The following is a 282,362-nucleotide window of genomic DNA, read 5'->3' as shown; positions in this document are numbered from 1 at the left end:
TGTTTTCATGAGAAAGATACTTTAAGGAGGGCAGTGATAAAATCTCCTTTCCCTTTCAGCTGTCTTTCAGATATTTGGTTCAGGAGAAAAGCGACTGCCCAGCCCCACAACAAAGTAAACATGTTGTGGGGACCTACATTATGAAAGTATAAGCGATAATTTATTTAGCACATGTAAGATATATGCCAATGTTACTCTTCTGGAATAGTGTTTCCCTAAAGGGTGTGTGTGTGTATGTATATATACATTTTCGCTAGTCTAACTCCATTTTAATTTTATTCTGTAACAGACACCAATCATTCCTACATATCTGGACATATATAATAATCAGTAACTTATACTTTCTTATGTTTAATTTGTAAATGCCAGAAAAAAAAAACAAACAAACTGAGCCCACTTGAACCCATCAAAGTTTCTCTAAAAATGATATATCCTTCCACATAACAATTGCCTCTACTTACCTCCCCAGCTTCAACTCTTGCCTTCACGCTTTGTTCCAGCCACAGCAAATTTCCTTTTGCTTCTCTAAAACACTGTGCTTCTACTGTCTCAGGGATATTGCATCTTTTTTTTTTTTAAAGATTTTATTTATTTATTTATTTATTTATTTATTTATTTATTTATTAGAGAGAGAGGAAGCATGAGCATGGGGAGCAGGAGAGGAGCAGAGAGAGATGGACAAGCACACTGTGCTGAACATGGAGCCCCACTCACGGTGAGATCATGACCTAAGCCAAAATCAAGAATCAGATGCTTAACCCACTGAGCCACCCACTCATCCCTGAGATATCGCATCTTCTGTTTCACCTTTTCTTAAGACTGCCTCACTTTTGATAGCCTACGTTCCATTCAATCTTGTTATCAGCTTGAAACATAATTTGCTGTGTGAGGCATTTTTCATCCCCTAGATAAAATTATGTTCCCCTGCTATGCAGTTTCATAGCACCTTGTACTTCATCATAATAATGGCAAATGCTTATACAACGGAAGGTGGTAGGCACTGTTCTCACATACACAACACAAACATATATACTTGTGTGTATATGTGTATACACACATATGTGCATGTATGTGTGTATGTATCACTACTATATTGATACTCTTGTACAGTCCTCATACTGAACCCATGAAGATGACAGATTTTTACATGTGAGGCATCTGGGGCTCAGGGAAGTTGAGTAACTTGGCAAGAGTCACATGACTTTAATTTTTTATATTTTCTGGTATACTATTAGTTCTGGAGATCACATGTGTCTTATTCAATGTTAAATTCTAATGTCCAGTGCACTCTTTGGAAACTGTATTCCATTCTTCACTCGATCAGTAGAACCTGCTTTGTGCTACTCACTATGGTAAGCACTGGTCATATAGTGAAGGTCAAAATGGATATGGATCCTATTTTCTTGGAGCTTAAGCATGAGGGCAAGATCTCTAAACTTAGCGTCCAAGGATCCATGGATAGAATTCAGATAATAACCTCTAACAGAAGTGTAAAATGATTTTCATTTGTTTGTAGGTTATGAACATAGTAACATTAGCAATATTTGTAATTTTTGGTTGCTAGTAAAGTCACAAATTTTCAAATCCTTTTATATATGCTATATATACCCCACAATATTTTTTACATTCATCATTACTTTGAAATTACAGTTGTTATTAAGTCTACCACTATACTGTGTTACTTAATGTGTGAATAAGGAAGTATGTATAGTATTATGTAACTTTTAATGTATCTAAAAAACTTTCAATACAACTGTTTTTTGTTATAATGTTAATTATTTTATTTTGTATATTTAAACAGTCTGCAGATAAGCCTTGCCACCTGTCAAAGGCCTTAAGGAGTTAGGGCTTTAAGCTTCACCACAAGTCAAAGGGGTCCGTGCTATAACCTCTGACCAAGAGGACAGGAGAACATAGCACACTGGTTAATATCACTGGATCCCAAGTCTGACAACCTGGGTTCAAAAGTCAGATTCATGACTTAAACACTAATGTGTTATAGTTACTTATCCTCACTTTACTTTTCTGTAAAATCAGAGTACTTATTGCTCTTATGCATCCCCGCTATGAGGATTAAATAAGAGAATGACAGTAAAATACGTGGTACAATGCCCACTACCTTTTGAACTTTTAATGGCTGTTAGATATTATTAGTGAGAGGGACAGATATGAAATTATTACAAGTAAAATCGTGAAAGAGATACAAAGGATTTATAAAGACTTTCAGAACAGGAAGTAGAATTCTTATATATTACCAATGGAAATATAAAATGGTAATAACCACTTTCAAAAACAGTCGGGCAGTTCCTTAAGAAGGCAAATATAGACATACTTTGAGAGCCATCCTTTCCATTCTGACAGAAATGAAAGCATGTGTCCATGAAAAAGTTGTATACGGATATTCACAGCAGCTGCATTTGTAATGGCCCCAGCTTTAAACAACTCACATATTCAACATGTGAATGGATGAAGAAACTGTGGTATCACTATCCAATATAATACTACTTTGCCATGGAAAAGACTGGACTACTGACAGGTAGCAAGGTGTGAAAGAATTATGCTAATTAAAAGAAGCCAAACAAAAATAGTATGCACTGTAGGACTTCACTGATATGACTAGAAAATGCAATGAATCTGTACTGCCAGTGAGCAGGTGAGTAGTTGCTTAGTGAAGGTAGGGGTGAGGGACAAGTAGGAGAGGTTACAAAGCATCATGAGGACACTCTGAGATCAAGGATATGTCCACTATTTTGATGGTGGTGATGGTTTCGTGGGGCTCAGAGATGTCAAAAACATGTCATGTTGTACATTTTAAATAGGTACAGTTTATTATACAACACTTATACTTCAAAAACTGTTTAAAACCCTCATTCTTATTAGACCTTAGGTCATTCATATTAACTTAATTCAAAAGCAGGAAATAATACACTATCATCACTTTCTTAAAAGTTGACCTATCAACTCCATAATAAAATACGTATGTTCTAAATAATTCTATCAACTGCAAATAATAATCTGGAGCATCTCAGGAAAATAATAAAATAATAATAATAATAATAATAATAATAATAATAATAATAATAATTTATAGCTCTCCATGCCACCACTGAACAACTTGGAAACTGACTTTTCCAGTAACAAAGAATTCTGTCCTATTAAACATACACAACTTTAACATACACAGTTTGTTACTGTGAGCAGATAAACTAGTTAAAATAAATAAACTATTAGGCTGGATACAAGAGAGTAAGCTACATAAAATCTAAGTAAGGTATGAATCAATATTACCTTGTTGCCATATAATTCTATCATACAGATAACCTTGCAATAAGCTTCCTTTGTTAAGCAATGATTAAATACTACACAACTATACTTTATAAGTTACCTTCATTTCATAACAAAAGACATCATGTCAAACTCTTAAGTATTTTGAGGGGAAGATGACTGAGAAAAATCCAATGGTATCCATGCGACAGTAAGACTGAGAACAATAAAACACGTTCCCTCATTAAATTTTCTCATATGCTGTGCTAAAAGTGTTGAGGTGGTAAAAAATGTAGCCAGATCACTGAACTTTTGAAATTTATTACCTCAGTGAAGTTATAGTTGGATCAATGAAAAGCAGAAAATCTTCTTTTCATAATTTGAATCTCTGTCCCCAATCTACATTAAGCAATAGATATTAAGATGTTCAACACACACACACACACACACACACACACACACACACAGGCATGCAAGATCATGTCAATGGTCTCAAATCTCTCCAGCGGTTTCTCATCATCCTCAGAACAAAAGCCCGTACCCCAGCCTGAAAGACATGAGTAATATGCCCCTCGTGCTTCTCCCTCCTGTCTTCTCCCATGCCACTCCCTACACCTCTCCTTCATTTTCTCTATTCACATCGACTGGCCTTGTTTCTCTTCCAACATTGCAACTTATACCCGCCTTTGGATATTCTCCTTAGCTGATCCTTTCAAAAAGGAACATTCTTCTTACACAGGTATTCCAAGGCTCACTCCTCTTCAGCTGGGCCTTTGCTCAATGTCATCTCAGCATAAATCCTTTTCTAAACTTCTCCAAAATAACATTCCTTGACCTTAATTCTTCTCTTTTAATTTTCCTTGCTTCACTTTTATTTACAGCACTTAAATCACCATTTGGCATCAAATTACTGATTTCAAGAATTCATTCAAACATTTATTAAGCACCTACTTTCTTCTAGACACTTTTCTGGGTGCTGGGAATACTATCATCCCCACAGAGTTCCTAGTTTTGTGGGAAACATAGATGCTGGACAAATAACCCAATGGGTGACTCAAAAAAAGTATGGTGAGAGCTACAGGTAAAAACATAACATTTTTGGAAGCATATGATTGAAGAACAAATTTTATCAATGAAAGTTCTCTTTGTATATGAAACTAAAAGATTCGTGGTAATTACATAGGTCAAGGGATATGGGTGGAAAGTACTACATGCAGAGAGGATGGCAGGAAATCTTTCAAAAACTGTAAAAAGTCCACAATGACAAGAGTATGGTGAATGAGAAAGAGATTGAAGATGATGAACAAGACGGAGGTCTAAAGATAGGCAGGCTTTAGATTATGAGGGATTCCTTGTCAGCCATGTTAAAGATCCTGGAATTTATTCTAAGTGCATTGGAACACCACTGAAAGGGAGTAAGTCAATTAGCCACATGATCAAATTGTATGTCAAATACATAAACCTAAATGTCCTGGGCAGAATGGATTAAAATGAGGTGAGTGATAATTCTAGAGGTATGGCTTGTTAAGAAGCAATTTCAGGGATACCTGGGTGGCTCAGTAGTTGAGCATCTGTCTTTGGCTCAGGGCGTGATCCCAGTCCCGGGATTGAGTCCCACATCAGGCTCCCTGTGAGGAGCCTGCTTCTCCCTCACCTTTGTCTCTGCCTCTCTCTCTCATCATCCTCACATGTCTCACATGTCTCAGACATCCTCACATCATCATCTCTCATCATCATGTGTCTCTCATGAATAAAATAAAATAAAATCTTAAAAAAGAAGCAATTTCAGTGTATCAGGCAATATAATTTAACTAAAGAGCTAGCAAAAAAAGATAGAAGCGGTGAGAGTCCAGAGACATTTAAAAGGAGAAAGTGATGGAACACAGTGATTGACTGGAAACTGAGAAGCATTCAGGGACATTTACTCTCACGTTTTCAACTTGAGCAACTGAGTGAATGGTGGCAGTATTTTCTGGAAAAGCCAGGTTGGTGATGGCTTGAGTATTGTTTCTGTTGAGTTTGAGACTCTTGAGAGACCGACATTCAAACAAAGACATAAAGGAGGACACAGCTAGATATTAGTGTCTGAATTTCAAATACATAAACATTTTAGATTTGCCAGCATGTGATGGTAAATAAAGCCAGACATTTGAAAAAAAAAAAACAAACAAACTTAGAGATGGAATAAGCCATGAAAAAAGACAAAAGCCAAGGATGGTTCCCTGAAGAACTTAATTAATGACTGTATGAAAAAGAAAAGCTATCAGGATATTGAAAAGGAATGTTCAGAGATAAGTGGGAAAAAAAAACACAATGAATAGAGTGTGGCATTTGGAAAATTAAGAGGGTAGACTGTTGAAAGTAAGAAGCAATTGTAAACTTTGTCCAATGTGATAGAGAGGGGCACCTGGGTGGTTCAGTTGATAAGCATCTCAGGTTGTAATCTCAGTATTGTAAGATCAATCCCCATGTCTGGCTCCCTGCTCAGCTTGGAGTCTGCTTGAGACTCTCTCCATTTCCTTCCCCTTTTGCCCCAACCCCTACTCATTCTCTCTCTCTTTAAAATAAATAAAATTTTGGGAAGGGCAGCTCCGGTGGCTCAGTGGTTTAGCGTCGCCTTTGGCCCAGGGAGTGATCCTGGGACCCAGGATCGAGTTCCACATCAGGCTCCCTGCGTGTTTCTCTCTCTGCCTAGTCTCTGCGCCTCTCTCTCTCTCTCTCCCTCCCTCTCTCTCTCTCTCTCTCTCTCGAATAAACAAATAAAATAAAATAAAAAATCTTGGGGCACTGAGTGGCTCAGTGGTTGAGCATCTGCCTTTGGCTCAGGTTGTGATCCTGGGGTCCTGGGATTGAGTCCCACATCAGGCTTCCCACAGGGAGCCTGCCTCTCCTCTGCCTTTCTCCCTGTGTCTCTCATGAATAAATAAAGTCTTACAAAAATAAAATAAAATCTTTTAAAAATACATGATTGAAAAAAAAATAAAAATAAAAATACATGATTGATAGATGAAGTAAGATGACAACTAAAAGGTTCTGGGTTTACTTCCATATTCTGGCTCTTGTAAACAATGCAGTGAATACAGAACTGCATACATCTTTTTGAATTATTGTTTTCATTTTCTTTGGGTAAATAGCCAGTAGTGGAATTACTGAATTGCGTGGTATTTCTATGTTTTTGAGAAGCTTCCATGCCATTTTGCACAGTAATTTTACCAATTTACTTTCTCACCAATAGTACATAAGGGTTTTCTTTTCTCCACATTCTCTCCAACATTTGTTGTTTCTTGTCCTTTTGATACCAGCCATTCTGGCTGGTGTGAGGTGATATCTCAGTGTGGTTTTGATTTGTATGTCCCTGATGATCAGTGATGTTGAGCATCTTTTCATAGGTCTGTTGGCCATCTGTATGCCTTCTTTGGAAAAATGTCTATTCAAGTCCTCTGCTCATGTTTTAGTTGAATTATTATTTTTTTTGGTGTTGAGTTGTAAGTTTTTTCTCTCTATAAATAAATGTACATAGACACATACACACACAGTGGAATATTCGCCATAAAAAAGGATGAGATCTTGACATGTGTGACAACACAGATGGACCTAAAGGGTATTGTGTAACATGAAGTAAGTCAGACAGAGAAAGACAAATACCATATGATTTCATTTATATGTGGAGTCTAAAAAACCAAACAAACACACAGAGAAGCAGACTCAGAAATAGAGAACGAACCAAAGGTTGTCAGCAGGAAGGGAGGGGGAGACAGGCAAAATAGATGAAGGGGATTAAGAGATTCAAACTCCTACTTATAAAATAGATAAATCATGGAGATGAAAAGTACAGTAGAGCGAGTATGGTTAATAATATTGTACTAACGTTGTGTGGTGACTACACTCACTGTCATGAGCACTGAGTAATGTACAGAACTGTCAAATCACTAGTGTACTGAAACTAACATTATATGACAACTATACTTCAATAAATTTTTTAAAAAAGAAGTTCTGAGCTTAACAACATCAAGAGCATGGTGAGCAGAATGTGAACCACTTCAGGGGAGTAAAGGTAGAAGGCAAGTTACAATCGGTTGAAGAGTAAGTGAACCAACATAGACAGTAAGATAGCTAAAGGAGATTCTGCAGGCAAGATTTTTTTTTCTGTTTTAGGGTTTAATTTTTCCTGACAGCATACAAAGCCTATCATGCTAAATATACCTAATATTATAGACAATTTTCAAAACTTTAAGCAGCCAAATGTCTAAGAATGCTGTGTGGTAAAGAAGAACAGATATAATATTTCCCTACTGGATGATTACACTTACTCCCTCCCAGAAACCTTTACTTCCACACTCCCTGGAGCTGGTATATCCCAGCCTCTCTATCAGTATGTTGTGCCAGTTACTGAAAGAGAGAAATTAAAATATCCAGTATGATAGTGGATTCTTCCAGTACTCAATTTTGCTTTACCTATTTTGAAGATCCGATATTAGGTGTTTCCAAATTTTAAATTCCTGCATATTGCTATTAATTTGACCCATTTTACCATTACGAAGTGTCCTTTACCTCTCAAAATATTTCTTGCCTAAAAGTCCCCGCTGTTTGATATTAATATAGCCATATCAATATTCTTTCGGTTCGGTTTGCATGAATCCTGCAATCTATGCCATCATAATTAAGGCGATTTTCTTCTAAACACAGGTCTATGTTTTCCTTCAATATGACAATTTTTGTCTTTTAATCGAAGCATTTAACATGTAGTCTTACCATCCTGTTATCTGCTCTTATTTTTTCCTTTATTTCTTCACTGTGCCTTTTTTTGTTATTGTTAGTTATTGTACTTCTGCACGTGGCAGATTCCACACAATGCACTGTCACTTTAAACAGGCAGTTGTGGGGATCCCTGGGTGGTGCAGTGGTTTGGCGCCTGCCTTTGGCCCAGGGCACGATCCTGGAGACGCGGGATCGAATCCCACGTCGGGCTTCCAGTGCATGGAGCCTGCTTCTCTCTCTGCCTGTGTCTCTGCACCACCCCCCTCTCTGTGACTATCATGAATAAATAAATAAAATCTTTAAAAAAAATAAACAGGCAGTTGTGTTTTTATTTATCCATTTTTAAAACCATTATTAGAGAAGTTTATTTATTCTTGCCCACCTGCTTTTTTTTTCTATACAAGGTAAGTTTTCTTCAGCCAGTAGAATGTCCCTTAGAATTTACACTGATACAGAAGGTACTGGTGATTAATGATTTCAGCTTTTGAATGACTGAGACCATCTTTATTTTGTCTTCATTTTTTTAAACACCTTTCTATTTTGAATGATTGTTGACTGATATGAAGTTGTAAGAAATCATACAAAAAGATCCAATCTACTCTTGTTTTTAGATCTTTTTATTTATTTGAGAGAAAGATGTGGGGGGAGGTGGAGAAGAAGAAAGATAATCCCAAGGAGAATCCCTGCTGAGGGTGGAGCCTGATGTTGGGCTCCATCTCAGGACTCTGAGATCATGAACTGAGCCAAAATCAAGAATCAGATGCTTAACTGACTGAGCCACCCAGACTCCCTGATCTTCTGTACTCTTCACCTAGTTTTCCTTAATGGAACCATCTTGCATACCTATAGCGCAATATCACAAACAAGAAATTGACAGTGAGATAATCTTACTCAAATTTCACCAGTTTTATGAGCACTTCTCTCTCTCTCCCCTCTGTGTATATTTTTTTCAAGGAAATGCTATCACTTGTGTGTTTCCTGTGAGTACCACAACAGTGAAAATACAAAGCCATTCCATCAGAAGAATTCTTCAAGTTACCCTTTTACTGCTATAGCCAGCACTCTGCTAAAGTTGTGACTTCTAAAGAAATTAGAAAAAGAGAACATAAACCCAAAGGAAGAAAAAGAAAGAAAACAATAAAGGATAGAAACAAATGATAGTGAAAACCTAAGCAACAGAGAGAGACAAATAACAAGATAATTCTTCAAAAAAATTTAAATTTATAAACTTTTAGCAGCAGTGAAAATAAAAAGAGAAGACACAAATCATCAGTAACAGGAATGGAACAGGAAAGATCACTATAGATCCCAAAGCCATTAGAAGGATACTAAGATAATTCTACAAATGATTTTATGCTCATAAATGCCACAACTTAAGTGAAACAATTCCTTAAAAACTAGAAGCTGCCAAAATCAACCAGAATGAAAGAGACAACATGAATGGTCCTGAGGACATTCAAGAAATTGAATGCATAATTTAAAAGCTACGGGAAAAGTAATCTTGAGGCCCAGATCATCTCACTGGAGAGATCTACCAAACATTTAAAGAATCAGCACTAAATTTACACTCTTTAAGAAAACAGAAGACGAGGGGCACCCTGAGCCCCACCTGACTGGGTGGCTCAGCAGGTTAAGCATCTGCCTTCATCTGCCTTTAGCTCAGGTCATAATCCCAGGGTCCTAGATGGAGCCACACACTGGGCTCCCTGCTTAGCAGAGAGGCTGCTTCTCCTTCTCCCTCTGTGTGTTCTCTTGTTATCTCTCTCAAATAAATAAATATGTACATACATACATACATAATCTTAAAAATAAAGAAAACAGAAGGGGAGAATTACTTGCAAACTCATTTTCAGAGGCCAATATTATCTTAATACCCCAAACTAGAAAGAAAACCAGAAAAAAACAAGAAAGCTACAGATTCATATCTCTCATGATATAGATGCAAATTACTTAACAAAATTTAGCAAATAGAATTCAGCAATATATAAAAAATTACAGTGCTCGCTTCAGCAGCACATATACTAAAAAAAATTATATACCATTACATTGAAATGATTATGAATTTACAAGAAGTTACAAAGATAATTCAGAGAGGTTCCCTGTACCCATTACTCAATTACTTCTTAAATACACTTTCAAAGCCAGGAAATGAATATTGGTACAATGTGTATGTGTAGTTCTTTCCTTTTATCACACGTGAGCATTTGTCTAACACCACTGCAATCCAGATACAAAATCTCCATTATCACAGGTATCTGTGTAGCTACACCCACACTCTCTCCACAAAAATCTCCAACCAGTGGCAATTATTAAATTGTTTTCCATCTCTGTAACTCTAATTTCTACAAAGTATATTAATTGAATCATAGTGTGTAATTATATGAGGCTGGGTTGCCTGCACCCCCACACTCAGTGTAATGTGCTAGATTCATCTAATTTATGTTCATCATTACTTTATTATTCTTTATTGTTGCGTAGTATTTCATGGTATGCATATACTCATTTTGTTTATATGTTCAGTATTGTAGCACATTTTGATTCCTTCCAGTTTTTGACTATTACAAATAAAGCCACTATGGACAATCATGCTTTTTTTGTATAGATGTATCATTTCATTTCTCTGGGATCAATGCCCAAGAATGCAACTGCTAGCATATACTGCATTTGCATACATTTCTTTTTTTTTTTTTTTAAGAAACTGCCAAAGAATTTTCCAAAGTGGCTGTACTACTTTACATTCCTATCACCAATGTGTGATAGATCCAGTTCTCTGCATCTTCTCTCAGTATGTGGCACTACCATTAAAAAAAAAAAAAAAACTGTTTTACTTAGTTCCTCTATTAAGTACGTAGTGATATCTCATCAAGGTCTCAATATCCACTTCTGTGATGGTTAGTGATGTTGAACATATTTTCATGTACTTGTTTACCACCCATATTATCCTCTTTGATGAACTGTTGCTTCATGTCTTTTGCCCATTTTTAAATTGGACTGTTTTTCTTAAGTTTTAAGAATTCTTTACATATTCTAATAGTTTTTTTAAGTATATGGTTTACACATATTTTCTCCATGTTCGGAGTTTGCATTTTCATTTTCTGTATCTTTCGCAAATAAATTTGTTTTATATTATGAAGTCAAATTCATCAATTTTTAAGATTTTTATGAATTACATTTTTCATGGCATGACTAAACACTCTTCATAAGCTCTGGATCCAAAGACTTTCCCCTATGTTTTATTCCAAAAATCTTCTAGTTTTACATTTTAGACTTAAGTATATGATTCATTTTGAAATTATTTTTTAATCAAGTATGAGATTTAATTCAAGTTTTTTTTTTCCTGGTCTATGGGTATCCAGCTGCTCTAGCACCATTTGTGGAGAAGATCATCCTATTCCAATGAATTGCTTTCACAATTTTGTCAAAAATCAGTTGGCTGTACCTGTATTAACTTTTTTATTCTCTATTCCCATCCTTTCACAAATACCAATCATAACAACACTGTATAATAAATCTTCAATCAGGCATAGTAATTCCTCCCACTATAATCTTATTTGTCGAGATGGTTTTAGGAGTGAGTGTATTTCATCTAAATTGTCAAATGTATGACTTCTGAGTTTTTCACAGTATTACCTCATTTTCCTACTGATTTCAGGATCTTTAGTGGTCTTCTCAATATCGGTAATTTGTATTTTTATTCTTTGTCAGTCTTGCTAGAGGTTTCTGTTTTATTATTTATTCACCCTTGAATCATATTTTGCTTCACTGAGTTCTTTTCCTGTTTCTACTTGCATTGTTCTTGGTTCTTCTATTTCATTTCTCCTGCTTGCTTTGAGTTTATGATGCTATTCTCTCTTCTCATCTCTTGATGTAGGAGTTTAGATTATTGAGACTTTTCCTCCTTTCAAATGTATCCATTTCAAGCTATAATTTTCCCCTACAGCACAGCTTTACCTGAACTACAAAATTTCTCATTTTTTATTATTACTTTCACTCAGTTCAATGCATTTTTAAAGTTTTCTCTTCAGACTCCTTTTCAGATCGCATGATTTATTTCATAGTCTCTTGTTAAGTTTCCAAGTGTTTGGAGATTTTCCTGTTCTCTTCTGATAGTGGTATCTAGTTTGACTAGAGAGCACATTGTGTATGATTTCAATTTCTTTAAATGGTTGAGGTTTCTTTTATGCCCAGAATAGTGTCTATCTTATTGTGTATTCTGCAGATGTTGAGTGTTCTATAAATATTGAATGGATCCTGCTGGTTAATGGTGTTAAGCTCTGTATCTCTGAAGATCTTCTGTCCAGTTAATCAGTTATTGAGAGAGGGGTTTGAAGTTTCCAACTATAACTGTAGTTGTGTCTATTACTCCTACCAGTTCTATCCATTTTTTATTTCACTTACTTTGCAGTTCTGCTGCTTGGAGCAAACACATTTATGATTGATAAATTTTCCTGGTACACTGACCTTTTTGACATTAGGTAAAATATGTCTCTGTTTTTTAATTTTCTTTGTACTGAAGTCTCCTCTATTTGGTGTTAGTTTAGTCAGTCCAGTTTTAATATATACAATTATATCTTTTTCTAGCTTTTACATTAACCTATCTATATTAGTATAGTTTAAGCAGGTTCATCTAGATAGCACATTGGTGGATCATCTTCTCTTTATCTGCTCTGCCAATATCTGTAATGATTTTGTTTTAATTCATGAGAGAGAGAGAGAGAGAGAGCAGAGAGAGATAGGCAGAGGGAGAAGCAGGCTCCATGCAGGGAGCCCGATGTGGGACTCAATCCCAGGTCTCCAGGATCAGGCCCTGGACTGAAGTTGGTGCTAAACCGCTGAGCCACCTGGGCTGCACTATCTGTAATGATTTTATTAAGAGTGTTTACACTTAGGGTAATTATTAATATGTAATAGCTTAAGTTTGCCAATTTATTACTCTTGTTTGTTTTCTCTGGTTCTGTTCCTCTGTTTCATTTCCTGTCTTCCTTTGGGTTACTTGAGTAGTTTTTAGTGTTTTGTTTATTAGTGTTTTTTAGTGTATTTCTCTGTACAATGTAATTAGTGGTTGCTCTAGGTAACACAATATACACTTATAACTTCAAAATCTATCGGTTTTGCTTCCTTACTATTTCAAATGAAGTATAGATATTTTGCTTCCATTTAGGTCCTTTTACCATTCGCACTTTGGAAATATAATTATCTTAGCTGTTTCTTTTACACCTATTAAGCACCACATCAGGTGGTGGTATAACTCTTGCTTCAACAATAAAATATGATTTAAGAAACTGAGAAGGCTAGTCTATTATTTTTATTATTACCTATTTCTACACTCTTCTTTCCATGCTGACATTCCAAGCCTTTTTCTGTTATTTCTTTTCTGTTTAGACAACTTCCTTTAGTCCACTCTTTAAGGGTAGGATTACTAACAACCAATTATCTTAGTTTTCCTTCACTGGAGAATATTTTTATGTCCCCTTAATTCCTAAAAGGTTTTTTTCCTCACCATAGCAATATAGTACACAGTCTAATCTGTTTGAATCCTTATGCTTTGGGTCCTATTAATAATTGTTCATTCCCTTCATATATTTAGTGCTACAACAGTGTTAGCTGTATGAATTCATGTTCTTTCACTTTACTCATATAACCACTGCCTTAATTGAGGCTCTGATAATGTTTCTTCTGTATAAATTCTTTCTACTTGGTTTGCCAAATTAGGTACTAGAATATCCATTCCTCAATTTCAGTATAAAAATTTATATTTATGCATTAATCAAATAAGTATCTGTTGAACACTTACAATATACTTTGGCACTTAGAAGATTTGTTCTGAAGTTAAAAAACACTCCTGCTTTTCATAACATTACAGAGTAGTCAAGAAGAACATAAAGAAACACACAAAACAGCTTATTCATAATGGACAGCAAAATATACTTAGGTTCCAAAATCACAGGTATTCCCTTTCCTCTCTTTAAAGGCCCCTTTACATAAAAAATCTATTTTGAATTTCCTTCTGTGTGTTCTAAAGACAATACTACTATGAGAATACTATTTACTTGAGGAGGCTGTTTTATCTAATTCAAAGTTCCATCTCATCATGATTTTATAAACTTTTTCTAAATTCAAAGAGAGAAGATACATGTTCTTTTAAGTCCCAAGGTTCACTGAAAAACCTAAAATATGATGTATAAATGCCACAACTAGTCAATAAAAGTGACAAACCAAAAGGTCCACAATCCTGGCTCCCAGGATTTTGTTTCTTCTTCTTCTTCCTCTTTTTTTTTTTTTTAATTAAAGAGAGTGTATGAGTGGGGTGGGAGGAGGGATGGATGGTCTGAGAAAGAGAGAGGGAAAGAATCTTAAGCAGACTTCCTGCTAAGAATGGAGCCTGACACGGGGTTCAATCTCATGACCCTGAGATCATGACCTGAGCTGAAATCAAGAGTGAAACGCGTAACTAAGTCACCCAGATGCCCGTTTTATTCCTTCCATCCAATTATTTTATCATCCTATTTTTCTGCCAATATCCCTCTTTCCTCTAATCATTGGAAGAAGTAAAACTTACAAAACAACTATTACTCTAGGTTTATGGAGAATATTGTCTTATTCCACAGAATTTGGTGATTGCCCTTATGATTATCCTTAAATTATATCCAGAGCTAATTTTTCTCCATCACTTTCCCCCTTTCTAAAAATTTTATTTATTAAATTACATTTAAGTAATTTCTTTTTTTAAAGATTTTATTTATTTATTCATGAGAGATATACAGAGAGAGAGAGGAAGAGACACAGGCAGAGGGAGAAGCAGGCTCCATGCAGGGAGCCTGACGTGGGACTGGATCCCGGGTCTCCAGGATCACGCCCTGGACTGAAGGCTGCGCTAAACTGCTGAGCCACCGGGGCTGCCCATACATTTAAGTAATTTCTACACCCAACATGAGGCTCAAACTCACAAGCCCAAGATCAAGAGTCACATGTTCTACTGACTAAGCCACCCAGGTGCCCCTCTATCCTTCTTATTAATTGGGAGAGAAGGCAATACTTTCTTCCCACCTGCAATTCCAGCATCTGCCATCCTACCAATGGCTTGCCATTTGATATATCAGGTTCTATCCCAATTGACTGAAGCACCAATAGTAACATCCTCCTTGTTTTACAATGGTAAGTCTATTGTCAACTTCTATTCTGCATGAAATGGTATGTCAGGGAGGCAAGACTTTTTCCTCCCATGTATTCACTCTGTCTTCCACCTCTTTATTTCTTTTAAAGGACATAATATAGTTTCCCCTTCCTGGCTCTACCACTAATCACCTTCAGGCTAGTATCAATCTTTCTGGTTCCTAAAGCCGGTCCAGTGTCAAATGGTCTTCTGACAGTTCCAGGCTGACAACTTTTAGCCTAATTCCAAACTAAACTGGAATTATTCTTTCACTTAGTTCTGGTCTCTGTGCCCTCAAATCTAATAAGTAACCTAACCAATTGTTTCCACCAATAATGGGGAAATATTCTTGAGCCACAGATAACATCACTCTCAAGTAATATACTGCCAAGGTATTTGTAGGTATTCTTCTGGAAATGAAATCTCACTTTTTTTTTTTTTTGGTCAAACCTAAGAAATGATTCCAATGATAGAAATTTAAATTCTGTAAAAATAAGTAGTAACGCCATTAGAGGCTAGGTACTTGTTACAAACAGGTCTTTTAAGTATCTCTCAAATCACACAATGCAAGTAGCACCAACTCTGCCAATATCTTGGAATGTCCTGCCTAAAAAAGGCAGTTTCTTTTAATGATCCCTTTTTAAGCTTAAAATATCTTTAATAATCATCCAAAATTTCCTGGTAAATATTCAATTGCTTTATGTCTCAAGGTTTGGCTTATTCATTAAATCTGGATAAAAACACCTACTTAAAGGTATCTGTTCTTTGAAAGCTTAACAAAAAGTTTACTAACAATCACACTTTCCTAATACACAACAACAGATTAATCTACTTTAGGTTCAAAATAAGTGCTCTTTTATTTCTTGAATTAAGCCTGTATGTTCAAATGTCATCTGTGAATGAACAATAGCTGGGAATCAAAATCATGTGTGTCACTTAGATGAAAACAATTCACTTCTTTCTATTCTTTCAATATTTCGAAGAAGCTCAAAATACTTAGCTGAAAGACATGTATATATTTTGGCCAAAGAGGACTTTCAGTTTCTTATTTTTCTTCCCCGAGATTTTCTTAGAATTGTAAAGAGCCCTTTTGCAATAGAAAATGGCAATTCTGGTCAAAGAAATATTCATAATCTCAAAGAAAGGAACAAATTTACCACTAGCCATGAGCCCTGTGCACCTAACCGTTATCATACCTTTCATTTAATAGATATAATTTATAAATGACAAAAATTGCCCTCATCTTCAGATCACTGATAAAAATTATAGTCATTATAAACATAGCATATAATTTTGACCAAGAGGGAATTCCTCTTGTGGATGTTTGTAGTGGTTGTAGCAACTCTAAATGCTATTATTTCTATTTTGGGTGCTAAATGAAATTTGCAGATACCCGAAATCCTTTCTGCAAACCACAACCATTTGTTTATTTTAACAGGGTTTACAATTATTCACTGGGTCATTTACCTAAAGACAATTTACTTTCCAGGGCCATTCTTCCTTCTTTTAGTCCCTTTCCTGCTTCCTTTGAGCTGAGTTTCTAATGATTAATGAAAGGTTAAAGAAGAAATATTCACAGGAAAATAAGTTAATGTAGCAACTTTTACATTTGGTTCCAAATGTTCATAGAGCCTGTAGAAAAAGCAGCATCTCACAAATGAAAAACATTTTTAATCCCTCATCACAAACTATGGATTTTTCTCCTTCTTTTTAAATAATCACAAAGATAACACATTTTGGAGATTAAGCTAAGACAGAGTAGTCAAACCTGAAACCAAACATATAGAAAAATGTATGAACCATGTCCTTCAGTTAAAATCAAAACTAATTCAAAAGATCACCTTTCATTTTACCTTCTAAATAAGCTGAGCATTTGAATCCACAGGATTTCTCATCAATGTGATACTGTGGACATTATTCCTTATCAAAGTGAAAGGGTTACTTCTACAAAGCAGCCCATTTGTTTTTCAAAACTGTGATGTATGTGACAAATTAGACATTCTTCATCTTAAAAATCAGAGTCTAGATACTCAGCTTCAATGGCTTTGTTGTAGGAACCACAAATACGTACTTATTGTATACACATCCAACTGTCCCACACAGCAACAGCCCCATAAGTCCATGCATGGCTCAGCTACCCATTAGTGAAGACGGATCCACCTAGTCATTGGGTAACAGATGCTTTATACCAAGAATTCGCTCTTTAAACAGAGAATCAAAGGATGTTGCCAAAAAAGAGGATGAAGCTTTTAGATCATTTTGCTACATAAAGCTAGAATCAGAGGATATTAGAAAAAGAAGGAAATGACCTTCAGATCATCTCTTCCAACTCTTTCTATTTACGGATGAGAAAACTAAGGCTTAAAAAGAAAAGGACAGCCCACAAAAGAGAAGTTAGTAACTGCACTGAGACAAAAACTCTGAAAGTCAGACCAATGCTCTTTCCCCTTTAGGAGTTTCTAAAGGCCATGATCCTTTAAGGACTAGGGGTGTTAACTACTCTACTGGTTCCACGTTTCTGTACTCTTACTTCACTGCATACCTTTTTTAAAAGTCCCTGTATCAATAAACTCTGCTCAAATTGTCCTATTTGGAGTGTAGCATCTGTTTTCTATTATGATCCTACGAATATATTTGCTCTTTGTCACAAACTTTGTGAGCTTCAATCTTTTATCTGTAAAAGAGAGCTGATATCAATATAAACCTCATAGAGATGAAAGATGAATGAGATACAGTGTGCAAATGACTTAACAGAGCGCTTGACACATAGTGAACACTCAGTGTTAATTATCACTGTTGTGTGTACTGTCTTATTCCTCTCCATAAGTAAAGGCGTAAAAGGAATTCTGATATCTAGCATGTATGTGAGATAAAATATTGTGGGAATATTAATAGCTATTTGAAAAAATTATCCTATTATATATTTCCCAATTTTAATCAGTAAATAGATATAGAGGATCTAATTTTAATTTATCCCCATGTACTACAAACATTTCCCCAAAATGAAAGCTATTAATAATCCAAAAATATCATATTACCATTTTCCATCTTGCACTATAAGTAACGTCCTGACTTAAGATCCATATCTCACTATCAATAAATATTTTTATAAAGAAAACAGTTTCTTGGGTAACACAGTACCTATCATAGGATTCTAAAGCTAACCATTATCATCATGACCACTTAATTGATAAATATATCACATAATTGTTACATACAAGGGGAATTAAAATGTTTCATTAGAATGCAAAATGAACATTTTTTTTTGCCTTTTACACTGTCTAGAGACCTAACATTGACTATGTAAGAATCTACTAAATATTCTCTTTTCAGGAAATTCAGCTATCCACTTAAAGGCACTTTTTTCTTTCAATCAAAGGTTAACATAAATTTTGCAGACTTGATATACATTTTGTTCAATCTGAAACTTTTAATGGTGATTGAGAACATGTAAATTTACTCCCTATTAGGTGAAATCAGAAAGGAATCTAGGTCCAAAAGACCACTATGGTTCCCCTAGGGTGAACCTGGGCTAAAATGAGCTTGAACTAACTTCGAGTTAGGGGAGAGTGGCATGAAAATAATACGATTGAATTGATTTAGCTTATATCAGTGTCTCTGGCAGACTCTGCTTACAGGATACCCAGGGAATGAAATAATATGGGAGTCTGTTGGTCATACGCTGGATTCTTGGCAGACAGTCAAACCAGTGTTCATACCCTTTCTTATTTTCTTAAGCATTAGTTTTGTTTTTTTCCCCCTCTACGCCCAATTAGGAGATAATTGTTGAGAATTTTTTAAAAAATTTGCACATATTTCAATCCTTGCCAAGGCCCCACTTATAGCTATAAAAATTTATCAAGTTAATTTTAATTCCTTAATTTTATGGAAAAAGAGCAAATAATTTTGAGCAAATATTCTCATTAAGAACCAAGGGGGAAAATCTATTCTGAAAATTCAAATAAATGTCAAAGCTGCTAATATTGAGACCCCAAGGAAAATTAATTTTAAAGAAGGGACATGAGTAATATTTTAGAAAAAAAGGTCACGTCAAAGCTAGACAAATTCAGAGTTAAACAACATAAGCCACAAGGTGAAAGGTAATGCTCAGAATTTCCATTAACAATGCTGCTAACCTCAAGTTGTAAAAACTACCTTTTATCCCTGCTGGATAGGATTTTATCATCCAAAGTTTTAAATATTTTTTTGGGGGAATGTTGGGTGAGAAAAATGAGACAGATATAGCATTTACCATATGGCTCTAGGTAGCAAGATATTTTGGAACATGTCAGACAAATATGAGCTCAGCTGGGCTCTTACAGGAATAATACTATGGATTAAGTACTTACGGTTTCCAAGCTCAGTTTCCTTATCTATATCATATAACACAAACCTACTTCAAGGGATGCTGTGAGTTTTCATTTATTTGTTATTTATGCATTCATTTAAAATATTTCTTGTTTCTTAGGCAGAAAAGATCTGCTCTAGGTACTACAGATTCAGCAGTAGAAAACCATGTTCTCAAACTTTCAGAGCTCATAATCTGAAGAAGATAGACACACCAACACACAGTAAAATAATGTGTGATGAGTATTAGTAGAAGACAAATATAAAAGCTGTGATCACATGTAAAAGACAGAAGCCTCACTGGAGAAATTAAATATATTAAGGGATAAATATAATAAGACTTTGCAAGAAACCAGTCATTATAGTATGTCAAAGAAGTGGATAGAAGTTGTCTAGTAAACACATCAAAACACTTAAGCATAAGCAAAGGTATGTATGTTTGGGGATTTTTATTTTTTAAGAGAGAATGAGTGGGGAGTAAGGGCAGGGAAGAGGGAGGGACAGAAAGAATCTTAAGCAGGGTCCATGCTCAGCATGGAGCACAATGCAGGGCTTCACCTCACAACCTTGAAATCATGAGTAGAAGTCAAGAGTCAGGCTCTTAACCAACTAAGCCATCCTGGTGCCCCTGTTTATAAATCTTTAGAATGAGTAAGCAGGTCTTGGGGTAAGATGAGATTGGAAATGAAATTGGGGAAATATCTTTAATGGTATAAATGCCCCACTAATGACTCTGGACTTCAATATAGATGTCCTGGTTTAAGGTATGCCAAAGAGACTAGAAATCACAGGAAGAGAACATGGTATCTCTTCCTAAAGCATTCATTTAACTAGAAGGTATATAAAAATCAGCAACAGAATATAACATGATATTCACCTGACTTACAAAGGGAAAAATGATGCAGATAAATATTTGACTGCTGATACCAACTTCAGTGTCCAAATTCATTCATCTTTATAATTAGGGGGTTTAAAGGATAGTTATTTGCTCATTTATGGGCAGAGAATCATCAAGAATTTTAGTCAAGCAATGCCATGCTCATGGTACCTATCAAGACTGCAAATGACGAACATAAACAGGTTAATTTCCTGGCAATTTTTCTTAGGAAATACTTGGGTTAGAAAAATACTGAAAAAAAAGTCACGACAAAGCTAGACAAATTCAGAGTTGTTTATTTTCTAACTAAGAAATTACTTGCTTTAGTCTCATTCCACAATTATGTAAAGTTATCTCAGGAAAGTGACACACAAAAGAGAAATCTGTATTTTAGTAGTAATACTTGGCAAAATTTTTGGCACTCAAATGTCTGCCAGGGAATAATGCGCATGGTTAACAGTTACTGGTTACATTCCCGGAGAGGAAATCTGCACGCTTGGCTCTGAGTGAGAAGATATTCTGTTACCTAATAAGAGATGTTTAAGTTAACTCCAAGGCAGAGATAGATAGACAGGAAAACAGTGTAAATTCACTACAATTTGTAACTACAAGTTTTTCAGAAAGGTTCAGTTCTTTAAATCTGCCAGAACTGAAGGTATCATTTGACCAAAAAGAACGGGGGATTCTTAGTGTAGTAAATCTAATACATGCAGTTCCAATTTTCCCTTATTTTAATTCCAGTAGAGTTAATGGACAGTGTGATATTTGTTTCAGGTGTCCAATATAGTGATTCAACACTTCCACACATTACCCGGTGCTCATCACAAGTGCCCTCCTTTTGAACGGTGTGATTTCTTCAAGCATCTAGGAGATGACAGGAAGGTGTAAGTTCTACCTGTGATAACCAACCTCTCCAGATACCTAGGTAATGCCAAGAAATCCAGGAGTCCATCTTTCAGCCTGCTCTACTAGATTTCAAAATGCCATATAAGTAAGTATCCAAAGGCTACATGCAACTTGCCTTCAGTAGACACTGAGCTGGAAAGAACTTGCATAGTACTCCCTCAAGGGTTTTCGTGTATATTCACTTATGGATTTGTTTTAATTACCGTACTGCTGACTAATGTTTCATTCTTTTGTTATGAAATTAACAAAGTGGTACTGAATTTAAAGAATTTAAAGAAAATAGGCTTTTTCCAATAAAAATCAACATGTGTCAAAAGAAGATCAATAAATATAATGAATATATTCAAATAAATAATCTCCATTTTGACTTTGAGAGAATTATTTTATTGGCATTTCATGGTAATTACTTTAAATGAAATAAACTTACATTTGCAGTTATAAATAAGTGATCTATATTTGCAGCAAAACAAATTTTGCTGTGAACTCTAACAGCATATATGCACATCCATGGGATAGGATACACTTTGTAGATAGCCAACTTTGTTTCGTTCCCTCCCGCCCCCAGTTTGGTTTCTTTGGTCCATACAAGTGTTTCCTTCACTCAGTAAAGTAGTGTCATTCATCAAATCAAATTTGGCCTCTGACCTACAAAAGCCTTTTGAAATCCTTGGCAGAGAAAATCTTGAGAACCAAGTTGTTTTATTTTCAAGAGTCATGTTTATTGAATACAAAAGGCTAATCGTGGACAGAAGCTGGGCAGAAAACATGTACACTAAATGACATATTTAAAACAGATAAAAGAAGATTCAAACTAGCATATCTTCTCAGATTAGATGAAAGTTGTGGGTTCCTGAGAGTCTGGTGTCATTTCATCCCAGAGTAACGAAAGCCCCAGACAGGTTAGGAGGGATCTGGTAACAAAGCATTGTGATTCACGTTCTCGGTGAAGTCCAAAAACAAAGTAGGTTTCACAGCAAATTTTTCATTCCTACATGGCATGGTATTTGTGGAACATAAGGATGGTATGGCACATATAAAGGAAGGTGTCTGACAGCAAAGAGCCTCTATGGCCACAGAGAATATCCCTCATCTCTCAATTTCCTCTGCCATCAAAAAGGGGTGTGGAAATCTCTTAGAGGGGAAGATATCCCTTTCTCCATCAACATAGGTGGCGATACAGTAAGGTTCCAACCGTTCCCTATCTGTCTCACTACTGATCATCCACCTCCTAACCCAAGACCAACTATGGGGAGAAGGGACAAAGTAAAAACCACCAAAATGGCCAAATCAAAACCTGAAAAGTGCAAGGGGGAACAAAACAAACAAACAAAAAGTAAAAAATGAGTTGTCATGCTTCACCCTGAGGTGACTACATTCAATTATCTGTCAAATGGAAGGAAAGTACCTAGAAATAGAGATTGTTATACTGTAGAAATGCTTTTTAGCATAACTGAGCTTGTCGCTAGGGCCAATTTTGCAACATACAGAGAGAGACTTAAAGATACAAAATGGTTGTTCCAATCTTCCCTTTGCTCTTGCAATTGCCTAAGCTATGCCTCTTTATAACAATTCTCTGACTTCTTTCTTGACCCTATCAAAACTCCCATTCACCTCTTCTCAGAAGCATCTACTGTGAAGTGACTATAATAATATGATGAAAGTGATTCACACCAATTTCTGATAAGGCCGAATGTGAAGTAAAAGATAAAGAGAATGATGCATTTTAGAGCAATGGGTCTACATATTTTGAATGTCTAAGTGGAAATATATGTAGTCAGTGTTGTGTTTACAGTGTCTTTCATTTGCCATGCCCACCCAAACATTCTAAGCATGTAAGGAAGAATCATGCTACATTCAGCTTTGCAAATGGCTCTCTTCTCGTACAAAACAAAGATTAATTGTTTGGTATATCTGAAATTACAATCATGTATGTTGATTATGTATAACATTATACCAGAACCCATGGAAACATGGTTATTTCCCAAGATTAAAAAAAATACAACTATTATCCTAAAATACCTACAGTTGGGCAATTTGAATCTATAAATACCTGGAGATGTAATCTTACCTGTAAATAAAGAATAGTAAGAATAATAGTACCTGCTTAGATTTTTTTGAAAATTAAATGAGATACACTTAAAAAATCAGCTAAAAAACTTTGTCTACTGTAGACTTGGCTTTTTCATGCTCAGAAATAAATCTATTTGCATTTTAATAGAACTGGATATATAAATAGGACAAAGTAGTAGAATTAATGGCTGCACAGTCCCAATACATGGTAAGAAACTAGCTATGGCTGTGAAAAATATAATTTTGATGACATAAACTACCATGTGAGAAGAGGCAGAGTGTTAAAATACAGTTAAGAAAAGCAATTTCAGAAAATGTTAAGTATATTCAAAGGATCTGAAGAATAAGAAAAATAGCTTAAAAAGCTTTTGGACTTTAAAGATGTGTAATTATATTGATTTTTCTTTCACAGGGAAAAAATACCATCATAGTACTGGACTTATTACAGATTAGAGATCAGTCCTTGTCTTGATTGTGTGAAGCATTGTAGAATTAACCTCTTTTCTACCCATCAGAGGCCCAGAGTTATAAGGGTCGTGGGTCATCACTACCTCCTTCCAAAATTTTTAGAAAGGTCAAAGATGGGATGAAGTAATTATTAGTAAAAGCCGTGAAAGTGTGGGTATTTTAAGAAGAAACACAGCTCTGAGTTCATGAGTTGCTCTCTCATCTTCTCTCAGAATTTCAGATATTGGAGATACTTTAAAGTTGTCAAATATTGTGGAGTGGTGGAAAGAAAAATGGATATGGAGCAGCACTAGGGTGGCACAGTTAGGCATCTGACTCTTGGTTTTGGCTCAGGCTTTGGTCTCAGGGTCTTGAGATCAAGCCCTGCCTTGGATTATGTGCTTGAGATCCTCTCTCTCTCTCTCCTTGCTCCTCCCACTTGTGCACGTACAGTCTTGCTCTTTCAAATAAGTAAATAAATCTTAAAAATACCCACAAAAACATGGATGTGGAAGTATAAATTCTGGCTGCAGCATTTTGCACCTATATGATCTGGGTGAGTTATTTTTTCCACTCATATTGTCAATTTCCTAAACTGTAAAATGGGAAAAACTAATATTTGGTATGTTTGTTGTAAAAATAACAGCCTTCAATATAGTACCATGTACAAAATGAATGATCTTTTGTTGTTGTTGTTGTTAATGAATGTGTTGAAAGATTAAATTATATACTAACTAAAATTTACTTGATGCTTGCCACATAATAGTACTCAGTAAATATGAAGGAAATAAAGAATTAATGAACAAATGAATACAATAACAACAAACAAAACCTTAGAGGAAGATTTTTAATGATACATCATGGAGAATTCTCTCTGGCCAATTCTGTTCTCACCTTAATTGCTTATAAAGGACAGAACCTGTGCCCAGAATACACATTTTCATCACTTCTTTAGAACATTCTATGTGGCTTTTAAGCTGAAGTTTAATAAGCACATCTTAGAGTCTTTGGATCAGCACAGTTTTTATAATCCTTTCAACTGATGCTCTACAGTATTTCACAGAATTTTATTTACTCTATGTATTCCATAAATATGGGAATGTCTACTATTAAAATTAAGGAAAATTGCCAGCAAAAGTTGCTACTTTACTGAAAGCTTACAAGGTTTGCTAAACCTACAAGTTTATTCAAGGTTTACAAGTGCTCTATATAAATAACTCTTGTCTCATATGCAAGACAAAGATGATAGATATTTTTTATTATAAATGTAAGGGGTATGCATACACAGGTGACACCGAATTCCTAAAATCAATTTTAAGGCAAGTCTTAGTGCCTTATTATGTATGCAAAATTGACTACTGTAAAATGTACATAATAGTGAAGAATGCTGTTATCTGTGGAGAATATTTTTATATAGCCATCATATGTAGAAGAAAACATACTAAACAAAATAAGCACTGAATTCATTACAAAAAAAAATCCAAGTTTCCTTAATTAAAAATTTCCTAAAGTGTGTCTCTTCCTTTAAAAGTACCTTAATTATTAAATCAGGGACCACTTCCACATTACATCTGTGGTCACTGCTATGCCTTGTGGCAGCTGCCTAAGTCACATAGAGGTAACAGCTGTCGCAGAAAGCTAAGGACTTAGGAAGCCCATAACACCAGAGATTCTACCTTTTAGATCGAATGCCAAGTCAGACCAGTGCAAAGAACATAAACACTGGTGGGTCAGACAGAACTGTCTGTGTGAGCTTGAATGTGAGTATGTGTGTGTGTATGTGTGTGTGAATGCATGTGTGAACGTATACATTTTGCTAGTCAGAAAGCATCTGACTGACCATTATTATCACAATTAACTTAGCTATCCACTTTTGGATATATAATTAAATTGAACACTGTTTCCAGTGTCTCAAATTAATCATATAAAGTCATAGAGTACTAGTCCTACAGGCAACATTGGAACAGTCTAAGGAGGCTATTACAGGTCTCATCTCTTGGTCACGGAATGACCTGGTTTTTCAATTTAGAGAATAATCTCATTATGTTGGGAAACTAAAATGACATGGTTATTAAAGCACACATACAGATGACAAGAATCTAGTTAGCAAGTTGACATATTGCATCACAAACTATTCATAAATTCAGTTTTCCATTATTTTAAAGAACAACTTGATCAAAGTTGAAAATTTCATCATCTTAACTCTTATATTCATAGCATTTAGATTACTAAGTAACTTTGTTGGTCATCCCCAATATCAGCTATATCCTCTCTTCTTGCATTCATTCATCCAGTTTTCAAAGAAGCAGAGCAATTATTCTGTTATTTTATAAAATTAATGGGAATAATTCAAGATTAAGTAGCTTATAAAAACTTCTTGACACACTTTTCTTTTTCCCTGAAGCCTGTCAAAATAAGAACAATATTTTCTTCATGTTGATATTTAAAAATTTCAATTCCTCAACGACTATTTGATAATTCACACCTCATAGGGCTATGATGTATAAAGTGATATAGTAGCTGGCATGCAATAAATAGCAAAAACTTTATTCTTGTTCATTGTGGTTATTACTTAAAATCTCTTATTTTACATATAAAAATAGAATAATCATTTATTCATGGTAATGACATTAAATAAACAAAGTCAAAACCAGGAGCAAGATATTCTGGCTCCCAATCCAGTGCTCCTTTCAAATCCCTGTAACTTCTAAGATACCCTAAGGAGTAAGAATATCTAACCCTAAAATACAAATCAAAACCACAATGAGATATCTCTTCACATTAGTCAGAATAGCTAAAATTAATGAGTCAGGAAACAACAGATGTTGGTGAGGGTGTGGAGAAAGGGGAACACTCTTACACAGTTGGTGGGAATACAAGTGGTGCAGCCACTCTGGAAAACAGTATGGAGCTTCCTCAAAAGTTAAAAATAGAACAATCTTATGACCCAGTAATTGCACTTCTATGTATCTACCCAAAGGATATAAACATAGTGATCCAAAGGGGCACCTACACCCCAATGTTTATAGCAGCAACGTCCACAATAGCCAAACTATGGAAATAGCCCAGATGTCTGTCAATGGATGAATAAAGATGTGATAATATATATTATATATGTATATATAATATATAATATATATTTATAATCAAAGAATGAAATCTTACCCTTGAAACAACATGGGACGAGCGTATTATGCTAAGCGAGGTAAGTCAGAGAAAGACAATTATAGGATTTCACTCATGTGTGGTATTTAAGAAACAAAACAGGATCATAGGGGAAGGGAGAGAAAAATAAAATAAGATGAAATAAGAGAGGGAGGTAGACCATAAGAGACTCTTAACTGTAGGAAACATACAGAGAGTCACTGGAGGGGATGTGGCAGGGTGGATGGGATAAGTGGATGATGGGCATTAAGGAGGGCACATGATGTAATGAGCACTGGGTGTCATATGCAACTGATGCATCACTGAACTCTACCTCTGAAACTAATAATACATTATATGTTAATTAGTTGAATTTAAATAAAATTTAAAAATATAGATTACAATGTATAAAGAAAAGAATATCCAATCCTAAATAAATAAAAAGTTATTGACGTTATGTCATTAAAGAACTAATTTATTTCACACAATCTGAATACATTAAATTTAAGACTTATAATTTTATAATAAATTATCCATTAGGTGGTAACATCTATGAGTAATAATACATATGGTTTGTCATTAACAAACACCAGAATTTCAAAGTGACCTCCCTAAATGAACATAGAGAAAGTAGACAATCTGGTGGTTCAAGCAGGGGAGTATATACCTATCAGTGGCCTTCATTTTCCTCCCAAAGCAACGATGTCCTCCTTTCCTCAATTGATTTAAGTCAGATATCCATCCCCACCTGTGATCACAGTGTCCAGTTTGCCTGGTTATCTAATAATTAACTGAATGAAGGAAAAACATGGAAAAATATGGAAGGAAGGAGAAACAGCCATGTCAAAATAATTATGAGTCAGTGGTGCTACACAGATCATAACTCGATCAGCCCAACTACTAAAATAAAAACACCTTCCCTTCCCTATTATCTCTGTCAGAAAGGGTTCTGCTATATCCAGAAAACTTTTAATAATCAATCATCTAAGATCTAGATCTGTGCATTATATATAGAGTAAGACAAAAATTTGTGAAAATACAAAGGCAATCTGAGTAGTATTTTGAGGGTATGTCCCCAAGTAGGTTTGGTAGCTCCCAAAGTATTTTCCCACTTCATCCTCCATCTCTAATCCCCACAGCACCCAGATTACCCAGGAAGCAGACAGCAAACTAGTCCTACCTGCATGAGACATCAGCTATATTATGGCTACACAGCCTCTTGTGAGATGACCCAGGAACTTCAGAGCCATAAGTTTCAAACAACTGAATAAGACTTGGAATCTCCATATATTTCGGGTCAAGAAGGAATCCCACATGGAAACATGAAAGAGGTAATCATGACTGCCAGGCCTGCCATGTCAACCAAACTGGCCTCAGCAATCACTGGGGTGGGGCGGCATATGTCACATCTAGTTTGTCTCCATAAATGTACCCTTTTCTTTCAAATAAGAGTATACCAAAGTCAGGCACTGGGATCATGAGGAAAGAAGGAAAATAAGAACCTATAAGTCATCTCTCCCTAAGTTATAGTCATGTGCACTGAAATAATGTCACAAATAGAGGCAACAGTATTATAAAGTCATGTAGCAACACAGCCCTATGGCACAAATTTATTTTAAGCAGAGATCTGTTGACAAGTCCTCAGATATGGATACCATGTACGATACTGCCCTACATTAAGTATAACAGAGTTCTTTAACTGAGACGAGACCAATCGAGAATAAGCATGCCCAAACATAAGGATTCTTCACAGAGATAAGCTCGTATTTTAGCTTCTATAGTTGGATCATTCATGACAGATCTTAAAATGGCTCCTGTCCAAAGACGCATGCATTTTGAGCCAATAATAATTGCTCATCTACCTCAGAAAAAAATACAAGCTTTTATTCTAGCCCCAAATTTATGAGAAGTTATTATTTTTCAAACATATTTATAACATTAGGTTAGGCCTCTGAATTTGAGGGTTTCTCTCACCATGTACAGAGTAACAAGGCTATAATGAGCTCTAGTTATCATCTGGGGAATCCTAGTATTTTTGTCCTGGGCAATTCCTGAAAAAGTTGTGCCAAGATCACAGTTGTTTTGGACAAAACATTTACAATTGGAGAAAGATCAAAGTCAACACCTTGAATGGAGCCCAGAATCTGATCAGTAACTGAGCTGGATATAATTCACAGGTGTTACATGCTCTGTGCTTTTGGACCCTCCATCTGTTCTGCATCAGCCTGATTTTGAATAATTAGCACTTCAGTCAGTTCTTGCTGATCCAATATTCCAAACTGGACACTGGGATCATAAGACCAAACTATCCAGTTTAACTAAACATGATCAACATATCTAGGAAATATGAGTAAGTGGTTACCTGTGTACAACAATAAGCAGAAATTATCCTTTTGCTTTTTTTTCAATGAAAAAATTGTGGAATTGATATATACAACATTGATTTGCAATCATGGTATCACAGAACCTTGTACTAGGATATAATCTAGGTCTACCAAGTGGTAATTTACATTGTGTTTGAACCCAGGCCTAATTCTAAAGATTCAGCAACATCATGTTTCAGGAAATAGAGGTAAAAAGAGATAATATAACTGTCCTTAAGTATTTAGGGTCTAGTTTAGGATAGGAATATGGAAAAGGATAGCAATATATTCATACCTATATATGCAAGATAAAGGTTCAGTGCTAATGTATACCATCAAACAGAGTTACGGTGGTTCGAGGGAAAGGAAAAGCTTTAATACCATCTTGGGCAAGGTCAGATGAAGTTATATTTCATTTAAGAGGGTGTGTTTAGCACGGTCTTAAGTGAGAGATGATAATTTTAAGAGGTGATAATTTTTTAAAAGAACTTTGAAAATGACTATCTATTCAGAGGGAGGAAAGCAAAAACACCAACACTGAAATATCAACCTATTACAATGCATTGGAGGAGCACGGGTGTTGTTCATTTCAAGTAGCATAACAGAGAGAATGTGTCAGAAGAGTTCAGGGGCATGAAGATGGAAGCTTTTTATGATGTCAAAGCACTAAATTCCAAAGCAAGAAAATTTTACCTAAATATTAGAGGCAATAGGGAGTTACTGAAGGTTGCTGAGCAGAAGGTTGACACTATTAGATCAACTCTTCGGAAGGACAGCTTTAATTCCAGTGAATATAATTAACAGGAATCAGAGATTCACCATATGAGTTATACCAAAATGTTTAGTTGTTCTTTTTGATGTTCATGTAAATTGCATTACTTTAATGGTGCTGGAGGAACTACCATAAACATTGCATGTGTCAGAAGTTACATATCCTGCTCAAATACTCTTTAATGTGTCCTAATATTTGCACCTACATGTGTTTCTGTATTTCCTAAATGCTACGTTTATGGGTGGAAGAATAATTGTGCCCTTACTAGAAACACGGTCATGAGTATAAGCTTATTTTTTGTGAAAGATGACAAACAGGGATTTGGATAGAGTTTGATGAACTACTTGGGCTTTTTAGAAGCAACAAACACTAGGAAATATGAGGTTTGAGTTGTGAAAGACATCAAAGTGAGACATTTAAATTAATTTGTAGAAAAGAGTGGGTGCAATCACTGTATAAGATTGGAGAGTTAAAGAAAAAGAATTCACAGGCCAGAATACTTAGTTGAAATGACTGAACTCTCAACATCTGGTTGAGAGTAAATGCTCTTGGAAATCAAAAGTAAATCATTTTTTAACCTTAATTCTGCAATTCTTGATCTTGATTCTGTAATTCTTGCTATCAAACGTGCCTGGTTCTGCCTCATAAAATTTAGTTGCAAATACAAAATTCCATGTAGCCTCCAATGGACATGCTACAATATGATCCAGCTGTTTGGAAAATACTACTTGATATAAGCAGTGATTAACAGGAAATCATGCAAGAGAGGTCATATTTTGACTGAAGAGTTACAGGGTAACATTTGCTGACTTTTTTCTAGCTCAGGAACCTAATTATTTTCATACAAAAATACCAAATCTCAGTCTGGCAATGAATGTGCTATGTATACCTGCAGTTCACAGCTAGTAGTCTAATGAGCAGAATATCAAGATGGAGTACTACAGTACTTAAAATGTACAAGCCACAAAAAGACATGGATACATAATTTAAAAATTAGAGATGGTCAAATGAAAGCCAAAGATCCTCAATCATGCGCATGTGTAGACTGTTTTTTTTTAATCATCAAAGATGTAATATAACTTAGGGGAATAGGTTTGGAAGTAAGGTGTCCATGAGAAAACTGATAGCGCCTCTATATAAGCAAACAATACTGAAGAACATGGTGTCAAGAGAAGTAGGACAACTTGCAGACAAATAATTGTCTTGATTACAAGGAAGGGGAGACAGTGAAAAGAACATTCCTCCAACCATCCATTTATTTATCCATCCAATATATATTTATTCAATATCTCTTAAGTGCCAGAGACTGTGTTGGCACTATGGTTATGGCAGAAAACAAAACAAATTTCATGCTCTCAGGAGGCTTTTACTTTGGGGCAGGAAGACATATTACAAATAAAAGTATAAGGGCCAAGTAGAACATGCTATGTTAGATAGGGTGATCAGGGAAACCCTGTATGGGAGTGATCTAAGTGAAATAAGAAAGGATGCCATACAAGCATCTGTGGGGGGAAGAAGAGTAATAATCCTATTCAGAAGAAAAATTCAATGCAAAAGCCCTCAGGTGGGAATATGCTTGGCACAGTTGGTCAAGAAAATTCAAGAAGGCCAGTGATCTTGAAGGACAGTGAGTCACAAGAGGGGAAATGGTGGGGCATGAGATGAAACAAGGAGCCAAAAGCCAGACAAGGTAAGCATCACATGCCAAAGTTAAGAACTTGAACTTTGTATTAAGGCTGGTAGGAAGTTGTTAGGTAGACATAATCTGATACATGTTTTAAAAGAATCTCTTCAGTTGCTGTGTCAGCAGGCTTAAGGATAAAAGTAGAAGCAGTAAAACACATTAGGAAGCTACTTCAGTTATCCAAGTGAGAGCAATGGGGATTGAATGAGGAGGAGACAATGAGTCAAACATCTTACAAATATGGATCTCAACGTATGATCCTGGTACCAGCAGTACCCAGAAACTGATTATAGTTGCAAAATCTGGAGTCTTGCTCCCCCTACTGACTTGGAGACCTGGGAGTGGGACCCAGAAATCTGTGCATTAACAAGCCCAGCAAGTGAATCCAATGTGTGCTCAGATTTGAAGATTACTGCCTTAGAAGTAAAGGCTCACCTAATTCTTATTGGAGTTCTGAATAATTTCAGCATTTTTGTCACTAAGTAAATCTAATTACATATATTTGTGAACTGTAAAAAAAATCTAGAAATGAGTTTATTCAATGAGAGTATTTAGAACGATGTGAAATAGGAAAAACATTCAAGTGTGGGTGTGTGTCAACCCAAGTACACATTGTCTCAGCATCTAAAGATTGAATTTCTGGCTCTAAATTCAGGCCATATTCTGATTTATTTCTAATACAGTATCAGGCTATTTAGTACAAGCTTTAAATTGCCAACACTCTTTGATGCAAAAAAAGAAAAATAAAGCTGAATTTAATGACTTCATTATCAGTGATAAACAATTACTTTGCAGATTTTCAGACAAGCCATGTCTCCAGTTTTTAAAAGACACTTGTTTTACCAGTGATGGGCATCTACATTAACAAAAACTGAAAACCGCAAATCAACACTAGTTGTAGATAATGAATGGGTGCCATAGTCTACATTATAAAATTGAGAAGTGCCTAAAAACCTGAATATTCTGAGTTGCTATTTTGGGCTGAAAGCATAATCAGTCAAAACAGAGATTTGAAAAGCAAGAAGATTCTAGAAAGCTAACTACTCAAAATAAATCCACTGGGGAAAGTCTCTCAGATTTGATGGTCTACATTTCTACTTGTGATTACACTTAAAAGATATTTCAGAGAATCATTTTACTCAAAGCAAAAAACTTGAAGAAATAGAATTAAAAATGATTAATCTTAAAAAAACTTATTTTAAAACATACATATGTATTTGTGAGTTTATATAAGCATTTATATACATGAAAAATGACTACAGATATAAGGAAAGAAGAACTTTCTCTAAGACCTAATTCACTAGGAATAATTTTTTTAATCAGAAAAAGAAAAACATCATTTTGTGACTAAAGACCATTCTAAAATTCATCAATCATATTGAGGACTGAGTACAGTTACTTTAGATGTTCACTGAAGATAGAATAAAAGGGACTGATGTCATAGGAGGCATCCACTGAAAACCATGAGGAATACAAGATAACCAAATGATGATTTTCATAAAACCTGCAGTGAACATTCTATGTAAGAATGTCTGATCACGTGGCATGTTCAGAGGTGAGGATAAATTCCAACGTGCTTCAGCTGTAGAGTGTTTTTGCTCCACAGTTACATCACACAAAATACAATACTGTAAGTTCAGGAGGTCCAATGTACAGCAGAGCAAACCAATTTGATAATATTGCCTTATATACTTGAAATTTGCTAAGATGGATCTTAAGTGCTCACACTATACACACACAACTGACTTTGTAAGATGATGGATATGTTAATTAGATCCTTTGTGGTAATCATTTCACAATGTATTTGTACATCAAAATATCATTTTGAAACCTCATATATATAATTTTTATTTGTCAACTAAACCTCAATCAAGCTGAAAAAAAATCAACATCTCTACCATCCCTCCTCCAAATACAGTACTCCTCACTGTTGTTCAACACAGGGGGATTCAATTACAACCCCACTGGCTAGGGGACATACTGCTGTGCACCCCACCAGTTTTACACTGGGGATACTGACAACCCCTTGGGATAAGCAGCCTACAGGAACAGGAAGGCTGGTTTTACATTAGACTTATCTTGTAGAAAACAGTGTTCAAAAGGTGGGATTGCCTCTCTTGTATAGTAATACACATTGAAGTATCCCCTGAAGACCGGGAAACACATTCAATGACATAGAAGCTTCTGTTCATACATCTAATCTAATTTTCCCAAGGAAGAACTAAAAGACAAAACACAACTGGTTTATAAATTCCACAGCTTGATTTTTTCTTTTGGTATTATTGTCTATTACTTCTTTTCACAGCTACCATCCACCACTTTCTTACTAGCTTTTAGGAGTCTCCCGTATTGTCAGATTGCAAACATGGTATCAAGACAGGTTGTTAAAACACTGGAGGGTCCAGAGTAGGAGAGAAAGAGGGGACACCAAAAGCTGTGCTTACCTTGTCTGTGGCCAACAGCAAGTGACTGTCAAATTGTGGGATCCCTGTCAGAATGGGGCATCCCCCATGACATAGTCACTTCTGATATTGTTTCTCAGCAGAAAAAAATCATGTTGGAGAACCTCTAGGAACCAAATGGTCTACCATCTCCAGCTTTTCAAAGACATCACCATACTCTATCATGATTTTGTACTGTTTTTCAGAAAGAACTTAAAAGATTCTCCATAATACAACCAATTAAATGCAAACAGTCTGCTCTGGAATGTTACATTCTACATTTGTTTTAGCTTCTATGAAAATTTTATATGTGGGCATATATTCATATTGATATTTACATCTTCCTCTCTACTCAAACTCTGTTAATCACCCCTCACTGAATATTCTCAGAGCTCTGTACATCCTCTGTTTCTCTACTCAAGCTTCTCCTGCAATTAATAATTGACATTATGAATATATTTTGTGCAAAGCCTGTGCTCAATATTTAAAGGAATTTAAAGGGAAGGAAAGAACACTACCTGAATAACTGCTATGTAGCACGTGGGAGTAGCATTATAAAAGCCTCATTAAAAAGGATTAAAATATTCATTTTTAGAGATGACAAAACTGAGATTTAAATGGGTTGCTAATATGGCACCAGGTGACCTGTCAGTTGTCACACAGAAAGTATTAGAATCAAGATGCAGCATTATGGCTGAGACTGAAACCTCTATATTCTTGCTCTTCTCCATGCTATCCATCCTATTTACTTCAAATGGGATAGAGTCATAACTGCAAAGTCTCCAGAGCAGCTACTCTCCCTTGCTTGTGGTCTATGCACTCACCCAGCACAATATACACTACATAATACAAAGTCAAGTTTTTACTGTAATTTAACTCAAGATAACATCTCCTCAAGGAATTGAGTATCATGAGCATTATATATAGCAGGTGAATAATAATATAGAACAGCACATGTTAGATACCAAGGGAAATACAAACAACATTAATGGGACAGAGATGAAGACTGAAATTTATTCTGAGCCAGGGAATTGGTCAGGCAGGTAGGGTTACTGACATCCTAATTTGAATGGCCTTTTACTAGCTCTGTGAATCCATGCCCCAGTTTCTATGTATACTGCTGCTAAAGCATCCCTTCTGTGACATTCTTAGGATTCTACTTAGGCACTGAAGGAGGAGAGCTAATAGTACCTGGGAGTTTTATATCCCACACCTCCCTGAGATACCACTAGCCAATGAGTAAATGACATGAGAAAACGAACATCCCGTTCCTTTGCTTTGAGAAGACAGACTTTCAAGTGTAAGTGATCTGCTTGAGACTTCATCTGAGATGACATTCTTTCTTGGTCTCTTCTCTTTTCTATCCTGATCATCTAGCTCTGTGAATGAAGGGAGACAGAAGAGTGAGTGAACTAAAATCCAGATTACTTGTGGTACGAAAGCCGAAGTCTAATGTACAGGTTGCCTAGGAGTAGGGGCAAATGAGGTGAACAAGAAAGTTAGAGACAGTACTTCAATCCAGAGGTACTCTGAATGAAGCACTGAAGTCTTCAATGAATAAAAGGAAGCACTCTCTCCCACAGATGAATCAAGTGAGCAGGTATCTGCATTTCTACCTCTCTACTTTTTATCTAGCAATATTCTATTTGTTTTTCAAGATCATTTGCCTTGTTTCTGTATGCTACTTGATATATTTTTTGAAAGTAACAAATGATGTTTTTTAATTTTTTTAATAAATTTATCTTGATTACACAAACTAGAAGGCCTTTTCCTTTCTCGAACTCAGTCATTTGTAGAGATTACTCCTTTTTTTAAAAAAAGATTTTATTTATTCATGAGAGACACACAGAGAGAGGTAGAGACATAGAGGGAGAAGCAGTTCCTCGCAGTGAGTCCCATGTGGGACTTGATCCCCAGACCTGATCACGTCCTGAGCTGAAGGTAGATCCTCAACCACTGAGCCACCCAGGTGTCCCACTCCACCTTTTCTAATTCCTTATATCCCTCTGACCTTTCACATTGTAGACATGAGCTTCTTCACTTAAAGGTCAATATTCTGTGGCTGTATCCCCAAAACTTTTGCCACTGCCCACCCCATGGAGTACTTAGTATTTGAATTAAAAGAAAGTTCAATATTAAACTAGAGATCTCATCACACATTACTTTTGCCCCCCCTCAGCACAGACTTTGACTGGAAGAGAATAGGTGCTCAGAAATCAGTCTCTTCACATTCTCCAAACCATGTAGGCATCTATTTTGACATTCTTTGGAATGGTAGGGTTATCTAATCAATGGTTACCTGAATATCCTCTAAAATCTATAATCCTCTGCGGGTGGAGGACAGAGGGGAACAGGGAGATGGGAAAGAGTATTTTACTGTTCTTTTCACTGTTATAAAAATAATCTAATTTTGTGTCTCCAGTTAAAGCACTGATTAAAAAATAAGAATAAATCAAATATGACTAGTTTTTAATTATTCTGTACCATAAGAGAAGTGGTCTTATTATTTGCAACGTCTACAAAAATTGGTCAGTAAATTGGATGATAAATTCTGGGACAAATCCCATCTAACTGCATTTAGATGACAAGTTGATTCAATGTTGAAGTGACTACTTAGGGGTGTGGGTAGCACACTTTCCTTATATTATGCCACCAATAAACTATATTCCACTGTGTTTCCTTTGCATAGGATAAAGTTCTTCATAGTCACCTTGGTAGTGACTATTACAAGAAACATGTGGCAGTTTAACATTTTAAATAAATTTAATACTTTTTCTCTTTTTTCTCTATTTTTGATTACTCTTCTGCCTTGCAATATTATTTTTGTGCTAGGAAACGTAAATGCCATATATAAAATCTTAAGAGGACACATTTTAGAAACAAGTGTATCCATCTCTATCAGAAGACACATAATGCATCAATTTGAAATCATTAGGAGTTTTGCTCTGGTGAAAAAGTTCAATGAAATACATAATGCTGATGACTGACCCCAAGGCCCTTAATATTTTCTTTTTATATGCTTTCACATTAAAATATATCTGGAAAATTATTTTAGTCTTCATACAAATATCTCCTTCATGAAGCCTTCTCTGGAACAGATGATTGGTATGATCAAATATTCCATGTGTTTCGGTACATTTCCCTGGACCTCCTTTATTCCTCTTCTCCTGTGACAATTTGGGACAAAGTTTAACAAATTGTGTAATTAGAAGGTAGAGAAGAGTCAACCACACTGCAATTAGACGGATAATACTTGATTATAGAAACCCAATGGATTTCAAAGCTATGTTTATTTTGGCAGTTAGCATTACTTATCTTAAATAATACCCAATTTTTGATAATATTCTTTAAAATAAAGCTCCTTATTTTTCGAGTCACCCTCTCCTTTACTGTTTGATTTTCTCTAAAGGATTTATTACCACCTAACCTTCCATAAATATCAGTTGTCTTCTTTTAAATAACACTCAGCCAGATAAAAATGCCATAAAACAGGAATGTACTTCTGTCTCAGTTTAGCTTACTGATGTACTCCTAGTGACTAGCACTGTACCTGGAACAGAGTAGATACTCTCCAGTTTTATCACGTGAAGAAATTACATAATTTCTCAACCCCCAATTATACGGCTTACCCCACATTATGAAAATAAAATGAGTACATATGCGAAACTCCTAATCTCATAGTCTGCTTATATTCAATAAGGGTTAATGAACTGGAATTTCTATCAAAATCTCAATGGCATTTTTTAACCAGAAGTGTAAAACACAATCTTAAATTTCATATGGAACCACAAAGACCTTTAGCAGCCAAAGAAGTCCAGAGGCAGAAAAACAAAGCTGGGGGCATCTCATTACCTGATTTCAAATTATACTACAAAGCTATAGTAATCCAAAGAGTATGGTACTGGCAGGAAAACAGATAAAGAGACCAATGGAATATAGTTGAGAACCCCAAAACAAGTCTACTCATATGCGATCCAGTCATATTTGACAAGGGGACCAAGAATACTTGCTAGAGAAAGGACAGTCTTTTCAATAAATGGTGCTAACAAACTGGATATGCACATGCAAAAGAATGAAACTGGATCCCTATCTTAAACTATTCATAAAAGTGAACTCAAAATGGATCGGACACTTAAATGTCAGACTGGAAACCATGTAATTCCTAGAAGAAAACATACAGGGTAGAGCTCCTTGGCACTGGTCTTGGAATTTTTTTTTCAATATGACATGAAAAGCACAAGCAACAAAAGGAAATAAAGTGGGACTACATCAAACTAAAACACTTCTGCACAGCAAAAAAATAACAAAATGAAAAGGCAGCTGACATAATAAACAAAATATTTACAAACCACATATCTGATTAGTAGTTAATATATAAGAAACCTATACAACTCAATAGGAAAATAAATAATTCCATTAAAAATGGGCAAATAGCCCAGATATTTTTCCAAAAAAGATACTGAAATGGCCAATAGGTACATGAAAAGATGCTCAGTATCACTAATCATCAGGGAAATGTAAATCAAAACCACAATGAGATATCACCTCACATCTCACATCTCACATCAATGGTTAGAATGACCATTATCAAAAAACACAGGGATAACAAGTGCTGGTTGAGGTTGTAAAGGAAAAGGGAACTTTGTTCACAGTTGGTAGAATGTAAACCAAATGCAGCCACTATAGGAAACAGTATGGAGATTTCTCAAAAATATTAAAGAGAAGTATCGTATGATCCAGCAATTCCACTATCTGCCCTTCCATGTTCACTGTAGCATTATTCACAATAGCCAAGACATGGAAACAATCAAATGTCCATCAACAAATGAATGGATATAGAAAATCAGTCAATCAATCACTCATATACACACACATATACACACTCTTATATATATACCCTTATAAAAGAGAAGGACACCTTGTCATTTCCAACATCATGAATGAACCATGAAGGAATTATACTAAGTGAAATAAAGTCAGAGAAAGACAATATTGTATGATTTCACCTATATGTGGAATCTGAAAACACTGGAGTCATAAAAACAGATTAGACTATTGGTAGCTAGGCTTGAGGGGTGGGGAAGGAAGGCGAAAAAGGAAGGTTCTTTACATGTAAGAATTTCCAGTTATAAGATGAATGCATTCTAGAGAATTATTGTACAGCATAGTGACTGTAGTTAACAATACTGTATTGCTTATAGGAAAGGTACTAAGAAAGTAAATCATTAAAGTTCTCACCACACACACAGAAATCTAACTATGTAAGGTTATGGATATGTTAACTAACCTTACTGTGGTAACCATTTTGCAATATATACGCACATCAAATCATCACAGTGCAGTGCACACTCTAAACATTCACAATATTAGAGGTCAATTTTATCTCAATTAAATGGGAAAAAAAGATAAAGAATCCCTCCTTCAAGGAAATTTCACCACTTAGCTATGAAATAAGTTCTATCATGAATTTTCTCAAGATTATCTTAGAAAAAAATTTGATCTATATACCATGACAACTTAAATCTTTCCAATAGCTCTCATCACTTTCTAATTACACCACTGTCCTTTAAAATTTATGAAGATACATGTATATGCACAAATTCATACATATACATGTATAAACACATATACAAATATATGTATGCATATATATATATATATATATATCATATAAACATAGAGAAAACCTAAAAATTAAAGTATAAAATTTCTAGGTTTCATAATATTGAGCCTGGAATTTCAATTTCCAATGTTATGGAAGGACAAAGAAATGTCAATGCATGTTAAATAAATATTTGCCTTTCTCAGTTTAGGATAAAGGTGTGTGGAGTGAGAAATAGATAGAGAAAAATGTGATATTATGACAAGTGCTGCTCTGAGTACAATTCATATACTCTAGAGTTAACTCTGTTCATTTGGTGTATCAAATGCAAGCAGCATTTTGCCACTTTTCTAGTAGATGTCACTGCCTATCAAAAGATTTTTCTTGAAGAATGACTCAACCTAAAAAGAAAATCAAAGTAATTCAACATTATTTGCAGTGACACCTAAAATCCATTCCTTTATGCTAAAATGCTGAGAATATTTTTCCAACCCAGAAACTTCCTTACAGACTAAATATTAATATCAATAAAACATTTTAACCAAAATCAGTTCATAATAAAGGGAAAATACTAACAAAAATGAAATTGTTAAGCAATATGTTTCTTTAAGAGGTTCTGAACTCCCAGAATAGAAACAAACTGTCTAAATTTACTCAAAGCAAAAACAAGTACATAGATACATAAATATTTTTTATTTTTGACTTTTTACATATTTTATAAGGTTGAAGACAGAACTCTACAGAGAACAAAAATAAACTAAACATTTATGACTCATACATTTGATTTTCGGAAATGCTTAAACCTTGCATTGTTATTTACAATTTATTTTAGGAGATAAGAAGTTAAAGCATCTTTACTTTCATTTAACTATGGATGAAGGAGGTGGAAATATAAAACAATGGAAATAAATAAAAAGTAGATAAGTAAAGAGACTGTTTGATGGACTTTCAGTAAGGAAATAGAAGTGGAAGGAACCTATCTTAACCAGTTACAATCACTTGCCCAGAAGATGAGCACAAATAAAAGATGTTGATGATCATATCAGAGACCTATATGTAAATAGTATTTTCCATGATTAATTATGTCTTCCAATAACATATTAATGGTCTTGCTGTTACCCACAATAAAGGTCTAAGAGATTTTACTATTCTTTTACTTATAGAATTCCAAGTAACTTTTCCTAAACCATTCCTTCACTATAAAGAGGGAAACTGAGAACCATAAAGCTTCATATAACTGATATTTTTATTTGAAATATAATTAACATATAACACTATATTATTTTCAGTTGTACAACATAACAATTCAATATCAATACAACATAGGACTGATTTTTATAAGATTCTTGCCTTATTTTGATTTTACTTTGCAAGTCTTTTCAAAGACAATGTAACACCAGAAACTCAGCACCCAGCCAGCTGGAAGCATTCATGTGTCCTAGATTTTCTGAGAAGGGATTGTACTGCCTGATTCATCTCCCTATTCACACATATTGAGTGGACTCACGCACTCCAGTTTTAGGAATCCTTGCAGGTTTATATTCATTAAAATAATTATATCAATAAATGATAGGAAATATTAGTGCTGGGGCATAGGACTAAGGTTTAAATGTCATTGTGTTTAATCTTTGCAGTAACCACAAGTAACTCATTATTGCTATATTACAGATGAAACTTCTGAGATACAGAGAGCTTTAGCAGCATACCGAAGGTCAGAATTATTAAGCAACAATTCAGTCAGGTCTGACTTTAAAATCAGTGCTCTGTTAAGAGTCAGTCTACAAGAGTTGACTGAATATACAATAGTACATACAGTGATTATGTATCATCTTTGGAACTGTGTCAGTGCTTCCTGGCATTCTCTATCCATACCATTATTTGTAATATAAAATGCATTCTGTTGTGTTGAAAGTGGAATACAGCAGTGCTGCTAAAACACGAGTCCCAGGTTGACTCATTTGTTATTTTTTTCATTTGTGATTTAATAGGTATTTCCACATGAAGAACAAAGTAGGCCATGCCATGTTTTAAAAAAATCTGTTAATGATTGTTGTGTTCACTCCAAAGAGCCTACATACATTTTGTTCTTCTACATTATTACTTCAGCAAAAACTACTCAGACTCAAAAAAATGATGTCAAGTGCTACTTTCATTAAATAGTACATGAATTAAAACACAGATACAATTGGGGCACCTGGGTGGCTCAGTCAGTTAAGAGTCCTTCTCTTGGTTTTGGCTCAGGTCATGATCTCAGGGTCGTGAGATCGAGCCCCAGGTCAGCCCCTGCACTCAGCGTGGAGTCTTCTTGTGATTCTCCCTCTCCCTCAGCCTGCCCCCTGCTTGCTCTCACTCCCTCTCGAATAAATTAATACAGAATTTTAAAAAGCACAGATAAAATTAATGTCCATTCTACTGGAAGTTACTGTAAATGGTTTCACTGAAACCAAAGATGTTTGATAAGGAGACAGTACTGATTCTCCCATGACCTCCAGCTTTCCTCCTCCTAAAACCACAAGAGATTAAAGTTAGTTAGCAAGACAGCACAATTTGCTTTGACCAACAAAATAGGCTGAATTTATTTACTTCATTCTCAATCTTGCCCTTCCTGTGCCATGGCACTATGCAAGCGTACCTGATTATGAGGTACATCCTTGTGCCTCTATTTAGATGGTAGTTGCCCTTTATTGTTGCTAAGAGCCGCATGGAGTTGATGTAAGAGAGAAGAAAATGTGCCTGGATATACCAAAACGTGTTTGTCTGCAATTTTTATATAACGGATACACTTGACCTAACAGAATCTCATACCGGCACTGAGAAATGTATTTCACTATCATGTATCAAGTGAAAATTTTCCAGAAAATATTTAATAATGACAAAAAGAGGCATAAACAATCCAGTTTCCATATAGACATTCAATGTTACAAATTTTTCTCAAGTCCTATTTAAATTGTGTAAATATATTGGGAATATATTAGATATTATATCTACCAACATTGTAATTATATTAATCATGTGGTTTCCTAGTTCTCCCCATATCTGTAAAGTATTTAATATTTTATTTTTTAAGTTTTAAATTTGTTACTACAAATTCTCTCAGTTCTGTCATAAAGATTTAAAATCAAGAGAGGGAGTAATCTCTGAGAAACACATATACATGTGTGTGTGTGTGTGTGTGTGTGTGTGTGTGTTAATTACTTACCAAACAAAAACTCTGATAATGAGTTCTTAATACATTTATTACAGTTAAAAAAAACAAATACCTAACAAATATTTATTGGCTAAGATAAACTGTTAACAACCAATTATATCTGCAGAAATTTCATAACCTTAATTGACAGAGTCAAGAAAAAAGGACTAGTAAAACAAAGCACAGTACATTTCGTATTCTGAATACTCACTGTCTTGAATATTTAAAAGTCATTCTACAGTAGCAAATTATTTACTGATGCTTTCATTTATAAGGATCACATCAATATACTGAACTCTCTAAAAATCTTTTTGGATCAATACTCAAAACCACAAATAGCTTCAAATTCTAACTCATCTACATATGAAGAAGGAAGAAAAAATATCCATGGAAAAATAAAGTTAGTACCTGTTAGGTAACCCTGTAATGGGTTCCTGATGATTATTTTCCTCACACTAATGATGCCATGACCTCTCCTTATACATTTTACAAAAAGACATTTGCTATAGGAAGGAATCATTGACTTGCTTCAACTGCCACTTTATAAGAATTAACTACATCATGATGGTCCTATCATGTATGCCGAAGGAAACAACCCATTTCTTGCCATGCATTTGATTTCACTGCTTGAGAAAATTTCAATCAAATAATTATCTCAGCTTTTATAATTCCTTTATGACTGCATTACCAAATTAAAGTATTTCATTTCAAATGTCAAAATACATTCTAACAGGCAACACTTATTTTTTCTACATTAATAACTTGCCACCAATTTAGAAGTTAATTAAGAACGAATGAAATCTCTTTATTAAAAATATCACTGAAAAAAGTTAAGAGATTTTACTTTACCTTTCTTAAATGTTACAATGATATTGGGTTGATGTTCATATATGGTGACAAAGAATAACGGGTTTTGTTCAATTCTTAACATCCATTCCTTTTTTGAGCAGTTTACGTGGCAAACAGATGAGACCAAGTATATCACTAAGTATTATGAAACCTTAAGACAAGCTCATTTATTTTTGCCACATTACTGATTCTTTAATAAGTTGACCCAAGAATAGCAACTAGCAATTACTGTGAGGCTGGAGAATTATTTCTCCATTTTTCCCTTTCTACTCCCTAGCAAACAGACTCTTTCTTAACAGGGCCAAAGATTCCTTGGGCAGTTAGATACCCTTTCTCTCCAGCACCCTAACCCCACCTTTGTCCCCCCTTATTTGGTCTATTTTCTAAATGAGAAGCACTTAGTTACCATGGCAACAAGCTTTACATAAATAGGTCTACAGAACACCTAGCTTATTCTAACATTTGCTAATAAACATCGAATGAATAACAAAAGCAATACTAAGAAAGGAAAATATATATTCCAAAACATATTCTACAAAGTCACACAAATTCAGGATGTAATTCAAGAGCAAATCAACATGAAATATTCAACTGAACATTAATTCTAAATAAATCAGAGCCTTGTTATTTTTTCTTGTCATTATTTTTAGGTCTTCATAAATTAAAAAAATGAGACTATACATCCTTGGAGGACACACAGGGGATATATTTAAAATCACAGATGTCAATATTTGTTTATATGACTAAATCAATAAGATATTAAAAGAAAATAAAGCAGTACTTTAGAGGTAGAGCTATGTTTTATTATAAACTGAGGAAAGCTTTATTGTTTAATTGCAAAATTTAAGAATAATAGTTTGCAAAGAATCTTTGGAAACAACTAAACTAGAGCTACTTCAGCTCAGCCTTATATTTTGGTGTCTCAGGTTTTCAGAGTATCACTTACGTGATGAAAGCAATGAACCGACCACAGAGATCCTTCTTCCAGGAAGGACATTTTGCCCCAGCTTTCATTTATCATTCATTTCATGGAATGTTTATACCATGAAGAAACACATTTTTCAAGGTTATACCCTTCCTGGGTAAGCCCAAACCCAGAGACTAATGAAGGCAGGAGGCAGAAGGCTGGAATGTCAAATAGTGGCCTTTTAGGTCCGATATGCCTTGATTCTACTTCTCCAGAGCTCCCCCAGAGACAGCTGAGGCCCAATATTACAAGCAGCTAGACTTCTCCTGTTTCTTTCTTTTCCCTTCCACAGGGTTTGATCACTAGGTCATCTCTTACTAACTATTCTACAGACTAACCTCTCCATCAAAGTTAGCTTCTGGAAGAACTAAGGAAATTAGGAGAAGCATAAGAAGCCAGTTGCAAGAACAATGCAATCATTGTCTATGACTATTTAAAAAGGCACAACAGAATATCTGAATCCTTTAGTAGACAAATCCTTTAGTACCACTGCCAAATATTAGGTCATGGCCATAAAGGAAAACCTTACCCACTCAGCCACACTGGCATATAAGGCTTATCTAAATTTGAAGGCCTAAAACATAATAACAAAACCACCACTGATGGCAGTCACAGGACAGATAAAGGTGTCTGGGTCACCATGATCACTCTTCTGGGTCTGTGGGATCCAGGTACTGGGGTTAATGAGGCAAGGTGCATCTCAATTCTTCTAGCATATTTCTTTCCCTGCCAAGTCCTAACCCCACCCCAGGCCTTTTTGCATATTATCTAACTTTCAAATGTAGGCAGATATATCAGAGATGCTGGCAGATGGCTGAGGTACAGGAGAAACCCACCTGGGCCTCTTGCCCTAACGCTCATGTACCTAGTGTCCCTGAGTAGTATCTGGAGGAGCCGACTGCTCCTGCTGCTTCTTACAGAACTGATGTTTGGGACATCTTCATTGTTTATGGTGAGAAATGGTGCCTGAGCAGCTCACACAGTGGATGACTTCTCAAGCAGCCTTCTTGAGGTCCTATCATACAAATGTGGTGATGAAAATGTGACCTTGAATCCACCATCTCATGTACAAGAACAGCAGCTGTCGGTAGTAAAGAGAATGCTTGTGAGGCCAGCATGGTGATTTCTTCTACAAAGGCTATCCACCGACCTTCAATTTCCAAAGGCAAATAGTACCTTATGGCACCTGTTAAGTTTTGTTTATAAACTGTCAGACACAACAATTTCTCCCAACACAAATGCAAAAGCAATCAAGACTGTGGAATCCATACCTGATATCAAGGCAGACACAGATGAAAACCTACAGACATGTCAGAGACAACCAGATACACATGTATAATGTAATTACCTACACTCCCTGAAGTAACTCTCCAAGAATAACTTTCAAAGAACTTCAACAAAGAAGAAATGCTGTAGGCAAGAAGAGACTTTCCCAACACCTCCTAGGCTTAGCCTACTCCTTCCCTAGAAGGTCTACTTGGTTTTGTTTTTGTTTTTGTTGTTGTTGTTGTTGTTAAGTATAGAATGTGTGGCACAAATGGAACAGGGGTGACAATTGGTCATCATCTCTGAGAAAACTGTAAGTCTGTCACATGAGATGAGAATTTGAAATCAACCCGAATGAGATGACTACTAATTCTCAGTTGGTGACACGGGAAGTCTGTAGTGAAAAACTCCACTCCTCTCATTTTTAGTTTTGGAAGAGATACAAGTTTTAGTCTGTTTTTCCTATGAGGAATCCAGTTAAATACAACTTTCTGTGATACCAAAGGTGTCACTTCTAAAGCTTCCAATGGGCCCACTGAGAGCCTTTCAAGCCACCAGTGGAAATTCCAGTAAATATAATCCTGAGGAACACGTTCAAGCTACAGATGCCTCTTCCATCAACATATTTAAAGTTCAGATGGCCCCAAGTTTTTCAGTTTGCTGGTGGCAAGTCGGACCTGTGGAATAGTGCCAATCAGATGAAAATAACATGCTGCGTTCTGCTGCCACTGGGGTCACCCTTTCAGGAATTGTCCTCATTGTCTTAGCTGCTTTGTCACCAGCAAGAACAGAAGTCATGCTGGGCATCAGACAGTTTAGCATTTGAAATTACTCTCCACGATAACAGCAGCTGCAAGAGGTTATGTTCATTCTCCCTGAGTTTGAACTCGTATTGAAATAGAAGCATACATTCTTGTAAACTCTTTTTCATGTCTGCTTTATCATATGTGAAGTTCATCTTTTAATATTTACTATACACAGAAAGGGAACTATTCAAACATTGATGTTAGTGTTACTAAGTGGTTAAATATTACTATTTACCAAAGGAGAACTCTAAAGTAAGGCTGAGAGTCCTTTTCTAAATGGGCAGCAACTCCTCTATGATTTTATTCTTAAAGATGCTGGTATTAGGTTTCTTCATTCTTTTTCATATTCAAGCTTTCTAAAGGGAAGGTTTTGGGTTCTAACACATAACTGATGAAAGACAGCTAAATGTTACGCTAACATATTTAAGAGATTCAAAATAAGAGGAAAGAAAAATATGAAACAAAGGTACACCAAAAGATGACAATTTGAAATGCTTAAATTAAGCTTTAAAAATTAGGACAGGTAGGGCACCTGGGTGGCTCAAGATTAAGTGTCTGCCTTCAGCTCAGGTCATGATTCCAGGGTCCTGGGATCGAGTCCCGCATCCGGCTCCCCACAGGGAGCCTACTTCTTCCTCTGCCTATTATATGCCTGTCTCTTTGTGTCTCTCATGAATAAAGAAATAAAGTCTTTAGAAAAATAAAAATAAAATGAAAAATGAAAAAAAATCAGGACAGGCATGGTCTATGTAGGGATGAACAGGGCAAAGTTCAAGCACTGCATAGTCAATTGGACTTATGCTTTCACATTTTTATGTTCTACCACTTAAAATCTGGCACTGCAAGAAATATTTAAAATGAGTGCCATTTTTAGTTACTATTTTATAAAGTTTCTTTTCAGTCTTCTGTTTGATGTTCAGAATGATCGTGCTTCTGTACTTGTGTATAATATAAATTTCTCTGTACGGATTTATCTACTTAAAGCTAGGTTGCAAATGTATACTTACAGGATCAGCTCATATGCAATACACTGTAACAATGCTGACAAAATTTTCTTGTTTGTCTAGAAGCCACAACAATAAATGTCAATTATCATTGATCTACAGACCGGGAACTATGCAATGAGTTTTACATCTATTACCTTGGGTTATTTCCTTGTACTTTAAATATGCTTTTTGCCATTTTATATATAAAGAAAAAGTAGCATACATAGTTACATGGCCAAGGAATAGGATAACCAGAGTTTCAATCCTTATCTTGCTGCCCTTCAGTGTTTTACCACCTTGCAAACTGCCTCTTGGCATCTGGAAAGAATTTTAAATAAATATTTTCTATTGTTTCACAATATACACCTAACAGTTCCTCAGTTAATATCTTTCCTATTCTCTTGGACTGCAATAGGACTGTTTTCTCAGAGTGTACAAAGCCCCACTAAGACAAAGTCTATGACAGATACTTCTTACTGTTCCTTTATCCTCCAGTGAAGTGCTTCTACCTACCTACAGAATTGCTCCTGCTTGCCATCGGCCTCAGGCCCAATACTGATCAGCTTCACTTTGGCAGTTTTCCTAGGCATTGTAAGTTTCATATGCCTTACTGTCCTCCTGACTGAAATCTGGCTCGCTTCCCAATTTTTTTCACCCTTATATCTTCCCCCAAATATGATTTGTAGTGGAAATAGAGATGAAATGAGGGAACAGAACTCCCAACAACATGCATGGTTCCTGAAGCTACACAGTCTTCTATGTGACAGTCTGCAAGTAAGGCCAAGGAATGTTACCTTTTTTTAAAAAGAGGCATTTTATAAATAAGAAAATGTTATCAATTTTACTTATTTATTTGTACATTTTTTATTTATCTAGGTCAATTTTTGGACTGTGTAGGCTGAGAACTATGTGATTTAGAATTATTTACTAATGTATGGTGAAGGCAATGCTAATCAATAATACAAGTGCCTACTCTTCACCCAGTCTGTCTGCATACCTATCAATCTATATATCATCTCTTTCTTTCATTCCTTCTGTTAAAACATCAGTGTTATGAGAAATGGTGGCAAACAGAGTTGAGAAGTCAGAATAACATTTGTAGCAATAATTGGTCATGTCATTGAAGGACAGCTTATTCCATGCCTAAAATTTATGCCTGCACAAATTGAGTTCTTCATTTCTAAAGGTGAGTCAAAAGTTTCCAAGAAACAAATAAAAAGAAATCACTTGCATGAAGGGATGAATTTTTTCATCTCACAGTGCTTTAAAAGACATAGAAACATACCTAAGGATAAGCCTAAGTCTTTTCAACCAACCATGTGGGGAAAATGATATCCACATGTAAAAGAGTGAAGTTGGACCCTTACCATATATAATACACAAAAATTAACTCAAAATGGATCAAACACATAAATGTAACAGTTGCTAAAACTATAAAACTCTTAGAAAACATACTGGAAAAGTTTCATGACGTTGGATTTGGCAATGATTTTTGGAAATGACATCGAAAGCACAAGTTACAACAACACAAAAATTATAGATTGGACTACATCAAAATTAAAAATCTTATACATCAAAGGATACTATCAACAGAATGAAAAGGTAACCCATACAAGGGGAGAAATATTTTCAAGTCATGTATCAAGTAAGGGGTTAAGTTGCAGAATATATAAAGAACTCCAATGACTCAATGACAGCCTGGTAACAAAATTAGAAAATATGCAAAGGGCTTCAAAAGATATCTGTTCAAAAAAGATATACAAATAGCCAAGATTTGGTTTCAACCTCACGAATTACTTATGAAAGTGAAAATGAAAACCACAGTGGGATGCTACTTGACACCCTTTAGGATGGTTATTACCATCAATGTGAATGTTTTTAATGTTACAGTCTAGGGATCCCTGGGTGGCGCAGCGGTTTGGCGCCTGCCTTTGGCCCAGGGCGCGATCCTGGAGACCCGGGATCGAATCCCACGTCGGGCTCCCGGTGCATGGAGCCTGCTTCTCCCTCTGCCTGTGTCTCTGCCTCTCTCTCTCTCTCTCTCTGTGACTATCATAAATAAGTAAAAAATTAAAAAAAAAATGTTACAGTCTATACCCTCAAAATGATTACAGTGATAAATTTTATATTGTGTATTTTACAATAAAAATATAAGCCTGAGTTTATATTTAAATATTCAAAAATTATATTTTAAAATTATATATTTATATTATATACTTGACCCATAAGTGAGGAAGTGAAATGCTGGAATATACAATACTTTGGGTGACTTTACTTATTTTATATATGTATATAATTATATATATATATATATATATATATATATATATATATATATAATTTTTTTAGAAAGACAGAAAGAGAACACATATGAGAGGGGGGAGGGACAGAGGAAGAGGGAGAAAGAGGATCTTAAGCAGGCTTCATGTGGAGCCTAATAGGGGTTCGAACTCAAGACCCGGAGATCACAGCCTGAGCTGAAATCAAGAGTCAGACACTTAACTCACTGAACCACACAGATGCTATACTTTGGATGACTTTCTTTTTTTCTTTCTTTCTTTCTTTCTTTCTTTCTTTCTTTCTTTCTTTCTTTCTTTCTTCTTTCTTTCTTTCTTTCTTTCTTTTCTTTCTTTCTTATTTATTTATTTATTTATTTGTTCATTTATTTGAGAGTGCACAAGCGCAAGCAGGAGCAGGGGGATGGGCAGGCAGAAGAAGAAGGAGAAGCAGGCTTCCTGCTGAGCAAGGAGCAGGATGTGGGGCTTAATCCCAGGACTCTGGGGTCATGAACTGACCTGAAAGCAGATACTTAACGGACTTGAGCCACCCAGGTGTCCATTTGGGTGACAAGATTAAAACAAGATCAGCCTAAGTCTAGCTGACATAGAAAATAAGTTATAATTTAACTACATTCAAAACTATGTCAAGATATAATTATATACACACACATATATCATATATATATATATGTATATATATGGTATATACATATGGTGTGCATATATACACACACACCATATATATACCATATGTATATGTATCATTAATAACTAAAAGTAAACATAATCTTTCAGGAATGAGTCAAGAGCATTGTTTTGAGTGGTAATGAGATTTGTGGTGGGGATCACTTTCCCCTTCCTGCTCAGATTCACATGTGGAAAATTAAAGTACTTAGTTTCTGAAATTGGCAAAATCAGTATATGATAATACAATTAGGGAATCAGCACAAAATATAAGAAAAGAAAGGAGAAGAGTTGGAAATAATTCAGGAAATGTGGGAGAGAGAGAGGAAGAAGAAGGGAAGGTTGGAGAGAGAGAGAGAAGAAAGGACTAGGGCAGCACAGTTTCAAGTTACTATCACTGTCACATACATTTTGCACTGCAACTTCAGTCCTTTGATTCTTTACCAGAGGGCAAAATTATTTTATCTCCTGTTGTAGCTTCATCAATCTAAAACTGCAATGGTGCTCACAAATCAATTCTGATGATACCAATGTTTTGTGACACTTTAATTTAATCAGATCGCCGTAATTAAATTTTCCAAGTCATTAAATCACCTTTTACAAAGCATATTACTTTTATTTCAATTATTAATTCAATTTAATGAACATTTCAAGCTCTCTTTCCTGTGTCTTTCCCTAAGCCATCATATATGCTTCCTTACACCTCATCAGTTCTTTTTAATTTCCAAAGAGCAAGAGATTCAGGACATGAATGCAGTAAACAAATAAGTGGAGTTCAGCCTATCTTGAAATTTGCCCATGAAGAATGATCATAGTAATGGAATAGATCTTAAAAGAATATTTAACACAGTAGAATGTATGTGGATATATAATGGTAAAGATAAAGAATCGAAGTGTTATTTCTGGTGCCATGCATTTTGACTGACATTGAAACTAGTAATTTCATACTGTAAATTTCAAATGGCAAAAGAAGAAGAAGACAGAAGAGGCAGAAACAGGAGCAATTGCTGCTGCCACTCCCATAACATTTACTAGAAAAAAATAACAGGAGATTTTCAAAAGATAATCACAGAATGAGGAAGATACTTTTAAAGGTGACACCCAAACTGTGGAAGGAGCCTCGGTGTCCAACGAAAGATGAATGGATAAAGAAGATGTGGTTTATGTATACAATGGAATATTACTCAGCTATTAGAAATGACAAATACCCACCATTTGCTTCAACGTGGATGGAACTGGAGGGTATTATGCTGAGTGAAGTAAGCCAGTCGGAGAAGGACAAACATTATATGTTCTCATTCATTTGGGGAATATAAATAATAGTGAAAGGGAATATAAGGGAAGGGGGAAGAAATGTGTGGGAAATATCAGAAAGGGAGACAGAACGTAAAGACTGCTAACTCTGGGAAACGAACTAGGGGTGTTGGAAGGGGAGGAGGGCGGGGGGTGGGAGTGAATGGGTGACGGGCACTGGGGGTTATTCTGTATGTTAGTAAATTGAACACCAATAAAAAATAAAAAAAATTAAAAAAAAAATAAAGGTGACACCAAATCCAGAAACCATAAAGAAAGATCAATATACTCAGATATATAAACAAACTACTATTTTTGCAGGATACAATCCATAATAAGCAAAAGCAAAATGACTAACTAGAAGAGTTATATTTTTAACTTGCTTGTGGCAAATTGATAATTTTCTCCAAGGGCCAGTAGGCCCTTCTTCTAGTGCATTAGTTTCTCTGTATACAATGCTGCCAACCTAAGGCTGTATTTCTCAGACTCCTGAGCATCTAGCTATGGCCTTATTTGAAGTTCTGACCAACAGGGTTTGACTGGGAGTGAAGCATGCTACCTTTGATTTTTGCCCTTAAAAAAATTGTAGATCAACTTCTTTGGACCTCTCTATTCTTCTTTATCTCTGGACTCCAATAAAAATACACACACACACACACACACACACACACACACACACACAAAAGAATTAGTGCTTCCACCTCGGGCCCATAAGTGGAAGCCATATGTTCATCCTCTGTCTCTAAGAGAATCATTAGGGAAAAGAATACTTTTAGGTCATTTAAACCACTTTATTTCAGGGGTATTTTTGATACAGCAATGAAAGCTGTCCCCTAATAACACATTATTTTACAAAGTGATGATTTAATTATGTAAAAATCTCCTCAAATTAAAAAAAAACACAAGATAAATTATGCAATAGAAAAATTAGCAAACAGTTCCAAGTAAAGAATATTAACAATAAATCTTAAACAGATAAAGAGTTCCTAAATACTTCATAAAAGTAAGGAATGAAAATTGAGATTCTATTGAAAGGGCATTTTCAGCTGCCAGACTGAGAAAGATCTAAAAACTTGGTGACATGCTATATGCATGTGCATAAGGGGGAAAAGGCACTCTAATGTATTAGTAATTGAAGTATAAAATGCACACGCATGGACACACATACACACACTCTTTGACCTAGCAACCTCACTTCTAGGAATTAATCATATAGATACACATGCACACATGTGAAATGGCATAAATGAGAGGCAATTTATTTTGGCACTGTATTAGTAAAACATTAAAAGTGATCAAAATACCCATTAGTAAGAGACTGGTTAAATAAATTATGGCATGTCCAGATAAGGAAATACTATCTTGTCATAAGAAAGGTTGAAGGAGTCCCTTATGCACTGATATGGAATGACATCTAAGATGTATTTAAGTGAAAAAAAAAGGGACTATATATAATATAGTCTAGCATTCATGCAAAATTAGGAAAATGTTAATTTAGATTTGATTATATTGTCAGAATACTTCTATTTTTAAAAAAGGATAGGAAAGCAACTGGTAAGCTTATTTATACCTGGAAAAGGGGATTAGGTGATTGGTTGATAGGAGCTGAAGGGGCCATATCATCTACATCTAACTTTTAAATTTTAAATCCTGTGACTACTTTATTCAAAATCAAAAATAAAAATCATAGGAGTATAATTATGTTTAAATATTTTTTGTATTTTTAACAAAATAAAAACCTAACATGATGAAACAGATACTCTCTGTATTCCAAATACTGAAGATAAAATACACCAAATATATCAGTCAGAATGTTGATCATTTTCCTTTGTAAAGTAAGCTAATTAATGATGTTAAACATAACAAAAAGAAAGCAGTAAGAATGGATGATATTTTTAATACATCACTTTAAACACATTAATATGAGAAAGAGATCCTTATGAGTTTCAAGAAACAAATGACTTTTGCAAGTTCAAGAAAAAGGTGAGTAAATATATGAGAGTTCATGTCACCTATTTGTCTCCTGAACTTTCTCATCCTATGTTGGGAAATAGTCTTGTTTTCAGGATTTAGAATTAAAAATGTCTACTTATACAAATATTTGTTGTAGTAATCATTATATGTTAAAGATTTGATTTGTTCTATCATATTTATAAAGAATCAGCAAAGCCCTAAGAAGAATATTTAGAATTTTAAATAACCATATAACAAGTCACATAACTTTGTATTTAGATAACCTAGAAATGTCTCCAAATTATACATATGGATTTTTAATGTGTGATGCTTGGAAAATATACAACACTAGAACTATTCTATATCTAGATTGTGGGGTAGGATGGGGTAGTACCATCCTACAATCTAATAAGGCAAAATTATTACCTTTATAATTATTATAAATTATCTTATGATTTTTCTCCATTTAAATGTCTTCAGTGGCAAAGGTTAATTAAGGAAACTCCCACAAACAATGCAAATTCTCAGGCCCCACTCTTGACCTATTGAATCAGAAACTCTAGGAGTGCTACTATGAAATCTGTGTTTGTTTTTTTTGTTTTTTTTGTTTTTTTTTGAGAAATCTATGTTTTTTTTAAAAGCTTCCTGGTGACTGTGGTTTGAAAACTACTGTTCTAACTTATTAGTAGGAACAGAAATCAACATTAAATATCACCATGCCAATATTAATTGTTGGTTTCAGACCAAAAAATTTACTTAAAAAATTGCTGCCAAAGTTTTAAATATGAGGAATGAATTTAGATTATATGTCTATATCTATTAAATAGAAAATCACATATGACTTAAAATATTTTTGTGTTTTATATATTTTTATGCTAAATTCTTTTATTAAATCACACTAGTAGGAAGTGTTAATAAAGATACATTGACCTCCCGTGGAAAACATCCAGCAAGCAAGCAGGCAGTTATACTGACATTTCTGCCACATCATTTTTATTAGGAAGACACACTCCACTTAAGTTATCCTATTTCACATATTTGTTCCAATGCTTGTTAAGAGTCATCACCATGGAGGTGGCAATGAGGCATTCAGGAACCACCCCTGAAACTTTCAAAATCTTCCTCAGTATTTGAATCCCACACAGTTATAGCCCACATCTACTTATTCTTTTTTTTTTTTAGATTTTATTTATTTATTTATTTGAGAGAGAGAGAGCAAGAGGGAGAGAACCAGCTGGGGGAGAGGCAGAGGGAGAGGGAGAAGCATGCTCCTCACTGAGTAAAGAGCCTGATGTGGGGCTTGATCCTAGGACCCTGAGATCATGACCTGAGCCTAAGGCAGACACTTAACCAACTGAGCCACCCAGGTGTCCCTTATCTTTTCAATAATAATAAATTTAATATAGCATCTCCCCTATTCAAAATATGCAGTTTACTTTTAACATGCTTTTCACACACACACACACACACACACACACACACACACAGCATTAATGTTTTTCCTTATAGTTTAAATGATGGAAAATAATAAACGCCAAGACATTATAGGATGCTTTGAAAATGGGCATAGGCATTTCAAAAATAGCTATTTATCTGATTTCCATTTTTGATACTGAAGTACAACTGAAGTATTCTATCATTCCTTTTTGTAAAGAATTTATTTATTTATTTATTTATTTATTTATTTATTTATTTATGAGAGACACAGAGAGAGAGGCAGAGACAAAGGCAGAGGGAGAAGCAGGCTCCCTGCAGGGAGCCTGATGCTGGACTCATTCCCTGGACTCCAGGATCAAGACCTGAGCCAAAGACTCAAACACTGAACCACCCAGATGCCCCATATTCTCTCATCTCTATGTCTGTATTTTCCATTCCTGCTCCACCTCCGCCTCTTCCTCTTGATTTTACATTTTGTCTATACATCCCTTTATTTTATTATTCTTTAGTCTTCTTGCATTTTACACAGAATGTTGCTCTTCTTACTAAGTGAAATTCCTGATCCCTGGGCCAACCCACTCCTAGATTATGCTAAATCATTTTAAATGACTTCCTTAGTCACAGGTGTGGTCTTACTACTCTTGGATTTTTAATAAGTTCCCAGTTATTTACTAGGGTGACAAATCATACATTTAAATCTGGAAAGGAATTGAAATTATTTTTTTCAGAACAGCCTCCCTTGATTTATCTAAAACTGAACACCTAGCTAGTTTATAAAATTACCGAGGGCTGTTCAACAAGTTAGTGTTGAGAGCCAGCATCCCAGGGCTTGTCCACTACTCTCACCATATAATACCATCTTAAATTTGAATATAGGAAATTTAATTTCTTCAACAAAAGTGCCAAGGACATACAGTGGGGAAAGATATTTTCTTCAACAATGCTACTGGAAAAACTAGATAACCAAATGCAGAAGAAAGACATGGGATCCTTATATCATATACACAAATCAACTCAAAATGAAATAAAGACATAAATGTAAGACCTCAAACTATAAGCCTCTTTGAAGAAACATAGGGGAAAATCTTCATGACATTGACCATAGCAATGATTTCTTGGATATGACACCAAAAGAACAAACAGCAAAAGCAAAAATACAGGTGGAACTACATCAAATTAAAAAGCATATGCAAAGCAAAGCAAATCAATAGAGTGAAAAGGCAACCTATGGATAGGAGAAAATCTTTACAAAGCATGTATCTGGAAGGGGATTAATTTCCATAATACAGGAGAAACTCCTACCAAAAAATGGCAAAAAAATACAGTAATAATTTAATTTAGAAAATGGGTATAGGACTTGAATAGAAATTTCTCCAAAAACATGCTGGTGCTTAGGGCACCTGGGTGGCTCAATCCATTGAGCATCCAATTCTTGATTTCGACTCAGGTCATAATTTCGGGTCCTGGGATTGATCCCTGTGTGGCGCACCATGCTCAGTGCTGAGTCTGCTTGAGATTTTCTTCCTCTGTATCTGCCCCTTCCCCTACTTTCTCTCTAAAATAAATAATTAAATCTTAAAAAAGCAAAACTTAACAAAACCCCCCCCAAAACCTGCTGGTGTTCATCAAGTATGTGAAAAGGTTTATTAACACCACTAATGATCAAGAAAATGTAAGTGAAAACCACAATGAGTTATTACCTCACTCATGTCATAATGGTCACTATAAAGAAAACTAGAAAATAAAAAGTGCTGGTAATGGTGTGGAAAAAAGGACCACTTGTTGGTGTGCATGTACAGTGGTATAACCACTCTGGAAAAAAGTACAGAGTTTCCAGAAAAAATTAAAACTAGAACTACAATATAATCCAGCAATCCTATTTGGAGGTACTTAGCCCACATTAGTCAAGTCAGGATCTTGAAGAGATACCCGCACTCTGATGTTCACTGTAGTATTATCCACAATAGCCAAGAGGAAGAAAAACTCAAAATATCCATCAACAGATGGATGGGGAAAAAAATACACATACAGTGGAATATTATTCAGCCATAAAAAGAAGGAAATCCTGTTACATGGTACAACATGAACCCTGAGGACATTATTCTAAGTGAAATAAACCCCAGTCAAGGAGGACAAATACTGCATGAGGCCCTTTATTATAAGGTATCTATGTAGTAAAGCTCCACAACACAGAAAGGAGAATGGTGGTTGCTGTGGTTGGGAGAAGGAGAAAATGTTAGTCAGTGGATATAAAGTTTCAGTCAAAGAAGATGAAAAAGTTGTAGTTATCTGCTATAAATTACTGTGCTTATATTGAAGAATACTGTACTCTATAAGATCTCATTTTATGTGTTTTTTTCCTATAATAAATAAATCTGAAAAAATGTACAGGAACTAGAACCCAGTAATAGCCTTACTACTAAGGATAATGTGTATATGCCATACCTTCTACCTCAACATTTTGTTTCATACAATTTCAGGCTCTACAGTAATAGCTCTTTTACCAGAAAAGGATTTAAGCCATTTCCTCACAAATCCCAAACATGTATTCTCTCTAGTGCACTGACACTTCAGTGAAGATGGCAAATAGCACTTAAAGAAATCAGGTGTGGGGGGGATGGCAGTGACACAATTTAAAGTGATACTCGTTGGCTACTATCATAAACACCGTTTCAGAGCACAATTTCACCTTAAAACCAAGTGTATGTAACTGCAGACGTAGAAGAGGTTTAATGTAAGTGTGGATCCTTCTTTCTCTTGATGGACTCTTCAACTGACGATGGTATCATTGGCTATCTTCTTTTTTTCCTACCTAAAAAGACTGGCAGGACTAGATGCTCAATCCAGAAGAGTGATCATTTTCAAATAAAAACTGAAAATCAAATATCACAATCCCCTTAAAGAGAATTATATGTAATATGAATACTTTTGGTAGTAAAACCAGCACAAAGTCAATAAATATAGGGGGACCATAGAGGACTAATTTTTTTAAATTTTAACCTTCCTATCCTTCCGTCTCACTGCAGCAGCATATTTGGCATAAAAGAGGTAATAAATTTGTAAATTTGCCAAAACAAAACAGGCAGAAATTCATTGGAAACAGAAAAAAAAATGGATACAAAGCAAAAAGCACAGCACCATACAGTAGCAGGAAATTAACAATAATATTTGAAGGCACATGCTTTTTCAATGTTTTTCTCAGAATGTGCTTAAACTCACTTGGAGGAGGGAGCATGGTGTAGAAAAGGAACGCACGTTGCAGAATCTTGCCTTCAAGAATTCAAACAAATCTTTATACCTTCAGTTTCTGTAGCCACAAAATATGGACATCAGCAGACAACCTATCATCTTGTAAGGGCTAGGGATTTTATGTGTTGGCACATCTGGTGATATGTACTCATCAGAGAGGTACAAAATCGGCAATGTGTAATTTTTCACCCAATTGTAACAAATAGTAGGATCATAATTATCATGATTTATTGTCTGTATGAAGAGACCTTTGCCCATTAACATTTTTCGTGTCTTCACTCTTCATGATGCTCCCTAACCCCTACAAAAGACACTTCTTCTCTGAGAAGCTGAATCCTACTTACATTTACAAACAAGTAGCTTGTTCTATTAGTTCTCCTATCACCTAACCTTTCCAAGTCTAGATGTGTAGCCATATACGCTCCATTTAGTAATCTTGCTTGATTCTAATGTCATCCACCATGTCCTCCCTTCACAACTCATGAAGAGTGAATAAAGTTTTGTGGTGCCTGGAGTTTATAGAATTTTAGTGGTCTTGTTTAATAAGGGTGTATAAAATTCTGTATACCAAAATGATTATAAAGAGAATGTTTATAACATGAAAGGAAATCACAACAAACTTGAAAAAGCTGACATATGTCTCAAAAAAACAAATCCAGAAAAAATATTTTCACTAATTCACTGCTTGAAACATCTTGATAGCACTTTTTTTTACAATTTTGTCTGTGAATTGTGATCCTCTCTTAATAGGACAATGGCTTTGTATCCTTTTCTACAGACAGCAACATGAGCACTGATTCCTCTAGGATGTTGACTACTTTTTCTGTATGGTATAAAATGTAATTTTTTTTAGTTTTAAACTCATACTGGTAATATTATTTTCAGTCTAGAATTTTTGTCAAATTTAGAAACCACTTTTAAATGAACTGTACAATTTCAGTGAGTTTCAAATTTTCTTGTTCCATAAGTGACCCTAAATACTTTCAATTGATGATACTCACTAACCAATCTGGTGGCAATACCTCACTGTGGTCGCATAAGTCCTATGCAACCTTTGTTGATATTAGCATTTTACTCTAATCATTAAGAAATTTAGTTATATTTCAATATAATTCATACAACTCACTCCCTTTTCATTAATTGGCTCATCAGACAAATATGAGAACTTGCTCATCACTTCTAATATAAACTGATCTTATCCTGTTATTTTTATTACTTTTTATTATAATGTGTTATTTTTTAAGAACAAAACCAGTTCTATTAAGCTCATGGATCTTTATTACTTTTGTTTAATCGTCCACTTGACATTTACTTGAATTCTACTTCTTTAATAAAAACATTAAGATGCAAAGGAAGAGACACTTCATGTACTCCAAATCAAGAACCTGTTATTTTACCCTTGCTTTATCAAAAAACTCCAAAATAAGCCTTTTCAAATTACAGGGAAAATGACATATTCCTAGTTCTAATAGTCTTTAGCCACATCCCCAACAAATGTATTATTCTCTAACCTAAATGGAAGTATATATGTGTACAGGATGATTTGTAATGAAAAGAAATAGTCATATTAATAAGCTATTTTAATATTTTATATTTGCATTGTTTACAAACACATATGAGCAGAGAATCATTTTGCTAAGGCCTTCTTCCAGCCCTCAATGCTCAAGCTTGCTTAGTTAGCTTCAGAAAAATCTGTGTTGATTCCCACCATCTTTATGACTAAACTTAGCCATACATCTTTTTGTCTCAAACAACTTTACTATTCCAAGAAGTCAAATTTGTTTATTTTTATTTTGTTTTTTATTTTTTTAAATTCAAATATAATGAACAGTTATAATAGTTTTGAGTGTACAATATAGTGATTCAACAACTGCATACATTACTCAGTACTCATCACCATAAGTGTATTATTCTTAATTCCCTTCACCTATTTCACCCATTCCCCCACCTACTTCCACTCTGGGAACCACCAATTTGTTCTCTATATTTAAGAGTTTTACTTATTTTTTTTACCTTGTTTTTTCTTTGTTTCATTTCTTAAATTCCTCATATGAGTGAAATTATATATTTGTCATACTTTGACCTACTGACATTATCTAGCATTAGATGCTCTAGATGCATCCATGTTGTGGCATATGGCAAAGTTTCATTCTTTTTTTATGGCTGAGTAACAATTCATTGCATATAAGTATACCACATCTTTTTTTTATACATTGATCTAATGATGGACACTTGGTTTTCTTCCATAACTTGGTTATTGTAAATAATGCTGCAATAAACATAGGTGCGCATATTTTTTGGGGGGGAATTAGCATTTTCATCTTCTTTGGGTAAATACCCAGTAGTGGAATTACTGAATCCTATGGTAATTGTACTTTTAATTTTTTTAGGAACAACTCTACTGCTTTCCACAGTGGCTGCACCAGTTTGCATTCCCAACTTTGCATGAATGTTACTTTTCCTTCACATCTTTGTCAACACTTATTGCTTGTGTTTTTGATTTTAATCATTTGACAGGAAGTGATATCTCATTGTGGTTATGATTTGCATTCTCCTGATGGTCAGTGATACTGACCATCTTTTCATGTGCCTTCTGGCCATCTGTATGTCTTCTTTGGAGAAGCTCTTTTTATGTCTTCTGCCCTTTTTTAGTTGGATTGAGTTTTTTTGGTGTTGAGTTGTATAAGTTCTTTATATATTTCGAACACTAGTCCTTTATTGGATATGTCATTTCCAAATACCTTCTGCCATTCAGCAGGTTGTCTTTTTGTTTTGATGGTTTCCTTCACAGTGCAAAAGCTTTTTATTTTGGTATAGTCCCAATAATTAATTTCACTTTTGTTTTCCTTGCCTTAGGAGACATAGCTGGAAAAGTGCTGCTACATACATTTAAGCATATATCTTGTATCCCAGGATAAAATTCCCTTTCTGTTTTGCAAATCTAAGTCTTCTCTCAGTCTTTTCCTTCACAGCCATGCTTTCTCAACAATAGTCCCCTCAACAAATTAAAATCTGCATCCAGATCTTGATGCTATAAATATTGCTTTTAACAAAGATTTCCTACTTAGAGAATACAGCGTACTATTTTTCCTCTCAAACAATGTGACAACACAGTACCATTATACTCTTTAATTGGTTATTCTCTTCTTACAACTCTATCATCCTTTTACTTTCTTTACTCCCCTGCTGCCTAATTCATTACCCTTCTGGTTATTTTTTCTTGGCTCCCTTTACTGGTATTTCTTCCTCTACTTTTCTTTAGATGGAACTCTCTCTCATCACTCATTGTCCTTGATCTTTTCCATTCCTCATTCAAAATATTCTCCCTGGGGATCCCTGGGTGGCTCAGTGGTTTAGTATCGTCTTCAGCCCAGGGCGTGATCCCGGAGTCCCGAGATCGAGTCCCACATCGGGCTCCCTGCCTGGAGCCTGTTTCTCCCTCTGCCTGTGTCTCTGTCTCTCTGTCTCTGTGTCTCTCATGAATAAGTAAATAAAATCTTCAAAAAAAAGCATTCTCCCTAGATTTCATCCATTCATTTTAACCACCTATTTTTTGAGAAATCCTCAAATTATACTTCTAGCCAAAACTACTTGCTGTAGCCCATATGGCCTCAGGATATTAAAACCTTAGAATATCCCCAAATGAATTAATCTCTTCTAAATTGCCTCTTCCTTGTATATTTTGTATCTCAGTGAATATCACTGAAATAGTTGTGTTCCAATATGGGAATCATTTTGTCTTATCCTTTTATCCAGCCATCTTTATTTTGGGGGATTCCCAAATACAGAGTTCTCTATTCAGAAGCATAAATATCCTTTTCTCCTGCTCAGCTGCAGAGTACCCTTGAAAATTTCTAGTGGGACCCAGTTCTTTCTTCGTAATTTTGGGGATTAACTTTCACTTTAATGTGTTGGGTGAAATAAAAAGTCTCAACCCAAATCACAGTAACATCTTTAAACAAAGGTATTATTTGTTGCTAAAACAACAATATCTTCTTTTGGGGTAGACTCAGCTCTGAGCTATTAGTCATAGGCTTCTCCCAAAAGCTTTCTAATCCATTATTGCTGCAATCATCTTAGGCCTTGAATGAAATTTCTGAGAAGAGCCAGGAAATGCATTAAAGACCAGCACCCTACTGGTAGCACTTAGAGATCAAGTTCAAGCTTGATTGTTGATTCACCCAATTTCTTCTTGCCTGTCACAGAACTTGGGGTAGGGGCTCGCACAGGGAGGCAGATACCCTTACCACCATATCTGAGGACAATCTGTCTCTGTTAAACTACAACTAGCTGGAGTTTAGGCAATGTGAAAGTTTGGGTTGGTTGCAGATATAGCTACATTAGTGCTTGACAAAAGAAGGTGATGGGAATATAAGCCTTACTGAGAAATATATGCTTCAGGAAATAATAAATTCCTGTCCCTAATGTTTCTAAGATAACTTCCTAATATTATTCATCTTTCAAACCAGGGTCATACATACTAAAGCAAAGGGCAGGATAGATTTGCCATCCTGATAACTCAAAAGGAAAAAATGTCAGAACAGTGTGTGTGTGCACGCACGTGCGTGTGTGTGTGTGAGAGAGAGCATGTACACATGTCTGTTTAAGAGTATATGCGTGTATGAGAGTAGAATTAGGAGGGTGAAAAAAAGAATTAGGAGGGTGATAAACGTGAGATAGAAAAAGTAAAAAACAATAATAAAGAGAGTGAGAAAAAATATTTCAGACTGCATATCATTAAACACTGTAACCATTTGCAACTCTTCCAAATCATCTCTAAACATCTCTTTTCGACACCATCTGCCACTGCCTTGAGGCTTCCACCATTATTTTGCCTTCATTGTTAGAAAAATCTACTACCAAATATTCCTCCTTTGAGTTTTCTCTATCATCTAAATCAATTTATAACTTTGCCATAAGATTGACTTTTTAAAACACAAATATATAATCCTCCCCTTTTAAAATTATTCAAGCTAATCCTACCAATTTAAAAATAAAAATCCTAAAACTTTGATGTCCTAGGCCTTACATGGGCTTCAATTAATGAAGAACATATGAGGTGTGTTGGTAAAGATCATAAGGATTTCTGAATGTGATAAAGTACTTGTATTAGTTAGGGGCGTATATACAAGAGGTACAATAAAATTGTTAGGAAAACATAAAAATATGTTTTAGTAGTTTCTTAATATTTGAGGCTTCCACTGGCAGAAGATATTTTATCTGTATAGTTTAAGGCAGGAAATGAGCAAAAACGAAACAATAAATATAGTATGTGGAAAAAATATGGGGCAGGAATAAGTCATGTTTAACAAAAGAAAAACTGACAATTTATTTTATATGGTTAGTATATAACTGTGGCTCTATAACATTTTAAAGATAATTAAAAAATTATAGCCTTATTTTACCCATAAGCATAGAAATCATAACTTAGTTAACCAAACCCAATAATAATATTTAAGAAACATAATTTTGAGTGGAGTTTTTCTCAAGAATGCATTGTAAAATCTAGTTTCAACACTAGGAAATTAATAAATGTAATTTCCATATTAGATATGAAAGGAGAAATATAACTATCTAAATAGAATTATCATAATAATTTGAGTCAAGGGAAACTTACTGAATTTAAGAGTTATACACCTGAAGTCTAGAACAAGAATCATGCTTACTAGACAAACTTGAGATACATTCTCTTTAAACCAAGGAACAAGTCCAGGGTGATACTTGCATAATTTTTTACACAGTACTTATTGCCCTCAACCATTGATATAAGACAAGAAAAAAAGAAATCTGAAAATTAGAATATAAGAATCTTAGTTTTTGTACATGTTACATTAATCTATATGGAAAATCACAAGCACAGACAATCTACGCTCTTCCTGGCCCAAGATTCCACATAGCAAGAGTTGTAGGTGAGAGACCGGAGGTCACATACTCACTGCCAGCCCCATGATGAAAAACTTTCCACAGCACAGAGAAACAAAATGACATCTGCTAATGTCTGCTGGCTACCATAATCACTCTGAATAGCTTTTCCATCCCAGGATGCTAAGGGAGATTAGAACTGCCACTTGGCCACTGAACTTACTGAAACAGCAATTCTGCAAGTCAGTACTATGGAGATATGATTGCAGTCAATAACTCACATGCCAGGGCCTCCTACTTTTTTAACTCTGTTCCCATGGATTTTGTTTAATAAAATCTCAATTTGTGAATGCGAGATTACTTTTCTGATGAATTTCCAGATTTTATGTAACTGACTTTGCTAATTGTTACCAGCTTAAAAGATGTCTCTCCAGGGGAGAATGTTCTCTGAACTCCTCTTGTCCGCTGTTCTAAAAGTTCTACCAAGCCACTACTAAGCATGACTGCATAAGCTACCCCAAGTAGAGCCACCTATGTAAGCCTAGTCAACCCATGGAACAATCAGAGATAATAAGAATATACTGCTGTTTTAGGCAATTAAATTTGGGGTAGTTTATTTCTTAAAGGTATAATGGACATATAACATTATGTTAGTTTCAAGTGTACAATGTAATAATTTGTTAATTGTATACCCTTTGAAATAATCACAATACCATCCACCACCATGCAGTCATACATTTTTTTCTTTTTTTTGATCAGAAAACTTAAGATTTACTCCCTTGACAAGTTTTAAATATGCACTGTAGTTGACTGTAATCACCATGCTACATACTATAATACCATGACTTATTTTATAAATGGAAGTTTACACCTTTTTTTTTTTAACATAGGGCTTGAACTCACAACCCTGAGATCAAAACCTGAGACAAAATCAAGAGTTGGATTCTTAACTCAGGCACCCCAGAAGTTTATACCTTTTGACATCCCTCACCTATTTTTCCCATTCTCCAACCACTCTCCCCTCTGCAACTACCAATGTGTTCTCTGTATTCATGAATTATATTTGTTCTTTTTTTTTTTAGATATCATATATGAGTGAAGTCATGGTATTGGTTTTTGTATTCTCTAACTTATTTCACTTAGCATAATTACTCTCAAAGGCCATCAATGTTATAGCAAATGGTTACATTTCATTCTTTAATGCTGTGTAGTATTCCATTTCTTTACACACACACACACACACACACACACAACTCGTCTTTATCCTTTTATCCACTGATGGACACTTACCATGTTTCCATATCTTAGTCATTGTAAAGAAACAAAAAACAAACAAACAACAACAACAAAAAACTATCCAATGAACATGGGGGGGTGTATATATCATTTCTAATCAGCAATTTCATTTTCTTTGGATAAGTACTTAGTAGTGAAATTGCTGGATCATGTGGTAGTTCTGTTTTTAAATTTTGAGGAACCCCCATACTATTTTCCATAGTGGCTACTCTAATTTTTCATTCCTATCTACAGAAGTGTTCCCTTTTTTCCACATCCTCATTAACACTTGTTATTTCTTGTCTTTTTGATACTAGCCATTCTAAGAGGTGTTGAAGAGGTAGCTCGTTGTGGTTTTGCTTTGCATTTCCTTGATGATTAGTTCTGCTCAGCTTCTTTTCATGTGCTTGTTGGGCAACTATAGGTATTTATTATAAAAAATAATTTTTATTCAGAGGCGCCTAGGTAGCTCCGTTGGTTAAGCATCTGCCTTTGGCTCAGGTCATGACCCTGGATGGAGTCCAGGATTGAGCCCCACATCAGGCTTCCTGCTGAGCAGGGAGTCCGCTTCTCCCTCTGTCCCTCACTTAGCTCATGCTCTCTCTCTCTCACTCACTCTACTTCTCAAATAAATAATCTTTTAAAAAATGTCTATTCAGTTTATTTGCCCACTTTTAAATTGGATCATTTGGGGTTTTTTGCTACTGAGCTGTAGGAGTTAATTATATATTCTGGGTATTAAACTCTTATTAGATATATGATTTGCAAATATTTTCTCCCATTCAGTGGGTTGCTAGTCCATTTTGTTGATGCTTTCCTTTGCTGTGCAGAAATTTTTAGTTTAATATGATCTTTTAGTGTTTATTTTGTTTCCTTTGCTTTTGGAGTCCAAAATATCAGCATCAAGACTAATACAAGGAGCTTCCGTCACCACCCATGTTTTTATTCCATGAGTTTTATGGTTGAAGGTCTAACAGTTAAGTCTTTAAGTTATTTTGAGCTAATGTTTGTGGATGGTAAAAGATAATAGTCTAGTTTCAGTTTTTTGTTTTTTTTTTGCATGTTGCTATCCAGTTTCCCCAGAAGCATTTTATTGAAGACTGTCCTATTCTCACTGTACATTCTGATGATATATGTATGGATTTATTAATGGGCTCTCTGTTCCATTAATTTGGCTAGTTTTATGCCAATATTATATTATTTTGATTGTTATACTTAGTAACATAGTTCACAGTCAGGGAATGTGATCCCTCAAACTTTGATCTTTCTCAAGATTCCTTTGGCACTTTGGGTTTTCTTGTGATTCCATACAGATTTTAGGATTGCTTGCTCTTATTCTATGAAATATGGCATTAAAATATTGATAGAGATGCATTTAATCTGCAGAAAACAAAAAAAAATCTGCAGAAGTCTTTGGATATTATAGACATTTCAACAATATTCATACTACTTTTTTTAAAAAAAAGATTGTATTTATTTATTCATGAGAAACACAGAAAGAGAGGCAGAGACACAGGCAGAGGAAGCAGAAGCAGTCTCCATACAAGGAGCCCGATGCAGGACTCCATCCTGGAAATCCAGGATCACACCCTGAGCCAAAGGCAGACACTCAATTGCTGAGCCACCCAGGCATCCCCAATATATTGATACTTCTAATTCATAAGCATGACTAAATTTCTTTACTTATGTCTTAATTTTTTCATCAATATATTATAGTTTGCAGAGTACAGGTCTTTCACCTCCTTGGTTAAATGTATTTCTAGGTATTTTATTCTTTTTGATACAATTGTAAATGGAATGTTTTTCTCCATTTCTTACTGTGATAGTTCATTATAAGTGTTAATAAAGGCAACAGATTTTTGTATATTTCGTACCCTGCATCTTTACTCAATCTGTTTCTTAATTATAACAGTTCTTTGTTGGGATCTTTAATGTTTTCTATAAAAAATCATGTCACCCGCAAATAGTGACAATTTTACTTCTTTCTTTCCAATTTGGATGCCTTTTATTTCCTTTTCTTGCCTAATTGCTCTAAGACTCCCAATACTAAGTTTGCTAAAAGAGATGAGAGTGGGAATCCTTGTCTTGTTCCTGATCTTAGAGGTAAAGCTTTCAGTTTATCACTGCTGAGTATGATATTAGCTGTGGACTTATCATATATGGCCTTTATTACATTGCAGTAAATTTCCTCTCTACATTTGTTGACAGTTTTTATCATAGACATTGATTTTTTTCAAATGCTTTTCCCACATCTACTAGGATAATCATATAATTTTTATCCTTGATTTGGTTAATGTTGTATAGTACATTGATTGATTCTTGGATATTGAACTATCATTGCATCCCTGGAATAAATTCCACATGATTGTGGTGTATAATCCTTTTAAGGAATTGTTAGGTTTGTTTTACTAGTATTTGGTTGAGGATTTTCTTTAAAAAAATTATTTATGAGAGAGAGGGAGGGAGGGAGGGAGGGAGGGAGGGAGGGAGGGAAGAAGGGAGGGAAAGAGGGAGAGAGAGAGAATGAGCAGGGAGGTTCAGAGGGAAAGGGAGAAGCAGACATCATGCTGAGCACAAAGCCTGCTGTGGGGCTTGATCCTAAGACCCTAAGATCATGACCTGAGCTGAAATCGAGAGCTGGACACACAACTAATTGAGTTACCCAGGAGCCCCTTGTTGAGGATTTTTGTATCTATATCTATCAGTGAAAATGGCCTATAATTTTTTTGTGTGTGTGATGTCATTGTCTGCTCTTGGTATAAGGTCCTGCTGGCCTCATAAAGTGAGTTTGGAAACATCCCTCCTCTTCAGTTTTGTAGAAGTGTGTAAGGATAGGTATTAAACTGTCTTTGGATGTTTGGTAGAATTCACCAGTGAAGTCCTCCGGTTCTGGATTTTTATTTGTTGGGAGACTTTTGATTACTGGTTTAATTTCCTTACTAGTCTGTTAAGATTTTCTGTTTCTTCATGATTTAGTCTTGGAAGACTGTATGCTCCCAGGAATTTATCCATTTCTTCTGGGTTTTCCAATTTATTGGCATATAATTTTTCATAGTATTCTCTTAAAATCCTTTGTATTTCTGTGGTAGCAACTGTATCTTTTCTTTCATTATGATTTTATTTATCTGGGCACTTTCAGTGACTCGAGCTAAAAGTCTGTCCATTTTGTTTATCCTTTCAAAGAACCAGCTCTTACTTCCAGTGATCGTTTATCGTTTTAGTCTCTATTTCATTTATTTATTCAATCTGACCTTTGTCATTTCCTTCTTTCTACTAACTTTAGGCTTTGCTGGTTCTTTTACTAGTTACTTTAGGTGTAAAGTTAGATTGTTTATTTAACATTATTCTTATTTCTTGAGGTATGCGTATATTGTTATGACTTCCCTGTTAGAATTGCTTTTACTACCTCCCATGAATTTTGGTATGTTGTATTTCCATTTTTATTTACCTCAAGTTATTTTTTGAGTTCTCCTTTGATTGATTAAATTAACCCATTGGGTGTTGAGTAGCAGGCTGTTTAATCTGTTTACTTGTGATTTTTCCAATTTTCTTCTTGTAATTGACTTCTAGTTACAACCAATGTCATTTGAAAAGATGCTTGCCAAGCTTCCCATCTTCATAAATTTATTGATACTTATATTTTGTGGCCTGATATATGATGTATACTGGAGAATGTTCCATGTGCATTTGGGAAGAAGGTGTATTCTTCTGCTTTTGGATGGAACGGTCTGTATATATCTATTAAGTCCATCCAGTCTAATGCATTGCTTAAAGCCAAAGTTTCATTATTGATTTTATGTCTGAATGATCTCTCCATTGATGTAAGTGGGGTATTAAAATACCCCACTATTATTGTACTGCTGTCAATTTTTCCCTTTAGGTCTGTTATTTGCTTTATATAGGTGCTGTTATGTTGGGTGCATAAGTATTTATAAATGTTATATTCTCTTGTTGGATTGACCCTTTCAGCATTATACAATGCTCTTTGTTTTAAAGTCTATTTTGGCTGATAGAAGTATATCTATTCCAGCCATACCAACAAAATAATTATTTTGCATATTTTTAGAATACCTATATTCACATATTCTTGAAAATTATATATCATAACTAGATTTTTTGCCCCTCCTTTTATTTTTTAAAATTTTAAATAAATATTTTATTTATTCATTCATGAGAGACGAGAGAGAGAGAGAGAGAGAGAGAGAGAGAGAGGCAGAGACACAGGCAGAGGGAGAAGCAGGCTCCATGCAAGGAGCCTGATGTGGGACTCAATCTCCGGTCTCCAGGATCATACCCTGGGCTGCAGGCAGCGCTAAACCGCTGTGCCACCGGGGCTGCCTCTGCCCATCCTTTTAGAATAAAGAAAATCAAGGCAAAATATATTTATAATTTTGTTCTAAACAACAAATGCTGGATTGCCTATGAAATCAATCATATGAAGTGTCAGGATTCTTCAGAATAGTAATCAGTCTTTATTCTCTATCTATCTTGTTTCATCCATTACAACAAAGGGCACAGTGACAGTCCTTCTTAAAAATAAAAAAAAAGGAAGTTCTTGGCAGTAGTGTCATGTATTCCTTCTCCTTTATCCTGTAGTTTCCACGGCTTGTAAACAGAATTTCACACATGTACCTGCCTACCACTTTAAAGGGGGAACACATAGATTTTAACTGCCTATTAAATGTGAATGAACTCCACGGTGGCAGAAAATAACTACTGTATTCAACTTTGATAACATTCTTTTCCAACACATTCCTGTAGATTTCAATTTACATCGGGTTGTATACAATCAAGATACTCTTTGTTAATTCTTAAACTCACAATACTTGTTGAAAGTATTTAAAATTCTATGTGTATATTTTCTACAAGGAATTTCTGATGTGTAGAGTTTATTTTTTTCCCTGACATTACATTTCTCCTTTGAAGTAAATCAAGAGCTGGCAGATGTGCTGTTAGCGAGTTTGTTAGCAAGTCAGAGAGTGAGATATCCACTGTTTTTAAAAGTGGAAATTTTATATCATTATTTGGAGTAAGCTTTACTAATGAGAAAAAAAGTGCTTTGGGATACCTGTGGCAGGTTAGCCTTATCTATGCATGGTTAAATAGCAGAACTGTAAGGATGGATAAAATATAACCAAATTATGTGACTCAAGGGATACCAAAATATAATTATGAGTTACCACAGAATACAACAGTTTTTGAAATTCTCTCAGAAGATTACCATGAAGGATCTATTCAAAGAGAAAGAAAAGCATAATTCAATGGCTTTCAGCATAAGAAACACAGAACAGCGAAAGAAAACATGTATGTACTAAGAGCAATTTATACCCCCTTATTTTCCAGTTCTGTACTTTTTAATAGTCAGTTTCTATACTTTAAGGTGACTATACACATAAAAATGAATGTTAAATGTAAAAGGAAAAGTGGAATGTTATAAAAGATGCCCCTTCTAGGATGACTTACTAGAGTTTTTTAATGTCAACCTGATTGAAGGAAATATCTCATTGAGTTAGGTAAAAATTCTCAACTTTTATGCACAATACCTGTCAGGTTGTTGTTTTTAAAACTCACATTGCAGGCATAAAAACATCAGAAATCCTACCAAATCTGTGAGACAGGCCTACAACACAAAGAATTCCAGGAGACCCACTAAAAGCAGGACAAGATCCTTAGAATATTTTCTTAAAATATTAATCTGAATATAAATTTTATTAATAATTTTGTAACTCTCAACTATCAGTTATTTTTTAAAAGTAGATATAAAATTTAAAGAAAACATCTATTTTTAATCTACAAGATGTTAAAAACGTACCAACCACAATGCTGACATATAAAATCATGTGATGCTTCCTAAAAGTCACAACAAAAGATCCCTAAGAACTAAACAACTTATTAGAACATACATACTGTCCTCCTTCCCATATGTGAATTTGTCACTTTGGAAGTTTATATCCTAAAATTCAGATTATGCTCAGCAAGGAACACATAGCTATCTGCAAAGAAATATGTGAATTCACAATAAAATATGTTTTTTCCCATATCAAGGATCCTAAAAGGGAAGAGTTTCTAAACACATGTATTCAGAAAATGATACTCAATTATTTGTTTAATATCTGAAGTATTAAAAACTAGATATGTAAAAAGTTGATCAAGACTTCCTGTCTTGTAGTTATACATAGTAAACAAGAAAACAGAATGCCAGCCTATAAACTGAGTTAAGAAAAAAACATAAAAAATAGTAAAGAAATAATTGAAAGGGTAATTTAAATCATTGTTACATATGTCCACATATGTACCACACTGGTGTATAATTGAAAAACATGATCTTTAAAGATAAAAAACCCAATAGAGGAAGGGGTAGGTGGGGGGGATGAGTGAAATAGGCAATGGGGATTAAGGCGTGCACCTGTCATGATGAGCACAGGGTGGTGTACAGAAGTGTGGAATCACTATATTATACACCCGAAATTAATATTATGCTGCATGTTAACTGGAATTTAAATAAAAACTTAACCACACCACTTCAGCAGAATTTCTTTTGTGCTCTGTGCCTACATTTTGATAGGTCTTTGAAGTACTAAAGGGAGTATGCTTGGGCCGGGAGAACAACAACATAAAAAGATACAGCACTGACAAATTTCAACTCTTTTTGTCTAAAGTATTTTTAACAATAATTTCTCTTTGATATTTTCTTTCTGAATACTAATGGCACCAAACTCGCACCCATTAAAGCTAGATTTGAATTGGAAAAGACAAAAATCAATCAGTCAAAGATTACTGAAGAACATGAATGATTAATTCATGAATGATACAGTCAGTGTAATTTATAGTTAAGAGCTTGTTTCTTCTATGTGGATCAAAATTATACCAAAAATAGTTTCAGTAATGGAATTCCAGAAATAGTGAATAACTGTCACATAAGTAAAAGAAATGCTTCACATTTTAAGACAAATATTTTGAAAAAGAATCTTCTAACACTTAAGCTGGATTGGCTTAGTGAATGGTCAATGATTTATTACTTTAATTTCATATGTATAGTGGTAACGATGAAAACTAGATTGCTATTGTTATTATTATCACCAAAAATGCAAAGCATGTTATTTGTGTACTCTGTAAAAAGTACCAGCAATCTAGGGATTTTTGTGAAAGTTTATGTTTTACCCATATTAGTACAACTGAACCTGTTGCTGTATTCCCATCTGTTTCTAAATGTTACTCCTGTCAGCTACAGGGACCATGTCTTCTTAGTAGTTCATGGAACTCCACTGTGGATAAAACTCTTCTTCCCTCGCTCTAATATACTAACAAATATCAAATATATTACACAATTTCATGTTCATTTTAATATGCTAGGGAAATTTGCACAGAAAATAAAACATCAGATACTATAAAGTCATTTCTGCTTAAATAATTCCAAACTTAGTGTCTCTAGGTAAGTACATAAACTACATGAAATTCTTGAGGATATTCTCAGCACACCTACTGCCTCTCTGCTTCTAGTTTTCTTTGATCTCCCTTCTCTCTAGCTTACTGTGAATATTTAAAAAACCTTCTAACTTTTATCAAAGTGTTTAGCTGTGTCTTTCTCTTACTTTTACAGATTTAGGCTCTACCCCAAACATAGATGTAAATGTGGTGTCAGCCTTTGTACATGAAAAAACTCATTCCAGCTCAACAAGTTCTCATCTGCCAAAAGAACATCACTCATAAGATTTATTGCACCAATCCCACCAAAACATTATCTTGGGATTGCTCTTTCCTTTTTATCTTGTTCTATTGCAAATATTTACATTACTAATGCATTTCTTTATTCATATTCCTTTCCTTGGTTTAAATAATTGGACAGATGCAGACAACAAAAATCCCTGCATTTTACTTCATACATTTACAATAAAACAGATCCAGCAATGCAACTCGATGAGTGCTATTAGAGAAATATAAAGTGCCTATTCTGTCCTAGAATAAAGAGCATAATTCTGTAGGAATCAAAGACTTCCACTCTTGGCCACGATGGAGTAAGAGGAAGTAAACTGATTCTCTGATCTGAAACTACCAAAATTGGACAAAATATACAAAACGATGGTTTAAAGGCATTAGACATCAGGCAACAAAAATCAGTGACTCCTAAGAACAGGAAAATTGCAAAGTGAGCCTTATGATTTGCCCCAGTTTAGAGTTTCTAGGCTGTGGTGCAAGGTTGCAGACTCCAAGCAGAAACTGTTCAATCTTGCGAACATGAGAAAATAGAGCTATGATTCTGGAGAAGCCAACCTGCTAGCATTAGCAGGGCTAGTACTGAAAAGGAAAGAGTCTGCACAGATAGAAAGCTCTGGAGATGTGCAGATACCCTAGAATGTTTAGCTGAGTATTGATAAGTATATATGATTAAGAAAAATAATAGAGACGTGGGGAAAACAACTCAAAAAGATTTGAGGAAATAATAACCAAAACTAACACAGGACTCGTGATAGTTCATGTTTCTGCTGGACCAAATAGGAAACTTCATAAATCATGGGGGATCAAGCAGAGTACCCAGTAGGATTTTACATTAGTAGTAAAGCAAAATTTGCTTTGACAAAAAGCTGGTCTACTGTTATAAAACAAAGATGAGAAGTAACTGAACTGCATTCTGGAACAAAGTTCAAGGATATTTATAATAATATATGAATTAAAAAAAGAATATAGGAATTTATATGGATATTTACATGAATATATCTCTCACTCAACAAAATAAAACTCCCTATATTTTGGAATTAATCAAAAATTATCAGGCAGGCAAAGAAGCAAGAAATACATAATATGGAGAAAAAATAACCATAACTGAACCAGAATTAATACAGGTGACAAAATTAGTAGCCAAAGTGTTTAAGAAGCTATACAGATAATACTAATTGGAACAAATATTAAAAAAAACTAAACTAAATTGTATTGATGAAAATGAATGAGACAGAAAATATACTGGGGTTAAAGACAGGATAGAGAATAAGGAAGGAATAATGAACTTGACGAGCAACAAAGGGAGACTATCTAAAGTGAAACACAGCTAGTGGTACTTGGGTGGGCTTAGTCGGTTAAGGTCTGGCTCTTGATTTGGGCACAGGTCATGATCTCAGAATCCTGGGATCAAGCCCCGTGTTGGGCTCCCTTCTCAGTGGGGAGTCTGCTTCTCCCCTTCCCTGTCTCTCTTACTCTTCCAATCTCTCTCTCTCTCTCTCTCTCTCAAATAAATAAAATCTTTAAAATGAAACTTACAGCTAAAAAAACTGAAAATAAAACGAAAGAAAAAGACTGACACAACTTAACAAAAATTAATACATATGTGTTTGAAATTCCCAAAGTTGAGAAAAGTTAAAGGAAAAAAAAGTTTGAAAAAATAACCGTTTTTTTTCTTTTAGGGATAGAGCATACAATTCCAATAATTCAATAAAAGTCAACACAAGAAAGTTGGAAACAACTCAAGCAAGGAATGTCATAATTACAACAAATAAAAATTTTAAAACAGAAAATAAAAGACATGTTACAAGTAAAGGAACTAATATAAGAATGAGAGCAAATTTTTTTTGTCATAGCAATGCTAAGAAGAAGGCAACAGGTCACAATCTTAAAAGCTGAAAGAAAATACTGTTATCCTGTAATTACATAACCAGTGAAAATAGTTTTCAAAAACAAAGGTGAAAGACAGATACTCGAGACATACACGAACTTTTGATAGCCAGTTAATCTGCACTATGAGAAATCTTAAAGGAACTACTTCAGGCTAAAGGAAAGTATTACCAGGTGGAATCCTCATGATCTATGCCAACAAAATGAAGAATATTAGAAATTGTCACTGTGTGAGTAAATCTATAATAAGCACTTCTCATTATTTAACTTTAAAACATAACTGATTTGTTAAAGCAAAAATAATGATCTGTGATGTGAGGTGTTTTTAATGCATATAAACTGTATGACAATGGTAGCACAAACTCTGGTTAGGAGAAAAATGGAAGGGTAGCATTCTAACATTCTTTGCTTCTCCCTAAGTTTCTCATACAACACGTTAAATGCTATAATATCCCTTGAAAGTAACTATTATAAAGATGTACACTATAACCCATACAGATGTCTATTCTAAACCATATATCATAACCATAAAATGATGCAAGAAATAATTATAGTTAATAGAAAATGAAGTGAAATAAATGATAAAAATGAATAATCAAGACTAAAGAAGAAAAGGTAGAAAAAGAAAAAATAAATGTAGAAAGTCCCACATGATAAATTTAACACAATCCTATCAATCATCAAACATAAATGGTGTAAACAACCCAATGAAAAGACACTGTCAAACTGGATAAAATACAAAATCTAATTATGTTCTGCAAAAGAAATCAATTTCAAATATAAAAACACAAATAGGTTAAAAGTAAAAGGATACAAATGATTTAACATGCTAACACTAATCATAAGAAAGTTAGAGTACCTCTATTAGTACTAAACAGAATAAATTTCATAGTAAAAAATGTTATTAAGGATAGGAGCGCCTGGATGGCTCAGTGGGTTGAATGATAGACTCTTGGTTTTGGTTTGGGTCATGATCTCAGGGTCCTGAGATCTAACCCTGTGTTGGGCTCCATGCTCAATGTGGAAGATGCCTGGGACTCTCCCTGTCCCAGTCTCTCTCTGCCCCTCCCCCACTCACTCTTTCTAAAATAAATAAATAAAGTCTTTAAAAAATTTTTACTAAGGAAAGGGAATAAAGGGAAAGGAGTGAAAATATCAGTGAGGGTGACAAAACATGAGAGACACCTAACTCTGGGAGATGAACAAGGGGTAGTGGAAAGGGAGGGGGTTGGGGTGACTGGGTGATGGGCACTAAGGGGGGCACTTGGCGGGATGAGCACTGAAATGTTAATGTTAAATGTTGGAAAATTGAACTCTAATAAAAAATTTTTTTAAAAATGTTACTAGGGATAAAAGGGGCCATTTCTCAATGATACATGGGCCAAGTCAGCAAGAAGACATAATAATCCTTAATATTTATGCAACATATAATGGAGTTGAAATAAGTGATATATATTTGAGTTGCAAGGAGAAATAGACAAATCCATAATTATAAATAGGAATTTCAATGCTCCTCTCTGCATATGTTATAGGACAAATAGAAAATCATAAATGTTATGAATGTTATGAAGTCTTGATATTGTATTATTTTTGGTGCAATTGCAAATGGTGTTTTTTATATTTCTCTTTCTGTGACTTCATTGTTACTGTATAGAAGCACTATCAATTTTTGGTATTAATTTTGTATTCTGCCACTTTAATGAATTATTTTATTACTTCTAATACTTTTTTGCTGGATTCTTTAGGATTTTCTAGGCATAATAGCAGGTTGTTTGCATATATTAACAGTTTAACTTCTTTTTTTACCAACATGAATGCCTCTTATTTCTGCAATGAGATATCACATCACACCTGTTAGAATGGCCAAAGTCAAAAATACAAGGAACAGCAAATGTTGGTAAAGATGTGGAGGAAATGGAAACCTCATATACTGTTGGTGAGAATGTAAATTGGCACAACTACCATGAAAAATAGTATAACGGTTCTTCAAAAAATTAAAAATAGAAATATTATTTGATCCAATAATTCTAGTATTGAATATTTAACCAGCAAAAACAAAAATACAAATTCAGAAAGATACATCCATCCTGATGTTATTTGCAGCATTATTTACAATAGCCAACCTGTCTATCAACAGATGAATGCGTAAGAAAAATGTATATTTTTATACAATGTAATATTACACAACCATAAAAAGGATGAGATCCTGCCTTATAAGATAACATGGATAGACCTAGAAGGTATTATGCTAAGTGTAACAGGTTGGACTGGGAAAGACAAATAAATATCCTATGGTTCCACTCACAAATGGAATCTAAAAAAATGGATAAATAAAAAAAAGCAGAATCAGAACTATAAATACAGGAAACAATCCGATGGTTGCTGGGGAGAAAGAAGTACAGGTTGGGCAAAATGAGTGAGGGGGAGAAGGAGATACAGGCTTCCAGTTATGGAATAGAAAGTAGAGCATAAGGAATAGAGTCCATGATATCATGATAAGAATGTAATAGACTAAATTTTTTATAAACATTTTTTAAGGTTTTTATTTATTTATTCAAGAGAGAGAGAGGCAGAGACATAGGCAGAGGGAGAAGCAGGCTCCATGCAGGGAGCCCAATGCGGGACTCAATCGCGGGACTGCGGGATCATGACCTGAGCCAAAGGCAGATGCTCAACCACTGAGCCACCCAGGTGTCCCAAGATATGAATGTAATGGTACACAGTAGCTATAGTTGTGGTGAGCATAGCATAATATAAGAACTTTTTAAAGACTAAGTTGTACACCTGAAACTAAGTGTTGTGTGTAAAGCCTTTTTAAAAAAAAAAGATTTTATTTATTTATTTGAGAGAGAGACAGAAAACACGAGTGAGGTGGAGGGGCAGAGTAAGAGGGAGAAGCAGACTCCCTGCTGAGCAGGGAGCTGACATGGGACTCAATCCCAGGACCCTGAGATCATGACCTAAGCTGAAGGCAGACACTTAACTGATTGAGCCATCCAGCCCCCCCAATAAAGTCTTGATGAGCACAATAACCACATTAAGTGACATATTAGAACATTCTCTCTTTTTTTTAGATTTTATTAAAGTTGGTTTATGTATACAATGGAATATTACTCAGCTATTAGAAATGACAAATACCCACCATTTGCTTCAACGTGGATGGAACTGGAGGGTATTATGCTGAGTGAAGTAAGTCAGTCGGAGAAGGACAAACATTATATGTTCTCATTCATTTGGGGAATATAAATAATAGTGAAAGGGAATATAAGGGAAGGGAGAAGAAATGTGTGGGAAATATCAGAAAGGGAGACAGAACGTAAAGACTGCTAACTCTGGGAAACGAACTAGGGGTGGTAGAAGGGGAGGAGGGCGGGGGGTGGGAGTGAATGGGTGACGGGCACTGGGGGTTATTCTGTATGTTAGTAAATTGAACACCAATAAAAAATAAATTAAAAAAAAAACAAAAATAGAATTTAAAAACTCAGAAAAACAAACAAAAAAAAGATTTTATTAAAGTTCAAGTTAATTAACATATATTGTGTTATTAGTTTCATGGGTAGAATTTAGTGATTCATCACTTGCATATAACACCCAGGGCTTATTACAAGTGCCCTCCTTAATGCCCATCACCCATTTAGTGTATCCCCTAACCCCACCCATTTAGCGTATCCCCCTCCCCTCCAGCAACCCTCAGTTTGTTCCCTATAGTTAAGAGTCTCCTATAGTTTGTCTCCCTCTCTGTTTTTATCTTATTTTTCATGACAAAATGATATAAACTGTTTTCAAGTGAACACAAAAGCACCCTGAAACAGAATATATTCTTAGCCATAAAAGCTATTATCAAATTTGCAAAGATTAAAATCATACCAAGTATGTTTTCTGACAGCAATTAAATTCAGTTAGAAGTCAATTATAGAAAGCTATCTTGAAAATCCCTAAATATTATGTGTTTAGATAACCTTTGCATCAAGTAAAGAAATTGGAAACATAATCAAATTTATTTTTAACCGTATAAAAATCAAAACTAAACATCAAGATATGTGGGATGCAACTAAGGAAATGATTAGAGGGTATTTTTTAAAGAGAGAGAGAGAGAGAGAAAGAATGCATAAACAGTAGAGAGGCAGAGGGAGAGTGAGAGAATCTTAAGCAGGATCCATGCCCAGCTTGGAACTGGATGCAGGTCTCCATCTCATGACCCAGAGATCATTACCTGAGCCAAAACCAAGAATTGAATGCCCAATCCACTTAGCCACCCAGGTGTAGAGTGCAGTTTTTTTTTTAAGCATAAAATGCCTATATTACCAAGGAAGTCATGTGCCAAACAACATTGCCAGTTCTTACCTTAAGAAACAAACAAAAGAGCAAATTAAATCCAAAGTCTGCAAAAGAATGGAAATAATAAGAATAAAACAGAGTGAAGGGACACCTGGGTGGCTCAGTGACTGGGCATCTGCCTTCAGCTCAGGGCATAATCCCAGATCCAGGGATCGAGTGCTGCATCTAGCTCCCCGGGAGGAGCCTGCTTCTCCTTCTACCTTTGTCTCTGCCTCTGTCTCTGTGTCTCTCATGAATAAATAAATAAAATCTTAAAAAAAATCAGGGTGGAAATCAATGCCATAAGTAATAGGAAAATAAAGAAAATACATGTAATAAAAATTTCATCTCTGAAAACACATATGGATGGCAAATTAGCACATGCAAGTATGGTTTACAATGCAAATTAAAAACATAATAAGATGCCATGATATACCTTTTAGAATAGCTGAAACAAAGACTCAATAAAACTGCCTATATTAAGTATTGTCAAGAACGTGGAGGCGGACATTCCGAAGATGGCGGAAGAGTAGGGTCCCCAAATCACCTGGCCCCGCCAACTTAGCTAGAAAACCTTCCAATCATCCTGAAAATCTATCAATTCGGCCTGAGATTTAAAGACAGACCAGCTGGAACGCTACAGTGAGAAGAGTTCGCGCTTCTCTCAAGGTAGGAAGACGGGGAAAAAGGAATAAAGAAACAAAAGGCCTCCAAGGGGGAGGGGCCCCGCGAGGAGCCGGGCTGAGGCCGGGGCGAGTGTCCCCAGGACAGGAGAGCCCCGTCCCGGAGATGCAGGAGCTGCACCAACCTTCTCGGGCGGAAAGGGGCTCACGGGGAGTTGGAGCAGGACCCAGGAGGGCGGGGGTGCCCTCGGGCTCCCGGGGACAGTAACAGCAACTGCGCGCCCAGGAGAGTGCGCCGAGCTCCCTAAGGGCTGCAGCGCGCACGGCGGGACCCGGCGGGACCGGAGCAGCTCGGAGGGGCTCGGGGGCGGCTCCGCGGAGGGGGCTGCGCGGCCCGGGAGCGCGAATCCAACAGCACGGGCTCCGGAGCACAGGGCGCGGGACACAGCCCAGGATCCGGCCTCCCCCGGGACAGGCAGAGGCCGGGAGGGCCCAGGACAGCAAGGACGCTCATGCCCCAGCTGAGCAGATCAGCGGCCCCGCCCGGAGCCTCCAGGCCCTGCAGACCGAGAGCTCCGGAGTTCCTGCGGGGGCTGAATCCAGGTTTCCAGAGCTGCCCCGCCACTGGGGCTGTTCCTCCTGGGGCCTCACGGGGTAAACAACCCCCACCGAGCCCTGCACCAGGCAGGGGCACAGCAGCTCCCCCAACTGCTAACACCTGAAAATCAGCACAACAGGCCCCTCCCCCAGAAGACCAGCTAGACTGACTGACAACTTCCAGAGGAAGCCAAGGGACTTAAAGTACACAGAATCAGAAGATACTCCCCCGTGGTTCTTTTTTTGTTTTGTTTTGTTTTGTTCTGTTTTGTTTTGTTTTGCTTTTTGATTTGTTTCCTTCCCCCACCCCCCTTTTTTTCTCCTTTCTTTTTCTTTCTCTTCTTCCCTTTTTTTCTTTTTCGTTTTTTTTCTTCCCTTTTTTTTCTCTTTCTCTTTTCTTTCCTTCTTTCTCTCCTCTCTTTTTCTCCTTTTCCCAATACAACTTGCTTTTGGCCACTCTGCACTGAGCAAGATGACTAGAAGGAAAACCTCACCTCAAAAGAAAGAATCAGAAACAGTCCTCTCTCCCACAGAGTTACAAAATCTGGATTACAATTCAATGTCAGAAAGCCAATTCAGAAGCACTATTATACAGCTACTGGTGGCTCTAGAAAAAAGCATAAAGGACTCAAGAGACTTCATGACTGCAGAATTTAGAGCTAATCAGGCAGAAATTAAAAATCAATTGAATGAGATGCAATCCAAACTAGAAGTCCTAACGATGAGGGTTAACGAGGTGGAAGAACGGGTGAGTGACATAGAAGACAAGTTGATAGCAAAGAGGGAAACTGAGGAAAAAAGAGACAAACAATTAAAAGACCATGAAGATAGATTAAGGGAAATAAACGACAGCCTGAGGAAGAAAAACCTACGTTTAATTGGGGTTCCCGAGGGTGCCGAAAGGGACAGAGGGCCAGAATATGTATTTGAACAAATTCTAGCTGAAAACTTTCCTAATCTGGGAAGGGAAACAGGCATTCAGATCCAGGAAATAGAGAGATCCCCCCCTAAAATCAATAAAAACCGTTCAACACCTCGACATTTAATAGTGAAGCTTGCAAATTCCAAAGATAAGGAGAAGATCCTTAAAGCAGCAAGAGACAAGAAATCCCTGACTTTTATGGGGAGGAGTATTAGGGTAACAGCAGACCTCTCCACAGAGACCTGGCAGGCCAGAAAGGGCTGGCAGGATATATTCAGGGTCCTAAATGAGAAGAACATGCAACCAAGAATACTTTATCCAGCAAGGCTCTCATTCAAAATGGAAGGAGAGATAAAGAGCTTCCAAGACAGGCAGCAACTAAAAGAATATGTGACCTCCAAACCAGCTCTGCAAGAAATTTTAAGGGGGACTCTTAAAATTCCCCTTTAAGAAGAAGTTCAGTGGAACAGTCCACAAAAACAAGGACTGAATAGATATCATGATGACACTAAACTCATATCTCTCAATAGTAACTCTGAATGTGAACGGGCTTAATGACCCCATCAAAAGGCGCAGGGTTTCAGACTGGATAAAAAAGCAGGACCCATCTATTTGCTGTCTACAAGAGACTCATTTTAGACAGAAGGACACCTACAGCCTGAAAATAAAAGGTTGGAGAACCATTTACCATTCGAATGGTCCTCAAAAGAAAGCAGGGGTAGCCATCCTTATATCAGATAAACTAAAATTTACCCCAAAGACTGTAGTGAGAGATGAAGAGGGACACTATATCATACTTAAAGGATCTATTCAACAAGAGGACTTAACAATCCTCAATATATATGCCCCGAATGTGGGAGCTGCCAAATATATAAATCAATCATTAACCAAAGTGAAGAAATACTTAGATAATAATACACTTATACTTGGTGACTTCAATCTAGCTCTTTCTATACTCGATAGGTCTTCTAAGCACAACATCTCCAAAAACGAGAGCTTTAAATGATACACTGGACCAGATGGATTTCACAGATATCTACAGAACTTTACATCCAAACTCAACTGAATACACATTCTTCTCAAGTGCACATGGAACTTTCTCCAGAATAGACCACATATTGGGTCACAAATCGGGTCTGAACCGATACCAAAAGATTGGGATTGTCCCCTGCATATTCTCAGACCATAATGCCTTGAAATTAGAACTAAATCACAACAAGAAGTTTGGAAGGACCTCAAACACGTGGAGGTTAAGGACCATCCTGCTAAAAGATGAAAGGGTCAACCAGGAAATTAAGGAAGAATTAAAAAGATTCATGGAAACTAATGAGAATGAAGATACAACCGTTCAAAATCTTTGGGATGCAGCAAAAGCAGTCCTAAGGGGGAAACACATCGCAATACAAGCATCCATTCAAAAACTGGAAAGAACTCAAATACAAAAGCTAACCTTACACATAAAGGAGCTAGAGAAAAAACAGCAAATAGATCCTACACCCAAGAGAAGAAGGGAGTTAATAAAGATTCGAGCAGAACTCAACGAAATCGAGACCAGAAGAACTGTGGAACAGATCAACAGAACCAGGAGTTGGTTCTTTGAAAGAATTAATAAGATAGATAAACCATTAGCCAGCCTTATTAAAAAGAAGAGAGAGAAGACTCAAATTAATAAAATCATGAATGAGAAAGGAGAGATCACTACCAACACCAAGGAAATACAAACGATTTTAAAAACATATTATGAACAGCTATACGCCAATAAATTAGGCAATCTAGAAGAAATGGACGCATTCCTGGAAAGCCACAAACTACCAAAACTGGAACAGGAAGAAATAGAAAACCTGAACAGGCCAATAACCAGGTTGGAAATTGAAGCAGTCATCAAAAACCTCCCAAGACATAAGAGTCCAGGGCCAGATGGCTTCCCAGGGGAATTTTATCAAACGTTTAAAGAAGAAACCATACCTACACTCCTAAAGCTGTTTGGAAAGATAGAAAGAGATGGAGTACTTCCAAATTCATTCTATGAGGCCAGCATAACCTTAATTCCAAAACCAGACAAAGACCCCACCAAAAAGGAGAATTACAGACCAATATCCCTGATGAACATGGATGCAAAAATTCTCAACAAGATACTAGCCAATAGGATCCAACAGTACATTAAGAAAATTATTCACCATGACCAAGTAGGATTTATCCCCGGGACACAAGGCTGGTTCAACACCCGTAAAACAATCAATGTGATTCATCATATCAGCAAGAGAAAAACCAAGAACCATATGATCCTCTCATTAGATGCAGAGAAAGCATTTGACAAAATACAGCATCCATTCCTGATCAAAACTCTCCAGAGTGTAGGGATAGAGGGGACATTCCTCGACATCTTAAAAGCCATCTATGAAAAGCCCACAGCCAATATCATTCTCAATGGGGAAGCACTGGGAGCCTTTCCCCTAAAATCAGGAACAAGACAGGGATGCCCACTCTCACCACTGCTATTCAACATAGTACTGGAAGTCCTAGCCTCAGCAATCAGACAACAAAAAGACATTAAAGGCATTCAAATTGGCAAAGAAGAAGTCAAACTCTCCCTCTTCGCCGATGACATGATACTCTACATAGAAAACCCAAAAGTCTCCACCCCAAGATTGCTAGAACTCATACAGCAATTCGGTAGCGTGGCAGGATACAAAATCAATGCCCAGAAGTCAGTGGCATTTCTATACACTAACAATGAGACTGAAGAAAGAGAAATTAAGGAGTCAATCCCATTTACAATTGCACCCAAAAGCATAAGATACCTAGGAATAAACCTAACCAAAGATGTAAAGGATCTATACCCTCAAAACTATAGAACACTTCTGAAAGAAATTGAGGAAGACACAAAGAGATGGAAAAATATTCCATGCTCATGGATTGGCAGAATTAATATAGTGAAAATGTCAATGTTACCCAGGGCAATATACACGTTTAATGCAATCCCTATCAAAATACCATGGACTTTCTTCAGAGAGTTAGAACAAATTATTTTAAGATTTGTGTGGAATCAGAAAAGACCCTGAATAGCCAGGGGAATTTTAAAAAAGAAAACCATAGCTGGGGGCATCACAATGCCAGATTTCAGGTTGTACTACAAAACTGTGGTCATCAAGACAGTGTGGTACTGGCACAAAAACAGACACATAGATCAGTGGAACAGAATAGAGAACCCCGAAGTGGACCCTGAACTTTATGGTCAACTAATATTCGATAAAGGAGGAAAGACTATCCATTGGAAGAAAGACAGTCTCTTCAATAAATGGTGCTGGGAAAATTGGGCATCCACATGCAGAAGAATGAAACTAGACCACTCTCTTTCACCATACACAAAGATAAACTCAAAATGGATGAAAGATCTAAATGTGAGACAAGATTCCATCAAAATCCTAGAGAAGAACACAGGCAACACCCTTTTTGAACTCGGCCACAGTAACTTCTTGCAAGATACATCCACGAAGGCAAGAGAAACAAAAGCAAAAATGAACTATTGGGACTTCATCAAGATAAGAAGCTTCTGCACAGCAAAGGATACAGTCAACAAAACTCAAAGACAACCTACAGAATGGGAGAAGATATTTGCAAATGACATATCAGATAAAGGGCTAGTATCCAAGATCTATAAAGAACTTATTAAACTCAACACCAAAGAAACAAACAATCCAATCATGAAATGGGCAAAAGACATGAAGAGAAATCTCACAGAGGAAGACATAGACATGGCCAACATGCATATGAGAAAATGCTCTGCATCACTTGCCATCAGGGAAATACAAATCAAAACCACAATGAGATACCACCTCACACCGGTGAGAATGGGGCAAATTAACAAGGCAGGAAACAACAAATGTTGGAGGGGATGCGGAGAAAAGGGAACCCTCTTACACTGTTGGTGGGAATGTGAACTGGTGCAGCCACTCTGGAAAACTGTGTGGAGGTTCCTCAAAGACTTAAAAATAGACCTGCCCTACGACCCAGCAATTGCACTATTGGGGATTTACCCCAAAGATACAGATGCAGTGAAACTCCGGGACACCTGCACCCCGATGTTTATAGCAGCAATGGCCACGATAGCCAAACTGTGGAAGGAGCCTCGGTGTCCAACGAAAGATGAATGGATAAAGAAGATGTGGTTTATGTATGCAATGGGATATTACTCAGCTATTAGAAATGACAAATACCCACCATTTGCTTCAACGTGGATGGAACTGGAGGGTATTATGCTGAGTGAAGTAAGTCAGTCGGAGAAGGACAAACATTATATGTTCTCATTCATTTGGGGAATATAAATAATAGTGAAAGGGAATATAAGGGAAGGGAGAAGAAATGTGTGGGAAATATCAGAAAGGGAGACAGAACGTAAAGACTGCTAACTCTGGGAAACGAACTAGGGGTGGTGGAAGGGGAGGAGGGCGGGGGGTGGGAGTGAATGGGTGACGGGCACTGGGGGTTATTCTGTATGTTAGTAAATTGAACACCAATAAAAAATTTAAAAAAAAAAAGAATGTGGAATCACTGGAACTCTTATCTAGTGTGAATTCAAAATAGGTACAATCATTTTCAGAAGAAGTTCCAAGCACATGCATCTACCATATGGCATCCATTCAGCTTAGTTACTTACCCAAGAGTATCAACTCCTATGTGTACACACACTTAAATACCAATATTGATAGCAGCTTTATCTTTAAGAGCAAACACATTAAACAATAAACATTAACAACAACCCAAAATCTAAATGTGGCCATCAACAGGAAAATGGATAAGGTAATTTTGGTGTATCTTTACTATGAAGTTGCCACAAAAAGCAATGAACTGTTAATATAGGCAACAACATTGATGGATCTCAATATAATTATACTGAAAGAAGCCAGATAATAAAAAGGGCACATACTGTGTGATTCAATTTATATAAAATTCTAGAAAATGCAAAGTGACAAAGAACAGATCAGTGGCTGCCTGGGTATGGGGATGAAATGAAGTAGTTGGAAGGATTAAAAACTTTTCAAAAAATGTTAAGTTTTTATAATTTTCATTGTGATGGTGGTTTCAGTTATATATACATATACACACACACTTGTAAAAACTTACAAAGTATAATACTTTAATATGTACAATTCACTTTATACCAGTTATGCAACAGTAGACCTGTAAAAATTTTAAAAGCATCAGTCACACAACTTAATCTTTATATATATAAAATCTTTTTTTTTTTTTATATATATAAAATCTATAAATGCCACATAATCTAACAGAGTGGAGCATGATAGGATGTGTGTCGTGGGCACAGGGAGAAATAGAAGAACTGACTTTTTAAAATTGAATAATCCTCACCATGTCTAGTTAGTGTAATATAATTGAATGTACAATATCAAAGAATTCAAAGCACCTGAATTGTAGTTACTTGCTCTCAACTAAGTAGCCAAACAAACTTAAGGTACTTCATTTTTCTTCCCCATAGCTCTGTAAAATACAGGGCTTTCCTCGAGGAACTCTGAAGTTCCTCTGGACCTTCCATTTCATTTCTAAGTCTAGGCAAGGAAATGAATTTCTGGTTGAGCTAACCTCAGCTGAAGTGTGATAAAGTCAATAACTTCCCACAAATAAGATATAATGATACCCTTCATAAGTGTTAAATTTTCCAAGGACTCAAAATATTCATTGTGAGGTTAATAAAATAAACAAGAAGATTTAACAAAACAGCCTATTTCCTGTAAAGCAACACTCTAAGCATCTGCACATTTCTCTGTCCTCCCTTAAATATTTCTTTTTTATCTGAGGGTATATGTGCTCCTCTGGATTTCCCCCCAATACTTTCCATTTTAAATGTTATTATAGGATTAGATTTCAAGTTATATAAGTTTGCAACAATCAGAGATGAAATCACAAACTATTATTATGAAGTTTGTCCATCTGAGTATCTCATGATCAAAAGTTCATAGTTATAAGTATTCAAAAGTGAATTGACAATTACAACTTTTTAAAATTTTGAACATTGCACAAAACCCTGTGATGTAGATATTATTTAATCAACTGTGCAGATTAACAAACTGAGGGAATAACTACAATGTTTTCTTTCTTATATGATACCCTATCCAGTACTTTTTCTTTAGATTGAAATCAATTCTATCCCTGCACACAGTTTCTTTTCTCTTATACTCATATATCATAAACTATAATAAGATAAAAGCTTATAGATTTTGATTCCTAGCCTTCACCTTCCTATCACCATTATGTACAAAAGAAAAATTGATTTTGACCTTGAAGTCAGAGTGTTAAAAATAAATCTCTGCTGCACCAATGTTCCTTTTCTTTTTCTGAAATAACTGTTTAAACTTACTCAGGGGATTACTTTAATGATCCACTAGATTTTTATAAGTACTAAAAATAAGTAAAAGAGATGTTTGTGCAGGAAAGTGTTTATCAGTTCCTAACACATTTGAAGGGAAAATATAAGTGTGTTTAAAAGATGCTGAGCCTCCAAACACAAATATTCCATGTGGCCTCAATTACTCAAGATCCTATCTACTACTAAGAGAACTTACCATAAGGTGCATGTAATTCATAGTGCTATAAATATTTATTTAAAGCAAATATTTAGGTTTGCTCTACCTAAAAGCAAACATGGTTTTCATATTTAGGTTTGCTCTACCTAAAAGCAAACATGGTTTTCAATTGACAGAATACAGAAAAGACATAACAAATCAAAACTAAAGGAAAAAAATTCCATGTTTTACAGTTTTCTAATTATAATCCTTATTTAAGCCTCGATGTAAATTTAAATAGTCACACAATATTTGCATAATTTATTTTTGCAATACATATTCACCATGATGTATGGAAGTTTTAGATTTTTTAAAAGTTTAGGTTCTATAAACATTTTATATTATAGAAAATAGTAAGATCGCAAAAAAAAAACAGTATAAGAGAAGAGAAAGTACAAAACACATTCTTGTAATTAATGATAGGCAAATCCTACATAAGAAGTCAATTGAAATTACAAAGAGAATAGAAACTGTCATGAAAAATTACTGTAGAAATGTAATCTTTGAATCTACCATAACTTTCAAAAACAAATGTATTGAATCTTGAGGATCTCATTAGTACTGATACTACAAGACCTTATCAGAATAGCTCCTCTGTAGAAAACAAATAAAAAATCTGGACCTTATACTCAAGATACACATATACAGGCAGAGGAAAGTGAGCAGAAGCTGTCATAATTTAGTGGTGAATAATGTAGAGGACTATGGGAGGTGAAAGTCCTCTTCTCTGAATTTTCACCTCAAGTCTGGTGCAGCCATTCAAGGGGTGAAATAACAAGGTATTGGAAAAACTGCAGCATTTCTGGTGAGCCAAAGAACTGAAGACAGGGAAAATGTTGCTGAAGAACAGAGTGAGGAAATCTCCAAAGGGAAAGTCCTAACTTTGTCTATCCACATTTCTCCCTGACCTTTGACATATGCATGCACAGAGAAGACCAAATGCAGCTGACCTAAATAAAGATCTGAAGGCCAAAGCTGCCACTTCCAAAGCAGTTTGCAATTAAAATCCAACTAAGATAACTGTTTGTTAAAAGAACCATCACATTTGACAAAAGTGTAAAAAATCTAAAATCCTTAACACTGAGTATCTGTGTGTCCAAGATACAATACAAAATGAAGCAAAAGTAGGCAACCAGGGAAATGGAACAAAGAAAAGTCAAATTAAACAGACACCCACTATGCAATGACCCAGATTTTGAAAAATAGCAAAAGGATTTTAAAGTGGCTATTTTAACAATCCCCAATTAAAGAAAGCATAATATGTTCACAATGAATGAAAAGATGGCAAGTGCCACCAGAAAAATAGAAACAATAAACTAAAATAGACATGCAGAACTTAAAAAAAACGGAATAAAAAATCATTGAATGGATTTGTCAGCCAAATGGAAATGACAAAGGAAAGAAAAAGTTAACTTGAAGAAAAATCAATAGAAGTTATGCAGTTGTGCAGAAAAAAAAGGATATAAGATAGAAAATAAATGAGCAGAGCCTCAAAGACCTGTTAGGTCATATAAAACAGTCTGCCCTACATGTAAATGGAACAAATTCAATAAAGTCGCAGGATACAAAATCAACGAACAGAAATTTGTTGTGTTTCTATATACTAATTAATAATGAAGCAACAGAAAAAGAAATTAAAGAATAAATTCCATAAGGAATTGCACCAAAAATGTTGAGATTCCTAGGAAAAACCTAGCCAAAGAGATAAAAGAACTATACTCTGAAAACTATAAAATACTAATGAAAGAAATGACACAAAGAAATGAAAAAATATGCCTTGCTCATGGATTGGAAGAATAAATATTGCTAAAATGTCTATACTACTCAAAGCAATCTACACACTTAACTCAATCACTATCAAAATACCAATAGCATTTTTCACAGAGCTGAAACAATTTCAAAATTTGTATAGAATCACAAAAGATCCCAAAAAGTCAAAGCAACCCTGAAGAAGAAAGGCAAAGCTGCAAGCATCACAATTCTGTACTTCAAGTTATATTAGAAAGCTATAGCAATCAAAATGGTATGGTAGTGGCACAAAAACAGATACATAGGTCCATGAATCAGAATAGAAAACCCAGAAATGGACCCACAACTATATGGTCAATTAATCTCTGAAAAAGCAGGAAAGAATGGGAAAAAGAATGTCTCCTCAACAAATGGTGCTGGGAAAACCGGACAGCTAAATCCAAAAGAATGAAACTGGACCACTTTTCTTTACATCAAACATAAAAATAAGTTTAAAGTGGATTAAAGACCTACATGGGATACTTGAAACCACAAAAATCCTAGAAGAGAGCACACACAGTAACCTCTTTGACATTGGCCATAGTAACTTCTTTTCTAGATATTTCTCCTAAGGCAAAGGAAAAAAATAAACTATTGGGACTACACTAAAATAAAAAGTTTCTGCACAGGGAAAGAAACAATCAACAAAACTAAAAGGCAACCTACTGCATGGGAGAATGTTTCTTTGGAAAAATGTCTATGTCTATTATTTGCAAATAATGGATCTGATAAAGGATTAATATGTAAAATCTATAAAGAATTATACAACACCCCAAAAAAGAATAATCCAATTAAAAATGGGCAGAAGACATGAATAGACATTTTTCCAAAGAATACATATAGATGGCCACCAGACACATGAAAAGATACTCAATATGACTCATCATCAGGGAAATACAAGTCAAAACTACAATATCACCTCACACCTGTCAGAATGGCTAAAATCAACAACACAAGAAACAGCAGGTGTTGGTGAGGATGCAGAGAAATGAGAACACTTTTGCACTGATAGTGGGAATGCAAAGTCGAGCAGCCACTCTGGAAAACAGTATGAAGGTTGCTCAAAAAGTTAAAAACAGAACTATCCTATGATATAGCAGTTGCACTACTATGTATCTACACAAAGATTACATAAATACTAATGTGAAGAGATACATGCACTGAGACATTCATAGCTACATTATCTACAATAGGCAAATTGTGGAAATAGCCCAGTGTCTGTTGATCGATGAATGGATAAAGAAGGTGTATACACACACACACACACACACACACACACACACACACACTGGACCACTCAGCCATCAAAAAGAATGAAATCCTGCTATTTGCAACAACACAGATGGAACTAGATAGCATAATGTTAAGTGAAATTAGAGAAAGACAATACCATATGATTTAGCTCATATGTGAAGTTTATGAAACAAAACAAATAAACAAATAGGAAAAAAAGAGAAAGAGGCAAACCAAAATACAGACTCTTAACTGCAGAGCACAAACTGATGTTTACCAGAGGGAAGGGGGTTGGGTGATGGGGGATATAGGTGAAGGGGACTATGGAGGGCACTTGTTGTGATGAGCCCTGGGTGTTGTATGAGCCCTGGGTGAAGTACTGAATCACTCCTCTGTTGTACATCTAAAAGTAATACTACACTGTATGTTAACTGGAATTTAAATACAAAATTGAAAAAGAAAAAAAAAAGAATCCCAGAAGAGGAATGAAAAAAAAAATGGCAGAAAAATCTAAAGAAATAATGTCCCCAAATTTCCTACATTTGCTTAAAAGTAAAAAAAAAAAATTAACAGAACATATGAAAGTACACAAATCAAACTGTTGAAAGCTAGAGAAAAGAGCAAAAAGAAGAGAAAACCTATTATCTACAGGGAAACAACAATTCAACTAACAACTTACTCTTTTGCCAGACATTATAGAGAGTGGAAGACAGAGGAACAGGACTATTCAAGTGCTAAAACAAATAAAAATGTCCACCCAAAATTCTATATAAAGGATGTTCTATAAAATAATCTTTACCAGTCATAGCAAAATAAAGACACCGTCAGATTAACCAAATAAATAAGGAGAGGAATAAATATGAAAATTTGTTGCCGGGGGGAGGAGCAAGATGGCGGAAGAGCAGGGTCTCCAAATCACCTGTCTCCACCAAACTACCTAGAAAACCTTCAAATTATCCTGAAAATCTATGAATTCGGCCTGAGATTTAAAGAGAGACCAGCTGGAATGCTACAGTGAGGAGAGTTCGCGCATCTATCAAGGTAGGAAGACGGGGAAAAAGAAATAAAGGAACAAAGGCCTCCAAGGGGGAGGGGCCCCGCGAGGAGCCGGGCTGAGGCCGGGGCGAGTGTCCCCAGGACAGGAGAGCCCCGTCCCGGAGGAGCAGGAGCTGCACCGACCTTCCCGGGGGAAAGGGGCTCGCAGGGAGGTGGAGCAGGACCCAGGAGGGCGGGGATGCCCTCGGGCTCCCGGGGACACTAACAGACACCTGCGCCCCGGGAGAGTGCGCCGAGCTCCCTAAGGGCTGCAGCGCGCACTGGGGGACCCGGCGGGACCCGGAGCAGCTGAAGGGGCTCGGGCGGCGGCTCCGCGGAGGGGGCTGCGCGGCCCCGGGAGCAGCTCGGGGGGGCTCGGGCAGAGGAAGAGGCTCCGTGCGGAGGGGGCTGCGCGGTTCCAGGAGCAGCTCGGAGGGGCTCGGGCGGCGGCTCCGCGGAGGGGGCTGCGCGGCCCCGGGAGCGCGAATCCACCAGCGCAGGCTCCGGAGCACAGGGCGCCGGGACACAGCCCAGGATCCCGCCTCCCCCGGGACAGGCAGAGGCCGGGAGGGCCCAGGACAGCGAGGACGCTCCTGCCCCAGCTGAGCACATCAGCGGCCCCGCCCCGGAGCCTCCAGGCCCTGCAGACGGAGTTCCTGCTGGAGCTGAATCCAGGTTTCCAGAGCTGCCCCGCCACTGGGGCTGTTCCTCCTGCGGCCTCACGGGGTAAACAACCCCCACCGAGCCCTGCACCAGGCAGGGGCACAGCAGCTCCCCCAACTGCTAACACCTGAAAATCAGCACAGCAGGCGCCTCCCCCAGAACACCAGCTAGACGGACAACTTCCAGGAGAAGCCAAGGGACTTAAAGAACACAGAATCAGAAGATACTCCCCGGTGGTTCTTTTTTTGTTTGTTTTTGTTTTTGTTTTTGTTTTGTTTTGCTTTTTGATTTGTTTCCTTCCCCCACCCCCCTTTTTTTCTCCTTTCTTTTTCTTTCTCTTTTTCTTCTTTTTTTTTTTCGTTTTTTTTTTTTCTTTTTCTTCCCCTTTTTTTTTCTCTTTCTCTTTTCTTTCCTTCTTTCTCTCCTCTCTTTTTCTCTTTTTCCCAATACAACTTGCTTTTGGCCACTCTGCACTGAGCAAAATGACTAGAAGGAAAACCTCACCTCAAAAGAAAGAATCAGAAACAGTCCTCTCTCCCACAGAGTTACAAAATCTGGATTACAATTCAATGTCAGAAAGCCAATTCAGAAGCACTATTATACAGCTACTGGTGGCTCTAGAAAAAAGTATAAAGGACTCAAGAGACTTCATGACTGCAGAATTTAGAGCTAATCAGGCAGAAATTAAAAATCAATTGAATGAGATGCAATCCAAACTAGAAGTCCTAACGACGAGGGTTAACGAGGTGGAAGAACGAGTGAGTGACCTAGAAGACAAGTTGATAGCAAAGAGGGAAACTGAGGAAAAAAGAGACAAACAATTAAAAGACCATGAAGATAGATTAAGGGAAATAAACGACAGCCTGAGGAAGAAAAACCTACGTTTAATTGGGGTTCCCGAGGGCGCCGAAAGGGACAGAGGGCCAGAATATGTATTTGAACAAATTCTAGCTGAAAACTTTCCTAATCTGGGAAGGGAAACAGGCATTCAGATCCAGGAAATAGAGAGATCCCCCCCTAAAATCAATAAAAACCGTTCAACACCTCGACATTTAATTGTGAAGCTTGCAAATTCCAAAGATAAGGAGAAGATCCTTAAAGCAGCAAGAGACAAGAAATCCCTGACTTTTATGGGGAGGAGTATTAGGGTAACAGCAGACCTCTCCACAGAGACCTGGCAGGCCAGAAAGGGCTGGCAGGATATATTCAGGGTCCTAAATGAGAAGAACATGCAACCAAGAATACTTTATCCAGCAAGGCTCTCATTCAAAATGGAAGGAGAGATAAAGAGCTTCCAAGACAGGCAGCAACTAAAAGAATATGTGACCTCCAAACCAGCTCTGCAAGAAATTTTAAGGGGGACTCTTAAAATTCCCCTTTAAGAAGAAGTTCAGTGGAACAGTCCACAAAAACAAAGACTGAATAGATATCATGATGACGCTAAACTCATATCTCTCAATAGTAACTCTGAATGTGAACGGGCTTAATGACCCCATCAAAAGGCGCAGGGTTTCAGACTGGATAAAAAAGCAGGACCCATCTATTTGCTGTCTACAAGAGACTCATTTTAGACAGAAGGACACCTACAGCCTGAAAATAAAAGGTTGGAGAACCATTTACCATTCGAATGGTCCTCAAAAGAAAGCAGGGGTAGCCATCCTTATATCAGATAAACTAAAATTTACCCCAAAGACTGTAGTGAGAGATGAAGAGGGACACTATATCATACTTAAAGGATCTATTCAACAAGAGGACTTAACAATCCTCAATATATATGCTCCGAATGTGGGAGCTGCCAAATATATAAATCAATTATTAACCAAAGTGAAGAAATACTTAGATAATAATACACTTATACTTGGTGACTTCAATCTAGCTCTTTCTATACTCGATAGGTCTTCTAAGCAAAACATCTCCAAAGAAACGAGAGCTTTAAATGATACACTGGACCAGATGGATTTCACAGATATCTACAGAACTTTACATCCAAACTCAACTGAATACACATTCTTCTCAAGCGCACACGGAACTTTCTCCAGAATACACCACATATTGGGTCACAAATCGGGTCTGAACCGATACCAAAAGATTGGGATTGTCCCCTGCATATTCTCGGACCATAATGCCTTGAAATTAGAACTAAATCACAACAAGAAGTTTGGAAGGACCTCAAACACGTGGAGGTTAAGGACCATCCTGCTAAAAGATAAAAGGGTCAACCAGGAAATTAAGGAAGAATTAAAAAGATTCATGGAAACTAATGAGAATGAAGATACAACCGTTCAAAATCTTTGGGATGCAGCAAAAGCAGTCCTAAGGGGGAAATACATCGCAATACAAGCATCCATTCAAAAACTGGAAAGAACTCAAATACAAAAGCTAACCTTACACATAAAGGAGCTAGAGAAAAAACAGCAAATAGATCCTACACCCAAGAGAAGAAGGGAGTTAATAAAGATTCGAGCAGAACTCAACGAAATCGAGACCAGAAGAACTGTGGAACAGATCAACAGAACCAGGAGTTGGTTCTTTGAAAGAATTAATAAGATAGATAAACCATTAGCCAGCCTTATTAAAAAGAAGAGAGAGAAGACTCAAATTAATAAAATCATGAATGAGAAAGGAGAGATCACTACCAACACCAAGGAAATACAAACGATTTTAAAAACATATTATGAACAGCTATACGCCAATAAATTAGGCAATCTAGAAGAAATGGACGCATTCCTGGAAAGCCACAAACTACCAAAACTGGAACAGGAAGAAATAGAAAACCTGAACAGGCCAATAACCAGGGAGGAAATTGAAGCAGTCATCAAAAACCTCCCAAGACACAAGAGTCCAGGGCCAGATGGCTTCCCAGGAGAATTTTATCAAACGTTTAAAGAAGAAATCATACCTATTCTCCTAAAGCTGTTTGGAAAGATAGAAAGAGATGGAGTACTTCCAAATTCGTTCTATGAAGCCAGCATCACCTTAATTCCAAAGCCAGACAAAGACCCCGCCAAAAAGGAGAATTACAGACCAATATCCCTGATGAACATGGATGCAAAAATTCTCAACAAGATACTGGCCAATAGGATCCAACAGTACATTAAGAAAATTATTCACCATGACCAAGTAGGATTTATCCCTGGGACACAAGGCTGGTTCAACACCCGTAAAACAATCAATGTGATTCATCATATCAGCAAGAGAAAAACCAAGAACCATATGATCCTCTCATTAGATGCAGAGAAAGCATTTGACAAAATACAGCATCCATTCCTGATCAAAACTCTTCAGAGTGTAGGGATAGAGGGAACATTCCTCGACATCTTAAAAGCCATCTATGAAAAGCCCACAGCAAATATCATTCTCAATGGGGAAGCACTGGGAGCCTTTCCCCTAAGATCAGGAACAAGACAGGGATGTCCACTCTCACCACTGCTATTCAACATAGTACTGGAAGTCCTAGCCTCAGCAATCAGACAACAAAAAGACATTAAAGGCATTCAAATTGGCAAAGAAGAAGTCAAACTCTCTCTCTTCGCCGATGACATGATACTCTACATAGAAAACCCAAAAGTCTCCACCCCAAGATTGCTAGAACTCATACAGCAATTCGGTAGCGTGGCAGGATACAAAATCAATGCCCAGAAGTCAGTGGCATTTCTATACACTAACAATGAGACTGAAGAAAGAGAAATGAAGGAGTCAATCCCATTTACAATTGCACCCAAAAGCATAAGATACCTAGGAATAAACCTCACCAAAGATGTAAAGGATCTATACCCTCAAAACTATAGAACACTTCTGAAAGAAATTGAGGAAGACACAAAGAGATGGAAAAATATTCCATGCTCATGGATTGGCAGAATTAATATTGTGAAAATGTCAATGTTACCCAGGGCAATATACACGTTTAATGCAATCCCTATCAAAATACCATGGACTTTCTTCAGAGAGTTAGAACAAATTATTTTAAGATTTGTGTGGAATCAGAAAAGACCCCGAATAGCCAGGGGAATTTTAAAAAAGAAAACCATATCTGGGGGCATCACAATGCCAGATTTCAGGTTGTACTACAAAGCTGTGGTCATCAAGACAGTGTGGTACTGGCACAAAAACAGACACATAGATCAGTGGAACAGAATAGAGAATCCAGAAGTGGACCCTGAACTTTATGGGCAACTAATATTCGATAAAGGAGGAAAGACTATCCATTGGAAGAAAGACAGTCTCTTCAATAAATGGTGCTGGGAAAATTGGACATCCACATGCAGAAGAATGAAACTAGACCACTCTCTTTCACCATACACAAAGATAAAGTCAAAATGGATGAAAGATCTAAATGTGAGACAAGATTCCATCAAAATCCTAGCGAAGAACACAGGCAACACCCTTTTTGAACTCGGCCATAGTAACTTCTTGCAAGATACATCCACGAAGGCAAAAGAAACAAAAGCAAAAATGAACTATTGGGACTTCATCAAGATAAGAAGCTTTTGTACAGCAAAGGATACAGTCAACAAAACTCAAAGACAACCTACAGAATGGGAGAAGATATTTGCAAATGACATATCAGATAAAGGGCTAGTTTCCAAGATCTATAAAGAACTTATTAAACTCAACACCAAAGAAACAAACAATCCAATCATGAAATGGGCAAAAGACATGAACAGAAATCTCACAGAGGAAGACATAGACATGGCCAACATGCATATGAGAAAATGCTCTGCATCACTTGCCATCAGGGAAATACAAATCAAAACTACAATGAGATACCACCTCACACCAGTGAGAATGGGGAAAATTAACAAGGCAGGAAACCACAAATGTTGGAGAGGATGCGGAGAAAAGGGAACCCTCTTACACTGTTGGTGGGAATGTGAACTGGTGCAGCCACTCTGGAAAACTGTGTGGAGGTTCCTCAAACAGTTAAAAATATACCTGCCCTACGACCCAGCAATTGCACTGTTGGGGATTTACCCCAAAGATACAAATGCAATGAAACGCCGGGACATCTGCACCCCGATGTTTCTAGCAGCAATGGCCACTATAGCCAAACTGTGGAAGGAGCCTCGGTGTCCAACGAAAGATGAATGGATAAAGAAGATGTGGTTTATGTATACAATGGAATATTACTCAGCTATTAGAAATGACAAATACCCACCATTTGCTTCAACGTGGATGGAACTGGAGGGTATTATGCTGAGTGAAGTAAGTCAGTCGGAGAAGGACAAACATTATATGTTCTCATTCATTTGGGGAATATAAATAATAGTGAAAGGGAAAATAAGGGAAGGGAGAAGAAATGTGTGGGAAATATCAGAAAGGGAGACAGAACGTAAAGACTGCTAACTCTGGGAAACGAACTAGGGGTGGTAGAAGGGGAGGAGGGCGGGGGGTGGGAGTGTATGGGTGACGGGCACTGGGTGTTATTCTGTATGTTAGTAAATTGAACACCAATAAAAAAAAATAAAAAAAAAAAAAAAGAAAATTTGTTGCCAACAGACATATATTATAAGGAAGGCTAAATAAAGTTCCACAGGATGAAGTGGAGTAGTACCAGATGGAAACTCAGATGCTCTGAAAGCAATAAAACATACATTTGAAATCATAAGTATCTGGGACTATGCAAATGAATATTTGCATTATTTTCCTCTTAATTTAAATATTATACATATAACTGATTAAAGCAAACATTATGTCATCATCTTATGGGGTTTCTGTTACAGAAATATCACACATGCAGTAACCATAAGGGGTCTGATCGTAAATATGTTAGGTTTTGTAGGCTCTTTTGCAACTAGTCAATTCTGCCACTGTAGCACTGAAATAGCCACATGTAATATTTAAGTGGATAGTTTTGGCTGTGTTCTAATAAAGCTTTGTTTACAAAACAAGCAGTTGAAGCATTGATCATTGTCAACTCTAGCATAAAAGTTGAGGGATACATGGACCTATAGGGTTTCAAAAACTTTACAATTTATGTCAAATGCTAAACTACTTACTGTTACTGGAGAAAAAAGTAAAATTTATTTTAGTTCTCAGAATAACTATTAAAAATTCAAAGACATATAGTTAAAAATCCAGTTGGAAAATTAAAATTCTCAAAATATTTCAAAGAAGGGTGTCAGAGTGGCTTAGTTAAGCAAGCAACTCCTGGTTTCCACTCAGGTGATCCCAGGGTCATGAGATTGAGCCTGTGTTAGGCCCTGAGCTCAGGAGAGAGTCTGCTTGGGATTCTCTCTCTCCTTTTTCTCTCTGCCCCTCCTGCACTGCTCTCTCTCTCTCCCTCTTAAACAAATCCTTAAAAAATGAAAAAGGAATAAAAATATTTCAAATAATCTTTAAAAAATGAGGGACGATGAAAGAAGTAATGGAAAGGAAACAAACAAAAAGGAATTATAGAGGAAATAAACAATAAAATGGTAGATACCAAACTATATAAATATTTGTATTTAATGCTAACAGGCTATAACAAAATGGTGGAGATTTTAAGAAAGGATTAAAAGAGAGACCTAACTTGCTGTCCATAACAGATGTACTTTAAATAAAGTCACAAATAGGTAGACAGTAAATGAATGGAAAATAATGTACCATAAAGACAGGAAGTATAAACAGGCTTAAGTGGTCAAATTAACAACAGATAAAATAGATAATAAGATACAAAACAGTACCAGAGATAGTGAGGAATACTTCACAATGATAGTGTCAATTTCAAAGAAAACAATCATGCATTCATGAAGCAAAACTGCTATCATTAAAGGAATGAATCAACAATTCCAGAATCAGAATTGGAGACTGTAACATCCCTCTCTCAGCAGCTGATACAACGATGTCAAGTGAAATAAACTAGACACATTAAGATAAATATCGTATGATCTCACTTACATGCGGGCTCTAAAAAATATATCAAACTCATAGTATCAAAATAGTGGGTAATAGGGGCTGGACAATCAGCAAAAAAGGAAGCTATTGATGAAAGGATAAAAATATCAGTTATAAGATGAAAATTCTAGAACCTAATGCACAGCATAGTACTATAAATATTAATAATATATTGCATCTTAAAATGTGCATAGAGAAAAGATCTCAATTGTCTTACTACAAAAAAATGAACAGGTAACTTTGGCAGATGATGGCTATGTTCATTAGTTTGAGGTAATCATTTTAAAATGTATATGTATAGCAAAACATAATATGTACCTTAAATATAAACATTTTGTCAAAAATAAATTTAAAAATTTTTAAAAGAATTATGCAAAAATTCGACAGACACAGAAAACTAAAAAAAAATTACCAACTTGATTTGATTCATGTTTATAGAAGTCAAGCATGACATTAGAATACAAATTCTTTACATACCCACATAGTACATTACTGTGATAGACAATATGGTGAGCCATACATGAATTTCTAATGTATCATTATATTTTAAAGTATGAGATCACCCAAAGTGTGTTCTCTGACCACAACATAATTAAAGATCAGTATGAATAAAGTAACTAGAAAATGCCCCATTTTGGAAATCAAGTTATATATTTTTTCTTTTTTTGGAGAGAGAGCACACATGCATGTGTGTACCAAGGTGGGGAAGAAGCAGAGAAAGAGAAAGAATCCCAAGCAGGCTCCACACCCAGTGCAGAGCTAGATGCAGGGGTCGATCTCCTGACCCTGACATCATGACCTGAGGTGAAATCAAGAGTCAGATCCTTAACCAAATAAGCCACCCAGGTGTCCCCAAACATATATTTCTAAATAATAGACTGGTCAAAGAATAATCTAAAAGGAATTTAGAAAATATTTTGAACTGATAATAAAACATAAAATTTAGGAAATACAGCGTAAGCAGTTGCTTAGAGGGAAATTTATACCTTTAAATACCACGTTAGAACAGAAGGAAATCAAATCAATTACCAGAAGCTCCACCTAAAGAAATCAGGAAAAGTAAAGCAAATTAAATTCAAAGTAGATGGAAAGATTTAATAAAGCTAAAAGCAGAAATCAATACATTCAAAAAAATAAAAAGAAAATTTTTAAAAATCTAAAGCTAGTTCTTTAAAAAGATAAATAACATGTATGAGTTAATACCTAGAAAGAACAAAGATTAAAAAAAACATTGGGAATTAAAGATAATACATCACTGCAGATCTTACATAAATTAAACAGGTGAGAACATAATGAGAGGCACCTGGGTGGCTCACCTGGTTACGCATCTGCCATTAGCTCTGGTCATAACCCAAAAGTCCTGGAATCTGCTGGAGTTGGAGTTGGGCTCCCTGCTTAGCAGGGAGTCTGCTTCTTCCTCTCTCTCTGCACCTCTCCTCCACTCCTGCACTCTCTCTGGCTTTCTCACTTGGTCTCATATAATTTTTTTTTAAAAAGAGAACATAATGAATAACATTGTGTCCTTAGTTTGATAACCTGAATGAACAATTCTTTGAAATATATAATGACCAAATGATCCAAAAAACCAGAAAATGTAATTAACCTTATGCAAAATATTGACATTGCAATTAAAAATGCTCCCATAGAGACAGAACATGAAAGACTCCTAACTCAAAAAAAAAAAAAAAAAAAAAAGAAAGACTCCTAACTCTAGGAAACGAACTAGGGGTGGTGGAAGGGGAGGTAGGCGGGGGGTGGGGGTGACTGGGTGGCGGGCACTGAGGTGGGCACTTGACGGGATGAGCACTGGGTGTTATTCTGTATGTTGGCAAATTGAACACCAATAAAAAATAAATTTATTAAAAAAATGCTCCCATAAAATCCAACCAACCAACACCAAAAAAAAAACACTTTTGGAAGAATTGACAGATGATTTCCATCAGACATTTAAGGAGAAAAAAATACTCCTGCTGAACTCCTTCTAGTAATATAGGAGAAAGAAAAATGCCCTAATTTTTACCAAGCCAACATTTTCTGCTAGCAAAACTAAAGCTATCCCATGAAAAAACCATACACAGGTAGCCCTAATGAACCAAAATTCAAAATGGCTTTTAAAAATATCCAACAATACGTGAAGATAATACACCCTGTCCAAACACACTTTATCCAAGTAATGCAATGCTGTCATACAACTCAGTAAAGATGACAGACAATTCAATTTTTGAAGTGGGCATATGCTTTAAATACTAAACCAAAAATGTATGCAGATGGACAATAAGCACATGGAAAGGCATTCATATTTTCTAGTCATCGTGGAAGTAAAATTTGTCATTGATATATTAACACCGCGCATTTAATAGTACAGCTAAAGGTAGAATTATTGATAACAAGTTCTATGGAGGGTGTGGAGCAAATAGAAATCTCATACATGAGTGGTGAGATTGCAAAGATGTCAACCAGTTTCAAAACTAGGAAGGCAGTGGTCTCTCAAGTAACTGAAACACAGAGACCCAGAAATTGTACTCCTAGGTTTTTGACTAACAGAAATGAAAATGTATGTACATATAGCACACATCCATTATTCAAGGAGCTCCAAATTGGAAACAACCCAAATGTCCACCATCTGATGAACAGAAGTATGGTACATCGACACTATGGAATACTACACTGTGATGGAAAGGCATAACATAGTAATACAGGCAAGTACTGGATGATTTAGTGAGGGAAATCAAATACAAAACACTACATATTGCATGATGGTATTCAAAGGAATTTCTAGAAAATCTATACTGATATAAAAATGATAAATGGTTGCCTGGGGCCTATGGTTGGTGGATGAAATCAAAGGACAGAAGGGAAAATTTCAGTGTGATGAAAATATTCTATATTTGAATTGTGGTAGTGGTTGTATGTTGACGCAAAATTACTAAAATTCATCAAACTGAACACTTAAAAAGGGTGAGTTCGTAAGTCAGTCAAAGAAAGACAAACACCATATGACTTTACTCATGTGGAGTTTACCAAAAAAAAAAAAAAAAAAAAAAAAAAACAGGCAAAGGGAAAAAATAAGAGGAAGAGACAAAACAAGAAACAGACAACTCTAGAGAACAAACTGATGGTGACCAGAGAGGAACAGGGTGGGGGGATGAGGTTACGGGCACTGAGGAAGGCACTTGTCATGACAAGCATCAGATCATGTATGGAAGTGTTGAATCACACCATACCATAACCGGAAACTAGTGTAACACTGTATGTTAACTGGCATTAAAGTAGAAACTTAAGAGATAAAAAAAATAAAAATAAAACGAGTGAATTCTCTTACATATAAACCATATATCTGTAAAACCAGAATGTGTTTTTAAGTCTTAAAGTGCTTCTCTTTGTGTTCCCTAGATTCTCTACATTCTACCCTGCATATCGTGGATACTTTTATCTTTTCAATTCCGAGCCTCTCCCCCTTCCCCATCTTGGTAACATCATCAATTCTGGGGCTTCAGCTATTTGAAGTTGTGATGTCTAGGCCACAGGACTCACATAAAGACCTTAGTTTCTATGTATCTCTTGGGCCTTTCAAACTCAGCATTTAAAAAATTTATCTCCCCACGTGATGCCAGTATGGTCTTTCCAAAGAGCTCCTCTCATCATTTAATTCCCCTTGTTATAAGCATCAGTGGCTCCCTGAAGCTTTCAGGATACAATATCAATTTTTCCAATCATAAAGAGTAGGCCCTTTATTATTTTGACCTTGGCTTTGCTCTTTATCATCTACTTCAGCTATTCCCTGTAGGATCCCTTTCATCACGGGTCAACAACTAAAATGCTTCAGGGTGTGTGTAGAGGAGGAAACAGGAAAGAAAAAAAATAGCAGAAGCCCATTTTATCTGAGTCCCCAGTGTCAGGAGGCTACAAGTGTGCTGGTGAAATGGAGAGTGAAGACCCCATCTAAGGACCTTATGCAGCTGCCCTACTGCTCCAACCAACTGCTGCCATCTGGGTACAGGTTTAATAGTTCTGACTTATCAAGATCTGGTTTTTATGTGAAATATGATAAATATTTGAAGATACTATTTAGAAACTTAAAACACTGAGCACATCCAATGAAACCTTTCAGCAGTCTGGTTTCTTGTTCACAAGTCTAGTAGAACATTAGTGTTTCATCACCTAGAAAGTTCCTAAACAGTCTTTAGCATTCAAACTTATCACCTCTAAGATAACCTCCCTTAAATCTCTCTGTACTTAAAAAAATGATTCAGATGACCTATGTTTATACTTCCAGCATAAACACCTAATATATTTTTGAACACTTACTTATTTTAGAGAGAGCACATGTGAGCAAGGGAAGGGGCAGAAAGAGAGAGGGAGAGAACCTCCAGCAGACTCCCCTGAGTGAGGAGCCCAACACAGGGCTTGATCCCAAGACCTTGAGATCATGACCTGAGCCAAAACTAAGAGTTGGATGCTTAACCAACTGAGTCACCTGGACATCCCCTAATAATTATTATTTACTTTCTGCCAAACAGTATTCTAAGATATTAACCCATTTAATTTCTTCAATACAGTGAGGCAGGTGTTTAATTATTTCTACTTTACAGATGGTGCCAATGGGGCACATAGAGGTTTAAATAACATTCCAGATATACAGCTAGTAAACAATAAAGTCAGGATCCAAATCTATATAATATTACAACACAGCCCTCATTATTAACCACAGTAGTGTAATGATTCTCAGATTTTATGACACAGTACTGAATTATTGTTATATCTGTATGTTTGCACTCTGGACTGTTAAATACTTGAAAAACAGCAATTATGTTTTATTTTTCCTCTTATTAACAGACCAAGAACTTATTAAGTACCCAATGGGTATTTGGTGAATGAAGGAAAAAATGAATGAGGTTATGAGTTAATGAGCATTTTAAATATTGTTACTATGATTTTTAATTTCAGAAGGTTATATACAGTCACTGTAAAATTTCAAACAGTACTCTGTAAAATGTAAATTATATAAAGTTCTTCCATCTTCTTATTTCCTCTTGTCCCTATCTGTAAGTCCTAGGGATGGACAGTTAACAGTTTCATGATTTTCTGTATTCCTTTAGAATTTTGTCATAATCCCTATAATTTGAAAAAGGGACTATGGAACCAACATGACAAAAAAGTAAGCTTGATTTTAAGAAAAACAGTCAAATGTACAATTCCCAGGTGGGGCTAGGCTAAATCCTCAATAGCTATTAAGATAAAATTTTTCTCCAAACCTTGTAAGAAGTCATATTGTGGCTTATCTGAAAGATTCCACGTAGGAAAACTACACTATAATATTTATTTAAATATTAATTTAAATTAAATTTAAATAAAATCATGTGTCATAGATGAGCTACAACATGGAAGAGAAAGCAAGAGGGATCTGGTCTCACAACAGTTGTTTGACAAATTTCAACTGCAAGTTAAATGGTGGCAAGGAAACTGATGGACTTTTGTATACAAACTCTTATGGCAGGTGACCAATAGAATATAGATGATCAAGATTCTACATGGTTTGATGAGAAAAGTGAACTGATAAATAGAGAGGGACAAGGCTGGTATATGCCCTTATGCTACAGAATGAATGGATCCACGTAAATTCATAGATTGAAACCTAATCCTCAATGTTATACTGTTTGGAGGTGGGTCCTTTGGGAGATAATGAGATCATGATGGTGGATCCCAGAAGAATGGAATTAATGCCTTTGTAAAAGAGAACCCAAAGAGCTCCCTTGCCCATTCCTCCATATGAAAACACAATGACACAGCAACCCCTCTTTGAACCAGGAATCCAATGGCACTCAGATCTTATACTTCCTAGCCTACAGAACTTTGAGAAATAAATTTGTTGTTTCTATGTCACCCAGTTGCCAGTCCTTGTTATCACAGCCTGCATGTGCTACACAACACCTTACATAAAAATCAGATGGAGATGGACTTCTTAACATGTGATTCAGAAAGTAATGACACTGAGCAGAAGGCAGTATCACTGCTAAATCAAATCTCCAACAACAAACCTATACTTCTTCGTAATGCCAAGGTCTGAAGGTTCCTAGACCATATTCCGAAGGTGCCTAGGGCCTGACTTTTTCTGGTTATTCATTAATCAAGTAATTACTTCCCACCAGGATCCCCTACAGTTCACCTGCACAGGGAAATAGAGCAGGTCTGCATCTGAGCAAAAATAGGTGGCACAGACCGTACATTGCAAACAGAATGCCGGTTCTGCCACATGCATGCCTAGGACCTCAAGCACATTGCTCTCTTTTTATAGTCAACACCACAGATAATCAGCACTTGGGACTTCTGTCAGGGATTTCAACCATAAACTGAAAGAATCCAGGGCTTGCCAAAACCTTGTTGGCAGCATCTGTTATTTGTGGGAGACATTTAACTATTTATTAAGTGTCAATTAGGTACCCAGCCTCCTGTTGTGAGAAAGCATTATGGAATATCAGGAATATGAAAACTCTGGGGAAAATAAAAGTCCAAGTTCACACTGTTTTGAGGAAGGGCTAAGAGAATGAGATAGGTGTGGCTCAGGAGGAAAGTGCCTGCTATAATCCTACTAATAATTATAATTGTTAAAATCATTTGAGATAACTTATTACATCTTTTTACTAGCAAAATTAAAACAGATTGCCATATGTCTGCAACACTTTCTACAGTGATTTAAATTCATGCGTAAGTTTCTTGTGGATATGATCTATTAATCATACTATTCCTCTCTTTGCTTAACATATTGTGTGAAGCACTTTTAAAAATGAAACAAATATTTCCTTAAGAGTAGACCTCGATTATAACATCCTGGAAATATTCATTCATTCAACAAATGTTTATTGATTAAGCCTTATGTTCCGAGCAATCTGCTATACAGTGGGTGTGATGACATTTAAGCATAATCCTGTTTTCATGCAACAAACAAATTAGTAATGGAGATACAATGCACAGTGGTGGTTTAAGAAATGTGACATAAAGGAATAATGAAATTCTATGATAAGTAATAATTGTGATTGAGAGGCGTCTATTGGAAAGGAACTTCTCAGGAGTTTGCCATTTAAAAGGAGTCGTGGGTGCCAAAGCATTAATGGATAAGGAGAACTTAAAAGGTTACATGAGACATTTTTATAACTGAAAGATATTTTCTAACAAAAAAAATCAAGTCTAAAAATGATGCTAGTGTACATGTTTTTTATCTAAAAAAAAAAACAGAATAAGCTTAGGAAACATGAAAATGGAGGCAGAAAGATGTCTTCATCAATGCCCATGCCCACTTTTTTTTTTTTTTTACCACACTCAGGGTTTGTCATTTATAGGAATCAGTGTTGTCAAGAGATGCTGGAATTGGCTACCACTAGATACATCTTCCTGATGATACAGGTAGCACAAAAGAATGGTGAAGCCAAGGATTTTGGAAACCACCTGTCATCTGCTGCCATTTTAAAAGGGAGAATATGCTGAAATTAGGAAAATCAGTGGTTCCTCTTTACTTCTGAAATTTGATTTCCTTTTACACTTGGCTTGTTATTGTGCCTATATCCAATCTGTTGACACTCTTCATGCTCCTCCCTATGCAGTAGCTGTTTGTACATAAATATTCTCTTTTCCAATAGATTGGAAACTTGATGAAGGTAGGGATTGGGTGTCAATCCTATGAGAAAGAACAGTGACTGAGGGAAGACCATTATTACTTGGTTACTAGCTACCTCTAAAGATACCTGGTTAGGTGAAGAATAATTTCTACAAAAAAAACAGAGCTTTTATTAAAAATATTTTTTGCTATTAAAAGAAGGAAAACAGTAGCCTGGAAATAGAGAAAAATCTACCTCTAAGTTTCATCATAAGGTTAAAAATTCAGTAGACTTGTTTCAAGGGAAGGGAAATTAGGCTTTTTCCCTTTTATTTGCTTTTCTGTTAACATTTCCAGCAAACATGAAATTTACAGCTGGTCTCTTATGCTGTCAGAGCAATTTAGGTTCTCTCTGTGGATTTGATAAGAGGGAATATTCCTGTCTTGATTGCCATTAATAGCAATGTTACATGTACATCAACTATGAAAGAATCCCAAATGTTTTAAATAGGTCTATGTAAAGAAATGCTTGAAACAAAGTATGAAAAGGGATCACTATCAAGGGAATGGGAGCTGCATTTTTATGCTATTAAGTTCTTAAACATCAATTGATATTCAAGTTCTTCATGCCTAAAAAAACTAATACACTCATCCTCTGTGTATGAACTATTAAGAAATAATCACCTTAAGACTGGCTTTCTTTTCTTTTAAAACAAGGATGTAAAAAACTCTGAGAATAAAAATTTTCACTACCTTTAAGAAAACTGCAGTCTTTTTCATCAATTTTATTATTCATAATAAACACCACTATTTATCCAACATGGCATTCCCTACAATCGCAGTGCTAAATTGACCAATGTTTAATGTATTAATATATCCCACACATTCAAATATACCTATCACAAAGAGTGATATTTATCTTTTTTATTAAACACAGCAGCACATTTAGAAAATATATGCTTGCACTTGATTGACATAATACTTGAAATGTTTTCCTCATCTACTCATCAAGGATATAAAACTGTTGGAGCATATATCTAGGTTAGGGAGCATTTTGGTCATGTCTTCAAACTGAAAAATTACTTTAGTTTTGCCATCAGGTGGACCAGATAAATTCATTCCTAGTCTCAGGAATTTTAGACAAGTTCAGTGTATGTTGCACTGTAGGTATTGGCTTCCAGAACACCAAGTTCTTTATTAAGGTACTTATCTCGGAATCCCTGGGTGGCGCAGCGGTTTAGCGCCTGCCTCTGGCCCAGGGCACGATCCTGGAGACCCGGGATCGAATCCCACATCAGGCTCCCGGTGCATGGAGCCTGCTTCTCCCTCTGCCTGTGTCTCTGCCTCTCTCTCTCTCTCTCTGTGTGTGACTATCATAAATAAATAAAAATTAAAAAAAAAATTTAAAAAAAAAAAAAAAAAGGTACTTATCTCACATGTCAGGCCCTCTACATCCCTGGTTACTTTAATTAGATTTTCCAGTTCCCTCTCCGGTTCTTGAGTTGTCTGTTTGTTTTAGGTTTTTTTTTTTTTTTTTTTTTTGGAATATTTGAAAGCAATATGTCCTAGGGGTCAATAGTATATATAAACTTATACCTAATCCCTAGCTCTTGCTGTGTGAGCTGGATTACTTAATGTCTCCACCATTCCATTTCCTAATCCATACCCTTGGGAAATAGCAGTAACTTCCCTCGAGAGGTAGTTGTGAAGGTCAAGAAAGGCAACAAAATGAAGTGTTCAGTGTAGGGAATAACTGTAAATGTTGTATTAAATTACCTACAAACTTTAATGTTATTACTATTCTAAGTGAAAAGTTGAATGTCATATAAATGGAAGCTATATTCAGAATGTGTTTTAGGAATGCACAGTTAGGGCAGTCTGGGTGGCTCAGCGGTTTAGCGCCGTCTTGAGCCCAGAGCCTGATCCTGGAGACCCGGGATGGAGTCCCATGTCAGGCTCCCTGCATGGAGTCTGCTTCTCCCTCTGCCTGTGTCTCTGCCTCTCTCTCTCTCTCTCTCTCTCCTCTCTCTCTCTCTCTCTCTCTCTCTCAGTGTGTGTCTCTCATGAATAAATAAATAAAATCTTTTAAAAAAAGGAATGCATAGTTAATTTACATGTGTAAGATTTCTACTCCACATACAAGGGGAATGATTTGGAAACAAGTCAGATTTTGAATAATGTGTTTTTGCAGATCTTGTTAAATTTACTATTAGAACCACTTTTATTTAAGAAGCTGATTTTGTGGTAGAAGAGGTATATTGTTTTACACTAATCCTCATTTTCTACATGTTACCAATATTTAAGAAAAACAGGGATCATTTTTCAAAAAGTAGAAAGTGAGACCAACTCTCTGGTTTCCTGAAAAGCAGTCAGGTTTCCTTTCATCCATTTACATATCATTCAAGTTTTTATTGTTTCCTGCCTTGTTAATTTTCCCCATTCTCACTGGTGTGAGGTGGTATCTCATTGTAGTTTTGATTTGTATTTCCCTGATGGCAAGTGATGCAGAGCATTTTCTCATATGCATGTTGGCCATGTCTATGTCTTCCTCTGTGAGATTTCTGTTCATGTCTTTTGCCCATTTCATGATTGGATTGTTTGTTTCTTTGGTGTTGAGTTTAAGAAGTTCTTTATAGATCTTGGAAACTAGCCCTTTATCTGATATGTCATTTGCAAATATCTTCTCCCATTCTGTAGGTTGTCTTTGAGTTTTGTTGACTGTATCCTTTGCTGTGCAAAAGCTTCTTATCTTGATGAAGTCCCAATAGTTCATTTTTGCTTTTGTTTCTTTTGCCTTCGTGGATGTATCTTGCAAGAAGTTACTATGGCCGAGTTCAAAAAGGGTGTTGCCTGTGTTCTTCTCTAGGATTTTGATGGAATCTTGTCTCACATTTAGATCTTTCATCCATTTTGAGTTTATCTTTGTGTATGGTGCAAGAGAGTGGTCTAGTTTCATTCTTCTGCATGTGGATGTCCAATTTTCCCAGCACCATTTATTGAAGAGACTGTCTTTCTTCCAATGGATAGTCTTTCCTCCTTTATCGAATATTAGTTGCCCATAAAGTTCAGGGTCCACTTCTGGATTCTCTATTCTGTTCCACTGATCTATGTGTCTGTTTTTGTGCCAGTACCACACTGTCTTGATGACCACAGCTTTGTAGTACAACCTGAAATCTGGCATTGTGATGCCCCCAGATATGGTTTTCTTTTTTAAAATTCCCCTGGCTATTCGGGGTCTTTTCTGATTCCACACAAATCTTAAAATAATTTGTTCTAACTCTCTGAAGAAAGTCCATGGTATTTTGATAGGGATTGCATTAAACGTGTATATTGCCCTGGGTAACATTGACATTTTCACAATATTAATTCTGCCAATCCATGAACATGGAATATTTTTCCATCTCTTTGTGTCTTCCTCAATTTCTTTCAGAAGTGTTCTATAGTTTTGAGGGTATAGATCCTTTACATCTTTGGTGAGGTTTATTCCTAGGTATCTTATGCTTTTGGGTGCAATTGTAAATGGGATTGACTCCTTAATTTCTCTTTCTTCAGTCTCATTGTTAGTGTATAGAAATGCCACTGACTTCTGGGCATTGATTTTGTATCCTGCCACGCTACCGAATTGCTGTATGAGTTCTAGCAATCTTGGGGTGGAGTCTTTTGGGTTTTCTATGTAGAGTATCATGTCATCGGCGAAGAGAGAGAGTTTGACTTCTTCTTTGCCAATTTGAATGCCTTTAATGTCTTTTTGTTGTCTGATTGCTGAGGCTAGGACTTCCAGTACTATGTTGAACAGCAGTGGTGAGAGTGGACATCCCTGTCTTGTTCCTGATCTTAGGGGAAAGGCTCCCAGTGCTTCCCCATTGAGAATGATATTTGCGGTGGGCTTTTCATAGATGGCTTTTAAGATGTCGAGGAATGTTCCCTCTATCCCTACACTCTGAAGAGTTTTGATCAGGAATGGATGCTGTATTTTGTCAAATGCTTTCTCTGCATCCAATGAGAGGATCATATGGTTCTTGGTTTTTCTCTTGCTGATATGATGAATCACATTGATTGTTTTACGGGTGTTGAACCAGCCTTGTGTCCCAGGGATAAATCCTACTTGGTCATGGTGAATAATTTTCTTAATGTACTGTTGGATCCTATTGGCCAGTATCTTGTTGAGAATTTTTGCATCCATGTTCATCAGGGATATTGGTCTGTAATTCTCCTTTTTGGCGGGGTCTTTGCCTGGCTTTGGAATTAAGGTGATGCTGGCTTCATAGAACGAATTTGGAAGTACTCCATCTCTTTCTATCTTTCCAAACAGCTTTAGGAGAATAGGTATGATTTCTTCTTTAAACGTTTGATAGAATTCCCCTGGGAAGCCATCTGGCCCTGGACTCTTGTGTCTTGGGAGGTTTTTGATGACTGCTTCAATTTCCTCCCTGGTTATTGGCCTGTTCAGGTTTTCTATTTCTTCCTGTTCCAGTTTTGGTAGTTTGTGGCTTTCCAGGAATGCGTCCATTTCTTCTAGATCATTCAAGTTTTTAAAAATCATTTGGGGATATATTATATTAACGAAGTTTAAATAAAACATTAAAAAATATATAGTTTTCTCTTTAACACATATTTGCATTCATTTCCAAAGAAAGAATGGGAGTTAGCACTATCTAAATCAGGTAATACTCTTCTGATTTTAGAAAAAACAAGTATTTCTTTTTATTTAATGGGAGCAATAAATATTTGTAGAAATGTGGTATCTTACATATTTTTAAATTTGTGAAATCCTTAATAAAAATGGTTAAATTTATTGGCAAGTATAAGCTTATAATACAGAACTATACAATAAAGATGAAAAACACGGCTGCTAATTTAACAGATGATTTTACTACTTTTTTAAGCATTTTTTTCTACTTTGTTATTTTTTATTTTTTTAAAAGTCTTTAAAAGACTTTATTCATGAGAGATACACACAGAAAGAGAGAGAAAGAGAGAAAGAGAGAGAGAGAGAGAGAGGCAGAGACACAAGCAGAGGGAGAAGCAAGCTCCATGCAAGGAACCTAACGTGGGACTCAATCCCGGGATTCCAGGATCATGCCCTGGGCCAAAGGCAGGTGCTAAACCGCTGAGCTACCCAAGCTGCCCTCTACTTTGTTATTTTTAATTAACTATTACAGTAGGAAATGATTTTCTATTTCTTTCTGATAATGTGTTGTCAATATGGAAGACACAAGTAATGTGACTTCATAAGAGTTGCCCAAAAATTCACAAATTATCATATTTAGTGTTCAACCCACTAGACCAGAAAAGATCAAAATATGATCTTTTTATTTATTTTTTTATCTTATTTCTACCAAAATATGTAGAAGTGCTGTTTGAATCAAGAATTGTGAATCTATAAGAGATCCAGAGTTTAACAATGGATGTCTTAAAAGCTATGGTCCTTTGTCAACAATGTAACTGCTAGTGAAGAAGGTATCCAGATGGTATAGCGCATTCTTGGCCATGCTTCCTTCCTCAAGGATAAAACAGTAAGAGTGTATGCTGCATTTTTTTTTCTACAACTGAGGGGCCCTGGCACATTTCCTTGGACTCTGTATCCAGCTCAGGTACCTTTCAAGGCACCAAGAAAAAGGTCACTCCCAGCCAGTCAGCCACTTGGCAATCTTAAGAGCTGAAAGGATGAACATATTTTATCTTGCCAATCATTCATGCATGGTTTTCTGCAGTGTGACATGTTGGCTGAAAAGATTTGGTCCAACTTACAATAATTATTAAGCATCATTTACTGACCAGTGATGTTGATTATCTTAGTATTGATGATCCATACAAAGAAATTGCTATAATCTACCAATTTCAGGATGTCTCTTGAATTTCTATAGTTCCTTCTTCCCTACAGCATAATCTATTATATTATACACGCGTCTATCTTTTAAAGGAATACACTATAATTCCTCAAGTGTCAGGCCTGGGCTCTCTAGATTTATTTCATATGCCCCACATCTCTGTGGAGTGGTGGCCCCAGCAGGTCTTAATAATCTTGTTTGATGATTATTCCTCAAGTCTATATTAAATGTTCCATCATTTATACCCAAGACGAGGTTAATGCTTTGGGATTTTTTTTTCTTAACAGTGGGAATAAATATATTTTTTGTGTTGGTTTGTTTTTTACTTGCTTTGAAGCAACGGCTCCCATTTTTAAGGCACTGGAAAAATGTGGAATGCACTCTTTTATAATAGAACATGGCAAAACCCACCCACTTACAAAAATTCACTTTTTCAACCAGGATGTAAAAGTAGCCACCATGGGTTTGTCACTATAATTGGTACTAAAAGTAGTAAAAAATACACTGTTAGGAATCTGCGATCTCATTTGAGAGCTCTGTAATACTTCAGAGAAACAAACTACCAACACTGCAGCATAAAGCAAAAGCAGATATGCACAATGTAATATAAATATGTTACCGTGGACTGACATAACATAATATGCACCTACTTAAATTTTTATGACACATTATGGTCAAAGCTTATAGTTTTGCCTCACAGAACAGGTCATATTAGCTTGAACCCTTTTTGTCTTTCATATGGTAGTTCAATTCTATCAGGTTAGAGCTATGTGCTGGAAGTCAAAAGCTAAGTCCCATTTTTAGTTGAAGCAAGTAACATGATGTCCCAGAACTGAAAGTCAAAACAATTTTCCATTATTCCTTTTTGTATAATAATTTAGTTAGCTTTTAAAAAGTATTTTCTAAGCTTTATTAAGGTATAGTTGTGCACATTTAATGTATACATCTTGATGATACCGGACATATGTATATGATACCATCAGCTCAATCAAGGTACTAAACATATCCAACAGCTCAATCAAGGTACTAAACATATCCAACAGCTCTAAAAGTTTCCGTGCATTCTTGTATGTATGTGTGTTTTCTAGTAAGAACTCTTAACATAAGGCCAAGTTTCAAAATATATAATACAATATTGTTAACTATATGTACTATGTTGTATAGAGCAGATCTCTAACATGTGTTCATTTTGCTTAAGTGAAACTTTATACTCATTGAGCAACAATTCCCTATTACCCCCTCTTCCCAGCCCCTGGTCGTCACCACTCCATTTTATGTTTCTATAACTTTAACTGTTTTAGATACCTCATAAAAGTGGACTCCTATACTATCTGTCCTCCTATGACTGGCTTATTTCATTTAGATAATATCCTCCGGGTTCATCTAGGTTGTCACAAGTGACATGGTTTCCTACTTTTTTAAGGTTGAATAATACTCCATGAGATGTAATATGCCATAGTTTATTTATCCATTAATCTGCCAATGGACATTTGGGTTATTTGCATAACTTGGTGGATAATGCTGAAATAAATATGGAGGTCCAGATACCTCTTTGCAAGCTTCATGTCAATTCTACTGGGCATATACCCAGAAGTGAGACTACTAAATCATGTAGTTCTAGATTTAATTTTTTAAAGAACCTCCCTACTGTTTTCCAATGTACTCTTGTACAGCACTAATGGGACTATAAACTGGTATAGCCAACTTACTGAAAACAGTAAGGAGGTTCCTCAAAAATTAAAAACAGAACTACCATATGGTCCAGCAATTCCACATCTAGGTATTTATCCAAAATAAAATTGAAATCAGAATCTCAAGATGGCATGTTGAATTTGGAGAATGCCAAAGGTAAAGACAAAATTTTAAAAACTGCCAGAGACACAAAACCTACAGAGATACAGATTACTAACAACGGAATAAGAATTGGACTACATTCAGACTTATAACTAGCATTACTACACAGTTGCTTTCAAAGCTCTTGTGGCAATGACTGAAGCTGGATTTTAGATGCATATAATTTACCTACCAAATTCGAGGACAGAGAGCATTTTCAGAAATTCAAAAACTGAAGCAAGTTATGTCTTAGGTGACCCCTCCAAAGACATTGCCTGTGGCTACACTGAACAATTAGAGAATGAAAACCAAGAAAGAGGAAGAACATAGGATTAAATAAATGGTGGAATTCACTCTGTAGTCTAGTGGCAAAAGAAACCCCAAGGTGACATCTCTATAGTACACTTAGAAAGTTATTAACAGAAACACAATACTGCATTGCAGGTGACAGATACATGAAACCAAGGAAGCCACAGACTTGCTGATCTACTGATAAAAGTTACATTATCCCACTAAGAGTCTGCCAGTATTTATAATGTAAAGCTAAGAGTTGCTTTATTCAAAAAAATCCTCAATTAATCTTATGATATAGAATCATTGATTAAACCTCTAAAAGGTCTTTTTTTCTGATGTACAGCTTCTCAACTGAGTTCCCTTCTATGTTGATCCATACAATTCAATCAAATAGCAATCTGAACCTGGTTGCTCCCCAATATTAGTGGTTCATGCCATTTTCACACCATATCAGAAAGAACTATAGATCTCTCCATTCCTTTAACTAGGGTTTCAACCTATCCCAATCCAAAATTATCTTAAATAATGGCCACACAAAGCTATTTTCCTCATTTTAGGTTGCTGTTTTGCCTCATAACTAACTAACTTTCAGAGAGTGACCTCTATAATAAACTTCATGACCCCCTTATGAGAAGTAATAACTGCAAACTAAATGGGCAGTCAAATGTCTCTAAGAATAATTTATTCAAAAACAACTAGAATGGAATACACAATGGACAGAGTGTGACTAAGAAGATGTAAGTTATTAGGGATGCTATCAAACAGTTTTTTTTCTTCCAATCTTAAGCAGGAAAAGAAATCCAATGAATTCAGGAGTGGAGAGTAGTGTTAAAAACCTATCATGGCAGCAAAAGTATAATGGCTCATAAAAAAGTAACAATATTTGAAACTTGATCATTTTTACACACTTATTTTAAAGTAAGAAATCGCTTAACAAATATTTTTCCATAACCAAGTATACATGTAAAATGAAAACCCAGGGGGTTTTCGTATTCTTAATCACACTAAATAAGGACTACTGAGGAAAGTAGGCAACTGTATTAAACAGCCAAGAAGTATATTATAGTCATACATGTAGGCAGTTGTCCTGACACTATGAAATACACTGTCCTTTAATGCAATGGCATATGTCTCATTTAACATGAAGACATATATACTCACTCCCCCTCATTTCTACAGTCTTGATTCTATTCCATTAATGTATCTATGTCACCACAAATACCATATTGTTTTTAGTAAAGTAGTTCCACATCCTGTTTTGATAATCTGGTAGGTAGCTCAACCATCACAACCACTCCTGTTTCTTTCCTAGTTCTATCACTCATTCATTTATTCTCTTATTCATTAATCCATCCATTAGTGCTATTCTTTCACACTTATTTTCCTGATAAAAGTTAGACACAATGTGTCAATTACAAATACCTATTATGTTTTCGAGGATTTTATTATCCATCCAATTTTTTTCATCTATGTTTATTGAAATATAATTGACAAATAAGAGTACATATATTTACAGTGTATCACTGGATGTATTGGTACACATAAACAATATGAAATAATTTCCACAATCAAGCTAATTAACATACCCACCACCACACAGTTACTATTTTTATTTGTAGTGAGAACACTTAAGACTTACCCTCTTAATAAATTTCAAGTATATAATATTAACTATAGTCATATTGCTGTACATTAGACCTCTAGAACTTACTCATCTTGTTTAACTGAAATTTGGTATTCCTTGAGCAACATTTCTCACTTTCATCTTCTTCCTAATCCCTTGGCAACCACTGTTCTACTCTCTACTTCTATGATGGACCATTTTAGATTCTACATATAAATAACATCAAGCAGTATTTGTCTGTGTCTGGCATATTTCACTAGGCATAATGTCCTCCACATTCATCAATATTGTAAAAATGGCAAGATTATCTTCTTTTTAAAGACTTAATCATATTCCATTGCATATACATACCATATTTTCTTCATCCATTTATCTACTAATGAACATTTAGTTGTTGGATGCGAATATATTTTAAATCACTATATCTTTCTGTTGAATTGACCCTTTTATCATTATGTAATGTCTTTGACTCTAGAAATAGTTTTTGACTGAAAGTATGGCCATTCCTGCTTTCTTTTGATTGTCATTTGCAATGGCTATCTTCTTCCATCCTTTCACTGTCTCCCTATGAATGTTTTTTTTAAAGTGAATTTCTTGGAGACAGAATATCACAGGATTTGTTTTTAATCCATTCAGCCACTATATGCCTTTTTATAAAGTTCAACTCATTTCCATTTTTTTCAATCCATTTTCATTTAAAGTAACTATTGATAGGTGAAAATAATAATGCCATCTTGTTCTTTGTTTTCTGCAGGTTTTGTCCCTCTCTGATTCTCTTGCTGTCTTCATTTGATGAATATTTGTAGTGATTTGCTCTCTTTTCTTTTTATCTTTTGTTTATCTATTAGGGATTGTTTTCTTTGTGATTAGCTCGAGGCTTGCATAAAAGATCTTATAGTTACAATTATCCATCTTACATTGATTACAACTTAACTTCAATTGCACATAAAACTCCAAATGGTAGCACCTCTCCCCACATGCTTTATGTTCTCATAGTCACAGTATGCTTCTTTTTATACCGTGGATCCATTAACACATTTTTATCATTTAACTTTTAAATTAGAGTTAAATGTTATTTATGCACCTATATTATTTTGTATTTGTCTATACATTTTTACTAGTGGGATTTAAGCTTTCTTCAACTATCATGCTGCTATGTAGCATATTTCTGTTTTCATTTGAAGAACTCTCTTACATATTTCTTATAAGACAGGTTGATAGTGGTTATAAACTCCTTCAGTTTTTTTTTTATATGCCAAGTACTTTATATCTCCTTCATTTTTTTAAGTAGGCTCCATGTCCCACATGGAGCCCAACATGGGTCTTGAACTCACAACCCTCAGATCAACACCTGAGCTGAGATCAAGAGTTGGACACTTAACTGACTGAACCACCTAGGTTCCCCTCTCCTTCATTTTTAATGGATAATTTTGCTGCATATGTTATTCTTGGTTAGCATTGCTTTTCCTTTCTGTACTTTGAATATAACCTCTTGGCCTACAAGTTTTCTACTGAGAGATCCATTCGTTATCTTCTAGGGGCATCCTATAATATGATGAATCATCTTTCATCTGCTTTCAAAATGCTTTGACTTTAACTTTTCATAATTCAATTATACACAGTCTCAGTGTAGTGTTCTTTGTGTTCATCCTATTTGGGATCTTTTGAGGTTTTATATCTGAATGTCCATTTCCCTACCAAGATTTGTGAAGTTTGTAGCCATTATTTTTATATATAGAACTTAAAAACTCAACATTCAAAAAAATGAATAATCCAACTAAAAAAATGAGAAGACACGAACATATATTTCCAATGAGGACATACAGATTGCCACCAAACACATGAAAAGATGTTCAACATGACTCATTACCAGGCAAATACAAACAAAAACTACAATGAGGTATCACCTCATACCTGTCAGAACGGCTAGAAGAAGCAACAGGTGTTGCTGAGGATGTGGAGAAAGGGGAACCCTCTTGCACTGTTGGTAGGAATGCAAACTGGTGCAGCCACTTTGGAAAACAGTATGGAGGTTCCTCAAAGGTTAAAAATAGAAGTGCTCTACAATCCAGCAATCACACTACTGGCTATTTACCCAAAGAATACAAGAATACTAAATTCAAAAGGATATATGCACCCTGATGCTTCTAGCAGCATTATCTGCAATAGCCAAATTATGGAAACAGTTCACTTTCCACTGACTTATGAATGGAAAAACAAGAGGTGGTATATATATGCAATATAATATTAGCCATTAAAAAGAATGTAATCTTATCATTTGGATGGATGGAGCTGGAAAGTATCATGCTAAGTGAAATAAGTCAGTCAGAAAACGACAAATACATATTATTTCACTCATAGGCGGAAATTAAGAAATAAAACAAAGGAGGAAAAAGAGAGAAGGAGGAAAACCAAGAAGTAAACTCTTAACTATAGAGAACAAACTGATGGTTACCAGAGGAAAGATGGGTAGGAGGATAGGCAAAATAACTGATGAGGATTAAGGACTACACTTGGTGTGATGAGCACCAGGGGTTATAGGGAAGTGTGAAATCACTATATTGCACACCTGAAATTAATAGTGCATTGTACATCAACTAGAATTTATATAAAACCTTTTTTTTTTTTTACAAAAGCAAAATAAAATAAGCTACTTCCTCCTTTTTCTCTTTCTCCTTCTGGGACTCCCATAATGTATATATTAATCATCTGACTCTTGATTTTGGCTCAGGTCATGATCTTAGGGTTATGGGATCAAGCCCCACATCGGGCTCCATGCTCAGCAGGGAGTCTGCTCTTCCCTCTACCCCTCCCCTGCTCATGCTTGCTCTGTCTCTCAAATAAAAAAAAATCTTTTCAAAATACCCTATAAATCCCAGAGGGTTATTTTAACTTTTTCACTGTTTTTTTTTTTTTCTTCTTTCTCCTCTGACTGGATAATTCTGAATGTCCTATGTTTGACGTTACAGATTCTTTCTTCTACTGACTGAATCTGTTGCTGAAGCCCTCTATTTCATTATTTCTTTCATTCTTCTACTGACTGAATCTGTTGCTGAAGCACTCTATTTCATTATTTCTTTCATTGTACCCTTCACTTCCAGAATTTGATTCTTTATTCTTTGTTAATCTTCCTGTTTTGTTCACATACTGTTTTCCTGTTTTCACTGAGTTGTCAATCTGCTCTCCTGTAGCTGAGTTTCTTTAAAACAGTTACTTTTTCAGGCAATGAAATGTGTATCTATTTAACTAGGGTTTGTTACTGAAAATTTATCATGTTCCTCTAGTGGTGTCATGTTTCCTTGATTTTTTGTGGGGGGATTCTTTGTACCCTCGCATTTATGTCTGCATGTTTGAATGAACAGTCACATCTCCCAGGCTCTGTGGACTGGCTTCAGTGGGGAAGGACCTTCACCTATGGTTGAGTGTGAGGGTGCTGGCTATGTAGGGTACAGTAGCTCTAGTTCTTAGTGTGGGGGTTTGCACAGCAATGATAACTCCTGACAGCAACACCAGTTGAAGTCAGTCTCAGTGAAGATTGTGTGTGTCCTTGTTGATGAAGGCAATGGGCATCCATGGAAGCAGCTAGTAGAAGCTACTGGGGTCCTTGGTGGTGAAGTCTGCTGTGGTCTTCCTCCTTTTATCCTTGGGGGAAGTTGCCAAAAAGGGGATTCTTCTTGGAACTGGGGCATTGGTGTACGTTCAGCAGTGCCAGAAGCGTATGTGATAACTCTTACCATCAACCCAAGGGGTTTCAGCGATGTAGACTTCAGGAAGCTTCATCAAGTGAGGTCAACATTAATGAAAACTGTGGGGGACTGGCAAAATCTGTGGGTGTCTGTGGTTATTTGATGAGGACTGATAAGGTCATCTTGCTCTCCCTCTCCCCTGTAGGGTGGTCATCCACTGTGGCAGCTGCGGCTGCCGGATTCACTTCTAAAATACTTCACTTCTAAAATATCTTATAATACTGCTTGGTGTCTCAGGGCACTCTGCTCTGTTTGTCTCTATCCCTGTCTCTATAGTATATCATCCCCCAGTTCTCTCTACATGTCCTGTGATTCTTACAGCCTGATAGTCTCATGATAGACATACTTCTTACATGGGGAATCCAAGAATAAATAGTTCAACATAGAGGACCACCACCTTTTGGTATCTTAAAGCCTGGGCCAAGAAACTACTACAGCATCCCTTCTGCCATGTTCTATTGCTAAAAAGCCATCATAGTGCCCTCTTCATTTCAAGGGGATGCTAGACCTCACATATTAATTGGAGAAGTTTCAAATAATGTGTGGCCCTCTTTAATCTACAATAACTTCCTAATACTTACAATATAAAATGTAAGCTCCACACAAATCATTCATCATTGGGCCACTGCCTACATTTCCAGCATCATTTTGTGACAGCCCTCCCACTGTATCTGCTGCCTCTCCCACAATGACTCTACTAATAGTCCCTCCAGTGGACCATGCTCTCACATCCATTCTTAAGTATTTACACTTTCCTGGGCAGCCCGGGTGGCTCAGCGGTTTAGCACCACCTGGCCCAGGGCCTGATCCTGGAGACCCGGGATCGAGTCCCATGTCAGGCTCCTTGCATAGCGCCTGCTTCTCCAACTCTGCCTGTGTCTCTGCTTCTCTCTCTCCTCTCTGTGTATTCTCAGAAATAAATAAAATCTTTATAAAAAAAGTATTTACTCTTTCCTGTTGCTCTGAGGGCAATGATTAGCTAGCAACCACTCCATCACCAGAGTCAATATTTTTGCCAAATGAGCTATATTCAATTTTCAACTTAGAACTATATATTTAAAAAAAACTATTCCATCTGTGTAAAAGCACTTTTAAACCAATAAAGTTTAAGCTGTTAATATAAGCATCCAAAACAACAAATCAGTAATGCTGAAATAGATTTTTAGCTATTTCAGAATAGGAGACAGATTTTGAAAAATATATAACCTTTACATATGGCTATGATGGGTCTTTATGGTGTCATTTTTATAGTCATTGTGAACATGTGCATCTTCTAAACACACATGCCTGGAATGCCAGTGAGTCACCTTGAAATATCACCAAGAAGCAGGGAGAGAGGAAGAGCCTTGAGTTTAATATATGATCTTTATGAGCTATGAGGGCAATGGTAAGTGCGTAGGACACTGTATCCTTTGTCACTACATAAAACTTAGTGCTCCTGAATATGGAAATATGCCTAGAGTCCTCAATACTGCATATACAAATGCTAGCCAATGCCCAATACCTTATGGAACCCTAAACTTCCTTTTTCCTTTGCTTTTATCACAATCTACACTGAAAGAGAAAAGGATCCTATACACCTTCAAAATGTACAAGAATAACTCAGTGGCAGAATAGAAAGTTCCTAGAAACTGGGAAACTTACAGAGTTAGATTTATTATTTCATATGAATGCTCATACAATCTTGGGGGAGGTTAACCAGAGCAACAAAACCCTCTCTGGTTATAATATTTCATGTTACATAAATTCTCCCTTGAAGAGCTTCTCTCTGCTGTGAAGACAGCCATATAGCTACACACAAACACTACAGAAAAGCAATTACCTACATATGAATTAAGCAAATAAATTCTCTTATCTGCCCCTAAGGTGTCTCAAATTCTCTTGTCAGGGTGCCTGGCTGCAATGAAATGGCACTGTAACTCAAATCTAGATTTTGAAAAGTATTATTTTCAATTATCTGCATAAATTAAAACACCAATAATATATTTGATCAAAAAATATGAATTGATGCTCACCAAATCAGAATGATTTCCAAAATTTTTAGCTCTACCCCAAACATACCTCAGAACTGTTGCAAAGTTTATTGAACTGTCCCAAAAACTCAATAGTAAGGAAGACTAGGACACTGCTATTTTACTATATTCTCCAGGTGGATAACTGAGTTGAAGAACCACCTCTTATATATTATCAGGCCCCAGAATCAGACTGAATGAGTTCTAATCCAACTTTTTTCTCCTACTGGGTATATGAACAGAAGCAAATTATTTCAGTTCTCTATACCATAGTTTCTCAACTCTAAAATGTAGATGTTATTTAAATTATTGTTGTATTTAAAAAGGTAATTCATATTAAGCAGTCAGCATCTAGGAAGTATCAACAGATATTTTATATTTATTTTTCTGACTGTATTTTCTCAGTCTCTTTTGTGGCTATAACCTGACTTTTCTCAGAGAAAACTAAGATTATGTATTTTAAAAATGTGTAGCTTTACTATATAAGCAAACTCAGTACATTCTTTTTCAATATCTTAATTTTTTGAACATATAACAGAAACAGTATTTATGTACTCTGATTTATTTACCATGTACTATGTACAAGGTACTGAAGATAATATAATGTGTAGTACAAATGTCCCTGCTCACCACGAAGTAATAGCTAACAGGTACAAACAACTGATTTACAAAGGCTGACTGCTTTTGATGCTCACTCCCAACTAGTCATAAAATTTATTATTATCATGATGACTTATAGATGAGAAGATGGCCGCATACATGTGGACACTTGTCCACAATCTCATAGCTAATAAGTATTACAAATAATTAATGCATGGGGCACCTGGGTGGCTCAGTCAGTTAAGTGCCTGTCTCAATTTCAGCTCAGGTCATAATCTCAAGGTTGTGAGATCGAGCCCTGCGTTGAGCCTCACCTTGGGCTCTGTGCTGAGCATGGAGCTTGGTTTAAGATTCTGTCCTTCTCCCTCTGCACCACCCCCTGCCGCTCATGCATGCACTCTCAGAAAAAAAGTAAAAGAAATAAATGATATACCTTATTCTAGTCCACCCTCTTTCCATCCCACCCTTCTGATTTTGACTTCCCCAGCAGAGATAGCTAGCTACCTATCCATAACTGTGCTCCCCTTCCACAAGACAGAGTCACTGCTGGGAGAAGGCTGCTGAACAAAGGGTTAGAATTCCTACCTCCTAATGGTTGGGTGGGATCACGTGTCTTGTTCTGCCTTATTAAATTTTAGTCAAGCGATGTGTATCCCTTTTGATCAAAAGGGAGATGGAGCCTTCTCCACACTTATTCTTTAAGTAGCAGCTTTGGAGATCATGGTAAAGAAGGCAGCATTATGAGATGAAGAGTAAAAATTCCTTAACAAACTGGACAAAATCAAGATGAAAAAATAATCAGTCCCGGGACGCCTAGGTGACTCAGTGGTTGAACGTCTGCCTTTGGCTCAGGCCGTGATCATCGGGCTTCCTACGAGGAACCTGCTTCTCCCTCTGCCTATGTCTCTGCCTCTCTCTGTGTGTGTCTCTTGTGAATGGATAAATAAAATATTTTTAAAAAATTAGTCCTTGACTTCTACTTAAGACTATACTTTTTTTTTTCTTTGTCCCTAGTACCAAGGGTACATAGCTTGGAAAGGGTCAGAAAAATCAGGAGATTTCAACAAAGGACAAGCACTGTAATAAAGTTGAACATAGAACACAGGAAGAAATCAATTTGGGGGATTTATAAAAGGCTCTAAAAAAGAAAAAGATAGAATAACGAATAGGTTTTGCCTGGTAGAGAAAGCACACACTCAATGTAACAGGATTCAAACAGAATGCACTCTGCAATGCTCTGATAGACTACCATGCTCAAAGACCAGACAATTTGAAGGTGGTTACATTTACCTATTGAGATGCAACAAATCACACCAAAATCTAGTGGCTTTGAGCATCAATCATTAACTAGCTCATGAATACAATTTAAGCAGAGCTTAACTGGGAAGGATATCTGCTCAATATGGTATCAGCTGAGGGTGACACCACTAAGGGGCAGGAGAACAGAGGAGCCACGTCAAGATAGCTCATTCTCATAGCTAGAAAGTTTGTGCTGGCTACAGAGTGTTATTCAGCTAAGCCAAAACCTTCACTTCCTCTTTTTCCAGGCTTCTCCATATAGTCTCTGATACCTTATAGCACGATGACCAAGTTCTAAGGCCAAGGCTACCAAAATATAAAGCCTGTCGGAGGCTGTATCATCTTTTAGGATCAAGCCTGGTAAGCCATACAGTGTCGCCTCTGCCACATTGTAGTAGTTGAGACAGTCATAAAGGCCCATACAAATTCAAGGGAAGGGGACAGAAATGGTAACTCTTGACGGAGGAGTGGCAAGGTACTGGCAATCACAGTTTGCTGTAAAAATACCAGAGAGTGTGTGTGTGTGTGTGTGGGGGGGAGAATCTAAGTGATAAGATAAATGATTATCTATATTGAAAATCTGTTTTGATCCCAAAATATTTTGTCAAGTTGACAAAAATGAGGCTAAGTACGTGTTTCCACCTAACCGCAGAGTTTCAAGGCTGTCTCCTATTACCTTTTACCTACAGCGTATGGGATTGATAATAACTGAGACAGCACTGAAAGCTATCGATGTAGACTTTCCAGTTTGATTTGAGGCCAAGCCAGGGGCTTTGAGAAAGTTGTGGCTGATGGTTCTCAGTTTCCAAGAGGACAAAGTAAATATCGTCATTTAACAACAATGCCCAGTTGAGTTGGAGAATTTACAGAGTAAGGAAGCTGTAAGGGTCCTGGACACCCTACTGAAATACGCTGACTTCTAGATACCCTCAGGAAAATCTATAAACTCTTTTGTTGAATTGTTTCAAATATAATCTAAAATAGAATCAAAGAGTAGACGCAATAGCCTTCATCTTCTTAAGAGTTTCATCTTTTACATCTTAATTACACTTTATGTGCATACTCCAGATTATACAGATTCAAGGATACAGAAGACCTAGGACCCTCCCACCCCCACCTTTAGGCTTTATAGTTTGGGATGGATAGGAATAAACTATGTAACTGCAGGAGAAGGTGCTAAGCACTATGGCAATGAAAGGTATTACAGGGAACAGGAAAAAAAAGTGGTTATCGTTGAAGGCTTGGCAAAGGCTCTAAGAAGAATAGACATTTCAGCTGACCCTCAAAGAATGAACAGAATTTTCCAGGTAAAGAAAGGAAATGAACACTTTAGTAGAAGAACGGACGCAACACAGGCTGCATGCTACAATGAATTCGTGTGATAACCAGCTAAATACATGACATGAAGCAATTTTATTAACATTACTATTTTTCACCAAATAGTAAAAAGGAATCCTTTGCCATGAGATTATGGAATTTTCACAGCTCTCCTGTTCAGAGGCCTTGTTTGATCTGAGTCCTCTCTGTGGTCCTGGACATGCAGATAAGTATGCAGTGTGTAGATGTACCCATAATGGCTGGGAAGAAATGCAGGCTCACAACTGTGGAAACAAAATCACATCAAGCAGCTACAGAAAAAAAAAAAAAATGCAGTGCCTTGAAAAGAGATACACCCTTCAGCTCCTAAAAGGACCTATTGTGTTATCAAGAGGAAACATATTGCCAATCATGTTGTCACAACCACATCTTCTGGACAAAGGAAAAAATGTACGGATACAGAGATGTAAGTTGACCTGTGTGACAGACATGTAAAGTCACATAGACAAATGGCAAATAGTTAACATTCATTTTTTCTTTGCGTTTAAAAAGGCGAAGAGGGAGAGTTTGAATGCCTTTTAATTCTTTTTGTTGTCTGATTGCTGAGGCTAGGACTTCCAGTACTATGTTAAATAGCAGTGGTGAGAGTGGACATCCCTGTCTTGTTCCTGATCTTAGGGGAAAGGCTCCCAGTGCTTCCCCATTGAGAATGATATTTGCTGTGGGCTTTTCATAGATGGCTTTTAAGATGTCGAGGAATGTTCCCTCTATCCCTACACTCTGAAGAGTTTTGATCAGGAATGGATGCTGTATTTTGTCAAATGCTTTCTCTGCATCTATTGAGAGGATCATATGGTTCTTGGTTTTTCTCTTGCTGATATGATGAATCACATTGTTTTACGAGTGTTGAACCAGCCTTGTGTCCCGGGGATTAAATCCTACTTGGTCATGGTGAATAATCTTCTTAATGTATTGTTGTATCCTATTGGCTAGTATCTTATTGAGAATTTTTGATCCATGTTCATCAGGGATATTGGTCTGTAATTCTCCTTTTTGGTGGGGTCTTTGGTTTTAGATTTAAGGTGATGCTGGCCTCATAGAACGAGTTTGGAAGTACTCCATCTCTTTCTATCTTTCCGAACAGCTTTAGTAGAATAGTATGGTTTCTTCTTTAAACATTTGATAGAATTCCCCAGGGAAGCCATCTGGCCCTGGATTTTTGTGTCTTGAGAGGTTTTTGATGACTGCTTCAATTTCCTCCCTGGTTATTGGCCTGTTCAGGTCCACCTGCACCCTGATGTTTCTAGCAGCAATGTCCACAATAGCCACACTGTGGAAGGAGCCTTGGTGTCCATAAAGATGAATGGATAAAGAAGATGTGGTCTATGTATACAATGGAATATTCCTCAGCCATTAGAAACGACAAATACCCACCATTTGCTTTGACGTGGATGGAACTGGAGGGTATTATGCTGAGTGAAATAAGTCCATCAGAGAAGGACAAACATTATATGGTCTCATTCATTTGGGGAATATAAAAAATAGTGAAAGGGAATAAAGGGGAAAGGAGAAAAAATGAGTGGGAAAGGTCAGAAAGGGAGACAGAACATGAAAGACTCCTAACTCTGGGAAATGAATTAGGGGTGGTGGAAGGGGAGGTGGGCGGGGGGTGGGGGTGACTAGGTGACGGGCACTGAGGTGGGCACTTGACGGGATGAGTACTGTGTGTTATTTTATATGTTGGCAAATTGAATACCAATAAAAAATTTATAATAAAAAAAATAAAAAGGGAAACAAACAAAACCTGAGGAGGTTCCAGTTGCAGAATGAACACTGTATAATGTAGGGTGTAAGACTAATGGTTTTCAAATTTGAGAGTATATCTGAATCACCTGCAGGGCTTCTTCAAACACAGATTTCTGGGGCCCACCCTGAAAATCTATTTTACCACGTCTGGGGTAGAACCCAAGAACATGTATTTTTTAAAAAAGTTCCCAAGAAATGTTGAGAATGTTTGGATTTTATTCCTAAGTGACAATGTTGATTTTACCATTTAACAGTGGTTAAACTTTGGGAAAGTTAATCAGTTACTCTGTGCCTCAATTTCCTTATTTATAAACCAATTTCCTTATAGCACAGCGGGAGGCTTCATCCATATTCACCCTCCCCCCACCAAACTCATCATCCTAGTTCACACTGGGATCCTGTTGCAAAAACCTCCCCCTCTCTACCTAAGGCTCTATGTTCTGGGTATCCATGCTACTGGCCTGTAGGGCTACCAAGTTAATAGCCAAGGAGCAGCCTTTGGGTAATAACGGATAGAAAGTAGAAAATACTATCTTCAGGTGAGACAGCTCTTAGTCATGCTCTTACCAGTTTTCAAAATGTGGTCCTCAAACCAGCTAGCAGCACCAGGACCTAGGAACTTGTTACAAAAACTGCATGTTCTCAGGTCCAATCCCTGATATCCCATGAAATCAGACTTGCTGAGGATAATCCCCAGTACTACAGTCTAACAAACCCTCCTGAGGACAATGCTGCATGCCAAAGTTTGAGAAGCACTGCTTTACACCATCTTCCGAAGACCATAAACAGAACTGAGCGCAAGATGCTGTGAAGAACAACTGTCTTGTTAAATATCTTGTTAAAATATCATTTTCTTTGCTGTCTTAACTCTCTGCCTCCCTGCTTCCTAAAATCGCTACACACACACACGCACGCGCGCGCGAAAACACATATAATAAAAAACTTGTTTCACTCTCTGCTTCTGTGGTAACTTATTCTGTAAAAAATATATTAATATATATGTGTTTATATATTAATAGTGCCCATATTTAATAGGACTCCTATGAAAATTAAATGAAATAACACATAAAAAGTGTTTAAAGGGATGCCTGGGTGGCTCAGTCGGTTGGGCATCCAACTCTTGATTTCAGCTCAAGTCATGGTCTTGGGGTAGTGGGATGGGGCCCTGCATTCGGCTCTGTACTCAACAGGGGGTCTGCATGAAATTCTCTCTCTCCTTTTGCCCTTCCCCCACTCAAATAAATAAGTCCTTAAAAATGTTTCAAACTGTGTCTAGCACAGGTTGAGATTCTAAGGAAAAATAAAGCTATAATTCTGATTACTAATTGAAAGGTACTAAACTAATAAGAACAGTTTTAATATTTGAATGTTCTTTTTTAGGATTTTATTTTTAGGCACGCTCCACACCAGCCATGGGGCTTGAACTGACAACCCTGAGATCAAGAGTCATGCTCTACCAACTGAGCCAGCCAGGCACCCCAATATTTGAATGTTCTAAATAAAATGAAAAGAAAATCAAATAAGAAATGTCTTTGGTTTCGCAAGTTAGGAAGCACCACAGTCTAATCATAGGATCTTATTAGGTTCTTTTCCCTTAAGTTTCATCTTTCTGATGTATAAAATCTGTTGCCATTTAAAGAACTTTCCATACTCTTGAGCTACTGCAGGCATTCTGTGATTTAATAATTGTGGCCACTGGGGCACCTGGGTGGTTTGGTCAGTTAGGCGTCTACCTCTTGATCTCACCTCAGGTCTTGATCTCAGGGTGGTGAGTTCAAACCCCACATCAAGCCCCACACTGGGTGTAGAGCTTACGTAAAAAAATAGTAATACCTATGGTCACTTTCATAGGGATGATGGCTCCCTAAACACTCATCTATACTACGCTTGTAAACTTGTGCCCATCAATAAAGTATTTAAAAATCTACTTTAGTTAGGATATATTCCTTTCTGCTACTGAGGTATTACTTAGACTAAAGCCCAGGGCAATGTCACTGTGGCTTCCTAAATACAACTGACATCTGAGTAATTCGACATGATAATAAATAGTAATTACTTTATAAGTGAGTCCCAAAGTTGTCACATCTCCTTTTCTGACATAATGATGCTTTCCTGTTAGCTCTGGCTTGAAGTCCCACACAGACATTTGCCAGAATGACAATTCACCCCTGGGAATGGTCTCCAGTAGGGCTCTAGCATCTATTTCATCATCAGCACAGATGATTCAAAGAAAATGCACTAGATACCAAATGAACAAATCCTCCAAAGTCAGAAATGGATTTCTTAATTTAGCAGCTTAATATATCTCAATATATTAATATCGTAATATATTGAGAATTGAGAATTTTATTTGGAGATGTAAAAATAGTACAATGAACTGTTTCTCTTCAAACTAGCTTCATTAATTGCTATTTTGCTAAATTTGCATTCTCTCCCTCTCCTTATTAAATACACAAATGTGATAAATACTAAACCATCTGAGCAGCAAAGATATCTGGACCATTTACCTATACATTCTGGAAAATGTATCTCTGAAGAACAGGACATCCCTCCCCTTTTAAAATAAATATTTTGTAATGATTTTATCATTAAATTCATAAATAAAACATCTGACTAGACATAAAATTAGGGAAAACACTTTTTTAAATACTATTTAAATTTAAATACTATTTAATACTACATATTTTAAAATATTATTAAATTTAAATGCTATTTATTTAAATACCATATGAAACACTTTTTAAGTTATGGAGAAAAAAAGCTTCACTATTATAGAAAAATATAAGAAGAATAAGTACCAGGAAAAAATTAAATAATAATCATCTATAGTAGAAGTCCAAAAGAAAACATCATATTAGTGATTCAAATGTTATAAGCTATATTATCCCTGGTGACATTTTCAAAATCCTAAATTCCTGAGACACTTCTGAACAAAACTAAGTACACATTTCTTTGATTATACAAAATCACTGAATGGTTGAAAAATACAGGAATATTAAGAGAGTGGGAAAGTGTTTTGTGTTGCTATAGAAAACACAGTATCTCTGCTCAGATATATATGAACAGGCTACCCACCTGCCTAAGTATCTGGATGCAGAACATCATAAACTTCTGTGCAATGGAGAGGCAGTTCTCTACTGCACAGGACCAAGCTGTGCATTACCATGTGCCTGGCCTACCTGCCTTGCCGACTTATTTCCTCCACCTTTCCCCAGATACCTCCTAGGGAAGTACAACTCTCAATGATAATAAGTGATTGAAACAAAGCAGGACAAGCACAGCAACTATTTGAAGCTATATGCCTTTTGCAAACTATTGCATTTATTTATTTTTTTTATTCAACAACTCATTAACAAAATCAAAACTGTATTCATTTGATCAAAAAATGGAAGGCCTAAGAATTTACCTTTTCATGATCCCTGTAATACTGGTACACTCAGAAATTTTTCCAAGATTTTGAGTACCAGTGATGAGCCTCCAGATGGAACATTAATACATTAAATTTGAAAAACAAAATATTCAAGTTAACCTTGATTTATTTGCTAAGATTTTGCTATCCATTTTGCCTTGCCTGCAACAATTCCTGTAGGGAGTATTAATATAAAACTTAAAAAGAAATACTTCCACTTATCCTTAAGTAACTCCAATGTCAAAATAGCATGGCCATACAAACATGAGCTATTTTATATCAAATGTCTCTAGTAATTTACCACTAGGACATTAAGTCAAGTGGATAATGAACTTAAATACTAGCTATGCATTTTCTTAAATTATAACTACATCCTGAGTGATCATGGGTAACAATACTTGTTTAAAGGCGAATATGCCAGTTATCTGAAATTAACTTTATTTGAATCATGATGATTTTAAATTAGGTTCCCTCTCAAAAGTACATTTTAGACTTCTGGGAAAATGGCAGAGCAGGAGTATCCTCAGCTCATCTGTTCCAGGGACACCAAATAATAGTGTCATCCCAGATAACAATCCCATCAGTGAAACTAAGTCAGTAAATAACCCACAGACTGGCAGAACAGACTTTCCATCATTCACTGTAGAGAGGAGGCCATGTTGGAAGGGGCCAGAGGAGCAAAAACTCAGTCTGTAACCAAACCCCTAGCGAGAAACCATAAATGGGAAGGAAACTACAAGCGCCAAGAAGGAAGAGAAGCAGACCCCACACCAAGCACCCTAGGCAAGAGGGAGCTGTGCTGGGAAGACAAGCTCCCATAACATTTGGTTTTGAAAATCAGTGAGGTTTAATTTCACAAGTTTTTGCCATCCATGGGCTTAAGTCTGGGATCTTTAAAAGTCAGAGAGTTTAGCTCCACGAGAGCCAGAGGGCAGTTGGAAACTGAGTTCCTGCCCTTTAAGAGACAGCAAAACAACTAACCCAGGCAAGATATAGCATAGAAGCAACAGTTTAAAAAGCACCTGGGGTATACATGCAGATTTACTTAATAATCTCAGAGCGTATGCTGGAGGGGCAAGGATCTTTAGGAGACTTCTCTAAGAACAAAAGGCTAATAAATACAATTTCTCTCCATGTCTCCACATTAGATAATCTGATGTTTGAGGGACGTGGAAGAACACTCTCCAACTATCTTGTTAGGGACTGTGTCCCTAGGAACTGTCCCTGTATCCCCGAGGGTCTTTCCAACCCAAAATACCCCACCCACAAAGTGTTCCCCTGAAGGAGCTCCTACCCCTCCACACACTGCAAGCAACTCTGGCAAGGACTGCTGCCACTCCAAAGTAACTCCTGCCCTGGGAAGAGTGGAAGATAACCACATACATCAGTGTATCCATAGTCCCAGCAGCTCAGCTTTATAGCTGGCAGCATAGACAAAGTTCTGTGCCTATCAGTGCAATGGCAGCCCTGGCGGATGGTTTGGGGGCATGCATTTGATCTGACTGCTGGCCTAGTTCACCAACAAAAATCTCTTAGGGGGCCGCAAAGAGAGAGCCCTGAAGTTTGGTATGACTGTAGCCTGATCGGCTAGACTGCAGGTAGGCACTGGGTCTGACTGATGGTCTCACCTGCTAATGAATACCTCTCATGGAACAAGGCAGGGCAGCACCCTGCACACTGGTACAACTGCAGCCTCAGCAGATAGGCTGAGGGCAGGCATGTGGTCTGACTACTGACACTGTCTAACTACAAAGCTGTGGCAGCCCCAGACTGCCTTTTAAATAGCACAAGTTCCAGTCCTGTCCACAAAGGTAAGGTGGGCCATTGCAGCCGAAGGGACTCAAGGTAAATGTGGCTCAGCCTCAACAGTAGGGCACACACAACCCACATATTAGGCATCTTTAGGGCAATGGTTCTAGTAATCTGGGGCACTGTGCTACTGGGGGCTACTGGACCTCTTCCTCATGAGAACACAACTTTCAAGATGAAACACCACAACATAGGTGAGGGGCACCTGGGTGGTTCAGTGGTTGACCATTTGCCTTTGGCTCAGGTCATGATCCCAGGGTCCTGGGATCAAGTCCTGCATCAGACTTCCCACAGGAAGCCTGCTTTTCTCTCTGCCTATGTCTCTGCCTCTCTCTCTCTCTCTCTGCATCTCTCATAAATAAATAAAATCTTTGAAAAAAAAATAAAACATAGGTGACTTTTTTTATGGGAGTTCAATTTGCCAACATATAGCATAACACCCAGTGCTCATCCCTCCAAGTGCCCTCCTCAATGCCCATCACCCAGTCACCCCAACCCCCTGCCCACCTCCCTTTCTACTACCCCTTGTTCGTTTCCCAGAGTTAGGTATCTCTCATGTTTTGTCACCCTCACTGATATTATCACTCATTTTCTCTCCTTTCCCTTTATCCCCTTTTATTAATTTTTATACTCCCCAAATGAATGAGACCATATAATATTTGTCCTTCTCTGATTGACTTATTTCACTCAGCATAATACCCTTCAGTTCCATCCACATCAAAGAAAAATTTGTTGTTTCTAATGGCTGAGTAATATTCCATCGTATACATAGACCACATCTTTTTTATCGATTGCTTAGGTGACTTTCTTAATAGAAACAGACACATAGAGCTAGACAAAATTGAAAACAATGGAGTATGTCCAAAACAAAAGGCAGAACAAAACCACAGCAAAAGAGCTAAAGGAAATGGAGTTAAGTAATTTGCCTAATAAAGAATCCAAAGTCATGGTCATGAAGATACTTATTAGACTTAAGAATGTAGGATCTCAGTAATACCATCAACAAAGAAGTAGAAAATATAAAAAAGGAACCAATCAGAGAGGAAGAGCTCCATAATGGAAATACAAAATACACTTGAGGCCATCAGTAGCAGATTAAAGCAGAGGAATGGATCAGTGACCTGGAAAATGGAGTGATGGAAAACAGACAAGCTGAATAGCAAAAAGAAAGAAGAAGAAGGAAAAAATGAGAATAGATTAAGGGAATTCAGTGATATCATCAACTGTTGTAACACTGTATTCTGGGGATCCCAGAAGGTGAAGAGAGAGAGAAGCAGGTGGAAAGTATTTTTTAAAGAAATATTAACTTCAAACTTCCCTAACCTGGGGCAGGGAACTGAAATCCAGATCCAGGGGGTACAGAGAACCCCCAACAAAATCAACCCAAGAAGGTGCACACCAAGACACATTATAATTACAATGACAAAATGTAGTGATAAAGACAGAATTTTAAAAGCAGTAAGAGAAAAAAAAATGGTTACATTGAAGGCAAACCTCACATAAGGCTAGCAGCTGATTCTTCAGCAGAAACTTTGCAGGCCAGGAGAAAGTAGCATAATATATTCAAAGTTATGGAAGGGAAAAACACCTGCAACAAAAAACCCACTTTCTATCCAGCAAGGCTGTTATTCATAACAGAAGGAGAGATAAAGAGTTTCCTAGACAAACACAAGTTTAAAAAGTTGATCAACACTAAACCAGCCTTACTAAAAAATTTTATTCTTTCACGGCAAGAAAAGAGTATAATCAGGAGTAAGAAAGTTATGAAAGGAAAATCTTTCACAGGTAAATGGAAAGATATAATAAAACTAGTAGATTAATTACTTTAAAATCCAGTATGGAGCTTAAGTAGAAAAATCAATTACATCTATGAAAATTAGTGAAAGGATTGACACAGTAAAAGAATATGAAGTAAGATACCATATACATAAAAATTGGGGAGAGAGGAGTAAAATTTTAGTGCTTTTAGGATGGTTTTAAACTTAAGCAATCATCAACTTAGAACAGACTGCTATATGCTTAAGTTGTTGTATATGAACCTAATGGTAACCACAAAATCAAAAACCTGTAACAGACACACAAAAAATAAAAAGAAAGGAATCCAAGCATAACACTAATGAAAACTATCAAACCTCAAGGGATGAGAGAAAGAGAAGAAGGAATAGCAAATGACAACAAAAACTACCTTAACACAAATAAGAAAATGACAATAAGGATCAGAGAACTTCTTCAGAAACAACAACAAAACAAGTAATAAAATGGCACCAAATACATACATATCAAAAATTACTTTGAATGTCAATGGACTCAATGCACCAAATCAAAAACAAAGCGTGAATGAATAGCTAAAAAAAGAAAAAGACCCATCTATATGCTCCTATAAAAGACTCACTTCAGACCTAGACACATGCAGAATGAAAGTGAAAGGACAGAAAGCTACCATGCAAATGGAAATAAAAGAAAGCTGGAGTAGCAATGATTTTATCGGACAAAATAGACACTAATATGAAGACTGTATAAAGAGACAAAGGAGGACACTATGTAATAAAGGGAACAATCTAACAAGAGGATATAACAATTATAAATATTTATGCACCTAAATTCATAAAGCAACTATTAAAAGACATAAAGAAGAATTTGACAGTAATTCAATAATAGTAGTAAGACTAATAGGGGACTTTAACACCCCACTTACAACAGCAGATGGGTAATACAGATAACAAATCAGCAAGGAAATAGTGACTTTGAATGATACATTGGACCAGATGGACTTAATAGAAATATTCAGAACATTTCATCTACAGACAGCTAAATACATATTCTTTTCAATTACACATGGAACATTCTTCAGCACAGATCACATTAGGCCACAAACAAGTTTCAATAAATTAATAAAGACTGAAATCATATCATGTATCTTTTCTTCCCACAATGGTATGAAACTTTAAATCAATCTCAAGAAAAAATCTGGAAAGAACACCAACGTATGGAAAGTAAATTAACATACTACTAAACAATGAATTGGTCAACCAAGAAATCACAGCAGAAATAAAAAAAAATACATGGAGATGAATGAAAATGAAATCAATATTTCAAAGTCTTTGGAATGCAAGAAGAGCTGTTCTAAGAGGAAAGATTATAGCAATACAGGTCTACCTCAAGAAACAAGAATCTCAAATCAGCAACCTAATCTTACATCCAAAGGAGTTAGAAAAAGAAGAAAAAACAAAGCCCAAAGCCAAGGAAATCAGAAAGATTGAAGCAAAAATAAATGAAACAGACTAAAAAAGAAAAAAATAATGTATCAGTAAAACCATGATCCGGTTCTTCAAAAATATTGACAAAATTTATAAGCCTTTAGCTAGACTCATTGAAAAATAAAGAGAACTCAAAATCAGCAATAGTAGCAGAGAAATAACAACCATCACCATAGAAATACAAAGACTTATAAGAGGATATTATGAAAAACTATATGCCAACAAATTGGACAACCTAGAATAAATGGATAACTTCCTAAATATGCATAAACTTCCAACACCGAATCAGGAAGAAAAAGAAAATTTGAACGGACCGATTACCATCAATAAAATTGAATCAGTCATCAAAAAATCCCCAACAAACAGAAGTCCAGGACCAGATGGGCTTTACAAGTGAATTCTACCAAACTTTAAAGAAGAGTTAGTACCTATTCTTCTCAAACTATTCCAAAATACAGAAGAGGAAGAAAAGCTTCCAAATTCATTCTATTTGGCCAGCATTACCCTGACAGCATAACCAGGTAAAGATGCTACTAAAAAGGAGAAATATGGGCCAATATCTCTGATGAACACAGATGAAAAAATTGTCAATAAAATGTTGGCAAACTGGATCCAATAATATATTAAAACACACACACACACACACACACACACACATTCTTCACCACGATCAAGTGGGATTTATTCCCGGCATGCAAGTGTGATTCAATATTCATGAATCAATGTGATACATCACATCAATAAGAGAAAAGAAAAGAACCATATTATCATTTCAATAGATGCAGAGAAAGCATTTGACAAAGCACAACATCCATTCGTGATAAAAGCCTTCAAAAAGGTAGGTTTAGAGAGAATATACCTCAACATAATAAAAGCCTTAAATTAAAAACCCACAGCTAACATCATACTTAATGGGGGGAAATAGAGCTTCTTCTCTAAGATCAGGAATTCAACATAATACTGGAGCTCCTAGCCAGAGGAATCAGACAAGAAGGAAAAAGCATCTACATTGGTAAGAAAGTAGTAAGATGTCCACTCTGTAGAGGACATAATACTATATATAGACAGCTCTACATATAGACTCACAAATGACTCCACCAAAAAACTGATAAATGAATTCAGTAAAGTTGCAGAAGACAAAATTAATATGCAGCAATCTGCTGCATTTCTGTGCTCCAATAATGAAGTATCAGAAAAAGAAATTAAGAAAGCCATCTCAGTTCAGAATTGCACCAGAAAGACTACAATACCTGGGAGTAAATTTCACCAAGGAGGTAAAAGATCTGTACTCCAAAAACAATAAAACACTGGTAAAAAATATTGATGATGACACAAATGTAAAGATATTCCGTGCTCTTGGATTTGAAGAACAATACTGTTAAATTGTCCATACTACTCAAAGCAATCTACAGACTTAATGCAATCCCTATAAAAATGCCAACAACATTTTTCACAGCACTAGGACAAATAATCCTAAAATTTTATGAACCACAAAAGGCCCTGAAATAGCCAAAGCAATCTTGAGAGAGAAGAACAAAGCTGGAGGTATCACAATTCTAGATTTCAAGATAGACTACAAAGCTATAGCAATCAAAAGAGTATGGTACTGGCACAAAGACAGATACATAGATCAATAGAGCAAAATAGCCCAGAAATAAAGCCATACTTCCACGGTCAATTAACCTATGACAAGGAGGCAAAAATATATAATGGGGAAAAGATTGTCTCTACAATAAATGGTGCTGGGAAAATTGGACACCTACATACAAAAGAGTGAAACTGGACCACTTTCTTACACCATACACAAAGATAAACTCAAAATAGATTGAAGGCCTAAATGTGAGACCTGAAAAATAAAACTCCTAGAAGATAACATAGGTAGTAATTTCTTTGACATCAGTTGTAGAAACGTTTTTCTAAATATCTCTACTCTGGTAAGGGAAACTAAAGCAAAATTAAACTATTGGGACTACATCAAAATAAAAAGCTTTTGCACAGCTACAGAAACTATCAACAAAACAAAAAGACAAACTACTTAATGGGAAAAGATATTTGCCAATGATATATCTAACAAGGGGTTAATATTCAAAATACAGAAAAAATTATACAACGTCAAACAGCCAAATAATCTGATTAGAAAAAATAGGCAGAGGATCTGAATAGATATATTTCCAAAGAAGACATACAGATGGGCAACAGATACATTAAATGATGCTCAATGTCACTAAGGAACAGGGAAATGCAAACCAAAACAACAATGAGGTGGCACCTCCTAATCTGTCAAAATGGCTAGAATTAAAAACAGTGAGAACAAGTGTTTACAAGGATGTGAAGGAAAAGTACCCTTGTGCAATGTTGGTGGGAATGCAAATTGATGCAGCCACTGTAGAAAATGGTATAGAGGTTCTTCAAAAATTTAAAGAACAGAGTTACTGCCTGATCCAGTAATTTCATTACTGGGTATTTACCCAAAGAATATGAAAACACTAATTTGAAAAGATAATGACCGCTATGTTTACTGCAGTATGATTTATAATAGCTGCATTGTGGAAGCAACCCAAGTGCCCATCAATAGAAGAATGGATAAAGGAGATATGATTTTATATATATAATACCACACACATATATACATACACATACATACCATGGACAATTAGTCATAAAAAATAACGAGCTCTTGCCAATTCCAACAATGCAGTTAGACCTAGACAGTATAATGAAGTCAGTCAGAGGGAGGAAGACCATATGACTTCACTCATGTGGAATTTAAGAAAGAAAACAAAAGACCAAAGGAAAAAAGACCAAAAAAAACAGACTCTTAAATATGGAGAACAAAATGGTAATTGCCAGAGGGGAGGGAGGTGAGGGGATGGGTGAAACAGGGAGAGAGGATGAAGAGTATACTTGCTATGATGAGCACTGAGCAATGTACAGGATTATTGAATCATTATATGGTATGCCTAAAACTAATGAAATATTGTATATTAATTATACATCAATTTTTTTGAGAGTGAGAGGGTACACATGTGAATGAGGGTGGGGGTAGGGAGAGAGGGAAAGGAAGAGAGAGAATCCCAAGCAACTCCATACTCAGCACAGAACCCAACTCAGGGCTCCATCTCATGACCTTGAGATCATGACCTGAGCCAAAATCAACAGTGCTCCAATTATATTTCAGTTTTTTAAAGAACATTTTAAAAAGTTAGTTTTGGAATACAACATTAGTCTTTAGTAATCTTTTAAAATGAAAAACAGTACAAAAAATATATATACACAATGTATGCATACTAGGTAATATCTTGGTAATATGCTCTTATCTAAAAGCATCAAGGAGGTAAATTATGAAAGACAATACTCCGAATGTCTACTTCCAAATTTAGCAAACATATTACAGATACCTAATAAAATTAAAACACAAATCTTAATTACAAAAGAGTAAAAGGTGTCCTCTAATCTAATTTAGGGGTGGCTAGATAGGACAAATTATGCTCTGTAACTTACATATTATGTAAAAAAAAATTGCAAAGTTGAAAAAATGTTTCTAATGTTTTTTTTTCAAAATACTTTAAAATGAAAAAAATGTCTGTGGTATATTTAGCCACTGACCTCTATTCTTTCCTAGTTATGAACAAGAAAAGGATGAAATCACAAATGCAATGCAATTCCTTTTTCATCCAGGTTAGTAATGTGGATAAAAGAGAAAATAAGACTTTGTTTTATACCCAGTAGTACAAGTGTCAATACTTGAGACACTATATTTTAAAGCAATATAAAAGTAAAATACATGCTCTAAAGAAAAATTCTGTAACAGGAGGAGATGAGATTTATTCAAATTCCTGCTTTAATTCTGTTGTAGGTATTTTTTTAAGTCATTTGGCTTCAAAACATGTATCAACTCTACCAAAACATGAAGTTCACTCACATATCCTATATTTAGGAGTCCTTGTTCTGTTTCTTCCACTACAAACAAGTGAAGAAGGTATAAGCTTTTAAATTAAGTATGTATATATCACTAAATTTTACTGAACGACACCCTCAGGAAAACCAAACTGTCCAGAAAACATCACCTTTAACTACATATATGCATGTATATATGTGTGTATGTATGTGTGTGTGTGTGTGTATATGTAGTGTATGCAGCATATATGCACTCTTGCAATCTCTGTATTGAGAGAGAGAGACCAGAAAAAGCACATAACTCAGTCTCTCATCCATTGTACAGAGTGACTTTCTTCATCATGTCAAAAGTGATTACATTTTGTGTCGTGTTAACATTGGACAGTAGATTGAGTGCACCAGTATTTAGAGTGCAGGTTTTGACACAGCTGTCAAATACCAACCAGAATCGCATTTGAATTTACAACCCAGAACAGAAAGGCCTTTTCAACCCTTTGAACTGAACACGGGAAGCAAACAGTTTAGATAGAATGCATTTTGACTTTTGAGGACTGATGCATTTAATAAAGCTTTCTGAGAATCAAACAGCCATGAATAAATATATTCCATGGCGTGACTAAAACAATTTTTCTCAAGAATCCATTTATGGAAGAATGTCATTTATCACTAAAACTCTCAAGATTCTATAGTTAAAACTACCCCCAAGAACAATTTTGAAAAATTAGATGGGTATTATTTGTTTAAAAAATACCAAGATTTGTCAATAGTCACAATATTATTTACAGCTATAATATTTCACTTTAGTTATAATTAATGTGTTTACACTTGATGATGAACTTAAATACTAGTTATTAGCATAGCCTTAAAATCATAATATTTCAATATAGAACTGATCTTTTTTTTTTTTTTTTTTTTTAGTTTTTATTTATTTAAGAAATCTCTGCACCCAACATGGGGCTTGAACTCACAACTTCTGATCAAGAGTTGTGTGCTCTTCTGACTGAGCCAGCCAGGCACCTTTCATTGTAAAAAATATTATAAAACAACATGCAAAATAGGATATTTTAAAACACAATACTCAAAGAGAATATGTAACATATAGACAACATAAAACATCGATGAAATGTCCACACAGTGCTGAAATTATAGGTAATCTTTCCTTCCCAAGCTTATCTGCATTTTCAACATTTTCTATAATAAGCTCCTATTACCTTTGTAACAAAAAAGCAAAATGTGTAAATATGTTATGAAATTTTATTCCTGCTTTCTGGTTATGCAAACTTTCATGGATATCTCTAGTTGGTAATAAATCTACCAAAAATTATCAGGGCAAAGGAGAGAACAATGAAATTAGACAGGTTTAAATTTTGTGTCTATATTATGGTGAAAATCAACGTGTTCCCCTTGCATTCTGAAAAACAAACTTGCAAAATAATGGCAAGTTAAAAAGTAAAGATCTAATTTGTCCTAATGGTCTATTTCCTATATATATGTCCATCTTAACTTACTCCCGTCCTCCCCAAATTAGATCACTTTCTCAACTTTGGATCTCCTGTTAGTAAACTCTTATTTTCACTTGGACCAGCAAGTGAGTTTTGCACTTCAAGAGAAATGTAAGCAACGTATTACATTTGCTTACATTCCCCAACCAGTGGGAAAAAAGTGGAATTGCTGTAAAAAAGCCTCTTTTAGAGTATTAAGTGGGAGTTTTAGTAGCTTCCCCAAAATGGCCTCAGTATTTACCATTGGATTGTGGAAAACCTGCAGAATTCTACCACCAATTAAATTCATGTAAAGCAGCTCCAACAGAACATGCTGTGATGACAGAAATGTTATACGGCAGCCCTGATCAGTAAGATATTCGCTAGATACATGTGGCTCTTGAAGGAACCAATATGAAACCAGCACTAAATTTTATATCCTACATAATTTTAATTAGTTTAAAATGTAGATGGGGGATGCCTGGGTGGCTCAGTGGTTGAGTGTCTGCCTTTGGCTCAGGTCATGATCCCAGGGTTCTAGGATGGAGTCCTGCATCGGGCTCCCTGTAGGGAGCCTGCTTCTTTCTCTGCATCTCTCATGAATGAATGAATGAATGAATGAATGAATGAATGAATATCTTTTAAAAATGTAGATGGCTACATGTGACTAGCATATGGAAAATATTCAACTTAACACTTACTTTATGTCCTTGATCCAAAGGAGGGAAGTTAGTTTGAGAGTAAAATAGAGTAAACGTCAGAATGTGTTTTAAAAGCTTTACTGAATTATATTACACATACCACAAAACCCATCCATTTTAATTGTACAATTCAGTTTTTAATATATTCAGAGAGATGATAACTGCAATCTTAGAACATTTCAGCATCCTAAAAGGATGTACACATTAACAGTGACTCTGTCTCCCAATTTCCAGCACTATGCAATTGCGTAGCCCACTGTGTCTCCACACATTTGTTATTCTGGACATGTGATACGGAATCATGGATTGTCTGTTCTTTTGTAACTGGCTCCTTTCACTTAGTATAATGTTTTTAAGTTTTGTTCATGCATGCATCAGTATCTCGTTCTTTTCATTGCCAATATTCTATTGTACGAATATAGGCACATTAAATTCATCCACTTGCCAGTTACTAAACAATTGAGTTGTTCACACTAATATGAAAAATGCTAACTTGAATAACTCTGCACGTTTCGTGTGTTTTCATTTCTCTTGAGTATACACTTAGAAGTGAGATTGCTGAGTCATTTGGCAACTCAATGTTTAACATTTAGAGGACTATAAACGTGTTTTTCAAGGCAACTGCACCATTTTTCCTTGCCACCTATAATGTATGAAAGTTTGCATTTTCCCACACATTCATCTCACTTGTTTTGTCTGCCTTTAGTTACAGCTCTCCTGGTGGATGTGGAGTGGTGTTCCATAATGGTTTTGATTTGCAATTTCCTATTACTAATGATGCTGACCATCTTTTCATATACTACTTAGAGCAATTTCTTTTTGAAGAAATTTGATTTCAAACAATATACCCATTTTTAATTGGGCTATTTTTCTTTTTACTTATGAGTTCTTTATATATTTTGGGTAGAATCCCCTTATCGAATTTGTATTTTGCAAATATGGCCCCCTCTCTGTGGGCTGTCTTTCATTTTCTTGACACTATCATCTGCAGTTACAGAAGTCTTACATTCTGATGAAGTCCAATTCATTAAATCTTTGCCACTTATATTTTTGTTGTTGTATCTAAGAAGCCATTATCTAACCAAGGTCAGGTACATTTACTCATGTTTTCTTCAAGTATTTTGTACTTTTAGCTCTTATATGTAGGTCTAGCATCCCTTTTGAGTTGCGTATAGAGTGAGATAGAGATCTAATGTTATTCTTTTTTCACATGGATATCCTGTTTGGCTCATTTGTTGAAAATGTTTTCCTCTCATTCATTGAATTATCTAGACATCCTTGGTGAAAATTAACTTATCATCAGGGTATCTGTTTACTTCTCAACTACCAATTCTATTTAATCATTTTATGCTTATCCTTATGCTAGCATCACACTCCATTATTACTGTGGCTTTCTGGTAATTTTTGAATTCAGAAAATGTGAGCCCTCCCCTTCCCCCACATCTTATTCTTTTTCTTGCAAGTTCATTTTGGCTGTTGTTATTATTACTTTTTTTGAGAAATAGAGGGTGGGGAGGGGGAAAGAGAGAGAGAGAATATTAAGCAGGCTCCACACCCAGTAGAGCTCAAGGCAGGGCTCAATCTCACAACCCTGAGATCATGACCTGAGCCGAAATCAAGAGTCAGACACTTAACCAACCGAGCCACCCAGGCGCCCCTCATTTTGGCTATTCCTGATCCCTTGTTTTCCATATAAATTTCAGGATCAGTTTGTCAATTTCTTAAAAAAAAATTGCCAACTGAGATTTTGGTAGGGAACGCACTGAATCTAAAGATTAAGGTGGGGATTGGTATCATGCTAACAACGTTAAATCTTCTGATTAATATAGATGCCTTTCTATTTATTTACATCTTTAATTTCTTTTAGCAATGTTTGCAGTTTTCATGGTACAAGTATCATACTTTGTTAAATTTATTTATTCTCCTTGGTGCTACTGTACACGGTGCTAATGCAAATTAGTCTCAGTTTCACTTCAATCTCTGCTAGTGTGTAAAGTGGAATTAAATTTGGGGTACTAATAGCGTGTTCTGCAACTTGGCTGAACTCATTTATTAACTCAGATATACTTTTGGTATGGATTGCTTAACATTTTCTATACACAAAAATCAAGGCATCCACAAATGGACATAATTTTACTTTTTATTTTTTGTGTAAATGCCCTCTTTTTCCCTTTTCTTGTATAACAGCCATGCTAAAACCATCAACATAATGTTGAATACAGGTATCAAGAAAAGACATCCTTGTCTTGTTCCAGATCTTTAGAGAAAAGAGTTAAGTCTTTGCCATTAAACTGTGTTCTTGTAGATGTTTCTGCATCAAGTTCAGGAAGTACCCTTGTATTCCTAGTTTGTTCAATTTATTTTTTTATCAAGAGTGTTATTGTATTTTTTTAAAAAGGGTTTTATTTACTTAACAGAATGAAAGCACACAAGCAGGGGGAGGGGCAGAGAGAGAGGGATAAACAGGCTTCCCGCTGAGCGAGGAGTCAGATGCAGGAGCTCAATCCCAAGAACCCTAGGATCATGACCTGAGCTGAAGGCGGATGCTTAACTGTCTTTAATTTCTTTATACAAAGGAGTATTTACAACAATTAGGACTTTTAAATCTGTAGGTGGAACTCCAGCAATCAGACAGGAAACCTGTTTTTAATTTCTTTATATAAAGGAGTATTTACAACAACTAGGACTTAAAATCTGTAGGTGGAACTCCAGCAATCAGACAGGAAACCTAAAAGCTTTTTGTTTTGGGTTTTTAAAAAATTCTTTATTTAAATTCAATGTAGTTAACATATACTATATTATTAGTCTCAAGGGCAAAATTTAGTGAATTATCAGTTGCATATAACACCCAATGCTCATTCTATCAAGTGCCCTCCTTAATGCCCATCACCCAGTTACCCCATCTCCTAACCCACTTCCCCTCCAGCGACCCTCAGTTTGTTTCCTACAGTTAAGAGTCTCTTATGGTGTGTGTGTGTCTCTCTCTCCCTCTCTCCCTCTCTCTCTCTCTCTCTCTCTCTCTCTCATTTCATCTTATTTTATTTTTCCTTCCCTTCTCCTATGTTCATGTTTTGTATCTTAAATTTCACATGAGTGAAATCAAAGCTTTTTAAATGAATTATTCTATTTATTTTGATCCTGTTGTTCCTACAGCTGTATGAAATAATATTGTGCTTATCTTCTGTAGTTAATATCTGTAACTCTTTAAGCTGTATCAGAATTCTCTCAGATCAAACCCCAAGGTCTTACCCTGGAAAGTGCATGTTTCCACACTCTAAACCATGTTTTCACATTTCAACTGCTTTCCAAAAACTCTGTGCTACCCGAATAATAACTGCTTTATTACCATGCTCCACCTCTGGCCACATGCTAACTTCACATAATTGTGCTGTACTTTTCTAAAAATTTTTATGGTCAAGTCAAATCTCAACTGCCTCCTGGAATTCTTCCCTTCTAACGTGTAACTCTCTCGGCCCATTTTCTCTGCATCCAAAATGCAATCAACTGCATTATCTCCTGATCTAGCCACTAAACTAACACTATATGTACATAAAATGTAAATAAAATTCATTATATGAACTCTCTCAGCAGCTAGAAATAAAGAACAGGAGGAACATGTGTTTTGTATTTCCTTATATCCCCTGTAACGAAATTTACTGCACCTGTCTCCTCCCAACACATAGACAAGAAAGAATATGAAGTCATTGAAAAAGCAAAATACATGAAGAACAGTTCAATTGATCTCAAGCATGTTAAAATTATTCCTTAAAAAGATAAGAAACCAAACTTTTCTAAATAGTTGGTTCTCTGTCTTCAAGACCTACTAAAAAGAAAGCTCCTACTTTTAACAATGTAACATTTTTTATTCCTTCTCTCCTTTTCTTATCTCTACTTATTTTTGATTATCCTCACCTTTCTCAAAGCAAAGGCAAATTTAAAAGTTCAAAACTATAATGGGATGGGTAAAGCAAGCCATAATTTATATCAATAAATTATCTAAGTAGAGCAGCTCTGTAACTCCACTGATTTGCTCTTTTTTCTGCACAGAAGCTAAAGGCTAGATTTATAGCAGTAAGATTGATAGAACATCTACATATAACTGATAAAACTGAAGGCTCTGTGTTCGGTCTCCGTTCGATTGTTTCTCATCAGACAGAAGTTTTTTTTGTTTTGTTTTGTTTTGTTTTGTTTTGTTTTGTTTTCCTCTAGTCCCTGATCTGCAGCCTCTCCGTACTCTGTCCAGGTTTCAAATGCTCTTCACTGAGCATCAGTTTTATTCAGCGCCCAGGATTCTCTTATCTACCGATTAAGACTAACTTACTTAGCTGCATTTTTTTTTTCTGGAAGAAGCATATCATTAAGGGGGAGAATATAGTTTTTTCGGTTTCCCGTTGGGAAGATAAAACTCAGTAATCTTTTTGCATAGCAGAGATAAAAACAGACAAATGTAGTCAAGACAGAACAATACACAGGAGAATTCAATTTGATGTCCCATGAGGGCCATGGAAGAGAGATGCATGCATTCTCTTTGCTCAATAATTTAGATCCAATCAAGACAAACTGTACATTTACATGAAAAGACATACGAGATAAAACAGAGTATTTACTTTTACTTTTCGGATGCTCCTGATGCAGGGATAACAGGAATATTAGTCACAATATACTTCAAAATACAATCCATTTAACAAACCCTTACCGTAACACACTGAGGCCTCTCAAAGAGGAAGTACTGCAGGTTTTGAAAAATGAAATTGCATCATGCCTTTCATGTAACTCCTATGTTTTATCAAGTGCATAGTCCATCACTGACATTCAGTACTAAAAAACCATGAGTGTCACTACACATCCAACAATATCCTTTCTCCGTCAACCCCGACCCACCTGTAAGTTAAACCATAGCAGAATCATTAACTCATCTGGAGAAAAACAGACCTTTCATGTTTCTTTTATTCCAGATGGGTAGGATCTGAAAAATGTCCATCTCCTCTGCAAGCTTTCTTCCAGGGCTCCTTTAAAGGAAATTACCATAAAAGCCAAACCTGCATGAATCAATAGGCTTTACCCAACATACCAAAAGTGCTGAAATGGAGACAAATAAAAAAGCATCACAAGTCATCAATAATAAATTAGTTTGTCTGCAGTAGTGACATCAGGCCAATGTGAGAAAGAACTTACTTCTGAGCTATTTAGCAGTTCTAGCGTAAGACGATTCCACTGATGCAAGAGATGATTGAAAGAACAATAAAACATTTTCATTTACCCACTGAAACTTTCCTCTTACCTTCATCAACTTACTAATTAAAAAAAAATCTTTAAGTTGTTTCTTCCACTTGACTTTGTTTTGTAGGCACTTCTGACAAAATCAGTAAGACTACACGTGAGAAAAGGATTGTGACACAGTTTCCTACATGATCATCCAAGGTTCCGTGAACCCACAGAACAAATACTGAAGTTAGTGGGAGATTTTGAATTTCAAAATGAAGTAAGGTCTTCAGGAAATGGTGGGTAGAGGGGTGATTTCAAAACTATAAAACAAGCTGTAGGGATCCATGAGTCAGAGATGGGCGATTAAAAGACATTGCTTTGAATGAATTATAATTTTAATAGTTTCTCAGCTGCTAGTCACTCTTCACCCTTGTCAGAGATTTTCATTGGTGTTCTATTTAATACTCTGAACACAAGCAGAACGACAGCCAACATAGTTAGGCCTCTGGCACATGGCAGGCACGGACACAGAATCAAGTTGATTAAGTTCCCTTTGGATATGACATCTTCACATGCTTCACATCCATGTAATTTTTTCAACCACAAACAAATCCAAGTCTTTCAGGCCTCCTTGCTAATCATAGCTACTGTCTCCACAAATGTTCATCAGATTTGCCTTCTGTAACCTGTCTCCAGGGTCCGTGAATATCTATTCCACAGCAAAAAAAAAAAAAAGAAAAGAAAAAAAAAGGGCTTGCATACCATAATTTCTAGAATGCTCCTTCCCTCATTGCTTTAACTGACTCTAGTGTTCCCAGAAGACACAACTTTTCCAACTGTCCCTCAAAAGTAGAGGCTGCCTCCCGCATACCTCACTCCCATAGGACTGTGGTTCTTTTTTTTTTTTTTTTTTTTGACTGTGGTTCTTCTATTGCTAAACTTCTTAATGTCTATTTTCTATTATTATTCATACACCTTCATATAAAAAACCTTAAGACCTTGATCACACCATGTGACAATACTGTTCATTCTCATTTTACTTTCACCTTTAGAACTTCTTGTTACTCCATTTTTATCTAGGGCTTGTGACCCTTAATGGTAGCCTTTCCACCAACTTGAAATCTTTCCATCAAAACAGAGAATTCCTTTGTTTTTAATTTAAATCAAAGAAAGTTTGTCTGCATTCCAATTTGCCAACATAGAGTATAATACCCAGTGCTCACCTCATCATGTGCCCTCCTTACTGCTTGCCACCCAGTATTTTATTCACTGGATCCACGTTATCAACTCATTCAGTCCTCACTCAATCCCTTCGAACCTGTCTGGCCAAGGTCACATGCCAATCGCTTACTGTGATACCCGTGCTTTAGTTACTGTTCTATTCAACTTCTCTGCTCTGTGGATACTGCAGGCCACTCCTGGCTCCTTCAAACTCTCCCATATGAGCTGCGGAGACATCCTTCTTCTGATTTCTTTCCTTTCCCTCTGAACGCATCTTCTCTTTTGCATTAGTTGACTCTGGTGGCTCCCTATCAACCATAATGCCCAAGCATTCCATCATCATACCTCATCTTTCTCAACCTATGCATTCTTTTTGTTGTTGTTGTTTAATTTATACCCAAGGCTGCAACAATCACCATTATGCTTGCTGTTCCTAAAATACAGCGATGGTCTTTACCTTTTTCTGAGCCTCAGACATACACAGGTACCTCTTCGGTTTTCAAAAGTTTGCATTATGCCACTTTACTTTTATAAAAGACCTACGTTAGTACATTTTTCCTAATGAAAATAAATCTGCAAGGGATTTTCACTTTAAGAGAAAAAGCAGAAATAGCATTCAGCATTCATTTTTGCAGTGAGCCCTTCTAGAGGCAGCATGCAGCCCAAGTAGCAACAGTGGCAAGGGGTAGCTCCTTCACACACTTAAGGAACCATACTCTGTGTCTCAGCTTCGAGTCGCCATAGCGTTGGACTGTGTGTGCATCTGTGCAGTATCTTATTTTGTGCATCCATTTGCAGGATGTGTCCTAAGGTACCAGAAAAGCCTAGGAGAAGTTATTTTTGGGGTCTAGGAATGCTCAAATTTTTCCATTATAAATTAATTCTAATTGTTTCTCCATTTTACACTTTTTTGGCTTATAAAAAGAATGCTCTGGGGGCACCTGGGTGGCTCAGTCAGTTAAGCGTCTGCCTACAGCTCGGGTCATGATTCTAGGTTCTTGGGATCAAGCCCTACTTAGGGCTCCATGCTCAGTGGGGAGTCTGCTTCTCCTTCTCCCTCTGCCTGTTGCTCCCCTTGCTTGTGCTCTGTTTCTGTCAGATAAATAAAATCTTTAAAAAAAAAAAAAAGGAAAAGGAATGTTCTACTTTTGGAGAGTGGGGGAAACCTGTTTAACGTTTGAAGAGGGCATCTCTATTTGAAGGGATCATGGGAATATAGAAATCAACATATCCAAAACTGAATTCAGCACCCCGGACTACTATTTCAGAATAATTACTCTGGGAGTGCTAAGCTCATTGAACCATAACATCTTCTAGTAATGAAATAATACGGAAAATTTTGGCAAAACATTGTAGAAATTAGATTTATGCAGTGCTATGTGCACATGATTTCTTAATCGACAGAATAGTAGTCCATTACAAGGAAAAGCAGTTAAATGTTGACCTTCATCAGTAAAACCATTACAGACTTTGGCTAATAAAGTCTTAATTAAGTAAATTAAATATAAGAAATATAATGTCTAAATCACAACCAACTTCAGTCTCATTCCCAGAATCAATCACCTATATCTACAAAAGTACCTTCAGATTTATTTTGGCTGCCACTTTAGAAGTGTGGATAGAATGATGACTAGCCTAGCATGTAAGCAGTTGAAAGGTAGGTATTAAAATAGAAAAATCTCAGACATGGAGGGGGGTTATTTTGTTTCTGAATGAAGAGAGGGGACCCTAAGGACTAAGGTTAGGAATAGATAATAATATTTTATCAGAAATAATTCTTCCACACAGTGTACTGCCTTCTACAATGCCATCATCCGCCTCATCTCCTACAATTCTCTCTCTCTGAGGTCTTTCAAACAAGGCTAGTTATCACGTGCAAAGCTCACTGTGGAGGAATTTGCCTTTCTCTGTATGAGTCGGACTAAATGGCTTTAACATCATCTCGTAAACAGAGATTTTGCTTCAATTTTGCACATGAAGCAGTATCATTTTACTACTCTACTTCCTACCAAATTTAAACAAAATAGGCTTAACTAAACATTTTCCAGAGACTTTTTAAAAAGCTTTCCTTTAAAATTAGAAAATAACTTCGTTTGAACTAAATGCTAGCTATAATTCATGATACTTTTTTTTTCCCCTAGCACCTCCAACTTCCCTCAGCAAGACTTTAAAACAGCTAAGAGTCCCTAAATCCAGACTTGGTAATTCCCTCACTTTACTGGGAAAGGTAGAACAATAATAGCTTCGAAAACAGAAAGAAGTACCTTTGCATCTAGTCATCCACTCTATCAGCAGTTCCAATATTTCATCGGTACCTATGAACACAACAGAATGCTCAGAGACAGCTGCCCATTTCATCCACTCCCTTCGCACTAAGGCAGAAATGGCTTAACTGAGAGAGACCCCGGATACAGTTACAGCCCCACTTTACTGAAACAGTAACTGTTTCAGGGCTTTCCTTGACTTTAATCCTCAGTTTCTTATGTACAGTACTTCCTGCACTGTTTACTGGACAGAGAGTTCTGGTTTTGTTTTTCACATTGTTTTTCTTTGCTAATCCAGCATACCTTGCATTTCAAGGTCTGTGGGAAGAACCGCAGCATGTTTTAGAAAGAGGAGCCTAAGTCTTTGCTTGCATATCCTTTTGCCAAATGCATAGCTTTGTCGCCCCCCCTGTTTGGGTTACAACTAAAAAAAAAATCATTCTCTTACTTTACAAGCCACAGTTTTAAAAGGCCTTCTTTTGTCTTGTGCGAGTTCAACAAACATGAATATTGTCACAGTTCTTCTTACTGTTGAATCAGATAATTCATAGCTAGAGTGGCGGCCACAACATTTTAGCTTCCTCCCATCAGCTCTGTTTTTTTTTTTTTGAGCACAAGGTCTTTTATGAGGCATCAAATATAAATTCTTATATACAAGAAGGAAAGAAGACAATGCCTGAAGCCCAGCTCCTCTCCATACAGCCCCTCTGGCTGCTGCCCTCCCCTGCCCCCAAGCCCCTGGGTCCCTGGACCTTCAAACAGCCAGGGTCTGTCTGTCTGTACTGCAGCTCATGGTGGAGCAGAGAGAGAGAGGCAGGAGCTGAGAAAGGAGCTGGATATATGGGGCAAGAAGAGGAGCTGGGGCTTGTAAAAAACAGATTTATAATAAATAAACAGGGCTGTAAAGGGGCTGGAGATGCAGCAGATGTTTTGACGGACAGAAGGACTTAGGCATCCTGCTCCCAACCCCTGCTCTGATGGCTTCAATCTGCCTCAGGAAGGCACATCATAGGCTTATGGTGGCCCTCTAGGAGCCTCTCCCTCCAGGGCCGATGCAGGGTGCCCTGCCCCAGCGAGCTGTATGTGGGCAAGATCTGTAAAGTGTATTGTCTTCAGTTGTAGGTGGGGGAGGTTTAAGGGAATGGGGGGGGGCATGCAACATGGGTGAGGGAGGGATCTATGGATCTAATCAAGTCCCACCTTTCTTAACGTGTTTCAGTAGCTTTGTATCCCTCAGAGGATCCAAACCAACTGCGGCTTTACCTACCCCACCAGTCTTAACTCAAAGCAACCTTGGCACTTCTGCCGTAGTGGCAGGAATTCCTATTTCCTCCAACCAGTAGCCCTTCTGTTTTGAATCCTCCTTCCAAGATGCCACCCATCCCCTGTTATCTACACAAAAACACTTAAACCTTGAGAGAAACTGCAGATAACTTCCTCAGAGAGGACTACATTGACCCCAGCTTAGGTCCAATTTCTTTGCTATGGGCTTGCCTCCTTTCCTTCAAAGTACTTATCTTGGAAGTTACTCATGCATTCAATAGTGGAACTGTTTAATCTACGCCATTTTTATACACCAGCAGTGTTTCTCAACTGTGACATCATTGGCATTTTGGGCTCTATAATGCTTTGTTGTGAGTGGCTATTCTGTGCAACATAGGATATGTAGTAGCAGCCCTGCTCTCTATTCATGAGATTCTAATAGCATACTGCTCCCCCCAACCCAAGATTTGACAACCATAATGACTCCAGACACACTAGTGTACATTGGATTAAGGTACGGCTACCAAACCATTAACTCTATGAAAAATACTGACATATGTTTTTGATCACCATTTTATCTCTATGCCAAGCATAGTGCTGGGTTTTAGTGGGTACTTAATATTTCTAAATAAATGTTAGGCCATGCAGTGGTTTGTATTTATTTATTTATTTATTTATTTATTTATTTATTTATTTATTTTTATTTTTTTTAAAGTTTTTTTTTAAGATTTTATTTATTTATTCATAGAGACAGAGAGAGAGAGGCAGACACAGGCAGAGGGAGAAGCAGGCTCCATGCAGAGAGCCCGACGTGGGACTCGATCCAGGGTCTCCAGGATCACGCCTGGGCTGCAGGCGGCGCTAAACCCCTGCGCCACCGGGGCTGCCCCATGCAGTGGTTTTTATAGCAGATTCTGAAAAAAACATTTTACCAAAAGATGAGAGCCATGAGAAATGCATCTAATAATTTATTTTAAAAGCTTTCAAATACTAAGGTAAATATACATTAAATACACAAAAAGAAGCTAATTTAACTCTGCTTTAAGTACTTTCCAAGAATCCAAGTATTTCTAAAAGTGAGATATAAGATATAAAAATAATCTACAATTTAACAATGTTTCCCCCTTTCAAATTACACTACCTCTACTTGAAAGAGGACCTATACAAGTGCTCAGGTTGATAAAGGTAAAATATTATACTAAACTCCTGCATATTCCTTGGCCCAATCTGATTTTAAAGTAATAAACTGAAACTTATTTTCTACATGACTGCATACAGAGATTAAGTTTGGGCTACTAAAATTAGTAGCTGGTCTTGCCAGTGTTTAATGACTTTAAACATTTAACCACTGAACAAAAGATTGATATTATAGCTCAAGGGAATTATGCCTTTATATATCTCTGCTCTTTTAATTCAAAATAGAAACTCAGCTAATGTCCATAAAAAATATTAATAAAAATTCAAATGGCTTAAACCAAAAGATTGTGTTATGATAAGAACAAATTTAGCATCCTATCTTTAATTCATCACACAGGACTCAGCGTTCTGGAGTTGTGTTCCTGGGTACATTATAATTAAGTTAATCGTAGTTATAATGATTGTGACTTATTTGAATGCATCCAAACTATTCTCCCAAGCCTGGCATACCTATAAGAAATTTACCTGTTCTTAGACTTGTTTGGTATTCACAATAGGATTATCACTTCAGATGAGACAAGACAGTTTTTGTAAAGTTTACATGAAGCATTCTGGAATAAAACATAGAAACCACATATTTTACCATATACACTCAACACCAGCCTTTGAAAGGATAATTTCCTGAAATTAAATAATTCACCAATATTTTCTGGGTGTGTTTCTCTAAGTTAGGTAGAGTACTGAAGAAAAGACAAAAGTCAGAAATTATCTTTTTCTTTCCCTGTTCAATGCTTTAACATTTCCTTCCCGAACATTATTTTTCAGTTAAAGTATGCTAACTACCAAAAAATGATCTCTGATATAACTCAACACATGTGCAATGCCCTTTGGAAAGTAAAATATAAAGTAACTGGGTCTAAGGAAATCAAGCTGATTATCAAATGCACTTTTAGCTACACTCCCATATTATGCTAGATAGGTCTATGACAAACTATATACACTACTATAATTATTTTCACTATGAAAATGCAGCTTAATCTTAAAAGAGCAGTGTTCTGAAATTAAAAGAAAAAAATATACATACTGAAAATTACCAATAGAAATTCCTTAGGAATGTATCACACTGGGAACCAACATTGTTCAATTATGGCACTCTATATGGACAAACATATCACATTAAGTGCTACCAGACAAATTTTCCTTCATAATGAGTAGAGACAGCTAATTTATTCAGTGGGGTTCCAAAAGAAATAGTCATTAGGTTTGGTCTTAGGGGCCATGCTGCATATGCCTCACACTCAGGAAAGCTAAGTACTTCCCTTCTGAGGTACACATAGAAATTCAGAGTTCTGAGCAAACAGCAGATTCACATCTCTTGCCTCAGTTTCCTATAGAGCATGTGCTCAAAAATGGGAAGAGGATACAAGGCCCATAATAATATTTTGTCTCTGGCTCTGTCCCACAGAAATTTTTTTCATTAAATTCATATTCAGCCTGACTCCAGAGTCACAGAAATGAGTTTATATTCACTTATATCCTCCAATCTAAAACTAAATTGGCAAACTATTTACAAATCATTTACCAAGGTAAGAGTTTAATATAAGTTTTAGGATTTTAGTCTTTTAAAACGTGGCTTCATAAAGTGTAACAATCAATTCATTACAAGATTGTAAAATACAACAATCCTAAATATTTGGGTTGATTGCATTTTTTTCCCTGACTTCTGTGTTCCCTGTAAATCTTACTCCAACTACCTCTGTTATCCAGCAACTTATATATGCTCTCTACCACCCATGGAATCATGTCTAAACTAGGCCCTGTGGCTTTTTGCCTTCTATAATCTGATCCTCTTTAACTTTTTTAAAAAGATTTTATTTATTTATTCATGAGGGACAGAGAGAGGCAGAGACATAGGCAGAGGGAGAAGCAAGCTCCATGCAGGGAACCCAATATGGGACTGGATCTTGGCACCCAAGGATTACACCCTGAGTCGAAGGCACATGCTTAACCGCTGAGCCACCCAGGCATCCCTGAATCTCGTTAACTTTTAACTATGCATACCACTAGCTCTATATATGTAATAGTTCAGCTTGTTCTAGTCATCAAAGAATGTCATTTCATTTCTTGCATTTTTGCAGTGTGCTTATGACATGCTTTTGATCCCAAATGTCTTCCTATCAATAATTTCCCATCTAGCCCTTACTGACTCTATTAAAAGTCATATGTTCTCTAATTTTACAATACTTTTCTTAGCTCGTATGATGACAACTATTAATGGCCCTTCCTTTTTTTTTTAAAGATGTATTTATGTTAGAGAGAAAGCGCACACATGCACAAGCAGGAGGAGCGGCAGAGAGAGAGGGAGAGAATCCTTGAACCGACTCACCTCCGAGCTTGGAATCTGACACAGAGCTCACCCCAGGACCCTGAGATTATGACCTAAGTGGAAATCAAGTCAGACACTTAACCAGCTGAGCCACCCAGGTGCCCTGACCCTTCCTTTTATTAAGAATCTGTATTCCAGATAGAGTCAGATATATTTTATACTTTATTCAATGCTTAAAACAGTGGAATGTAAAGATGACTCTTATGCTAGTGAATGAAACAGGCCAAGCTAAGAAACCTACTCAAGGTCAAAAAGCTCTAGTCTAGAGGAGCTTTGACATGACCCATGAATACTCTGGTCCTAAAAGTATGCTCTTTCCATATATAACATGATGTCTCACACTCACCCTGTGCCTTCCACTGTGATTTGTTCAATTTGCTTTGTTATTAATTTATTTTATGTGGGCAATCTCTCACAGCTACATTTTGATCAATCAAAAGAATTTTCTAACACTCTTAATCATAGTTCCAAGAGCATGGAAAGTGTTTTAAAAAATAACTGAACCATCAACTTTTAAGAAGAAGATATTGAGTTGGTAAGTCTTTTTTTTTTTTTCTTATTTCTCTGATGTTCACCAGTAACAAAGTATGGCAATTTATCAAGAAAAAAAAATAGATGGGAAAATTGATACAGAAATGGTTCTACACCATAGTGTGAGAAAAGTTCCTTTTTCCCCCTCTAAGCCTCAGGTTCCTTATTGGTAAAATGAACTCAACCCTAAAGTCATTTCTACTTTCAACATTCTGAGCCAAAATCTAGAATTATTGGGTATTTCAAATTAGATAAAAATAGTTTAATAGAAAATATCATAAAGATATAATGAACTAATCATTTTGGTGTAGCTCTAATAAGTAAAAAAAATTCATTTGCAATATGAACTTATAAGTTAGTGGCTTGCTTTATTTAGTAACTCTTTAGTGGCTCTAATTCTCAAAATGCCAGAAATTTCAAGGATTCAAAGCTATTTTTTATACTTAAATGCCCTAAAATTGTATCCCAATCAGATTAAAAGCCAAGAAATTATTACTACATAATAAACTATTATCGATTTATTTTAAATATTTAAAAAATGCATTATACTAAGTACTTAAAATAGTTATTTTTTGCATTGTTTTAATTGTGTATGTAACATTTTGCACATTGACAGAGGTTTGGCTTTTCATATTTCCAATAAGTTTTCATAGTTAGTTTTGGTTTCTATGTTGTACTTATTTCATAATTTCCTATGGTGGAAAAGGTCCCAAGTCTTCATTGAGATCTTGACTTTTCCCTTTGATTTCTTTTGTTTATGAGAAAAAGAACTACTTCTGGAAATGCGGTATTTCATATTTCAGTAATCAATCAAAAGCAATAAATACTGCACAACCAGCATCTTAAGAATGCACTTAGGTATCTTATTGATCCCCAGAACATTAAACCTCTTACCAGAGTTATGACTCTCTTCTGCTCTTAGATGTATATGCTGTTCCCAGTGATTTGATTTTATGGAGAACTGTGTTCATACAGGCAAGGGTAAAAGTATACCTAAAGATGAACTCTTTAAGTGCATTTTAGGAATTTTTTTATTACCTTCATGAGACATAACATGTATACTATATATCTTACTTTAGGAACCTTACCACCTAAAAAAAATGAACTTGTAATTCAATATACACGTTTGCTTCTACTACTTTCTTTGAAGTAGCCAAATTCGGTTAATATGAACTATCTGAAAGCAAAATAAAGTACAATAGCCTATACGGATCCTGCAGAGCTATTTCAAATATTATGTATTAAATTTATGTTATTTAGATTTTATACAAGTTTACACATAGTATTCCACTGGAAATATAAATGTAAGTAAAGCATACTCGGTGAATTGCATTTGAAATCTCTCAATATTCAGGAGGGAAAAAGGGAGTTACAATAAGTTCTATTCTAACACTTGTTCTGAGAACATGAATTTGTTTCAGTGCAATTGTAATGTTAGGGAACAATATAAGCATAACACAAATTATTTGCTGCATTTGTGCAATTTTTTCCATGAGAACTACTGGGTCAACTCAGAAAACTGCATCTCACTGAATGGAACAATGCAGAAGCATATAAAACATATGCACACACCTCAATAATATACCAGCTGCATTAGTTCACCACCATTCACATCTCGTATTATACCTTTACTTCTGATTTCAGCTAGCTCATCCTCTATCATTTCACAATAACTAACAAATACAAACCCTTCCTACACCCATGTCCACAAGCAAATGTCAGGTCTTTTACAAGGAAAAGTATCTTATTTATATATGTATTAACCATCTAACATGTATAAAATTGTGGTATCATTTTTATTACATCCCTGTGTATTTTATGTGACAATAACAGAGTGTTTTTAGTGCTTTTCCTTTATCTTCATTTTCTCTAAGCCCTATGGCATTTTATTCCACTATTTTGCACAATGCAACGATTTTTAGAAACACATGTTGTATAATAGCAAAATTGAGTGTACTATAAAACTATAGAAAAATAACTTGATAGCATATAGTGACCTGATAAAGAAAATTATAATTTCAAAAAAATATTAATTATTATATGTATGTGGCATAAGTTTATGTATAGAAATCCACTGATACTCTGGGTTTTAGGAAAGCATAATTATGAAATGAGTGATCAGCTGAAAATGAATTATAGTAACATTTCAGTCCATCTAATGTAGTAACATTTTTTTACATTCATATTAAGAAACAACAAATGGAAACATTCCATGAATTGGTTTCGTTAAAAATTAATTTTATTGTTGTAAGAATACTTAACATCTACACTCTTAAATAATTTTTAGCATACATTACTATTGACGAGAGATACAATGTTAAAAATAAATTTCTGGATCTTATTTATTGTGACCCAGGGATCTCGACCTGAGCCAAAGGAAGATGCTCAACCACGAGCCACCCAGGTTCCCCTGATTCTGCTTCTTTCTCTGGAGAACTTTCTACCTTCAGAATAGAACTCAGATTTTTTTTTCACACTTGCTAATGCATACATGTTGCCTCCTACTTGGACATCTACCATGTCTGTTTCTGAAAGCAGTGTCCTCACCGAGAAGTGGCACTGCCCTCACTTTACTCTGTTAAAGAAGACTTTTGCTACAGTGAATCTGAATGGAGCTGTTCTAATACATGGCCACTGATGCTCTAGCTTCAGAGGAGGCTGCAAGGTAATTTGCTTCAACCTTGAGGGGATGGGATTCATGTGTGAAGTTCCTCAATTCAGGAGGTTTGATTAAGGAGTGATGGACAGCTACTATTGTGACAAATCACTGCAAAAAGACAAATTAAAAATGTACAGTACTAGTAAGGAATATCACAGGATTCTAAAATCTGGGTTTGTAATACATTGCATTCTAAAAACACAGTTCCTCATATAAAATACTGTTAACAGAGACAGAAAGATACCTGGGAAGAGCACATCCTGGGATGCATAGTGTTTATATGTAACAACCAGTTAAAGCAGAGCTATTACTCCAATAGTCTTACCCACTCAGTGATTTAAAGTGTGATCTACAGAGATGTGGCATCATCGTCACCTAGGAGATTGTTAGAAATGTGGAATTCTAACCTAGTCAGATGTACAGATAAGAGCCTGAATGAATGAATGAATGAATGAATGAATGAGAGCCTGAATTAAAAAGCTAATTAGGTGACTGATTGAGCTTTGGGGCAGTACTGCTCCATTAGATACTGTTGTCAAGTAGCAGAACACTTTCACCAAATCTTACATGTAAATCAAATACGTCAACCAGAGATGTTCTACATCTATATAGTCTAAATGAGGCCATACTAATCAAGACCTCTGCTTGTTCCTTGGGGTGGGCCAGAGCATCTTTAACAACTCCTACAGATTCACAGTGCACAGTGTAAAAAAACACTTTTCTAGTGTTAGACCTTTCAGGGTAAGTCTACCTTAGGTCCACAAAATCATGGTAATAAACCTCTGAGACCCTAGTTGATCTAGAAGATGTGTACATCCACCTACATTTCAGCTTTCAATTAAAGACAGGATAATATCAACTCACTGTTGGACAGCAAGTGCCACCAAGGGCATTCCTAAGATCACGGAACAATATGTCTGGATATTTTCCACTGTTTCATAGGAAAGGATGGATAGAGAAAAGACAGTCTAGTGTCCATGAAAAAGTCTTGAAGGCTTAGGAAACTAATACATTTTAGATATTCAAAAATAAAACTTGTAAGAAGATCAAACTTTTTAAATGATACCTAAACCTGGGTTCCATGAATAAATTTTAAAATGGTATTTAGAGATCCTATGTCGAAAACATAATCACGCAAAATATAAGTGGAGAGTAAAGAAACTTCCATAAAATTAAAACTGGAAGGGAGCTAACAACATAATAGTGAAATTAAGAACTATGTCGAGTGCTTATAAAAAAAATAACACCGAGAAAATTCAATATGTAGAGAATAGAATTGAGGAACTAATCCTTTAGCAATGCAGACAAAAAAGGAATATAAACCTGAAAGTAGTGTGGGGGAGAAAAAAAAACCTCAATGTTTCATTGTACAGTTGTACTTGCCTGAGACAAAACTATAACCAGTCGAAGAGAGGAAAACTAAATTGAGCTGGAAAAAAACAAAAACAAAAACAAAAACAAACCCTGTTTCAAAATGTTTTGAAGAATTATCCTGGTATTTAAAAAATTTCAATTTCTGCAAACATCTAACTAGAACAAATCAATAATATTGTGTACTCGAGGACAAATATCAGCAGGTCTTAGACTTCTCCATAACAGTAGCAGTGTTTGAAGTTTAATTGGTAAATAATCATAAAATTAGGGCAGCCCGGGTGGCTCAGTGGTTTAGCGCCACCTTCAGCCCAGGTTGTGGTCCTGGAGACCCGGGATCCAGTCGGGCTCCCTGCAGGGAGCTTGCTTCTCCCTCTGCCTGTGTCTCTGCCTCTCTCTCATTCTCTCTCTCTCTGGTCTCTCATGAATAAATAAATAAAATCTATAAAAAATAATTGGTAAATAATCATAAAATTAATTAAAATAAAATAATCATATTTAATCATAAAATTAAAAGTTATCTGTTTATAAAGGTTGTAAACTTTGTCAGGTACTTAGTGACTCAACAACTATAGAATCAATCCACAGAAATCACAATGCATTGAAGATGATTACAAGATAAGTCAAAATGAGTGTTATTTGTAAAAAAAAAAATTACACAAATCAATGCCTTTATAATATAATAAAATACTCCCCACCAATCAGAAAGTAAAGTACTATGCAGCAATAATGCTGACAAATTTGTTTAGCTAATTGGTAAAATATTAGACATTTTTTATACTAAAATCATTTTCAAACAGCTTAAAAAGAGAAAAAAGAGAACTTCTAAATAAAACTGGGATAAAAGTACATGTAAAATTTGAGGCTTGGGGCACTTGGGTGGCTCAGTCACTTGAGCTGTTGAGCACATGACTCTTAATTTCAGCTCAGGTCATGATTTCAGGCTCCTGTGATTGATCCTCATGGGACTTAGCACTCAGGATTCTGCTTGTCCCTCTCCTTCCCCCTCTGCCAGTTCCCTCCCCTCCTGTACTCTCTAAAATAGATAAATCTTTAAAAAAATCGAGGCTGACAAAATGGAATTTATTCCAGGAAAATGACTTTAAAAATCAAAAAGTGACAAAATTTTGAATAACTAATTTTTGAGTGTAAAGTACATGATGTTTATATATGTACATATAATCAGTAAGGAAATCAATGTCTAATAAAGCAATCGGATACCAGTTGTCTGTTATAAAGAAGGTTAATAGGTGCCACCTTTACAAAAAAGGATTGAATAATAGATGTGAAATGCCCAACAATTCAAATTACAGAAGAAAGTTAGACACCAAGGTGTTCATCATTGCTTCATTAATACAAGTGAAAATTAGAAAAGGTTCAAATAGGGGAATGTTTTAGAACTATAGTTTTTAAAATGTTTCAATGTTTCTTAAGCTCCTCATTATAAAAAAATAGATTTAAAATAATGAAACTAATTACATTTGGCTAGTCATTTCTGAATTCCTAAACAGGCAGATTTTTTTTTGACACTTCATTATTGTGAAATGCGTTCAAGTTTATAAATAACTTTCCCAAACATATCATTTTAGTCTGAAATCTCCCTTGTAAGCCAAGAAATGCAGGGAATTATTATTTCTACTTTTCAGATGGCAGAATTAATTTATTAGGCAAGATTTTTTTTTTGCTTCCCCTTCCAATTTTATACTCTGCCTTTCTTCACTCTGCTTGGCTTAATACTGGAGAGCCTGATCTCCATGGGCTCTGTCCAAGAGTCTCTGTGGTCCAGTTTCTGGATGTGGCGACCAGCAGGAAATCACTAGTAAGAGAGGAGGGGATTGGAGAAGAAAGGAGTACTTATTGCTCTGGCTCATGCCATCCTGATACAGGGTAATAGTGGCTGAATTTGTTCTCTGTGGCCACAACTGCTGTTATACAGACCCTCTTCCGAAGCTCAGCTCTCACTGGGTCCAGTATTAACATTCCTTCCCATTATCCCTTCAGGCTTGGGAGCAGGATAAGGATGTTCTATTATTATTATTATTAGTAGTAGTAGTAGTAGTAGTAGTAGTAGTAGTAGTAGTAATGTTCTAGTATTATTAGACTCTGTGTGCTTCACAATCCTTATTGGTTCATTTGACCCTTCCCATCTCACTTGACCTAACCCACTGTGTGGTGTGCCATCTGCATACTGTCAGGGCCAGAAGGATATGGAGACCCAGAGAGTTAATGGCTCTTTCAGTTCTATCCTAGAAGAACATGTCACAGCTAGGTTAGAGACTGTGGTCTCTTTCAGGGGGAATTTTTGCTTTAGACACTAAAGATAGGATATCTTATTATGAGACAAAAATATGGTTTGGCTGTTTAAAATCTCTCTGCGGACAGACAGGATTTATTATATACACCTACTAGTACAGAAGTTCTTCTTACCAAGTATGTGACTCAAATTATGTTGTCATGTCACTAGTTCTCTTATAATGAAGTATTATGTCAGTTGAGTGCAGCAGAAAGCCTTTGTGAAGGTGGACAACATGAAAAGCAGGGAAATCAGTGACAGGCAACTTTGATCCGATACTAATAAAAAAGAACCCATCTGTAGGAAAGAGCCCAGAACAAAACAAAAACCTTGACTGACAGAATTCCTAAAAAAAGAACAAAAAATTTGACACTACACCAGACATGAGACAAATCTTTGAGCAAATCCAGTGGAAATTATCTGTGATCATCCTTATTTTTAATTTCTGTATTTAGTATATTTTGTTTGTCCCAGGAGGTATGTCCTAGGTAGAGAGATTGTGGGGTACATTTTGTGAAATAATTTGGCTTTTGACCAAACTGGTAAGTTGGCAGACCCATTGGGTTGCGCAATAAAAACGTTAGTATCATAATCACGGATAGTTTATAAGTCAGAATTCAGTTTAATATTTAACTTAGAAGAAACCAATGTGGACGTAACTGGTAGGGGTCCAAGGGCAGAGTGAAGAGGCGTCTGGACACAGAGTAACACAAATAACTATGAAATTCAGAAGATCACATCATGGCCAATGGGAGGCCATAACATCTAAATACTGTTTGTGAAGTCTAATTGTATGGAAGAGTGATTTTTTAAAAAGCATGGTCCCCTTTATGAAGGGTAAAATTGTATTATGGTCTTTTCTTGACTAAAGGGTATTTGTACAGGGAGCTGTGGTTCGCCACTGTGTTCACAAAAATTAAGGTCTTTTGGGGAGACTTCAGGACTACCATCAGGGATGGAGGGGCAGCATAGGCAGCAGAGTCAAGTGTTTTGTCCCCAGCATGAGAGTTTGATTTTCAACTTTTATAAATATCTCACAGATAGAGGATGAATGTATGATACTTCAGAAATGCAACTATCAACTGGGCTGAGCAACCCGTTTGAGGTTGTGTTCCTTGTCAAGTTCAAGTCTAGGATACTGTGAATAGGGAAACCAGATGGGCTGATAGGAAAATTAGCTTTACTGTGTGAAAGTTAAGATGATTCTAAGAATCTGTTTTCAATGGATGAACTTCTCATCAGTACACAGATGAACAGTGGGAGTCCCTAAGTGCAAAGACAAGGCTTTGATCAAAAACATCATAAGAGAAAAGAAGCCTGGAGAAGAATTTTCTGGCAAGGAAATGAAGAGCAAATAGAATTAGGAATTGTGGTGGAAAAAAAATACTGCTGTAAGAGACTGAGACCCAGAGTGCAAGTGATTTTCACCTTATATGCTAACAGGAATGTGGTATGGATTTGGATACAGGAAGTTGCAAAAGATAGTGAGTTTTTATCTAGTGTTTCCAGAGAATGTCATGATTCACCAATGGCGGGACCTCTGAGCATGTACCAACTGGACATCAGTGCCAGCAAATACGCACTAGCTGTTCCTACAGCAGACTTTTTATCTTTCAAGTTTCAGCCCAAATTCTTTGTCATATCCTCAGTAAGCGTTTCCTACTGGAAAACTTACTTAAAAGGATGCCCGACTAGCTTTTCTTCTTTATTATGTAACTTTGATCATTTTATTCTTACCATTTACTAAAATTACTATTTAAAATTTTTAAAAAGAGTTTATTTATTCATGAGACACACACAAAGAGGCAAAGACATAGAGGGAGAAGCAGCTTCCCCACAGGGAGCCTGATGCAGGACTCGATCCCAGGACCCCAGGATCACAACCTGAGCTGAAGGCAGATGCTCAACCACTGAGACACCCAGGTGCCCCTAAAATTACTATTAAATTATTTTGTCTACTTGGTGTTTGCTTGTTTACTGCCTACCTACACTCCATGAGGAAAGATATGCCATCAGCCCTTTTCTTTTAGATATCTGATACCAACTGGACAGCAGTAGCTTAACAGTATTTCTTGAATGAAGGAACAAATGAATGAATGAATGAATGAATGTTGTATATTTACCAACACTGTTTCAAGTGCTACCATGGTGTCCCTTACTTTGACCAATTCTATTACTTCTTGTGAAGCTTGAATGAAACCTTGTCAGCTATATTCTCTAATAAGCTGCCATTAGTTAAAATAGTGACTCAAAAGTCAGAGAGAGCTTTTCCCTCAAGATGTTCTCTCACTTCTAGAAGGCCCTCATCATCTTTATTATTGTTTATGTACTTTTATATCTTGGTGTGACTCAAAATACCATGTATGATTTCTGCATCATTAATGCAATAGACCATTTCCCTCCATAATTTGTTTTTTATATGACTGGCGTTAAATTTGTTGATGATCATGAAGGGATGATTCTTTTGGGGAGAACTTTCTTCATAACCTGGGAATTCTTTATAAGACACAGAAAATTACCATTTTAAAGGCAAAACACCAAACATTGCTATTCTTAAAGCTATTTTATACAAGATTTTAACAAGATTGAAAATCCTGTAATATGTCTGTATGATGAACTAAAGTTTTCATTAATACATGAGTGATAGATTTTGTAGTAAAGGGTGGATGCAGAGATAAGATTTAAAAAACCAACTCCTGGGGATCCCTGGGTGGCTCAGCGGTTTAGCACCTGCCTTTGGCCCAGGGCACAATCCTGGAGTCCCGGAATAGAGTCCCACGTCGGGCTCCCCGCATGGAGCCTGCTTCTCCCTCCTCCTGTGTCTCTGCCCCCCCCCCATCATAAATAAATTTAAAATAAATAAATAAATAAATAATCTTTAAAAAAACAATTCCTATTTAAATCTGATTTTTTAGGATGGACATTATATACTAGTAATCTAAATAGCACGACCTTAACTATTAATTAGATAAGACTATAGGTTTACATTGCCTGTAGAAATGGGTAGTAAAATATCAATAATAGATCTCATCTATGTATTAGGTAGTACTCGTAAAGTAGAAAGAAAATACATAATATAACTCACACTTTTTTTAGCATTTCCTATTAACAGGGTCTTTGCCAAGTACTTGATGCACTTAATATACATAATCTTTAGAGTTCTGTAAAAGTGCACCAGGGTGGCTCAGTTTAAGTGTCTGATGTCAGCTCAGGCTGTGATCTCATGGTCGTGGGATCGAGCCCCACTTCAGGTTCCACACTCGGTGGGAGCTTGCTTGTCCCTCTTCCTCTGCCCCTCCTCCTGCTCATGCATGCTCACTCTCTTTCTCTCTTTTTCTCTCATAAATAAAATATTTCAAGAGAAAATGGTTCTGTGAGGATACTTCTGGTATTTTAATAGAGGAGGAAACTGATGTACAGAGGAGCTATGCCCAGAGTCCTAGCCATTAACTGAAAGATCTGGAGTTCACACCCAGGCATTCTGTCAACACTGTATACGCTTTTTATCCTTGAAAGATACAAGTTCCTGGAGTTTATTTGAATATTTTAATGTTATTTTTATTCACCAAGGGTTTTAAAAGATAGGACAAAGTTAGAACTTGACAAAAATCACTTAATAATTATTCAGTTCCATTCACCTAATAGGGTTGACAGTAGAGAACTTCATTAAATTGGATCAGTGTTTCCAGTAGTACCCAAGCAGGTTGTAGGAATTGAGTGTACCCAGGTATTCATTCTTTGAAAATAGTAAAGCCTTGTTATCCCTGCCTGCTGACTTTATCATTTGCCATAGCTGGCATCTTAAAACCATACATCTGTGGGTTTTATATGCTTTAAATACTTGGTAATGCACAATATTAATAATTTAAGGAAATCATATGATTGTCTCTAAAAGATAACAGTAACAATTTAATAAATTTCATTCAGGGTAAAATTTTTTTAGTAAACTGGGATGAAAAGAATATTTATATCTGAATTATTATGGCCAAACTGAGATGGGGAATATAAGGAAGATGACTTATTACTACCTCTCTTCATCATGATACTAGAAGTACTAATCAGTGCAAAAAGGCTGAAAAAATGAAATTATAGAATTGGAAAGACAGTAACATAATCATCTTTATTTGTAGATTATAGCATTATATTGCTATAAAAACAAAATAATCCTCAAAGAAACAACTTGAGTTTAAAAACCTTAGCAATGTTTCTGGGCTTAAAAAATCAATATAGTAAAATTAGGTAGTGACTTCAGTGAAAATTGCAGATTAGGCACTTCCATAAATTCTCTCCTCCATAAAAGCAGTGAGAACATGGAAAACATTCTCAGCATCCAATTTATTTCAAACTCTGGAAATTATGCAAAGGCCTACAGCAATCCAGATAGTGTTTATTGAAAAACAATGACTGGACTCTTGGGTGTCGACTCAGGTAGTGATCTCAGGGCCACATGATCCAGCTCCATGTTGGGCTCCGCACTCAATACGGAGTCTGCTTGAGATTCACTCTCCCTTTCCCTCTGCCCTCTCATGTTCATGCCCTCTCTTCTCCCCCCTTTCTCTCTAAAATAAATAAATCTAAAAAAAAAAACAGTGATTGAATCTTGGTAAGAACAATGACCCTCCACTCCTTTTTCTGAGGTAACTCTAAAAACCAGCAACCTGGGGGTAGGAGTAAGTTTGGAACTCCTTCAAAGCCCCATTCCCAGGAATTGTCATTGTTTTCTCTGTCTAGTTGATTCAAGGAAGACCTTACTCTTAATACTGTCCTTGTTTGAGCTGATTCAGAGTTCACAATGTGTTAACAGACTTCTATGAGGATGATTCTTGAAAACAATAAAAGGCAATGTATTTAACATTGCAATTGCCTATAGTAGAAGATAAAAGTTGAAAAAAAAATAGGCTCATCGGCAAGCTTGAAAGTGAAATCCAGGAAGCAGGATGTATATGCAATGATTTGAAAAGCTCCAATCTTTTTCAGAGTCAAAAGGCCATGTGCATGCACAGAGCTTTGTATATACCCAAAACTGTACACAGCATAAGAGAGCCCTGAGAACATTCTAGTCTCTAACCTCAGGCTGAACTTAAGGTTTTGTCAACACAGGAAGCAAAGGTAAGAGTTATACAGTACCTTGCTGAGTTTGGTATCACCAGCATGCACACACAGCCCCTCAGGAAAGAATGGAAGATTTATTGGTTCCAGAAATTTAAGGAAATCTCCATCCAATCACTAGCTGGCCTGTTAGACCCTGAGGAGAGACCTCAGTGGCCACATGTGACAAAGACTATGAGCTGTCTTGAATTCAGAAAAGCAACTAAACAAGCAAAATAATAACAATGAGGCATAACAACAGACTTTGGAGAGAGAATACAATCTAATTTCCAGAGTTGCCACATTATGTTAGTTATAATGCCCAGTTTATTTTTTAAAAAGATTTAAATATTCATGAGAGACACACAGAGAGAGAAGCAGAGACATAGGCAGAAGGAGAAGCAGACTCTCTGTGAGGAGCCTGATGCAGGATGCAATCCCAGGACCCCGGGATCACGACCTGAGCTAAAGGCAGATACTCAACCACTGAGCCACCCAGGAGTCTCTAATGCCCAGTTAAAAAGAAAAATACTAGTACTTGCTTTAACAGCTCATATACTAAAATTGGAATGATAAAAAGAAGATTAGTATGGCCCCTGCACAATGATGACCTGCAAATTTATGAAGCATTCCATAAAACAAAAACTACCTTGTGGAGGAAAAAAAAAAAAAAAAAAGAATGTATGGTCCATGCTCCAGGAAGAAGAAATAAAAGCCAACAATTGTCTCTAAAGCCCATGTGTCAGACTTAAAGGAAAAAAAAAATTAAATCCGATATTTCAACTATGTTCAAAGAACTGAAAAAAATGTTTAAAGAACTAAAGTATGTGTTTCACCAAAACAGAATATTGAAAATGTGACAGAAATCACATGAAAATGAATAAAATTTAGAATTTCTGGAGTAGAAAAATAAGATAAAAATATTAAATATTGGGTTCTACATGTAAGGAGCTTGGAAGTCACTGTTCTGTCCTAACATCCAGTAAGAAAAAAATCAACAGATTGAAAAATGAACAATTCTCCTAGGATCTGTAAAGGAGGAAAGGGCAAAAAGAAAACTATAATTTCTTAGATCGAAGAAACATAGACAGATAATGGGGGTCATAGCTCCTCAGAGTTGACCTGTAATTGTTGGAGGCTCAGTGTGACACCCCCCACACCCAATTTTGTGGGATTTACCTTCAGGAGCTTTACCAGTTTCTCACAGTAAACATCACAGAAAATTGCCTTTCTGCTTTTGGTAGAGGGATGGAAAAGTAACCTTTTGATATCTGCCAGAGACATATTGTTTTTAAATAACGCCTGCCTTCAGGAGAAACCATTTAACCAGAGCCTATCTGACTTGAAGGAAGATAAATAACCAATACAGTCAGTTCCAGACTGGCATATGGAGGAAGGGAAATGCTCAACTCCAGCCCCCTAGAGCCATCCTGTTATACTTAAGGAAGGCTACATACTGTATAATTTCAACTTATGTGACATTCTGCAAATGGCAAAACTATGAAGACAGTAAAAAATTCATTGGTTGCCAGTGGGTAGGGTGGGGTCAGGGGATGAATACATAGAGCACAGAGGATTTTTAGGGCAGTGAAAATACTTCGTATGATATTAAAATGACGGATACATATCATCATACATTTGTCAAAACACATGGAATGTCCAATAGCAAGAGTGAACATAAAGATAAACCATGGACTTTGCGTGCTAATGATCTGTGAAGGTTCATTATTTGTAACAGATGTACCACTCTGGTGGAGGACTTGATAATGGGAGAGCCTGTACATGTAGGGGCAGGAGGTACATGAGAAATATCTGTATATTCCACTCAGTTTTCCTGTGAACCTAAAATTGTTTTTTAAAGTCTTAAAAATACTAACTGTAGATGATCAATATGCTTTTTGAGTGGGAAAAAAAAAACATTAGCCAACTTGAAGATAGAGCAATTGAGATAATATGGTCTGAACAGCAAAAAGACAAAAGAGTGAAGAAAATTGAAATGAGTTTCACAAATCTCTGAGACACCCTCAAGTGTACTGAGATATGCATAATGGACATTCCAGAAGAGATAAATAAAAGGACAAAAAAACAATATTGAAAGAGATAATATCTGAAAAATTTCACATTTGATGAAAATACTAATCTATACATTCAAGAATCTCAAAAAATTCCAAGTAAGATAAACTGAAAGAGATGCACACAGGGACACATCTTGAGAGAGTTAGAGAGAAGCTCTCATAAACCTCATCTACAAATGGTCCTCTATCTGATTAGCAGCTGTTTACTCTTCAAAAACCATGACGATCAGAAGGCAGTGGGAGAACAGAACTAAAAATGGTGATGGAAAAGTGAAGTCAACCAAGAATTTTATATCCAAGAAAACTATACTTCCAAAAAGTGGGAGAAATTAATATATTGACAAATAAATAGAGAATTCATGGCTAATAGATCAGCCCTACAAAATATATTATAGGAAGTCCTCCAGGATGAAATGAAAGGGAAATTAGACAATAACCTGTGAGAAGGAAGGAAGAGTAGTGGTTGGTCTATCTAAATGGATAAACAAAAATGACAGTATAAAGATTTTGAAAAAATCCTTCACAAGACACTAGACAAGAGAAGGCACTAACATTAAAAAAAGGAATTATAGATAATTATCAAGTGGAATTTATTTCAGGAAGGCAAAGTTGGTTCAAAACATGAGAACCAGTGATCTAAATCACTTTGTTAGTAAAGATTCAGAAAACACATGTCAAAACAAATGCCAAAAAAAGCAACTGACAAAATCCAACTTTTTATGATTAAAAAAAAATACTCAACAAACTGGAAAGAGAAAGTGTATTGCCTTTCTATAGCTGTTGGAACAAATTTTAACTTTAGTGGCTCTTAGAATACAACTTTTTTCATACTTTACAGTTTCATAATACAGAAGTCCAAAATGGGCCTCCCTGAAATAAACTGAAGGTAGCAGTTGGGCTGCATTTATTTCTGGAGGCTTTAGAGGAGAATCCCCTTTCCAGAGTAATGGGAAAGATACCCCATAATCATAAATTGGAAGACTTAACGTTTTTTTTTAAAGATTTTATTTATTTATTCACGAGAGAGACACACAGAGAGAGACAGAGACAGACAGAGAGAGACACAGGCTCCATGCAGGGAACCCGACGTGGGACTGGATCCTGGGTCTCCAGGATCACGCCCTGGGCCAAAGGCGGCGCTAAACTTCTGGGCCACCGGGGCTGCCCTGAAGTCTTGACGTTTTTAAGATGGTAATCTCCCCAAAGTGCATCTACTGATTCAACACATTTTCTGTCAGAACTCTGTCTTTGCTGTTGCAGAAATTGACAAGCTGATCCTAAATTTCATAGGGAAATTCAAGTGATGCAGGATAAGCAAAAACAATGTTGAAAAAGAATAGCAAAGTTGGAGGATTCACTTTCCATTTAAGAGTAACCACAAATTTGCATAATCAAGACTTCTATTATGAGGACAGACATATAATGGAATAGAATTGAGAGTAGAGAAATAAACTCATAAATTCATAATTGATTTTTTGTTGTTGTTGTTGGAGCTCCAAGGTTTTGTGAGGGAAGAGTATTAATCTTTTCACCAAATTTGGTGGAAACACAACTAGATATGAAACTGAGATGCCGTCTCTCACCATTTACAAGAATTAATAAATACGGTATGAATTCACTGATGTGGAATTTAAGGAAGAGAAGGAAAAATAAAATAAGATGAAAATTGAGAGGGAGGCAGACTGTAATAGATGCTGAACTTTAGGAAACAAACTGAAGGTTGCTGAAAGGGAAGTGGGTAGGAGAAGGGGTAACTGGATGATTGGCAATAAGGAGGGCACTTGATGTAATGAGAACTGGGTGTTATGCAACAGATGAATCACTAAATTTTACCTCTGAGGCTAATTAAAAAAATAAATAAAAATGAGCTCAATAATACACTGACACAAAATAAGGTTATTTTTTCTCCTCGTTAAAATGACAGTTTTTTTAGGTTATTGGTCTGCTTTTAATAAGATAATATTAAGGGTTTTCTTTATCTTTTGTATTATCTGCCAAGGAAATAAAGATTCTATGTCTTACCCTCCCCCCCAATATAAAAAATGGATCCAAAAAAAGTGTAAGAACTGAAATTATAATATTTCTATCAGAAAACAAAGACCCAAATCTTGCTTATGCTAGATTAGGCTATAGTTTCTTAAATGTGACCCCAAAACCACAAAGAGCTAAAGAAAAAAATAGATAACTACACTAAAATAGAAAACATTTTTGATATATTGAGAAAAGTGAACATACAAACCACAGAATGGGAGATAATATTAGTAAATTGTATATTTGATCAGAGTCTAGAATCTAGAATTAATAAACAAGTCTCAGAACTTAATAATATGAAGGAAATTAACCTAATCAAAAAATGAGGATATACTTTGAATAAATATTTTTCTAAAGAAGATATAAAAAGAGCCAATAAGCACATGAAAAATTCCTCAACATTATTAACTATTAGGGAAATGCAAATCAAAATAAGAGAGACCACTTCACACTCCCTACAGTGGGTAGAATAACAAATCACAAATTAGTAAATTTGGCATGGATGTGGAGAAATTGGAACCCTCTTAACTTGCTGGTAGGGATGTAAAATGGTGCAACTCTTGTAGAAGGTTGTTTGGTCATTCCTCAAAAAGGTCATTGTATAGTTACAATATGGCTCAGCAATTTCACTCCTAGATACTGAAAAAAATTGAAAGCAAAAAATAATTGTATATGAATGTTTATGGCAGTGTTGGTCATAATAGCTGGAAACTGGAAACTGTAAATATGTCCATCAGTTGGTAAATGGTTAGACAAAATCGTATATCCCTACAATAGGATATTCCATCATGAAAAGTAAAGAAGTACTGGCACGTGCTACAATATGGATGAATCTTTAAAATATACTGATTGAAAGAAGCCAAACACAAAAGTATACATATAATTTCAATTATAAGGTATCTAGAATAGAGAAATTTATGGAAGCAGAAAGTAGGTTAGTGGTTTTCAAGAGTTGTGGGTGGGCATGGGAAGTCTTTCTTTTTGAAGTGGTCAAAGCGTTCTGGAATTACATAATGTTGACAGTTGCCCAACTTTGTGAATATACTAAAAATTACTCATTGTACACTTGAAAGGGGTAAATTTAATGGTATGTGAATTAAAGCTCAATAGAAATTAAACACATACTAGTAATGAATATCTAGAAAGTGAAGTTTTAAAGAGCCATTTACAATAGCATCAGAATCAAGTACCTAGAAGAGAATTGAACGATGTATACAACCATCACAGAGGAAATAATAAAACTTTATAGAGAGATAAAAGACTTTAAAAAGGACAAACCTCTCCTGTTCATGAATTGGAATGTTCAGTATTAAAAAGGTGAAAATTCCCTGAAAACTGACTGTAAAACAATCAAAATAAAAATCACAACAGGTGTTTTGTTTTATTATGTTTTGCTTTGCAATTCAGCTAGCCCATTCTAAAATTTATAGCAAGCTGTAAATGGCTAAGGAAAGCAAAGACATCTTTAAAGTGATACAAAAAGGTAGAGCTTATATATATAACATGGCATATAAAACTGTGGTAAACAAGACCGTGTATTACATGCACAAGGATAGACAAGTAGACCAATGGAGCAGCATAGAAAGCATGGAAACAGATCTTGGCAGGATACTAGAGGTGAAGAAATAAACTGTGATCACAGCAAGGTTTAGAACCAGTTCTGTAGAGGGGCACCTGGGTGGCTCAGTGGTTGAGCACCTGCCTTTGGCTTAGGTCGTGATCCTAGGGTCCTGGGATGGAGTCCTGCATCAGGCTCCCTGCATGGAGCCTGCTTCTCCCTCTGCCTCTCTGTCTCTCATGAATAAATAAATAAAATCTTAAAAAAAGAAAGAAACAGAATCATAATTTGCATACTGCCCCATACTACACATCCTCAAAGCCTCTCTGTCCTGTTCCTCTCACGTTCTACAATCCCACCCAGGAACAACTTAGGAAATACCCAGTATGTTTTCAATAATCCCTCTTCCATTTTAACTAGCTAGCATGATTTTCTGTTGTGGAAACTAACAGTCCTGATCAATACAGTCTTCCCCCAGATAAATATTTCCTTTTTAAAAAAAAATTTTTCTCTATTAAACAATGACTACTATAATAAAAAATACATTTTTTTTTTTTATTCGAAGGCATACTGATTTCACGAGCAAGGGAAGGACATCATGAACAGGTCAAGTTTGTCCCAATGCTTAGTTTTCAACAGTCTGTGAAAGATGATAAAAATAAAAAATAGGAGAAGAAACTGCTTATAATATTAACCAAAAAAAGAAATTAGATATATTTCCATGTATAAAATTTGTACAAAATCAGTGGAGCCTGCCACTCTATAATGCACTTTTTTTTTTTTCTGAAAAGGGGTGTTCTGCATCGTTAAGGGCCACAAGTCCAGGAAACATAGTAACTTTCTTTGTTTTGCAATAATATTGATGGGTTCTTCCTTCCCATTCTAGTCTTTTCTTAAATTGGCAAAAAATAAAATTGGAGATTGTTGAAAAATCAGCACACTCCAACTCTGTAACAATATTCCTATAACAACTACATTTGTAATGATTTTATATATAAAATGCGTGCCATAGAAATTCAGAAAACCAAATTATAAGCACTTCCTTTTGTGCTTTGAAAAATAATCAAGTAGGTTTAGGTTGAAAAAAATACAAAAACGAAGTATGAATTTTTAAAATTTTTTCCTCAACATCTCTCACACATGTGCTGGCATTTTTTTCCTCCCACGAAAGTAGGGAGGCCTTTTTCATGCCTTCAGATTTTCCTGAAATTCTGTTATTTCTAGTCAGAAATCTAAGAAATGGAGAGTGAAGTTAAAATATTTCTGAGGTAATGAACAATGATCTCCTGCAATGAAAATAAAAGACAGAAGATACTTATCACATTTCACTCAGTTCACGTCCACCTTCAGTTTTCCTTAAGTCGTGTGTGAGAGACAAGATAGAAAGAAATTATAAAGATGCATCTAGTCTTTTTTATTAAAAATTTAATGCATAAAATTTTCTTTTATTTAGTTTCAAAGGTAAAATTTAGTGATTCATTAGTTGCATATGATACCCAGTGCTCATTCCATCACATGCCCTCCTTAATGCCCATCACCCAGTTACCCAGTCCCCCCACCCATCCCCCTCCAGCGACCTTCATTTTGTTTCCTATAGTTAAGAGTCTCTTATGGTTTGTCTTCCTCTGTTCTCCTCTTAGTTTTTCCTTGCCTTCCCTTATGTTGATCTATTTTCTTAAACTCTACATATGAGTGAAATTGTGTGGTATTAGTCTTTCTCTAACTTATTTTGCTTAGCATACTACTCTCTTGATCCATCCATGTTGATACAAATGGCAAGATTCCATTCTTTTTTGATGGATTAGTAATATTCCATTATAAATATATACCACATCTTCATTTATCTGTCAACGGACATCTGGACTCTGTTTTTTGCTATTGTGGCTAGTCTTATTTTTAAAGGCTGTAATCAGGAACATCTGCAAATTCTTACAGCTCTTCTGAACACATAGGATATTTAGAGCAAAATTTGTATTAAAGATGACACCTGTATATATCAAAGAATCATATTCCATTGTAAAATGATGCAATTTAACATTTCTCAAGTGGGAAGAAAGATATAGCAGGAAAAATATTTAACCATATATGTATGCCTATTATGGCTCTTTTTCTCAAAGTGAATGGGAATTTTTTTTTTTGTGAATGGGAATTTTAAAATTGGGCAAAAGGTCACTTTTTATGTTATTTTCTGTATCTTTAAAAGTATACAACATATAATTTCATCATTCCAGAAGTGTTTTTGCTATTTTCTATATATCAAGGAGCATTAAAAATATAAAGTTTCATGAACAATAAAGATACACACCCATGCTTCATATTCTGCTTTTTGGTGATTTTTTGAGAAACATTTCATTTATGATACCTCCACAGTGCTACTGTATGAAACACATAGTAATACTACTTCCTCTGGGGATTCCACCCATAGATAATTTCATTTAAGAAAGGTTTGTACCTACTAGACTATGTTACATCACTTATTCCTCCTTCAGGTCTCTCTTAGTATGTATTCTTTGCAGAACACACACATGAAATTCCACCTTCAGATTCAAGACAAAAGTCTCTGTCTAGAAATAGTCTCACCTAACTTAAATTATATATGTGGGGGGTGGTGGAGGGAATGAGGAATTTGTATACATTAAGGTCACATCTCAGTCTTCAGATATCTAGAAATAGGACAGAAAACTACACACAAGGAAGGAAATGTTCACAGAGCTCAAAGTGAAATATTATTTAGTTTTGCAGACATTTTAATGGGTGTTTTCATCTTCACTCCTTCAACTGAAAGCACTTGGACTTAAAAGAATGTCAACATATTCCCCACTTCTTTGATATTTGATTTCCACTAGGATGTTGAGTACAAAAGGGAGGCCCAATAAATGCCCACGAAATGTGCAGGAAAGCTTTATAGGCCTATGAAACTGTAAAATAGAGGTTTCTGGCTCACAGAAGGGCAAATAGATACAGGTCTGAAATGTACACATGCTGTTTTCACAAGAAAGATCTGGGACAAAATTCATACCGATTATTGACCCAACTCTTAATTTCTTACTAATGTTACAAATAGGTAATAACAAACTATGAAATGGTACATCTAAAGGTTATTTTTTTCTAAGAATATTTTATCAACTACAGAAGCTCTACTAGCATTTAGGTTAATTTACTTTTTAAAGATACAGAAGTAAAATACATCAAGCCAAATTATCTTGCATTTAAAGGGATTAGTATTCCAAAGATGGAAATATTTTTACATTATTCATCCAATTTAGGATTGTGTAACTACAAATAAACTCAAATGTGTCATTTTCTTCTGAAGTCTTTGTTTCCAATTAAGCATAATTTCTTTCTCCAATTTTGCTTTGTTACTTTAATGATACATTATATTCTTTCCTGTAATATTTATATTACTTCCCTGATCAACAATCAGCTCTCTGAAGGCATATCATGGATCTAATTCTTTATTCCATTTCTACATCACCTGGTTGCAGTAGATAATCTAGGAGTATCCAAGATTCATTACTTCTTCCCTATACCCACACCACTTGATATGTAACTTTGCATTTCCCTGCAATCATGAGCAGGATAACATGCACTGTCAATTGACCTTCCACTCAACTATGAGACTTATTTTGACAAACTGTATGGTAACAAACATGGTATAAGCAGAGGCTTAAAACAAACTTGCACATGGGGCTTGCTCTCTCTTGTATCTTTACACATTGACTTGAAACATGTCCAGGCCTACTTGCTAGAAGATCAGAGAACTATATCATCCAAATCATCAAGGCCACCCTAATTAGAATGATAGCCAATTGACCTTCAAATTGGTGAAGAAACCCACTTAAAAGGAGCAGAGCAACCCAAATGATTCCACCTTAGAAGAGCTAAACCCTGCAGGGGTACAAGAAATCAATGTTGCCTTGAAGCCAAGTTTTAGGATGAAAATTTGTTTCAAAGCCATAGAAAACAGATTTTAGTTTATGTTGTAAATAGTCTGTGCTACAAGAAAAAAAAAGAATTACAAATACTTTATTCGGAAATTTGTCATAGAAAACAACATGGATGCACTAACTAAAATGAGCTACCAAACCTAACCAAAAATTTGCATAGTATAGTGACTTGAATCAGTTGTCAATACCATACAATACAGTATGGCTTGGGCGCATTCAACTACATGATATCCAAATGGCCCACTCTGACCAGGGTATGCAACACCTTGGATATACTCACTGATTTCTGGCAGGGGTAGGAGGCCGGTGGTGGGGGGAGGGAATAACTTAATAAAGGTCAGGGCTTGTTTGTTTTGAGAGGTACTTTTCTCTTTGAAAGTTAAAAAAAAAAATGGAAATTACACAGATGCTAAAAGTAGTTTTTGCAACTTCAAGGAAGATACACCAATAAACCAGAAATACCCAATATGCCCTCAGAGAGCTGTTTAGTCGTTGAATAGTATTAGTAGAAATACGGCTATAGTACAAGAGGGAATCTGATGTATTAGACAGTTATAGAATATAATGGGAGGCAGGAGAAGAAATGACAAAGTACAAAGAGAATCAGCGTGAGTAAAGATGAGACACACATAGACTTTTCATATCATTTGATGCACCGTATCCAGCCTTAACTGAATTCTCTTTCCAGTTCTGTGAACTACTATATCCCTTCTTTTCATGAGTCAAGTTAAGTGATGAGTATTAATGAACAAATGGGTGATTTATATTAAAATGAATTGTAGTCCTGGAATGCCTGGGTAGCTCAGTGGTTTAGTATCTGCATTCAGCTCAGGGCATGATCTCAGGGTCCTGGGATTGAGTCTTGTATCAGGCTCCTCAGAGGGAGCCTGTTTCTCCCTCTGCCTATGTCTCTGCCTCTCTCTGTGTCACTCATGAATAAATAAATAAAATATTTTAAAAAAATGAATCATAGTCCTATTCTGGATTCTTTACACCATAACAAAGTGACAGGTTATTATGTGCCAGGCTATAGTTCAAAGGACTAGTCCCTTGTGAAAGTTTCAGTTTCAATCTGTTACATCTGCAATTAGAAGAGGTAAGCACAGAAAAGATGAATTTTGCTGCAAGAAAAGAATCTGGAAAAGGTAAAAGCACAAAATTCAGCCCCAGAATCATAAAACATAACTGACTGATGCAGGGCCCTGTAAGACATATATGAAATATTTCAACATTAGATTTTATAATCTAATCGTACAGAAAAACACTATAAATCCATCAAATAAGAATGCAAGGTTACAAACTTTAAAGGATTTATTCTTGTGTAAGATAATATGAACATTGTAGATATCAGCCTAATGGGAGAGAAAAATAAAATTAATTTGATGTGGGCTACATAATAGAAATGTAGTTATACTATTGGGTCCCAGTATCCAGAACCTGATTTCTAATGCCTTTCTTCAATAAAGGGAACAAGGGTCTCTTGGGGAAATGGCTTCATCTAGGTATGACTGAGGTGGGGAATATTTAAGATGAGCCTGGAAACAAAAGGTAAAAAAAAGTGTTGCCCCCCCACACACACACGAACATGCACAGATATGGGCATGTGAAAAGGACACAGGAACCAAGTAAAGAACCTCCAAGAGCCAAAACTTGAATAACCTGGGTAATAGAAATATATATTAGATCACAGTTGACTCTTGAATAATGACTCCCCCCACAGTAGGAAATCTACATGTAACTTTTGACTCCCCAAAAACTTTACTACTAATAGCCTCCTGTTGATAGGAAGCTTTGAAAATAACATGAAGTGTTAGTTAACAAGTATTTTGTATATTTTATGTATTTATACTGTTTTATTACAATAAACTAGAGAAAATATTAAGAAAATCATAAGGAAAAATACACTTACAGTATTGTATTTATACATATATATAAAAATCTCCATAAAAATGAAACCTGGGACACCTAGATGGCTCAGCAGTTAAGCGTCTGCCTTTGGCTCAGGTTGTGATCCTGGAGTCCTAGGATCGAGTCCCACATCAGGCTTTCTGCACGGAGCCTGCTTCTCCCTCTGCCTATGTCTCTGCCTCTTTCTCTCTCTCTCTCCCTCTCTCTCACTCTCTCTGTGTCTCTCATGAATAGCTAAAATCTTTAAAAAAAAATGAAACCACTCAGTTCAAACCCATGTTGTTCAAGAGTCAAATGTATAAGCAAGTACATAACATACATCCATGACTTCAAAAATTATATCAATGACTGAATAAATAAATGGAGAATAGAATAATATCGCATGCAGTAGAACTCCAAAAATTTATGTGCACTTCATCTTTAAGGAGGTGGAACATAATTCCTCACTCTGTTAGTGTGAGGTGCTCACGATAATTTCCTCTCCAAGAGGACAGTATGGAAAAGGGTAAAAAGAGTCACTTTGCAATAGAGAAACTGGACAAGCACTACCTCAGCAAGCTAATCACGGTCAACATCAATAGCACTAAGTCATGATGACAGAAGGTACCCTTGATATTATGTGATGAGAATGGCACTTTACCTCGGGGATATGTCTCCAAAAGCCCATGATCCTAGCCTCAAAAGCAACAGACAAATCCTAATTTAGGAAAATTCTACAAAACATCTACCCGACCAGTACTTTTCAAAGTTGTCAAGAAAATAAAACATAAGCCAAGTCTGAGAAACTGCCACAGCCAAGAGAAGTCTAAGGAGATCTAAGAATTAAATGTAATGTGGCATCTTATATAAAATCCTGAAATGACAACAAAAAAAGTCAAATGGCCAACAACTGAGAAAACCTGAATAAAATGTGGACTTTAGTGAATAATAATAATAATAATAATAATAAATGCACAGTGTCCTGTTACTTGTGACAAGTGTACCCCACTAATGAAAAAAATTAACAGAGGAAAGGGAATATGGGGTATATGGGAACTCTCTGTACTAGCTTTTTAAGTTTCCTAAATATCTAAAATTACTCTAAAATAAAAACTATATATAAAAATATAATGCCATGAAGCTCAGAAGAGAGTGTGACCATCTCTTTGCCTGGGACAGATCAGGTTAAGGAAAAACCTTTTCTTGTACCCGAGGTAAAGCTTTCAGAGGTGGAAAAGTTTGAATTTGGTTTTACAAGATAAACTGGAGCTTGCCAGAGAGAGAAAGGAATTATAGACAGAAAAAAGTGCAGAATAGATGTTTAGAGGCAGGTGTTCAGAGGCACAGTGTTCAGACAAGGAGGACATATTCATGACCATGAGATTTGTGAAGGATGCTGTAAAAGAATTTGAGAAAAATCTGACTGGAATACAAAAAAACTTTGCATGCCATGATACGGAGTTTGGATTTTATCCTGACAACAGTGGACTAGAAAGAGATATTGAAGCAGAGGTGGAGAGTTTGTCTGCTTTGGGGATAGTAACCCTCATGAAACTGGTAAAGGTAATATGAGAATCTGGAGGCTGGAATCCATTTAGGAAGTTTATATCGTTTTCTGACTGACAGCTACAGAGAACATAGTACCAATAAGCTAGATTTGGGACTCATTTCATTAAGAGCATTAGAGTAAGATTTGTTGGCAATCTGAGGGGCAAAGGTGAGGGAAGAGAGAAGCAAACTTAAGAGAATTCTCTGTTTCCTTGTTTGGTGTACTGGATAGACAGTGTTACAGTTACCTGAGGGGAAACAGAGGGACAGTAACAGTAAATTTAAAACAAAAGTAGTGATTACAGTCTCAGTTATGAGAGCCACAAGGTTTATTTGATATGCATTTCAATTTTTTCTCTCTGTGCCTCCATGTTGGATAACATTCATTTTTATTCAGAACATATTTACCTTCCTAAAATTAATTTCAACAAATAGTTTTTGAAGTAACTGCATGTGAAAAAAAAAATCTCATCTTCCCCAAGAAAGTCTGTCCTTCCGTGGAGGTCAAGAACTACAGAATCCTAGTAGTAGGACTTATGTAAGAGTACCTTGGTTACAAACATCAAACCGATCTAACACATAATCAACTTTATCTAGACTGGCAGTAGAGTGTCTGGTCAAAAACTGCCCTGTATTGCCTGGGTTACTATCACATCTTACTATCTTGTTACTCAGGGTTTGTTACCTTCTCTCTTAATGTCCCCTATTTTCTTACCTGGTAAATAGAGCAACTTAAATTGGCTGTTGAGATGATTACGATATTGCCAGGCACATAAGAATTGCTCATTAAATATTAAGCATTTATTACTATGAGCATTAATCTTCCTTGAAACTTCCTTCATTTGGCAGAGAGCAGAGGACAGCAGTAAAAGAGGGTTTAAAAACAAATTTTGACAGTTTCAAATATAAAATGCACATCCATATACATAGAATTGTTAGCTTCTTTTCTTTTTTCTTTTTTTTTTTGTTAGCTTCTTTTCTAACAGCCCTATTTGATATATAAGATAGGTTATATTACCTCCAATTTATAAGTATAGAAATTGAGCTCAGAATACCTGGGCTACTATTCCAAGTTTGCAAAGACAGATTCTGCAGCCATGCAGAGACCCTATACCTCCTGTGCCTCATTCTACCCAGCAATCTCTCCATGTTAGAATTTTGCTTATTTGAATAGTAACTGAAATACAGTCGAGTGCATCAGTGGGATTTGTTTAGACAGATACAGATTCAGATTGTAGCTTTGTCACTTATATCTGGGTGACTTTGGAGGAGTTACTTCTATTACTTAATCTAAAAAATGGAGTAATATTTGCCTTTTAAGGTATTTAGGCATTGATTAAGGCTATGCATATAAAGCACTTGGCGAATTGTTGGCATACAGGAAGAACTCCTCATAATCTATTTATTATTCTTATGCAAGTGTTCTAACATAAATTTTATCTCTAAGGAAGAACACTAATAGATTTGCTGAAAAAGGAGAGTTACTTAGTCCGCAAAGCAAAGTATTGTTACCCAAAGCACCAATATCCTTCACTGGATTAACGCATTCTCAAGTGGCTAGCCAGGTATTCTGGTTATGATAAACCATAACCGTTATCACTTTTATTGCTATTATTATATACAAAAAATTATAGAAAGCTTGTATCCGAGAAAATCACCATAGATATTAAGATCACAAGATGCACAGTACATGGCCTCCAATTTTATACTTCAAGAAAACAGCAGAAAAATCACTTTGGTTCATTAGCTTCCCTGTTTGTATCACTAGGAACTTTGCCACCTCAATTACTCTGATGAGATGTCAGCCTAAAGGTGGCATTCTATGTATTATAGTTATACTTCTTTCAGGATAATATCTACTACTCTTTTCCCCAAACAAGAGACACAGAAATGGGGTTACTTTAATTCTTTTGAAAACTGTTGACAAGAACACCAGATTAAAAACTTAAGAACAGTAGCTTTGCACATTTTATCTCCTCTCCCTCCTCCCCAACTGTGATTTATGTAAGATACGTGGTGAGGAGCACCAGGGGGTGGGGTGCTCAGTCAGTTAGCCTCTGCCTTTGGCTCAGGTCATAATCCCGGGGTCCTGGCATCAAGCCTCCCATCAGGTTCCCTGGTCAGTGGAGAGCCTGCTTCTCCCTCCCTCCCTTCCTCCCTCCCTCTCTCTCTCTCTCTCTCTCTCTCTGCCTCTCCCTGCCACTCCTGTTCTCTCTCAAAAAAAATAAATAAACTGTGGAAGGAGCCTCGGTGTCCAACGAAAGATGAATGGATAAAGAAGATGTGGTTTATGTATACAATGGAATATTACTCAGCTATTAGAAATGACAAATACCCACCATTTGCTTCAACGTGGATGGAACTGGAGGGTATTATGCTGAGTGAAGTAAGTCAGTCGGAGAAGGACAAACATTATATGTTCTCATTCATTTGGGGAATATAAATAATAGTGAAAGGGAATATAAGGGAAGGGAGAAGAAATGTGTGGGAAATATCAGAAAGGGAGACAGAACGTAAAGACTGCTAACTCTGGGAAACGAACTAGGGGTGGTAGAAGGGGAGGAGGGCGGGGGGTGGGAGTGAATGGGTGACGGGCACTGGGGGTTATTCTGTATGTTAGTAAATTGAACACCAATAAAAAATAAATTAAAATAAATAAATAAATAAATAAATAAATAAATAAATAAATAAAATATTAAAAAAAAGATATATGGTAAGCACCTCTTACATACTGGGGATTATGCTACCTATTGTTTCAAAGTTGCTTAAGACTTGTTCTCTGGACTGAAAGAGCTCACTACTTAGGTGGAAGAATGGAGTGGGTGTGGGGTGGGGAGTATACAGTGAGTATGATAAGGGCAAAGAAAAATCAATTTAGTTTACAAAGGAATAAATATCTCTATGACATGTTAACAGATATGAATGTATTTATTTTTGTTTGGTTTTCTGTTTTCAAGGCAGGATAGGTCTTAACATGAATTTCAACGAGGACCACAGGTGATACACTTAATCACTGTAAACAGAATGTGTGGCCATTTCTATGAAAGAGCATAATGACAGCTATAAATATTTGAGAACTCACTATGTATCAGGTACCATTCTGAGTCAATCATTATCTCATTGGACTCTTACAACAGCCCGATGAAGTATGCATCCCCGGCATGTTCATGTTACAGATGAGTAAATACAGGATTAGATAATCAAATAACTTGCTCAAAGTCTCACAACTAGAAGATTAAGGAGTCAGGATTAAAAATCACAGCACAATTCCAGCAGTAAGAGATTAATACTCTAGTCAATAAAGAATCTTTTCCCAAATGGGGAAATATAAATGTAAGAAATTAAGCAGATTCCAAAGCTATTCTTTCTGAACTCACAGATGATTACACAGGGGACCCAGACTGCCCTGGCTTTCCCTGCTTGTTCATCAATAGAAGGGATATGGTTTTTCCCCATTTCTCCTCCTTTCATCTCCACAGATCTTTTAACAGACCCAGGAATAACATTCATGCTGTATTATGTTCTTCTAATACTTCATCATCTAAACCAGTAATTATCCTGGGTCTTCCACAGGTTACTAATTCCACAAGATATTTATTGGTATATGTAAAAATAGAGCTCTGTTTTAAGACATACTTGGAAAACATTGAGAAATAATCAGTTTTACATGCTTCCTCCTAGCAGCATTTCTCAGAACCTTTATAAACACTGTGAATTTCCAATAGAGGGGGTATACTACGCAACACGTTCCAAACTTACTTAACCAAGGAATTTCTATTTCTATGTGGACAATTAATGGACCTGGTGTTCTATAGGATGCATTTTGAAGGAAACCATTCTGGAAAGTTCAATGTAATTTCAGAACATCATAAAGATCAGAGCATGCATTCATATTTCTCTCTCTTGAGTAAATCAGGTGTCTTTCTATAGGCCTGTTGCTTAGCTACAAAGTAACCTGAAGAGCTTAATGAATCATCTGAAAATCAAATTATCAATAAAGTACATTATCACATTCTATTATTGGGATAGGCATTTGGCTTTTTTCATATTAGGAAGAAAGAGTCATATTTAAAACCTACAAGGTAACACAAGCTGCCTGATAACTTGATTAAATAAGCATTAGAGCACATTTTAGGATTGCTTTATTGTAAATAAGAGAATTGACAACTGTATTACAGGATCTACATGAACCATTCCTGTAAAAGCGACTCCCTAGGGACCTCAAGTAGCTACTTACCCAAATTCTGAGGAGCACACATTTTCTGAAAGGGGGGAAAACCTATCAGAAGCTATACTGCAAGCAAAATATGACTTATTTGCTTCTATTAATTTTTTAACTTGTCAGCAGGGTTTCCCTTAAAAAATTCTCCTACAGTTCCTAGGTACAGCATTTGGATTTGTTTTTGCTAGTTTGATCATTTCTCTGCATCCTATATCCTGCCGTAATTTCTAAGCTCGGTATCTGACATAGAGAAGGTACCTAATAAATATTTTTTTCTAATAAACATTTTTTGAAATAATGTATTGATTGGCATTTTTCCAAGCACAAAAGTAAACCTTCAGTAACTACCATTAACCAGGTGTATTCTTCTTTTCTATTCTTACTACCCTGTACTCAATCCTTATACTTCTTAATGCTTACCAAAGTGCTTCCCCCTCTTTATATTCAGTAGCATCATTATTAATAGGTGTCCTCAGCTCCTGCCAGTAGCCACCACCACAGCCAAATATCTTTAAATACTAGTAATAGCAGCATTCTTCCTAACAACTAAGAAATCAAACCAACCTAAGCACCCATTGACTGGTGAATGGATAAGCAAAACTGAGTTATATCCATGTGGTGAGAGACTGTTCACCATAAAAAGAATGAAGTACAGGCACATGCTACACCATAAGGAAACTTGAAATCATGCTAAGTGAAAACAGCCAGCCACTGAAGACCACATTATTTCATGAATTCACTTATAGGACACATTTTAAAAAATGGCAAGTCTGTAGAGATAGTAAGTACATTAGTGACTGCCTACGACTTAGGGTGGGAAAGGGGATTAACTATAAACTGGCATGAGACACCTTAATGTGGTGACAGAAATATTTTATTTTCCTTTTATTTAAATTCCAGGTACTAAACATACAGTGTACCATTAACGATGGCAGTATTTTTTTCAAAAATCTTTATAGCATTGATGGTTATATAACTTGTTCATCTTATTAAAAAAAATCACTGAATTGTACACAAGTGAATATATTTTATGGCATGTAAGTCACACCTTAATAATAGTGTTAAAAAATACTAATGAGTGCCAGCACTGTACTTGCTCAAAACAAGGATTGTGCCCATCTGCAGCCGCTCATGAGCTAACAAATGTTCTCTATAAAACTTTTTTTGTTTTTTACAGAGACGTTCATTTTGGAATTCTTCTGACATTATTATTCTAGTAACTATTTTAGAAGAGCACTCATCTACTTAATATGCTTTTACCATCAGGAGATAGACATTTCATTTTCAGCATAGCTGACTGGATTGCCATGGACTAATCCCTTTTTGTTTTTGATTTCTTTATCTTAAAAAGAAACCCACAGAGAACATCATCCTCAATGGGCAAACGCTGAGAGCCTTTCCTTTATGTCACAAACAAGACAGGGATGTCCACTTTCAGCACGTATATTTGACATAATACTAGAATTTCTAGCCACAGCAATCCAACAACAAAAACAAAAGGCATCCAAATCATAAGTAGAACTTTGCTATTAGTAGATTGCACACACACACACACACTATATCACAAAAACCCCTAAGACTCCACCAGAAAACTGCCAGAGCTTATAAGTGAATTCAATAAAGGTGCAGGATACAAAAATCAACATACAGTAATCTGTTGCACTTCGATACACCAACGAAGCAGCAGAAAGAGAAATGAAGGAAATAATCCTCTTTAAAATTGCACCAAAAACATTAAGATACCTAAGAATAAACCTAACCAAAGAGGTCAAAGACCTGTCCTCTGAAAACTATCAAACACTGATGAAATAAACTGAAGAGAACACAAACAAATGGAAAGATATTTCATGCTTATGGATTGGAAGAATATTGACAAAATGTCCATACTACCCCAAAAATCTATACAATTAACATGAATCCTATCAAAATACCACCAGCATTTTTCATGGCACCAGAACAAACCACCCCAAAATTTATATGGAGCAACTGGAGACCCTCAATAGCTAAAGAAACCTTAAAAAAGCAAAGCTGGAGTCATCACAACGTTAAGATATAGTACAAAGCTGGAATGAACAACAAAAAAAAAAAGTCTGGTCCTGGCATGAAAATAGATATGTAGATCCTTTGATCAGAAAAGAAAATCGAGAAATGACCCACAGCTATATGGTCAACTCATCTTTCACAAAGCAGGAAAAAATATCCAATGGAAAAATGACAGTCTCCTCAACAAATGGCGCTGGGAAAACTAGACAGCCACATGCAAAAGAAGGAAACTGGACCACTTTCTTACACCATACAAAAAATAAATTCAAAATGGATGAAAGACTTAAATGGGAGACCTGAAACCATAAAAATCCTAGAGAACACAGGCAGTAACCCCTCTGACATTGGCCATAGCAACTTCTTTCTAGACATGTCTACTGAAGCAAGGGAAGCAAAAGCAAAAATAAGGTATCGGGACTACACCAAAATAGAAAGCTTCTGCACAGCAAAGGAAGGAATCAACAAAACTGAAAAGCATCCTACAGAATGGGGGGAGATATTTGCCCATGACATATATGATAAAGGGTTAATATCCAGAATCTATAAAGAACTTTAAAAAGTTAACACAAAAAAATAATCCAACTGAAAAACAGGCAGAGGACATGAATAGGCATTTCTCCAAAGATGACCTATTGATGGCTAAGAGATGCATGGAAAATGCTCAATATTACTGATGATAAGGGAAATACAAATCAAAACTACAAGGAGCTATCACCTTATATTTGTCAGAACGGTTATAAGCAACAACACAAGAAACAACAGGTGTTAGAGAGGATGCAGAAAAAGAAAAACCCTCTTAGACTGTTGGTGGGAATACAAACTGGGGAAGCCAGCCTGGAAAACAGTATGGAGGTTCTCCAAAAAGTCAAAAATAAAACTACTTTATGATCCAGTAATTGCACTCTTGAGTATTTATGCAAAGAACACAAAAATAATAGTTCAAAGGGATACATGCGCTCTAATGTTTACAACAGCATTATCTACAACAGCCACATTATGGAAACAGCCTAAGTGTCAATCAACTGATGAATGGTTAAAGGTGTGTACACATACACACACACACCGGAATATTGCTTAGCTATAAAAAAGAAGAAATCTTGACATTTGCAAGGACATGGATGGAGCTACAGTACTATGTTAAGCAAAATAATTCCATCAGAGGAAGACAAATACTACACGATTTCACTCACGTGGAATTCAGGACACAAAACAAATGAGGAAAGGGGATAAAAAAGAGAGGCAAACCAATAAACAGACTCTTAACTACAGAGAACAAACTGATGCTTGTCAGAGGGGAGGTGGGGTGGGGGGATGGGCGAAATAGGTGATGGGGATTAAGGGAGGCACTGGCTGTGATGAAAACCAGGTACTAAAAAAAAAAAAAAAAAAGAAAGAAAACCAGGTACTGTATGGAAGTGTTGAATCACTATATTAGTTTCCTTGAAACTGGTATTACACTGTTTGCTTCTGAATTTAAATAAGAGCTTTAAAAAAAAAACTTCCAAGAATAAAATGATGCCTCCTCCTTATAATGTATTTAAATATTTGAACTCAAATGGAGTATATTCTAACTACAGAGTACCTTCAATTAAGTTATTTAAATAATGTACTGAGATGATTATGCTCTAAAGAAATCTGGCAAAATTTAGTTCAATTGGATTTTTTGGAAATTGAAAGCTACATTGCATCTCCTCCCCCAAAAAGGAAAAGTATATCACTGCATCATAACAAATTGTACCTTTCTGTAAGAAAGAAAGAAAAAAACAAAGAAAGAAAAGAAAGAAATCAAGATATAAAACTGTGTGTGTGTGTGGGGGGGGTGTCTGGGTAGCCCAGTCAGTGGCTGTGGTCATGATTCCAGGGTGTTGGGATCAAACCCTACTTTGGACTACCTGCTCAGCCTCTCCCCCTGCTTGAACTCTCTCCTTCCTCCCTCCCTCCCCTTTCTCAAATAAGTAGATAAAATATTTTAAAAATATATAAAAAAGGGAAACTGATATTCTTTTATAATAATATATCCATCCATGGTTACTAAGGCATATTCACAATGCAAACTATTATAAGTAAGCACTTGAAAGTTACTGTTTTCCTATATACACGTAAAATGAAAAAAAAAATCCACATGATTTATGTGTGCAATAAAATTCTTCACATTTATGCAAAGAGCTAATCTGAAAACTTGATTTTTTAAAAATCAAGTGATAACATACAATATTTTTCAGTTAATGTAAAACTGCAAGCTTTTCACAGATACAATTTTTTAGAGCTTGTAAGTGAAATGTATAAATTTTTTTCCACCATTCTTGTGATTTTATTATTATTTTTTTTATCAGGAAGAGCTGAATGCATTTGTCTTTTGGTATATGTTATTTTTCTAAGAACATCAATTTTCACTATAAAATATCTTCCCACCTTTTTAAATTTTTTTCTTAACCAAAGAAATATTAACGATTGCAAGTATCTGAAGGTTTTTTGACAGTCACTGAATATTTTTAAATACAAGAGAAAATTTCAAATTCACTATCTTAGAGAATAAATATCAAGAGACTTCTATCTTTAGTAATTCTATACAACTCGAAGATTAACAAAGCTATATTTTACAGGGGAGACATTTAGCTGTGTTTTTAAAGATTTATTTATTCATTCATGAGAGACACAGAGAGAGAGGGAAGGGCAGAGGCACAGGCAGAGGGAGAAGCAGGCTCCATGCAGGGAGCCCGACGTGGGACTCAATCCTGAGTCTCCAGGATTACGCCCTGGGCCGAAGGCAGGTGCTAAACCGCTGAGCCACCCAGGTGCCCCATTTAGCTCTCTCTAAGCAACCTCCAGTTCTCACCATTTCATCAGCCCAATTTCTGCCTCTTCTGTACCTACTCAAAGCCCCAGCCCAACCAATCAAGCTCCAGTGACTTTCATACAGAGCAGGTGACATTAAATGACAATATTTTGTCCCAAACATAGTTCATCTTACTCTACCTTATAATTCAGGAATCAGGAATCACACACTTCATGAAATGTATTATTAGAAATATTCAGCAATCTTTAAAAGCCACAAATCCATGGTCACTCTTTACTTCCCTATCACTGAAACACCTAATAAAACATTTCAGAAGAATCCAAAGCCACTGCCAGGGACTGAATGCCATGATGAAGTATTATTGCATATGCCTTCTCCAGCCACTCATTTTATTGAATGATTAAAAGTTTATGTGAACGATATGTCTCACAACCATAAAGAAATGAGAAACTGCATGCTCTTAATTTATGATCTGTTATCATAATGTAGGTAGGATACACACATTTGCAGTAAGACTTCATGCCAAGTGAGAGATACATGGTTTTAAGGTGTCTGTTCAAACGGAAGGCCATTTATGGTAAGTCTATTTGCTCAAAGTGATACATTGACCCAGAAAAATCATCCACTGCTTTAAAGATCACTTTAGGATTGTTAATGTGATTTATGCACCCTTTACTTCTAAATCTGAGAGGAAAGTTTGCACTTTCTACATAAAATGACTGTAATTTTGGTTTAATTGTCAAACGAACTGTGTATTGAAAGCTTATGTGACTCTACTTTCTAAGAGTCTTATGAGGACACAAATGGTCTCTAATTCAGAAACCCTGTCCCTCAGACCAGGGCTTCTCAATGTCCATAAAAATCAATGGTGGTCTATCATCTTTCATATTCTGATTCCATAGATTTGGAACAACGCCTAAGATTCTGCACTTCCAATAAACTGGTGATGCCAAGGCTACAAGTCCCTAAACCACACTTCAAGTAGCAAGCAAGGGTTTAATATTACCGTTTTATTAACAAGGTAAGTCCTAAAAATTGGATGAGAAATTGGAGAGCCCATCATGACATCAATCTTAAATCCTGTAGGGCAAGTTGAAGAAAAAAAAAAAAAAAAGAATTCAATGACAGGAGAGAGCTTCGTATGCTAGAGTGGCTGGAAAACCTTTAGGGCTTCATCATCACCCTGCAGGACTAACTTCAGATTACTTTCTCTCTGCTCACCTGCAACCTACCTTACCTAAAATCTATTATGTAAATTCTACATAAAGCTGGATACAAGTCTCAAGGGAAGGATCTGTAAACTTCCATGGGGATAAAAATGTACATTTATATTAACCTCTAACACTTCAATTATGAATATAGACAACATGCTTTCGTAGTAGTAGCAGTGACTGCAACTTTACCATTATCAACCTCATAGATATAATACATAGAATAGGCTACAAAATTATGAGTTATTAAATCTGAGTGGCAAGACAGTTATATAATACCATAAAAACACACATCACTGCAAAAGGGCTTAATATTCTACTACTGTATAATTTAATAGTCTTTTGTATTTTATTTTATGCACTTAAATATATTTTTCTTAGAGGAGTATCCTGAGCTGTAACGGGACTACCAAGGGGATTCACACCACAATCATCTCAACCACAATACGCCTACCTCCTGTTTATCACTTCTATCTCTGATTAGATTATAATTCTCCCAGCAACAGTCTGATGCCCCTCCACTCCTCCTCAGGTCAGGCTAGGTTTCTGCCCTTGATTTTCCAATAGAACACTCTGGGTATCTTCATCATTGTGTTTATGACTTTCTTTTGAAAGTTTATGTCCTTGCAAGTATTTCTACCACACTCCAAAAGCATTGGAAGGAAAGGAAACATGACCTCTATGTATCTTTCACATCTGGCACATAAAAATTATTTTGTACATTACTGTTGAATACTCTAAGAAAGGAAACAAAATGATGTGTAACTCAAAGTAAGCATAGGGATTAAATGTGATGCAGAGGAAGACTTCCAGTAAGAAAGAACATAACCGGGATCCCTGGGTGGCGCAGCGGTTTGGCGCCTGCCTTTGGCCCAGGGCGTGATCCTGGAGACCCAGGATCGAATCCCACGTCAGGCTCCCGGTGCATGGAGCCTGCTTCTCCCTCTGCCTGTGTCTCTGCCTCTCTCTCTCTCTCTGTGTGTGACTATCATAAATAAATAAAATTAAAAAAAAAAAAAAAGAACATAACCAAACTGGCCTTTGCAACGTATAAGGGCTTCAAATCAAAACACTGTATAACTTACACAATGCACAATATTACATTCCCATTATATCTCAACAAAGCTGGGGAAAAAAGAAGGTATAGAGAAGACTGTTGAGTCTGGCCTGCTTGAGAGATCAATAGTATATTTGTAAAATCAGACAAGTGGAGTCAGGATGTTGGGTCCCACTCAAAATGAGAGGTCTTGTTTGGGTGTGAGTGCTGTCTTGTCATAAGAGCTCCTTGATCTCACTGATTCCTACCCAGGAACTCAAACACCAAAAGGAGCTCCGTATGAATTCACTTGTCAATCTGCTCTAGGAAGAGCTAGGAATTTTCATTGACGTATTTGGCACCTACAAGGTAGCTATAGTTTTGTACCTTTTCCAGGTACTGCTTAACTTCAAAGTTTTCAGATGTACTGAAAGCACAAATGTTTGCTAGGACTCAATTGATTATGATTCATGTGATTGGAAGACCTACAGCATTCGAAATAATTGATAATATATTGATGAACTGAGAAAATCAGCCAAAAACCTACCCAGTGCCAATCTGGTATCTTAAAGCATGGATCCTGAATTCTATAGGGAAAAGCTGCGCTCAGCTACTACTAACTATTCACATACTAGAAAAGTATAGCTCAACTCTAAAAACGTCTTCCCTAGCTCCATTATTACTACCCTCTTCTAGGCTACCATCAGGGATTGTCTGGTTTCAAAAACAGCCATCTAACTACACTTCCTGATTCTTCCCTTGTCCCTTTTAATCTTAACCAAGTTTCCAGGGTTATTCCTGAAAAACCAAGGCTGATCATGTCACTCCTTAAACTCTCCAATGATTTCCCCCATTGAATCAAAACAAGTCAAAATCTTTACAATGTCCACCCAAAGCCCTAAAGTACCTGGCCCTCTATCACCTCCTCCTGTCATTTCTTCCCCTTGCCCCACTGTACAAGAACAAGGACCTTCTTGCTGTTCCTTGAACCCACCAAGCTTGTTCTTCCAATAGATTCTTCTTTCACTTGCTGCTCCCTCTACATAGAATGCTCTCCCATCTAATCTCTGCACAACTCCTTATTTCACTGCCATCAGGTATTTGCTCACATCAGTATCTGAACAAAACCTTTCTGAAATGGAGCTTCTCTAAAATTTATAGGACCCTCATCACCGTGGAACCCCTTTGCACCCAACATGCCTTATTTTTCTCTATTAGTACTTATCAGTACTTGAGATACCATCTCTATTTTTTGGCAAATGTCTGCCTTACTCTATATGAATGCAAGCTTCCTAACAACATGGGTTTCTGTTTTTGTTGTTCTTTACTACTGATCTACGAAATATAGAACAGTGCCAAGTCTCTATAGTAGACTTTATATTTTTTTTCACAGAAATGAAGGAAGGTGATAAGAAAGCAAGCAAGGGTTTTATGTGTGAAGCACTAATATAGACATAAAATATATTGGTGGTTCTGTTTCTCAACAATCCTAACATACTTCCTAAGACAATACATACAAACTAGACCCTTACAGTCCATCCTCCATTCTACTACCAAATTATTTAAAAAAAAAAAAAAACTTTATTTGAATCATCCAGGGCTCATCACACCAAGTACACTCCTTAATTGCCATCATCTATTTTATCCATTCCCCCACCTCCCCTCTGGTAACCATCAGCTTGTTCCCTATAGTTAAGAGTCTGTTTCTTGGTTTGCCTTTTTCCCTTTGCCAGTTTGTCTTGTTCCTTAAATCCCACGAATAAAATCATGTTGTCTTTCTCTGACTTATATTTCTTAACATTATACTCTCTAGCTCCATTCATACTGTTGCAAATGGTAAGATGTCATTTTTTAGGGCTAAATAATATTCCAATGTGTACACACACACACACAAACACACACACACACATACACATTCTTTATACACTCATCAATTGATGGACACGAGCTATTTCCATACCTTGGCTACTTTAATGCTGCTTTAAACGTAGGGGCCCATGTGTTCCTTTGAATTAGTATTCTTGTATCGTGTGGGTAAATACCTAGTAGTTCAATTCCTGGATCAGAGGGTAGTTCTATTTTTAACGTTCTGAGGAATCTCCATACTGTTTTTCAGAGTGGCTGCACCAGTGTGCATCCCCACCAACAGTGCAAGGGGGTTTATTTTCCTCCACATTCTTGCCCACACTGTTGTTTATGTTGTTGATTTTAGCCATTCTGACAGGTGTGAGGTGATATGCCATTGTAGGTTTGATTGTATTTCGCTGATGATGAGTGATGATGAGCATATTTTCATGTGTCTGTTGGCCATCTGTATGTAGGTCTTTGAAGAAATATCTGTTCATGTCTTCTATCCATTTTTTATTGGATTATTTGGTTTTGGAGTGTTGAGATGTATAAGCTCTTTATATATTTTGGATACTAACCCTTTATCAGATATCAAAAAGAACTTTAAAGCATTAAAGACCTTTGAAATACCTTTAAGTTTTAATTCCCCAAAATACAGAACAAACATTCCTACTTAATAGACTTAAAGTTTGAATTGTGAAATGTTCAGTGTGGCAAGGTGGACTGAAGAGGAAGAAAACAGTCCTAGAACTTTCTCAACATAGTGATAAATGAGGTCAGCTAGGAAACAATACAAATCATTTCCTTTCTGTACACATTTTTATATAGTTTTCATGTGGTACATTTTAAGACGGCACATTCCAATAACTATCATATGCAGAGAGCAATCCTTTTATAATCCTTTACATCTATATATTCCCCAGGATATCAACGTTAAAGTGTTTACTACCTTGAGCTCAATCAAGGTATGGTATCATTTCAACGTGAATCCTGTATTGTCCCATGAGGTCATGGCATAACTGATTTTATGGAGAACAGGTAGTTCTCCTAACTGAATTAGTTGCTCTGCTGTCTTCCACACTGCGAACAGTATCCACAGTTATTCCTGTGTCCTGTAATGACCAGTGACCCTCTGCTTCCAGAGGCCTTCTGGGAAAGAAAGTGGAAAAGGCATATAGGGATATGTGTGGTATCAAATTTTCATCATCCAGTCAAATAAGAACTGTGAACTGCAAAACTTAAAATCTTCTCAGAACACTTCCACTTGGACATCGGAGAGCAACAACTACTTGTTCGGCTGTTTCGAGAGGCTCTTCAGGTAGATCAAGAACCACCTCGGTGGGGCGCCTGAGTGGCTCAGTGGTTGAACATCTGTCTTTGGCTCAGGTCATGATCCCGGGGTCTTGAGATCTAGACCCACATCAGGCTCCCCGGAGGGAGCCTGCTTCTCCCTCTGCCTAGGTCTATGCCTCTCTCTCTGTGTCTCATGAATAAATAAAGTCTTAAAAAAAAAAAAAGATCCTCCTTCTGCATGGGCTACTCAGCAGATGGTGAAATTTTGGTTAAAGGCTTAGGCAAGTTTCCGCTCTTTGCTGCTGCTCTGCATGATGCATTAAAAGATGTCTGACTCTCATTTTCAAGCAGTAAATCTTCATCAGCCCCAAGTTCACGACCACTGCTTAAACTTCCAGGTCTCACCTATCACCTGATAAATGTGCTCTTAGAGTTTTCTCCATGTCATTTCCTGGTGAGGTTATAGAACATTTTCTATGTATCTGCTGACCTTTTCACCCTGTGCCTTTTTTTTTTTTTGTCTGTTCTCATTCTTTTCTTCTTTCAGATATACGTGGGATGATTTAAATGAATTAAACCACGAGGTAGTCAGAGAAATAATTGAAGGAAGAAGAGTAAGCATAAGGAAATCTGGCCACACAGCAAAATTAGGTCTTTAACTCCTGGATTAGGCATCCCATGCCAGACAAAGAGGGAGAGAGCAGAGAGGAGGAAATGTCAAGGACCCCCAAGAGAAGCCATGGCTGCAAGAGCCCCACCCCCTTCCCAAATTAACCTTTCTAAAAAGTTATTATTATACAAACCCCTTGGGGAAAAAGAAAACTCAGTGGCTTCCTCAGAATTTCAGGGTAAAGTGCTTAGCAAACACAATTATTCACTGTCCTGCCCCTGTTCTGCCTCTAACTCTCCCTTACACATTTCACACCCACAGAGGTATTGCTCCAGATGTATATTTGTAGCTCTGTGAGTAAAGACTGGTATTTCAAACATCCATGTCTTGACATATGCCATTCCTTCTTCCAGAAATGCCACTTTCATCTTGCCACTCAGTTCAAGAACTTTTATGTGTACGGTTCATCAATTCTCCTGGTAAGTCTTTAGAACTCTTTACACACTACCAGTAAGATGGTATCCTCTTACCTGTATCATAGTTTACCTCTATCATAGCATTAACACTGTCCTGAACTCATTTGTCTAACATACTAGCTAGTAATAGGCTCCCTTTTAATCACATGCTTCCTTTTCTTTCAAATTCACTAGTCCAACTACAATTCCTGAGATATTTAAATCAGTTTACAACGTTTGCTAAATGAATAAAGAATTAAGTAAAAGGATTCAGGATAACAGAACAGAGTTCGTACATGATAAATATGGCATTTCTTACCCATGGGGAACATAGAGATAATTTAATAAATATTACCCATGTAGGGAAAAAACAGCTCTATGTAAACCAGTTTTGGAGATAAAGTACATGTTAATTAAGGATTTTAATGTAAGTAATGAGCCCATGAAAACATTGAAGTGTAAAAGAGGATTTTTTAGAAATTTAACAGTAGGGACTATTTTATGATAATGACACCAAAAGAAAATTCCATAAAACAAAGTGATTAATGGATTTAACTACATAAAACTTGCACACATCAAAAAATAAAAACACAAATATCATGTACAAAAAATAAAAGATAAAAACTATATAAATATATACAAGGGAAAAGCACAATAATCTTATTATACAAATACCTCATACTAATCAAGTTAAAAAAATAACTCAGTAGAAAGCAAAATTAAGGAGAGAGAAATCTAAGTATAAATGGTAGAATCAAAAGGTATGCTCACTTTAATTACTTACCAAGAACATACAAATGTAATGAGAGTTCTGTTCCACCTATCAAACATATCTAACTCTGGGCATAATACAGAGGAAGAGTCTATAAAAAATGGTAGATGGTGCTCAGAATACAATTCAGTAGTATTTGTCAAGTCTTAGAAGTATGTATTTTCTATGAATTCCAAACAGAAATTTGGCTTAGCTTATGCATGTGCTCAGAGATCACAAAGGTTTAACATACTCCTATTTGTAACAGAGAAAATTTTGAACTGAATCGTCCAACGTTACTGTATTCATTAGATGATGATATATTCACCCCATAGAGTAGTAATGAGGGAGCTGCAACGTTGTGGTTAAGAGTCCCACAGACCTCTGATTCCCAGCTGTACCATGTGGCAGCTATAGGTCACTGTACACTTTTTTTCTCAGTTTTAATAGTCCCATCTGTGAAATGGAATTAACACTAGAACTCAATGTGTATGTCAATTATATAAAGCACACAACATAGTGTTTGATGCATAAGCACTGGTGAATAATCCTATTAAAATACTGAAGGATATTTTTAATCTACAAAGGTATTTACACTTTAGCATGAGAAGAGCATTATGAGACAAACACATTTCAAACACCTAGAAACAACCTAAATGTCCACTAATGGTTGAATAAAGAAAATGTCTGTGTGTGTTATTATTCATCCACAAAAAAGAATGAAATCTTGCTCTTTGCAACAACATGGATGCATGATTGGACCTGGAGGGCATTATGCTACATGCAACTCAGACAAAGATAATTATTATATGATCTCACTCGTATCTGGAATGTTAAACCAGCAAAAACTGAGCTCATGGATAGAGAAAATAGATTGATGGCTGCCTGAGGTGGACATTGGGGGGTAAATGGGCAAAGGGGGTCAAATGTTATGTTTCCATTTATAAAATAAGTCATGGAGATGTAATATGCAATATGGTAGCTATAGTTAATACCACTGTATTGCATAATTAAAAGTAGAGTGGCTCTTGAAAGTTCTCAACACAAGAAAAAAAAAACTGTATGATGATGGTTAACTGGACTTATTGTATCATTTGCCATACATTTACATATTAAATCCTTACATCATACACCTGAAACCATGTTATTTCAATTATACCTCCATTTAAAAAGGAATGATATATAGGTCTTAAAAACTGTGAGACTGGGCAGCCCCGGTGGTTCAGTGGTTTGGCGCTGCCTTTGGCCCAGGGTGTGGATCCTGGAGATGAGGGATGAGGGATCGGGTCCCACGTTGGGCTCCCTGCATGGAGCCTGCTTCTCCTCCCTCTGCCTGTATCTCTGCCCCTCCCTCCCTCTCTCTCTCTCTGACTCTCATGAATAAATAAATAAATAATCTTAAAAAAAAAAACCTGTGAGACTTTTTTTCTTAATTATCTAAAATGTTATTTTTTTGATGATACTTTAATAAAGAAAATATTGAGAAACCTCAATGCATTTCCCTTTTGTTTTCAACAAGGGACAACTCATCCTTAATAGGCTATTAAAAATCACAGGGCAGCCCAGGTGGCCCAGTGGTTTAGCGCCACCTTCAGCCTGGGGTGTGTTCCTGGAGACCCGGAATTGAGTCCCATGTCAGGCTCCCTGCATGGAGCCTGCTTCTCCCTCTGCCTGTGTCTCTGCCTCTCTCTCTCTGTCTGTCATGAATAAATAAATAAAATCGTTAAAAAAAATGACAGTTGGATTTTATTAAATAAAGTTAAATTTTTACTTATATTTACATAATTTATTCTAATTTACAGAACATTTGACATAAAACTAAAAGGTAAAATTGATCAAGTATCAAAATAAGCATGTATTCTACAAGTTTATCTTCTAACATAAAAATAGTAATTTAAGTACATTGAGAGCAACTATTATCCCTCTGTGCAGAAAGAATAATTTTTGCTCAGCTCGTGAAAAATCATGATGCAAACCTACAAGAGAACCAAATAAACTGAATGTATTAAAAATATTTTTAAAAGATACTTTTGATGGCTTCATCTCTAAGAAATTACCACCAGCTATTATTTTATATTACTGTTGAAAAACCAGCGAGGTCTCCAAGGGTATTTTCTATTACAAGTGCTGCATTATGTTCCTCCCACTTCTTCAAAATAACCTCAGAGTTTTGTGTTTATGGATGACCAAATCTCACTGAAAAATAGAGAACAAAGAGCTGAGCAAACACTAGAATACTGTATTCTATACGCTATTCCACAAAACATTAAAGCTACAAAATGTGTGAGGAATATTTTATGCTCAACTGATTATGAGAATTATATACTATATACACCACAGTATGTATTACATACTATCTTCTAAGCCCAGGGGTAAGATATTTTTTTTTTTGAAAAGGGCCAGACAATATTTTCAGCTTCAAAAGCCATAAAGTCTTTGTCACATTCTGTCACAAGCTCTGTCATTGTAACATGAAAGCAGCCACAGGTCATATATCAACGAATAGGTATTACTGTGTTCCACTAAACCTGCATTTGTAACAACAGATGATTGGCTGGATTTGGCCCATTCTGGCCAATTTGCCAACTCCTAATATAACATTACTAAAGGAGCAGAAAGTTATGTAGGGGAAATATTGATTTTTTAAATAATGTTCTCAAACATATTTGAACATGGATCAATTTTTTTTGTTACACCTAGGAACACACATCAGGACACAGTATTTAAAGAATTTAATAATTACGTTTTTCTGTGTGTAGTAGGGATGAGGGATGATACGGAGTACAAAAGGTGACTCATAAAATGACTTTTCTCTGAAACTGCATTTAATACAGACCTTAAGAGTATCAAGTCTACTGCTTGAACAAGCAGTATTTAATTTAGCTGGTCAACATTATTGTAAGTGTGTCTCTTTGGATTTGCTTTTCTATTTCCATGTGCCTACTCAGCAGTTCATAAATTTAAGAACACAAAAACAGTTTGAAGTCCTATCTCCATGTGACATAAAACATGTGTTCACTTTCTTAGTTCTAAAATCAGGATCCAATTTAGAAAAGTGTTATGCAGGACAGATTGAAGGAGTATGGATTCCAACCCCCCCCCCCACACACACACACACAACTCCTATATCACCAGACTTGTCCAATACCCATGGATTTCCTCAAGATCAAACAGCTGAATCCTAGAAAATGACTCCTTTCTCACCTCAGAGCCTCCCCCACCAATATTTTGCCTTGCCAAGTCTCTTGATATTTACATCTCTTGTATCTTTGACCTAATTTCATTCAAATGAAGTGAATTGCCCTTTAAGAACACTGTTTAAAGACATGTTCATATTCTTCTCTGTTCTCAGTGAAAGTCAAAAAAATTATATGGCATTTTTCTGCCTTAACGTGATGTCACATTTTAAGTTGCCCAGTTTATTACAAATTGTAAACACACCCAGGCCAGCTGCTTCCACAAATGTGTTAGAGTACCTCCAAAAATATTTGTCCCTGACAGGAAACATCTGTCTGGATGATGCCTGATAGCTAAAGCATTTTCTCTGCCTACTAACCATTTAGACTAAAGCAACATCAAAACTCCAATTTAGGGAGTGGTATAATCCAGGTATATGAAACCACATTTCTAAGTTCATAAAAATCTCAATTCATGCTGACATTCGTCTCCAGAATTAATATCCTCCTTTCTGTTTTCTATCCTTCTCCCTAGATTCTGCATGCCCTTTTAAACAAGTTTGCTTCTCATTTGGATCTTTTGAGAATCTAGTTTCCTCTCCATGAAGCAGTATGGCTCTTAAAAAAAGAAACAGGAAAACCAGTTTCAGGTGCTTGAGATTAATCAATTAGGACTTTTTAATCAAGTGCCCATTATATACAAACTGCTTCTGGGACTTGGAAGGTGAAAAAGGAGGAAACAAGAGACTTAATGTTCTTATGATGAATGCTTTCAGAAGAACACATACCACAATTTTAGCTTTCAGAAGAGCATGGTGTTAACAGGATATGCGTGCTAAGTACTGTCTTGGTTTAGGGAGACCTAAAAGAAAAATGTGTATACACAGTTGATTTGAAAAATACAGGGAACGCCAATGGATACAGAAAAGGGAAGGGAGCTAGGTAGTATGGGGCAATAAGCAAGGATTCACAGTAGTTGAATGGAAACTCATCGTGTGTGAAATTCTGAAAAAGATGTAAAACTTGCATCTCTCAACGTTTGCCCTAGAATTGTTTGGTAACTTGCAAGAACCATGGGTTGAGGTTGCCAAGAGTTCCAATTCTTCAGTTCTCTGGCTTCTTACATGTGTGAACAAAGCAACACGGGTTCAAGAGGTAGGGAGTGAGGCACAATGATGGAGATCCTGACCTGAGAGTAGTACTGCCTGACTAGGGAGGCTTACAGGGAGGAGCAGCATCAGACAAGAAGAAGAGAGTTTTATCTTCAAGGATCTGTGAGAGGTTACTATGAGAAGAGGGGCAACCAATATATGAGCAAAAGAAATGGAAAACATCATATAAAAGCAGGGGTTCATTCTTCTTCATGTTTGGTTCTTGATGCCCTGGAAACTCTTCCATTTGATAGTAATTACAGGTGATAGGTCACTTAAGAATACTGAACAATTGATGGCCACAGATCTGGTCTTTGCTCCCATTTGTCTTTTTGAGAATGTTATAGGAATTGAATCACATATTATATATCCATTTGTATCTATATTCCTTCATTTGGCCTAATGCTTTTAGATTCATCTATGTTCTTGTAAGCATCATCATTACTTTGTTCCTTTTTATTGCTGCGTAGATAAATTATTTTTAAAGTTTCCTTTGGGGTGCCTTGGTGGCTCAGTCAGTTGTGTGTTCAACTCTTGATTTCCACTCAGGTCATGATCTTAGGGTCATGAGTTCAGGCCCCAAGTGAGCTCCATGCTGGAATGGAGCCTACTTAAGAAAAATTAAAAATCAAGTTTAATTGAAAAAGATATCATTGAAGTAAAACAAGAAAATTGCACAAACGTGTCCAATTCTATGATTTAATGCCGAGGTGACAGGTCTATAAAATATCACTTATGGAGAAAAAAAGTAGCCCATTATCAGGACAGCAGAAACATCAGTAGCATATGGAATTTCAAACTTAACCTTTGTCCTCTGCAAAGGTAACCAAGAGGCTGATACTTAAAACCATATTTGCCTTGTAGGGTGACATCAGAATAGTGGACTAGAAGGCTCCAAGATCTCATGCCTCCACAGAAACAAAGCTGGAAAATTTATCCTGCCAGGTCTCAAAATTTTCAATTATTTATACATATATACACAATGTAATATTATTCAGCCATAAAAATAATTAAATTCTGGTAACATGCCATGACAGAGCTGAAACTTAAAAACACTATGCTAAGTGAAACAAGGCAGACACAAAAGATCAAATATTGTGTGCTAGCACTTACATGAAGTCCCTAGAACACAGGAATTCAGAGACAAAAAGCAGAATAGAGTTTACTAGGGGCTGTGTGAGATTGGGGGATATACTGTTTCACGAGCACAGAGCTATTTAGAATAGTAAAAAGTTTTGGAAATGGAGAGTGGTGATTATTGCACATGATGAATTTACTTATTGACACTGAAGCATACACTTAAAAATGGTTAAATCAGTAAATTTTACAATAGGTATTCTTTACCTCAAAATATCATAGTTGCCTTATTTAAAATTTATGTAAGGGCTGCCTGGGTGGCTCAGTTGGTTGAGTGTCCTGCTGTTGATTTCTGATCAGGTCATGATCTCAGAGTTGTGAGATCAAGCCCCAGGTCAGTTCTACACTCAACAGGAGTCTACTTCTCTCCTTCTCCACCCTGTTCACATTCACCTATGTTCTCTCTCTCTAAAGTAAGTGAGTAAATAAGTCTTTAAAAAATAAATAAAATGTAAATTCAATCACAAAGCATCTACTTTGTTGTAGCTGAATTAGTCTTATTTGTCCAGTTCATCCATGTCAGTACACAGAGTTGTAGTCCATTCACTCTCATTGCTGTATAATATTCCACCCTGGATACAGCACTACTTACCTATCTATTGTACACTAGCAGGGCTGGCTGTTTCCAGGGCTGGACCTTATAATGATGCTGTGAAGCAATATTTTATCTTCCATAGTACCAGAAAAACCTTAACTTGCCTTTGTCATCACCAATTGTTGATAAATGGGAGAAAATACCAGAAATCACAGAGGTTATTAAGCTAGTGTGAGAAATTTTAAAGTGTTGTACCTATAGTCTATTCATGGCATAACTCAATTTAAATATTCCCCACTTACCTTCAACCTACATGACTTTCATTAATTTTCGGCTTTCTTCATACTCGATTGGTTTAGGAGTGAAAAAAAAAAAAAAAAAAAGTACATACCTCCCCAGAAACTTGTTTTGCCCTAAGTATTACATGGTGTTCTAAAAATTAGGTTCAAACTTCAAAAAGAGTGTGGATATTTCACTGAATTAAGTCAAATTCTTCCTGTTTCAAGATTTAGGTTAACAACTACATCTAGGAAATATTTAAGTATTGTAATAGAAATTTACATATACATGTATGCATATGCACCCACAGCTTTAAATTAAGCATAAAGATTTAAATAAATCTGTCTTTTGAGCTAGAAAAATTTCTTTATAGTATCTTGCAATTTTTAGAATTCTTCTAAATTTTGATTTCAAGATTATATTTTAGAAGACACATGGTCAGGGTGCCTGTGTGGCTCAGTGGGTTAACCATCTGCCTTCGGCTCAGGTCATGATCCCAGTGGGATTGAGATCTAGCCCCAGGTCAGGCCCCCTGCTCAGTGATGATTCTGCCTCTCCCCCCATTCCTGTGCACAATAATAAATAAAATCTTTATTAAAAAAAAAGACTGTCAATACAATCTTGTCAAAAAAGATATGTATAATGACAAATCCATTTTCATTTCTTCCAGGTTGTCATGAAATTACCTCTCCAAAAGTGAGAAAATACCAGCTTCTTAGAAAGCATGTTAAATTAGCTTTTGAATCTTTTTCCCTCCACTTTAGGTTAAATCTGCTAAGTTAACATTGGCATGTCTTTGCAAACACTTCAATGATGATAGTTTGGATAAGAGGTGTTGACTTTCAATTCTGAAGTTACTCAGCCTGGAATCCCTGATCTGCCTGGTATCCATGGATACTGTAGGCTAACCAAGGTGACTTCCATCAGTAAGTAAATACACATGAATGGAGATAACTATGTTAATTACCAACACAGAAAAGTTTAACCAGAGTAAGCAAAGAGTAAGTTAATATTACACGGTATTTTAAGATCAAGCTGGTAATTTATATAATGTTAGAAGTTTATACAGTACATCATACAGTACTAAATATATGAAGCAATGAGTTTAGAGGATGATTAATTTTTTTCTCACTATTAGTACAGGAGATAAAAATGATTAAAGGTAAATGGTCAGGACATGAGCTGTAATGGCTAACAGGATAAAAAAAATACTACTTTAACCTTTTCCAACAGAATGAAATTTAATTTCAATACACTAATTACCTTGTACTTTTGTGCAAATCAAAAAGTTTCTCACAGGGAAGAAGTTTAAATTGTCCATTTATGATATCTCTACCTCCCTATGGTTCTGGGATTAATTATAATTTTTTATAATATGTAATTTAATGATGTTATTCCTAGTTTGGTGATACTTAAAAAGATAGAAATGAAATCCATTATCATCCTTTGAGCATTTTCTTAACCTGAATTTTAAATAACTATGAAATGGCAATAAATTTTTCAGTCTTAACTATGAAATGGCAATAAATTTTTCAGTCAATAAAGTGGTCATTAATTATCTTCTCTAATAATCTGATTTCAAACACTCAGCCTATTGGTAAATATGTTACTGTTGAAAACTGTTAGAATTATTCATGTGAATTGCTAAATAACTTTTATATTAAACAATTCTGTGACACTTTCAAACTTTACCAATTAATTTTATCAGCTATTTATCCAAACCAAGATGTTACAACTTCTACAAAGTATGTAAAGGAGGCTGACAAATACAGCCACAGGGCTTGTGTTGTGGACAAAAGGTGTATTTAGTGATGGAAATAGCATAGATCTGAGTAAATATTCTACACTCTCCACTTCAGCCATGACTTTACGTGGAAAATAGCTCTGCTTTCTTCTCATTGTGTCCTATTATCTTCTGTATCCACTGGTTTTTCATTAAAGGGATGAAAATGAAAGTCTTAAAAAATTTATATTACTATACATCTTGAAGCTTGTTGAGTTTTCTTAGTTTTTCTCCATGGCACAGCATTTTCAGCCTGATATGGGGGCGGGGAATACAACAAGGATACTTTTAAGAGTAAATGGGATTTTTAATTATTCTGCTAAGTGATCCAGGAATAACCTTAACTTCTTAAACTATGTTTAGGGAGATGTTACTTGTTACCTATTATTTCTATTAATGTTAGTTTTCTGATATCAAATCAATCGAAAAATCCAGCTAATTCTAACTCTTTGACATTAACAGGACTTAATAAAGTCTCTAAATAGTTTGTAAATGTAATTTTACTTAACCCACATATTCTCAAACATACATGATCTTAGATTCCTCTTTTACCAAATAGCTATTGTCCTTTTGTAAAACACTAGAGAACTCTAGTTTAGATGAATATTGTTTTTTTCCAATTTATAGTCATGTTCTTAAGATAATTAACTTATTTAAAATAAGAAAAAAATACAAGTATACCTCAGTACTTATTGGCATAAAATAATTACCATACATAGGTTAGCTATGCTTGTGCTGGTCTTGTTCAGAATCAGATATATACAGTTAGGCTCCATGTGGCTCTTAGCCTTTGTAGACTAATGGGTTAGCAGAGACCAGTTCACTTCATGTTGATGGAAGAAGGCAAAAGGCAACAAATACCAAGGCATGTTAAAGCCTATGTTTGGACCTGGCACACTTTTATAACTGTTTCATTCTAAGTCATATGACGAGGAGCAAGGTCAAGGGGGCAGGGAATAGAATATGCCTTGAGGGAGGAACCATAAAGTCATGTGAAAATTGTATGGAAATAAAGGGTGAAATATTAGGACTAATAATATAAGTCTTTTCTTCATTTCAGGCTGTCATTTGTCAATTCAAATTGGTGTCCTTGTTATTTCTTCTTATGTACTCCTAATAAAATTTAGCCTGGGAAAATAAATCACAAAAATGTATGTGAAGTAAGAATACACAGGTTCTCAGCAGAGGCTCTATGGGTGTTTTCTTATGAATAAAATCTACCATGTGTAGTGAATAAACTTGGTAGCACCTATTTTGGGCTGCCCAGGGTATCTATTTGCTTATTGCCTGGTTCCTGACACCTAGAAAGGAGATGATGTGTGAAGCTTAGGTCCAAATAAGTGGAAATTTTTTTAACTTACTATTTTTCTCTGCTTTATTTTTATTATTGCTACTGCCACTACTACTTAAATGAGGATTAGTCAGGAAAGAAATCGATGCATGGCATATTTTAAGAATAATTTTAATCAGGAGATATAAATCAAACAATTCTGGAAACCACAGGGATAAGGTATAAATTATTTTTTTTGAAATTATTCACTTTCTCTTTCCATGCAGGAATAGTTCTAATTTCTCACTTTCTTGACTTTGGCCTTGTTTTGACCAATGCGATTTATTTTGGCCAAGAGATGGTAAGGAAACACAGTTCTGAAACATCCAAAGAAAAACTTTTAGAAGCATTACAAATTTCTACCCACCTTCTTCCTCTTAGTCCTCTACAGAAAATTTTTAAATTCCAAATTGGAACTCATCCTTCAGTCTGGAGCCTGAAACTGAAAGACCTAGGAAGCCTACCTGATCCTAACCTACAGTCTAAAGTGAATAAACACTAATTTGAAAAGACATATGTCCCCTTGATGTTACTGCAGCATTATTTACAATAGCCAAGATATGGAAGCAGTGCCAGTGTTTATCAATGGGCTAACAGATAAAGAAGATGTGTTATATATGTACAATGGAATATAACTCAACCATGCAACAGAATGACAGACATCTTGCCATTTGTAACAACGTGGATGGATTTAGAAGGTATAATGCTAAAAGAAATCAGTCAGAGACAAATACTGTGTGATTTCCCTCATATGTGGAAATTAAGAAACAAATTAACAAAGAAAAAGAGATACAAAAAAAGACTCTTAAATATAAAGAACAAACTGGTGGTTGCCAGAGGGGAGATGGGAGGGGTAAAATAGGTGATGAGGACTAAGAGTGTACTTATCTTGATGAGCACTGAGTAGTGTACAGAATTGTTCAATCACTATATTGTACACCTGAAATATTAAACTGTATGTTAATTATATTAGAATTAAAGGAATAAATTAAAAAATAAAGTGAATTCACAGTTATTTTCTGTCTTGTTACATGACTATCTATTGGTATGGACTATTGAGAAATGCTTATTACATATCATGAGCTGCAAAACAAATACATAAAAATCTGAGTGTGTAGGAATATATAGCATCTGAGTGCTAAATGAGTATAGAAAACAGTAAGCCAATCAAGAAATCCCACTAGACTAAAGAGAACATATACACCCGTCCTAACCACTTCAAAAGCTTAGTGTCATGCTTAGGTTTTGCTATTATTTATACATTTTGCTCGCAACTGAAATAAGAGCTCAACAGACCATATACCAGGATTCCTGGGAAATACCGTTTTCAAAACACTTTTGTCTCATTATACCAAGAAAATGTAAATACAGCCTAAGAATTCCAGTGTTCTAGCTGTATATTCCATATTTTAGGCTTCTTTCTTCCAATTAGAAACAGACTAACATAATTAACAGACTTGGTTTTTGACACACTGCTTACGCAATTTGATATCTTTGTAAACTACAGCCTACTAAAAATCCCATTCCATATTTGTCATTTCTTTCATCTAAAATAACTGAACTGTCTGGCTTCGGTGTTTCCTAATCTTTTTTTAAAAATATTTTATTTATTCATGAGAGACACAGAGAAAGGCAGAGACATAGGCAGAGGGAGAAGCAGGCTCCCTGCAAGGAGCCAATGCAGGACTCAATCCCAGGACTTCGGGATCATGACCTAAACCAAAGGGAGATGCTCAACCACTGAGTCATCCAGGTGCCCTGTGTTCCCTAATCTTAAGAAACAAATAACTCAACCACCTTCCATTTACTATGTACATAATCCACACTACTGAAGGGAAAATGCAAGTATAGTTTTCAATTTGGGCTTGATGTAGTTCCATCTACTTTTCTACAAGGTCAACTTTTATGAGTATTACTAAGCAAAAGGTAAAGCATACCGTTCATTAATTTATATACACCCAAGATTTTTAATAAGTAGTACATACAGAGCTTAATATATTTTGCATTGCCTATTACTGTTATTGGTGAGCAGATTAAGTTTGAGTGGTCCCAAAAGTCAATAGTTTTAACCTTAGGAATTAGCTTCCTTTAAAAAAAATAACAGTAATACACCTCTTCCCTAGCCATGGAGTCAGAGCTAGAGGGAAAAAAGAGAGCATGGAGAGGGATCCCTGGGTGGTGCAGCGGTTTGGCGCCTGCCTTTGGCCCAGGGCGCGATCCTGGAGACCCGGGATCGAGTCCCACGTCGGGCTCCCTGCATGGAGCCTGCTTCTCCCTTTGCCTGTGTCTCTGCCTCTCTCTCTCTCTCTCTCTCTCTCTCTCTCTCTCTCCGACTATCATGAATAAATAAATAAAATCTTAAAAAAAAAAAAGAGCATGGAGAAACCCCACACAGTGTTAGATTAGAGCTCAGTAGACACTTTGCTGGCTACTTCCTGGTTGAATGAATACTGCTTACCCCTTATTACAAAATCCCAACCAGTTAAGTTACCATATGCCCCTATGAAAAGGTATGTTATTTTCCCTACTGGATTCTCTTGTAAAATGAAGAAGAGATCATTTTAACTGAAAAACACACAGATCTATCACCTATTTCTCTAAAACTCACAGTTATGGTACACAGAAAAATCACCAAGTTAGTTACCATTCCAGCTTTTGAGGCCAAGCAGCAAGTCCACACCCTTATTCATTGTATCTCTACATAAATGTATGTCATTAGCTGCATACATTATTTTGAACTGAATTATAGGAGATTATACTGTATTACTGCTCACATAGCTTGAAAAGCATGTGATTCATTATAATTCACTATACATAAGAAAATAATGATTTTAGATAAATTTCTTGCCAGTCTAAGTCATTATTGAAAAAAAGAACATTTAAACTATAACGGCAAACATTTGTTAATATTCTCTAAGCATAGGCCCTCAAAATAAATTATACAATAATTTATTCTTTAGAACATCAAGTCTTAGAATTAAGGAGAATATTCCCTGCAAACTGAAAGAATTTATCTTCAAGTATCACTATACACATAGACAGCAATGCATTTTAATTTTACGAAGTCAAAATAATTTATGTTAATAAATCTGTGTCCAAAGCTACTTAACACAATCCTGAATAAAAAGTTATTAATAAAACATCTATACCCATAATGTTCACCTGAATATCAACGGGAGCCTGCATGTATGCCCATTTGTTACATTCAATAAGAGACATGGAGTATCACTTAAAGAATTTTATGGATAAAACCATAAAATATCCCTTGAAACCAAGGGAAGATTTCTCAACATAAAAGACATGAGATCCAAAAAAAAAAAAAGACATGAGATCCATTCATCTACAGGTTACGTATGTTTGTTTATATGTGAGCTGCGGAAAGACTCATGTTAAATAGTGTCACATGTTAAGGTTTCAAAAAGTGGAATAGCTGTATCATTAAAGAAACAGAAAAATCTAAGTTAAAATACACTTTTGAGACTGACTAGCTTTGAGACACTGGGTTATTCAATACCAAAAAGTAAGGGAAAATGATGACTTGAAAACCTTGGGAATTAACATTTGTCTCATCACAATATGGTGGAAACTGAAGTCCTGTCACAGACATCACATGTTAAAAAATCAGATCCAATCCAATGTATGGCAGGGCAGTTGGCAGCAGAGGTAAAAGAATTGAAGACTTTGACTTTCATTTTTATTCCTGTCTAGAGTACTTGCTCACTCTTCCAGATCTAATAAATGTGCCTGATACTCTGGTTCATACAAACCTGTGGTTTTGCCTTGGAACTTCTCAAACAGGAAAATGAATACCAAGACTGAGATTGGGGTCCTTACATCAGTTAGAATTCCTAAATTCCCCCATTAATATGCTCTACCCACCTGAAAGGATGCTTTTTCTTCTCTTTTGCAATGAACCATCTGGATCCTCCTCCTAGAACATAGTATTCTCCATTCTGTACTATTCAGCTGTCCATCTAGGCTCCTGACAATTATTTGTTATAGAATGTGCCTCATCATCTTTATCCCCAGAATCAGTGAAGATTTCCCATTACAGAACCACATCTGAGTATACTTATATTCAAAGATACTCTGATCCATGCCTGCTTGCCTACTCAGCCATGATTTTGGAAAATGGAGTTTTTACTACTATGCTTTGGTTGAATTCCTCAAGCTTGTTTGTCCATGTAACTACCCAAGGATGTAAGGATGTAAAGCTGTAAATATTAAACGTTAAATCATTATCCTGATTTTACTGCTAAATCTTGTTATCTGTCAGCCTATTTTGACATACCTCAGTGCCCAGGAAAGTTGATTAAAGCAGGCAAAATCACAACTGATCATCACTAGGTCTACTACGGTACAATTTAAAAGCTAAAAAGTCATCTTGATTTGAATACCATCTCTGCTACTCACTAACTCCAAATAATGATTTTGAGGATTAATTGACATTGCTAAGGTGAAAAAGAGTAGCCCAGAGACTAGCTAGTGTAGTTAGGTTATCATAAAAAGAAAAGATGTGGTCCATACCTGAAAGTACTTAAAATCCTCCTGTGTTATTTGTAGCCTATGAATCAACTGGATAATAATGTGGTAAGTCAAGTTCTACATGATAAGCTATAGGAGCCATGCAATAATAGACACTGAGGCAATTGCTCTTGTAAGATAAGCCTACATACTAAGAGTTTAGTAAATAAAAGTAGAGATAAAAGTAGGGTAGGAAAACACAGATGATAAAGCAGATGTTACAAAGGGTAAGACAGGACATTAAAATCCCAAGAAAAGTAGTGTTTTCATTCTCATTCCTCAGAGCAAAATGACATAATGTACAATCTGAAAGGATAAGAGTGATTATACATTAAGACAGATGATAATTTAAAAAAATTAAGAGAAATGAAAATAATGAATATAGGAATAACCAAGGTATCAAGAAGATAACATCAGTTAGGTTAGAGGCCTAAGGAATACATTAAAATTAACTATCATTCCATCTTCTAGATGTGGATCTCAAGTTTGTGGCAAAATAAAATTTATACAAACATTCCACATATTCATATATTATACACACACACACACACACACACACACACCACTAGAAACCACACAGAAACTCTGTTGTTATAGTCCCCTAAGTCTTTTACCATCTAAAATTTTTAATCTTGTTAGAAAATAAGAAGACTATACAGTACTATCTTGAAATGAAAAGAACACTGAAATGTATGTGCAACTAAAATCACAGACTCAAAGATGTGTTTCCAAGCTTCCAAACTTTTCCTAATCCAAGTTAGGGACAATCATTTTAATCTTGAAAGGCCAAAATAAATATACTATTTTCTTGAATTCAAGTAGGTTTTCTTCAGAGTTTTAAGTTCAGGTTGATTTATCTATTTAGCTTTAATTTTGTATAAATGGTTTTTAGCTACTGCTAATGGGTAGATCACTTCAAATTTGTTTTAAAAAAAACCCATGTCACTATCTATGAACACAAATCTGCAAATATTAAAAGTTAATAAGGTTATCCTATTTTTAATGATTTTTAAAGATTTTATTTATTTATGAGAGAGAGAGACAGAGACAGAGACACAGGCAGTGGGAGAAGCAGACCGCATGCAGGGAACCTGACATGGGACTCGATCCCGGGTCTCCAGGATCAGGCCCTGGACTGAAGGCAGCACTAAACCACTGAGCCACCCGGGCTGCCCTATTTTTAATGATTTAATGCAATCCACTTTAATCTTCTGTGGCAATCAACTCTAAATCACTCAAGAAAGCATCAGTTCTGTTGACTATAAATTACAAAATCACTGCACTCAATTTTCTTCATACCTATCTACAGATATTTTTAACTTAAATTTCTTTATTCCTTTATTTTTTAGATATTTATTCATGAGAGACACAGAGAGGCAGAGACCTAGGCAGAGGGAGAAGCAGGCTCCCTGCAGGGAGCCTGATGTAGGACTCGATCCCAGGACCCTAGGATCATGACCTGAGTCAAAGGCAGATGCTCAGCCACTGAGCCACCCAGGTTCCCCTTTTACTCCTTTATTTTGCTCATCCCCCTACATACTTCTATAGACTTCTTTTCAAGAGGACATTAAATATTTCTAATACATTCTTTATAAACATATCCCGTTCCAAAGAGGATGATTGCTGATGTCCAGTGGAAAGACCTCACACAAATGTTTTGATTAAAATGATAGAGATGAATATATAAACACACATATCTATATTCATGCATTCATGTGCCTTTTTATATATGTTTATGTATCAAAGTACTATAACTCAGACTTCCACTGGTTCCTTATGGAACAGTGGAAAACATAAGGAAACATAAGTCTTCCTTATGTTTTCCTTATAATCAAATGCACATAAAAGTAGTATTCCATCATGCCATAAACCTTTATGCATAGCTCCTAATTTTAGGAAAAATATTTCTCACTTGAATAAAATTGGCCTGGGACCTCTCTATGGTAACTCACTGACACAGAACTGTACCTTCTATCAGTAGTAGAGGGTTTTAACACAAAATTATCAGACTGACATGAAAATGTATTGTTTGAATATTATAATACCACCAGAATTAAGCCTAAATTGCCAAAAATGGAAATTCAGCATGGTTTAGTAATATGAAATTTTTAAACATATTATCCCATAAGGGGTTAATATCCAAACTATATTAATAACTCCTACAACTCAGCAGCAAAAAACAATCTGATTAAAAAGTGGGCAGAAAATCTAAACATTCTTTTCTAAGATGACATACAGAGGGCCAACAGGTACATGAAAAGATGCTCAAACATCACTAATTATCAGGGAAATGCAAATCAAAACTACAATGAGATATGAACTCATACCTCTTAAAATGGCTATTATCAAAAGGACAAGAAAAAAATAAATGTTGGCAAGTATGTAAAAAAAAAAAAGGAGGGGGAATGCCTCATACACTGTTAGTGGAAATGTAAACTGTTGCAACCACTATGGGCAAACAGTATGGAGGTTAGTCAAAAAAATAAAAACAGAACTACCATGTGATCCAGCAATCCTACTTCTGGGTATTTATCCAAAGAAAATGAAAACACTAATTCAAAATGATATCTGCACCCCTATGTTCATTGCAGTATCATTTGCAATAACTAAGATGTGGAAGCAACCTAAGTGTCCACTTATGGATAAAGAAAATGTGGTGTGTGTATATATAGATATTATAAAATATTATTTCAGTCATAAAAAACAATGAAACCTTTCCATTTGCAACAACCAGAAGGACCTCGAGGGCCCTGTGCTAAGTGAAATAAGTCAGAGAGAAAAACACACACTGTAAGATACCACATATATGTGCCATCTAAAAATGAAAACAACCAGAGTCATAGATAGAGTGTAGACTGCTTGTTGCCAGAGGGGAGGGGAATTGATGAAATGGGTCAAAAGGTACAATATGTCAGTTATAAAATATCTAAGTCATAGAAATGTAATGTACAACATGGTGACTACAGGTAATAATACTGTATTGTCTATTTGCAAGTTCCCAACAGAGTAGATCTTAAAAGTTATTATCACAATAAAAAATTTTATTTGTGGCGATAGATTTTAAATTGACTTGTGGTGATCATTTTGCAATATATACAAATATTGAATGATTATGTTACATACCCCCAGACTAATATAATGTTAGATCAATTACACATCCAGTTAAAAAAAATAATATAGGCATACAGGGCCAATGAATTAAGTTCTAGTCAATTTTCCAAATTTCTTAGAGTAATCTATCATCTAGGGCAAAACTTCTATTTTCACAAGCGCGGTAAGCATTCAGATCAGGTCTCTGAAGATCAAAGAAGTAAGAGGGAATAGGCATAGCTTAGTGATGAAGCTCACAGTGAAGACGACCATAAATTTTGTTCAACTGGGCACCTGGGTGGCTCAGTCAGTTAAGCATCTGCTTTTGGCTCATGTCATGATCTTGGTGTCCTGGGATCAAGCCCCACATCCCATGCCAAGCAAGGAGCCTATTTCTCCCTCTTCCTCTCCCTCTACCCCTCCCTCCTGCTCATGCTAATAAATGAATAAAATCTTAAAAAAATACCGTATTAAAGTTATATATCAGAAGTAGCCAGCTCAACACTGTTGAACAAGTTACTTTGCTTCTTTAACTATTCACTCACTTAAAAAAAATAGATCCTACCCATAATAAGCTTTGTCCCTGACTACTTTATCCTTATGGCTCTAAATACCAGTACTAATTTTATGGTACTGTCTATATATCCTTCAACAAACTCATTTTCTTGCCTAAATAACAGCATATGTGCCATTGTGATTTCATGATGATTAATTTCTAGGTTAGAGAAGGATCATAATACACTTCTTCCAATTTCATGTCATGTCACACCACTTCTCTGAAAACAGGTTTTAATATTTATATTAAAATATTTTATTTTAATATTTATATTATTTAATATTCATTTATGCATTGCAAAAATTCATAGAAGAGACCTAATACATTTAAATTGATGGTTAAATATGGTGAAATTTTAGGAAATAATTCTTTCTCCTCAATCACTATGGGAGAAGTCTATTTCCTCACCTGTTAGAAATCAGACTTGGCCATGTGACTTGCTTTTGACAATGAAATATAAACAAAAACTTTCAGTGTTTTGCATGGTTTGGTTGCATTCCTTGTAATTCTCTCATCTGTTTTTGGCAAAAGCACTGCCCAAATATCCCATTTTCAGAAAGAGGAGTTCAATGGAACAGAAACACACTCAGACTGAGAAAGTGATGTTTGCCGTTACAAACCACTGAGATTATTGGTTATTGTCATGCAGCATTACTTCAGTAATGGCTGACTAATACATGAAGAAAATTAAAGACCACAGAAGATCATTTAAGATTCTACAACTAAAAGAATAATGAAGCTGGAATATAAACTCAGGGATATTTGCCTCTACAGCCCTGCTATTCATCTCCAATCTATATAATCCTGTATGCATGGAAATATCCTTAGTTTAGAATAGACTTTGGACATCTACTTACTAAAGAAGAAAAATGTGAATGAGTAAAATTACCATCACCTACAAAAAAAAAAAACTAACATTTGCTTACAATACCATCAACTCTCAATGTTCTAGGATAAACATTTTTAAAATTTTTAAAAAAGATTTCATCTATTCATGAGACAGACACACACACACACACACGCACGCACATGCACGTGCACAGGCAGAGAGAAGCAGGCTTCCTGCTAGGAGCCCGATGTGGGACTCAATCCCAGATCCCAGGATCAATGCCCTGAGCCAAAGGCGTCTAGACACTCAACTGTTGAGCCACCCAAGCATCCCAACATTTTTATGTTAAAATATTAGTACAGATTTTTGTGTATACACAAGATACTTTCCCTATTATTTGTCTGACTAAGCTTCATATAAAATAAGCTTACTTTCTGCAAGCACAGCTAGACAATTGTGTTAGGTAGACTATGGCAATACTTTGATAAGAAGGATGCAAGTCATTTACTGATCATTAATTTTTTAGCCTGGTGAGAAGCTCCTGAATTTTGCAAAAGTAAAATGGCTGAAGGTGCCTCAAGTACAACAAGATGTTATATACACACTTGATGAATAAACTTATGGGTTGTGTTTTATCCAAGTCATAAGCAAAGGGTACATGATTCTGCTTTGGGGGTCAGGGTGTTAGCCTTAAACTCAACAAAGTTTTTTTTTTTTACTAGTCTTTGAGAAATATCTATGTTTGTGGACTAAAGAATACTCACCTAATCCAATGGCAGATATACCTACAGGATGTTCACAGCACTGGTCTTTCACACAGTGCTACATATGTTCCCTCTCTCTTAGAATAAGCCCTAGGAGAGTGGAAACTTCTACTTTGGTTCAATGCTGTATACATTGTGCCCAGAAAAATGAAAGTATCTTAACACCACAAAAGTAGAGAACACAGAGTCATCAAAATATAGTACTGGAGAGAAGGAAACTGAGGCACAGACATATAAAGATAGTAGTTTGCAAACAGAATTAGGGCTATACCCAGGACCCAAACTTAGGTTTCTTCAGTATCCACTCTAGTCTTCTTTACACCATAAAGATATAAAATGGGAACAATGGTATACACAAAATGGTTTAAAAATGATGTCAAAGGCTTTACTGGACCACACATAAAACAAAAATAATTTTCACGATACAGCATATGACACACGGGATTGTTCTGAGTAGATGAGGGAAGGTAAATACCTAGGATACATGTGATACCAAGAAGTATTTAACTTAAAATGTAATTTCAATGGAAACTTATAAAATGCTGCATTTAGACAATGTCAATACTCAAAGTCCCATACAAATGAGCATGGTAAAATAAAAAGCTTCAGAAATATCAGATATTCTGTATCAAGACATGATAAATAATCAGCAACATTATGAATAGCTATTAATATGACATTTTAAGGCAGATAACTAGGACAATCCACTAAAAAAGAAAACTTAAATATTTTCCTATGTTGAGACTACCTGTAAAGATTACTAATTTTATTCATTAATACTTAGGAAATGAGTTAGGTGCTATCCCTTTTTAGCCTAAAAGATATAATCTTGTAAAAAAGAATGAATGAACAAATGGATGCATGGATGATCAGAGACAAGAGTGATGTGGTCAGAGCTATTTCCAGAACAATATGAAAACCATGGAAGAGGCCTCTCAATCAGACACGGAGTAATGGGTATTTGTTAAGTTTTCTTCAAAGGTATGAAGGTTGAACTGAGGCTTGAAGGGTAAATAACCATTACCTGAGGGGGGGAAAAACAGATGAAGGACAACTCAGAGGATTATAACAGGTGTTCATGCATACTGATGCAGGCATGGAATAAGACGGTCATATTCAGGAGACTTCAAACAGCATGGCAGGAGGAACATGTGATTTGAGTTGGATCATGTTGAAACAGGAGACTGAAGCAGTACGCTAGAGTCAGTCCATATCGTACACTATGCTGAGTTGTTTGGACATTATCTACACACCAATGGGGAGCAAAAAAAAAAAAAAAATTAAACTTTAAGTGGAATTCCAGGAAAGATGGCTGAGTAGAATGACCCTAAGCTCACTCCATCCCACAGAGTCAAGTAGACAACAGCCACATCTGTGTAAATAACCCTAAAAATTACACGGTGGGAAAAACAGACACTCCACAGCTAAACATAGAGAAAAGGCCATGGACAAGAGGCTAGGAGGGGCAGAGATACAGTCAGAAGCTAAGTGTGCCTGGGGACTGTCTGCAGGAGGGAGGGATGCATCTGGGGACTAATCTGTGGGAGAGAGGGACACCACTGGGGCAGAGAGGGGAAAGAAACAGATTCTCACACTAGGGACCCTAAGCAAGGCAGGCAAATACCTCTAACATTTGGCTTTGAAAACCAGAGGGGCTGAATTTTTTGAGTTCTTACAACCAGCAAGACTTAAAACCTGGAATGTTAAAAATCAGCAGGCTCCTGGAAGAGGTGAGAAGGCAAGAGGAAACTGCAGTTCCCACCCTTTAGGAGGCAGGACAACAAACAGTCCTGTGGAGACAAAGCATAGATGCAGTAGTTTGAGAAACATCTGGGGTGTACAGAAGGGAGACTTGTTTACTCATCTCAATGCCTTTGCTGGATGGTCAGCAATCACTGGGAGACTTCTTTTGGAACAAAAGAGCCAGTGGGCACCACTGCTCTCCCCCATTTCCAGCATAAACACACAGGGATCCAGCTCAGTGACAAAACCCACTACCTAACTTGCTAACGGTGTACCCTACCCCCAACATTCCCATGTGGAAATGCCCCCTCTGGCCAGGCCTCAGCTCCACATCCCCTCCCGCAGCAGGCACACACAAACCTTGCTAACAGTGTGCGCTGACTGCACACACTCTGTGGATCTGCCCCCTCCAACCAAGCCCCTCTCAGTCCTGGCAGCTATATGTCCCCTCCTACCAGGGCCCATCTTGCTGGCATCATAAGCCCTGCCCCTGTGTTCTCCAGCACTTTGGTACTACTGCATCTCTGGCAAAGTTCTGGTCTGATCCAAGTCCATGGCAGCACCAGATTCACCCACTAACAACACAGAAACCAAACCCTGCCCACCACAGGTGAAGAGGGCCACTGCAGATGACAAAACTGAAAGCCGAAGTAGCTGAGCCCCAACAGCAGGGCACAACAGCATGCACAAGAGACATCCCTGAAATGACATGTCCTGGTGAACAGGGAACATTTCATGGCAGGGTACTACAGGATCCCTTCTAAGGCCACTACTTTCAGGAGTAAAAGATGTAGCTGATTTTCCTAACAGAAACAAACTCAGATAAAATGAGGTGACAGAGGAACATGTCCCAAATGAAAGAACAGGACAAAAAAAATCACAAGAGTCCTAAAGGAAATGGAGAGGAGTATTATGTGTGATAGAGAATTTAAAATAACGGTCATGAAGATATTCACTGGATTTGAGAAAAGTGGAACATCTCAGTGAGACCTTTAAATAAGACAGAAAAAAAACAGACATGTAGAACTCAAAAAATTAAATTAAAAACACACTAGATGGAATAAATAGTAGATATGAGGAAGTAGAAGAATGAATCAGTGACTTGTAAGACAGAGTAATGGAAAGAAATCAAGGTGAACAAGAAACTGAAAAAAAAAATTCATGAAAACAGATGTAGGGAACTCAGCAGCACTACCAAGTATAAAAAGATTCCCATTAGGAATCCCAGAAAGAAAAAAATTCTGCCCTCTTTTCCTTTTTTTTTTTATCTGAAGAAGTAACTGCTGAATACTTCTCAAATCTTGGAAAGGAAACCAAAATCCAGACCTCGCAGACACAGAGAAACCCCCACCCCCACCCCAAAATCAATCCAAGGAGGTCCACACCAATACACGTTACACATAGTAATTAAAATGGCAAAAAGTAGTGATAAAGAGATAACTTTAAAAGCAGCAGAAGACAAGAAAATAGTTGCACTCAAGGGAAACCCTATAAGGCTATTAGCTAATTTTTTAGCAGAAACTTTATAGGCCAAAAGAAAATGGCATGATATATTCAAAGTTCTTAAAGAAAAAAGAAACCTGCAGCAAAGAACTCTATCCAATAAGGCTATCATCCAGCATAAGAGGAGAAATAAAGACTTACCCAGACAAACAAAATTTAAAGGAATTCAAGACCTCTACACCAGCCCTATCAGAAATGTTAAAGGGGACTCTGAATGAATAGGAAAAATCCTAAGTAAGAAAAAGAGGAAGCATATAAGCAGTAAAATTAGGTTTCTATAAAAAATCAGTCAAGGGAATTACAACATAAAGGGATGTAAGTATGATACCATATACCTAAATCAGGAATGAGGGATAAAGAATGGGTTCAAATTCAAGCAACTATCATCTTAATGTAGACTGCTATGTGCAGAAGATGTTATACAAAAACCAAATGGTAACCACAAATCAAAAATCAGTAGATATACAAACATAAAGAGAAAGGAAGACAAGTCTATCACTAAAGAATGCAAACAAATGGTGAAAGAAATAAGAAAAGGAAGTAACAGGGAATAACAACAAAAACAATCATAAAACAAGTAACAAGGGATGCCAGGGTGGCTCAGCGGTTGAGCATTTGCTTTTGGTTCAGGGTGTGATCCCGTGGTGGTCCGGGGATCAAGTCCTGCATGGGGCTTCCAGGAGGCAGCCTGCTTCTCCCTCTACCTATGTCTCTGCCTCATACTCTGTCTCTCTCATGAGTAAATAAATAAAATCTTTCATAAATAAATAAATAAATAAATAAATAAATAAATAAATAAATAAATAAATAAATAAATAAAATAAAATAAAATAAAATAAAATAAAATAAAATAAACCAGAAACAAAGTGGTAGTAAGTCAATACCTATCAATAATTACTTTGAGTGTAAATGGATTAAATGCTCCAATCAAAAAACAAAGAGTGATGAAATGGATAAAAAAGCAAGACTCCTCCATATGTTGCCTACAAAAGTTTCATTTAAGACCTAAAAACACATGCAGATTGAAAGCGAAGGGATGAAGTACTTACCATGCAAATGGAAAGCTGGGGTAGCAATACTCATGTCAGATAAACTTTTCAGCAAAGATTGTACTAAGAGACAAAGAAGGAAATAATCATAAAGGAAATAATCCAATGCAAACAAATAACAATTGCAAATAATTTATGCACCCAACATAGGAGAACCCAAATACATAAAGCATTTAATAACAAACATAAAGGAATTAACCAATGGTAATGCAATAATTGTAGGGAGCCTTAACATCCCCGAGAAAAAAGGAATAAGGAAATGATGACTGGAAATGACATCTTGGATTACATGGATCTAACATATATTCAGAACATTCCATCCTGAAACAGAATACATATTCTTCTCAAGTGTACATGGAATATTCTCCAGAAGAGAGCATACATTAGGCCCTAAAACAAGTCTCAACAAATTAAAAAAGATCAGATCTTATCGTGCATCTTTTCTGACCACAACACTATGAAACTAGACATCGACCATTAGCAAAAATCTGGATATACCAGAAATACAGGGAGGTTAGTTAAGTAATATACTACCCAACAATGAATGGATCAACAACAACAATCAAAGAAACCCAAAAATACATGAAGACAAATGAAAATAAAAATATAATTGTCCAGAGTCTTTGGGATGCAGCAAAAGCAGTTCTCAGAGGGAAGTTGACAGTAATATAGGCCTTCTTCAAGAAGCAAGAAAAATCTCTTATCCTTACACCTAAAAGAGCTAGAAAAAGAACAAGCAAAACACTAAATCAGTAGAAGGGAAAATATAAAGATTAGAGCAGAAATTAATGAAACAGAAACAAAGAAAAACATAGATCAAAAGAAACCAGAAGTTGTTTGTTGAGAAGATTGATAAAATTGATAAACTTTAAGGCAGACTTATCTTTAAAAAAGGGGGGGGGCGAGGGGACGACTCAAATATACAAAATCAGAGATAAAAGAGGAGAAATAATAGATACCACAGATATACAAAGGAATATAAGATAATCTTAACAAAAAATATTATGCCAACAATTGGACAACCTAGGAAAAAAACTGATAAATTCCAGGAAACATAAAACCTCCTAAAACTGAATCAGGAAGAAATAGAAAATTTGAACAGACTTATTACCAGCAATAAAAATAAATCAATAATCAAAAAACTCCCAAAACACAAAATTCCAGGGCCAGAGGCTTCCCAGGATATTCTACCAAACATTTAAAGAATTGATACATATTATTCTTAAACTATTTTAAAAAATAGAAAAGGAAGGAAAGCTTACAAATTCATTCCATGCAGCCAACATTACCCTGGTACCAAAGCAAGATAAATACCTTGGAGAGAGAAAGAGAGAAAGAGAGAGAGAAAGAGAGAGAAAGAGAGAGAGAGAGAGAGAGAGAACGCTATAGGCCAGTATCTCTGATCAATATAGATGCAAAAGCTCTCAAGAAAATATTAGCAAACCAAATCCAACAATTTACTTTAAAAAATCATTCACCACAATCAAGTATGATTTATTCCTGGGATACAAGGGTGGTTCAATATTTGCAAATCAATCAAAGTGATACATCACATCAATACGAGAAAGGATTAAAATTATCTGATCATTTCAATAGATGCAGAAAAAGCATTTGACGAAGTATAATGTTCATTCATGATAAAAAAAAAAAAACCCTCGGCAAAGTAGGTTTAGAGGGAGGATACTTCAACATAATAAAGACCATCATGTTGAAAAATCCACAGCTAACATCATGCTGAACGGTGAAAAACTGAGACCTTTTCTCCAACTACCAGGAGCAAGAAAAGAATGTCCACTTTTGGGGCTTTTATTCAGCATACTACTGGAAGTCCTAGCCACAGCAATCAAACAACAAAAAGAAAAAGAAAAGGCATCCAAAATCGATAAGGAGGAAGTAAAACTTCCACTATTTGTAGATGACAGGATACTATATATAGAAAACCCTAAAGACGCTACCAAAAGAACTACTAAAACTGATAAATGAATTAAGTAAGGTTGCAGGATACAAAATCAATGTACAGAAGTCTGTTGCATTCCTATATACTAATAATGAAGTAGCATAGAAATTAAGGAAACATTCCCAGTTACAATTGTAACAAAAAAGAATAAAATACCTAGGAATTCAAAAACCTGTACTCCATAAACTATAAAATGCTGATGAAAGAAATATAAAACAACACAAAGGGAAATATATTTCATACTCATGGATTGGAAGAATAAATATTGTTAAAATATCTATACTACCCGTAGCAATCTATAGACTTAAGGCAATTCTTATCAAAACACCAACAATATTTGTCACAGAAATGGAACAGAATGAATAATCCTAAAATTTGTATGGATCCACAAAACACCCCAAATTGACCCATCAATCCTATAAAAAACAATACTGGAGATATCACAATCCCAGATCCCAAGTTATACTACAAAGCTGCAACCATCAAAATAGTATGGTGCTAGCACAAAAATAGACACATATATCAACAGAAAACAGAAATAAACACACAATTATATGGTCAATCTTTGATAATGGAGTAAAGAATATGCAATGGGGAAAAACATCTCTTCAACAAATGGTGCTGGGAAAACTAGACAGCTACACAAAGAATAAAACTGAACCACTTTCTTACATTATACACAAAAATAAACTAAAAGGTTAAAAGACCTAAATGTGAGGCCCCAAACCATAAAAATCCTACAAGAGAGCACAGGCAATCATTTCTCCAACATTGGCTGTAGGAATTTTTTTTAGGATAGGTATCCTAAGGGAATTACAAGCAAAAAAAAAATTATTGGGACTACATCAAAATAAACTTTTGCACAGCAAAAGAATAGAAACAATTCACAAGCAATCTTCAGAATGGAAGAAGATATCTGCAAATGACATATCTGATAAATGGTTAGAATCCAAAATATATAAAGAATGGATACAACACTCAATGCAGAGTCTGCTCGATTCTCCCTGCCTCTCCCTCTTCTCTCTCTCAAAATCTTTTTTAAAGAAGTGGAGTGAAAGAGATCCTAGAAATACCAAAAAAAGAAGGTAAAGTCTTGAATAAGTTCCTCCAAGTTCTGAGTGTAAGATGAGAGGATTTCTCAGTGTGTCAAATGGACTTCAATGTAACTAATGTTACTGTTTTATAAACTATAGAATATTTGTGAACACAGGTACATAGAAGAGAGTGAGTAGCTATATACTATTCATAAAGTGCAGGGTTTTGATGTCTGAGATCATTCAATTATAAATATTCAGTGGAATATCATTTTTGGAGTTTAGGAGATGAATGAAAATGAATTCATAGAATTGAAGATAACACAAAACTGGTAACTGAAATGCAAATGAATGACAAAGACTATATATAGTAAGGAAGGTGACTAAAAATAGGGCCTTGAAAAAATATATAAATAAATAAATAATAGGGTCTTGAAAAATACCAATATTTAAAGGTAAGACAAATTATAGTTAAGATATAAAGTAAAATGAAACCTATCGAATAATGGAAGAAAACCAAAGAAGAGTGATGTTTCGTTAGGAGTCAAGAAATGAAACACTTCAAGGAGAGTTGTGTAGATAACACTCTTATTTTGTCACCCAGCATGCACTTCTCTTGCTCTGGAAAAGAGTGCACAATTTCTTCTGGGTGCCTACCACCTCTTTTTGGCCAATTTTTTAGGTGGTGTTACCAACTAACTACATACCTCTTTGATCACATCACACAGTCAAAGCCAACGATGATATTATGTCTTTATCTGAGAATTGCCCAACACAGAGAACTCCTGTGATTTTGCAACCAGAGACCATGCCATCTCTGGAATCCATCAGATGGAGCTAAAAAAGCAAGGAAGCAAGGTAAAGAGACACTAATGCCCTGTCCTCATGCTACTACTGCTTTTATTATAGGGATCAATGAATTCCACTTTTGTGTAAATCATTCTGAGTTGGTTTTCTTTTGTTTCGTTTTATTTTTTGGGCACATTAAAATGAAGGGTTATACAGTATGCAAGGGGCTATTCAAGAGTGTCAGATAGAAATAAGAGAGACATATTTAGTAACAAAGACAATCTTAAATTTGACCAGAGACTTTTTTCATTGACTCTTATGAAAGTGAACTGAATTGTATTAATCCAACATATACTGTTCTACTAAAAATGCTAAGAAATGGGACAAATGAAGTTTTATAAGGAGGTTGGAAGTAATAGGATTCAAAGTTTATGTCCAGAAATTTAGCATCTCAATCTCAGAATTACAGCCTCCTTGTGAGAAAGGTCCCATGAGGTGTTAAGTTTATGTGTAGTACTTAACTATAAACATGAGTGTTGAGTAATGGTGTAAATGTGATCATTCTTATCCTCTGTTCATATAATCTTTTCTACACCTGGAAATATTCATTTTTAAACACTCCTAATACTTTAAGTTTTCCTGTTTTCAGTTGCTATTTAACATAGCTAAATTTTAGTTTTTATTTCAAATAGTGATACTATATCAAAACGGATCAGATGTGTACATTAAATATATATTATAGATACTTTCTTAACACTCTCAGTGATGAATAGTTACATTCTCTAAGATGTCTTCAATAATTAACAGGTTATTATGTTGTACAACTCAAACTAATGTACCACCATGTGTCAACTATACTTCAAGTGAAAAATAACAGGTTATGATTAAATAAGTAAACAGGAAAAATTAGATATAAAATCATAAAATAAAAATGCTTACATCTGTTTTAGAGAATATCTAAGGAGTGTGCCTATTTTCCCTGTAGTAATAAAAAAGTTTATTCATTCAAATTTAAATATTGTTTTACTTTATTAAAGGTGAAGCTTTCAGGTGTCTTGTTTCTGGTCCCACTAAATAAGCTTAGTTTAATAGTTTAAGAACCTCATGTGTCCTTAGAGTTATTTCAAGTAAGTGGAATCTGCTATCCAAACTGAAAGGCTTTGAAATAGGGTATACAAGGATATAAGAGAAGCATCCCACCAAATTAATGCATTTCATAACATCTTATAATGAGCTTCAGGGAAGTGTTACCTGACTTTATAAAATATTGCAAAGCTACTGGAATCTAAACAGTATGGTACTGGCATAAAGACAAAACTATAGACCAATACAAAAGAATGGAGATTTCAGAAATAAAGCCACACATACATGGTCAATGTATCTTTGATAAGGCTGCCAAGAACATACAACAGGAAAAAGATGGTCTTTTCAATAAATGGCCCTGGGAAACTGGATATCCATAAATAAAATAATGAATTTGGATCAGTGTCTTAAACCAAACACAAAAATCATATCAAAATGGGTGAAAAACTTAAATGTAAGACCTGAGACTATAAAACTCTTTAAAGGAAACATTACATTTTTAGGATATTAATGTTGGCAACACTTTTATGGATAGGACACTAAAAGCATTTAGCAACAAAGGCAAGAACAGTCAAGTGGAACCTACATCAAACTAAACACTCATGCAAAGCAAACAATCAAGAAGATAAAAATGCAACTTATAGAATGGGAGAAATTGTTTGCAAACCATGTGTTTTAAGAAAGATTAACCTCCAAAATATTTAAGGAACTCCTACAACTCAGCAGTCGGAGCGGTGAGGAACTAATGGGGTCTGATTAAAAAGTGGTCCAAGGACTAGAAGTTAATCCAAACAAGACACAGAGCAGCCTACAGGTAAATTAACAAATGCTCAACATCACTCATCATCAGGAAATACCAATCAAAACCACAATGATGCATCACCTCATGCAAGTGAGGTTAGAACTCATACAATACAGAGAAGTTTATAATTCTATGCATGTGTCCTTATTTTGAATAAAGTACTGAGAAAATTATTCAACCTTGTTTTCCATTTACCTAGTCCTCCTGAAATATCCATTTGGCTCTTTTTTTTTTTTGAGTATTATCTTGCTTTTAGAATAATTTATTTAATTGCACATTTATGTAATTTATTTTTTTTAATTTATTTTTTATTGGTGTTCAATTTACTAACATACAGAATAACCCCCAGTGCCCGTCACCCATTCACTCCCACCCCCCGCCCTCCTCCCCTTCTACCACCCCTAGTTCGTTTCCCAGAGTTAGCAGTCTTTACATTCTGTCTCCCTTTCTGATATTTCCCACACATTTCTTCTCCCTTCCCTTATATTCCCTTTCACTACTATTTATATTCCCCAAATGAATGAGACCATATAATGTTTGTCCTTCTCTGATGGAATTATTTCACTCAGCATAATACCCTCCAGTTCCATCCACGTTGAAGCAAATGGTGGGTATTTGTCATTTCTAATGGCTGAGGAATATTCCATTGTATACATAAACCACATCTTCTTTATCCATTCATCTTTCGTTGGACACCGAGGCTCCTTCCACAGTTTGGCTATCGTGGCCATTGCTGCTATTTCAAGTCATCTAATGAGTTCTTATTGTGAGCACCATAGTTCCACATAAGAATTCCAATTTGTTCATTTAAGAATGTTTTCCTAACTCTGGGAAATGAACAAAGGGTAGTGGAAGGGGAGGTGGGCAGGGGGATGGGGTGACTGGGTGACGGGCACTGAGGAGGGCACTTGACGGGATGAGCACTGGGTGTTACACGATATGTTAGCAAATCAAACTCCAATAAAAAAATATACAAAAAAAGAATGTTTTTATATTTCACATCATCTTTTACCTTTGTGAAGACATTAAGTTTTTAACATTCTATTTGATTCACTCAGCATTTGTCTAGTCTAAGATGTTCCTGTTTTGTCTTTTATAATGCTTGCCCTCCTCCTGTTTCTTGTTTTCCTCAATGGGATAATATCCCTCCTGTTTTCATCTGAACCTTGGTGATAATTTACAGTCAGTAAGGACGGAGTAAATTTTATTGAGTAGGTGTAAAAATGTATCTCAAGATAAATACCTCTGGAGGTATAACCTGGGCCCCAACAGTTCTCATACATCACTTCTCATCAGTAATACTGGTTTTTTTTAGGGCATTTGTTCCTGATATTTCTTCTGTAGGGCTGTATTTGCACTGGTGTCTATGGTAAGGGGGATGTCTAGGCACCTGGCTAGCATGCTTTCTCTTATTATCCACTCTCACTATAATCAGACTCCAGAGCTACTTTGAGTCTGTGAACAGTTCTAGAATAATTATATTCTCTGCCAACTAGACCTTTAACATTTATAATTAACTATATTTTAAAGCATTCCATTTTAATCCAAAACACACTTAGGAAATGCTCAAATTTTATAAAAGTGAGTAAACTTCAAAGGGCTTTTTTTTTTACCAGCTAAAGTAGTCCTGAAATTCACTCTAATTTATTGGCCATACACTAAAGAGAAAAAAAATGTCTGATAAAATATTTACCTTTACATCAATAAATGAACAACCTAAAATTAAAGATACAGTCTAAAACTCAATCCTACAACTATCACAGCTGGGAAAGTCATTAAGAGGCAGCTGGTGGCTGAAATCCTGCCAACCTGAATCTATCGTTTTCAGTTCTTGCAGTATTATTGTGAAAATTTAGTTGCCAGTATATAGAGATTTTCTAAATCCCACTCAGCATCTTGCTACTTCTTGACCTTTAACAAATTGGCACCTACTGTCCTTCTTTTAAGTTACCTGATGACTGTGAGGATCTTTGGCAAGATGATATTAAGGCCTCAGACTCATGACTTCAAAACCCTATAGACAATACAACTTAGCAACTAACTTACAGTCAGATTGCTAATTAAGGCAGACATTTACTTAGAAGTTGTTTGGTATATTTTTTTTTCCTTTTCCAGATACACTGGAAACAGATACACCATTACTATTATATAATTAATACGCATCAGAAGAGCCAAGGACTACTGAGGAACTTAGTCTTTATAGCAAGTTATGAAAATTAATTGTATACAAAGCAATACTGTTTTAATTCTGAAGCTAGTAATTCACTTATGTAAAATAAAGAAATGCCACAACTTAAGCTGTTTTCAGTCATCAAATACATTCAAAAACATAGTGGAACACGTGCACTTATTCTGAGACACTGCTATAATAAAATGTTGAATGAAATTACCTAATAAAGTCCTTTTGATTATATCTACATATGTAATTAAAAATTTAACATTACAAAAACACTTGGTATTTTATCTCAAAAAAACCTTGCATTCTATTTAAAGGCAAATGGGGAAAAAAAACAAAAATCACAAGTATATGCCAACAATGACATTTTCTTTTACATACATCATTTTTAGGGTGCAATGTACATCATTAATGCATGAATGAAACAGGCACATAATTTCAATATTTGTCTTTGTTTTTAACGGCTTTTTTGAGGTATAATTGATATACAAAAAACCTGGACATGATTAACGTATACTATGAGGAGTATGGAGCTACATAAATATGCATGAAAACCATCACCACTAAAAGTTTCCTCCTGTCTGTTTGGCTTTGTTTTTGTGTTAAGAACATTTTACAGGGGATCCCTGGGTGGCGCAGTGGTTTGGCGCCTGCCTTTGGCTCAGGGCACGATCCTGGGGACCCGGGATCAAATCCCACGTCGGGCTCCCGGTGCATGGAGCCTGCTTCTCCCTCTGCCTGTGTTGTGTCTCTGCCTCTCTCTCTCTTTCTCTCTGTATGACTATCATAAATAAATAAATAATTTAAAAAAAGAACATTTTACATTCAATCAATTTTTAAGTGTACAATATTGAACTTTACAGCATAGGCACTATGCTGTACAATAGATCTTTATAACTTGTTCATCTAGCATACCTGAAACTTTATACCCATTTAAAAGTAACACCCTACTTTCACCTTACCCCACCCCCTGGCAACCACAATTTCCTCCCCATGAGTTTCACTATTTTATATTCATATAAGTACACTCATTCAGTATTTATCCTACTATGACCAATTTATTTCACTGAGCATAATGTCTGCCAGGTTCATCCATATTGTCACAAACAGCGTGATTTCCTTTTTTATGGCTGAATAATATTCCACTGTTATTTATATACATTTTCTTTATTCACATCCATTGCTAGACATAAGATTCCTTCTATGTCTTCAGTATTGTGAATATGCTGCAATAAATATGGGAGTGCAGATATTGGTTTGAGATCTTGATTTCAATTCTTTTGGATAAATAGCCCAAAATGTGATCATTAGAGTATGTGGTAGCTCTATTTGTATAGTTTTGAGGGACACCCATACTGTTTGCCATAGACCCCAGATTCATTCGACCAGGTTGGTCCCGATGTAGGGGATTGCTGAGAGTAGGTTTGTGATGACTGTTGCCCCTCAAAAAGATATCTGTCCTCATGGTAGGACGTAACCTATGAATGCTGTGGCTATGGTTGCAAATAAGAGAATAATTCCAATATTTCATGTTTCTATGAATACATAGGGGCCGTAGTATAATCCTCATCCTTGTATATACATCCGTGTATAAATAGGCAGATAAAGAATATGGAGGCTCCATTTGCATGTATATAACGGATGATTCAGCTGTAATTGACGTCTCAACAGATGTGAGTGACTGATGAGAAGGCTGTTGATGTACCTGATGTGTAGTGAATGGCTAAAAATAAACCTGTTAGAATCTGTAGAATCAGACACACTCTTAGCAGGGATCTGAAGTTTCATCAAGCTGAGATGTTTGATGGTACGGGGAGATCAATGAACGAGTTGTTAACAATTTTAGCTAGTGGGTGAGTTTTTCGAATGTTGGTCATTAATGTTCTTATAGTTGAAATACAACGATGATTTGTCATGTCATGGTTAAATTCCATGTAGGAATAATGATAACATACATAACATACATTGTATTTAAGTATTGTTTTTGTAATGAGTTTTGTAGGTTTTGCTACAAAGCCGCCTCCTATTTATGGTGGGCTTGTATTAATTATTAGTGGTGGGATTGGTTGTGCAATTGTGTTGAATTTTGGGGGATCTTTTTTAGGGCTGATAGTCTTTTTTATTTATTTGGGAGGTATGCTTGTAGTTTTTGGTTATAAAACTGCTATGGCTACTGAACAGTACCCTGAGGTCTGAGTTTCTAATAAGGCCGTATTGGCTGCTTTCATTACTGGTTTATTGTCTGAGTTATTAACTGCTTGCTATATCTTAAAGGATGATGAGGTTGAGGTGGTGATGAAATTTAATGGGATGGGGGATTGAGTTATTTGTGATACTGGTGATTCAGGGTTCTTTAGTGAGGAAGCTATGGGGATTGCGGCGTTATATAGTTATGGGACTTGATTAGTAATTGTCACTGGTTGGTCACTGTTAACTGGTGTGTTAGTAATTATGGAAGTTACCTGTGGTAATTAAGGATTAGTAGGCTGAGGGCTATGGTAATTATAAAGGAGAGGAAATATAATTTAATTAGGCCTTTTTGGTTGGAAACTAAGGTGGAAGATTTTATTTGAAAATATGAGATTGATTTAGGTAGAATGTTTTCTAGTCAAATGGAGTCTAAGAGTATTGATGCTGATTTTTGACTTCTAGATTTATCTTAGGTGTAAGGCAATGTATGATGAGTGGATAATAGCCACGAAGATTGGAAAACTTGAAGGTGTGTGATGGGTAGTTAAACTTAAGTCCTTGTATTGTGAGGTTTAGTTCTAGTGCCAGGATGAAACCTAAAATGGTCACTGCAAGGGCAGATAATTTTAGATAATGAGGCATAGTTATCTGTGGGCTGGTGGTAGGTGTAATGCTGTGGGAAATAATAGATCCTGCGAATACACTTCCAAGAAGGAGACCTTTAATAGAGTTGATTAGGAGTGGATTGTTCTCATTGATAAGAATTAAGGGATTAAAGCGAGGTTGGCCTAGTAGTGCAAAGAATAGAATTCGAGTGTAGGCGGCTGTTAGGGATGTGGCAACGAGAGTTATTAAGAGGGATCAGGCATTGGTATTCGACGTGTTTTAGTTTTTTTGGCTGTTTCTTTTGCTGTGCAAAAGCTTTTTATCTTGATGAAGTCCCAATACTTCATTTTTGCTTTTGTTTCTCTTGCCTTCATGGATGTATCTTGCAAGAAGTTGCTGTGGCCAAGTTCAAAAAGGGTGTTGCCTGTGTTCTCCTCTAGGATTTTGATGGATTCTTGTCTCACATTTAGATCTTTCATCCATTTTGAGTTTATCTTTGTGTATGGTGTAAGAGAATGGTCCAATTTCATTCTTCTGCATGTGGATGTTCCAATTTTCCCAGCACCATTTATTAAAGAGACTGTCCTTTATCCAGTGGATAGTCTTTCCTCCTTTGTCGAATATTAGTTGACCATAAAGTTGAGGGTCCACTTCCGGATTCTCTATTCTGTTCTATTGATCTATGTGTCTGCTTTTGTGCCAGTACCACACTGTCTTGATGACCACAGCTTTGTAGTACCATTTGAGTATTTTTGTAAGTTGTTGTTTGCTTGTCATTCTTTCCTGTGAAATCATGATGGTAATATTATACAATTTACCAGGAGATAAATGTCCCTCATTTGCAAGGGGAATGAAATTTTTGGAACGCTACCAGATACTTAATTTTAAAAAAGAGGTATTTAGTACACGTGGGAGAAAATAACAGTTAAGACATTGGGTTGTTATTCCTGTTGATCATGTTTTCATTGGGGCTTTCAGTTTAAATGCTTTTCGATTAGTTGTTAGGTGATTTTGTTTTTATAGTTTGGTAAGCTACAAATGAAGGAAAAGAAAACTTGAAGAGTTACATCTCCCTTTGCCACTGTGGATTTGGAAACATACATATGGGCTCCTCATTGGTGGATTTATTTAAAAAATGCCTAAACAAGTAAACATACACATAATATCTCAGGGTATGATTATTTTTCAAATTATATACAAATTTATTGATTTAATCATGTGACATTTTAAAGCACTTATTCAAACATGTGATAAAGTATACGTTTTGAGCATTTACACAGTGCTTTTCATAATTAAGCTTATAAAATATCATGCTGACTTATTAATCATAATTAACAAGATTACTTACTACCAGTCTGATAAGATTCTAAGTATTTTCTGTGTTTTAGCTTATTCAAGGTAGTCTGTGTCCTTTTCTGAGCAAAAGAAACTGAGTCACATAGTGACAATTGACTTTCCCAAGGACATACCATTTATAAGTGGTAGACTAAGGCTTTTGACCCACACAGTTTCTGTCCAGAGCCTGCACATTTAATTGCTGCAATATTCTATGCTCATTTGTCCTGGTATTGGATATATTATATAGATAAAACTATGAGATTGTATCATTTCCTTTTTCATAAAAGATTTTATTTATTCATGAGAGAGACACGCACAGAGAGAGAGAGAGAGAGAGAGAGAGAAACAGAGACACAGGCAGAGGGAGAAGCAGACTCTAGGCAGGGAGCCCCATGTGGGACTCGATTCCGGGACTCCAGGATCATGCCCTGGGCCGAAGGCAGGCGCTAAACTGCTGAGCCGTCCAGGGATCTCCCTGTATCATTTTCTTTGAAATATTCTTGTAAGTTAAAAATAGACCTGCCCTACGACCCAGCAATTGCACTGATGGAGATTTACCCCAAAGATACAAATGCAATGAAACACCGGGACACCTGCACCCCGATGTTTCTAGCAGCAATGTCCACAATAGCCAAACTGTGGAAGGAGCCTCGGTGTCCATCGAAAGATGAATGGATAAAGATGTGGTCTATGTATACAATGGAATATTACTCAGCCATTAGAAATGACAAATACCCACCATTTGCTTCGACGTGGATGGAACTGGAGGGTATTATGCTGAGTGAAGTAAGCCAATCAGAGAAGGACAAACATTATATGGTCTCATTCATTTGGGGAATGTAAAAAATAGTGAAAGGGAATAAAGGGGAAAGGAGAGAAAATGAGTGGGAAATATCAGAGAGGGAGACAGAACATGAGAGACTCCTAACTCTGGGAAACGAACTAGGGGTCGTGGAAGGGGAGGTGGGTGGGGGGTGGGGGTAACAGGGTGACAGGCACTGAGGGGGGCACTTGATGGGATGAGCACTGGGTGTTATTCTATATGTTGGCAAATTGAACACCAATAAAAAATTATTAAAAAATATTCTTGTAAACATTTCAGTTAATACATTTTTCTGGTTATCTTTATTCTTTTAATAGGACACCTCACAAAAACACTATAGCATGGCTGGCATCAGAGCCCATGCTAATAAATACATGGCCTAAACTACTTTAAATGACTAAAGAATTTGCAAAACCTGCATTCCGGGTATCCCCCCCGCCCCTTTAATGAGTAGGCCTTTAAAAAATATGCTCTATGGATCATTCGAGCAGGACTCAACTGGAGAGGCTCTATGGAATTCCCTATCCTATATAGATGACCATTCCTGGTGAGCATGAGTGGTGGAGAGGATTAGGGGAGAAGCAGAAAAAAAAAAAAAACTGTACCAGACCTGTGGGCCAGTTTGTCATAGTTTAGGATCTTGATACTTTTTTGCACAAAACATTATGAGTGAAAGTGTTAATATTTTAAGAAACCAGGCATATGTTTTCTACTGAATCCTTAAAATCTATGAGTGATGCTGGACCAAAAAAAGCAGTTTGAAGAGGCCTGAGATGGAAGACAAGTTTGTGTTTGGTGTCAGGTCTTGATTTCATAAGTTTATGAATCCAAAACACAAAATTTCCAGTGGGATTTCAGTAATACCAAGAGCATTAGGATACCAGAAATACAGAAGACTCTACCAACTAGCAAGACCTCAACATAATAGTGTCCTACATATATGGTTTGCTTTAAGAAAACTTAAAAATTGAAGAGAAAAGGTGACAAGATGGAATTGTGTGTACTACAAAGCTACAGTGAATATTTTGGAGAGTAAATAGCTTGGTAAATTGAAAAAAATGTTCTATATGTAATTAATAGTTTTCACGGATGCTTCTTCAAGGAGCAACAAATTGATAGATCTATTTGTGAGGAATTAATGCAGTTTTTTTGTAACCAATATGATAGTACTGATTGTTCAAAATATTTGGGAGAAATACCAATAAAGATATTTGCCCATTTTTTAATTGGCTAATTTTTTTAATATTTTGTAATTGAGTTGTAGGACTTGCTTATTTATTTTACATATTAACCCTCCCACTTTCTGATCCCTGGCTAGCAAATATTTTCTCCCATTCTGTAAATTGCCTTTTTGTTTTAATTGTTTCCTTTGTGCAGAAGCTCTTTAGAGCTCTTTAGTTAGTTGTAGTCTCAGTTTTCTAATCTTTTGTTGCCTGTGCTTTTATTGGTATATCCATTGATTACCAAGACAGAGGTCAAATTTTCCCCATGTTTTCTCCTAAATTTTTACATTTGCAGATTTTTCATTTAATTCTTAGATTCATTTTCAATTGATTTTTAGGTATTGTGTAAGATAGGGATCAAACTTCATTCTTCTGAATACAGAAATCCAGTTTGCCCAAGGCCATTAAAGAGATACTCTCTTCCCATTGTGTGTACTTGATATTGTTGTTGAAGGTCAGTTGACTATATATGCTCGGGTTTATTTGGGGGCTATTTTGATTCATTGGTCTATGTGTTAATCCTTATGCCAGTATCATAGTCTTTTGAATACTTTAGCTTTGTAACATATTATGAAATCAGGAAGTGCAATGCTCTTGTTGTCCAAGACTGACTTGGCTATTAATGGTGTTTTGTGGTTCCTTATGAACTTTAGAATTTTTTCTATTTCTGTTAAACGTGCTATTGGAATTTTGATGGAGAAAGCACTGAGTTCAAAGAAAACCTGCACAATGGAATATTCCTCAGCCATTAGAAATGACAAATACCCACCATTTGCTTCGACGTGGATGGAACTGGAGGGTATTATGCTGAGTGAAATAAGTCAGTCGGAGAAGGGCAAACATTATATGGTCTCATTCATTTGGGGAATATAAAAAAATAGTGAAAGAGAATAAAGGGGAAAGGAGAAAAAATGAGTGGGAAATATCAGAAAAGGGAGACAGACCATGAGAGACTCCTAACTCTGGGAAACGAACAAGGGGTGGTGGAAAGGGATGTGGGTGGGGGGTGGGGGTGACTGGGTGATGGGCACTGAGGGGGGCACTTGATGGGATGAGCACTGGGTGTTAGGCTATATGTTGGAAAATTGAACTCCAATAAAAAAAAATTTAAAAATTTAAATATACTCAAATGGGGCTAGTGATCACCACAAATTCCATTTTCCTGTTAAAAAGAATTCAGGAATAAAACAGCAATAGAGAACTAAACTTGTCCTCTCAATGAAGTTGCTACCTCATCTGACTTACCAGAATGCAGTTTTTTTCCCATAAATTTTAACCTACCAAACACAAAGTCTTAAATCTTTGCAAGGTTAAATAGGGTAATGGGCAGATCCTCCAGAGCAGACAACAAGAGACCTGCAGTGTGAGACCTTGTTCCAGAACTGATGGACTGTGCAAACTTGAGAAAATCATTTCAGGTCTCATGGCTTCCTACTCAACTCTCACAAGAGTGTGAGAGATAAATGAGCATAATTCGTCAATGGATGAGAGAGCAGGGTCGTATAAAGCTGCAGACGCTCAGATAAACATTAAGGAATTAGGACATTAATCAAGTTCAATTTAAAAACACAAACCAAGTTTTCATTTTTGTATTTAGGAATGCCAACATGAATTTCATTAAAACAGTAACAGCCAGGAATAACATGAATAAGAATTACAAGCTACCATTGGGTATTTGAGAAAATATATTTATGTAACATAATTTTAAATGGTTCCAAAATATGTCACTGAAGAATATGGGCACAGATGTAAGATTTTAGAAATATCTTAATAGATTTAGAAATTTTTCCTATAAAAAAATAAACTTTTCCTATAGGATACTGTTAGAACCTTCAATTTAAGGTCTTTTAAATTCAAAACAATGTTCTCTCCAAGAATTTCAAAATAATCTGCTTCAGTTAGAGGAAACAAATCAATTATCCAATTTGTTATATCCGCCCCCCTCAAACTAGATATAAATGGAATCCATTTTCATGTGTATCTTTAAAAGACATTTTCCATCTTTCAATTAAGGCTCAATCTGAGTAAAACACAATGATTAAAATTTCAAGAGTACACTTTGTGAAAAACGACAACAGAAAATAGTTAACAAGAACTTCCAAAAAAAAAAAAAAACTTCCTAGAAAATTATTGAAATGAATGAAGCAAAGAAAAAAACCTTAAATGGAACTCTTAACAGCCAGATGTTCATAAATATATGATTTCTTGAGCATATTCATAAACCCTTTTTCCTATAGCACTGATTTAATATGTGCATCATGTAGGGATGGTTTCAGAGTAGCAGGTAAAAATCATCCATGTGCATGCGTTCACATGATTAAAGATTAAATTTCTAATTTATTTAACCAAAAGATAGAGAACCTCAACAGAAGTCATGTAGCTAACCAGGTCGGCATTAGATCTGGGCCCAGCTTTCTTCTACTAAAGGTCTCTAGTAAAGGAACATTACACATAGGGGGCTTTCACATGATCTGAGAAGCTATACTTATTGCTCCCCTCTTACACTTAAGGCTTATATATTAGTTCTAGAATTTGCATGAACGGTATATGTTCTACTAATCCAGAGTTTATTTACTAATACTGATCCCTCGTACTAACTCCTGTTGACTTTTAGAAGTCCATATCATCCACTGGGAGAAAACAGAACCAATGCTAAGACAATTGTTAATTGAGATTTTTCCTCTAGCGTTCTAGGACTCTAGAAAGATTTTTGAGAAATATCCTCAAAATTAATATTCTACAGAACATGCTTTGAGTACTGCTGCTCTAAATATTTTGAAGTTTAGCCTTGGATCATGACAACATTGGGGTGGGGTGTGGGGGCATGTAACATGCTAGATTTTGGCTCTGTAGAGAATTGGTTTCATTATATTTCAAATAAACTTTCACAGTAAGAAACAGCCACATGTAATATATACAGTGATTATTACAGGCATGTTGTTGTGTAGTGTTCAACACACAGTACACCTTAGTCTCTCAATACCTACCAAAGTTATGGTCCACATGAGAAGTAGCTTTTAACCTATTGGAGATCATGAACCTCTGAAAAATGCACATTTCTTTGGCTGTTATGGTGCTCAAAGCCAAATTTATAGCTAACATCTAGATACTGTATTGGACTCATATGCTAAACATCCAGATTTATCCATGTCCATGACTTTATCTTCCCATTCTACCAATAGTGTATTTTATATGCCACTTCAAATTACTGCAGAAATGTAGGGTATACTTAAGTAGATAAGCAAATATTTGCATTTTAGATATATTCTGTGAAGTATTAATTCTATGCATTTATAATATATATGCATTGGATAATGAATATAAATGAATTTTAGTCCAAAGGAAATAGAGTTTAAAACTATCAGTGACTTAATAGGATTCAATAAATATAAAGGTACACCTTTATTCAAAGACAGCCAATAGGAAAAGCATGCTTTATCTTGTTTCTGACGACCTTGGTTTTGAGTCATGTGTTTTATCAGCTATATGGCTTTAGAAAAATAAATTAGATAACACGTAAAAAAAAGTTCTCAATTTAAAATGCTGTATAAACTCAAGTAATTAACACAATCAATATCAAACCAAAAGGAGTAGGTCTGAGAATCATTAGTGAGAAATGAATTCATGTGAAGGTTCATCCCTTCCCAGAAATGCTTAAGGTAGTTTAAGTCTTTAAACTATCTTAACTTTAGCCAGGCTTCTTTGTATCGTCTGCTTATAGAATTTATTAGCTAGAAGTTAAATAAAGGTCTTCTACAGGCTGCTAGTTCCTTCTTTTTTTCAATTTTACTGAGACATAACTGACATATATACAGCCTGACAAATTCTATGTACAGCATAATAAACTGACTTACACACATTGTGAAGTGATTACCATAGTCAACTTAGTAAACATCTATTACCTCCAATATGTACACAACAATCTTTTTTCCTTGTGACAGGAACTTTTAGGATTTACTCTCTCAGCAACTTTTGGTACTTCTTATTTAATAAAATCCTTTTAGGAAGATATAACTGGCTTGTCTAGATTTGGAATTCTAGATAAACCTGCGATTTATGGATTTATGAGCCACTGTTGTGCTGGAGAATGGATGTTAGTCATGTAATCATTCTTGCCATGTCTAAACCAGAGCGATTCCAAAAAAGAGTGGATTTCCTAGGCTTGCTTATACCACAAAGATTTAACAGTCTCTGAACCAAACTGTGTCACTGAGCAGGAAAGCTGCATCTGCTGGTGTAGGGCCTTCCAGATGCTGGACTGGTAGCTGATGTCCTTGTGTTTATCCTTCCCTAAATCATTAGCAAATGATTGCTTGGTACATGGGACATCTATCCCCTCCCCAATTTTCACTCCTATTCCTCCCTTACTCCTTTTTATGAAAAGGAATTAAGATTTAGAAAAACATTTTATCTACACAGCAAAGTAAACTATCGACAAAGTGAAAAGCAAACCTACTGAATGTGAGAAAAAATTAGTAAGTTATGTATCTTATAAAGGGTTGTTTTTTTCTTTTTTTAAGGATTTTATTTATTTATGAGAGAGAGAGAGAGAGAGAGAGAGAGGCAGACACAGGCAGAGGGAGAAGCAGGCTTCATGCTGGGAGCCCGATATGGGACTCGATCCTGAAACTCCAGGATCACACCTTAGGCCAAAGGCAGAGGCTCAACTGCTGAGCCACCCAGGTGTCCCTTTTTTTCTTAAATAAATAAATAAATAAATAAATAAATAAATAAATATTTTAATTTATTTATGAGAGATAGAAAGTTATAAAGGGTTAATATCCAAAATATATAGAGAATTTACACAACTCAATAGCAAAACCCCCAAACAATCCAATTTAAAAATGGGCAGAGGATATGAATAGACATTTTCCCAAACACACATAGATGGCCAACACATACATGAAAAGATGTTTGACATCACTACTCATCAAGAAAATGCCTATAAAAACGATAATTATCACCTCACACCTCTTAGAATGGCTATTATCAAGAAGTGAAGAATTAAGTATTGGTAAGGATGTGGAGAAAAGGGAACCCATATGTGCTTCTGGTGGGAATGTAAATGGATACAGCAAGTAAGGAGGTCCCTCAAAAAAAAAAAAAACTAAAAATACAACTATCCTATGATCCAGTAATTCTACTTCTGGGTACTTATCTGAAGGAAATGAAAACACTAACTAAAAGAATATCTGCATCCCAATGTCCACTGCAGTATCACTCACAATAGCTAAGGCATGAAAGCAACCTAAGTGTTCATAGATGGCTGGAAAAAAAAGAAGATCTACTGTGTGTGTGTGTGTGTGTGTGTGTGTGTGTGTGTGTGTGTGTGTGTGTGTGTGTGTACACACAAGGAAATACTACTCAGTCATAAAAAAAGGGAGATCCTGTTGTTTATAATATGAATGGACCTAGAGGACACTACACTAAGAAAAATAAGTCAAGGATAAATACCAAATAATCTCACTTTTATGTGCAATATAAAAACAAACTCCTAAAAAAAGAAAACAGGGGCACCTGGGTGGCTCAGTCCATTGAACATACAACCCTTGATTTCAGCTAAGGTCATGATCTCAGGATCATGAGATCAAGCCTCACTTCAGGCTTCATGCTCAGTGTGGAGTCTGAGATTCTCTCTTTCCTCTCCCTCTGTCTCCCCACCACTCACACTCTACTTCAGATAGATAGATTAGACGATAGATGATGATAGATAGATAGATAGATAGATAGATGACAGACGGATTGATGGACAAACAAACAATCTTTTTTAAAAATACAGAGAACAGATTGGTGGTTTCCAGAGGTGGGAGGTAGGAGGATTGTGTGAAGGGAACCAAGGTATAAACTTTCAGTTATAAAATAAACGTCATGGGGATGTAAGGTACAGTATGAGGAGTGTAATTAATATATTTGTTAATATAGTTAATAATATGCAATAGGGTATATTTTGAAGTTGCTAGGAGAATAGATCTTACAAGTTCTCATCACAGGAAAAAAAAATTTACCTATTTGTGGTGATGGATGTTAACTGTACTTGTGATCATTTTCCAATATATACAAATACCAAATCATTATGTTGTATACCTGAAACTAACATAGGTCAATTATATCCCAAAGGAAAATGCATTTGAGATACAATAAAATGAAGAAAAATAAGATACATGACTGAGAACATAACAGAAAGAAAATATTATGGAGCCCAATAACCATGGGTTCAAATCAAGCTAACACTGGAGAAGTTATATAAATTTTCTGAGCTCTATTCTCAGCACTTATTAAGTGAGAAAATAATAAAAACATCCACAGTACTGCCATAAAATTTACATGATATATCGATGAAACACCTAGTACAATGTACAAACAAGTAAATGAAAATATAATCTCAATTTAGCCAATAGAAAATAAATCCATTTCTAGCAACCTATACAAAATTAAAGATATAATACATGTAACAAAGTTTTGCTTTATCCTCTGTTATCAGCCCAATATTTGCGTTGTGTCTTTGTCCATGGCTTCTCGCAGTGGAATGCCTACTTCAAAGTCATTTCTCAAAAAAAAAAAAAAAAGTCATTTCTCAATTCTATGAACTGGTGAGTAATCAATGATAATATGGTCAAGCAGGCTAATATCCTCTCTTCAGTATAACAATGTGTCTAGTATGAACAAATCAGGACATTGGATATATAGTTATATGTACATATACTTCTTAAAAAATATTTTATTTATTTGAAAGAGCGAGCACAAGTGAGGGGCAGAGGCAAAGGACGAGGGAGACGCAGACTCCGTGCTGAGCAGGGAACCTGATGCAGGTCTAAATCTCAGGAATCTAGGATCATGACCTGAGCCAAAGGCAGACTGACTGAGCCAGCCAGGAGTCCCTGTATATACACTTTCAATTATAAATAAACATTCTAGATGAAACTTTTCCTCATATCAGCTTAAGTATATAGCATGAATAGTATAATTGTAAAACATAATCCCAAAGTAATTATACTTTTGAAGCTGTTGATTTGGTGTACAAAATGAATTCTTAGTAATTTTCAAATAGTAAAATAGGGAAATAGATCCTGAATTAGTATACATATTGAGAGTGCGTTACCTAGATAACTTCAGGTAGTTGGAAAATATATATAAACATTTAATACAAGGAAGAGAATGGAGATATTATAACTAATTTTGTAGATTTTTTCTGTATGCTTTCATAATATTAGAATAGAAATTTTCAAGACTGAAATTATCTTACATAATTTAAGCCTTGGTACTCAAGACAAAGTCCTACACTTAAGAATTTTATTTTTTAAAGATAAAGCAGAATGTTAAATTTGTCACTTCAAGCCCAAGGAGATTTCCAAAATCATGTACAATGCCATGGAAAACTGGCTTTCAACCAGATATAATAAGGAATACGAGAAAATGAAGAGGTATAGGTAGTAGAAAAACTGCCCCCAAATGCCTTCTTACCTCATCACCTGGGTTGAAAATAAACACGTTGGTATTACAAATGTGAATTGTGCGAGCAACATGGGAGCTGACAGTATGGAGAATGATTGTGCCGAACTGAAAGATAACTCAAACTGTTTAATTACAAAATTTAGTTACATGCATAAAAGCACATTCTAGGAGAGGGAAATGTGACTTTGACTCTTATTTCAATGGAATCTTGACTTCAATACTCAGCATTCAACAAAATGTATTCGGGTACATCTGTAAGAGAGACTTTAATGTTCCTTCACATATAATGGAAACCTCATTCTGCTAAGGTGAGAGCATTGGATGAACTCTATCTATTTTGGCTACAATTGCAACGTAGAGCCAAAGGGAATCAATAGAGAAAACATGTACTTTCACTTTAATTCTGATTCCAAACAACAAAACCTGATAGCACAAAAGCTATAGGAAGCATGCAAAACTTCAAGTGTTAAGAAGGAGGAAATGCTAGAAGAATATATATATATATATATATATATATATATATATATATATATATACACACACACACACACACACACACACACACATATACATACATACACACTATACATATTATGAAAGCACATTTAAGTTAGATAAAATACATTAAAAAAAAGATTTGCAAACATGTCTAGGCAGCGTGGTACCTTACTATGGACTCTAAAACAAATGCATATTCATATGTATTTCCTAATAAAATGTAACATGCTGGAAGAGTTAATTTCTAGTGGCATATTTAGGTAAGACCCTATAGAGAGAAAAAAGAAACTCCTGTAGATAACAAAATAGCTGTTCTTAGATTTCTTATTAGCTAAAATTTGAGATGCCAAAAAGGAAGTAGAGGAAATGGCCTAAAATAAGTCTAAGTAAGAATAAGTACAGTATAAAAATAAGCACCAAGAATTATAAAGCACACAAAGTGATTGGGCTACCCAGAGGAACACAACTACAGAAAAAGAAAATCATGGATCAGCAAAGAAATGAAGCAAATACTAGAACCAAGTTCCAAAAAAAAAAGAAAAAAATCCCAAACAAAACAACAAACAAAAACAGTTGAATTCTGTTTAATGGCAGGAGTCTTCGATTCTTGTATGACTTACCTAGTGTCAGCCAGGGAGAGCATCAAATTCTACAGCCTAGAACAAACAAATTTAGGTGAGGATAGATAACAAAGTTATTAAAGGAGCTCTCATCTTTTTTTCAGTAAGTCCAGAGGTCCAGGTCTTCATTAATTCAATTCCAGGACAGCAAGGAACTACCAAACTTTGCTATAAAGTCATTATTGGTTATCTTTATGAAATCATGAAGCTTTCATCAATCATTATAGAGATGAAAAAGTTTTGTAGCTTTGAACGCAGAAAAAGATACAGCAGCAGAACGGAGTTCAATGTGCTGTAATAATTGGAACAAATGCTTTGAGGGAATTTAGAAAATGACCAACCAATTCAGTAAGAACAAATCAAGGCAAATTGGCCTTTTGGGTTTTTGGTTTTGTTTTTGTTTTATTTTGGATAGGGAATCAAAGGGAATCCACAACATATTTTTCTATTGCTTTGAAACAAAGATTATTTTTTATTCCAAGAAAGTCTACTTTAACCTATTTTTTCTAGCAATCTTCAACATTTATGAAGCAAATAGTCTTTATCCATTTATTCATCATAGTAAGAAGTGCAAGACAGTGGTCAAAAGCACATGCTATTGGATCGGACTGCTCAGTCCTGTTTCATGCTTCTCAGCTGTGTGAACTGGCACAAGTTATTTCACCTTTCTTAGCTGTACAAGATTATGCGCCATGACCCACAAGAAGTCCTTGTACAAATATCAACTTTAATTATGACTTTAATACTCATTTAATCCTCACAAATACACCATGAAATACATCACATTCCCATTTGATAAGGAAGAAAAATGAGGTTTAAAGAAGTTTGAAATATGTCGTAGGCTACTTAGAAATAGCTGATTCTATTTAGTATACCTCCCATGATTTGATGACCTATTGCTTCTCCAAAAGTTAGCAAATTTGAAATTTGAGTTCTCAAACCTAGTTATCATAAGTTCATATATATATATAGATAGATAGATAATGAACTATTATACAAATTATATATAACCAATTATATACAACCATCTCTGTGTTCCAAGTAAATAGTATTCTTTATTTGTTCTAAAAGAATTTAAAAACAGGAAGTCTTTAATCAATGTTAAGCAAAAACAACTGAAAATTTATACTGGCTTAGACTCTTAAAATCATTAAAGTGTGTGCCTATCATAAATAAATAAAAAAAAATTTAAAAAAATTTAAAAAAAATCATTAAAGTACAACTATACATTTACGCATGTTTAAACATTTTATATTCACCTTTAATAAAGACAAACTTGGTTTTTGTTTTTTTTTTGAGGTTGCTCTTATTCTGCACTGTTAACAGAAATCCTACTGATGAATATATAAACTACTGCTCTTGTGAAAAATGAAGCATTTCTATTTGGTGTTCATTAAAAATTTAAGTCAATGCTTATAAGAAGCATTTAATATCAAGTTGTGGGTATCCCTGGGAATCTTTGTTCTTATCCCATGCTTCAGTATTTTGCACAGCAGTAGCTCTGTTTGTCTGAGGAGAGTGCTGAGTTGTGGAAATATAGCTATCCTCCTGGCCCTTCAAATAAACTTAGAGTTAGCTCAGAGAAAATTCATGTAAATAATTTCTCTCTCAACAAAATGTACATGTGGTATACTTGATGCAAAATCCATAGAAGTAGAAACTGGCAATCTCAGCAATGATAAATCTGGTGGTCCGGAGACATTAACATACCTGTGTTCAGATTCCAGAGTACATATGGCAAAGATTCAAGAGGTACTTCCCTAAAGGGCCACAAATACAGGTTTTGGAGTCCAACAGACCTGTGTTTGAATTTGTTTAAGTTAGCTTGGATTCAGTCTATTTATTTGTAAAATAAATGAGTGAGGAATGATGCTTACTTTAGAAAGACTGAGTAAATCCACGAGCAAAATCCTACCTGACATACAATAGGAAGGGCTCAGCTTGGACTACTTTTCTTCCCTTTCGTTTCCCATCTGCCAGTAACCTAAGGGCTTAGCTCTTCCTTTGAGGAGATTTCAAGCAAAGTATAAGGAAATCAGACAGAAACTACATACAGAAGTGCAAAAGGTGAAATATTGGCAAGAATTAATTATATTGGTAACTGTAAATAATACTTAAATTGTACTACGAGTTAGGCATTGTGCTAAGTACTTTTCATGTATTGTCTCACTTATATTTTTCAAAAATCCTAATATAATGGTTAGTTTTATTTATGAACTTGACTGGACAATGATATTCCTATACATTGGCCAAACATTCTGGGTGTATCTATGAGGGTGTTTGTGGAGGAGATTAACATTTTGTTGTGGTGGTGGTTTTTCTTTTCTTTACATTTTAATCAGTAGAGTGAATAAAGCAGATTGCTATCCCTAGTGTGGGTGGGCCTCATCCAGTCAACTGAAGAGTGAGGAAAACTACCAAAGGCCTAGTAAGAGGAAACTCCTCCTGCCTGACTGATTCAGCTGAGACATTAGTCTTTGCTGGTTTTCAGACTCAAACTGAAACAAACTTTTTTCTTGGGTCTTGAGTCTGTTAGCTTGCAGACTGAAACTTAAACCATCAGCTCTCCTGGTTCTTAAGTCTTTGGACTTGGACTGGAACTACACCACTGGCTCTCCTGGGTCTACAGCTTGCAAACTACAGATCTTGGGACTACCCAGACTCCATTATCCAGAATCCAAGTCCTTATAATAAACCTTTCACTCTCTCTTTCTCACTCACTTTTAGTCTTGCGCTCGCACTCTCTCTCTTGCTCTACACACACACACACACACACACACACACACACACACACACCCCTCCCTACTGGGAATCCTGACTAATATAGTTAACTACTATTACAAACTCAATTTTTAGATATAGCCTTAAAGAGATTATGGATTGCATTGCCATTAAGTGGCAAAGCTGCAAGTTAGCACTAAATCAAATCTATCTACAGCCAAAGCTCATGTTGTTAACAGTATTTACTTATGGGTCATTATAGCCTACATGGAACTCGTTGTATTTATCTTCCCACAGCCCAGAGATTAGAGCCTACAGGGATTAGAAAGTGAGGAAAAAAAAAAAAGATTGGAACAGCTTGAGTGCAACACACAGAATAGCTCAAATGCAAGAGCAAATGACAACACACATTCTGCCTCAGCATGAGGAGAGCATAGGGAATCGTGGCTACTATGAAGGACTGAGCCACTTCCTCGCAGTGTAAAGAAAGCTGTAGGTAGATAGCTCTATTCAAGTCCAGCAACATGAGAAGGTGGGCCTAACATTGCCAGCTCTTTCAACTATTCAAGAGGGGCCAGAAATCTGAATTTTATAAAAACAGTTTCTAAATGTTATCAAATAACAATTTATGCTGAGATTTAGCAAAACAGGTCCGTAGGCTAACTGGAGGCAGTGACTAAGCCAGTGTGAAGACAAGAAAAATCTCTCTCACTCTCTACCCCATCCATATACCATCCACCCAGCCAGTCTTCTACCCACCCAGCCAGCTATCCTCTGCAATCCTCCCTTTCTATTTTCCTCAAGAATGTCCACTGTTGCAATTTTCCTATTCTGTCTCCTTAAAATTCTTGTGTCCTATATCCCTCTTCTCAGAGGAAACCTCTACCCCTCAAACAATATATGCTGCCATATAGAAAGAAAGAAAGGTGAAATAGAGATCACATAGCACTAAAGATTTTCAGAAACCATGGCATAGGCTATGGACCAATAGTTTCTAAAGCAAAATACCAGGACTTCTTTTTAAATATCCAAGCATTTCAAGACCTATAACATCAGTCATACTTACAATAGCCATTTATTATAATATGTATGATTATAAAATGTGCTATTAGTTCAGTGTTATTTTGAATAAATTTACATGTGTTAGTAACAGCACTTTCTATGTACTTTGAAAACAGTGTGCATGAATATGTATACTCACACTAGATATCAAATATATATGATATGGTGTTTTATTTATACCCATGTCTGATATATATGAACACTATATATATGCACATACTATGTCTATATGTACACACACTATGTGTGTATATTAACACATTATATCATGTCAGGCATAATTTAATCAGTTGATAGACAATGCTTTTGTGTGCATAGAGATTCTCGGTTTCCTAGATTCTTCTAGGAAATGTAGGACTTGCAATCAGGACCTATTAAGCCATCCATTAGTGATACATGTTAGGTGAGGCAAGTAGGCATGGTCATATTTACTTTTTAGTTCACTTAAATATTTTCCAAAGCACTGTGCTAGGCACAGTAGACACACACCAGCATAATGCCTCCAGGAAATTATAATTTAGTAATATATGCCAAAATAAATATGTACACAATAAATATAGTCAGAGATGAGGGTGTAACAGAAGGAGTGTAAGGAAAGGCAAGAATGAGCATCACAGAATTTTTTCTTGGACAATCCATTCAAAGGATCACAGAAGACTTGGTTTTTATTTTTTTAAAGATTTTATTTATTTATTCATGAGAGACACAGAGCAAGACAGAGAGAAAGAAGGAGAGAGGCGGAGAGAGAGGCAGAGACACAGGCAGAGGGAGAAGCAGGCTCCATGCAGGGAACCTGATGTGGGACTCAATCCCCGGTCTCCAGGATCACAACCTGGGCTGAAGGCGGCGCTAAACCGCTGAGCCACCGGGGCTGCCCAAGACTTGGTTTTTAAAACATGAAGTCATTTAAGCTCATAGGTAAGAAAAATAGACAAGGTTATTTTGATGCTCCTGTAAGACCAAGTTATTGACAGTCACATCTTCTGTCTACAGGTAAGGTGGCTCCATCTGATTCTAGTTATGGTCTAACAAAAATAGCTGAAAAATATACTTTAGACAAAACTTGGTTGCTTGTAGAAACTGTTTCCTCAGCAGATTTCAATTGAGAAGCTAAATGCATTAAAAAAAATGGGGGCACGGGTGGAGGAAGAGATCTCTGATACATATTAAACTTTTCTAGAAAATAACTGGAACTATAATGCAGACTTCACTATTTCTAGAAAACCCTACATGAAATGCTGATTCAAAAAGTAGCCCTACAATTAACCTGCCAATGAGGAATGACCTAAAGAGTGATGCGTTCAAAAATAACACGTGTAATGGAAGTTCAAGATAGAAGCAAAGGCTCTGGGGTAACAAAAATCAATATACCAAGCAGCACTCAGGCCTTTAAGATTCACTTCCTGATGCCAAGCATATTAATAGGTTTTCTTAAAAGTGGCCTAAGTAACATATATGTTCCAACATCTCCAGGGGTGGCCGTTATACATGGATTCCTAGGCCAAACCATCAGAGCTTCTTTAGCCAAGACCAGGAAATGCCACTTTAAGGGGAAACTGTGGTGGTCTCTATGCATTCTTAGAGTCACTGAATTAGAGAAATAAACTCTTCTTCCACCACTGACAGAGGGCAGTCATATGCAAAAGCTATTTCAGAAACCACACACTATGATCCTGAATTAAATTTTAAAGCACCAATTATGAGAACTGTATTTTCTGTGAATAACCTCTTCCAGCAGAGATGATGGAAACAAAAATATATCATTAGAAAGAGTCACTCTACTATCTACAGGCAGAAATCCCAACTCTTAGCAACCATGTGGACAGTCTTTGGCTTTGCAGCCATGGCAGATAGAGTTGGGAACTAGATTTAACAGTCATTATCTGTAGATACCAGGAAGTTGAGAGACTATGGCAGAGGTTCTTGGCAGGCTACCCAGAAACTACATTCACCCCCAAACACATTTTCTTCAGGTACCAACTCCTTCTGGAGGACAATTTGTGCCTTAACATCAAGTATCAATCTTTTTTAGTCTACTCTGATTAAGGTAACTACATTCCCTCTATCAAATACAAGTTTAGAAAAGGGCAGATCGGTTTCTAACAAACAAAACCAAAGAGTACCTCCTGGGAGAGCTTAGACAATGGTCTCCTTTGCATTCTGGCCTCTAGACTCTGTTGTATGAGGGTATGATGCTTGGATTAGTGGCAACCTCTTCAGAAATATGGGAAACAGGAGGAGGGACATAGGGGGTGGAGGGGATCAAAGAGCAAGGAATAGGGTATGGGAGGGGGATTAGGGAGAATGAAAAACCTAGGCTCTTTATGGTTTCTGCGGGTCCCTGAATTAACTGTTAAACCATCTACCACTCAGTTTTATAGGATCCATTGGAGGAAAGGAATAAAAACAGCTGGATTGATGTCCATTCCCTCCCTTTACTGGGGGTATGCTTTTGGATAAAGAAGGCAGGTGACACGGTCTATTTTCCTTGTAAATATGCTGGTAACTGGGCCTGTTTGTAAATGGAATGATAACATTTGCTACGAGCAAGAACCCTAATATCTAGAATGCTCTTACCATGATATCCCCCACTAAAGATTATTTACAGTTAACAAACCCATAATCCATGGAATTATGAGGCATGACTTCTTTAAAAATATCCCTTAAGCCAGGGTCTAGAATGGAGATATTTCACAGCCTAATGACTCCTTGCTTTAAGATGATGTATGAACCTTCTCTTTTACTGTGTATGCCCCATGCAGGAAGCAGAGACATGGGGAGCCACCCAGGATGTCCCAGATGTCCACCTCATCAGACGACCTTTTTTTTTTTGTGGTGTCCTTGAAATTATTAGTAATGATGATACTGGGTAAGACCCTTGGTTCAGATTTGACAATCCTATCCTTTGTGTAGGCTCACCCATCCTATTACCAGGTAAAATAATACATCTCTTTTTTCAAGCCATTTTGAATTGTGTCTTGTGTGTATCAGTTGGGATGCTGCCTGATGAAAGTAACAGAACTACAATGGCCAGTGAGAAAAGCAAAATTGTTAATAAGAAACACATACTAAACCAGGAGAAAAGCAGCATAGAGAAACTTGGAAGAGAAAGGCTCTAGCTAAGAATCAACAGCTAGTAAGAGGCGGCTATTAAATTAGCACAATTACCATGCCAATGTCTGACTGTATTTTCAAAAAATTTACTAATAATTAGATACTCTTTGGAAGTGTGTATGTGGCGGGGGGGGGGGGGGTCTCTTCCAGCCAACCACACCTGGCTTTTTCCTCTAATTCACACAGATGGGTGCCTACTGCCTTGGCCAGAGATCATCAGACAACCTGGATACCTGACAAAAGGTGGGCCAATCAGATCCTTTTTGTGAAACTTTAAATGAGGCTAAGTCTGCAACCAGTCTGTGCATTGCTGGACCTATACCATGCAATAGAGGAACTACAAGAAGGGTACTATTTTCCTGTTAGGGGACTTAGTTCATGCAATTGATATGCTGGGGGTGAGGAAAAGGCATTAGAAGGAGAAATGAGAGATGGACAGACATCTCAAGCAGCTTTGTGTTGGCTTCTATTTCATACATTCTAACAATTCTAATGCAAAAATATACAAATATAAATACACCCACGCATGCACAGGTATATGCGCACAACAAAAAGATATGAAACAGGATGTAGTTAGTTAGTTCAGTATACTTTTCGCTTTTCCTCAACCAGCCATTTAGTTTTCCCTATTAAGCTCTGATTTTTAAAAGTCATTTCAAACACTACATTGGAGACCTGACATTTGAGTTTACTTTCCTGGAATGGAAACGAGTTGACCAGGCAATTTCTTCTATAGCTAGAGACAATTCCTGTTTGTGAGAGCTAGCCCATGCATAGTATTCTGACTCAGAATTCAAATGTATAGAGAGAAACTACCATGTGTAGGTTGTGAATAAATCTTTGACCATATATGCACAATATCAGAGACACAAATACAGGGTTCCAATTGAAATATGAAGGAATAATAAATCTTCTATACAAGAATGTTCTGACTGTGGTGTGTGTGTGTGTGTGTGTGTGTGTGTGAGAGAGAGAGAGAGAGAGAGAGAGAGAGAGAGAGAGAGATTTAAGTAGTACTTTAAGTGGGAAGAATAATGCTACAAGTTGCAAATCAAGACAGGAAAAGCATCAAGATGATAGAGTAGTTGCTTCTAAGATCAAATATTGTGGTTTTGCAAACTCAATTTATTGCATTAAAGTAGACTTTAGCTTTACTCGATATCAGAGAAGTAACACAATGTCCTCTATCAGTCCTTCATTTATCTCGTTGCTGGAGAAAATTACTTATGAGACTGCTTTGGTTCTATTTTACATAAATTTCCAACTTTAGGGAAATACATCGGAGCTCCAGGTCCATGCCTGATCTACAAGTTAATGCTAGTTCCTTAAAGTAAGGACACACTAAGAATGCAAAGTAGCCAAAGGTTTTAATTATGATACAAAACAAAGGAAAAGACACAAAATGCCGAGAAGAAAAAGGTTTTAAATAAATACAATGTTAAAAAGGAGACAACAGGTCCAAGTGAAGTCATTTAGGCTAAGCTCCTATCAGCAAATCAAGATTTAATATGTAAACTAACAGCACATTCAGCCTCTCCCAGGAATGTAACCTACAGTCAATCTGGAATTACTTGGTCTATACCAGTGAGGTAATCCACAATACAGACCCCTTTCCATCCATCATAGGAAAGTGACCTTGACTGAAACAATCCACTCTTTGCTAGAAACTTCCTTTTCCTTTCCCCTTCTGGGGAAAAAAAAAAAAAAGCCTTTCATTTTGTAAAGCTCTTCAGAGTTCCTTTTATCTGCTAAATGGGATGCTGCCCAATTCGCAAATCATTGAATAAAGTCAATAAAATGGTTATAATTACTCAGCACTAATTCTGGTTTTTGAAAGAAAATAAATAGAAAACCTAATCAAGTGATTGGAGAAAATAAGTAATATAGACATAGGCTAATGTGTTATATCTTGGGTCCCATAGGTTTTGAGTAACCGTAACTGAACTACTCACTATGTTGTATTTGCATTTATTTTTTATCATGATATGACAAAGGTGATCCTCTATGGATCATTTTAGAAAAATATTAATAATACTCCTTACATGATGTTATTATCTATAGAACAGCTCAACCAAGGCTAATATGGGTATATCTTTTCGTTTTGTTATCTACCAGTATCATTGGCTGATGCCAGAAGTACAGAGTGGCATTAACCAGTGAGAGTGACATCAGAGACCCCTTATGTCTGATTTAACAGTGCACATTTCAGTCCTACAAAACGTATGACAGAGCTATACATGAAATGCTTGAGAGAATTACATCTAATTTTAAGCTACATACATTTGGGTAAATACGCTGAGTACTTTATGAAGCAACTTTTTAAAAAGAGAGCCGAATGAGCTCCCTCCAATAATGAGTCCTGCACCAAGATCAACATACAAGCAGAAGGTCAACAGTTATTCTTTAACAGAGTGGCCTGAACATGCAGGCCCCTCACCCTAGTTTAATTCTCTACATTTTCTCAATTTTAAGTGAAACTTTCTCCGGTCCTGAACAACAGTAACTCAATGATCATACATTGGTTCCAGTATTTGGTTTTAAGAGGCTTACATCTGTCTTACAGATAACTGGGACCAGTACCTTATTTTTTTTTAACAGCACCATTTAGGAATGCCTAGGAAAATTCAAAACAAGACAGATTTAGCTTGTAAGAACATGGGTTGTTTTGTAGGTCTCTCCTCAATTAGTTACAAAGAAAAGGTACAAACAGAAATACTTTCCTACGACTTGCAAAGTTCAAAATAATTAAGCAATGATGAAAAAAATCCTTTTCCCTGGAACATTTCAAAATTCCATTCCAATTTCCACTTCTTCCCACCACTAGCCATCGATATATCATGACACAGAAGGTAGGAAGGGAGGAAACACCATGAGAGGCAGAGCAGTAGCCCAAACCACAGAAACCTTTGGCCTTTGTCTTAGAGAGGTTCCTTTTATCTTCCAATGACCTCTAGGAATCTTCAGACACTTGGTCCATGAGATCTTAATGATATAATCTTTAGCCCACATCTTTGGATTTAGATTTCTTTCCCATCAACAGGTCACCTGAAACATGTTCACATATCAACTATGATCATCTAAGATGGGGAGAAAAAAATGTGCCTAAGTAGTTGTAGGGGCTGAGGGCAGGCAGCCCCAAGATGGGCCACTCTGAGCTGAAGGCAATCAGACCCTAGGGACCCAAGAGGAACTTTTGCTCCTCACTTAACTACACAGAAGAATCTAAACTGGGGATCTTTTCCAGAATAAGAGTTATTAGCAGAGATAAATTTTATCTGAGTAGCCCATCTATATGGCAGGGCAAACATCTAATTACCGAACATCTGCTCTTCTTACTGTCTTGTGAGGGGCAGTGCCTCAAGTCCCAGACACCTATCTCCTTCTCCTTAGTTCAGAATAACATATATACTTCATGTTGCCTATCTTTAGAATTATCCTATCTGGGTGGACTTCCCATATATATGCTATTAAATTTGATTTTCTCCTGCTAATCTCGTGTCAATTTGATTCTTAGTCCAACTAGAAGGACCCTTGAAGAGGAAATTTTTATTCCCAACAGATTTAAGAGAACAGGCTTTGGCTGCCTGACACTGAATCCAGCCTCTATAAATGTAATAGTTGGGAGACCTTAGATAAATGATTAATTTGCTCTGTGCCCAATTATTTCCTTAAAAATAAAGAAAACCATATTCCCACCATATGTGAGGAATTACCTAAAATGGGTAAAATGCTGTGAGACATACCTGACAAGTTATTATGAAAACAATTTGAAAGTCATTTATAAGAGGGGAATGAAGAGATTGTCAAGTGGTAGGTCTATTTGATATTCATCAGGGACAAAGTGTCATTGAAAAAGCTTCCTGCTATTTGTGACTTTTAATTCTCAAAGACAGAAACTAAAATCTGTCTTTGGAGAGATGTGTTCCTTGTGCTGGGAGTTAATACCTTGATACCTCTTGGTCTATCAGCTGCTCGAGTTAAATTCCTATATGCCAACAGAGGAATGCCACTTGATATTGGCCAAGTAATCTATTATGGAGTACTTCCAACTGAGGTATTATGTGACCTCAATAATTTCTTTGCATTAGCTGAAGCCAGGGGAAACTATTATTTTTGTCTCTGTATTTGCAGAAAGCCAATAGGAACTCCAAATAGGAAAGGGGAGAGAGCAGCCATGAGCCATAAAGTACTGTAGGCTGAGAGTACATACCCTCAGCGATGGGGTATGGCCAAATGACTTTAGCAGCATAACTGTCATGTATCTCACAACACTACATGTTCTTATCCTGTGCTACTATTACTTCCAGTTGTTGCCAAATCTCCAGCAAACATTACATCTCAGTGTTAGCTGTAATAGGAGGAAAAGAAGGAGAGCCTGCGTCCATGCTGAGAGGAAAGCATTTTGGGGAGAAAATACATCAATCTAGAAATATAGTTACAAGAAAGAAAAATATGGCCAACAGTGAAGCTTGGAGAACAGGAGACTAGAAAAAAGATGTGGCAAGCAACAAGCAAGATGGATTTGTTAGAACTCTGGGTATGTCTTAGGATTACTAAGGGTAAGTGAGGCAATCAGAGCTAGAAGGAGACCTCCTTCAATCATAGGACTAGGGAGCAAATGGGTGGGGCCCTTTAATTTGCATATTGAAAGCAGGATGTCCACCAAGGATAGAAGACTTGAGGACACTTGCTGTATATTGGTTTAGTATTATTCCAAATCCAATTTTTCATGACAAACATGAAGTTGTTTTTAAGCATAAAGTTGTTTTGATGTAAGAATGAATTAAGTTGTGTCAGGATGTCAACAATCTATGTGTTAAGAACTCCATAGCTAAGGTGCTGAGGAGCCCCACTGGGGGTTACCCAAAACATAGAAAGAAGCACCATGTCTAGGGTTCATTTACACTATAAATACTCAGTTTGTGGGGACTGAGGGTGTTCAGTCTGGGTGTGGTGGCTGCTGATCTAACCAGCTTTCCAAATACTTTGGGGGTAATTAGAGCCTGCCATGGTTAAAGTGGTTCTTTTAGCTATAGTGGTAAAAGCCAAGCAGCGCCACAGAAAACGTTCATCTTGCCCATCTTGCCCAGTCCACCATTCCCCAGAAACAAGTCCAGCAACAAGGGACTTTGACTTTAGTGCCAGAAGCTGGACATCAGCTCTTGACTGACTAAGCCAGCTCTCCCAAGTAAAAACTTGTATATACATCAAGTAAAATTTGGACTTTATTTCATGCTCCTCCCTCTGCCTGCAACAGTAGTGTGATTAATTAATTAATCTATCATTGATTTGGAATATGTTATTTCTTTATTGACTTATTGAGAGACATCATCCTCTATGCTCTTTGGCTTGTGAAATCCCAAAAGTAAACTGGTGTTAAATACATTGCTGACAAAGACAAAGTCAGTCTTTGAGCATAATTTTGCATCCTGAAACAAAACAGTGCACAAAAAATGGACAATGAAAAAAAATGGACAATGAAATGCATTACAGAATGCTAGTACCATGTTTAATTATGTCTGTGAATTTTCACGCCACACGAACCCACAACAACACTTAGTAAATGCCACACAACCAAACCACAGTTAAAGGTGAGTTGTATTCAGATGACCCATCATTGGAGTTTCTCTATACTGCTGGCTTTTAGAAAATAAAAAATGTAGTAATAAAGAGAATGAAGAAACATTGAGAAATTCACCCAAATGGAATAGCATAGGACAGGAAGGCAGCATGAAAAACTAAGAGGAGACACCAAGATGTTTCTATTTCCTCTATTACATAATCTTCCAAAGGAAACACAAAAAAGGACCATCTGAGTATCACATGTGACTCTACAACCGAATGTATGAAAATACTATGAACTCAGTTTTAATTTAAAAATAGCTCACTGAACTTGCATGCTTAACACCTTTACTACTGATCTACCTGCATTTGAGGAAAGAAAAAAATGACAAACATTCCAAAGGACATGAAGAGAAGAGAAAAATAGAAAATTTAATTAATATCAACATAATCTTGGGAGCCAAGAAAAGCTATTTAATAGAATTCCCAAGGGAAAATAAAAATAGTAAATGCTTATTTGACAGGGAAGGAGGCATGAGAAACTAAGAAGACAGCAAGAATCAAACTGCTCTGTAGCAAAGAATTCTACAGAGTTTGCAGAAACTTGAACATTTGAAACTGTGGACATGAATGGATGAGGTTAAAAAGACCGTTTTTAAGTGTGGATTAGTGATACAGAGGTTGGTTCTTGTCTCATGGAGTCGAAGAATGAATCTGACGGACAAAGGACAAAGGAATAAAGGGATAAAAAGTTTATTAAGTGAGGATACAGAGAAAGTTCTCAGAAGTGAGAGTGATCCCAACAGGGTTGCCACTGAGGGCTTATAGTGGCAGTCTTTCATTGAGAACTGACTGGGAAACTTGTGGCCTTGAGATTCTTGTGCTGTCTTGATTTGAGTTAGGACTGGTGATAACACCTTTAATGGTTTACTTCTTCTTTGGGGTCTGGTTATTCTTTGTTGGCCATAGATGACGGTCATAAAAAGACACTCTCCCCACCCACACCTGGGGCAGGGTGGTCTGGCTTACTCCATTATCTCTGGTTTATTTACACCTTGGCATTTTGGGGATTTCTGTGAACCTGATTCCATGGCCCCCTACCTTGCCCTGCCTAGCCCTGTTTGTCCCTAACTCATTAGGATCATCTCAGCCTTAGATTCCTTTTCCAATGTCACCCCCATCAAAGGGAGACATGAAGTTACGTCCCTGGAAATGATGAGCCAGACAGGATCTGGAGGCAGGAAACTGGGCATACTTGTGAAGAAGATGGAAATACAGACCTGAAAATAGGACAATGATATAAATGATACTGAATGGCACAACCACCAGTTTCCTCTCCCAGTTGATGCCCGGAACTCTAGCAGGGAGACTCCTATCCATACCCCACTATCCCCTAGCAGGAAACCAGAAGGTTTCCCTCTGGGCCAATACCTGTACCAAAAGAAAAGACCTCAACATACAGATATCTGGGGACTTCCTAGGGAAGTAGCCACACCCAATCACTACAGGAAAACCTGGCCTGTTGAAGATACCTCCCCAGATATATGGAGATGCTAATGAATGTGTCCTCCTCTGTGTCTAAGGCCTAAATTGGCAGCCAGAGGAAACCAGAAATTTGAAGAGTTTCAACCTGAGTGATCAAATTACAAGCCAAACAAACAGTATTCTTGTTTTAGAAAAGACAACATAAACTTGGCGAATGCCTTAGAAGTATGTGTAATGTAAATCAAGAGACAAAAGAAAACATTGTGTCACGAAGAACCTCATACTATAAAAAGCCAGGTTGAGAAAGTTAAAATCCTTGTTGGACATAACATATATGATAGCACAAATAAAAGAAACCAAACCAGCAGAAAGGTTCAGAGGTAAACAGGAGGATGCCACTCAGGTTGTCACATCACCAGACAGATGGAAAATAGCAGATAAATATTCACTATTGGAATTTCCCAATGAGAAGAGGAAATGCAAAGTGGGGAATTTACTAAGAATATAAGGAAATGGCCATGAGTTTACCAAGAGCCTACGTTTGTAGAATGAAAGGGGCCCACAGGGTCTGGCACAATAAATAGAGAGTCAGTTTGAGGCAGAAAATCATGACATTTCAGAACACTGGGAATAAAAGTTACAACCATGAAGAGATAATCATAAATCCAATCCATTTCTTCTCTTTCTGAAGTTATGGCCACTACCTAACTTCTATGCTTCCTTCAAATGAAAGAATAAGCCTCAACTTTTTAAAAAAGCGGTCTTGCTAAAATATTGCCAGAAGATTAAGATAAATATAACATTCCCAACTTTATGATTCTATAGAACTGCTACAACACAATTCAGAATTTTATAGTTAATCCTCCCTAAAACAAAATAACTCTTAACAGCCTATGACCAAGGCAATATTTTTACCTCAGTCCTTTTCTTCTACTTCTTATTCTGTGACAAAGCTGATACCAAATGCACATAAATTACACTTTCTTCAGTGGGAAAAATCCAGCCTGTTTTAACTGTTTTGCATTTTTACTTGACTATTTTTGAAATCTAGATGTGTACACATTTTCTCCTAATAACTCGGCATGAAATTCTCACTCCTCAATTCCTTTGAGTTCATACACTTCATTTTGCTTTCATCAGTTTAAGAAAATCTTATTTGCCTTTTTCCTGAAGAGGTTCAGAACTGTTTTTTTTTTTTTTGCAATATATTTCTACCATAGGTGACCATGTCTACCAATTCATCATCAATGTGAGAAACCATGAGTCAGAACTTGATCACGGAGCTTTACTCTTGTAGATCAAAATTTACTTAGACTTGGGGTGAGGTAGCATGAAAACAATTGTCTACAGTGAATTACAATTACTATTTCTTAAGTCACTTTTCTCTGACCAAAGCAGCTCAGGAAATTTCCAGAGAAGTGGGATATAGCTTCTTCAACTTTAGAAACCTTTACTCTCAAGTGGTTTTCTTTTTAAAGTAACAAGCACATGAAAAATATGATGAAACATTTATACTAATATGTAGCTGTAGAGAAACACAATTGCAAGCTTTCAGATAAGTGAAGATCTGACTTTATCAAAATAAAGCTTAAGTGGAGTCGTTCAGCTACAGGAAACCCATTTGCTAAACCCCACATCTAGATGCACGGTCTGACAGCAGGAATGAACATTTAAAATGGAATTTATCCCAGAACATTTGGGAAGTGTAATTACCCGATCTGTAGCTAGGAAGCAGGCTCACAGTTTCCCAAATAACAAGTCGTTTTTAATAGTGAAGATTTCAGGAAGTCTAGAAAGTGTAAAGGGACCTGAAAAAAAGAAAGATACACTGAACTCCTAAGTTCAAGGAGTTTCCTTATCATAAGCTCCAGATGTCTTCATTCTCAGTCCTGAGACTTGCTCATCTCTTTGTGCTATCACATCAGGACGAAGACTGGAATAAGTTTATAGAGAAAAGAAGTGCCAGAGTAATGGCTCTGCAGCCAGATAATGCAGAGATAGCAAGCCATGTTCACGGTGCAAAAGGACAGGAGTCTTCTAAAATAGGGATTCTAATCCCACTGGGCTTCTCTGTGTGTGAATTTAACCTTTAGAATTAGAAGTTTTGAACCCCTGGAAATGAACTAATGCTTTGTGTAAACTACAGAAAACAGATGGGAGTGTGTTCCAGGCAGCATATTTAAATACAAAGACCATTTTTGTACCTGCAAAAGCTGCTGTGCTGCCTCCAAGGATAAATCCATGAGTTTAACAAAATCAAATGAAGCTCCCCCACTACAAGGCTCAAATTCAGAGGATACAAGTACTTCTGTGATAATGTGAATGTTTGGAAAGCACAGAAACAAGAAGGGGATACTTGGTCTGCCATCAAGAACAGGTGCTTTTCAGTCTCAGAGCGTTCAACAGGATCTTCATGGAGCTACGAAAAAATTTTATGTTGCCTCATCACCAAATTACAGATTTGGGTTTTCAGTACTGACGATCAGCAACAGAAAATAGCTAGCTACTTCAAAGAGCATGGAGTTCAGTAACTTTTGTTCATTTTTGTATTTAAAAGGCACCATTTCAGAGAGGTGAAAAAAATCATGCTTTCTTAGGTTATAATTTTTAAACTTCTTATTGTGGCAAAATATACCTAAGATATATTATCTCAACCACTGTTAAGTGTGCAATTCACGGGTCTCAAGTCTATTCATATTGTGCAACCACCACCCACAGCACTTTTCGTTTTGTAAAACTGAAACTCTATACCCATTAAATAGTTCTCTGTTCCTCGTCTTCCCAACCCCAGGCAATCCCCTTTCTACTTTGTCTCTAGGATTGTGACTACTCAAGCTTCATCACATAAGTAGAATACAGTATTTGTCTTTTCTAACTGGCTTATTTCACCTCATGAGATCTTTGAAGTTAATCCACGTGGTAGCATGTGTCAGAACTTCCTTTTTAAGGCTGAATAATATCCTACCACAAACGCAAATACGCACTTGTCACATTTTGCTTATCCATTCATCTTTCAGTGGCCAAATGGAAATTGCTGCCATGTTTTAGCTACTGTGAATAATGTTATGAACATGAATAATCCTAGTATTTATATGCTTGTTTCAGGCAACTGATTCCCTCAAGAGATATAGGTCCAGGCTTAGACAAAGTTAGCAGCCATCTGTATGATATACTGTAATAATCACCCAATTTTTGTTAACAGTCAGACATAGTAATTGTGATAAACATAATTATACCAGAATTTTAATTGGGAATATGCTAGCGGCAGTCAAAGGCAAGTTATTCCAAATAAACAGAGTTGAAATTGACGGTTTTTATTTCTTGTGGAAGGAGAAGATTCAGTGAATGAGGGAAATCAGATTCGAGTTAATCACCACATTGTCTGGATGCCAAAAACACAGAGAACACTGAAATCTATGCTAACAAGAAGGAAGACAAAGGACATAGGAGATCTTAGGTAGTGGGAACAGGATAACTTGGTCTGCAAAATGAACCCTAAATTTTTACCCTGCAATTAATTACATTGCTATTCTTTGGACAACACAGGCCACATACTGAAACAGAACAGAATGAGGAGGTGGCATTTTACAGTTACACATGCACTATTTATATTCCTTTATAAATTGTCAAAAATGTAGGTTTCTAATATACAAATTTTCTGAACCTTAAAAGGAAATCTAAGATGGTAAAGAGGCAAACTTCATTTTCCAACTCTTTTTAAGGCAAAGCCTGCACTTCATGTTAGAAATTCCTGTGTTACTGCCACAGAGTAACACATTCCTAAAACTAGCCTTTTGCCAAGTCACTGAACCGCTGTAGGCAATCGTGGAAAGATTTTTTTGTTCCTAAAAATTATAAATCATTATCTGCTCCTCCCAGCACTCAGCCTAAACCAGTGGTACTGACTTTAAATCTCCCATGTTATTTTAATAGAACTTCAAAAGCAGGGATGAGCATAAAGGGCATATAGGTTTTCGAATCACAACACCTGACAACCGCTACTCTACCGTCATTCAGCCTACTCACAAAAGACCCATAGCTACACAAGTACAAGAACCAGAGCAAAGTAAATATCAGAACTCATGCATCAAGTTCAATCTTTTAAAATTAGTGGTTTCATGTGACAGCTTTATATTAGCAAAGACTGAACCAGTATTTGCCGAAAGCACGAGTCATAGGCTACCTGTTTTATGTATAAAAGGTTATCACAGGGTCTGGCAAGTAGAACCTTGCTCTCTCTATCCAGCACACCACTTCTGGGAGTTGCTGCTTGTTGAGAATTTCCAAATTCACAATACATATTAATCTTTTAGCTCTGAGGACAAGAAATAAGATTTCCCTAGAACATTCATAAACTCCTAAAATCATAAATTACTCCTAACATATAATCCTAATGCTCTATATTTTCTTTATACAGTCGGGGTTTTTTAAAACATGGTTAATAAGTAACTAAATTAACTTTGAAAAGAAACACAGCCAATACTGAAACATTGGGAAATGCCTGTGAACAATATGGAGTAGTATTTGAATAGCTAATGTTCAGACTTCCTAGCAAGGTTAATATGAACGTTACTACACCAAATCGTGTGTTGAAATTGCCAATTTGAGAACTTACTGGCTCCCAAACTCATTTCTTGGAACATGGCTCACAGGATTTTGATCAAGTATACTAGGTATATAAACTATTTTATTTTCAAGAGCAAGTCATCAGCAACACGCTCACTCTCTCACTCATAGCATGGCAAAAACTGAAAGACCGATTAGATCTCAACCACCTATCTATGAATATTCTAAACCTGGCTCCCAGAAAGGTCTCCATTTGGTTATATATCTTGCATATGTGCAATGTTTTTATGTTTATTTTTAAGCTTGATTTCTCTCCGGTGGCTTTTAATACATTTTTCCAGTGTTCCAAATCTCCTGTTGTCCTCATGACTTAAGGCTCAGGAAAACAAATTTCTGGAGAGAGGCTGAAAAAAATCTTATCCTCACATGGAAACACTACTGAGAATCCTTTGTCACTTGTTAAAGAATGTATGTACACATGGTCTACCTAATTAGAGTTTAAGACCAGATCTAAAAGTGAGCTTCTACTCACAGAGTTCAGCTCTTGACATGGCTTTACCTTCGTTACAAAGCCTACACCTTTTTAAAAAAGTTATTATTATTTAAGTCCAGTTAGCCAACATGAAGTACATAGTTTCAGATGTAGTATGTGATTATTTACCAGTTGCATATAATACCGGTGCCCATCATATCACATGCCTTCCTTAACGCCCATCACCCAGTTACCCCATCCCCCCACCCTACCCACCTCCCCTCCAGCAACCCTAAATTTCCTATAGTTAAGAGTCTCTCAAACGAACAAGGGGTGGTGGAAAGGGAGGTGGGCGGGGGGGGGGGTTTGGGGTGACTGGGTGACAGGCACTGAGGGGGGCACTTGACGGGATTAGCACTGGGTCTTATTCTTATATGTTGGCAAATCGAACTCCAAAAAAATATATCCAAAAAAAAAAAAAAAAAAAAGTCATGGTTTTTCTCCCTCTCTGATGACTTCCCATTCAGTTTTCCCTCCCTTACCCTATGATCCTCTGCACTGTTTCTTATATTCCACATATGAGAAAGCACATGCCTTTAGAAGAAAGGAAGTTAAATTTGAAGTTTTTAAAACATTTCTTAATGATAGAGTGATAATCTGTATTCCTTTGAAAATTGAAACTACACATAGACCAGAGTAAAATAGTACTATAGCACTCTTAACCTCAGTACCTATACATGGTCCATGATTACTTACAATCTCTCCCACATGCACACTTGATATTACATTCTTTACAGACACACATATTAATTCTTCACCAATTTCATCAGTGTATTTAGAAATTTATCACTTGCTTTTATAAGTGCATTGTATTTGATTGCATAAACAAAAATTTGTTTACTCACGTTTATAGGTATTTTTTTTTAAAGATTTATTTATGATAGAGAGAGAGAGAGAGAGACAGGGGGAGGGAGAAGCAGGCTCCATGCTGGGAGCCTGACGTGGGACTCGATCCCGGGACTCCAGGACCACGCCCTGGGCCAAAGGCAGGCACTAAACCGCTGCGCCACCCAAGGATCCCCCGTTTATAGGTCTTATTAAAAAAAATCTTCAGAAAACCTCCCTACATCTGCAATCTTTTGTATTTGGCATGTGACTTTTCAATATTTGCTGGCCATGGAATCAAACACAGTTTTTTTTTTTTCTTAGAGAGGGAGATGGGGAGAGGGGCAGAGTAAGAGGGGGAGAGAGAATCTTAGGCAGGCTCCACGCCCAGTACCGAGCTTGATGTGAGGCTTGCTCTCACAACCCCTAGATCATAACCTGAACCCAAATCAAGAGTCAGAAGCCTAAGGGATTGAGCCACTCAGTAATTTAAGTAATTTTTTAATGAAGCCAACTGAGTAATTCTTTTCTTGATTTTTATTTCTGCTCTCATTATGAGCTTATTGTTTCTCCTATCATATTCATCATTTTCTTGATGGGGGGATTTTGTCTTACTTTAACCTTGACAATTTATGCCTAAATAATGAAAATATATTTCATTTGGTAAAGAGTTGGGTTTTTGCCTCTTAATGTCAATTCACTTACTAGGATTTAAGAAATACGTTAATGTTTTATGTCATACTATATCTAGCAATTAGGATTAACCTTTAAAGATGTAGGCCTTTTTATTTTTTTAACACTGCTATTTCTACTTCTGAGTACTTTCTTCATCCTATCTCAATATTCATTATTGTAAAATTATATGGCAGCCAAGAGTAACTTTACTTTTAGACAAAAGGCAGAGGGCCATATTTGTATGAAACAACACAAACCATAAATTACCATATTTATTTAGGCAAGCAGGGCCAATGAAAGTTATTTATAACTATAGATTAATCAGTAATAACATTTTTAAAATGTCTGAGCATATGCTTAATATCTCAGGTCTGGGCTGTCATGAAACTTTTATTGCCTATAAGAAATGCTAGTAGTTTTCCAGGATATAAACTTTTGCTTCCTAGAGAGTAGAACACATTATGAACATGTTTTCAATAGGACTTCATTTTCTGATGATGGCAATAATACAGATGTGCACTCCCACTCTCTCTGCCCTAGGCCAGACACCTTTGGATATTACAGATGTTTCATCCTAGAAAATTTTTCAACTGACTTTAAAAGTAGATTATACCTAATTAAAATGCAGATCTTCTATTTAAAAAATTTTAAAAATAGTGGTGCATAATGAAACAAATGAATGCTTCGAGAGGTAAGAGGGAAAATAATTGAAAGGGAGGTAGTTAATAAGCCCCTATAGAGAGTGATGTGCATTCTATATACAGGGCCTCTTGACAAAAATCCTCTCAATCTAGGAAACATTCAGTAAGAAAGTGCTTTTAGGAGGCAAGGGTCAATCCTGGGTCAACGAGGAAACAGAACTGGTAATAACCACTACCTTACCAGATTAGACCATCCCGCTTTACTATTTCAACTCTGTCCTGATACTGATGGCATCTGATAGCAAAGCATACCATGGACTGGTCTGGTACAAAACAGAGGATTCAACTTTTTAGTGAAGTCTACTTACTAGCTTTTGTTTCAAGCCTGAAGTTCTGATTTCGGAAGAGACAACTGATTAAGTTATAATACTTTTATTATCGCAGATAGGGGTTACTAGGAATCCAACTGTGAAAGGGCGTTTAGGTCCTTTATTCAGAAGGGCACTCGGATTCAACACCAGAGAGAAAAGAAAGAAGCAGAGTACATAAGACAAACTTACTACCCGAGGAGCCCAACAGTAGCTTCCGACAACCCCACAGGAAGCCCTAGAGATAGAATGGCCCTACAGAGTGGTCTCCAATATGTCTGAGATGAAAAGGCTTTTACAGTTCCTCACAGATCAGTCCCTGAAGGAGGTCGACCCTAGAGAGGAACAGGACCTGAGGTACTTCTCTGCAACTGAGACAGTCCCGGAACACAGCTGACAGCTGACGGCTGTCTACCAATTTGGGTAAAACATCTTTCTATAACAGGGGGACCCCAGCAAACTATCACAGCATCTACCACACTGAATTGATTCTGCACAACACAGAAAGTATTCCCTGAGTCCCTTCATAGTTAGCATTTTTATCCGCAAAATGAAAATCTAAGAAAAAATGAGAGGTGAAACACTTTCATACTTTCTGACTTGGCTCTACAGGGTGATCTCAAGTTCAATCTATGACTAACCTTTCTTTAAATCAGACTGCCTGTAAGGACTTTGAAAGTCATGTAAAAGTGGTTTCTAATTTGCTTTCTTTAAACACGCACTCTTCGTAGTAAAAATAAGGAGTACGCTCCTTAAAAATATATATGCATTTATATATGCACATTTTAAAGATTTTATTTATTTATTTATTTATTTATTTATTTATTTATTTATTTATGAGAGAGAGAGAGAGAGAGAGAGAGGGAGAGAGAGAGGGGCAGAGACACAGGCAGAGGGAGAAGCAGGCTCCATGCAGGGAGCCCGACGTGGGACTCGATCCCAGGTCTCTAGGATCACGCCCTGGCTGAAGGTGGCACTAAACCTCTGAGCCACTGGGGCTGCCCTGTGCACGCGTTTATGTGTTACAAATTTTTTTTATGATTTTGTTTATTCATGAGAGAAATAGAGAAAGGTAGAGACATAGGCAGAGGGAGATCCAGGCTCCCTGTGGGGAGCCTGATGTGGGACTCAATCCCAGGACCCAGGATCATGACCTGAGCCAAAGGCAGACGCTCAACCACTGAGCCACCCAGGTCCCCCTATAGATTACAAATCTCATTAGGCAGTTAAAAAGGTAATTTCTAAAGTGAAAATTTGAAAATATAAAATTTCCAACAGTTTTATTTTTAAAGCACAAATCTCAGGGTGCCTGGGTGGCTCACTCCGTTAAGCATCTGACTTAGGCTTGGGTCATGATCTCAGGGTCCTGGGATAGAGCCCCAAGAGAGAGTTGGGCTCCTTGCTCATCAGGGCAGTCTGCTTCTTCCTCTTCCTCTCCCTCCCTCCTTCTACTGACACCCCCCAACCCTCACCCATGATCTCTCTCAAACAAAATATTTTTAAAAAAGTACAAATCTCCTTCATAAATACCAATCTGGACTCCTGACTTGATTCCAAAAAGGAAACTTCTTTAAACTACCTCAAGAAGGCCATATTTCATCTTTCCCTGAACTCCACCCCCCCCAAAAAAAAAAACCCACTGCATAACTTGATCTGCATCCTATGTCACTGTTACATCATGCTATGGGCTGTGCGCTCATCATGCTGGCACCACCCACTCCCTTCTGATGAAGCAATATGTAACTATTTTGTCTTTCTCTTCCCATTTCCTTTGCCCATACCTTTCCCATATGGACTCCCAAAGATATTCTTTCATTTTTAGGCATACTCATTTAGAGTTGAGAATGGCATGGTTCTGATACTGGCTAAAAAATCAGTTATTTTAATAGTAGAACCAAATTAAAACACTGACCTGCCAGATCTCCTGATTCCTAGTTTGGAGTTAACCTCAGCAACATCACATTGGGAATGCTGGTCTCCGTTTGGTATGAATGTTCAGTTGGTGCCTTATTAATTGAGGTTATAAAGCAGTATGTAATGAAACCTTGTTATTTTGGTTTTAATGCCATGCCATTCTGTCCTTGTATCTATGACCTCCGAATTCAAATAAAATGCCACTAAGAAATAACATTCTACTCCTACTTTAGAGTGAGTTTAAGAGAGTAAAAAGTGTATGAAAGGAGTAAGATAGAGAAAAGCAAGAATATAGAAGTAACATTTCAGAACCAATGACAAGACAGGTTTTTTTTTTTTTTTTGGTGTGTATGTGTTTGTGTGTGTGTGTTTTAGGGGATGTAGAGAAAGTAGAATTTCTTTGTGGCTTTGGTGGGGATAAGAAGGGAGACTTCAAAATTTCCTCATTAGGGATCCCTGGGTGGCGCAGCGGTTTGGCGCCTGCGTTTGGCCCGGGGCGCGATCCTGGAGACCCGGGATAGAATCCCACATCAGGCTCCCGGTGCATGGAGCCTGCTTCTGTCTCTGCTTCTCTCTCTCTCTCTCTCTCTCTCTCTCTCTCTTTCTCTCTCTCTCTCTCTCACTGTGTGCCTATCATTAAAAAAAAAAAGTTTCCTAATTAATCAGCATCAGTTGGGCTTAAGTAGCCTACTCAGCACATCAACTTTCACCATAAGATTGATGTAGGCATGTAATAAATAGTATGAGCATGTGATTTAAGTAATCCCACAACTTATTGTGCACCCTCTAGGCCTAAGGTAAAACAAAATAGAGAATCTTTATTCATCTTAAAATACATATTGTCTTCATAATAATATATATAATTGAAGTTGTCAAGAATAAAAATTCAATTGATTAATGTTATTCAAGGGAGTACTTCAAAGGACTGTGTTTTTTACGTATTCCATAAATACCGGTAAAATTATCTGTACTTATGATTTTCACAGACTAATCCGGTTTAATTAGAAATGGAAGTTGTGTGCCATTTCTCAGAATACTCCCAAAGACATCTTGAATGCAATTTCCTCATTGGTTTTAATGTAAATATTGCCCAATATTAGAAAGGATGAAAAATTAGGGAAATGGCAAGAGAGTGAATTAGAGACATTGATTTATTCTGTCTGAAAAATAATTACTATTATCAAATGGCAGTTACATTTAAGCTTTGGTCCTTACGAATGGGAAGAATACACACAAAAGCATGTTTTATTCTGTATGTTAACATACCCTGCCTTATCCTACTGTATCTAATTAAAGTGCATCCAAGATGCAGATTTTTAATTACTTTTTAACTTAATTGGTCAAATATCCATCGATATTTAAGATATTGACAGTTTTGTTTCAGTGAATAAACTGCTTTATAACTAGAATTTTAATCAAAATCTTTAAGTATCTGTAATATGACCATTATTCTGAACCAAACTGTAATTGACTTAAAGTGTTAAATAGCCACTCTATCACAAAACACCTATTTCTATGAAATGAAAAGTAAGCGTTTCTCACATTTGACTAGCTATAATTAATATGTATTTTCTCACGGGGTTCATTTTGGAAATGTTCTTCATAAGAGAGTTCCATTTGTGATTCAAAACCAGCCTATTCCCAAACCTATGGTTATATGACCTCAGTAATTCACTATGCATAAATTTGAGAAAATGCATTTAGAGATTTTATGGTGATTAATATAGTTTAACTAATCATGTATTTTACATTATATATGACTTAGGCCATGACAAACACTGTCAAGTCTGCTTCTTAATTTTAAAATAAATCTCTCACGTCATAATATGCAGACAGGAGAAGAGATTTAATACAATTATTCTATCAGGAGCAAGGTACAGATTTAATTCAATTATTTTATCAGGAGCAAGGTATCAAAGTTATGGAATTTACTTTTTGCATTTGCAGGTGAATTCTCACATTCACGTTGCTTTCTTTTTAAAATGTACGTCATGATCAAAATACCCTCCCCTCCAAATCACTTGGCCAACACTGCGGTGCCATATCTGTCATGAGTACTCTCAGTTCACCTTACATACTAATGCATCCGCATCCTCAATGTTTGCTCCAGTTGAACACCCTTGTTTCACACACTACAAAGTTCAGACTTTTTTCCCTTTCGGTCTTTCTGATGCCATATCCCCAAAACGGCATATATTCTTTCTTCTTATCCAGTAAGTTTTGTTTAGCATAGACTTCTAGGTCTATTTAAATATTTCCTTCTATATATATTTCTGACTGACCAGGAATCAATTCAGTCCCTGTCTGTACTTCAGAAACAGAAACACACTTTTAACAAGATTTAAATGATTCACATAATTATGTAACCAAGTCAGGGTAGAAACCACATTTATGAGACACATTTTATGAAAAACATCTTTTCATGGGTGGATGTGAGATCTCACCTCCAACTCTCCCCATAATATATTGCACAGTTCTCAAAGACTCTGGGGGTATGGGTAGCCCTTTCTGGATCCCATCTTGGTGTCTCTAATATGCCACTTATATCTTATTGAAACAGGTATTATCAAAGAAAATATAAAGATGGTGTGATAGGTTTATATTATACTGATGGACAAAATCATTATAACAGTATGCACATTAGGTTTATACTCTTATGTATTACCACAGATATCATACATCCTATATAAATATGAATCACTTTAATCCTATTGATATAGAAGGCACATATATAGTATTATACCTTGTGTTTCACACATATGTTCATGTATATATGCGTAAATATATTTACATATATATGAATGCACATATGTCAATACTAACAGTTTAGATGAGGGCTACTTAGGTGATTTTTTTATTTGGGTTATATTTTGCCATTTTTTTAGAACATTCTTTAATATTACAGAAACTATATGCTATTAAAAACATAATCAAGATGACCCTCTTACAACCAGGATGATGATTATCATCATCAGGGAGTAAGGCCTGTTAGAGAAAACATCAAGTAGTGTAGAAGGCAAAGGTGTTTCAAATTAGGTAAGTCAGCTGGAATAAGCCAATTGATCCCTGGGTTAAATATACTTACACTTTCTATTTCCTATTTCCCAGATTAAGCTCCATGAAACAATAATCCACAAAAAAAAGCTCCTCAAAAAAAAAAATCCATGTTAAAACAAGTTTGAAAAACTTCAGTCTTCCCTTGAATTAGCTATTATGTACTTAAGCATAAGATTTCTCAGAAATGAACCATTAAGAAATCTGCTAACTTTGTTTAACCCATGTGCTCAAAACTTATTTCATCAAAGTATTAAAAGTACATGGAATAAGTGTTCCAAGAACTACAAGCTTATGAACTATTCAATAGAGGACAATTTACTGAAGAAAGAAGATGGCATATTGTGGGAGACAGCAAAATATTAAAATAATTTTGGCTGGTGATCTTTCAATAATTTACAATTTGTTAGATATATATTTATAGTTATCTACCTTTAGTGACTGAGTGCATGCTCGAGGGGTTGGGGGAGCAGAGAGAAGCTCTGCTACACTCCTGACAAAGCAGAGTAGCAAGGGAAAATGCTTGGTTTGGGCAAACAACTGAACCAAGAACTTAGCCATCTCTAATATCACCTGTGACATCATATACACACAGAGACACGTCATATAACATTAATTGTATTGGATTTAAATAGTAATTTAAAAGGCAAAGACATACATAGGATAAATGGAATTTCTGATCAAGCTACAGTTAATAAATATTCATGTCTATAGAGGTCTTCAGTCATTTCAACTGCCTTAGCCCTGTCCTTTCAATATATAGATAGGGGTTAAACTGATAGGATTAAAGAACCACTCCTATTTAGGTCACAGGGACATAGACTGTTGAAGCAACCCCGTCTCCAATAGCTCTGAAGAGTCCTATATTGTTGTTTCCTAGAACAAAGAACCTCTCACTCCATGTTTAACCAACCAGATATTGCTCACCAATTCCTTCCTAACTTCTGTAACATAGCAGCGTTTCTCATAATATGATCCTTAAAACAGCACGATCAGCAGCACGTGGAAACTTGTGAGAACTGCCACTTCTTAAAATTCACTCAACACCTACTCAATCAGAAACTGAAGGCGAGGCACATGGATCTGTGTTTTAAGCCCCCCAGAGAATTCCAACACACACTCTAGTTTGAGAGCCACTGCACTGCTGTAGAGAACTGAGACTGCGATCTGTCCTGGATGTTTTAATAATCACAGCAGACAGTCCCTGTATCATCTCACAAACCTAATTTTAAATGAGCCAAAAATTTTTAAACATAGAAGTTATGTTGTAAAATAAAGTGCAAGCAGTCCAAAATTTACACAAGATTTATCTGAAAATTGAATTGAAAGTTGGCATAATGAAACTTGGAACATGCTTCTCCATGGGCCTAATGCTACAAAATTGTGGCAAAGGAATGAAACCATACCAAAGAAGTTCATTCATATCATAATCTTATTGTACTACAGTATTCAGAGCACTAATTTTTATTTTTGAGAGGACGGACAATGAGGTTCAAGGAGGAAAGGAAGTTTGAAGAGGAAGGAAATCGAATAGGAGGAGAAATAGCTACTTCCCTCTCTTTTTGGGTGTAGTCAGAAGCCAACATAAAAAGTCAATTTTCTTTGACAACAGTAAAACTACCTACATAGATCAGAATCCTTTTACCAAAGTCTCCTTTACCACAGAGCTTCATTCTCTCTCCCAAACCTCCCACAACACAGTAATAAGGTAGCGTATGTATAGTCTGCTTCTAAGCTCTGAAACTAGTGAAACAAAAATGCCTTATGGGTTCAAGCAGAAAACAGGATTTAGGAAACAGAATAAGGAGTAGTGTTATATATATTGCTCCAGTATCACAGAGGGTATTGGGGCTCTAAAGAATTAGAAGTACATATTGTAGGGAATCTCTTCTTTTTTGACACACGTCAAACCAAACACTCTCTTGGGCTTCATTTTCCCTGTTACATCCCAGTTCATCACCTCTGTGTCTAAGAATACTTCTCTTCCACCTGCTCCCACTCCAAATCCCAATTTGGGCAATGAAGGATCAATGTTAGAAAGAAAGTGATTGAAATTAATTATTTCACATTTAGGTGTGAATGACTATTTAGACTATCAACCGTCTATAAACTCAGGTACTTAATTCATAATCTACAAGTTATTCTCTACTCTTCTAACTCATGAGTCCTTTTAGCTCTTATTTTTAATCACAATTGTGAAGATAAAGGGACACTTCAGGAAAATACAGCCCAAGGCTAGAAGGAGGAACCATACCACTCAAGGTCAATGACAGGAAAAATTATCAATTACTCACAGGTCCCCAACAGAAGAATCCTTAGCAGGAAAGAATCATCAATTAGAGGCCCCACCAGGGAAAAGATGTACATACCATCTCCTACAAGATATCAACTACCTTGCAACAAATCAACCTTTGTTCTGAAAAATCCCTCCCAACTTCCTCCCTCTTCTGCATAAAGTAACATTTTTAAAAGATTTTATTTATTTGAGAGAGACAGAGTGTGTGCACGTGCGCATGAGAGCAGGGAGGGACAGAGGGAGAAGCAGACTCTCCACTGAGCGGGAAGCCTGATGTGGAGCTCCATCCCAGGATTCTGGGATCATGGCCTGACCCAGAGGCAGACGCTTAACCAACTGAGCCACACAGGTGCCCCATAAAGTAACATTTCTCTCCTTTGTCTATTGGATTTGCCTATGGCTGTACCTTGGCATCCATGTCCTGAATTACAAAATCTCCATTATTGCCAAACAAACCCATTTTTGCTATTAAATAATATACAGTTTAATTTTTAAGGTCAACATAATAGATTTATTAGATATTGGGTTGTATTTTCAGAGCATCTAAAGGAAGGGTACACACAACTTTTGTAGGTATAAATCGTTGGAAACTGCCAATGATTTTTTACATACTAGCATGGGGAAAACAGAAATATTTAACAGTTGCACAGAGCAAACAACCTAGCAAGGTTCCTGTGATGATCAAAAACCAAAAGCTGGGTTGAAGAACAAAACAAAACAACACACACACACACACACACACACACAGAGCCTAGACCAGCAAGAGAGTGCCACGTACACCATTGCACCCCTTCTCCAAGCTGCTGGCTCCAGCCAGGCTCCCAAGGGACTCTTTGGTCCAGTCAAAGTTCTATGTTGGAGAGTCATCACATGATAGACCTGACTGGCTGAGGGTTGACCTGACCTTAGGCACCTCTGTCTTCTTGTCCATCTATCTCACCAAACAACGTAATAAAGGTGTTTTAGAGTATAAAAGAAATGGGTTAGAATAAAATACTGAAACATCAAGACAGTAGGCTCTATATAGTGATTATACCAGTTCCTTTAAATTCACTTACCTGTTGGGTTATAAATGTGAGAAAAAGTTACATGTGAATGTATGTCCAATCAGCAGTTAGGTTTTGCATCGTTAAATGAAGGGGAAAAAAAAGACAAAAAAAAAAAATACAAACCAGAGCTTTTCAAAACTCCTCAAAACAGAAATTCTTATTCAAATTCCTGGTAGAGACTCACTACCCAGGTGCATACCTCCCCAACAAAATATATCAGAGGCTCTATAGGAGGCGCCTAGACATTCATATTTTTTTAAAAAAAAATTCTAGGTAGTTACATTGCTTGGTATAGAGAATTATAGCCAGGAGCTTTGTAGTTACTTCTGCCTCCAAATTTATTCAGGCACAGATGATAATTCCCACTTGTGTTTTCTGAGGAGCCTAATGTTCTCTTAGAAGAACATGTAACTACAGCTATCCAGTAACTTCCCCACCAGATCACACTACTACCTTTTCACTCCTTAAAATTCAGTTCCCTTTAATCTTTAGCAAACTCCTACCACAGACTTAATCCTTACCATTTTCTTTGAGTAAGAAATTCTTTAAATTAAGTACATTCACGTAGAATTATTCCGTTTGAAATATATTCAAGCCACAATAAGGTCTTTTTTTTCCATTTTCTACTCATTTTTTTTGTGATGGTTTGACAAGATAACTCCTCAGGATAGATAAAGATAATAGAATTCCTCTACCCTAAATACAAATTCAGAACTGATAACTCATCCCCAGTACTTGAAATGATGTTACAAGAAAGGGCAGTAGTAACAGGGTAGTGTGGCAAAGGGACAGGGCAGATAGGGGCATTTTAAAGTAAAAAATGATTCCCAAATGAACCAGTTTGTAGTTACTATAATGACAGAGGTGCTAAGGTGTTCTCAAGTGGTCATTCCAATCAGCTTTTATGGATTAAAATGTAGCCATATATCATTGCCATGTACATACCGTACTTGTCTTTGGGCAGGCCTGCAGTTGTCAGTAAAATTAGGCCCATTCTCAAAATAGCATGTCAGTTTCATGGGCTAAGACCGGTCAGGTTTCAGTGGAGAACAAAATTCAAAGGATGACTTAATGGCCCTAAACTAGGGACAGAGTCATGGCTCTTAAATCTTTAAGTTCATGGGCTAGGATGGGCTTCACCTGTTTTACAATAAGTGAGAGCTCATGACCCAAGCCTAAAATTTATGATTGTATGAAAAGGAGACCTGAGAGTTTAAATGTCACTTAATATGTTACCATGACAAAAGCCCCAACTGTTCGAAAGTAAACAAAGTAAACCAATTCTCTAAATCAAGATCCTAACACCATTTTCATTCCCTTACCAAAATTCATTAGAGGTTACAAAAGCCAAACATTCAGTCTTAGCATGAACTACATCTGGGGATGGTCATGTAACACATTTGCCATGAGACCTAAGCAGCAGTCTCTTGGAGGGGAGTCTGGAAGAGATCCCATTGGTGGTTCTTTTCCTTTCTTCTGGCCCTAGGTGGTGCCTGAACAGTAGCTGTCAACTGGTCCTCAGAACGAAAATGCCAAGACCATCACAAACACACCAGCTCTGATATCACGGAGGTGCCAAACCAAAAACAGAAGTGGCCTAGCTCCAGGTATGTTGCCATGCAAAATGTAGTGACAGCTGGTTAGGTTGCTACCTTCATGAGTATGCGCATCTGATATACAGCCTCAACATAATGGATTTTTTCAATTTATTTATCTCAATATTTCCAGTGTTATATTGGTAAATAATGAGTAGTTAGCATTTGCTCATTTCAGTAGTATAAATAATCCCACAAGGGTAATTTCAAGAGACCAACATGATGTCACTGAATTTGAAAATAGGAGGAGATTCACACAACAACTGGCTCTCCAGAGCCAGTGCAAACCAGCTCTAGTACATCACTGGACATTTCCCTCCTAACTACCTACATTTTTCAAAACTTTTAGAATTCATTAATGTTACTTTCAATTTCATTATAATAGAGAACAGACTTTGAACACAGAGAAAGGTAGAACTCAGAATCACTGAATGTCAAGATAAATTGGCTAAATTTATTACAGCGGAAGCAGCTATCAACTTTATGCAAAACTTAAAAGTAGAAACTTCGAAGTTGTCCTCAGTCTCAAGCCAAATGTACTCATTAATTCAACGTGAAAATTTCTAATTTCCCTCCTTGGTGGAAAGAATAAAATCTAATTCACTATCATATCAGAGAAAATGTAATAAATTTGAAAACAACATTGGGATCATGTTAAGTTGCACAAAAACATGTTCCAGCTCCCACAAATTTCCATGGTTTTGTCTGTAATCCAGAAGGAGAATGGAAGTTTCCTTGTCTTCTAGTCCTTGGGCCTATTATTTTTGCAATAGGGAGGCTGTCATACCCAATTATCTAAAACAGAATAAAACTTACAATTTAGTACAACGTATTTTAGTAGCTGTTATCTATGGAAAGCACTCCTTACAATTTCCTTAGCAAGGTCTCTCTGGAAAAGAATCCTTGTACATTCTTGTAAATCAAAGCAAAATCTTAACACTCAAGGTTTTTTTCCTTTTTTTTTAAGCACCAAAACAGGTCTTGTACAAACATGTTCAATGAATTACCCCAATCCTCTAGGATGATATAATCATATAACTTTCCTGGGATGAATAAGTACAGGCTTCATTACCACAGTGATTTTTTTTTTTTTTTACTTATTAAATGGCCTAACAAAAAAAAAAAAAAAAAAAAAAAAACTCCAATTGAAATTGTTAAAGCAACAGTTACTCAAAAGGCCTTCTAATTTCTTAGTTTTCCCTTGTAAAATCTACAGTATCTTGGTCTACTTTGATTCTTGGTTTATCCTGAGACCATCTCATGGTTTACAACATAGCAATGTAAGAGCATAATTTAAGAGCATTAACTGAAAACATAGGATCAACTACAATGCATTCTTGTCTTTAATAAGTATAGTTAAAATACCAAAGAAATATGTCAAGTATGTTTAAAATAATTAGCCTAACTAATAATGCATTATTCTGTGCAATAGTCTCTTTATAACCACTGTAGGTAGGCAAAATCAAATATATCAAAGCTCTGATACAATATTCTTCCTTAATTGGAATTTGGAATAAAATATGGAACCTACCAAACCAAATTTGGTCATTAGAAGATCTTGTTATAGCAATAGTCTCCAAGATCAGACCAAGAATAAGCTTTTAGATTTTTTTTAAAGTAAAATACGCTAAAACAAAATGAAACAAGCAAAAACTGCTTAACTAATTTACGTCTGAAGAAAATACCTGTACTTCAGGGTTCAAGAGATTAAATCTTTCATGACACAAATTCATAGGCATGTTTTACTCAATTATTCATGTATTATTCTGTGCCAGTAAAAACATCTAAAGATGCCAGGAGATGCCAAATGAAAATAAGCCACAAAAAAGTCATGAAAGAAATCAAAGCTAGGTAAATTTACATCTGTTTTAAAAAGATTAACAACATGGGGCTGTTTATGTTACACTGAGGTAGTTCTAATTACAGGAAGGCATACCCAATCAATAGATTAAGTGCCCATATTTGTGGTACCCTAACAAGAATAGACAGTTGTAAATATACTATGTTGAATACTTCAAATGCTGAGGTTTTATCTTTAAGACATCTGAAACTTATCTGGAAAAGTGAAAGCTCTGGTTTGTGTTACTCACTTTGTAACAGTTTTCACCCAATATATAGGGCTCCTCAGGGGTATACTCACATTATGATTACTGAGGTCAGCAATGATTACTGTAAACCATAATCATGTCAAAGTATTGCCCCTTGTGCAGATAAGTGAAGAGTATGCAGTTGTGATAGGAAAAGAAAATGATATAGCGAAAGTGCCACACTGTTGTGACTTCACATAACTTGACCCAGACCACTGTATATGAGATACCTTTTGGTTGATTTAATCATGTTTGTGTCCTCAATTTTTAAAAGAAAGCTCTGCTTATTATAGTGTAAGAAACAATCTCCAATAGTGCCACTGAAAATATATTTAAACAACTTATGTTAACCTTATGTTTATATCCTTTGAGGCATTTTAATAACACACTCTAAAATTTCTCTCCTCATTTAACCAGGTCTAGAAACTAATTTATTTGAGAGGAACGGTAGCGGGTGGAAAGAGATATTGCTAGTGTAACAGGTTTTTGGTTTGCTTTGTTTGGCATCACAGCCCCACCACATTATGCTTTCCAATGCATAGCAATTGGCTACAAAAAGCATTTATTAATAGCAGCCACCCCTTATGCCTCAGAATCAAGAAAGCAAATCTTAAAAAACAAAAAACACCTTACAAGGCAAAGACCCTGGTTTTATGAAGGTATAGAAATTAAGGTATTCCAAGGAAATGTAATTTTATAATTTAATAGCCTCTAACCCCTTAAGAGAGAAGGGCTTGTCAAAAAAACAAAGGTCAATTTTGAAAAATTGGTCCGTACATTGGACCTAGAACTCACCCCACCAGGACTTCTTAGAGTTCTCAGTTTCATAAATGTAAAGAAAAAATAAATCATTGCATTTAAAACAGTGGCTCTCAACTGTAGTGGCTATCACGGAATCCAAAGTTATATAAAGGTGGATTGAATTTTCTTTACAGATGGAGTTGAACAAGCCATTTCTAAAACACGTGAACCTAGTTTTGAGAAAATATATGTAGATCTTTTTCTGCTTCTCATAGGCTGACAAGGGTAGAAGCAGCACAATGATAGTTACTTTGTAGAATCAATCCTTAAAGAAAAAAAAAAACATTTTTTTTCCAAAATAGTATTAACAAGTTTATAGTAAATATCCTTCGGCATATTGCAGATACTTACAGTGACGAGTTACTATATAATAAAATGTATAAACAGCAGCAACTTTAACACAAATCTATGGAACTACCCAACCTTTTTCAAACTCTTATTTTAGGGTAACTACTTACAGCCAATTCTGTTATCCTAGGTGTTGACTGATTAAAGACATTCCACTTAAAGTTCATCCTTTTCCCCTTTAAAATCTGAGAAGCGTGTTAGGTTATTAACTGGATGAAGAAAAGGTGGCAAGTGTGGTTTTAAGATGGGGGTGGGGGGACAAAACCCAAAAGGATTTCTCCCAGGCACTGTAAGAGGCACCTTTTTTTTTTATTTTTTTTTTATTTTTTTATTTTTTTGACTTCTAGCTGTCATTACCAACTTACAGTACTTGGGAAAAGAAATCCTGCTCTACAATCTTCTAAACACTTTGCTGGTCGCTAGCTTATCCAAGTCCTGTGTTTCTGAGTCATTTTTGTTTTGTACCGTGATATTTTCTTGCATCTCACTTGAGAAATACACTTGGACAGTGACTTTATACTGCGTCCTCTCCAGCGCCCAGCAAAGTATGTAAAGAAATCTGGAATGATCCTGTTATGTTGCCGCCCACAGCCTGGTGCATTTCCAAGGGCTAGAGCAGCAGATCCAAGCAGCTGAAACTTCATCCTTTGGGAGAGTTTAACAGCTGCTTCCATTTGCAGCTTTACCGACCTATCCTGCTTTACAAGCGTTTGCATATGTAGGCCAAGCTACCAAACACCAGAAGATTCATCACAAGTGAAATCTACACGTGGGGGTGAAGGGGGAAAGCGCGTCGTGGAGGGAGGCCCTGCGAACACCGTGGACTCTGCGTTCCTGCCGCTGCCCTCGTCCACTCCTTCAGTGCGGCTCCGGGCACGCGAGCCTTCGCGTCGCCCCTGACATTTCCCTTTAGCCCAGCTATGAAGGCAGGTGAAACTTCTCGGATTTCTTAGCTGCCCGCTCGGCCACCGCCGGCCACGGCCCGCCCTGCTCACACCCCCCCTCCCTCTTTCCCTCCCTCGGTCCTCCAAAGCCAGGACGATGTTGAAGTTGGGTCCGCTCATCCCTTTACGTTTTAGAACAAGTTACGGCGCTATCAGAAAACCGACATCGGGCGGCTCGCCCTCCGAAGACAACCGAGACCCCCAAATTCCGCACCAGCACCCACTGGGCGCAGAAGGCAGGCAGCACCCGCGGCTCCGCGGAGAGCAGCGCCCCCCCCCCGCCCCCCGCCCCCCACGCGCGCGGGGGCGCGGGGCCGGTCCTCTGCTGCTCCTCGGCTCAGCGCCGCAACTTTCGGAAACCCTGTACTAACTTCCAGGGCACAGCCCCGGCGCAGAGCAGCGGGGTGCGCTGGACACCCCCACACCGCAGAGCAAAACAGCGAGATCCTACCAGCGCGACTCTTGATGACGTCGGCGAATCCGTCCCCGGCGGCATCTTCCCGGGTCGCCTCCGGACCCCCCGGCTGAGCCATAGCCAGCCGCCACGTGTCCCGGCCCCCCCTCCACGCCCCAAACTTCGGGAGGCAGGTGGGTCCGTGCGGTCCGCCCGACGCTCTCCGAAGCAGGTGGCCTGCTGGAGATCCGGGGTGTGTGAGCGCGGATCGCTCTGCTCCCCGGGCCCACGGCCACGGAAATAGGGCTGCGTGGGGAGGGGGTGGGGAGGGAGGGCGAACTGGAAAACGCAAACCCCGACACCTGGCTTGCTGGAGAGGGGTGCCGCCAAAATGTCCAGCCCGCGCTGGGAGAGGAGGGAACAGGTGCTGTTCCCAGCTCCTGACTCTAAAACAGAGTGGGCGAGGCCTGCAAGGTGAAAGCCGAGGAGGGACCCGGTGGTCAATAAATCCACAAGCAAGTTGGAGACTCGCTTTTCCACGCTGCGCAGAATCGATGCAAAAACAGGAGCAATTAGGGAGCCGCTTGCCAAAAGCAGCACATGAGGTCATGAATGATTTAGCATTGCCACTTACAAGATGACTGCACTGAGGAGAAGGGTCGCGTACTTTTGCTATCTGGGTCACATACACGTGGGTACCCCACCGCTGTATCTGGACTTGAATGCACTGACCAGAAATGGGGAACAGAGGCCGAGCATAATCCTATTTCTTAGGAGATTTCGCTAAAGCTTCCCACCCTTCTTTGAGTGTGTATATTCACTCTGACCGCCTCCTCCATCCCTTCCTCCCACCACTGAGGCTAGAATTAGATTGGACTATAAACAGCTCATATGACTTTATTTTCTAAAAATGTCAGAAGTGACTTTCATTTGGTTATTATCCTTACTCCCCCAGCCCAGCCCACCCCTCTGTACATATAATCCATCCCACACTTCTTCCTGCAGTAGCCGGGTCACCCTAAATCCTACCCATCGCCTACCAAAGAAAAATGAACTTTAGCAGCACAACTTGGCAAAGGGCCTAGCAACTGCTAAGGATTTTCTTTTCTTCTTTTCTTCTGCATTTTCATTCAGAGTCAATTCTTACCCTCTTCCTAAAACACTGCTGCTCTACCATTGGTACACAGTGTGATCATCTGAAGAGTTTTACAGAACTCTGATGCCTGGTTTCTACCCCTCCATGATGATTAATTGTTCTGAGCTCTCACCTGGGCATCAAGATTGTAAAATGCTCCCAGGTGATTACAATGGGCAATCAAGTTTGAAAAACATTGTGATAATAAGACTTATAAACAGTCAATCGGGTGCCTTCATCAAGACAATTTTACCAGTAACCCTTTTCCATCCCATTATAATAGCTTTGATTAAAAACATATGTTTGCTGTCCTGTTTTCCATTGCCAGATTGGCCATTTGCATGGCAGTGGATAATTTATTTTGACAAAAATGTAGTAGTTAGGTTTAGTTCCGGAATTCCTTTGGATTAAAAATAGACTCGGGATGGAGTCTCAACTAGGTGTCTCTCAATTAGCTTCAGTGTGAGTACTTATGTCTATTGAAAATCTTTGTTGTTGTTTACAGGTAGATCTCTTATGTTTCCCAAGTCCCTATTCTTTTGAGACATTTCAGTTGTCTAACAAGTTCATCAAGTCGGAATATTCGGTGAGATAACAGAGCTCCTATTTCAGAAAAGAATAAAAGTGTGAGAATTGTCCAGAAAGTTTTAACAAAATCACGAAGCTTGTGGCCCACTATATGTTAAATTATCATTGCTTCTATAACCAGAAAAATATGGTATTGGTACAGGGACAGACAAAATCGCAGAACAGAATAGAGTCCAGAAACAGATCCAGCCAAAGGGAATACATTGTATATGACATTTCAGTCCAGTCATTAAAAAATGGAATATATAGTTATGCTGTTTTCTTAGAGTTACAATCCGGTAACTTGAACTATATAAAAAATAAATTACATTCAGATTAAAGATCCACATACAAAATAAAACCTAATAAATGAGGAATCTATAAATTTTAGGTTGTAAAGACATTCTTAAGCCAAACACGAATCCCACATGACTTTAAGGAGAAAACTGTCATTTTCTACTACATAAGAAGTAAAAATTCTATAAAGCCAAAGGCATAATACAGTGAAAAGACAATAAACAGGAAAACATTTAAAAACATCTATAAGAAAGGCTTAATGTCTTTACTTTAATAAAAGTCTACAGATGATTGGTTTTTAAACGACAGTCCAGGGCAGCCCCGGTGGCTCAGCGGTTTAGCGCCGCCTTCAGCCCAGGGCCTGATCCTGGAGACCCAGGATCGAGTCCCACGTCGGGCTCCCTGCATGGAGCCTGCTTCTCCCTCTGCCTGTGTCTCTGCCTCTCTCTCTCTTTCTCTCTGTGTCTCTCATGAATAAATAAATAAAATCTTTAAAAGAATGAAATAAGACAATACAGTAAGAAAAAATGAATACATAAACAAAATTCACAATAGAGAACATGCAAATCACAAAAAAACTTATGAAAATGTATCAACCTTATCATAGTTAGGAAAAGGCAAAAAGAGATAATATATCCTGCCATCAGATAGAAAAAAAAATACAAGCAGAATAACATTCAGTATTGGAAAGAAAAAAAAAGCCATTCTTATTTCCTACTGGTGAAGTATTGGTACATTTTAAGAAAACACTGAAGAATAGATATTAAAACGTATATAATCTGTTGCCCATCAATCCCTCCTTAGAAATCTATTTTACAGAAATAAAATCATCACTTAGTAAGGAAAAATGTAAGGTTTCTTACTGAAGCCTTATATATAAGAACACATTCACTGAAA

The 282,362-nt window shown here is 36.3% G+C and overlaps 2 long non-coding RNA genes, 1 other non-coding gene and 1 pseudogene across 4 annotated transcripts; 1 reads left to right on the top strand and 3 right to left on the bottom strand.

The window, feature by feature from the left end:
* Positions 1-35,238: 35,238 nt before the first annotated feature.
* LOC140627881 (uncharacterized) lies at positions 35,239-44,225 on the bottom strand. 2 transcript variants are annotated; one of them, XR_012026400.1, is made up of 3 exons: positions 43,865-44,225; positions 37,215-37,393; positions 35,239-35,605 (listed from the first exon to the last, which is right to left on the bottom strand). It is a non-coding gene; the product is annotated as an uncharacterized lncRNA (long non-coding RNA). The 2 variants fall into 2 exon arrangements; XR_012026399.1 differs by having other exon boundaries at positions 37,291-37,393.
* Positions 44,226-153,337: 109,112 nt separating this feature from the next.
* Positions 153,338-279,746, bottom strand: LOC140627166 (uncharacterized). Its single transcript, XR_012026046.1, has 3 exons — positions 279,524-279,746; positions 154,279-154,364; positions 153,338-153,530 (listed from the first exon to the last, which is right to left on the bottom strand). It is a non-coding gene; the product is annotated as an uncharacterized lncRNA (long non-coding RNA).
* LOC140628892 (U6 spliceosomal RNA) lies at positions 168,616-168,722 on the top strand. Its single transcript, XR_012026821.1, has one exon. It is a non-coding gene; the product is annotated as a U6 spliceosomal RNA (small nuclear RNA).
* Positions 195,310-196,252, bottom strand: LOC140627838 (UBX domain-containing protein 8-like; annotated as a pseudogene).
* Positions 279,747-282,362: the final 2,616 nt, after the last annotated feature.

The sequence above is a fragment of the Canis lupus genome, chromosome X (genome assembly GCF_048164855.1).
Source record: "Canis lupus baileyi chromosome X, mCanLup2.hap1, whole genome shotgun sequence".
Classification (NCBI taxonomy): domain Eukaryota; kingdom Metazoa; phylum Chordata; class Mammalia; order Carnivora; family Canidae; genus Canis; species Canis lupus.
This window is presented reverse-complemented; position numbering and strand designations above follow the sequence as displayed.